The sequence below is a fragment of the Fringilla coelebs genome (genome assembly GCF_963513975.1).
Source record: "Fringilla coelebs genome assembly, chromosome: 9".
Classification (NCBI taxonomy): Eukaryota; Metazoa; Chordata; class Aves; order Passeriformes; family Fringillidae; genus Fringilla; species Fringilla coelebs.
Window position 1 is genome coordinate 19,560,008 of NC_140067.1, and position 288,358 is coordinate 19,848,365.

The following is a 288,358-nucleotide window of genomic DNA, read 5'->3' on the forward strand; positions in this document are numbered from 1 at the left end:
AAAATATTTACATAGAAATATATGGTGAAGACACTGAAAAGGCAAAGAAGTAGCAATTTTTATTTCAGCTTAGACTTTTTCATATGTATCCAACAGAAAGCTTCTTTAAAACATGGAGTGTCCTGAACCCTCTCACAATTTAAAATGAGATCATTTCATATTCCTTTTGCTTGACAATTGCTAAATGAGATCTGGAACAAGGACAGCTTTGATTTCACCTCCAGACACAAATTTTGTGTCTAAGCACAGCGGATACATTTTAGCTCTTAACCTCAGCACTTCCTATGACTAATCCCTGTAGCCTTATCTTTTCTTCCCAGTTTTTAGTTTCCTTACTTGCGCCCATAATTATTGGCCGCTGTTTTTATGCTGGGCTATCTCATGTTGTGCTTTTTAACACTGTGCATTGAACAGCAGTTTTCTATAATGTCTTGGTACTTTCTCTTGTCATTGTGGTTTCGGCTTTTAAAATTATACTTACTTTGGCCAAAAACCCCACAAACCTGAAACTAACCAAAAGCTTAAATAGACAAATCTAGACAAAATTATAAAGGTGCAGCAAATTCCCTATTGCTTTTTGGGGGGAAAGTTCTCCCACCAGAACACTTGGAAGCCACTTGCCAGTTAAAACCAGTTAGTTTTTAGTCACCCCGATGATAATCATATGGAGGGAGTGCATGCAGATTATGGAACAATAGAATGGTGTGGGTTGGAAGGGTCCTTAAAGAACTGTGGGGAGAAACACCTTCCACTAGACCAGGCTTCTCCAAGACCCATCCAGCCTGTCTTTGAACACTTCCAGGAATGGGACATCCACAGCATGTCTGGGCAACCTGTGTCTGTGCCTCAACACCCTCCTAGGGAAAAATTTCTTTCTAATGTCTAATCTAAACCTACTCCCTCTTAGTTTAAAGCCAATCCCCTTTGTCCTAGCACTGCATGTCCTTGTAGATGTTTGGAATTTCCTGCTTGGCCAAGTAGTATGACCTCAGATGATCCTGCTGTGAGACAGTAAGGGAACACATCCCTGTGAGCTCATTGCTCACCTGACAGTGAGCTTTATTGCAGGCAAATCTGGCTGAATAATCCTGTTTCTTTCCCCAGGCTAATATGTCAAGGTGTAGAACCGGCTTATTTTGTTACAAACACAACAGTCATTGTCATTGTGTTCTGTTTGTGAATTTTCATATTTTCATCTGGTTATAGATTTCTCCAAGTTTTTGCAGTCTTCAAGAAAAAAATAAGTTAAGCAAAAGGTTACTTCCGAGAGCTCATTCCTGTTACTAGAGGGGTCTGTTCACTTAAGAACCTTGTACAATCACAGCTTTGGGCCTTTTAGAGAAATGATGGTTAGTGAGGAAGATGAGTTGTTAAACACCCTAAAACAGCAGGTAATTTAGGGTGATAACCAACAGAGTTACAAGGGCAAATGTGTTGGCTTATGCTGCAATATTTCTGACAAATGTATTTCCCACTTGTGTTGTATCTAAACTTGTTTAGATGGTTGTGTTGTTTCTCATTTATTTTACAGTATTGCAACACTGGAGTTGATATATTTTAAAATAATTTTTCTAAATGAACTTCTATAGTTACAAATATTGAAATTATATGGAATTGAGGAGACTAGTCATAGTAAACAGTGCTGCATTTAGTTGCTTTTTATTGAAGTAAAATGCTTATTTAGATTTCTGACTTGACTAAAGTTTGAATCCTAGAAAATCAAAGCTGTTTTTGATATTCTAACTAGAAATTTGCCTAACAAAATCCTAGGCAATTGGTTCTTTTGGTGGGATTCCCTCACTCTGGAACAAGTAAGATCAGGTCATCCTCTCACCCCAAAGAATTTTCCATATAGGTCCAAGTGGAGATATTGTGGCAAGTAAAGAAAATGGTATTGTTCCTTATGGCAGAAAGTGAGTCTTAGAAGAAATTGGGAGAGGCAGATTAGAATGCTCTTAAACTTGGGAAGATAATAGAAAATGCTTTGGTGATACAGTGGAGAATATGTATAAATCTAAACTTACAGGAGAGTAAGAGTGCTTGAGGTTAGAAGGAGCCTTTCACGGAGAAGGTCTATACCAACATGTATTGCACCAATGTAACTGAGCTGACACAGCACTGCAGGTCAGATGTATTTTGGGGAGTACCATATTTTAGTTAAGCTCCAAATGTCTACTTCTGTGCATTTCTTTTTCATTGCAGATAGTTTAGATATTTACAGGTGAATGTAACCACTGTGTTATATTCTGTCTCATCTTTTTTCTATACTTCTGTACCATCAATCCAATTGTCTTTATTTCTATCAGGTGAGCAAATCTTGTCCTGCAATGATTTCCTTTCCTTCATCTCTTAATTTGCTTAGAGAGTTGAGAGTTCCTCAGAGAGAGATCTTGTCAGAACCTTGAAATCCTTGTCTGTTTACAGTAAATGAAAAATTCTGTAATACTTGAATTAAAAATATGCATAATATATATGCACATATTGTTAACCTCTGTTGTGTCCCTAGCAGGAGTATTCACAAGGAAGGTGAAAATAGAAGCATTTTAATAGCTTTTAGTTATGGCTATATCTTTCCAGTAGATGTTAGAAAGGCTATTTCAAATGTAATGTTTTCAAAATTCAAAAGTCTACAGCACATATTTACCATCAGGCAGGAGAAATAGATTGTTCCCTAGAGAACTGGCAGTGACAACCTCCAAATCATTTGATCTTGTTCAAATGGTGTTATGAAGAAGGGATTGTGGGAGATGATATGAATCATAGTCCATCTCCTCACCATAAAAAGAATTGCAATTACTCTGGGAAAATATTGAGTCAGCCACGTGTTGTGAGAGGTGCTCTGGTTTTGCACTCTGCAGCCAGAGCCATTGACTGCAGCAAATCACTGACCAGTTTAAAGAGCTACAAATCAATGTCAGAGCCTATAATTCATTACAGTGTCCTAAAAGGGAGCTGACAATTTGTTCTGAAAGGAGTTTTCTCCTCCAAGGTGGCATGGGTAATACTAATGCAGGGAATTACTGGGTCAGACTGACAGTCACGCCTGCAAGGGTCACCCAGGTTTCTAATGGCTAGATGCCTTATTCATAAGAAACTCTGACTTACTTTCATGCCTTTAGGAAATGTAGGTCAGAAGCCTAATCCCTGGTACAAGGTCATGGACTTCAGCTGGATTTATACTGAGAATGAGTTTGCTTCCCACTAACTTTCTGGCTATGTAACTATTTTAACTGAATGAATCATGCTTTATACATGTTTAATAATCATTGTAGGAGGGTGTCAATGTGTGTTCCAACTTATTTATTAATTTTCAGGAAAATTTGCCAATACTTCATCTCCCTCAGAAGGCAATTTCATGTTTTTCTAATATGTGGTGCTAAACAGGATGTTTAAACCAGAATGCTGCAGTGAAAATGTTCTTAACACAAATGTGATAAATTTAAAAGAAAAGGATGGATTTATGGCAGCAAGTCTAACAATGCTGCTTTTAGCTCAGGTAGCTGCTATGATTTTAACAAAGGTATCATAGATGAGGAGCTTAAACTGTAGGGTGAGAACTTGTCATACTATTCTGGGTTATCATTTAGGTAAGTTTTAATGTTGCTAAATTATCTTTAGACACAAAAGATCAAAATTACAGTGTTTTTAAAAAACCTTTAGTTCTTTTCTGTTAAGGTGTCAGTTTAAAAATAAAATTGTGCTTAATTTTTATATTTCAGTTCTCATTAGTAGATGAGAAAGAAGGTAAGTACTATGATTTTCTCATTTTCTGTGTGAGAAAAACTATGGTTTTCTTTATGTGACTCATCAGCAGAATGGAGACAAAAACATAATTCTGTTAAGTTGCGTCTAGTACACAATCCAACAAACCACTTTTAAATTAAGTTCTTTAGGTTATTAACATGACTCAATTCAATTATGACATACTTTTTAATATTCAGGAAGAAACCTGCAGGCTATCCTTCAGAAGCACTTATGCAACAGCTGCTAGAACACATAAACACCTTTTATATTGCTTGATGTAAAGGTTCAGCACTCTTCATGATCTCTTCTCATATTCCATGCTGTAAGAAATGAAGTCAGCTGCTTTGTGATTTGCAGATGATTCATTTAACTACTTTAACACTATCTTAAGTGTTTCTCTCTTGCTTCATAGAGTCTTCATTTGGATTGGTGGCTGTGGTATAAACTCCGATGGAAAATTCATCCATATAAATACAACCATAGTCTGAGTGTAATTGGGTCTGCTTTAAACCAGGCAAAAATTAGACAGAAAAACTATCTGTTCATAATTTTGATTAATTAACTTTTAGGTTAAATTTACTGGAGGCAGTTTCTGATCTCAGCTGTGCTTATTTTAGGCTACTCTGGCCTTTACTATGTAGCTCACATTTCTCATCAGTGTGAGGAAGGAAACTTGTTTGTAGAATGGTGTGTTTTGTATTTATCTTCATCCTTATCACTTGCATTTCTTTCTTCAATTAATGCAAAGTGTATTTTTCCATTTAATGTGTTGGATTGAACTCTGATTTTTGTAATTTTGGTTTTTGTAATTTTGTAAATTTGGTTTGGAAATGACAACCAATGAACCAGAAAGCCTATAAGCTTAGGAAGCTAATAAATGAAAGTAAGTCTCTTGTGGTGTTCTTCAATACCAGTTTATAAGGAAGTCAATGACTGATGCTTTGCCATCTAATCAATAAATCACATTTGCAGAAGTTATAGCAGTTTCACACATTTAAAAGAAAAACACTTGAGGCTTTGTAGGTATTTTCCATGTTTCATCATGCTAAAAGAAAAAACTTTTTTAGTCTAAGCCTAGTCCCATGTATGTGACATGCCCCAGAATTGTTGCCTGAGACCTTTTCCAAGATTAATCACTATAAGATGAAGTCTGGGGATGCTTCTGACAACCTGGACTATGACAGCGGCAATTTGAAGACAGCTTTTACAAATGTACCATAAATCTTAGTGGGTCACATGCTGCATGAAGAAAGAGAAGGGTTTAATATAAGAAGTAATTTTAACAGAATGCTTAACCTTTATTAGGTGCATGTAAGAGTAAATAATTTAATTTAGTGAGAGTTGATGGAAAATATTTTTCTTATCTCTGTGGATACTACCTTTAAGATTTGTCTGATAGAGTTAAACTGATAAAAAAATATAAAAATAAATGTAAGTGCATCCTCTTCATGGTTTTAAGAGTGTTTGGAATTGAGCAGCATTTTGTTCAAATTAAAGCAGTGAATTGTTCAATTCAGTGTTATTTTATTTTGTGCTTTGCACATCTGTGGCTTGAATTTCACTTGAAAGTACTGGAGAATATGGCTTAGTGAAGACATTGAAGATGACCTTGTTATCTACTTCTGGAAAGGTCTGGAGACATTTTAAGAAATCCTAACTTCCTGCATTAAGATTAATTCTGTTGTCTACAACTTTAAGGCCATCAGAAATTACAGTAGTTGAAAGTAGTGTGTAGAACTGAACTCTTTTCAGTGCTACAAATAAAGTTAAGGTCTTGATACTTGTTAATTTTTTTTTCCTAGTAGAAAACATGATAGTTTCTCTACATCAATCTAAAGCATCTGACGTTATCATTGGATGAATAAATGGTTGTGTATCAGCTTTTGACAAAAAATGTAATGGAAATTCACACAAGAGCTTAAAGATCCTGCTCTCTGTTGTTCCAGATGAACATAGTCCATAACAGATAAAACCCCACAATTGCTTAGTAGAAATAGATCTGTATATTTCTGGAATTTGACTCAAAATGCCATCAGCTGAACTTCTCTTTTTAAATCCTTTCCAATAGAAATAATTTACAGTTTTTATTTAGACGAAATGGGCCATGGCTCTGTTTGTGTCTGCATTACTTTTGTTCCCTTGTAAATGAATGCTGACAGAACTTAGCCAAAATGGTAAATGCTGGCCAATACTGTTTAGACTAACAGTATAAATTAGGGCTCGAGAGCTCTCAGCATCCACAAGGCTTGTAATTAACCACTCAGCAGCCTCCTACCACCACTTACTCAGTTTTTACATACCACTAGTGACAAAGTTAATTGCCATGGCTCTTATATTGGAACGTGTGCACAGGAGCCCTTCCCAGTGTGGACTTGCCCAGGGTGTTGCAGGCACTCTTACTGGGTTAGGTGCTGGTAGCCCTGATGACCAACAGAGAGGAGGCACTGCCACACCATGGGGCGAGCAAACACAGAAGTGTGCAGGGTTTGTCTCAGCTTTCAGCCCAAACTGCTGGGACAGACACAATGTGGGTGAGGCATTTTTCCAACAAGCAAAGTGACTGCTGGGAGGAAGGAAATGCTTTGATGACAAAGTAAAAGGAGAATGGAATGAAATGGTAGAGTGGCATTGAATTGAATATACTACAGATAAAAGGTGCTCAGAACAGCCACTTACAAAACATGGGGAGACAAACCCAAGGCATAATCCTAGAGACTCTCAGATTGTCTGCTGCTGTTGGCTGTTTCTGCATTTGGTATTTCCAAAATTTTCAAATTTTCAATTATTTTCAAAATTTTTACCTTTACTTCCCCAATAGGAAGAGCTTCTAGTGTCCCTGAAGTAAAGGAAGGATTTTCCTTCCTCTTTTGGCTTTTTGCTGCTCAGAATTTTTCATACTAAAACTGAATTAATGATAAATTACCAGATGAAATTTTACTCTGCATTTTACGAGTATCAATCAGATGTTACTGACTTCAGCTTGTCTTCCTGGTTTTTTGATTTTTTGTTTTTCCCTGTATGAATGTACCCAGACCAAATTTTCTCAACAAAGTTTAGCCCAGTTGGTTCCTAAGAGTAGAGCTTTGAATTGCTTTCTGGGGGTACAATAAATTGCTGTGTTTGTGCTACCAGTTACAGTATGGATAAAACTATGGCAGATGGGCCTCCAAATGAGATGTCAAAAAGTGATGGCATTATCTGAACTGTTCCCATTTTCTATAAATACATTATCAACTTCTGAGAAAAAGCTGCCGTTCACATGGTAGAACTGTGAAATGGTTCATCAGCAGGATGGGGAAAGTACACTGACCCATTGTGAAAGCTCAGTAAAAGATGTGTGTATAGTTTGACAGGAAAAGGACAGCACATGGACAGAACACTGAGCATTCAGCTGGTGTAGTCTGGCACAAACACAGACCTACTACTAGACAGGCACTAGACCAAACTAAGAGGACAGACATTTTATAATCTTTATGTCATTTGTTTTTTACTCACTTGTTTTCCTCCTTCTGAAAGGCAGAGGAGTACCAAAAGAGATGATACACTGTCCTGTGAAGGAGTTAGAGGTGGCAGATGCACAGCATATTGTGAACCATTGTCTCGACAGGCTAGAAAGTCAAGAGAAGTAATTTAATTTTTGTCCTGCATAAACCAAATCTTTGTTTCATATTAGTCACTGGGTATTTCAAAAGGTAACAGGAATGTCAGATGAGTTAACCTTCATTGCTCAGATGATGTACCAAGTTTCAGGAGCAAAGAATTGGCCTCTTTTGTGCTCCATTAGCTTCACTGGTATCACAAGGACAGTGTATTTATTTACTCAGCTCAGTGGGAAAGATCAGCTGTACTCCATTTACTGTACTCCAGATACTTCACATCTGTAAGCAACAGGAACCTATCATTAGGAATACTTTATCATTATAAATATACTGGACAGGGATGAGACTGCCCAGAGATTAACAATGTAGTATCTTGTAATTTTTCCTGGATTAATTTTTTTTCCCCAGGCTGAGACTGGCTTCTTGTTAAGCCCATACTATTGTATATTGCAGAGCATTTCATTGCAGTGAAATGGTTTCTAAACATTTTTTTAATTCCTAGTGTATTCATAAATTAGTGCTACAATATGAAGAGCTTTGTGTACTAACTGTTGGATCTAATCTTTAATCATGAAAGGATAGTACAGCTTTTTTGCAACAAGTAAACCATTTCACCCCTCAGTTACACAGCACCCCCTGTCTAGTCAATCATTAAAAAGACTTGAGATCTTCGTGGTAGTCTTCAGATGACGGAATGGAAGATGACGTAAAATATTTGTACTTGTATACAAAATAGATATTTTGTTCAATACATGGTGGGAGAGAGGAAGCAGTTGGGTTTTTTTCCTTTCTCTGTTTTAAGAACAAGGCTTTAAAACTCTTTCTTGTTTGCATTCCATGCGCTCAGCATCATGATGGAACTTTACAGTCTGAGCAGTCTTTTCTCTTAGGAACAATGCAAAATGGTGCTCTGCTGTCACTGCCAGGTCATCCATGGTTCCATGCCTCCTTTTACTGAGCGTGCAGTGCTTTTCCTTGGTGAAATATAAGAGAAGCAGGTATGGTGTTATGATTCCAAAATGTGGAATCCATTATGCTGATTTCACAGGAAGAAGCTATTTTTGAAACTCTTAATTAGTCTGCTTAAAAGACTTTGCAGTGTATTCCTGTAGAATTTTCAAGTATTTCCTTCACTTTTTTCTCATATTCCCACAAGCTACACCCTACTGAGGCCATTTACATCCCTGTAGTATTTTGAATATTGTTTTTTCTAGAGCTGGAATGCAGTAGCACTCTTAATTTTGCCTTTTGAATTTTGTATTCATGTTTGTTACTGTTTAGATAATGTGAAGATGTAGTCCATCCTTCTTAGCTTGTCTTCAAACCCTGTCTCAGTTTCTTCAAACTGTACTGTGTTTGAAAGGAGAACAAGCTCTGCTTGCTTTGAGAGAGAGAAGAGAGAGAGAAGGGTGCATCAGCCTTCTTATACTTAAGGAGGATGAGAATTTTTGGCAGTGGAAAGGCAGCGTGTAGGAATAGAGCTAGGAGGAAAATCAGGAATATGAGGTACCTTTAGATAATTGACAGCCCAGGATTGTATTTTCCAGGGAATGCCTGCATTTTAAAGTCCCTGAATGGTTAACTGGGAACTAGTGACTTCAGGTCTCCCTATTTAGTATGCAAACCAGGCTTCTTTTACCTCTCTCTTATACATTTGGTACCGTGCTAAATGTTCATGTGTTTCTTTCACATGGTTTTAAGCTTTAAGATTCTGATAGTTATTAGGCTTTTCTTGCTTTCCTTGGACAACAAGGAAAGGTTTTAAGGTTTGGGATTTCCTTCTGCTACAGGCTATCAGCCAGAAAAGAATAAACTATCCAGAAGACTGGATGGGGCCAGACCACTAGCTCTCACCTGCTGAACACTTCAAAACAATGTTATTTTTTACCACTTTGTAGCAGCATGAATATCTTATTTCTTTGATTGTGCTCTTTTCTGTTGATTTTCACGGTAGCAGTCTTGCTTGATTTAACTCCTGGCAGTCAGGTGAATTAATATCAAATTGATAACCTGTGTAGCATATGCCATCTACAGAAGCAATGCATAACTGCTTAAATGCATAACTCCACTGAAGATGCCTGTGATACTCTTGGATGAAAGAAATTTGAGATATGTAAACGTGTAGTTTTTTAATGAATGGTATTCAGTAATGTAATAGTCGTAACTTTGCACTGTACTGTTTTTGCATTAAATGAGTTTTTATGAAATTCTATTATTAAACTAAGCACATCCTTGACAGCATTTCGATACTGCAGTCTAATTAATACTTGCAGAAGGTGCTTTTATAAAGAAGAAGTATTTAAATGCAAATGCAGTTCTTCAGACAAATGTCCTTTCTTGTGTTTGGACAATGAAACAAAGCAGTGCTTGTTACTGATTCACTGCAAGGCTGTCATTTTGCACAGTTCAGTCTGCATGACATAAATCTAAAGAACAAAAGCAAATAAGTAATTTCATCATTATGGAAGGGACCAAGCTTAGCACTATAACCTGCAGTGTCTGTAATGTGAAATGGGGTATAGCTGTGTCATATGTAGTATTTAACTCAGTAGAAAACAAGCACTATGATAAGGCTTGTGATGTAAATACATTGACCTATTTTCACTTCTGTTGCTGTTCACTGCATATTGATTTTTGCTAACTGATCTTGTTTATATTACTGCATCTTAGTATATATTCATATATAACCTTAATTGCTGGGATATACAAGTGATTAAAACATAAATTCTTGTATATTTCAGTAAACTGTAATGCAAATTTTGTGGATATTATACAGGGCTTCACTTCTGCTTTTAGAGAGTCACTGATAATGTAGGTTTCATGCTTAGCTCTCCATTAAATATAAACTGTTATTGGAACCTTTTAGGGTTTATAAAATGTATCTGGAGCTTATTCATGCATTATTTTTTCAGGGTGGGCATTTGCTTGAGTGGATTTAAATTTTCACCATGAGAACAGTTAAGCAATGAAGTGGTTTGCTCAGACAAGCTCTGTAGTCTCCATGCTTGGAGATTTTCAAGACCAGACAGAATAAAGCCCTGATCAACCTGCTTTGGTCTAATATCTGGTCATATGTGTTTTCTAGCATTAATGCATGAAAATTAAAATTCCAAAGATCTTAGAAAAAGCCTGGTCTATTAAATATCCAGCTGTGCTGTATTGATATCCATTGACTGTAATTTCTTGAGACTGGGATAGCATTTTAAAGTGGTTGGATAGCTTATGATTAAAAAATGACTCAAGTAATTGGGGTGCACAGAGATGAGCAGCAAGTGGGAAATCAACATGAAGTGATTGCAAAATGCCATTGCTACTTTGTCATGTAATAGTTGTGTTCCCACAGTAAAGTAACTCATGCCCAATGGTGGTAATTTGACTACAGACTATGACAATGAGTCATGTCTAGATAGGAGAGCCGCTGTTCAGCTGAATTACAAGCATATAAATTAAATGCATGGATGACTGTGAGGTGTGATTATGGATAATTTGCTGGAGAAGCACAACATATGGCTATATCATGGTACTCATGATCAAGCTGTATCATTACTGCATGCTCTATCTGGTATCCCACAGCCAGTGGAATTCATCTCTGCCAGTGTGTATTCCAGCTGCTGTGACATCCCTCAGCCTAGATCTCTCTGTTATAATTTCCATTTGCCATAGGCCAGGAGGATCTTCCCCCTTGGCAATTTTTTGTATCTGTCAAGATATATCATTAGATGCTATTGCAGAAGTAAAACCAGAAAAACAAGCATAAGATGACTAGAGCCTGCAATTTTAAAAAAGAGCATAGTGTGCAGATTTATTCTTAAATCCCCAGAATTTTTGTTTTGTGAAAATTTGTGTCTGCTAATTTGTATGAAACACAGGTAACAAAGATTAAAAACTGTGAGGCATTATCATTTTAATACTTTTGACTTGGTTCTTTTTCTGTCCCAGGGCATTCATGTCTTTCTTTCAGGAAACCAGTGCCCATTTTCCTGGCAAACACTGCCATTGATAAGAAAAACACTTTCTTTGTGCTTTCCCTTCTTTCCGGTAACAATGCTTTTCTCCTGACACAGGGTTTTCAAGCATGTTTTTTGTGCATGTTGGAATTTTTTTTTCCCCTTGGTATGTTTACCTGGGCAGAAAACCTGTTCCTTCTGAGAATACCCTTAAGTCAAAGTTAACTAGAATATTGCAATGTAGATTGTAATTATATATTTCTATTTCATTTGTATGCAGTCTTATCAGCTGAATTTTTACTCAGTTAGGAAAGAAAAACTGTTACTAGAGAGTCTATTTTATTGTTTGTTCTTTATACCATTACCCATCTGAGGAAATGTAATATTGCATTCTTACCATTCTGTGTTTGCTGAGTCCTTTGTTAATCACATGCTCTCCAGTTTCAATAGTGCAAGTGCACAAGCATGGTCTGTAAAAGAGGGGAAAATTTCATCCAAATCTGAGTTTTGGAAATCTATTTCCCTAAGGTCAGATTTCAGAAAATTCAACAATTTATAGGAACAGATTGCTTATTTCTTCATTCTTTTGGTGGTTTGACTGAGGTCAGAATTTGCATGTACAGTTTGAGCAGATCAGACTAAGTGCCCCTGTACTGAAATAGTAACAACTTGTGATATACATAGTGTGAAAATCCTTTCTCTTGCATCCTTTTATGAACAAAGTTGATTTATCTCCAATATAGTATGCAGGCTTAAATTTTGGGAGTATGCAGTGTGTTTCCATATTTATTGGAGAAAAACCTGGGAAAGTGAATCCTTGAAAATCTTTCTGTAAGCGTACATGAGAACTGTAACCCTAGCCTGTCCTTAGACCAGCAGGTCCACTTGCATGAATAAAAGCTTGTATTGGTCTTTGAGTTGTGAAAATTTTCACCTTGAAAAACAATCTTTCATAATGAAAAAATATAAAAACTGAATTCTGTTACTAAGTTACAGGGTATGTGGGACCCCATGGAAATATTTATAAATGTTTAAACCCAATCTGTGTCCAAATGTGTTTACCTAATTCCCAATAAAAGGGAATCTTTAAGGTTTGATCAAATGCTTGCCAGAGAACCACAGAGTAATGAACAAATATTTCTTGTATTGTAATTGACAGATCCCTCTATCTGTAAGTCTGTCATTTGTAGTTTTCTATTCATGCACCTAAACTCATATTCATTTTATTCAGATACTTATGTTTGGGAGCAAAAAATGTTGAAAGATTTCTTGAAATAGAAAATTTTTAAGAGAATCAGCAAAATTGAAGAGCATTCCTAAGTTTGAGAGGAATGTCCGTAGAATTTATTGTTTGAGCTCACCATCCAAGTAGTTTTATTCAGTTCCAGTATTGTTTTACAAATGTTCTGAAAACCAGTGTTTGAGACTCTCAGGGGAAAGACAAGCTATTTATTTAATTTGTCAGGTCTGGCATAAATCATAACCCCGTTTCACTTGATGTTGTACAAACAGAGTTAATAAATGATCCTTGCCCCAGGTGCTTGCGAATTAAGTCTAAGACATAAGATGGTGTGTAGCTATGACAAATAGAAGAGTAAAGAAACCCAATAAATAATGCCAGTTAGGAAGACAGATTACTCCCTGGCATGTCAGCATCAAGGGTTTTGTAGACTTCCCACAAATATCAGGTTTTCATAAAGGATTTAAAGGGCAGGGAGAGGGGAGTATCTTTACAGTATTTATAGGGAAATTTTTGCAGTGATGAGAGGGAATAGTGAAGAAAAGCTGGAGTTAGCTTGTATGAAGGATAAATAGACAAATTAGCTTGTTATACAATTTTAGGGCATAACATTTCATTTTTGACTGAGGGTGAGATGCAGCTTGCTTTGTTAGCATTTTCCTTTAGATTTAGGACATAAGTAGGAAAAAAGCTAGTAGGTGGAGGTGTTATGTATGATTGGAATTACTTAGGGAGCTTTCAAAACTGTTACTGTTATTTCTGCCTTATTTGACTGACAACCCTGAAGGCTCAGTGTTAAAACACTCTGGATTTCCCTTCAAATATTTCACTTTAAATTGCATGAGCAAAGAATGGTCTCTTGTGAGTTTCCTAGTTCTGATCAACTCATATCAAGATGAGTTTGGGTAATTACTTTAATGAATAAACAGATATATATATATATAAATGTGTATGTATATCTATATCTTGAGAGGAGCATACATAAAGAGAAGACACTGAGTATCCCATAACAATGTAATAAATGACTTCCTCATACCAGTAATAAAAAGCAAACTGGCAGAGCATCTGAAAATGCAGAAGTAAAAATAGTTTTAGTACAACATTTAGAGGAAATTATCCATTGAGAAGTCTGGTGGACTGCCAGTGCATGAGCCTTCATACCCAAATGCATGGGAAGAATAGAGAGGCAATTAATGAAATGAATTTTTTTTTGGTAAGATAATTTTTTTAATGGTTCTAAAGCAACTGTAATAATTTAAGAACAGCACTTATTCCAAGCAGAAATTTGAATATATGGGTAGTTTATGCAAGCCCTCCCATTTGTACTGTAGAATGAACAAAAAAAAAAAACCAACAAAAACCCGCATTTTTTTGCCAAGTAACCAAAAGCAGCAAAAGCTTTTAACTCTGAGAAAATAATATTATGAAAGCTATATAAGGCAACAGGATTAAAAGAACTAACTGAAATCATCCTGATTCAACAAAGCTGGCTGAAGTACTTACATGGTCCATGTTAAGCAATCTTTCTATCACAATGAGATCAGACTGAGCTAAATGTGCATAGTCCTTCTGCAGCTTGCAGTCCCCATAACCTATAAGGAAGAACAAAAATGCTGAGGAGTGTCTGTAGAAAAGGGAAGAAGTTACGGTGTACTATTGCATCAGTACACAGAGAGCTGGGACAGTTCAACAGGTCACAAAAAGGAAGATTATCTCAAGGAAGAGTATGGCAAAAAATTCTTGATTAAAATTGCAAACATCTCGTGACACTGCTCTGAGGAGGTAGCATGGCTATATCTGAGTACTGTTGGTTTTTGTTACTTAACGTAGGTCTGGTGTAACTGTTATTTTTAGTGACAGTACCAATGTCATTCTTTATAAACATGCATAAATACATGATGGAACTTACAGTTTGTCTCATCCTATGGAAGAGGAAAATTTTCTTTTGATAGTTGAGTAGGGTTTCCTTGAAAGTCCAGTGTGGATGGGCTTTTTGCGTGTGTGCTGGTATTTCTGACTTTGTTTCTTTGGTTTTCTCTTTTTAAAATTTTATTTATTTTCTTTCTTTCTATTGAAGCAAACTGCACAAGCTGTAGTAATTATTCGTTCAATACTGTGGTTCTGTAATAAAACATACAGTGTAATAATCAGACCAATTTTTTTGTGTAATTGTAAGTGACAGATGTCTGAGGCTCACAGTCATTTTAGCCTGACATTTGCAACGATTGCAGCGGTATTGATGGAAGAAGATTAAGGAGCTCTCAGATGCCAAACCTCATTATTTCAACTTTATGTAGAGCTGTCAAGTCCTAATAATTCCACAGGGATTTAGCCTTTACAGTGTAAAAAGGCATGCAAAAGGTTTTCATAACAATCTTAGCACTATTATGGACCATCACAATGTAAATGATCATAGTTTAATGAATATCTAATTACTATCTTTTATAACTTTCACTTAGTAATTTTAAAATTATGCCCTCTTTTCTAAGTGGCATAATGGTCAGCAGTAATATCCCTTAAATAAGTCTTTAAACTGTTTTTTTCCTGGCATCTTAGAATTGTGATTCATGAGAGTGCATAGTCTGGTCTAGTGGAAATATATCTAATATGCAATAAAATGGATTGGATAGTTATTCTTTTCATCTGACATCTTCATGTCAACAATCTGCAGTCTGGTCTTTCAAGTTTTTTCAAAGGGAGATAATTCATAAAGAGCTTCTGCGCTTTATTTTTAAGACACTTTCATGAAAAATGAGTCACACCCAGTCATACGTTGCTGAATTCTTTTGTGGTATTGTAGGATACTGTAAAATGAAATGATTCCATGGAGAATTGATTTTAGTCTATAGCCTCTTTTGGAGATTCTGAATACCTGTAAAAAGCTATTTTTAAAATCTTAATGCGTTCAGGAAGCAGTTAACTCAGGCTTAAAATCTCAGATGAAAGAAACATATTCTTTGTATAAGCCCTAGCTATTTCTCTTTAATGACTTTTTTTTCTGATGCCTTCTGCAAAGGCACATACTGGATTGTGCCTTGAAGCTGACCCGTCCTATCTGCTGGCAGACCTCTTAACACAAAGACTTTTTCATACTGAAGATTCTATTCCTTTAGTAGTTTAAAGTTTGACAAGAAGTCTACATGAAACTTAGCACTTTGACCAGCACAGTTATTTCATCTTTATGGATGAAAGAAGCTGATGTTTTTGGAGATAATGAATGGGCACTGAAAATGTATCCAGACAAAGTAGGCTCTTATGGAATACCAGTGTGTTCTGCTCAGCTATATTTATTAGTTAAAACTTAGGTTGACTGTATTCCATTTTTCTAATTGGATTCAGAGGTGTTGCTTTGATTCCACATTTGTAAGAATGAATTATAGCATTCTAACAGAGGAAGTGAAAAATAAGGCAGGTGCAGAGCGAGAGGCTGCAATATTTCTGTTTGACTGAAATGGACCAAGGTCTAACTGCTGGGATAATGTGTTTGTTCAGGAATAGCAACATTCCGATAGGATTTCCAGTCTGTTTAGAGCTTTTTTGGAGAAAAAATGCCCATAAAATCTAAGCAGACTTTTGTTCACTTTCTCTAAGTTGTTTTTGGTTTTCAGCCACAACTGGTAACAATTTCAAAGTCTAATAAAGATGCTGAAATTTAATTTGCATTTATCCATTGATTTGCTGAAACATATTCCTACTCCTGACAGTCTCCCATTATGTCACAGGGTGGAAGGTATTGCCTTTTCATGACCAGGCTCTGGTTGTCCTTTCCTTGTTGCAACTAGGCATGGATTTGGGACTACTCTAAGAGCCCTTTTGAATTCCACCTTCTGCACTGATCCTTTCCGAGGATTGTCCAAACCTTTCAAGGCAGGTGCTGGAATATATCCAGTGAGTTTTAACACTAGTTCACTTTTGAATGAAACCACTGGTCTCAGTGATAAAGTAGATGTCCACTTTGTGAGCAACAGACCTCCACAGGAGACAATAAAGTCGTGGAATATCTTGAGATGGAAGAGATTCCTAAGGATAATTGAATCCAACTCCCTACTACCTCAAAATGAACCATATGGCTGAGAGTATCATTGAGATTCAATTTGGTTTCTGACAGGCTTGGGGCTGTGACCACTTCCTAAAGGAGCTTTTTTCACTGATCTATCACCCTCTTGGTGGTAATTTTTATTAGAATATATAAAAATTATTTCTTTAAAGAAAATGCTTGTTTTTTCAGTGTAGCCAAAAGCCTGAGATTGGTAGATAATAATACTTCTAACCTATCATTTTTGGATTTTGAGAAAAATGCAGAGACAGAAATCCAACCCTATTTGAAACAGCTCTGTTTCTTCTTCAGAATGCCTCAGGATTGTGAGTAAAGTATTATATCAGTAAATGCAAAAGAATCCTTTGTGAGATACAAGACTCAAAAAGAGAAATAAAAATAGGAGAAACAAACAGATATGGATTTATAAGTATGTCAAACCTGAAAAAAACTATAAAGCCCTTTGCCCAAATCCTGAGCCCTGTTCATCTTCTTATTCTGATTTACATTATGTTGTTCCAGTGAAAATTGAGCTACAAGACAATAAAAGAACACAAGTTATATTGAAGTGTATATTGAGGTACACATAGCAAAATGGTAAAAGGACAGTTTTTTGCAATTGAAAATGAAGAATAAATGTCTCTCTCTACCTAACAGCAATAGCACTCTGGGAAATTTTGTGGCTTTAGGGAAACTGTTCTTTTGCTAGAAGAGTTAGAACTCTGCTATAGTCACAGAAGTGCAGCTGGCATGCTTGAGGGAGGGAGGTACATAGCATCACTGACATGGAAGTGCATATGAAGTTTTGACCTGGCAAAAGTGTTAATCAGATCCTGGGCTGCAGTACTTGCTTGTTGTATGTTTTTTGTCTAATTTTTAGTAATGATCATTTTTTTAATCTGTTAGTCATCAGGATATGATAGCATTTGGTGTATTCCTCCTTGACAGCTCAAAGACCATCAGGAATTTGGCTGTTGGTTTGACTTTTGTGTTTGATGTGAATGATTACTGTGTATCTTATGCTCACTCTTTTTTCCCACTTCAATTTGTAGTTAGCTAGTTTGCCTGGAGCCCAGTAATTTGTTGCTATGACTGTTGGATGCTATCCCATGCTTGTGTCTTTAATGAGCTCAATGGTTTGTTTTGAGCTTCTGCATCTGGTAAAGATAATAAGGATGACATCTCTGTTAGTCACAGCCCTGCCTGCAGTGAAGGGCACACTGAGTTTTGGGCTTAAAATAGATTTTTCTTCTATAGTCTGTGTGCTCAAGCCTACAATAATTACTGAACAAAATGTGCTTAGACATTTGCCTGAATAGCATCAATCAATGCACTGTTTATGAAGGAGAAAGCTATTTTTGAGACATAAAGAGGCTATGCATATAAGCTGGCATTTGCTTTCCTGTAGTTCCAAAATCTAGACCTGACATTCTGTTTCCATTGTCATTTAATCAATAGCTGTGCTTTGATCAGACAGCTCAAAGTCTGTTTGTGCTCCTTACCTACAAAACAACAGACTGGGAGTGCCACTCTCATTTGTCCTGAAACAAAAGACCATTAGCTCTTCATCACAGCAATAGCCATTCTGGGGTGCTTTTAAGGAAAACTCACAGTGCTCATCTGTGCAACAGAAAACTGACAGAAAGAGGAATAAAATCCAGGAAAAGTCTTCACATAATGAGTGATGTGAAGAGGTGGGGTTTGTTTATCCAGAGAATAGGGATAGTCTTGGTTTATTAAAATGGGATTTGTCTCTCTTTTGTGGAAATTCTCCAAGACTAATTTAGCCTCTTGTTCTTCAAGTTCTCTCTAGGAATCCTTCTTGTAGCAGTTAGAGCCTTTAACTGGGTAGCTTCTATGGAGATTCATGTCTGAGCCTCTTCCTCAGAAGGATGCACATTAAGAATGAATCTTTTAGGGCCAGCTGTTGCAGCTACTAGTAGTCACAGTGGGAATTGGCAGCATATTTCTTTGGAAATACTCTAAATTGATCTTAAATGCTATAGAAGATGTAGTATCTGGTGTCTGGCACTTATCCATAGATTAGCAAGTCATAAAGCCCCATGGTCATGTGAACAGGGCAGATGAGTAATTAGAGCACAGTCACACAAATGTTGCTTTGGAGTGACAGGTTGGGGCTGGCAGCTGATCTGAAAGAACTGCCACGGGGCACACTCTCAGTCAGCTGCAAATGCAATTAGCATTAGCTGAGTGCTGCGACTTGTCCAGGCGTGTAAGCCATTACTTAACAAAATATTGTTTCTGATATGCAAGTTATTAAAGAAAGACAAGGGAGTAGCTGTATTTTAGCCACAGGGTACAATTAGCTTTTTGGGAAATGGCAGAGTTTGGAGGAAACAGCAGTGCTACCCCTGAAATATGTTATTCATTGTATTTGTTTCATAAGGAGTCCAGTTCTTTGATGAAACACAATCACGACAGCATAAAAAGTATTTATAAGTTGGGTACAAATGAAAAAAGAAGGGACATAACATATCCAGACCTTTCCTCCTCACATGATGACCACTGAGGCCCTTGAGAGTTTGAAGAAAGGAAGAAAGCTTCATGATTTCTTCTGTCAGGTGCAAGAAGTCACCAAAGCCTCATGGCTGTGTTGAACACATTACTGCCAGTGACTTACAAAGGCATCAAAGTTGGTAGATTGCCCTAGACCTTACACATTTGATTTTTTCTTTCCACTTAAAAATCAAAGTGAAAATAATTGTGTAATGATCAACAAGGGAGAGAATGTGTGATTAGTTTTAGAATCTCCAAGTGGATTTACAGTGGATTTTCTTTAAAAATGACAGAAGGAGCAGTGGTCTTTTATATACCAGCAATTTCTGAAGAATCTTACACCACAGACATGATTTGTGAAAAATTATGCAAGTAATTAATTCAAGAAATCCAGTATTAACATTTAAAATCAAATATGTAGCTTTAAAAGACTTAAAAGATGTTGGTCTCATTTTGAAAATGTGTATTCATAGTTGTTTTGGTTGGGTATTGCTGACGTAAGATAAGTAGCCTGTAAACAGTTATTGTTATAGAAAGCCAAATCAGTGTCCTATTGACAGGAATTAACAAGGAATAGTTTCATTGCCTCATTTTAAAGAATCCAATCTTGTCTAGTAACTTGAAAAGCTAATTGTTTGAAAGCGAGTTTCTAATGTGGGAAATGACCTTCGTCTTTCAGTATCTTTCTGAATTGGGGTCTAATGACGGAAAAATGATTTCTCAGCTTAAGGTACAATTTCAGTGTCAAATACTGTTGACTTCTAAATGTAAAACTGCCTCTATGTGCCATTTTCACTAACTTTACTGTTAACACTCCCAAGATGTGCACAAGGTCTAGGCCATGCGTGTTCACTAGGCTTTTATATCTGGATCACATTCAGAGGGAGAGACAGACGCATCTGTGAATCTGGCCATGTTTTGCTGCTGAATGCTTTGTAGAAATGTTGGCAATATTAGACTTCTGAGCTAGTGGAGAAGGCTATAAATGAAAAGCAGAGTTATGACACAAAGTGAATAAGTTCAAGTTCATCCTTTCTAAATTTAAGAATTAAGAATTAAAAACATTTTTCAAGGGAAATAGTGTGAATTCTTCTGTTATATTTTGGGTGCAAAATCTAAGCTGTTATGAGATGCAAGAACAAAAAAAGTATCTTCTTGCTCTATAGTGCTATTCTTTATTGCATTTGAATTGATTTAAAATATGAAAATTATCAGGATAAGCCCCACTTCTCATTTGACATTCAGTTTAGAATCCTAAAATCTTATGAGAAGCCTTTAGGATCCAAACCCATCTTTCACAAATCAGACTTCTTTAGTCTATGTTGAGTGTATCCATCAAAGAGGCAGCTTGAACCTGGCATGACTTGGAAGAAGTTGATCTTTTCAGGATGAAGGGTATGACTATGACAAGCATATGATTAACAGAACATTTTTTTTCCCAAAGGGCTGCTTTACCTGCAACTTTTTTACCTACATAGAACTCTGCAGGGTTCTATTTCCTGTAACAGAAAGAGTTTCACGATACAGAAAATATGATACAAGCACATTTTTGAAGAAGAGGGTTGTGGTAAGTAAAGCCCTCATGATATATTTTTTAAATAATATAAAATTAAAAAAAAGTTATGCTGTTCTTAATATATGTGGTAAGTGCCTGTGTTCAGTTGCATCTCTTTGATCAGTCTCATCCCCTTTCCTGTGTTTGCATGTTGCCTCGCTCTGTTTCCTTGGGAATACTCAGGAAAGGAACCTTCACTCTAAGAGTGGAAATCAATAATATAGGATCAGAAGATTAATACCATTAAAATGTTCCTACCCAGATTAAAGCCACACAGAAACAGTAAATACTTCAAGTCTCGCTTCTTGTTCCAAAAATTAAATGTATAGTTAAATAGGACCTTTAGATTGTAGATTCTCCTTGACCTGTTTCATAATTTCTAGCTTTGCTACTACAGGTGTTAAGATGGGAATATGCAGAGCTGTGAGATTTAATACCATCAGTGCACCTTCAAATCCAGAGAAACAGATTTTTCATGCCAGGCATTTTGCTGGGTGATGGGCTGCTGAATAAGATCCTGCTTTCCAAGAATTTTAAAGATTTATGGGCAGTCTTCATGAACACTCTCCTTTCTTCATTGTTCTCTCAACTTCTGCACCAAAATTGATACATATAATTTCAATCTGTGTGTTTAATTGCTGCAATACCAGTTATGGATGCATCTGAGAAGGAAAGCATCTGTACTGTTTTCAGATCTGAGCAACTTGTGCTTATTTTCCTTTCCTAACCCAAAATCTAGTAGGGCTTGAAGGGGAACTTAAGTTTGATTAGTAAATCTGCAATTGGAGAGGACCTGTTAAGTGTCTTCACAGACTATATTAATTTAATTCTAAAGAATGTTGAAAGTATAGTATGTTGAAATGTCTCAGTGTTTCCTTATTTATTTGGGCAAGTAGACATAGGGAATATATAAGAAACACCTTTTTCTTATCCCATACATTTTTCCTTAGAGTAGGTTCAAGGATACTTGCCTTAAAAAAGTAGAGGTAAATCTCTACAAATATAGGTAAATCTCTACCAATATTTGTGCTTTGAAAGACACATCTTTACAGATGAATACCTTACATTAAACAATATAATTAATATGTCAATAAATGAAGGTCTTATAATTCTATAAAAACATTAATATTTCAAGGGGAAACTTGGCAGCTTCTCTAGTGTTTCCATAGAAACCAATGGGATGAAATAGGAAGAAACAATTGTAGTTTTGCATTGCTATGTATTTCATATATATATATATATATATATATGAATAAATAAATAAATAAATTTTTTTTCAAGTGGTTTCATCCTTTAATCAAAGTTCTGGCTGAAGTCCTGCTATCAGCCATGGCTGAATTTACAGCAGGTCTAAGGCTGACATGTCAGGATACCTGGGGAGACAGTGCATAGATTTAATATCGTTTGCCAGTGGGAACTCCTCGGGCTCCAAGTAATAATGTCTTCTACATTAATGTGCAGTGAAGTGAGTGTAGCATTAATCTTCATAGAAAGTTCAGTTCTCTTGAGAAAGTGGAAGGATAATATAAACATGGAAATAGGAGATAGGAGCCAGGTAACATGGGGTTACTTCTATGTTATTTCAATCTGATTAATGAAAGTTAGAATTTTCTGTCTGCAATTTGTCAGAAGCATGGCAGGATGGCAGATATGAACCTTCTCAATACTGTGAGCATGTGTGTCTCACTCATACATCTTACTTCAGTTTGAAATTTTAAGATCCAATTAATAGAATTATTTCTGAAATTACTGTAACATCATCATTTATGCTATTGTACCTCAGAATCTGGATATTATAAATGCCCTATTTTCCAGATGCTGCATTTCTGCTATGAGAAATGTGCCTTAGTCTGAGTCTTAATTAATGATTTACTAGCTGAGAATAAATTATTTTCTATATTAGCAATATTTACTAATGTAGCCAGAATTTGTTTGATTGTGTATGGGAAAAGGGATGGAAAGCTGGGTGACTTCAAATGTGCTGACTTGGTAGTACAGATGTGTACAAATGAAAATATACCACTGTGCTTTGTTTTTTTCCTTTATAAACAGAAAAATCTTTGTATTTGCAAAAGTAGATAATTTTTGCTCCTTTAATGAAGAGAAACATGGCTTTGTAACTTTCTCCTTTCTTGATATTGGTGTGATTAGAATCTCATCAATTGATTTTAAGCATGACTTCAGGATCAGAGGGATGCGGGGTAAGAAGAAGCAGAGCCTGTGAGAGTCATTGAACTTGATGTTGCAATGGATGGGATGTGTGGGAGATAAAGTCTGCTGAAGTGCAGGAGGGGATTTGATAAAGAGGTCAGAGTTAGCAGGAAGATAGACTGGTGATCTGCTAGGAGAGCTGTGCCCTGCATTCTTAATGAAATGTTGTACAGGAGCAGTAAGAGCTTTTTTTCAGATGTGTCAGAGAAGGATTTCTGTCCCTATGGCTAATCCACGTGAAAGCCTCAGCACACACTTTCTGTTAAGGTCAGCTCCCCAAATACTTGGACAAAGCAATACTCCAGGGATGCAGGAGGAGCAAGATGACAGGGGATGCTAAAGTTCATGTGTATTCACTGAATTGTACCTAAACCAGCACGACCTTACCACGCCTCATGTCTGCCCTGCAGCTCAACTGCTGTCTCTGTGCATTTCAATTTATTTGCACTGCTGAAACCTAGTCACAATTTTCCACACACAAGTTTTCTTCTAAGTCTTTTGCCATTTTAGAAATAATTTCTGATCAAAGCCATTAATTTTTGTAGCTGAGGAGACAGGATTAGGGTTGTGATTTTCTTTGTGCAGCAGAAATCTCAAGGGAATCTACACAATACCTCAGTTTACAAAGGAGAAAACACGGAATTTCTGATACAGTGTAATACTAAGGTTTAATTTATGGATGTTTATGCAAGCCTTTGATACATATGTATCACTCTGCAAGAAATACAATGCAGCCCCCTTAATGGGATCTCTTATTTCTCCCAGGGGCAACCCAGACTCTTGCCAAAGTCCTTGAAATCACTAAAGCCAGTCAGCTGAATGCAGATTTGGTGGGAGAATATTTTAATTATCCCAGATGACAATGAACAAATACAAGTTTTAGGTACAAGTTTTAATACAGTGTCTAGATAGAGACATATCTATTTTAGTAATACTAAGTTCCTTTAATTACTACCTCTTGGTTTTTTCCCAAGCATGTAAGATTTTATGAGTAATTTCTTCACAAGTAATTTCTTTTACCTGATCAGTAGTATCTGCTCCAAAAAATTATTAGCCTTCCTTATTTTCCCCAGCATGGGACACAAATGGCTTTAATACATAACAAGATACATTGAATGGTGTGACAGTTAAAGCCCTCATACTTTTTTGTGCTTGAAGCTTGTAGTCCAAAGACACTCACAGATCATGGAGTGATCTGTGTCATGGTGGGGACAAAATTATGACCAACTCTACAACCAATAGATTGTAGGAACTTATGTCTTCCAGATGCCTTCAGAGAGTGAGGGCGGCTTTGCTTAGCCTTACAGAGAAATTTTTCACATACACAGTTAATGCACATAAACATCAGAAATCTTCGGCTACTGCAATTTTCAAATATCTGCACTGAAGTGAAATGGTCAGCACAAATTCACTGAGTTCTCTACACTGCCTGTGGCTCTTTCTGCCATCTGAACCTTAGACAAATAGAACAGTAGCCACTGCTCAGCTCTTCTCCGGGCTTTCCTACTGCTCTGTGCTGATGCAGCGAGGGAGCAGGGGGACAGCTTTGATGTGCTCGTGAGATTGATGGCCAGGTTTCTGCTTTATGGGGGGACACAGCTTCTGATGTTCAAAGACAGAACACCATCTTTGCAATGACTCAGGACACAGACAAGCAGGAATGTTGTGGGAGCAGGGTTCCACTGGCAGTGCCAGCAATGGAAAGCATATTCAGGGAAACCTGAGACAGAAACATCAGTACCTGGGTCAGTTATCTACCTTTCAGAATATGTAGTCATCACCTCTTCCTAAAAAAATAGTAGTGTCTTAAGAAATGCAAGTCACCTGAATGAGCCCTTAAGAAAAAAAAAAAAAATCCACAAATCATGCTGCTTTAGTGATATATATATATATATATAGAGAGAGAGTATTCCATATATGTGTAGACTTGTATAAGCAGGTCTTAACTAAGAATCACAATAATATCAGAAGTATATTCAAAACAGAAATTATACTTCATGTGCCTCTTCTCTGTTCTTTGGAAAATACTGTGTTACACAAAAGGACTGCAAGGATTGATTTTTAAATACCTGCAGTGCAGACGGTGAAAATTTAATAAATACAGCTAATTAGTTCACCAGATAATAAAGGGCCAGGGTTCATGCCATGGTATGCTGTGAGGTTGTGGATGTTTAAAGTGACGGAAAACAGTAGACTGACCTGAAAATGAGTTATGAAATGAATTCAAATAGACCTGTATTTAGGACATCAGAATTATGTAAGGATGAGTTTTCCATTTAAGTCTGAACCTTTTACAGCTTCTGTGTTCAGTTTCCTGGAATTTCATTTTAATGTACAATATTAATTAATAAAAATTATTTTAAAATTAGTATTTTAAAGAACTTCTCATTAAAATAAACTCTGACAATACAAGAGTTCCACAAGGAGTGCATAGTAAATTCAAAAGGGATTTTCCTGTATTACATATGATGGGCTTCTCATTGTTTAGTTATTTATAGCAGATACAGTAGTGAGAAATTGACTTTAATCTTGCAGTGATTAATATGTCATAAGGTATAGAAACCAAGTTAATAGGAAAGTATAATGAAATATGAATTCTGCCTGAGATAAGTGCAGAATTCAGACCTGCATCTTCTCTTGGGCCAGGCAAGTAACTGATACCTTGTAGAGGAAGAGAGTTCTCTTACAAGATCAGTGCTCTTTGTGGGTGTCTGCTCTTCACAGCACTGAATTTCTAGAGTGCAGTTTGTAAACTGCAGTGTTGGGGTTTTTTTACTGATACAATTTTTTCTTAGTAGTGAAGTGCTAAGCATCCCCCTTTTTTACTGCTTTTCTTCACAGTTACTTCTTTCTCTACTGAAACCTCTTATTTAATTTTTAAATTAATTTTCCTCAAAATTTCTCTTGGTCATTACATCTTTCTGTATAGTGTCAAAATTCAATCTTATATTTAATGAGTCAAATAAAAATCATTGCTACAAGCAAATGATCGTGCAGAGAGAGATATTAATTGTTTGAGCTAATAATAATTTTTCCTCAAAGCCATGACTTGGTAACAGAAGTAACAGAAAAACCATTCAAAGCTCTTGAAAACACTCAAAGAAATTTTATATGTCCACTTGAGAATACTCTTGCTTAGAGGTTGTAATGCACAGACATTAGAAATAGGGTTTGTGGGTTTTGTCCTTTTTTTATTTTCCAAAGACTGTGAAAGAGGAACCATTACCTGACTAAATGCAGACTGGGGATGGAAATTGTAGTTATGGGGAGAAAAAGATCCTACATTAAAATGCAGATAAAAAGGAAAGTAATAAAATTAAAAATTTAATTAAATATAAGCTATAGAATATGCTGTTGAACTACTAAAAGGTAATGTGCATATGAATAGAATCGAATAATTTTTGTCCAGTTCTAGAGTTTCACTGAATTTTCTTCCAAAGGTCTGAGATATTTCCTGAAATAGGAAAACACTTTGGGGAAACACCAATTAAGTGTATTCAAATGCTTCTGGAAATTTAGAAAGCATTCATAGTTTATGTACTCACATAGGACAACAGCTACAGGAGAAAACAAATATGTTTTATTATTTTATTGTCACTGAGCATGCAGTATTTTTGGCTGTCTTTGAAGCAGAATTTAATACTGGTAAGCAAAAGCTTCAGTTATCATTCAGAATCCCTTTGATGTGTGGAGAACCTGAGAAGATGGTGGAGGAATAAGGAAAAATTTAAGGCTCAGTCATGCTTTCAGAAAGATAATTGTAAGTAGAAGTGGTAAAAGTCTGGTGAGAGTCACTCTGAAGTCAGGGTGATTGAGTATGGTATAAAGCATTGATTGGAAAATGCATTTAATACATGCTTTAGTAGTTTGTGAAGTTGCGGCCTAACTGTGCAACTTTACTGGGAGAGTATAACTAGAGAAGATTAAAAGAATTTTGGGAGCAGAATCCAGCAAAAAAGTTTTCCTAAGTTTGAAAATGGGTTTCATTGCTTTATCATGAATCATTAGTTTCCATCAAGTCAGACTTGCATGCAAGATAGTAGAAAGGCTGAAAATCATTTTTGGATAAGGAGAGAATTTTTTTTTTAAAAGGTATTTAATAATATTTCTTTTTTATTTCAACCTCTTGTTGTTCTGTATCTATAATTAAGGGAAATCCATATTGCAGACTTGTGGTTATAACTGCTTTTTGTCTTCTATTGAATGTTGTTCTAGGCACAGCAAAGCTGCTGGATGAAAGTGTCATCGCCATAAAATAGAAGAGTGGGTTAGCAAATAGGGGATGTTATTTTCCAAAAGAAAAGTAGAAATGGAGAGAAATTAAGTTGATTACTCCTATCTTTCCTTGCAACTAGGTCTGGCAGTACATTCATACTCTGTTTAATTAACATCATTCATACATTAGCAATTCCCCTCTTTATTATTAGTTAGAAATTTTTTCTGCTTCACTGGGGTCATGTTAATACAAATAAAAGCATTGCAGCATCTGTAGATGAAGATTCTTGCCTTTTTTACTGTAAAAATAGGAAGAGTATATAAAATTAAATATTTTTTAAAAGGCTATGTTAACTCCTTGTTTCAAAGTTTTACAGAGCCTCCTAGAAAATGCATGTTCACGTACAGGATCTCAGTGTTTCTATCTATAAGGGAGTTAGGCACTGCTTGTATGAAAATATTTATTTAGAAAACTAGATTGATTTGCTATTTAAAAGGGAATGATCTACTGGTTTTTATTTTAGTCTCACTCTGCAGCACATATGAGATTATTCTGGAAAAAAATTGCTTTTGTTACCTGTGCAATGAAGGTGGCTCAGTATTCCTTTACAGCTCTTGTGGGGTGTAACGTGGTTAAGTTCAGGAGTGGTTTTATCAGTAAGGACAAGGGCTATGTGATGAGAAAGTGGCTGTGTGCCTGTGCAGCCCTAAAGCCTGACAGCTGGTTCCTCTTCTCAAGTACATGGTGGTTTCTTAACCACTTCCATTTGCTTCAGTGCAGTCCAGACCAGCTTGTGATTTATGGAGACATTCTGGTCCATTTCTGATTCCATCACTGGGGTTGCCTGCAGACCCATTGTGAGTTAAACATTCTGAGTGCTGCTGAATCCTGATGAGATGAATCTTCACATTGTAATTATTTCTTTGCTTCAATGTGTAACAATAACAAATCTTGATCTCTTTAATGGCAGAAAATATTTGTTTATGGAAAGTTATTTACTACATACTGTTTTTATATTCAGTATAATTGACATGAAGGACTTTGTATATGTAATTACATCCCCTGAGTTTATTCAGGCTAATGGTTTATAGGTAATTTAAGCATTAGTTTTGTAGCTTAAACAAGTAATTATGCCATGTGATCTGCGTAATGTAGCAGTTTTAGACAAATACCGTATTTCAAATTCTTTGCATGCATTATTTTGTTTTATATTTTCTTATGTCATTTTAATGCCCATCCTATTTATGGATGTTATTCTACAATAGATACTAGTGTATTTAAATATTTTATGGGTGCTATTATTATCCTGCCATGGAATGATTAATATTATATGTGTCTTTAAAAAAGAATTTTCTGCACTATCTTCCAGTCATTGGTGTTTCTTTTTGTGTTAATTATAGATTAGAAAATAGCTATATATTTATTGTTTATAAGAGAATGCTGATTATGACTGTAATTTGTTATCAGTTTATTTTTTATTAATAATGCTGAGCTTAAACTTCCTATTTATTGACCTAAGTAGGTGAAATATATAAGTGCATTTAAAAATTAGGTTATTCTTGCAATACAATTGCGATATATTTACGTAATTAACTTTTAGCAGCGGTACACCTCTCTGAGCTTCAGTCATCCTTCAATAGTCGAGGCAAGTTTCTCTTCAGATGTCCCTTTTTGGACAATAGTTGTTTTCTGAGGTAAAATAGATTGTGCTTGATATCACAAGTGTCATTTTATGTGTCTGTGATGTTGTCAAAAAGAATAATCTGTAATCTATAATGTTGACATGATAAAATTGCAACAAAGCCTGGTTTAATAGCATAGTTACCTAACATTTGTTGTAACAAGTGCAACAATGCACCATGATAGGGTCTGATTAAAAACATTGATCAGTTCCATTTCTCACTTCCTGCTGTAAACAATTGTGGGCATTTACTGAAACACCTCATGTATCTTATTTCTGATTTTTCTAGAGGGAAACTGTGCCATGATAAAATTGGTCTATGTAACTGTGTTAATAAAAAATTACTGTGAAAATTATTAGAATCAATGGATAAAGACAAGAAAAGACCCTTTTCTATATATTTCTTGCTTTTCTTATATCACTTCCAATACAAAAGTACTTAGAAAAACAATCTCTTTGATTAACACTATTTTCATAATCCAGGGCCATTTTCTTCTATATTAGGAAGAAGAACATGTACATGAAAAAAAAAAAAACAACTAATATACTGTGTTTGTAACAGAAAAGTTCCTCTTCTTTATTGATTCCACTTTTTCCTTGTTCTGTCCACTCCCTATTGCCTGTCAAAAGGGGTCTATTGCCCATGTCTGCACATGAATCAGACTGGGCTCTACTTTGCTCTGAAGTCTACTGTGCAGAGTGATGTTCAGATAACTCCAAGTAATTACATGAAATATTTTAACAATGCATAGTGTTGTAATTCATTTTTACAAAGCAATGCATTAAATATTGTTGGGTAGTTGCTGATGCTGCAATATTTTGAGAGAAAATTGATTTGTTTATTGATGTCCCTTTTATCTGTGCATTGCTCTTACTTTATATGCCTTCCTACTTTGCTAGTGTATGTGTAAACAGTCCTGGTTTAAGCTGATGCATTCATTCTGAAGCCAAAAGAGAAGCTGAGGGAAATTCAGTGTCAGGAGAGGGATGGAATTCAAAGCTTCTGAGCCCTATCCATGACCTATTATGCTTTTTTTTTCATTTCCTAAAATGTTTCAAATAGGATAGGGAACCATATAATTTTAAAAGCTTGGATTTCTTGATATATTTAATATATTTTCTGTGATAGCTTTTTTTCTTAAGATTGCTCTTTGTATTTCTTTAACTCCTATCCCAGGATAGGTACAGAGTGATTTTGCCGTGAGACAGAAGGTTGGTCACAAGTCTTTATGCTCCCAGGATGTAGGAGGGCAAGAGACACTATGGCTAGATGAGGAAGACTGCTTTTATATGAAGGAGAACAATGTAGTGCCAACAGAGATGTCTGGGAGCACTGGATGGGTCCTGTGATGTGACACAGTGACTCTGGTGTTGAGCTCAGTGACTAAAACAGCTCTGTTGCCCTGGATTTTCAGGGGGAATTCAGATATCCTGCCTCTGCCTGTATCTCTGTAGAGCAGTTTTTGGCATATGACAATAGTGTATTTCACCCTTAGATAGCTATCAAGATGCTTTCATATACTCTGAGGTTTAAACTGGTGCAGGGCATTGTAGCTTGAGAAATTATGCATTATTATTTCTAATAGGTTCAGTAAAAAACTTGATTAGAGGTTTTCTCCAGAGAGGATCTCCATGGCTGCTGCTTCTTTCTTTTAAGCTGAAGAAGCCATGCCACTGAGAAGAAGAGTACCTTTTAAAAAATGATAAAAAATCTGGTGATGTCTGTGTTACCAGCTGTGCTTGGTCAGGTTAAATTTATAATTATCAATGAACTGGTTCTTCATAAAGTCCAACTGACAAACAAGTGACTACCAAGTTCAAGGAGTGAAAGTGTGCTTATATGAATTGATTAGAAACAAAGACATTAATGCATTTGTTACTCTTTGTCATTACTCTTACTCTGACCTCTAAAAAAAATTCCTGTGGATGAAAACTAATCTTTTTTTGCCTTGCTGTTTATGTAACAACATAAGCATACCCACTTCCTGATTAAAGACCTGCTTTTTTCAGACACAATGATGACAAGAAAAAAAATGCTTTTCTTATTGTCATTAGGAAGAATAGGAGTAACTATACTACTATTTGAACATCCAGCTGAAATACTGTCATCTAAGAACTCCAGAGTTTAGTTATATGAACTTCCCATATCCATTTGGAATTAGTTTTGTGAAGAAATACACTATTTTGATGAAGTTCTTGCTTCTACAAAGCAGAATTTGATGCCCAGGTTTAGGGATTGCACTGAGTGCAGTGAATTAAATGAATTTCTATTTATTGTCTAAGTGCCGTTTCTGAAAACAAAGCTGTATTGCAGGGCAGTTGAACAGTCACTTTCTCCCCCACTGTGCTGCTCAGCATTACGCTTTGCACCTTCCTCTGCCACCTTCCAGGGCAAACTTTAGAGATGCTGCACTGTTTGGTGCCACTTTGTTTTTTTGGAGGGATACCAGGACTGATGCTGCTGAGAGCACTATAAAACATAGCAAGGGAGCTGGTATGCCATGAATCATGTTACTACTTAGAGCTGGGAGCTTCTGAACTGTTCTTTCCTCTGCTTTTTCTCAGAGAGAAAAGTGAATTAACCTCATGAAAGATATGCTTTATTTCCTCCTGGTACTTTCCACCAGGAATCTTAGAGCTCAAGCTTGTTTCATTCCTTTTGGAATTCTGGTTGAGCATATGGAAGCTCTCTTGTAAAACTTGTGGTATCTATGTTTTCTTCTTGTTTAGTATTAATTTATTTAGAATTATGAAATTTTTGCTGCCTTAATGCAGTTTAAAAAGGAAAATCAGAAAATCAGCTCACAAAAAGGAGGCCTTTCCACCCATATGAATATTAAAGGTAATAGTCCCTGTTAAAAGAGATCCAAGCTTTTCCTCTCCCTTGTGTTGAAATGACCCTTAGGAATGCTAACACTAAAAATGGTTAGGAGATTAAAAATACACCTCACCCTGAAACAAAAGCAAGCATAGATGTATCTGCGGAGTCTTTAGTAGTGGATGACCCCTGGCTATGGACTGCATCTTTAAAAGGAATGGTGTCTGTTCCTCTCATTGCTGAGGTAGCAGAGAGTTTATGTTTAGATTTGAGTAAGAGCCCACTATATTGTACTACAGAGATTTTACTTTTCTTGCACTCATTCCTATTGCTGTTTCTCCTGTGGTCCTCCAGCATCTCACTTACATTCATTCTGTGATTGAGCTGGGACATATAAATGGTTTGGGTTTGGAATTTTTTTTTTTTTTTTTTTTCTCTGCATAGCTTCATTTTAGTTTTTTTTGCATTCCCACAGTTACCAGTGTTACAAGCAGGGTGAGGGAAGGAAAGCATGTTTCTGACAAGGCCATTGGCCTTGTTTTTATTTGATGGCACTATAGCTAAAATCAGATCTGTCACTGATGTCAGCACTTTACTTAAAGCTGCCTGGGTTTCTTCACTACTGTTTTCATCCTCAGAATTGTAAATCAATACCCTTTGATCTAAACATAAAAGCCTGGGAAGCTTATGTTGAAGATGTCTTCCCTTGCGCCTCACTTCATTCAGTTCAGCTGCTAAATCTGGTCTAAGGAAATCAAAAGCGATACTGAATTGACATTTAATAGCTCTCCTCAAGACTTCCAGAAAGTAATTTCTCAGAAAGTTTGAAGTTTGAAACAAACTTTGCATTGTGCTGGTCTATTATTAGCATTCCACTTAGCATATGCAAGTAGTTTTTTGAAAGCAGCACATAATATCTGAACTAGGAATTCTAAATGCTTCTGCCTTAATTAAATTGAATTTTCTGAGGAATAATAAAAAATATTCAAAGGAATATGGAAGAGAAAGAATTACTGTTCAGGAATTCTGAGGAACAAATGTGTTTTGTCAACTGTACCAGTTTTGGTGATATGGAGTAAACTGCAACTAGACTAAAACACAGTTGCCTCCAATTTTTGCGAAAATCAATTTTTAAGCATTTCAGTGTCTTGTTAGTTCACCTCTACAGACTAATACTCAATGGTGTGTCTCTTTTAGTTGCTATTGCACAGTAAGAATTAGTGTTTTTTTCCAAGCTTCCAGGAATCCTAATGTCTATTAATCAGTTGTTACAAATGTGTTCTTTCTTTTAATTGATTCTGTAAGGCAGTAATGAGGTTTATGTTCAGAGTTTTGCAATGTATTGGAAAATTAAAATGTATAGGAAACATTAAATTACTCTTTTGCTGGAGTGTAAGCATCTTCTGACATCTGATGACCTTTTCATTTTCCCATGAGTGAAGTGGAACTCTTAAGATGATTTTTCCTATTGTCAGAGATATTTTATAATTATTTGTAGTGTTTATGCTTTTTGCTGGAACAGACTTGGTTCTGTTGGAAGAAATTACTGCATAAGTTCAACAAGGAGCCGTAGTCCTGCTTACAACACAGAAACCCAGCACTGCCAGTGATGTTTTGACAGTAAATATGAGAGTGGGAATTACTAGAGCTGAAATGTTCAATGAGGTAAATAGAGCAATGCAAATCTCAAGAGCTTCTGAAATACAGAATATGCAAGGATGATTTTGAGAGTGTGTATTACATTGCTGCTTCCACTCACACCATCTACCAAACATCTCTTTCCTCTCTTCAGCTTTTAAAAATCAATTTGATGTGACTGCCTCCAGTTTGAAATTAGCATGATTTAATCTGGTACAGGAAAAATCTTTCTACATGGAAAAGGCCCAAATGGGAAATCTAATGATAGCATATTCCCCAAGGAAAGCTGCCACCTTAGACAGTGTCCCTGTAGGAGGGAAAATGAACAGCTTCAATATTTTGTGTATAAAATGTGTGTGTGCATGTGTATGGTGACATGACACAATGCTTTGTGACAGCTCATTTTGTTCTGGGTTCTTCACATGACAGATGAAATGATTTCTGTAATTATTCTTAGGTATAAGACCCAAAGTCAGTTCTGTTAATACTTGGACTGTTTGGCATAGAGTACATTTAGGTATCTCATTTAAACATCCCTTTGGGAAAAAAAGTTCTGGAAATCAGAAGTGATTGAGTGGATGAGCTCCAACTGTATTGCTTCTAGGCTCAGTAAAAAGGAAAGTATAGGGGGCTGATTTTCATTTCAAGTGTTTCATTTGAGGCACAGTTTCATCCCAAGGCTTACATAACCTTACATAAAAAAGACTAGCTTTTCTTGTAGTTGAATTAGCTCTTGTTTTACTGCTAAGTTAAATTAAGATTATTGCAATTTTATGCTAAGGAGTGGGAAAAGTTTAAATATATCCTTGCTTTAGAACAAAAATGTACATTATCCATAACCAGTGATAAAATACTACTTGCCATTGCAAGCCTTTATCACTACTTAGGATAAGAAATAGATCAATTATATAATTTGACATACTGCTAAGGAAATTATTGTACATGTATCTATGCCTTATTTTAAAATAATTGATAGGTTTGTAATTTATTGTGAATGCAGAATATTTTTAAAATGCATACTACAATTAGCAAACTAAGTAAGAAAAATGGATGTAGTTTCCTAAAGCTTGAAGGGGATTTGTTGCATCTGTATTTGTTGTAGCAATAATGCAATTCTTATTATTCATTTAGAGAAAATACTCTTGAACTTTGGTGAAAATTATTTTCTCTTTCTGAACATTCAGTATGACTTTGTTATACATTTTTAGGTTTCCAGCTGGGCTGGTTTGCTTTCATTCAAGATTGAAGTCAGTTGCTGTATTTCCAGGATTACTGAAAGGTTGAACCTACTGCAATGATATATAAGGTCTACAAAATAACAGTTTTGCAGCTTATATGCTTAAGAGAGAGGGAATTTGTTCAGAAAAATTCACTTAAATCATCTATCAAAGGTGCCCACGTACCTAGTGGCTTTAGAGAGAGATGGAAGGGCATGAGGGGAGCTTTTATTGATTGCTTTCTGGGAAAATTATTCTACGACTTACTTTTGCAAGGATGTAATTTGCCTGGGGTATAGCAGGAATAGTATGAAAAGCTCTGGGAGAAATAGTTCCCTGGTTGATTTTTTTCAATATGAAATGATGGTGTTCTCTCAGAACCAGAGCTATATCAGCTCTGCAAATATCACTAGAGATGGGTATGACTTCATGTGCTTGATAATGCTACAAGTAACTTTTGAAAGGTCTACTGGAAGGAAAAAATGGAAATTGGGAGGAAAACAGATTTTTACTTCTCAATGAACTGTTCATGTAATAAAATAAGACAAATAATTAATTGTGGGATGTAACAGTCTAACTGACAAGGCTACTTGCTTTCCTATTTCTGTGATGAAAGCCTTGAAAATATACTAGTGCAGGTTATGATACTTTTGACCTGTACTGTAATGTTTACTGTTTTAAGACTGAAGCCAAAAGCATTATCATCCTTAAAATTGAAACTGGGACAACTCAATCAGTTTTTCCACATCAAATTCTATATGTATAGCTGCCAATCTGTGATTCACATAAAGGCTCGTCTCCCACAGGGAGATGAAACTTAAAATTAAAAAAAAAAAAAGAGAAATAAATTCTCAGTTGAGAAATTATATTATTTTATGAATTTGTGTAATATTTACTATTTTACAGTAAACAGTATTATAGAAATCTGATAAGTGAATTGAAGTTGAACTGGAAATTTATATAAATGTTTGTGGAAATCTGGTCTTTTATAATTAGGGAAGAAAAGCAGTGTTTAAGAAGATAAGAAAAGAAAAAAGAACTCAGTGTCCCTGTGTGTGACAGGTTGAAGATCTAAAGTCTGAGGAAATTTCTTATCACTCAGTTACTATCAGTCCTCATTGCTCATTGTCACACTGCAGAAAAACAGTTAATTTTTTCTGAGTTGCAGTCTTACTTTACAGCCACACATTTCACCTCATTTGATGAGAAATTTGATTTGATTCTGACATAATTTCACATTGGCATTAATGTACAATATTTGTAAAACAATCTTGTTGCTGGAAAACATTGCTTCAGTAGTCAAAGTGATGGAATCATGTTCTGAATTTAATTTTATATGCTGTATTTTTTCTTAGAGCAATTGCAGGCTGTGTACATATTTTTGTGTTTGAAAATCAGGAATATATTTGCCAGAGGTAAATTTTTTGTCTTCCTCCAGCCTAAGAAGAGACCCATATAATTTGAAGTTACAAAGACAGCTATCAACAAATCAGCAGAATTATAGATGAAGAACTGTTCTGTGGTGAGTAAACTGAAGCTTTCATACTTTGGGCTTCTTGAGTGTAGATTGTGTGGCACATACTCTCAAATAAGTAGAATTGACAAATTATCAGTAATTGATTGAAACCTCAGGGAATTGCTCTTACAAAAATAGTACTAATAAGGAAATATGTATTACTGTTTCACTATTTTAGCTAAAGTATTCTGTTCTACTGCAGGCCATTATTTTTCTTCTGGTTTGATCAATATTCTCACATTTTACTGTCATTTTTTGACATCTAATACTATATATTGTAGTTTACTTCAATAATTCCTGTAGCTGATACAATAAAGCAATTTTCATTGCTAAAAAAATCTCCTAATCCTTGACAACCTTGTATCTGAACATCCCACTGGTCCTGTAGTTGCAGTTAAGTACTGTGGAGTGGCACTTTAGGCATTGACTGTGTAGGGACCTCACTGTTTTCATCTGTTCTGGTCACAGTCAGCTAAAAGATAAAGCCCTTTTTTGCCAAATTGGATCAGTTCTCACTGGAGGCTGTAATGTTGCTGGCATGAGGATGCTCCTTGGTGCAGCCCCTGGCCAAACAGCTGAGAGAGAATTGCAGCAGGCAGAACAGGATTCTTCCCACAGGGCTGAGCCCTTGGTGACAGCTGGTAATGCAAAGCACTTCCTGAGCTGAGTGCAGGGGTTCTAACACTGCTCCTTTGCTCTCATGATATGCATAGTCACCACTTTTCTGGAAGACAAAGCTCAAGTATCTGTAAATGATTGTGAAAATAGTGAGCTTTGTTCCTGTGAATTTATTCTTTTTGGGGGGCTGACTGTGCAGAGGAATAAAAAAAAGGAAACTAAAATTTAGGAACTTTTTTTCAAAATTGTCTCCTGGACTGTTTTACTGAGGCCTTGAGGAATGACACAGTTGGAATAAATGGAAATAATCTGAAAATTATTTGGCATGCAGATACCACATTTTATAGCTGAGAAGTTATTTTAAGGATCTCTTGATAGTTGCAGAGGAAAAAACCCACAAACTCCAGTGAGATTGCCATGCTTAAATCCTTCTGAACCAATGTACTAATCAGTAGCAAGAAAATGATGGCTGGAAAAACTGTTGCTGAAGTGAAGACATTTTCCTAATTCTCCTTCAAAAGGAAGCAAGGTTGGAGCTGCAGTGGTTTTCTAGAACATACAGAACTTGTCTTAATGGATTAGCCACACTCTCTTGTGTGGCTTTTCTCCCTTGGAACTGTACAGGAAAATGTGTTTGCTATGCAGAAGCATTGAGTGACTACCTCCTCCCCCAGGGAAAAACAAAAAGACTTTACAGCAAAGTAGATTTTGCTCTTTAATAGTTGTAATGAACCACAGAGAGCTTGTCAGTAAAAATTATGCATGTGTATATACATAATTGTATATGTATATGTACATGTATATGTAAATGTATATGTGCATATAACATGCATGCTGTTGTTGTGTGTGTATAATATTTATATTTGTAATATGTATGTATATGTTTAGTAAATGCATGTGTATTTATATGTCTGTATAGCTATATATGCACATATGTGAAAGAGAAATCAGAAAGTGGTCTTTAAGCTTTGTGGAAGAAATAGAAGGTAGTGCTATGACTTCCAAGACGAGTCTCATGGAAAGGATCACTTAAATGACACTTGTTGGTTGGTAATGACTCTTTTTGATGTTTGCTCATTTCTTTAAGCAAAGGTAAGACTGCTGTTAGAGCTATTACATTCTTTAGATCTATTACTTTCCTTCCTCTCTTTATTTTCTGCCCAAAGTTTGTTGCCCCATCCAAAAAGCCTTTAGCTGGTACTTTCTGGATGCATTTGCACTCAGTTCAAAGGGTTTTCTATGTCTCTGGCAATGGTGCCTAAAATGAAGAGATCCAATGCACCTTGTGATTGAGCACACTGCCAGCACAACAGATGGATGTGATTGCTGGCAGCCAAGAAGCCTTATGAAATATTGGTGTCAAATGGCTAGAGACAGCATTTTTAAATCAAAAATATATGTTAGATTCTCTGCATTTATGCACATGGTGGAGCATAGTCTAGTCGGGTTGACTGGATTATTTTAAATTTTAAACTATAATTCTTTGGTGTACACTTTGATTCTTAGTTGCATAAATTCAGCTTTTATATTTCTGTGTCTTGAAGAGTTGTATTTATTTTGCCCTAAAAAAAAAATTGTGTTAGGAATAAGTTCAAAGAACTAATACCTGTGCTGGCTTCTTGGATCATGTTGCGTATGATGTGACATGATATCAGTATTATGTCATATATCCTGATTCTTCGCACACATCTAGATCATGTGGAATTCATTGCAGGGGTTAATTTACTTTTCTTTTTTAAATATCACATATTGCTGCCTTTTCATGTTGCATTCTTTTATTTTAGCTAGTTTAATTATGCTGAGGTAGGGTGACATTTTTGAGATATACCTGGCCTACTACTCTTTTCCCTCCTTTTCTGTTCCACATGGAGAGAAAATATTTACAGGTAGAAAACAAGGAGTGTTAGGTATTTAGGGGATCCCACAGGATGCTTGTCTGTATTCCTTAGTTCATAATTACCTTGGAAATGGACCAATTAAATAATGTTAAACCACACTGATTTTTATTAGGGTTTTCTGACCCTAAATCAAGTAAGTGCTTTAAGACATCTGCCCTAAATAATAAACAGTAGACTTCCTTTTCTGAAAATTATTTTATTATCTTGTTGAGTATAAAATGCATACTCAAATACTTGGGATCCTCTGATTTGTTGTACTGCTCAGCATAGTCCCATAAAACCAAGTTCCTGCTTTATTTGTTAATATGTTAACATGTATTTCTGTAAATTTAATTGTAAGAGAGCTTTCTGTGTCAGAGGGTGAGGGGTGTGATGGTATGTGGGAACTTGTGGTGTGTAATTTATTGTCACATAGTGCTCGCATCCAGATAAATGAAAGGCAGAATATTTTCACCAAGAAATAGAAACAAGGTGTTCTAAAAAGAAGATTCACAGCTTATAAAATCACCGTAATGTGATAAATTAGCAAATTAGTCTAATCACATAAATCAATGTTAAGCTAAACACAGATACTTCTACTTTGTATTTAAAATTAATGTCTGAGGATATTTTTTTAAAACTGCGATAGTTTCATTTCAGAAACTATCAGTATTACCCTCTGAAATCCACAGCACTATTAAAGAGATAGGCAAGCCAGTAGATAGCAGGTTGAAGAGTCATTGAAAACAGACAGTTCCATATTCTTATCATAAATGTGCTGAAATGACAATAGAGAATGTCATGAGGAATTTAATGGAATTTCCTTCATCTTAAGGTTAAGAAGGCTTTAGAGTTTGCATTTATTCTGGTTCTCAAGTGTAGTTAGGATGCCTAGATATGAGAAATCACAAGTGCTTAAGACTACATGAATATAAAGTACAAAGAGAGATAGAATAATTTATAATGCAGTGTTGATGTTTCTGATTTTAAACACCATCATGTCAACCCCATTTTTTCTCTCCATCATTTTAAAAAGAAAAGACATCTATTGCTCCACAAGAGAGTTTTACTTCAATTCAGGTTTCATATTATGCTTTGCTTATTCTGCAGCTACCTAGATATTTTCATACCAGATATGATAATTAAATTATATACTAGATGAAAGTGTAAAGTCAGCACTTTAAAAAATAATGAATTTTATAGTCATCCAAAGTGGCAAATTCTAAGATGACATAGCAGAAAAAACTTTACCAGTGTCCATGTCGTCATGTATATTTGTAAGATTCTTGCCTATTCAGTAAATTAAGTCCAAATCTAGGATGTTTTTATATTAGACTTGAACTGTAAAACCCCCACATAATTTTTAGTCATGTGTTTGTTACTAGAGGCTCAGCCTGTCCCTCTTCTTCAAATACACAGAGAATTAGAGTTTGGTGTGGAAACAGGAGAGATTACTCTCAAACTGAGAAAGTGGTGACAGTACATATCAGTGTACTCATCTGTACCCTAAGGCTCCTGGGCAGGGTCATTACTAGGAAGAAAATTCATCCTCTGTGTTTCCAGGGCTGACTCCCACTAATAAGCATAGGCACTTGCACTCAGAGCTATAATAAGGTATTGAATAGCTCCTTAAACAAGGCCAGTCTGACTGCAAACTCCAGGAGCAGTATGCCTGCTGATGCAATTGTAAGAATCTTCCAGGAAGTCAAGGAAAGGCTTTCAGACTTTTTCCTTGGCAAATGCCTTCAAAGGAGTTTTTTGTAGTGAAACATCTCTACTGCATTTCAGCTCTCACTCTTTTCTGGCCAATGTATACACTATTTTCAGATGTACTGTGACAGCATATGCTCCTCTCTTACTGAAATAATTTAATTTGAATTCTAGAAAAGCAGCAGAACAGAGCAGGTTGAAATGGTGCTCTTTTTGCAAGTGGCAGAGCAATATGTCAGTGTACTGTAGGATGCTGTCTTTCAAATGAAAGTAAAAGAGAATTTAATTTTTCACATCTTCCATAATAAACCAAAATTTGCTTAAGTTAGAAATTAGATTAGTTTATGAATTTTCTACACTGCTTTTAGGGGGTGGGTGGGTCAAAATGTTCTAATTCTAGTTGAAAGGTTGAAGCTGCATCAGCAGAGATTAAAATGCTTAGATGCATCTTTTAATTCATGGTAGTGACAGATGAAGTGAAGTAAGGAAGTGCTGGTGCAAAGCAGTGCAGGGCAGTGCATGGGATATGGATGTAATTCAGAGTGAGCCATAGATTCCAAAGGTGGTGCCAGGCTCAGCAAAGGACTGATGCTGACAGGTAGCTCCAGCACTTAGGGCAGTGGCTGAGTGAGACACAGTAAAGGGAAGAAGAGATTGAGGCTATTTCTGCAGTTCCAAAAGTGCTGGTAAAGGCTAATTTTTATTATTAGGAAGAGTGCCTGGAGTAGATTTAATGTATAAACATTATATATATGTGTATATATATATATAAACCATAACACATGAACTGCAAATACAGATGAGCTAGAATAAGGTGTGAATTCAGAAAGAGGCCATTAACACTGATCTAAGACCTGAAGCTCCCACATGCCAGTTGAAAACAGCCTTTTAGGTTGAGGTGGGGAAGTATCACTAAACTGTGGATAAGTGATTAGAGCTGTGTTTTTGTTAAGGTTCAGGTAGCAGGGTCATCTAGTTGGAGAAAAGTTTACCTGAAAATGTCTTGGTACTGATGGTGAGGGGTCATTGGGGGACTGGGGGCTTGGACAGAGGAAGGATGACATGTCCAGCTTGCCCAGCTTGATTGCTGGTGGTAGCACTGCCTACAGAGTGCTGATGAGGCAGGTTATGGGTGTTGGGCACTGAGAAGCCACAAGCTATTTCACTTCCTTTGGCAGTCATTCATCAAGGTGATGAATAGCTGTCTTGCACAGAGCTGTGCATTCTTTGTCAAGTGAAGATATGACTGCTCAGACATACATACCATGCATAGCAGCTGTTTTGGCAGTTAATTAAACACATTCAATTGTGATTCCCTACATGTAATATTAAGTTAACCCTTTTGTTTATCAGTAGGTTTATAAGAAGAAAATAAGGCAAAAGACTGTAGAGCTGGGTGCTGCTACACAAAGGAAATTGTGAAAGTAAAGAAAATTTAAAGAAACCAGAGGAGACAGAAATCAGAGATGACTGTGTTTACTCCTTGCTATTTGAAAACATTTGCTTTTTAGGACTCAAATTTTGTAAATCATAATAGCATCTGCTTAACCTTTATCACCTTAATAGTCCCTTTGATTTAAGTGTATTTACGTGAGTAAAGTTAGAGATGTGCGTGAATCTGCAAAAAGTCAAATAAAGCTAGGCAGGTGGTAATACATTTATACTCTTTCACCCAGTTATACTCTAATGCTGCGTGTCAAAATCCAAATGAAGTAACACATAGAACACCATAGTGGTGATAAGCATTCTAATTTTAAGTTTCCCACTGGGATTTAAATTAGAATCTGATTTGCAGACATCAAGGCTACATTCTGAAGGCAAGTCAAGTCTTGCTGTAATTGCATTGTCTCTTTGTTTCTTTGTTTCCTAAACCACCTGTTTCTCTGGTTGTGCTTATTTTAGGAGATAAAGCTTATGTTGGATGGGAAGTGATCTGAAATCTTACAAAATATCCTCTGTATCTGTAAGCATTTAGGACAAGGAAAAATGAACTGTTTTGAATAAACACAAGTACAGCAGGAGTAGAAATGTAATGTATAGATTGGACATGGTTTTTTCATTGGAAAACCTATCACATATTTAGATGAATTTGCCTGTAATTTACTAACTACTTTTGTACACCACTATTTCAATGATTACTATATACTTTTTTTCAACAAAGGCTGTGTCTTCCCTTGTGGTCATTGCTGCACTTCCAGCTTTCATCAGTGGAAACTCTGCCATGTTCCAAATCTACTCTGCTTTAGCATTTACCAAAAGCTTGGCAGTGGCAGTGGTTCAGCAGGAGAGATCACTGCTTGGCTCTCTAGTATAATCACATCCCTTTTGTGTCATTCTGCAGTCTCTTTGTCTCAGCCTTTCTCATTTCCATTGAGAAATTTTTATTCTAAAAATAGACAGTCACTGGGATGTGGGGTGTTATAAAAATTCACTTTTAGATGCAGTAAGAGGCACGTCAGCTTCTTGAGCAGACAAAGGTAAGCTCATGCCTTGCAGGGAGGTACCAGATTATCAGTAGCCTTCTGTCTGAGAGCTGGTTGGAGACACTGCCCAGACTGGGAAACTTCACAGTGCTTCATGGCTTCTGAGGCCCTGAACTCTCTATGGCACTGCATGAGCTAATGCAGTCCAGAACACTCGATCCCTGCCTGTTCATGGTCTCCATCTCTTCTCCTCTTAAACCTACATTCTGATTTTCAGAGAAGTCTGTACATCAAGGTCAGACTGAAGTCACGTCCTTCACACTGGGAGGCAGCCCCCAGTGTGCATCTGCAGGTCACTTTCTAAATGTTCCTGTCTTTGTTGGTAAGGGTTAAATCTCACTTTTCACCCTCTTGGGATTGATAGAAAACCTGAATTTTGTTCCCAAGGGAACCAAATTTTCCAGTCTTTTTGTGGTAACTGTGATACTTCAGTAACTAACTGTGATATGTAAAGTCCAGGTCAATTTTTCAGTTTTGACCAAAGATGTTAATCTTCTTGGCATGTGGTTCTTGAGGCTGCCTTAACCATAATGATAGGATAGAGAAAAAGGAGCAAGAGAGAGGGTGAGGAATTGTTTAAATATGTTGAAATTTTTCCCCAGATAATGGTACATACCTCGTGGTGGTACAGTGAAAAATTAGAGAAACCAAACCCAGGAAATTAACATTTTAGAAATGTTTCTAAGCATGTCTAATCTTTTCAGATCCCTTGGAGCAGCATTATGAAAATGAATTCAAACTAGGAACAGCTTATGAAAATGAATTCAAGCTAGGCCTGTATGTGAAAAGCTGCTGAGCAATGCTACTGAAACTGAGTTACATTCAGGTATTCAAGTCTTTGGGGACCTGTACAGTGAACAGCTGATGTTTCTTTCTGGTATGAGTAACTTCAGTGTTAAATGAAACTCCAGTGGAGGTTTAAGGATAATTTGGGAACTGGGCTTTGAGTTTTCATGCAAGTATTTCTGTGATTGTTTTTCTTGAACCTTGCCCTGTTTTTTTTCACGTATCCTCTCTAATGCACTGTGTCCTCTGACTCAAATTTGGAAGACTACTCCAAGTAAAATAATAATTAAATAAAATATTATAGCAATATCAGTAAGATCAGTGGGATTCACACTATTGAGGATAGTATTGTAGAGTAATTTTCACTATAGTTTTATTCATAATACTGTGAAATCTATGGAAGTTCTGTTTTTAGCTTCATTGGGTGGTAAACCTCAGCCAATGACCCTCTACCTCAGCTATGGTAAAGATATCTGAATCCAAATAATTCTTGCATCTGCAGTTATGTATTGAGAATTTTCCTGTTGTCACTTCTGACTTATTGCATCTTTATTTGAAAGAGAAATGGAGACTTCTAAAATCATACTGTTAAGCTAATTAAAAATAATGCAGAGTTGTCCTACCACATTGATTTTGAGCAAGAAAACAAAGTATGCTGATTAGTACTGAATAACTGGTAAGAAAGAGTCAATAACACACACCTCCTCACTCATTTTTAATGCTTAAGACTAAGCCTTAAATTGTAGTTTTTCTCTTGAAGATCTCCTGGAGAATGTTTGCTGAGGAAATTAAATTCTCTCCTTCTCCTAAGGGCCTCCCTCTTTTGTCAGTAGGGGTAAGAGTTTGGGGACTAACTTATGCCTACATCCTTCACTTATGAAATATTATATCAGAACTGGACCAGTCAGAACTGATGCCCAGGTTAAGTTAGATCAATTAAACAGCAAAATGAATCTGTCAAATATACTTTCCTTTAATTTGTGTCATTTCATTGTGTGGGATTAACACTGATGATTTTCTTTTATGGTGTTTCTTTATGGTAAAATGAGATCTTTCTAAGCACATCTAAAAGAAATGCCTGTACATTCTAGTCTAATTAAAAACAAAATTGCCCAAAGTAGGAAGTATTCCTATTGAAGACCAAACTATTTTACTACTTTTTGAGAGTGCTTCTCTGAAACATTGAGTGCAGCAGGGTGTATATACTTGAAACCTTTGAATTTTCAATGTGGTTCATGATATATTGTGTATGTCATAGGTTGGAAATATGGCAATATTTCCTCAGCCTGCTGTTTAGATGCTTCCATTGAGTGATGTGAATTGATGTCTGATTCCAACTCTTGATAACATTGTTCAGTCATTATTTAGTGCTGTGAGATGTGGAGAACAAGCTGATTTATGTGAAGGAGAGGCCTGTGGGATTAAGTATGTTTTGAGCAGAGTTTAAGTCTTATGCTGGACTGCAGCATATGAGTGGATGTCACATTGAATGAATGTAATAATTGCAAAAAAAGAAACCTTTTTCATACTAGAAAGTCTGTAATCAAATCTCACTAGCCTGGGATTTATTAAGACTCTGGAGCCTAGGGAACTTTTTCATAAGATTAAGAGCTAGTGAGTGGACAAATATTTTATAACATATGTATTGCAAAAAACTCAGTTTGGAGAGCTGCAATAATTACGGCAGGCATTTGGTTTTATACAATTCAGGAAAGTTGGTCTTTGGAATTGTTTTGGTATATACCATTTTATTTTGCCAATTCCATATCTAGTTTGTAAGTTTAATGCGGTTATTAGAAAATAAATTCTATTATTCCTATTGGAAGTGTGGCACCATGTGTGACACTTTAAAGTGAAGTCATATCTATGTGCTCATATGGGACAGAACAGGAGGGGATCAGGGAATGGCACAAGCTCTGAGAGAGGGAGGGGGAGTAGCAAGCTTTCTATGAGCCTGCTTGCAGCAGCCAGGTGAATGGAAGACAGCTGCAATGTGCTATATGCATCACCTTCCTTCTTATCACTTCCTTTGGGCTTTCTTATCTTCCAGAGCACCTGTGCTTTAAACACAGACTCCTGCCGGTCTGTGTGCCTCTTGGTGTATTGATTCAGGGCACCTCCCAACAGCTGCTTGCTAGTCATTAGGATGAATCCCCATGGCAGTGACTGGGGGCCAGATAAAGACGGAGAGCCTGGAAGGTGAAGCTGACATTGGCTTAAGTTCCCTCAATTTTTACATAGCAAACTACAGCAAGGAAGTCTTTAAAGCACCCCTATGGCCGTTTTCATCTCTGTGACCATATGAGATGCACAGTTTCTGTGCCCTGACCAGTGACTAGACTGCACATCTGGGAATGCATTCGGTGTTCATCACTGAGAGACTTCAGTATGGCCTTGAGGGAATGAACTGAGAAAGTCACAGCTTCGGTTCTCACTAGTTTAATGAGCTTAGTGATAGACTTCGAAAGAGATCACTTGACTGATTTCTTGGCAAGCAGCCATTGCAGAATTCCTCATTAGGATGTCTCTTTCAGTCTCTCCTAAATTATGGTGATCAAACAGCCCAAACCTGACCAGGATTGAGAAGAAAAGACATCAATTTACAAAAGTTTTTATTTACGGCAGAGTAAAGTGAGCAATTTAGAATAAACACTTAATTTTTATATAGGTAAAGTTAGTTCTTATTCCTACATTGTTTATGTCTGTGATTTTTGTTGCTGCGTGTCCAGTACAGCAAATGTAAAGATTTTTTTTTTCTTTTAAAAAATGATGAGGGGATGAAATTTGGTAAAGTTGCCAAAATGGGATAAAATATGACTCAAAAAACATCTTAAATTAGGTTTTTCTCTCTTTCTTCCCATTTTACATTAAAATAAATCTATATTAGAAGAAATGTAGGATACCTGGGTAATTTTAGTTATTTGCATTCCCCTGAATACTTCATATTCCATATAGCACTGCAACCTAAGAGTTGAAAATGCTATCTGTGGTGCAGGAAGTCATCCACTAGCCTATTAAAAACATAAATTGTGCAAAACTTGTTCCTGTGAAAATTGGAACATCTCAGCTATTTGGAAGTTTGCAACATGTGCTAATATTACTCTAGGTCCCCCTGCTTGCCTGCAGGCAATTTGTTGAAGTTGCTCATAGCTGATTGTCGAGTTTGTTCAGGTTTGTTGTCTCTCATCTAGTGGTGATGCAAAACTGCTAGCACCAGATTTATAACATGGATACTCACAGAAAATATTGTAAACACGTGTTTCCACTGCATTTACCCACCACTTAGGGGGAAGAAATGGACTCCTGAGATAAAGTAATTCTAAAAACTTAGGCAATAATTTCTAATGTTAATTTAAACTTTATTGGACTGCTGTTCCTGTCGATAGTCTGAATGGCTACCGAAGTGTATAAAAGTCATGCAAGCAGAATTCAGTCATCAGTGCATCTCTGTCTTATACTCTTACCTAAGAATACATTCCTTCCTCATTTATCTATTGTTAAAAACAAAATGCCAGGCTGGATGCATCTGTGGTTTTCACTGGTACTGCCTTCTAACAGTAAAGGGCAAATGTCTGTTGGCTACATTACAACTGCAGTCCCACATACTTCATGAATATTCATTAAAAGAGCATGATTATTCATGAAAGTAAACACAGAAAAGAGGCAAACAATATAAAAATGAAAACACAGGTGAAATTTTAGTGCTGTTGCCAATACAGCTACCATGGAAACTTTGTTACTGTATTTTAAAAATATTCATCATTGTTTCCTTTTCAGTTAAAATAGTCTTGTTCTAAAGGCACAATTTTTTAGGAGATACAAAGCGTTTTGCTGGGAGACCATTTGGGGGTGAGGGAGAAGAGTTGAATGTTATCTATAGTCAACTTTTAGAATACTTTTCCACTAGAAGCAATTCTCAGTGAAGTAAAGACATTTAAGTGGAGTATCGGTTTTTCATTTGTTTTTGTTTTTTTAAAAGTTCTCTTGGTGGTTCTCTTGTAGAAGGTACCATTTAAGTGATCTGTTTGATTTCATATAAAGAGTAGCAAAAATATCAGAACAAGAATGTCACCATGTGTATTTCCAGAAAGGACAGAGTAGAAAAACGTAGAGGTATTGTGTATTTAAAGAATTAGATTGCATGCTGTTTTTCTGGTGTATCTTTCTAAACTGGTTACATTTCTAGTTTTGGATTCCCCCAAGGGATGAATTTCTGTGGAATTTCTCTTTTGCTCTGTAACCTCTCACAAGACAGTAGATGTGTGGGTCAGAGATAATTGTTTTCCAATTCATGGCTCACATTAACTGGCTCTTCAAATGCCCTTGGTTAAATACTCAGTAGAACAAGAGTCCTTATTAGGTAAACATAATTTACAAAAAGGTGCAACAATTTTGTTGTATTTTTGAGCTTTTTGTTATTCCCCTCTTTGAGTCCCCTGCTGTTCTTTTATGCCTGCCTGATAAAATATGGCACTTACTATTAGTATTTCAGCAGGTACTGTGGCTGCTACCTCAACAGCTAAAAATGAACTAATCTCTGAAGGGTTTAAAAGCTGTGCTGAAATGCAATTAATGCTGCAGAGCTCTGTTGTATTTTTATCATCACAGATTAAAGTCAAGGGAAAAAAAAAACTATTAGGAAAAAGAACTTCAGATATTTCAGAGCAGGAGGGCCCAGCTCTCCTGTGGCATTGACCCCATTTTGATTACAGCTGGCCAGCAGACACCAGGAAAGCTGAGACAGTCCATCAGCTCTGTTCTGTAGAATTGAGGCTGACTGTACTTTATAGCATTTAATTCCCCTTACTGCTAAAAAAGAGAAAATTCTCTGAAGTTATGGTTTTAGCCTTAGCTGTGTTAAATATGTTCAGGACTAGAAAGGTGGTTGAATGGGACTCTATATTAATTGTTTAGGTTTTGGGAATGTGGGGCATTTCAGTAACAACTCAGTTTAGTGGAAACCCAGCTTTTTCTTCCTTCCCACTGGTAAGCTTTGAGAATATAAGCCAGGCTTTTATTCTGTTTTATGAGCAGAAAGGGTGTTAATACATGGCTTATGCTGCTCATCTCCACCCTAGTATACCTCAGCAGAGAAGTGGAATAAACCGATTATTGGACAAGGTTTGGAGTGGGGGTAGGGATGGGTTCAGTGGGGTGTTGGTGTTTGTTGTTATTTTCCCTTAATCAACTCTTAAGAAATATACAGGATCAAAGGCTAGCTTTTTCTAAATAATCCTTCCCATGATCCATTTGAAATTGAACTGCTTGAAGTGTACTTGTATTTTATAAAAAAATCAGTGTGGGCATGTTTTGAAGCCTACTCTTTTTTTTTTTTTTTCTTATCTGTATTAATCTTTGTACATTCACCAACTCCTAACATGTGATATGCTAATATGTAGCTAATTCTAAATGGATCTTCATATCTCTTCCTAGTAGTATAAACAAAACAATTCAATTTTGGTTTTGTCAGTCTCTTACATAACCCCAACCATTTGTTCTACTGTTTGGAAGTGCTTATTTTTCTCTGTGACATTCAAGAAGAAAAGATAGGTCTTTCCATGCTTCACTGCACAGCTCTTAGGTTTATCTTCATATTTTTGATGGACAGTTACTACATTTTATTGATCCATACTTCACGGTTGCCATTAAGCATATTTGGACCCGGAATACTTTGTCCTCTAAAATAGAAAGTTTAGTTTTAAAAGTTATTTATCCAGTCCATTTACAGAAGTGGAGTTTTTTAATATAAGTGTGTTCTTTTTTATCTTTACTGAAAATTAAACCAGTGGATGCTACTATTGTTTTTCTTCAGTAGAGAAACAGGCTGTCACAAGAGAGTAGTTAAATAGTATTTTTCTGGCTGACTATGATTGCAAGAAAAATTGAGATATTGAGCAAATCTTGCAGTGGTGTTAAATTTTGGTCGATCAAAACATCTAAACTGGCATTATTACAAATTTTCACACTCAGAAGAGCTAATCATGCTATCCTCTGAGCACATACTGGGCACTGTCTGTGAATGACTGTGCCAAAGTGTAATTAGAACACCAACTGAGCTGTAAAACTGCAGGAATTTCTCTTTCAAGTGGGAAAGGGATTCCATTTCTTCAGTAGTTTTCCTGCAAGCCACAGCACTTAAAGGGTTTTCTTAATTTGCTGCTACATCACAACTGCTTTGTTTTAGAAAAGCTTAGGAACAATCTTTTAAACAACTTGAGTGCAAAATCCATCTCTTTTACTTTTCTGTATATTCACCGCTGCAGATTGCTGAGGTTTTTTGTTTGTTCAGAGTATTTGCAAGACATTATATAAGCATTTCTTGCTTCCTTTTCAAAATCTGAGCCTTAATGACTGTAATTTATTTGCAATTGCAATCCTAAACCATTGCCGTGGTTTAAGCTGAAGGCTGTGACAATGTAGGCTGTTCCCTCTTCAGAAATCTCTTTCCTTTGCACTGATCTTCTGAGATAAAGTAAAGCAATATATCTTATTTCATGTCAATCACCACCACTCCATTCTTGAAGTAAATTGCTCTGGTTAACCTTAGGTTCATTTCCTTCTCTTCCTGGCTTGTCTTTTTTAATGTTCATTCTCAAGTGTAGCTAAAACCATAAATGAAACAAATGAAAGTAAAGATGGAGGGAGATACTATAAATGTGTGATGATTCCTAATGCAGTTTTCATCATGCTAATAGTAATTATTCATGTCAAACATGTGATGGATAGTGAGCTTCACCCTCACTATTAATAAAGGACTCTGTTTTGCAGGTCATTCTCAACAATTGACAATAGTTATTTTTTGAAATCGAAATAAAGAAAAATCAATATTCTAATGTTCTCTGCAGATAATTAATTTACGTGAAACAAAGTCAGTAGGTACAAGTTTTATGGCTGTTTGTAAGTGGAGTTAAAGGCAAAATTAGCATTCATCTGTATAAAACTCTCAAAGGAACAAATTGCTGTAGAACTGCTATTTTTCTAAAATGGAAGTAAGTATATGTCTATTTTTTGTAAGTGGTTAGTAGTCATTTTAATACTGAAAGGCACTCCAATTTAGTAGGGAAATTCACTCTAACATTGTTAAAACAGCACTGTGAGCTCATCATATGTAATGAACATTTCCTCACACAGTTCCCAATAGCATGGGTATTTCTGTTCTGTATCATGACAGTGGTTTAAAGGAGCACATTCACCTCCCTCTGAAATGACAAAGCCAAACAATTAATACAAATAATTAACCAAAAGTCTAGCAAGCTGTCTCTGTGGCTAGTACAGATGCTAAAGAGAATCCCACCAACAATTTTTTTCATAGATGCATAGTTACAAGGGTTTTGTCTGAGATTTATCTGGATGCCTTTACTATCAATTATAGAAATAAATGCATAATAAAAATTTTCTCATTATGAAACCATTGTCCCTATATATGTGCTTTTTACAAATCATATCTATCATGACGAATGGTGTAAACACATGTGCTTCAGTGAATGCTGTGGAAGAGTACAGACTATTGTTTTAGATATGGAGAGGTTTGTAAAGAGTTGGCCAAGAGGATTGCAAGAGGAGAGAAGAGTTTATTCCTCACCACTAATGTTTAGTAGCTATTCCTATGTCTTGATGGATGGCAGCTAAAAGTAGAAACATCAGGGGACAATAATAGAAGGGTCTGCCTTTCTAAGCTGCTGGATATTGATGGCACTGAAGTTACTGGGGAAATATCCTGCAGTTTCCTTTGGGAGTAGAACTTACCTGGTTTGAAAAGTTTGGAGTAAAGGCATCAAAATAGTGGGTGTTATTGAGGGCCATGACTGTGACAGAGCAGTTAAGAGAGCTCCAAGTCCCGTGGACTCTGTTTGATGGGGAGCACCCAACACAGGAGAAGTTGCAGGGGTTGCAGTGGTTGCAGCTGCATGGACACTAAAAGGCTACTTCATTCTAGATAAGTCTGGCCTAAGGCCTTGGACTATGCCTATCCATGTACTTGTGCAATGTAAAAAACCAAAGTATAAGTGCCCTTCATCGCAGCCTTTTGATTTGTCTGTCTTTTAATTTTCTCTGTATCTCCTGTCCCCGCCAAGCTTTTTTGCTTACACTGTTCAATCAGTACATCAAATATTGAAGGTACAGCCTGAGATAAATAAAGTCATCCATGCTGTTTGTGTTAGCTTGGCATCAATAGCCAGCTTAAGAATACTATTCTGAGAACTTTGTTAATCCAGCTGCTGTGGGCAGTGGAGCCTTGATGGGTTAGATTGCTTTATGTGAGGTGAAGGCTTTTTGTTTTAGGAGCTAGGAAAAATCACCCCAATTTCAGCTCCAGCTAAAACAAGGAAAATCTCTGTTTTGGAGAAATAGATAAGAGCAGAAAGAAAAGAGCAGAAAGGAAAACTGAATAGTTTATGCCTATATATTGCAAGTATTTTAAACAGCAAGTGAATATTACAGAAATTGTGCTAACTCTCACATCATCTGATGAGATGATTTAGGTTTATTCAGACCACAGTGAAGAAATTGATAAATTAAGATGACAAATTAAAATGGGTTGGTTGTTCTTTAATGAAAGAAGTATGCTTAGATCAAAGTGAAAACTGAAAAGGGAAGCTAAAAGGTTAGCCATACATTAATAATTCAACCTTCCTTGAGATTACTTTCATCATAGTAATTTTAAAGTGCTTTAGTCTGTGTCTTCATATGCATCACTGAATCTGTGTGGAATCTTTAAGTTGTGATACAGGTTGGCAAATAGGCAAAATACGCATTCTGGTCAGTTTGGCCCTTCTGCTACCTGCAGGAGGCAGCTTATGAAAAATTCCAGGGCTTCAGAAAAGGCTCCAGGACTTCCAGGCGACCCTGCTGGTCAGAGAAGGTGAAGCTGAGGGGGTCAGCTAGGTAAGATACTGGTATTCTGCCTAGCAGTTGTCCCTGGAAATGATAATGAGGTGAAGGGAGCAGCAGAAAAACTTAAGAACAGAGAGCAGCCTCAGGACTAACTAGAATGAATCTTTTTTCTCATTTATTTGTGATATCATACTGGTAGTACGATGCATGCAACAAAATAAACTAACAGTGCTTCTATGATAACAAAGGTGTCTATATTTTGGAAATCCAGCTGTACCTTGGATTCTTGGGGAAAGCTGCATGTTTACACATGATAGTGGCTCTGTATGTACGTGTGTACATAGTGCATGATATAAGGTATAGACCTTTAACATGTAAATATCAGGTAGCACTTCAAAATATCTTCATAATGTGTTAAAATGTATCCCTAACAAAAAAAAGGTACTTTTTTCTCACTATAATTCGTGGTTATTGGATATTAAGTGCTCATTCTTACTTTCACCAGTTTAGTGCATAAACCAAAAATTTTCCCACACGCAGATGGCTTTCTGAATTCCACACTCTTAGTTATCATTTACTGTTTCTGAACTGCAAATGTGGGAAGTGAACCAAATTTTAGTTTGAAGAAGTTTGACCAACTGAAAAAGAATATACAGAGGAAATCTATGAAAATAATCAGAATATGTATCTGTGCTTGCATGCCCTGATGTCAATTTTGCTTCAATAAAGTTGTCCATACATTAGGCAGCTAGCCATAGCAGTCCCTGCAGCTTAAAAGTTTTAGTGAATCTGTTTTCCCACCATTAAACTTACTGTGAACACATAGGTAAGACTGAAGTTGGGGGGTTTTGTGAATTTGTTGTTTTCATTTGGTTTGGTGTGTTGGGTTTTTTTGCCCAAGTTAGTAGGGTTTTTTTGACAGTTGTTACATTGGAAATCACATGGCCAATTCCAACTCTAAAATTGAAATGGGAATAGTAAGAGCCAGGCAGACAAGATTTACAAATATCTAGGCAGGGGAAAAACTTTCACATCCAGCTTTGGGAGAATTCAACACAAATTTTTGGTCTTTTGCAAACACTGTTTTAATTTTGGCCAGGATTATTTGTGTGCAATGGATTTTATGTTCCAGTAAGAATGGTTTTCATCAGTTTAGGGTGCTGTTAAGTGTTTCATCAGGGTTTGTTTGAATGATCATGTTTTAAATTTATTTTTTTTTAGGCGAGGTAATTGTAACTGATTAGACCACTACATTTTCAGCAGGTATGTTGTACTTCTAGAGATACATCCACTGCAAACAGGGAAGTCTGCAGGCTTGGAAGTAAAATTCTGAGAGAGAATAAAAATGCAAAAGGCAGAAATACTTAACCTTGAAGTATTATTAAATGACATGGCAGTCATATTTGTGGAGCGCTAGCAGAGAGATCTTGACAATGATTTATGAACTTTCACATAATTATCATTGCTGTGGATTCCTTTTTCCCTCTATTCAATGCAGCACTTTTATTTCTTTCACCCCATCTAGGATGACTCCTCTGAACATGGTTTAGTGAGTCATTGTATATTGTGTTACAATAAGAAAAATGGCATGTTACAGAAGAAAGAAAAACAATTCAGAGAAAGACACCCAAAAGATTTGAAAACCAAATTCTTTTAGTCAAAATTGTTTCCACTCGTGCAATAAGAAGGAACAAGAGAAACTTGGAAAGAAATGGTCTGCTTATGTTTGTGTTTAAAGACCATAATAATAAATATTAATTTTGGACCATATAGTTGATGATCAACAAGATCATAATGACTTCTTAATTGTCTGGCTTTAGAATAAGTTATTGCACATCCCAAGGCTTGTATTAGTTTCTTTTCTCCCTTTTTACTAGGTTAGATATTTTTGTGCTGGTTTTATGTAGATATTTTGCTTTGAATTATGAGATAATTTAATGTTAAGAGTAGGTCAAAGAAAAGTCCATAAGCTACTCTATTTGCCAGTAGAAATATAGCCTTTGTGTTTCCCCCTTCTTATCCGGTGGCACAACACGAGGTCTCAATTGCCCTTCCTGGTTATTTAACCTTCTTTCATACCACTATCCCAGCCCTCCCAACAGAGATAACTTATGTGGAACCACTTAATTCTTATCATCTTGGCAGTGTACAGCATTTCAGTGTGCAGGCTCCTCCTTCAGCACCTCTGCATTTGAAGCAGCAGGCGTGCAGCACATGCACTTCCTGCTGCTCCAGGGAGCTCCTGCTGTGCAGTGATCTGGGCAAGCACCCACAGCTCTGCCTCACCCATCACTGCTGTGACACAGAGCTGACAGATGTTTTCTAAGATCTCCCTTGCTTTTATGCTATGATCAATTTCTAGCAGCTTTTAACCTTTTTCTTAGCTCCTGTTAATTAATTTTGTCCTAAATATACTAAAATAGGTAATACATACTCTATTCGAGTCAATGTACTCAATCCTAGAGAGAAATCTTTCAAGGACTGTATAAACAATTCAGAAGATATTTTAAAATGTATAATCTACCTTTCCATTTAATACCAGCCCATTTCAAATAGTTAATACTTTCCAGTTACTCTTTGTTTGAGAGCTCTAACACTGTCGAGCTCTGTATTTCTTTTTCAGCTTTGGCTGAAATTTTGCCAAAGGGTTGCAATCTTTTGCAGCGAATACTGTGCAGAGTTATTACAGAAGTGTTTCAATCTGCTTGAATATGCAACATATACAAAGTCCTGGTGGGATTTGTAAATTATTGCTGTAGAACAACTGTGAGATGCAGGACAAATGGTAGAAAAAGAAAGGCTAAGATCAGGATAATTGAAAGAAATGGGTGCTGTGGATATCTTAATCTTAACTTTCTGCCACACCCCCTGTATTTATAAACTCTCCAAATGCCTTGCAGGTCTCATGAGGGAGTGTGTGTTCAGTGTGTGTGCAAGTATCTACCTTGCTACTACTGTTCATTACTGTTGGCATCCCTGTGAGGCAGATAAAATGTGTTTAATTAAGGTAGTGATCCTCAGCCATTGTAGCCCAGGTATGCCAGCTGGTATGGGCCAGATGGCATAGCCCTGATGAAGGGAGTCTTCCAAATACCCAGCTCTGAAAGATGAAGGAAACATCAGTGACAGTGTTAGAATGATACAGTGCCCCTGAGCACATACTCCCAATAAATACTGTTTAAGTATGCCTTGCTTCGGATCTTATTGGAGGTTTTGTAAAAGGCAATTTGTTTTCCTCATCTTTCTTACAGAAGTGAAATCTCCTATATGGTGTAAATAAAAAGCCATACAATTTCAAGCATACAACTAGCCTTACTGCCTTCAAACCATGAAAATTACGCACAGGTTCAATTACCTCAGTCATTTGGGACTTTTGATTGTTTAACCACCAGAGAAGCATTTTCAACATTTATGTAGCATTACTAGGCTATGTGCAGTGTTAGCACAGATGAAGACAAGATAGCAGGGTTCACAAAGAGGACCAATAGATCATTAGACTCTTTACAAAGTAATAATTGCTTTAAGTGGTAAGCCTAAAAGCTTAATTGTCCTTGGATGTTCTGATCAATATTGACAAAACCAACTGTTTCTTCAGGTTGATTAATGCCACAGCCGAGATTGTTAGTGCAAAATTAAAACAAATATTATTCCATCTAAAAGAAGAGAAAGATGGAAAAATAGAGAATTCCTTAAAATATTTTTCCTTAATTTTAGGGAAAAATACAGTTAATTCTCATTGCAATCAAATTCTTATCAGCTTTAAAAATTGGTAAGCAAGAGTAAAGATGATAGACTGAGTGGATAGATATTTTTAAAAGATTTTGGAGGGAAGAGGGAAAGTGAATTGAAGAGATGTGGATGTTTGTATCCAAACGTACTTTACTACTGTGTCTGAGGGATTTGATGCCATGTCTTTTTGTTTTATGTCATTGAGTAGCTTTGCTGCAGAAGTGAGCTCTTCATCTGAGCAGTCTCTTTTGTATTTGCTGAACTCTTGTTGAGGTTTCAACATCTGACATCCTCAGCATGGAGCCCCTGGTAGAACAAGACCATAGCTGTGTAAATTCCTCCAGTGTTTGTAAGTGTGACCTGTTTATCCATCATTTTCTTCCTGCCATTTCATTTGGAAGTCACAGTCCCTTCTTGTTCTTAAGTTCCAATCTAATTATTTTATAATGTCAGCACTAAATGCATGCCCAGTCAACCCTGAAAGCATAACATAATACTAACCATTAAAAATTAAACTGCTTTTCTGTTTTGTCTTCTCAAATTCCTGCAGACACTAGAAGTTTCAACATTAATTATGCTTACAGTAATTGCAGCAGAGTTGCACATTTTGATGATGTTTTTTGAGGTCTCTCAGTATTGAAACTCCCTTGCTTAAGCTTTCCCAGATAATTTAAATGATGTTGGATTAGCAAATCAGTGTTGTCTCTTTTTTTCTTTAGGATTGGTCAGAAATAATTTGGTTATGATAAAGAGTGATTTTGGTCATTATTACTTGGCCCCCAAAACATTTTCCCATTAAGACATTGATAACATTTTTGCAATGCGAATCAGGTGATATTATCTTCATGAGTTCGCTTTTCATTTTTATTCTTGTGGAGTTCACTGTACACCTTTAGAGATATCTCTAGTGCAAGTGTTAGTATAGTGGACTAGATTGCAGCAAGAGGAGGTCAGTTCAACATCTGTCTTTCCTATTTTGCCTACACAGTAATGCACACGTTCTGCTACTTTAGAAATCTCTGGAGCATAATATAAACTGAGATTTAATGACTTGGAACCTCCTGTTTCAACTGATACTCTGACAAGTTCCTAGCCTGCTGTAGCTTATGCAAGATTGTTGTTTTTTTTATTTCAGACTGCATGATATCACCAAAACATTTTTAATCACAAACTTCAAGGTAAAATTAATGGATACAGCAATTTCTTGACTGAGACACCCACCAGACTTTAACCTGTCCTGCTAAAGTCTGTGTCAGTGTTTTACTAATTTCTGCTTTCATCTTCTCTTAGGCTTTGCTAGTTTCCTGGGAGGCATATCTCTTCTATGATACTTAATAATGCTTTATGGTAACAAATGTATGACATGCATCAGAAAAAGTGATTGATTTTTTAACTGAAGTCATTAAGCATGTCCTATACTCTGACAAGTTACAAAGAGCAGGCAGCGAGAAGTTGCCATAAATGTCAGTACGTCAGAGTTGGATCTTGTTTGTCTAAGTCTGATCACAGATATGCCCATGTGAACTATAGAAAATTGCTTTTACTGAGCTCTGGATGTTGTGGCTTTTTCTTTCTTTTTTTTTCCAAGGGTGTCCTTGAGTAAGTGTGTTCTTCTTTGTTAGTGCAGTTCAGCTGAATTCTACAGTAGCAGAGGGTAAGCTACTTTTAGTTAATGTGATTTAAAAGAAAAATCAGTCTCACTTTTCAGTAAAAGCAGGGCATAGTCTATATGGAGGATTTTTAAACATTCTGAGCTAACTTTGTTCTATCCATTCTGGAACATATTTCAGTCAGTGAAAAGTTCTGCTTAAAAAGAGATTTTGCAGTCATTTTAGCAGAGAAGATTCTGAGTTTGGGGCTTTTTACAGTCATTGAAAGTTAAAGTAACAGTTAAAAATGAATAAGCATTAAATAAACATTGTTAAAGCATTGTGTCTGGCTTTATACATTGAACTAATTAGTATGTCAATTAAAATTGATTTTTTTTTTAATTGCAGGGCACTTAGCATATTTGTCTTTTTCTAGTAATTTGCTAGTCAGGTAACTTCTCTTTGAATATTGTTCATTCAAGAAATTTAAATACAAGTGGATTACTTTAGAAATACAAAGCTGGGTTCCCCATCGGAGGACTTTTCTGTGGAAACTAAATGTTGGTTTCTGTTCTGGAAAGCCTGTGACTACAAACACCATTCATGGGTTTGGATTTCTCACATGACCAAACTAAGACTGCCTGGAAAATGGGGCAGCATCTGTAGGTGCTTTGCACAGCCTGTCTTGAGTTAAAATTAGTCTCTGCATGCCTGATGTTCTTTGACAAAACCAGGAGGCCAGGAATTATGAGCATATGAGTTATGGTATGTTTTCTTTTTGAATTATAAAACTCAAGGCTAGATTAATTCTGCTCTCCTTGTCCTGGTTTGTTGAGGCAATTTTTTGGTCATTCAAACTCTAACAAAGAAGACCAAACATTCTGATTTACAGTAGTGTGGGTTGCAGTTCTGTAATTATTGTAAAAAAGGTAACCTTGTTTTGTAGGCTCAGGGCATATGGGATTATAATACAATCATTTATATTAGTGTGTCTGATCAAATCTTTCTTTTAATCTACTTCTTGAAGCTGGTAAGAAGCTGATGTGAGATTTTTAATGTTATTTATTATAACAAATAGTTGAAAATTGAAATATAATTTGAGTTTGTTCTGCTTGTAATCTGTTCAGGAACCTGTAACAAGAGCTTTAACACTTCCTGATGGCTCTAGTCTAGCTGAGCTCACACAGAATACTACTAATGTTAGAGTGAATAATGGCAGTAGGAGAAAATAGATTACTCTTCAATTGTAGTATTTTGGAACTTACCTCAAGTGCTCAAATGTACCACAGTTTTATTTTTTCCTTAAGTTTTATGAAAGATACAGTAATATTAATAACATATGATTCCAATATCCTTGGTATCTTAGGAAAATTAATTTATTTTCCTTATGTTTTTCAATGCTACACAAAAACCCCCAGCTTTCAAGAACTTTTCAAAGACTTGGAAAAAAAAATTCCTTTCACTGAGATGTAACTGTTACATTGATGGTGTGAACAAGTGATGGCAGAAAAATATCCTCCCATAAGTCACTGTTAAATATACTGTGTAGGTTCTATTCTCTCCCTTAACCTGTAAGCTCAAGGTGAGTAGTATCTGTTTCAGTAAATATGTCCCTTTTTATTGTATTTTACATTCCAGAGAGGCTTTAGCAAGGTTGATGTTGAGGAAATATTCCTACCAGGTAGTGAGGCAGGTTAAGCCTTTTTTCTGGATTCAAAAAAAAGGAGATTTGGTTGCCATTCTGGTCAAACTAAGTTTAAAATTACCCTAGATCCAGAGAATTTATTGATTTTTTCATTATTTGCTCTTGAGAGGTTCAGCACTTACTGCAATGAGTTTTGAAATACAATCCCAAAGGACTGAAAATTTGCAAGTTCTGCCTCTAATTTTGACTGTAACCGTGAAAAATGCAAGACAGTGCAAAACCTATGCATAGCAAAATTCTAAACAATTTCTGTTTCCTGTGTACTAAGGCTGTAAGCATGTCCTGGCAGCTCTTGTATGACCTTTCCCAAAATGCCAGCCATTTTTGTTTTGGAACAGGTTAACAGCCGTGGTGAACCTCCAGACATGGTGATTTTCCAGAGCAGCTGAACCCTTCTCTGTGAATACCTGTCACTGCTCCCCAGTGCAGGGCTCTACAATTCTGCGCTACTAAATCCTGTCCCAAGACTTTCTGACCATACTCATATGCCTTGAATTGCAGTCTCACTTTCTGGAGCTGTTCTCTGATAACCCAGCTTCCAAATAATAAGGTCTGTGGGAGACTTATTATTACATTTTGCTCCTTCTGGTAATCCAAACAATAAAATTATCTTCCAAATTGGATGGTTACAGAATCATCCTAGAAATCTCCTTGGGCTACATATTACCCCAAACATGCTGATGAATTTTAAAATGTACTTTGGTGTTTTTCCAGTTTTTTGGTTTTTCACTGACCTGGAAATTCTATGTGTATGTTCTATTTCTTGTAGTTTTTCTTTGACACAAAAAGCATTGACATTTCCAGACTGTTTATCATGAAAATGCAGTATGAATATTGTCCTTGATGTCCTTTCTGGCTGATCCAAGCTTGTTTCTTCTGCAGATTATCTAATTTTCTTGCAGCTGTGAAACATACACTAAACCTGCTCATTCAGTGAAAAAGCCAGGGAATTGCATTTCCTTGTCAGGTTGTTTCAATCTGTGCAGCACATAAAAAACAATTTTCCTTCATTCCTTTAACCCTTGCTGAGTCGAGTTTATAATGATTTTTTGGATGTGGCTCATCTTCAGGAATTAATAACTTCTTTTTCATTGGCAAGGGAAAAGACTTATGCAAACTCCACCAACTGTGTGGTGGAGTTTGCATTCAAGGTGATGGCCTTGAATTTCTGCAGTGGCAGTTTAGTGTTTTCTGCAATCTTTTGAGGATCTCTAAGATTGAATAGTAGGTTTCTGTTTTCCATGCCTTTATTACTTTCCATTCTATTACAGCAGACTCCCTGGTTTTCCTCACAGACACTATGATGGCAGTGTAGGATTGGGGAGCCTGGTATTTGAGGAAGGGTTTTCCAAGAGGAAGGATTAGAGATTTTTGCACTTTAAACTCTGAGCTACTTACGAATGGGCTGGAGTTGTAGCATCACTTTTTATGGCTTTCAAAGGATCATGGACTCATTTAGTTTGGAAAAGTCCCTTACAATCATGGATTCTAACCATTAACCTAATGCTACCAAGTAAGACTTTGTGACATTTCTGCAATATCTCTCCATTAGAAATGTGATTTGATCTTTACAGATGGCTCAGAGTAGCTGGCTTATGCACACAGTGAATGTGGGAGACCCTCTTGAATATCCAAGTTCTTATTAAGCAGAAGAAGATTTTCGGTGGTTTGAGATAAATATTTTAATTTTGTGTAGAAGCTACACTCTCTGGTGGAGACCTAAAATGTCAAATTTATGCCTCAGATGAATTATTAAATCTGTACTCCTAGCATCTGAAAAGTTGCAGTTTCAAGGGAAATAGGGAAAGTGTAAATAAGCAAGTAAACAAAATACTCAAAATACCTTTTTTTTTAAAAAGGAAATTACCCCAAATTGTTTTCCTCTCCTTTTCCTACTCCCTACAGGGCTCTTCTGACTGCCCCAAGTCAAGTTCCTTCTATTTTCTCTATACGTTAAAAGACAGAAAAGCTTTTGTTCTGCAAACAAACCATATAACCAAGAATTACATGTTTTGCTTTTGTTTGTTCACTTGCTTTTTTCACCTTCTAGTGGAAAAAGCCTGAGGTTTCCTCAAATCAGCAAGTGGAAGGCTGAGTGTTTCAAAGACTCTGGAGTTTTCAAATAACCAGGTGCATCTCTGCAAAAAATCCTTACGCGTACAGGGCTGCATTTAAGATGATCCTGTCATTTAAATCAAGATTACGCAAGGAAATTCAGAGAATTATTTAACCATCTGTTAAACTGTTTCTAAGTGCTTTGGTCTTTGTGGTATTTTATGTTCTGATGTTCTGATAAATGTCAAATTGGGAAGCATTCACTCTGCAGAGATTCTCATGATTGAGTGCATTAACAAAAGTGTGATAAAGTTGTTGATATATAGAGCTAACAATTAATCATCAATGACATTCTCTTCTTCAGGGACTAAACCTGATTAGCCATTATTTGCAATTGCTGGGCCTCCACCATATTGGTTATTTTATTCATGTGCTAAGAATAACCAGGAGTGCTCAGAGTGGGACTGAAATTCCAGTTTGCTCTGCAAAAATAATAGAGCTGAGGACTGAAAATTACAAATGGGGTGATTAGAAAATGTCAGAAGGAATAGGGAAAACATTTTAACTTAAGTATGTATTATTAAACTATTCCTCTGATTATGGTCAGATTTAATTGCAGGATTATGTGTGTTTAAAATCCGAGGCCTGGAAATCATATAATTGTTTACAACACAACTCTTAGGCAGAATTATATTATTTACTATACATTCTGGAATATTGATATGAACACAGACAAAGGAACAGGGAAAAGCAGCTATATTGCCTTCTTATCGGAAATATACACATTATTGTGTAATTAAAGTAATAGTTATCAAAGCTATAATGATAATGATTTCCCTCTCCTTTGTTACCCATTAAGTTTTTTGGGGCTTTTTTGAGATCAAGTAGCTAATGGTGATTCATGACAATCATACTGCTGATTTTTAGATGCCAAGCTGAATCTGAAGTGTTGGTTCTCCCAAAATGAGAGGGCAATGCTGAATACACAAAGTAAAAATTCAAGCTCAGTTGTCATAGTAGAGAGAGTAATGATTTCTTTAATGTCATGTAAATATATCCCCCATATTACTCTTTACTCGATTCCTTTTCATTTTTGGTTTCCCACCACAGATTTTCCAAGGGACTTCAGGCATCCATGAGGAAGCCCAAATAACTGTCTGGAAGGTCTTATAATGCTATAGGTTTTCATGAGGAAGATAATAAATAACTTTATTTTTTAATCCATATTTGTTGCAAGCATTACTTAATCTTCTTAAAAAAAGTTAATTTTCTTTTAGCTTATACATTCCTGGGAAAAATTGTACTGGAGGCTGCTTTTACTGCATAGAGCATATTTACTAACATTCTGATTGAGGACATTTAAATTAAATGCTCTTTTCTTTATTACGCTATTTTAACCGAATGTTATTACAATTTATACAAAGCCACATGTCTCCTTGAATTGTGGAAATCCCTTGATTTCACATTGAAGGTATCACATATTCACATCACATATTGATTTCACCTTGAAGGTATCCTATTTTTGCCACTGTTATAGTAAAAATATTCTGGAGTTTTAAATTTGCTCATTTAATATATATTTATCATCCCAGCTAATGAACATCATTTCTTTCACACAAAAGATTCATTAAAACTTAAAAATTAGTTGCTCATGACCTGAAAAATACTGTGTTTTGGCTGGCACGATGAAAACTATGGTTTTCAAACCATATTTTCTTTTTGTAATCTGTGTAACATCAACTGCTATTGGTTAAAACAGGCTGGTGCTGCCAGCTATCATACCCTGAGTGCAACAGCAGAGGATTATCAGGGAAATCATTAGGCTCAGCAATCAAACACACAAGCATACAAGTTTACACCACTGTCTCTTAAAACACAGTTAATCTGTTCATGTTTTCCTAAGAGCAATTAACAGCAGTCAGGAGTTTTAATGAAATAAGCTGGTGTTTCCCACAGGGGCTATTTATTATGAGCATTACTGAGTAGCAACAGCTTCGTAGTGTTTACCTTAAGACATGATTAATAACAAGGCTGTTCAGCTACACATTAGGTAGAATGAAGACCCAAATCAAGGGATATTTCTAATGAAGTTATGGGATCCATTGGCGTATTCCCTGCCTAAGTATATTTTTGCAGAGAAGAGAGGTGGAACTTAACCTCTCTTAAACCTTTTTGTGTGAAATCAACAGCATTCAAGTCACTTCTTACACAAGTGTAGTTTTCAACAATGTACTAGTTTAGTAAAGTAGGATTATATTGAAACATTTAGAAACTTCCATTTGTGTCTGTTTATGAGTTGCTTGGAGCTGTACAAATGACCTGTTAAAGGAATTAATTAACTTCCTGTTAGAGTTAAACATGGCAGTGGAAATCAATTTTGGGAGTTTAAAAACTGCCAAAAGTTTAATAATCAGATTCTTAATTTCTTCATGACAATCAAATCAAACATGCTTTTTTGAAAAAAGAAAAGAAGCTCTTTTGGTGAAATAATTATCCAAAAGATAAGCAACATTTTTGAGAAACTTCTGCTAGAAAGTGAGATTTTTAGAAGAACCTAAGTGATTTAGAACCAAACTCATCACTTGAAATCAAGGAGGATCATGCTTCTAAGGAATGTAAGTACTTACAGAAATCTATGGCATGATGAAATAAATCCCTGGATTTTTCAAAATGCTGTATCATTGTTCTACAAGACTCTTGGATGTTCTGTGAATTGTAGTGTGATACAATTTCATACTTATTGGTATAATTGAACTCATACTGGTGTTTGACTTGGCTTGCTTTAAAATACTGTCTCAATTAAAATTCTCTGTTGTGTTTCAGTAACCTTGGTGAATGTCAGCCTTTTGACTGAGGGGCCTTGATGCTTTAGCAAAGTCCTTGCCTTGCTGTTCACAGCATGGGGCCTTTACTCTGATTCACTGTGGCAAGTTTGGAAATCAGAAGCGGTTGTGCTTATAGCTCCTGACTGAGTAAACTAAATCTGCTGTTTTGATTGCACTTGTCTTACTGCAGTCCTTTAGAAGTGGGACACATTAAGTAAAAAATGTACTGCCTTCATTATGAATGCCCCTCCCAAATCAACATAATCAAATAGCAATCAACATTTACATATGGTATCTTTCCAAATCAGAATTAATTTTCTTAGTTTGAATTCACAGTTTTTTTCTTTATGGAGTGCTTAAGCATCACATTTTTGTGAGAAAAACAGTTTAATGTAATTTGGAGTTGTTTCTGCTGAATTCATTAGGCATTCAGTTGTGTTTAGGACAGGAGTTCTACCAGGGGCTGTTAGTCGATGAGGAGACCAAGAAAGGCAGTGCAAATGGCAAGTGCAAGTGAAGGAGCATCTCTGCTCTGCACTGTGTTACTCACACCAGAGAAAGAATTTGGCCAGGTTGCAAAACTGCATTGTACTGATGTAGACACACAAATGTGTGTGCTAATGCATGAATAGTCCAGTGGACAAATTGCCACTTATTTCTATCAAGATGAATTTAAAACTTACTATAGCGGTGCTTTATTTTTGCTGAAGTTGCCAATTACTGTGTTTGCTATGTTACTTCAGACAGTTAGGAAAAAGAAAAGCTAAATTTATAAAAAGTCATGAGATCATTTATATTTATAAAACTTTTATAAAAATTATAATATTGGGCCTAAGATTTTGTGACCTGATCCTTTCATAGAAAAAAGAACATAATATTTGTATTAGTGGACAAGACCTCAATTTTAGCTTTCCCTGTGGAAAGATGGATGGGTTCCCTCTACTAGGACAGGTTAAGTGAAGAAGGGGCCTGAAGTCATTAGAAGATTTAGTCTATTAATTAACCCTTCAGATTTAGAAAAGTTACAAATATAAATTGAAATAACTCATATGAAGCTCTGCTTCATTAAATATCCTGCATTTTCCTCTGTTGATGATAATTGCACATAGTAGTCAAATCCCTTCTCAAGCCTTTGGTAAGATAAATATACCAATTTCTTTGAAAGGCACTTTAAAAACAATATTCTTGTTGAGGCTACCTTCTTTCTAATCTTCTCTCTTTTCTAGTAATTGTTTTGCTAAAGCAATTGTAAGGGAGATTTTGCTCCTTCCAAATAAATCTAGCTGAATAAATTGCTGTTCTCTGGCCTTGAGTTAATCATTAATTCCAAAGCTATTACAATGCTGCTATAAAAGCACCATTACACATTTTTATCACAAAAGACAATTATTGATGTAAACTTTTGTACCTACAGGATAAGGTTATAAATTGGGAAAATATAGAATGATTTTGTGAGTAGAATATAATTTCCTAAATATGAAGAGAAAGTGAATTTTTTTTGATACAGTGAATCCAAAAATGCATTCCATTTTGGTTTATGCCCTGCCAAAGAATTCACACTGCTTCTTTCTGGGTTTAGTCCATAGGTTACTTTTGAAAGGGAGTAAGAAAAAATTGGTTTCCTATACAAACACAGTGGCTTTAGTAGAAGATTGAGTGTTGTGAGATAAACACGTACCTGATGTGATGGACTCAAAGGCTCCTTAAGTCAGCTCTTGGCCCCTGAATTCCAATTACTACTACAGGACTCCTTCTGCATTCCCAAGGTGTTGGCATGCCACATACAGCAAAGCTTTCCTTCCAAAATGGAAAGATAGCACGATGCCAGGGAGTTTCAGGAAACACAAGTCTCTCTGAGCTTAAGGACTGTTCCAGCTGCAGAAATGCAGTGGGTTTAGATAATTGCCATAAAATTAAAGCTAACAAAAAATCCACAAAACTTCCATGCAGTATGTTCTATATTAGGAATAAAGGGCAGTTCTGCAGAGCTTGGGTTAAACTGTGGACATTAATATTTCTTAATCCAGTAAATCTTTACAAACAGCCCTTATTATCAACCAATGCCAAATAAAGACTGAAAATCATACAATAATTATTTTTTTTTTATTTTTCAGCATCACTACATAAAAGGAAAAAAACAACAAAAAACCAACTACCTCTCAGCACCTCTCATCCGTTGATATATTATAAATTTGCTATTTATAAAATTTTGGAAAAGTACTTGCCTCTGATTAGCCCATTTTCATTATATACATATTCATATGTACAATTATGGCAATTCAAATGCAATGTGTATAGTGCAGTGTTGAACACAAGACAGGTTTCAATTAGAAATACAAGCACTCTGGGGTTTCTATTTTTTATTTCTATTGCCTATTTTTGGGTATTTATATTTAGGTATTTATTTCTAGACATCTTTTTACTGAATTTTTATTGTATATTCATGTATTCAGTATTATTTTCCCCCAATTCTGTATATCCACCAATCTTCTGTGTTTGCCTAGAGGAAATCCATTACTGCCACCTTAAATTGCTTTTTTCCTGTTGGTCTGTCTATTTGTAAAGATTGATGTTTTTTTTCCTTTTTTCTGAAACCATATAGTCTTTGTAACATTTGTTATCTTAAGGAGCAATCTTTATTCTCTGTTTGTTTTTGTTAAGGTATCGTTCGTTTAGGTATTGATACTGTGTCCAGTAATGTTCTGCAGTGTTTTGGCAGAAATGAGCACACTTCTTCCTAGCCGTTTGCAAATACCTTATTCCTTAAGTATCCCAGTGAATCATGGTTAAATACATGGATTAAACTGCAGAATATTTCAACAGCACATACCTTAATTCTGGTTAGTTTGGTTTGTTTTCATCCAAGTGGAAATGAAGAACTGCAGTTGTGCTGTATACACTATAAAGTTATAGCAGAGCAAAACTCCTCATGGAATAGATCTGCTTTTGAAATGTGGAGTTCCAGCCTTCTTATTCCCTCAATAAACATTGTGTGCAGAGAGCTTTTCCCGCTGAACTCGCGTGAGTTGACTCAAGCTTTGTTGCCAGTCTCTCTGCTGAGGACTGGCACTTGGGTTGCTGACAGAGGAGCCCTGCAGATCGCTCGGGGCCATTTCTGCATCACTTCAGCTGTGGCTGTGATCAGCTTTTTAAACTTCTCCTTGAGGATGGGCTGTAGCGGTTTGAAAGGCAAACAATTCTGCTAACAACACCCACCTCTAAAACTCTCAGCAGCTGATGACTTGTCTAGAGGACAAAAGGAGAGGTATTACAGTCAAGTTCTAGGTGTACACTGAAGTAATTACTTGCAGGTCAGTGAAAAATCTGATAGGGTGAGTTTGTTGTTAATTGTGCGTGTCTTCAGGTATAGTCCTGCCATGGCAGAATGAAGAGCACAGCCTCAGCTGTTCTGTCTGATGAGCAATTTAGATAGCAACACAGAAATTGATGGGATTTGGAAGAATATCTGTAAATATCTGTGGTCAGCACTATGGGCATATGTCAGGGCCTGAGTTGGTAAGTGGGAATTTTTTGTGTACAAAAGGTAGTTCACTGTTCATCTCTTAGGAAATTTGAAATTCTTTTGAAATGGCTGCTTAAAATGTCAATTTAATTTTTTCCCTTTACTCTTTTTAAAAAAAAGTTTTACATTTTGTATAATCCTGTCAAAGCCATTTAAAATTCTCATTTTATGATATTGCCTCAATTTAATCAAAATATGTGTTAATGAATAACACAGTAATGTCCTGGTATGGATAATTCAAAATTTCTGACAGGCTTTACTGTATAATAATGCCTCAGATTTTCTATAGTCCCAGATTACCAATCACAGTAGAGATGATTATACATGAGAAAAGTTATTGCTAGCTAAAGAAATGAGCTTTATCTTATAAATTACTAAATTACTAGAGTACGATTATGCATGACTAGCCCTGAGTTTTGATTACTAAATTCAGTGTTGGTTCACTAAATTTATGTCAAATGGTTCAATTCATGTCAAACTGAAGTTAACCCCAGTTGAAGTAGGAAATGTTTAAACCTTGGTCCAAGTGTAATACTAGTTTAGCTGCTGCTAATGCAGTTGCATATCTGAGATAATGCAGTTTAATAGTTCTCTTTCTTCCTGTTAGTTCTACTGTAGGAAATCCATGTTGTGATCTGAAAACCAGATACAGCTCTGTGCATTCCTGCTCTTTTCAGGCCAGAATGATTCACAAACATACACCTTCCATGAAAAGAAAATATTTCCTTTTTTTCCTCTCTTTGAAATCCAGTTCCCTTACAATGTAGTTGAAAATCAGGACTTCTCTTGCTGGGCAGTCTTCTGTCCAACCCACCCTAAGTGGGACTATCATTTGTTGTGGACTGCTGCCTGCAGTTTTGATGACACAGAGGTGGTAGCTCTCTTCTGCCTTCCCTTGGGCCATGCAAAAGATCTTCTCTCACTACACAGAATGAGGATGAGCAGAACCTGCTGGAGCCACAAAGAATTTGAATGGGGAAATTGGAGGAAAGAATTTGGAGAGGCAAGCCCAGGTTAAAGTAATAGGTAAGAGAAGGGCATTAACTGAATGGGGAAGGAAGATTCAAACATGGTAGAAGCACAAAGAGCAGCAAAAGAAAAGCAATGCTAAAAAAAAAGCAGGTTTTAATTGTGAAATACAACTGGAGCGATACCTACCATAGAAGTTTATTTTCCTGAAGCTAGAATAAAACTGAAGATTGTGAGATTTTTCCATGTCTATTAGAAAATTGCTGGGAGGCACAGTGATTGTCCTGTAGAGCTCTGTTTTTCATCTATGTTATTGAAAGTATGAGATATCATAGCTGTAGAAAAATGCAGGAGAAAACCATGAGGGACTCAAATATTTCAGCACTACTTATTGTCTGGGTATATATTGTGCTGTCATCCCAGGCATTTTATAATCCTATAAACACTTCAGTTCCCAAGAAAGTATTATTTTCCTTTAAAACAATGTGTCAGTTTTTCATAAAGTGCCTGAACTTGTTATTCTGTGTAGTATGTTTTTTGTCACAGTGTTAGCAAGTTTCCCTTTTGAGAGGAGGAAAACAAAATAAAACTTATTCAGGGAGATGGGAGCCATCTGCGCCTGTTCCAAAGAACACCAAGGGGATTTCACCACTTGCTAGTTTTTTAATCAATGACAGATTGTGCTAAGTCAGGCACCCAGTAATTTAGAAATGCCAGTTTCTGATTCATAGAGCTTTCTGAAAATTGACTGAGTGAATATCTGGTGGCCCATATTATTTTTGAAAACAAGTTCAGTGTATCTTTCCAAAGCAAACCATATGGATGTTTTAGCTGATCAGATACAAATAAAAATAAACATTTGAGCAGCACATTTTAAAGGCAGTATGCACCAATTAATATGCAAATAATTATTTCTAATTACTAGACCTGAACAGGAATAGAATTTTATTTTGGAGAAGAAAATAATGTTTTATGCAGCTCTCCAAAACTGAAAAGAATGCATTTTACAGAATGAAATAAACCCTAAAAATACTCAAGGTCTTTCAGCTGGATGCACTAAAAGAATTCCACTTTGTTTTTAACTTAAATTAAAAAAAGTTCAATATGCTATTCATATTTACAAATGCATTTATTTTCAGGATATTATTATTTTTTCCTAATTGATATATTTTTACTGAAAGCAACTTTTGTGCATTTTGAAGAAGTTGGCTTGGAGTTTTAGCACAAGGATTTTCCATTCTTCTTCTTCTTCTTTTTCCATTCTTCTTCCCCAATTCCTTTTTGAAATGAAGTATTGCTGAAATTAACACACCCTACCAAATGTTTTTGTTTTTTCAAAACTCCCACAAACCTTTTTAATTTGCTGACAAGTTTGAGTTCTTTCATATGTACAAGCAGTTCAAAGTTTTATTAATGCAGATAAAATACCATGGTAAATTGGCTTTGCTGTATGCTCTACTTTAGTGATATATCTGGTTATAAAACAAGTTTTCTTTAAAGTCCACAACAAAATTTAGGAACATTTAACCCAGTTGATTTCAATTATTCCAGATTTTAAATTTTTATTTTAATAAAGCAAAATAAAAATTGACTTGCCTGTATCAGAGCATTTCAGGAATTTGAATCAAGATACACATATTTTCTAAGTGTTTTGTGTTATGTATGTTGTGTGCAAATTAATTATGAGACGAAAGTTTTAAGTTAATGATTTTCAAAATATGAGGTCTGCTTTCAAGCAGAACAGTGATACTAAAAATAAATAAGAAAAAGAAGCACAAGCAAAAGTGTGTACAGAAAAGATTCTGTGTAAGAATGTAGAAGAAAGGCAGACATGAATGAAGAATGGAGGTCTTAACGAACTGGCTCTTTGAAAGAATTATCTTACATACTAGAAAAACATTGTCTAGCAACATGTGGAAAGCACAGCTTCCCTTCTGGGTCATGGATGCCATGGGAACATTTGAGTCATCACTTGGAAGTTTGCTCTAATAAAGGCATTGCAACTCTAGGTCTCTGAGCTAAAAGTGTTTACTGCTTGGGGAAGTGTCCTGCTGCTCATAGTCTTTATAGTGTCCTTCACTCAGTAGTAACTGGGCTGCCACACACTTCTCCTCAGTCAAGATGCATTTTCAGTATTTCAGAATGAGTTACTAAGCCATCATCTTCCCATGTATAATGTTACTCATGAATGTATTCTAACAGCAAAGGCTAAGTCTGATTGGCTCCAAAGTACTATGGAAGATCCAAATACAAGAGAAAAGCTCCATGAACATAAGCAGTAAAAATAATTTACTCTTAGGAAGTGCTTTTTATCTCTTGGCCCCACAGTTTTTAACTAAATGTTTGCATCTCTGTCTTGTGGTTGGGTATTTTGGAGAATAAAAGGACAAAGCAATTGCTCAGCATTGAGTAGCACAGCTCAGAGCATCCTCCTGATTTTCTGTCTTAAAGCTGAGATAAAGTATGCTATTTTCTGTCTGATTAAACTCATCATAATTAAGTTCATAAAAGGAATGAATAGTGAATAAAGAGAGAGATTCCAGATGATGAGAGAGGAAGCCAAAATTTCATACCAAATATGATGCAAATTGTGATGTTTTCATACCTTTTTTTCCCCATCTGTTCTTGTTGCTTATATCTGTCCTTCCCATATGTGGCTGTAATAAGAAAAGGAATGACTTTGCCCTTCCTCTTAGAAAGATTATTTTTTCAGTGATATTCATGAATGATTTGGTGTGAAAAGATGTACTAGAATTAGCACAAGAAGGTATTTTCCTGCTAAATATTTTTTGTTCTGTATCATAGAGATGTCAAGCCATTATACATTTAAATTAGATTATTTTCTGCAGTTAAATCACCTTTCAGTTTTCCAGGTTAAATTTCTCCTAGGTAATAAACATTAGCTGTTATTGCCACGTTGTTTTAGCTCCTGTAGTCTGTCTTTTTCCTACATGTTGAACCTTCCAGCAGAAACCCAGAGCTCCTTTGATTTTCCTCTGCTAGGCTCCCTTTGAGCAAGCTCTCTGTCCTCTCCACCTGTAATACACTCATTATTTCTGGTAATGCCAGCAGCCTTCCATTTCACTTGTTTCAGTCTGAGTTCAAATTAAACATGGATTACCATAATTGTGGTAGTACACTTAATCACTGCACTTATTCAAGATGCTACAGCTGTGTTTGCTTTTCCTGAAGATTCCAATTGTTCTGTACAATTCCAGCAAGAAAACATCTTTTCAGACTCCACCAGTTTTGATATTAGTCAGGGAACTTCTTATGGGAATTTTAGTCTACAGAAATATATAGTATTTGGAGTTTCTCAAGGCTGTTTTGAGAGTCTTGCTTACAGATATATTTGAAAACAATTAAAAGCCACTGCTGCATCTCAAACATATGCAGGGTTTGGTTTCCAGTATTGAAGCTCAGTTTTTCAATAGAAGATTCCTAAAAGTGCTACTACCAGAGTACAAATCAGAAAACAAGCATTCATATGCTAGGTGAATGTTCAGATGGAAGTGAAAGCCAAGTGAAATCCTTTCCTTTTCATGCATCATGACCTTTCAGAAATATTCTATAAGCTTAAACCTTAAGCTCCACCTGTAGAAATTAAATTTTGCAGTGAGGTGGCATAACTATAATTAAGGACAGAAATGATTCTTCAATTTGTAATCCAATTCAGGTCCTCAGTGGATATGAATTATCAGACATTATGAACTTCATTGGAGCTGTTCTTATTTATTCTTGGTACCTGACACACAGTTCATAAGCCTGCCAATACTTGTTGAGGGAAAAGAAAACTTGGCTCACTTTCTCCTGGCCTCTTAAGCCTAATGCAATTTAAAAATATATTGTTTTCTATTCAAGTAAAGAAATGAGACTAGAAATACAAAGCAGAGGGTGGAGCAGCTGAGTTGGAAGGTTACATTTAAACACAATCATTTGTCTAGTGGTTTTGTATTTGTAAATGATCACGTATTATAATCTAAAGTAGATGGCTAAAGTTCTGATTGTAGGATAAATTCTTCACTGCTATTGTCAGAGGAATTATGTGCCAACAAGATGCTGTAACATAGAATATCACCCACTGTTACTATCTGAAATAGCTGCCATTTGCATTCTTCCTTTTTTCTTTTTTTTTTTGTAGCTACTGGTTTCACTGTCTTTCAGTAGAAGTTTTGTCTTACTGTTTTAGCACAGCTGCATTTCACAAGGTGCAAGCAATCTCTCACCCTAGTTATGCTATATATTTGAAAGATTATTAGCTGCAAAGAGATTATCAAAGACAATTAAAAATACTATAAAATATTATAAGTATGGTATAAGAATTATATATCATATATTTTTGTATATACTATTATACAATATAAATATTATTATGATCAAAATAGACTTATGACTCTATAGAAAGATGACAGTTGTTGGATGATAGCAGTTTGTACAACTTGTGTTTTAAAACCAGAGCCTCTGTGTGATAGTTTGATACCCAATCATCCTTTCTTCCCTGTGAGCCGGTCTCACTCCTTAGGTTTCCATTCAGATGATATGGGGTCCTTAATGCCCATGCTACCTCCTTTCTTAAGACCCCATGAGCCTGAATCTTTTGTTCCTGGGTGGCAGCAGGAACCATCTGTAGAACCCAGAGGTTCAGGTGTTTTTTGTGACCTCTGTCCCCTACATAGACACAGTAGATGCTCTGTTTGCCCTGGCCTTTGCATGCTTCTGCTAAATCCTTTACATAAGTTTATTATGCTCAAAACATTTTAGGGTGCATTATTTTTTCTGAGATTCTAACAGCCCTTGTCAAACAATAAAAACAAAGCTTAATGTCATTTTGATTTTTATCTTAGGATACTTAGTAATGTTATGAGTAAAAATATCTATTATCTATTATTTCATCAATCTGTGTGAAAGAGCTAAATCAGAGTGCGACCTTAAGTGCAATTGTAGCTAAAGAACAGGCTGTAAAGGTAGAGCAAATTCATCTTGGAATGACTGCAGTCTCTGATACCTGATCGTGCATGAAAGGATGATTTATCTTCTGCTGTTAAAGGAGAGTACATTGGGAAGGCCTATATAAAAAGTCAATGGCAGCAAAAAGCAGGAACGTAAGGGAAGCTGGAATAGCTGCTCAATCCATAACAGTGTCATGTGTTTGATGTAACTGCCTGACTTGGAAGAGCAGGATTATAATGAAGGGGTTATACATAGAAGAGGTAGATAATATTCCATTAGCTTTAAAAGAAAATTGAACAACTAGATTGCAAGCCATGTTTCCAAATTATTAGCTAGAAGTAAAAAGTCACAGAAAAGTGCTCATGCAAATCCACCTCAACCCCTCAGCTGTGGCAGCTGTCCACAGACATGCTCATAGCTCTCAGGAAATGGGGATGCAAACGCACCTCTACTTAAAAAGAATAAAAAGATAATGAGGGGAAAAAAAGATAAGAGGAAGGTATAAAAATTGAAACTTTAGGGGAATAATTAGTCACAAAATATCTATGATAAAGGCAAATGTGATGCAAGAATGGATTTATGCATTTCTAGGCATGTGGGTGCTTTGTTATAAAGTGCCAACATTAAAAAACAAGAGCTTGAGAGAACCATTGGCATAAAAAAAAAAGTGCACTACCTGGTAACAACTTAACTTCAGCCTGCAGGTGAAAAATCCAATGTGTGTTAATTTATGGTAGAAAAACTTCCTTGGATCTTGCTGGAAAAGTAATCAAAATGTTGATGTTTCTGGGGATTTTGATTCTATTCTTTCTTTGCTGGGTGTTAAACATTTCCAGCTAGGTGAGTTGCTACAGTCAAATGTTTCCCTCTCCCTGTAGGCTTTGACTTTTATTTACCCTTAGGCCACTAAGGCTACAACAACTCTATAACAGGAATTTCAAGAGAAGCATATTATATAACCATACAACCATCTGATCAACCCCATGCTGAAGGAAAATTTAAAGAAAATTTTAAAATATTAATGATGCAAGTAATTTTGTTAAATTACTGCAAGTTTCCTGTTTGCATTAGGTTCAGATAGAAAAGGAAAACTGAAAAAAAAGTCAAAGAGAAGTTTGCAAACAGATTGTCAGAGGCTGATATCAGGTAAAAAATATTAATTCATATCGTATAACTTTGAACCAAAGTGATCCTAGGGACAGCAGTTTGTGACAGCATCATGACAGTACTGCAGAAATGGTGTGGGTATGCATGTGTGTGGGTATTTAATGTCTATAGCTGCTCAGACTGCTCTGAAAGTAATTCCAATAGTGAAATGCACATTCTGACACATAAACATGGCTTTCAACACTTGACAGGCTTTGCTGATGTTGTGCATGAATTGTGTTTGCTGAATGCATGACTGTCATGTGAGAACGATGTGTTGTTATTGATTGTGTTCTAGCTGCAGTAGTTTTGAAAAATAAAAAATGTCTTCTGATTATTTTGCCGTCTTGAAGAATGTTGGATAAGTTGCACAATCATTCTAATTAATTCTTCAGTCACTGTTGTAGATTCATTCTTAAATGAGGCTGTTCTAGAATAGGCTGACTATAAATCTTGTAGCCTTGCTGATGTTGCAATTAGCAGTTCGGCCATTGACAAGGAAATGCAAGTAGATTAGACCCCTGAAATAGTAAGTGAGGATGGTGGATACTTCAGGTGACATATTAATGAATTACTTGCTTAACATGAATAAAATAACCTATATATTTCTCAGTGTTGTAAAAAAATACATTATATTCAGTAATTAGACATTATTCTTCAAAATCTAATGAGCCCTAAGGAAAAAGAGACTGGAGTAAACATCATAAGCTGGCTACAAATGCTTAGACTGAATGTTCATTAATACCTTTTGAGCAAATTGAAATATAACTAGTCCTTAATGTCTTTCTGCAGTGGGAGAGAAATGAGCTGGCCTGTACTGAGAATTTACCACTGTAAAAACTGGGAAATGAAAAAATGAACTTATATTAAGGAAACCTAAATGAATGTAGGGAGGAACTGCAATTTTGAGACCAGGTTCTGTACTCCTCTGCATTCCAAGCCCAAAATATTGTAGTTAAAAAGCAATGTATTTTCAGTGTAATCACAAGAACAATGAAAGCAAACATTTAAATACAAATAGAGTTGTAAGTGTTCTACATAAGACTATCTGTAAGTGTACGTAGGAGCTATGTTAATTCTTCTCAGGGTTGAGCAAAGTAGCTAAAAGTATCCAAAGAGTAGTGATAAGCAGGAGTCTGGGGAAGAATGATTAAGAAAGGAAGTGAAAATCCATATAAAAAAGAATAGAAGGTTGGTTATGTTGTTCCCATTAATGGATTGAACCATGTGAAGTTGCAATGGTTAACTGATACCTATGCAATTCATATGTGATTGTATGTTTAGCTCATATAACTGCCTTTGGAAACATATCAACATATCTGCCTTGCTTTGTTTCGGTTTAAAAAAAATATTTGTGAGAATTATGACTTAATAGCAATGAAGGAATACAGATTTTAATTTGATTTCCCTGATTGTAAAGCAGTGCATTTCTTTAAAATGGTTCAGCTTTGAAGATGCTCCCAGAATTTCAGCCTGTTTGCTCTCTGAACTGAAATAATATCATACCAAGCAAATGAAATGGGGCAGTTTTCCTTAGTTTCCTATGGTGGTAGAATTTTACAGTGTCTGAATTCTACCCTCAGAGGGAAAGGCAGAGACAATTTGAGTGAAAATATTGTGTTAATATTGTATTTTTATTGTGTTAACATCTGTGAGGGTATTCCTGTATCTGTGCTTTAATGTCAATTTCAATGCCTTTCTTTCTTTTACGCAGAACCTTGTTTTTGCCCTTAAGCCATCACAGGCAGAGAATTGAGGAGTCAACTTACATTATTTTTCTCCAGTGCTTCAAAACCAGTGTTTGAAATATACAGAAGTATTCACCAATAATCATGATTGTTTTTTTCCTCTAAAATGTGAATGAGAAGGATGACCTAGTAGTGATGAACTTCCTTATCACTTTCAACACCTGCTTTGGGAATCTTCCATGTGACTTTTCTTCCTTTTTCCATGTCCCAGGAGACATTAGAATTTTTTTTTTAATGTTGTGATACAATTCATGTGTGGTGCCTCTTACCTCCACGTACTATTCCAGAAGTCTGATGCAGATGTTTTAAGTCAAAAATATAATATTTACCATTTTTAAAATGCAAGAGTAACCAGTTCTAAACTAATACCAGGCCACCCACTAAAATGGCATAAAAATACAGAAAGATAAAGTATAAGGTAACTTTCCCTGAAGGAGCAGTAACATGTGATTGATTGTGTAGATGCAGAGTAGAATAGACAGAATAGAACAGCCTATTTCAGTTGCAAGGGACATACAGTGATCATCTCCTCCAACTGCCTTAGATAATATTTTTGTTTTCCAAGTATTTCAATGACACTGGAAATAAGAGCGACTACTACAAAACAAAGAGAAAAAAAGCCACAAAATGCTATTGCTGGGCTTGCTCTTGAAGGCCAGAGAATTAAATGCTCTCTTTCAAAGCAAAAAAATGCACACTGTATTTTCCATATGAGCAGCCTGCTTTCAAGGGTGACCATGCTACTCCCTTTGGAATTAGAAAGCAGTGTTATTTTCATGATGATTAAATTATTTGGCTTTTGATTCTACCTGTTCCATAATATAATTAGAGCCATATCTAATGGCAGCAAGATGAGTCTGCAAACCCTGTTGTGCCAGATATGCAGAATTGAGCACTGCATGGGAAGTGTAATTGCTGAGCCCTTTATAGAGCATTCACTGCTTGACTCCAAACTGGGAAGGACTGCAAACAAATTACAAGACAAGATTAGAACTCAAAATAGTGTGGATAAGTAGGAAACAGAAAAAAACCCACCAAAACCCCCAAACCTAAAAAATGGAGGGCAGTTCTGTGAGGCCACATGCAAACTATTGTGCTTTTTACAATACTGGTAATCGACTGCAGGGTAGAAGGTGGGGTATGCCTGGCTTAGCAGCACTTTCATTGAATCTATCACTCTGCTGTTAAAAAGAGGAAGGAAAATAGCAAGGGGCAAAGGGTATAGAATATTTTGTACTATTTTTAACAGAGGCTTAACAGAAGTTTCAATATTATTAGAGGTGTGTGTACCAGACTGCAATTTAAGGATGAGAAGTTTTCTTAGGAGAAGGGAAGAAGGAACGGGAAGGTTACAAGACAAGATCTTTGAGAAACAGTTGTAAGCCTCAGGTTGTTTTGTTTAGACAAGCTAATATGTAGCTGCTGTACTGAAAACAGAATTATTTCCGATCAGCTGACTCATGAAAGCCATGAGATGGCTCTTATCCTTCTCGTAAGAGCCCTTGCTTTTAACTTAACTGGTTTTATGTACTTCCCTTCACAGCTGAGCCAGGAAAGAACAGTGGAGTTATCCAAGGTGACTTAGAGGGTGGCATTAACACATGACCTGAGATAAATTTAGTTTTTGGTTTTTTTTTAATGGAACCTCACTGAGAACAGACACAGTAACAGTCTTCAAATGTTAAAGAGGAAGGGACCACATCAATCTCCACATTCCTTCTGTGTCAGAGAAAAGGATGTCAACTACATGAAAATGTTAGATTTTTTTATTTTCCCAGCTATAAGGATTGTTAACACTACAGGGCATTTCCTAAAGGGCTGTGTAGTCCCCATTAGAGGGGATGGTGGGGAATTCAGTAGACAAGTATCTGTCAAGAACTGCTTAGGTGTAGTTGAGCTTGTCATGAGGACTTTTTCTGAAGACTTCATTGAAAAGAGCTCAGTTTTTCTTGTTTTCCTGTTCTCACACACATAAAACCCACCCAAAGCAATAACAACATCCTTTCCCCCCAAAAAAAATCCCCCAAACCTAAATCAGCTCACTTCTAATTGTTTTATATCAGTGAAAGTGAAAACTTGAACAGTGAAATTTCTACAATAAAAGTTAATATGTATGTCCCAAGCCAGAAAATGGCTACTGGCATATGATCACACATGGATTTTTTAAAATTAAATGCTCTGAACGTAAAGGCCAGATGCAGATTATCCCAACTTTTATAGCTTCAAGCTGGGTTTATTAAAAGCTCCAGAGACTTTCTGAAGTAACAGTATTGCTCTGCTTTGCTTGTAAAAAGTAAGTTTAACTCTCATACATACAGAGTAATGTCAAAGAGCCTCCTGCAAAATTAGCTATATAAGAAAATTTTTCTGTTGGTATTTTTTTGCAATGACTTTTTTTAAAAAAGCCCTCATACTTTGTTTCCTTCCTGTTTATTTTACCAGAATAACTAAAAAATTTGTTTAGTCAGTGGTGTATTCTGGCAAAAAACAGCTGGATAAAATGATAGCAGATAATAAGAAACTCACATTTATCATACTGACTGATTTTTCAAAACATTCAACTACATCAAAGTGTAAATACTATCAATCTTTGCCTTTTATATAAATCTTCCTGAGAACACCCTCTACCAGAGCAGTTTCAGCTGGAATCTGCTAATTTCTCTTTCCTACCACCTGAATGCTTCTATTGCCATGACAACTAACAAGTTCTAACTCAGGTCAAGGTTGAATGGGAAAAAACACTGTTTTTTAACCAGCTGAATGCTTCAAAAATTATGCAAAGGAGAGTTTTTCCAGCTTGTTAATGATGCATATTCATTACATAATTTTTAGCAATGCTACTAGTTAATGAAAGAATGGATACCCACTGATTAAAGATATATCAGAATGAGTAATTGTGTATGTCATTTTGTAGGTTTATTATGGGAGAGATTTACTTTACTTCTGAATAACCTGTGTCTGGTTAGGAAGACTAAGGTGGAAAAGAAATGGCTCCATCCCATTCAAGATGACACAAGCAGCTCAAAAAAATGGGAACTTTGGGCTGGTTGGAAGTCAAGGTAGGCAACAGGCGACTAATTTAGTGTATCGAAACTTTTAGCCCCAGAACCATCAAGGTCTGGAACAGACATTAAGTGCTTTGCATGCATGCAGCAAAAATGGTGTTTTGGTGTAACTGGGTGGAAAATCTACCACTTAACCTGTTTTTAAACCAGGGATGTTTTGATTTCCTTTCTAGGAAATGAAATTCCCGCTGGCTAGGCTGAAGAGCCTATTTTGAATTAAGTATTCTTACAATTGAACATGATGGTACACCTGATGATCAGGCTGTTAATCTATTGATCACACTTTGGTGGCATTCTTGTTTTTTTTTTTTTTTGACTTCAGAGACCTGGATATAGGCGCCTAACTGTAAGCTATGGTATTCCCTGCCCTTATCCCAGTATTTAATCTGTAACTGCAAGACAATGTATGTTTCTAGTTTAGGAATGCTGTTCCTTTTTCAGAAAATAACCTCGAAATCTTAGCACCTGTCTTGTGTCTCAGTGTGGATTCCACTAGACAGCTGAATTTATAATGACTGTTGAGTGCGAGGCCTCTAACCTTGATCTTCTGCCATTGGCACTGATAGGAATTTAGTGGTTCCTTTCAGGTATGTAGAAGATTAAGTCCTTGGTTTCTTCTGTAGAACATGTTGTGAAGAAGATTAGCAATTAAAACTATAACTGTAGAGTTATAGTTGGGGACACAAAGATTCAGTGAAAAAAAAATTAGGTTCTTTGACAATCATGACCTTTTGAGAGGTGAGAGAGAAAATCCTGCAAAATGTTAGATGGAAAGGCTTACTGTTTCCTGAAAAAGCCTTGGTATGTTCTCATATCTCTCAAAACCCCCACTCTCTGTCAAGCAGAATGCTGAGGAATAATTTTCATTTTTATTTGCAGTTAAGAAGCTAAAGGACTGAGGAGGATGGGATGGTAGATGAATTGTTTGTCTCATTAACAGAAATTCTTGGGGTTTGCAGAGCTTGCAGGGTCCATAGGAGGAATACAGTGAAACATAAATTGTAACAAGCCCGAAATCTCATGTGAACTACTATTGAACCAGAACGAGGGAGACTGCAGACAGGATGTATAGAATCTGAAATCTGCACCATCTGAATTTGTCACCCAAATTAACTGCCTGTGTGTCTCTGGACTCTCAGCAAGAAGAAATTATTACAGCTTTTAGATCTAAATCACAGCTGCTTAAAACACTATGACCTTGCAAAGAAAAGGAAGGTAATGTTTTTAACCCAAGCAATAGAAATGCAAGTTAGAAGTGACCTTGTGTCTTGCAAAGGCACACAGAACTTTTCTGGAGGGGGCTTGTGTACATTGTGGTGTCCCTGACCAGTGCCAGGCCACGTCCTGAAATTCTCTGCCAAGTCTCTCTACAGCTTAACCTCTCCCTTGAGGTGGGGAGAATGGATGAGAAATGTAGCATCATGTCTTGGAATGGAGTTCAAAACAAGGGGAAGAAACAAGAGGGTATCCTCTCTGTTTGAAATATACTTTCTTTAATTACTTGCTTAAGTCTCGGCAGATATAAGAAAAAATTAGGCTGCTTAACCTGGGTCAGAAAAGGTGGCTGAACAAGTCAGTAGGTTCAAACCAATGAAATAACAATGGAATAGTTGCCAAAGAGAGTGATTATATACAGAAGTATGACAAACTTCAAAATCAGTGACAAATGTCTTTGAAGGGTAAAGGAATAGAGAATGCTTTCTAATGAGAAAGGCAAAGATTAATTTATGTCTGAATGAAATATTACAATCTAGCTATTTAACAGCTTTCTAGAGTTAAGTAGAGATGGATGAAGGGTCCAGCTCATCTTGCCTGCTTTTCAGAGGCAAATTAGGTTTAGTTGGAGTCAATAAGGGTCACACAGCCACCCTATTCTAGAAACTAAGCAAACTAACATGAAAATGAAGAAATAAAAATCATTAAGCTTAGCAGGTAGTCTAAAATGTGCATTTGTTACAAAAAGTATATCTAAATCCAGAAGAAGGAAATTAGTTGTTTTATAAAATGAATAAAAGGAAATCTTTTTCTAATGAAGCTGTGTGAGTTGAATACCTGCTATGGCAGGAGATGGATCACGCAGAGCTCCGCTGCTCTGGAAGTGGCAGAATACAGTACTTGAAGCTAAGGAGCATTGTCTTGAAAAGAGATGCTGAGGGGCTGAATCAGAAGCATATTTTTGCCAAGAAGCCAATTTTCCCTCTTTTATGCTTTGAATACTGCCAACTCTATTATTGATTTGTGAGGAGAGAACACTGACTAACAAGTTGTGTCTGACAAAATTTCTTTGAGAGGTATTAAGGCACACTCAAAGTGGTTTTGTTCTAGTCCTATTTCAGATTCTAGTTGGAGAAAGGGGAGGAATAAAAGAGTCTTCCAGGAATATGTGTGCTTGAATCTATTTTGCATACTGAACTGTATTTTTACTATTTTGAATTTGGAAATCATGGGCTTTTGCTGCAAGTATTAGTTAACTTTCAGTTTCAATGAATTATTATTTTGGCGGGGAAACTTCTTATTGTGCTGGTGAGAACTAGTCACAATAATCAAACCATAAACTTATGTTTTGGGGAGGGATGCGGAAGGAACATTTATCAGACTATGGTCTTGATAGCAAAAATATAACAACTATATTCCCCAGAAGCCAGATAATATTACAGCAAGTCCACCAATTATTAATTTTGTAAAAATTGGTGTAGTCTTACTCTGGTATATTAATCTAGTAGCTGATTTTACAGTAAAGTAATTACAATACTTCAGTAAAAAGTTAAGTAGAAGTAATAACTTATAACAATAGCAGTAGTTGTCTACATAAACCTTAATAAAGTCAATCACAGTAGCTGACCATGTTCTGAATTAGCTTTATCAGTTTACCAAACTGCAAAAGAAGAAAAGGAGAAAAAAGCTGAGGTAGTGCCTAGTGAAGTACCATGTGAAATGAAGCAAAAAGGTGAGATATGATACTGAAAAACAGTGCAACTGGCCTGTTATACATCCCACAAACCAAATTTCCTGGAATATTAAGCATCAGGTGTTGTGTTTCAGGCTTTTCAATTTCTATGGACAGCATGGAACTCAAAGCATGGCTTTGCTTTTTCAAAGCCCTCTGTAACTTGAAAAACTGGGAGAGGAAACAAACATCTTTGAAATACAATGATGGGTTTGAGACTTCCTCTTTTTGCTGGATGTGACTGATTGGCAATGATGAAAGATGCAAAAGATCTTGTCTTTGCACAGTCCAAGTCTTGATTTTTGCCTTCCTGGATACACAAATTTCTAAGGCTGTTTAAAATCGGGAATGCAAATGTGGGGGTTTTTTTGGCAGGAGTGATGGAGGATTGGACAGTTGCAAGACCTAAATTTGTCAGGGAATTGAAGTAAGCTACAGGATGTGAAAACTTCTACACAATATCAGTGGTGCCTGTGCAAAAACATTCACTTCTACACCTTTCTTGGAAGGTCTTTGGGAGGTGATTGGGAATGTGATGCTCAGTGCACCTTGTCTTTATTGATTCCCCTGAAGGATTAGCCAAACTGCAAAGTGCCTCTGAACCTCATCATTTTCTTATGAATTCTCACTCTGCAGGCCAAGCTAGACAAGGATGCAGCTGCTTTATTTTTTTTTTTCATTTGGGGAAATCTCGGTGCCAACTCCGTAATTAGCAAGGGTCTATGGACCCTGTTGTCCAGATTGCCTCACAGCATCTCTCTTTGATGGAACATTTGCATCAAATTAGAACCTATTTTATCCTTAACAAAAGTTTATTACTAGAAGAAATAATTGGTTCATTTTTTTAATGACTTGAAGGTCACCTGAAGAAATCTTTACACACCTCCAATGTTTCCTGAAGGGACTTTTTGGATCAGAAGAAAACTGAGATATAATCTGATGGTAACTTTTTTTTTCCTTGGGTTCATTACTTGGTGTTTTCTGATATTAAGTGTGACATGTTCCAGTAAGAGAAATCAGCACTGCTTGTTCCAATGGCAATGGTTTGAAAATGTGGCTGCGTTATCATTCTGTATGAAAGACAAACTGTGAGTGTTTGATCAGTGTACAAAGAAGAAGAAAAATAAATATGAGGTAATAAAAAATAGGAGCTAGGGTGAAAAGCTAAGATATGCAGGACGAGGCTGGCACAACGTGTCAGGTAGACTTCTTCCTCATCATCTTTTTTCCTCCCTGCTGAGGCTTGTTTACTATCTAAGCCTGCATATTCATATGCTGGAATTGAGTGTCAATTTTGCAAACTAAGTAATGAATCCACCAGTAATATTTTTCTTTATTGTGTGGTTTAAACATAAAAATAGAAGAAAATGTAGGAAATAAATGTATAGAAATCTGAATAAAAGCTTGGTCTGAATTATATTGGATATGCCTACCAAATTCAGAAAATTAGGGACTAGCCCCAAATGCTTACCTCAATAAGTTCTGAATTCACTGATTTGAACAGCACAGGTCTGATGGGAAAGAAGTGACTTTGTCAACATGATATATATTAGGCTACAGAGCCTATACATTGAGGTGAAATTCAGTGCTGTTCTTCAAAGAGTTGCAGCTCATAACTCACACCCACGGAATGGCCCATGGCATAGTTGGAAAGCCCCAAGGAACTGTCTAAATTAGTGCAATCTGTCTCTGCCCACAGGCCGGCAGCACTGCAAGTTCACTGCAGCTCTACCTGCAACAGTCCTGCTTTTGAAAAACTTGCTCCATTTTCTGGCTTGTCTCAGGCATGCCCCTTTTTGGAGGTTTTGTGAGGTACTTTTTAGAGACTTCATGCCAAACCAGTCATTTCACTTAGCTGGAAGTGATGAACAAAATCCTCCTCCCAGGAAAACAGTATTGATGGCTTCAGATACACAGGATAGAACTGTCTGTGGAATTGAGTGATACCGATCTGTTATTGCCACAGAGAAGAACTGAATCTGAATAATCCTTCCCATAAGATAGAAATACTTAAAACTGGGAAGTGTGAAGAGGATGATAGCAGAATGGTTCTTGTTGCAACACTAGAAACCATGAGAGTGTTTGTTTAAACTGTTGAGGAATCTGTAAGTGAATGATCTGGTGAGATCATCCGTATTAGTGCAAACTGCAGCAGACTTAGCTCTCAGCTATCTGCAGTAGAGTTAAGAAATATATAAATCAGGGTGGAACTTTGTGTGTAGATTCTAAAATGCAGATTATATTTTTGCAGTTTTTAGTAATTTGGGATCCAATTTTGAAGAACTGTCATGAAATTAGAGCTTTTAGAATGCCTGGAAGCCATTGAATTCTGAGAGTCTCTGTATACGTGGAAAATAATGGTTCAGAACATTACCACGGCTGTAAAATTGTATTAAGAAGTCACTTGAATAATGAAGGGTTAGAACTCCAGCTTCTAGGCTTGCAAAGTGTACTGCTTTTGGTGAAGCCATGTCAATTTACGTTGCATGAAAAATGTGCTTTAAGAGTGTTGAATAGAAGATAATCATACTCTATTTAAATAGGTGATGCTTTTCTTTCTAAGAAAAAAAAATTAAAAATTGTTTTTCATACCAGCTATTTTAAAACTTTTACTTTTGGATAATCTTTCACTATTTGCCTAAATTCTTGCAAATAAATACATTTCTGACTTCTGATTGGGAACTTCAGAACTATAATTTAAAAACCTTGTTGGAAAAGTTGCATCAAAAATACGAAAGCAAAGCCTAAGGTATAGCCCTATGTTAAGGCCAACTGCCTTTATACTTGACATAATATTTCTGCAGAAAACGAAGGTGTGTTTTATTTGCAGTAGGTTAAATTTTAAATCAAACAATGAAATATGTATAATTTTTACCAATTAAATATTTCAAAAGTTTTCTTAGAAGCTTCCACTGTGAGCACTCCTGTATTAGTGCCATTCAAAACAATAATGAAAAGTAAGACAAAACCCAAGGACTAGTGAAGCAGTGCACAGCTAACTAAGGTTAGAGAGAACTTGGCAAGGAAAGGAAGCCAGGCTTCCCAAGTGCCAGGTTCAGGCTCAGTTTGCAATATTAACCTGCCTGTTCGTGCTTTTAGCACTCAGTGGAACTGAACTGATTGGCACACAGTGTTTTCTGGATGGCTTTAGATCAAGCAGCTCAGTCTCTTGAGACATACATTCCCTCTCCCATTGAAGATAAGCTCTTGTCTCTACTTTTCCTCAGGAATAAAGAAGAGTTTTATGCTTACTTAGCAATGTAAAAATAGCACTGCTGAATATGCTTTTAACTCTTAAATCTGCTTCAAACTAATTTTCTTTTTTAAGTCCGTGACATTAACACTGCTGTGGAGTGCTAGTCTGAAAATTCTGCCACTCCTGGAAGAGAAAGTGATCATTGTGAGAGACTTTGGTCCTAATGACCTCTGAGCTGTACAGTCCAGCAGGGACTTGTTGAACGTCTCTTTCCCAGGTGGTCAAGACTGACAATACCTTCTGAATAGAGGCTTTCTGTGGTGTGATTCAGGCAGCATGGCCTTAGCAAATCAGGCTGTAAACAATATGCTGGCTAAAATATCCATTATTTTGAGAAACACTTACTGGAAGAAAAATTAAATTTAAAATTTTTGAAAAAATTCTTAATTCTAATTTTTCTGAGAAAATATTTTCGGACAGCAGACAGGTTATTCTATGTCTGGAATGTTGGTTCTAAAATATTGTAGTTTCTGGTGAGAGCTGTGAGGATCTAGGGAAGAAGAATCAATATTTAAAATTAGATATCATTCATTACTAGGCAATATATTTTCTTGTACAAATATATTTTCCTCCCTGAGAAAAACTAGATTTTGCTGGTTTAAGAAGGTAATTCTTCAACACATAGCACTTGTGTAGCTCTATGGACTACAGGAGGTTGAGGAATGTATGGGAAAAGCAGCTTTTGCAGACTTCTTTTTGCTGCTCAATCAAATTGCTTTTCCTATGAGCAATTACTAAATATTGTGTGAGCATATCTTGAGGTAATGTGGTATTGTGTCCTCCCAGTGTTGGAAGAAAATACCCAGATCAAAGATTATCACAGTTAGTTTTATGATATAAGCCCTAAGTACGGTAATTAAGAAGTAGTGCACATCTGGTATCTTGTGATAATGGATCATCAGAAATGAAAATTATGTGACAGTTTTATACAATGTATAGTTCCAATCCCATAGAACTCTGAAAAGACAACATTCATGAGAATAAGTAATGGGTGGAAAGAGATTGATTAGAACCACCTGCTGTTTACTGTGAAATGTTAGAGATGATTATGATATAAGGAAAAAAACCCAAACACTTATTTCAATAAAATTAAGGATAAAAATTACATCTGATGTCACTAGATAGAAATATAAGAACTGTTAAAAATTACAACATCAAGCATTTAAAAGCTGCAAAGCATTTAGTACATAGCAAGGTAGGGCAGAATATTAAATAGCTGCAAATATGGAAAAATAAAATATGAGCAAACAGTAGTACTCTTTTATCATCAGTAAGTAGCTTTAGGCATAAATAGTCCTCTTGAAATCATCTAGATTTTTTTTTTCTGTGCAAAAGGAATAAAGTTTTTTAAATAAGAGGAAAAACCACTAAAAGTTTAATAAGCACCCTGTGAGAATTGTGGCAATTATTGAGGTCCTGCAAGGTCATTATTGGTAATTGAAATCTGGTCACTTTTAAAACCCAACATGCCCAAGCCATTGCAAAATGTTATATGTAAGTACATACAAAACATTCCTTGAGGGACCATGAAACAAAAACAGTAATTCAGTAATTTTAAAGCAGCAATATATTTTTTAAACTTGTTTAATAGAAGTTTAATTGGAAGTCATAGATTTAAAAGAAATTATATGAGAAGGTGGAGAATTCTTTGGAGCTGAGCAATGGAGAGGAGGCATTTTCAAAGCTGTGTAAATGAGTTACAGACATGGGCACCATAACTTCCATCATTAGGAAACAGCCATGGAGAAAACTTGAGGCAGAGTGTTGTCTCAGTCCCAGAAGTGATTTAAGCCTTTTGGACTGTACATTCAGAGGTATTTTCCATATAATAAATGTTGGACTTTCTTTGAGGAGTCTGTTGACTTTCAGCAGAACTTAGACACTTGAGTACATAAATAGAAATGGTACTGGGAGGGGAAGATGTTTAGCAGAAAAAAATGGAAGCAATTATTTTGTAAATACAATGTCTGCAAATGAGAAAAATATAATCCAAAAGTCGAAGTGCTGAGTCCATTTTAGGTGTTAACTGGAAAAAAAAAGAATAACGGTACAGTGAGCATTATATTCATGTGTGCAAACTGCGTGACAGAAAAAATATACAAATCCGGTAATATCTTGGGTAATTCAACTTTTCTAGTTCCTTTCCACCAGTCAGTTATTCTGCTGTGTTCCCAAGCATCCAAGTTGAAGATTGGCTGGGTTTGGAAAATAAATTTCTCTATACTTATCAAATTTTCAGAGCTCTTTGATGACAGCTTCTTAGATAGTCAGTCAGACTCCCATGACTATCTAAAATAAGATGGCAGCTGGATTATTTTCAGACATAACCAGTGCTGCCAAATATCTTCCATTGAGTCTCTCACTAGTTTGTCATACTTTTTATTTCTACTTAAAGAAATGCCACCTTACATACCACCTTAATTTCCTTTTTTAAGTGCTTGGGTACATCCTATATACTTACAAGGTATTCAGCTATGTGAAAATGTAGTACCATCAGCAAAGTAAAAAATATCATTAATGAATGCTAAAATTCTTGTTTAAATCATAAGGTATCCGAAGTACACATAAATAAAGATATTTTTATTTTGCAATAATTAGAATGAAAAAATCTCTGAGGATAATTAACAGTATCAGTTACAGGTTTGGCTAAAAAAAAAGAGAAAAAAATGAAACCAAAACACAAAAAACTTTTGAAAATTGCTTTAATGAAGGCAGTTCTTTATACATGTTAATACATATCAAATAAACATTGAATTACATTTTTAAATTGTCCTCTTTAGAGCAATGCTGATTTGAGAACAATTCTGATTTGAGGAGGAGAAAATAAAACCTCAGTGGGTTATTGTTGCCAAAGCCAGAGAAAATTCTTATTCAGAGAAGTGCTATTACCTGAACAGTCCTTGTGTGCTTTTGCACAGACTTGTGCACTGTCGTGTTCCCACCTGTCCTGAGACACTGGCATCTGGGAATCTCTTTCAATATTTATAAGCCTGTTTTCATTCTGACTGCTTACAAGCTGGGGAAATGCTGTTTCACACCTGTGTGCTGGTAGAGCTGACTCCACACAAGCAGCAGAGGAGGTCAGGCAGACCCATGGACTGACAGATTTCAAGAGGAATAGCATTCCAAACAGATCTTCAGGAATTATAGGAGCTTTAAAGTGCTGCTGGTGATCTGCACTTTGTGTTCTTGACACTTGGCAATTTCTGGCCTATTATGTTCCTGGAGTCAGGCATTTCCAGCTTACTGCATGAGCACTGGCAGCGCTTAATGAGCGCTTCCATCAGAATGGCAGCTGCTTGGGGCTCGGCACTTGGGGCTCCTCTATTGTCCAGCTGGGTATATTATGACTTTTTGATCCTCCTCTGTGTAACTGTGATTGCTTGAATGATTTCACCTTGCTGGATTTCCATGACAGAACCCTGTGACATGAGAAAGATTCTAGTCCCTGGCATTATGGTTTCTGAAAAAAAAAAAAAGTTTTAAAGCTGTTTCAATATCTGGTCATGGGAATACAAGACAGATGATCCACACCCTGAATAATGTTAGAAAGAAGGAATTGGTGGTGAAAATGAAGTGATTTCATTTTCATTTGCTCTATGTTATGTAGCTTTTCATAACCAACAACACAGGAAAAACATTGCAGTATCTTGCTGAGTGATAATGGCAATTCTAGATTTTTCAGCACTTTTGTAAAAAGGAAAATCTAATTTGCTTATTACTAGTATGGGAAGTGTCTGAAGGGCATCAATATCAACAGAGAGTGCTGTCTCTTTAGATGCACAATGAAAGCAGGATGTGGTCCTAGCCCAAGAGAAGGGAACCAAAGGAATCACTTTTATTTGACAGAATAAAAAACGTATAGCAAGACAAAGAAATAAACAAATTACTTTGGATATGATATATTGGATGTGTCTGCTTTCCCTTTTAAGTAGTGCCCCTTTGTCAAGCTCAGAACTCTCTATTTTGTTGAGATAAATGTCAGTCCTCAAAGTCCTGTATCCCAGATCCCTCTGGGATCACTCATGGATAGAATATCTGCACTGATGGAAACCCTGCATTTGTGTATTGAGTTGTGTTTCTCACTGAAGTCTATTTCCTGTCCTGCTGTTAAATAGAAATGCAGTTTGATGTGACCAGTCCCAATCTTTGTTGTATGCAGTCATTAAAGATCCCATTATCTATTTACTGAAGCCTAAGCCATACATTCTACTGTATGAAATCTTCAGTTGGATTCCCTTCTTTTAAAATACATTTCTTATAGGTATGGTTGAGATCGTATGAACTGAAGTGAAAAGAAAAGGTGATTTTTTTGACCTGTCTTCTTCTAGTGAGAGTCTGAAAGGTTATTCCCTAGGAAATGTTGAGGTAATTTGTTACCTTGTATTATGAGTGTGCTGTTAAATAGCTGATATGTTTCCAATGAGAGGTGGTGGCAGTGGTGAAGTTAAATCAATTGCTTTGATGAAATAATCCCCAGAGCTTGGTAATTGATTGCATTTTACTTTAGGTTTGCACTATCTTTTGATGTTCCTCAGGACCAAAAGCAATACAGAAGTTTGCTTTTATTTATTAATGAGGATTTTTTAGCACTGAATCTATCTGAATGCAAAGTAGAAGTTGAGATTCAGAGAAATGCAGACAAATGAAGATTCCATCTCCTCTCTCTCTACCCCTCCCTTTCTTTTTCTCCTTTTCCTTTGTCAATAATAGTTCATTCTCTTGGTTTAGGAAAGTACAAAAATAAAGCAAAGTGAGTGCAAGATGAAATCATTAACTAGATAAAGACAAATCAATCATCTCTATTACAGCTTCTGATTTCTATGTGACTCCCCTTCAACTTGAATTTTTGATTATTGCTTTCATATGAATCTTGAGCTTTCGGAGCAAAAGAAGGCCATTTGGAGCTTACATTTCAGTTCTTTTGTCCTGTTATGAAACCTGACAAAATCTTTCTGTGATTTGTTGGGCTTTTTTTTCATTGAATCTTGCAGTATCATCAGGGAAGAAAAAATGAGTTACTTCTAAGAATTCTGTTCTTTTGTACAGACCACAAACTTTTTTAAAGGAGTGAACAAGCAGAAAAAAGAAAAGTGAACAGATTTTCAGGCTCCTTAATAAATGAAAACAAACTTTTGTTTCCTTACACAAAAGGGACATTCCTAGAGAAAACTTACGTTTTGGGGTTTTGACTAGTAAGTGCAATAACTGGTTGTCAAAAATTATTTACAAATTTGTCTGAGTATCTATTTATAATTTTATAATAGGAGTTGAAAACAGTAATGCAGAAATCCCAGTGTAGTGGATAATCTGGTATACCAATGAGCTCTTTGAAATCCTTTTACATCTTCAAAGTGCAGTGCATTTCCTAATGCTACCAGAACCTTGTGGCTACAGGATTCTTTGGGGAGCTAATTACTGCTGGCCTAAGGACACCTCCCCTGCATGTGCTGTTCCCAAGGTTGCTTATGTACTTCAACAAAAACCGTACCTGCAATGAATGCAAGTCTGTCAGGGCCTAGCAGTGACTTCAGACACCCAGTCCTTACCTGTCTTCACAACACGGGAATCTCAGTGACATCTATGACTTTCAAAGGTACCCTGGCTTAAAAAACAAATCATTTGTTAGAATCCTGGGCATCTGAAGCTTTAATTTAAGAGTATGGTAGGTTTTTTTTTACAATTTCTCAATCATTCTATATCCATAAAGAAAAATTAGGAGAATATTACAGTCAAGACTTTTTTTTTAACACAGTATTAGAACTAAAATGGACTTCAAAAAGTGGTGGCAAGCCACTTGTGTGCTGGTTTTGCAGTTAAGTTATAGTCTGTGTCCAGAAGTTTCTGTCTCTGGTTTACATTTTTGTTGAAACTGAGACTCACTAGGACCTGAGACTCACTAGGACCTGAGATCTCCTATCACCTTCCCACACAGAGAACAACAAGCCATTTAGCTGTAACTTATGTCACCTCTGTGTCTTCCAGGAAGCATTGTAAATAATTGATCTCACTTCACAACAAATGCTCCTGTCCAAGACATGAGGATGCTCTTCATGCAAGCAGCCTGGAAACTTGGGGTTCTTTAAAAAGTAAAGAGAATTTTGAGAACAGGTACATTGCAAGGTGGCTGCCTGTATCTTATTTTCTGTTGTTGTTGGAGAGTTCCTATTTATAACAAACAAATTCTTTTTGACAGTTGAAACAGAATGAGAAATAGAGGTCTGGATAGTACATCGGTCTAGCTGTCAAGCTGAGGGTTGATTTGAAGGTCAGTCATACATGTTCTTTTCCACATATCCATAAAATGATGACTATAATATATGAGTAATCTAATTTGGGAAGAACAAAAAAGGGTTTTCAGATTTCTGACTATATTCTTGTATTACTATATGAAAGTAGGTGTTTCCTTTTAATTGATACAGTTCTATACATTAGTGTCCTTGTACCATTAGTCATCAGAGTCAGGCCCTTTTTGCCTTAAGCGTAAACACTGACAGAATCAGAGCAAGCTGTCCTGCATGAACTTGTTCCTGACTTGGGGAGATTTCAAGGGGTGTGAGATGTCATGTTTATGTTTTTCCTCTCTCCTCAGAGAGCAGAATAGGCCAAGATTCTTAGGAGGTGCAGCTGCAGTGGCAGTACTGGGGTTAGCTATTGGTAACACACATTGGCCAGGGAATTTGACAAGGCAGGTACATATAAATATACACATTAAAAAACACAGCAGTTCAACAATTAGTTTAGCAGATTAGGTTTGATTTTTTGACCCTGCTGATGGATGGACACATTCTGAGTTTGGATAGCATCACTCTTACTCCTTTCAGCTCTGTATCCACACTCATAATGTGACTGCTATGCCAGTGAGAGATGAGTGATTTCTTCTGACCTGCCTGCTGCTTCTGCATATTCTCTGAAGTTCACTTTGAGCATCTGATTAACTCCCCTATGGCTAATATGGAAGGAGATTAAGGTGTACACAAAGGAGTACATAAGTACATACCCATCCTTAATGAAGATGTTTCTTATCCTGCAGACATTTTTACTTTTAATTTCAGAGAAAATGAAAATTGCAAGGGTTTCTGAAACACATCTGCATCTGATCTGACCTCAGCAGGTCATATGCTGCTGCACAGTGACAAACCACTTTGCTTCTAAAAAACCATTAGACTACTAGCTGTGCACAGCCCCCATGAGTTCATTTCGTACAAGAGCTGGGAAGCAAACCTGAGGTGCTGATAAAAGTTGATTCTTTAGTGAAGTGAGGGGTACTCAATCAAATTGACATATTCCCATGAGTGTGCATTTTAAAACTTACTGAGATTAGTACTGTAAAAGGCAAAACCCTCCTCTCCCATCCGTACACTTTGGCCTCAGGAGTCACATTTCTTTTTCTACCAAACGTTGGAGGCCAAGGACTCATAGTAAAAGACTGTTTATGTTAAAAGTAGTGCTGGAAATGTTTAGCATAAGTGCTGGAGAGAAAATTAGCATAGGGACTTTGTGCAGCTGTGTGGGATTAGTCTGGTCTGGAATCCTGAATCCTCCATGATCAGCACAAGCTGATTCAGAGGATAAATCCAGCAGCAGGTACTTATATGAGATAGTGTCTTCAAGGAAAGTTAAGCATAGTAGTTAGAGATTGTAGCTGTGCTTCACATGGTATTTAAAGAGTCTTGCTTCTTTCTAAGAACTCAGCATCTTGAACATCTGCTAGATATTCAAAAGTGATTCAGATGAGGTCTCTAAGGAGGAAAAGTAGCAAGGGTTTGTAAATATGATCAGATCCTACAATAATAACTGAACATCAGTGCCAGCACTAATGAGCAAAACAGACGGTGTTAAAGTGAGCTAGAAAGCTTTTAGGCCTATTAGTCTCTGCCAAATGAACTTTTGAGCTCTAATACACAGGCTTTTAGGATGCTCATGCAGTTTACTCCCTATGTTTTATAATGTTTGTCTTGTCAGTAAAAGAGAATAATTTCACTGAAATACAGCTTTAGTTAAAATATCTGCTATTTCCTCATTGCTTAACAATTCTGATTTCTTCTGATTTTCAATCCCATTATAAGAATTACAAGTGAAGAAGGACTCCTATACAGCTGCTTCAGGAATTGTGTATCTGCAATGGCACATTTGTTTTCCATCTGAGTGTTTACTTAAATTGCATTTTATGCCTCATTTATATTTCTCATCTACATAGTAACCTTGAGCACACTGATGCAGTTGTTCTTGCTATCATCCACATGACTCTTTGTGACTTCATTTGACACTGTATTAAGGTAAACCACAATCTTGTTAATGGCAATAAGCACCAAGGTGGTTGAGTGCTCCTTTGAATGAAGACAAATGAAGGTAGGGAAATGTAATGATTATGCACACTGTGAAAGTAAAAGGGCTGTCTTAATGGACTAAACTCAACTTATGTGGATAAAATGACTTCGCTAACCTGCAACTGAGATTAACTTGACTGATTCAGCCAACAGCTTGCTTAAGGTATCTTATTATTGTCATATTTCTAAGATCTAAATCATAATGGGTTCCCTGAGTCTGATACCTCTGGTAGCACTCATGCCTGTAAAGTCTAAATTTTACTCCTGGGTATGTACTTAGTCTAATTTATTTCACTACCTAATACTTATTGCAGAGAATATATTTGGCCATAACATTTGTTTTCAGAGTTTTTGAAATAAAAACCCCCTCAGCTACTAGAATGTCCTATAAAAACAGATGGCACAAAGAGAGTGGCCAGTTAAGAGAATTTTCAATGAAACTGGCTCTGAAATCATCCTAAGCTTTTCTTTATTCTAATATTTATACATTGCTTGAACTGTCAGCTGCTAGATGGCACAATATATTTCCAGTTGTGATTGGCACTCATACAAACTATATTATACATGCAAGGAAAACACACAATAAAGATTTTATTATGGTTAATGGAGCTCTAGAACTCAACATGATAGTACAGCGTGTGTGCAAAAAAGGTTGGTTTTCCAGAACTTGCTAAAACATTTAAATTGGTAGGAATACTGGTAGAAAATAAACTTTAACATTTGGGAGATGGTTGAAATAAAAATATTTAAAATCCAATACAGGATTAAAAAAATTGGGAGTTCTTCTTCCATCTTTATTTTGTACTTCTATTTTTAACATACAAAAACATCACTGTCTTTCAAATTCCAACTTTTTTTTTATTATTATAGAATTGCTTCATTGTGCCTTATAGCAAGCAACATCACTGGTAATTGATCTATGTATGCAAATGGATGATTTTTTCCAGTATTATTACTTAAAAGTTTTGTTAGGGTGAAGGGTAAATGTAGCAAGGTAATCTGTTCTGTATGGCAAGGACTTCCTATCCCTGATGTGTTGGCAAACCATTTTGGTTGGTTGGCTAATTTTGATTCATATCATGCAGAAGATAATGAGATGGGAAGGCAATCCCCAAAGGCAACTTGGGCTTTGAGTGACTTGTAGCCAGTCTCTTACTCCAGTGGTGCAGCTGACTATGTGGAGAGTCAATGGCTGCTACACCTGGCCTGTGCTGAGCTTTTCATGCTGTCCACTGAGACCTTCTCTTGTGCAAACCATGGAAACTTGAACTCCAGGTAAGTGCCATGGCATTAAACTCAGAGTCTTAGTGGTAAAGCAAGTAACACTGCTTCAAACTTTGCTAAGTATTCCCCTGTTCCTGACTCCAAGCAAGCAGCTGCTTTACTCAGAGAATAAATATGAGGCCATAACTATGAATTCTGCTTTGTTGTTTACACTTGGAGTGATTTTTTTCCCTACTACCATAGTTTTTGAAATTGTATTCTCCTTAGTCTGCTTTCAGATTCCTAAATAAAACAGGCAAAGGGAGGGGCTGCCAGCTGATTCTCCTGTGGTGTGCAACACTCTTTGCTGTGCTGAACATGTCTGAAATGCTGACCTACTGGTTTGCTGCTTACCTTTTTTCAGCAGATTTCTCCAAAATCTTATGTCAATAATGAGAGAACAATGCAGTAAATAAGTAGGTACTTGACTAGAAAGTGCAGCTACCGACCTGCCTGCTAGGGATGATTTTACATTTCCCAGCATGCATCCATTTTGAAAGTTATTGAGGGGGATTTGGACTTCCAGGCCACTGCCATATAATCACTGCGCAGTTATTTGCTGGAGGCAATCACCATTATTATGGCCCTTACTCCACATCTTTTGAAGGCACTGAAGGATTGATATTGATTTTTGAGTAGCATTTATAAGGGGCCTGTGCACTTGAGAGTAACTGGACCATATCATTAGACTACCTAGGGGATTTTCCATCAACTATATTTCCAAGGGTAACACTAGTAGGAGAACTCTTAACCTCTGAATCAGAAGATGGATGTATAAGAGATCTTAGTATTTTAAAGGAAAGAACTTCAAGAAAACAGCTGCTAAAAGACTGTTTAAGTTATGGATCACAAGCTAAATCTTGATGTATGAAGGCAGCATAGTAACAGTTTTCTAATTAATTGATCTGATTGTTCTCAAGAGTGTTAGAGTCAGTGATTAGGAAAACCTATTTCTTGTCATCAAAAAAAGGGACCCCTAGGGAAATTATACTGTACCAGGTGCTTGGCCACACTCATTGCATCAGTAGCAGCTGGTAATGTCGTGTGTGATTCCCAGCCAATGGACTGACCCACCCAACCTTCTCCTGTGGCATGGTTCCTCTTCTGCTCTATCAGTATTCTAGGTACTCCCAGCTCTGCTCTGAAGCTCCCTGGCTCTGACAACACTGGGCACTCAGGAGCAGTGGCTACAGGTGCAATGTGACCCCAGTCCATGAGCAAAGCTGCAGCTGGGGCTGCCAGTGTGACCCTGTCCCCTGTGCAGTCTGAGATACACGGGTTTGCCTTAGGCTTTAGATTAACACATCTGAATGAGTTGCAGAAATCCTGGAATTTTGTAACAGGATTTTAGAGTCAGGTCAAGTTAAGATAACTGAGATTTAGGTGAGATTACAGTGAATTTCACTTCTAGTTAGCTGAGCACAGATAGCACCTCAGCTAGAGAGTCTGTCACTATTTTTTAAGAAAAAAAACAGATTTCACACCCAAGTTACAAATAAAATTTTAACATCTTTACTTGCCACACAATGACTAAAGTTTATTTGCTGCAAAGAGCAAGAATTAAATAAAAAATCAATTTGACCTTTTTTTCTAAATTTCTCTTTCTAAAAAATTAGGCACACAACTTGTCTTTTGCCTTTGATTAGTTTTAATCTCAGGTTCTCATGCAACCTAATTTACTGTTACCATAAATAGAAACCCAACAGGAAAGCTATTTTTTCAAAAAAGAAAGTACTTGTTCCCAGGGTTTTACACTCAGAATCAAGCAAAAACATGAGGAAATTAGTCTTCAGCTTTCAGATTTTTCATTCTTACTACAGTCTGGTAGTTGTCTTGGCCACCATCTTAGCTAGTAAATTTACCCATGTATCAGTTCTGCATTACTGTAGTTGCTACTGACAAAATGCCCATGAATGACTTGCCCAAATTTGTGACATTTTTTAAGAAGTGAGGAATATGAACTTGAGAAAGCCACCACATTTTTATTTTTATTAGACTAAATATGTCCTTTGAAAGTACACAGAGTTTTCCCAGAAGCTTGGCTTTGAGAAGTCAAAAGGCGGTTGAAGAGATTTGCTTAAACCACAAAACTTTGCATGTTTTTCCCTTGTAAATAAAGGATAATGTAATGCAGAAGAATCTTATTTAAACTTTGCATACAAATATGCATGAATGCCAATTGGATTCAATTTTCCTGACTTAATTTGAATTAACTGATGGGTCTTTTGACACAAGCTGTACTAATTGTTGCTTATTTGGGTGCACTATATCAGTGAGCATGGCAATCAAAAGCTCAGCCAGATGTTCATATTTTCTTTGATTGCCCACAGCCTTAGGTTTGAAGAAAAGTCAATCAGCAAAATTATTCTTCTTAGCATCTGTCAAGGTACTGATCACATTAGCATAATGGCTGTCAGAAAAGCAGTATGTTAGTGTGGGCTCTGATTCCCTTTCACTTAACCTGGTATCAGCCTTCAGCTCTCTGCAGTCCTGGTTTGATACCATCATAAAACATGGAAGTTCTGTGAAATTAGACCAAGGGTATTTATAAGGGATTGAGTTCACTGCAGTGAAGAGTGAATGTATTTTTATCTTTATATAAACTTATATTTATGTGAGTAACCTCTCTTAAAGTATATTTTTTGTGTATTATACTGGTATGTATTTACAATGTCTAATTGACTGAAGGGATATTTTTTTTTCCAAACATTTTATAAAAGCTTTTAAGAAGTTGAAAAACTGAATGTGTTACACCTATGTACAGGAAGTCTGAGCCTACTGAAAAAGTTTATTTTTATTTGCTTTAAAACTTTTGGACACCTGTAAGATACATCATCTATATTTACAGCTCAAGCAATTTTTTTTCAATTCATTAGTATTTTCATGAAAGCATTAGAGAAAAATAATTTTTGTGGGTTTGGTTTTTCCCAAGTGTTCTAAAAGCATCTCCCAGAGAGAGAATTTGCATTTATTTTCAAATGGGATACAGATCAAGGCTCTCTTAACCTTTCTCTCCTTTCATCCCTAGGTATTTAAAATGTGTCTTTGCATTTCCTGCATAACTGGATCCTAGCTCATTAAGGGTAAGACTTTTTTTTTGCAATCCCCTTAGGAGCAGTGCCTAGCAAGGGAAACTGCATGGTTTGCACCTTTGTTAATTTAAGAATTTACCATGGCCTGGAGTTCTGCCCTGCTCAGGAATGTTTTAACTTGCAATCCCCACCTGCCTTCCTGGCAGCTGAGTATTTTGAGCAAGACTTAGCATTCCATTTGTTTCTATAGGATACCTTCAGCCTAAGACAATTCACAACTGAGGAGAACCAAAGGAAGAGAGCCCAGCCTAAAACACAACTGATAATTTGATGATTGTCTGTACAAGACTGGTGCAGGTCTTTCACTTTGTTGTACATGTTGCATAGAAACATCCTAAAGCTGTGAATGTAGAAGAACCCTTGCCATGGTCCTTAAAGGTGATGGACTGTGGACAAGGGAATTCTTAATTTTCAACTGTTTATCTTTAATTCTGCTGAAATGTCCTTCATATTTCACCAAGTGCAAAAGCAGACCTGTGGACACTAACACCACATCAAAAAGATGAATTTAACCTCAGAGAGGAAGATAATAGGGGAAAGATTCTGAAAATATTTTTATGGATGATGAGCTCCAGCAACAATTAATTCAGGAAGGAGTTTACTGAAGGAAGCTTCCAGGCTCAGCCACTAAACCCTTAATGTGGCTTAGTTCTCAATCAAAGCTTTCAGAGAAAGAGATTGCATGAAAGAGGAGCTGACATATCTGCCACAAAGCTGCTTAATATGACTCATGTCTCAACAGAAGTGTTTTCATCACAAAAGCTTTAGATAGTGCTTCAAAACCAATGACACAGATCTCTAGCTCATTTTTAGAGTTGTTTAAATATTGCCTTTGCATGCCTGCTGTTCGAATGCTCACAGTTACTCAGGTTTTTAGCCCATTCTACCCCAGAAACACGTGGGCAAAGAAAACAAACCCTTTTTGTTCCTTCACTCTGAAAAGGTCTCTCAGCTCAGGTTGCAGACATCAAGCTCTGGAGAGGATGACCCCAGAGTGGTGCTAACTCAGGGGAAGAGTTTTGCTCGGCACGGCAGGGCGAAAGGTCAGAGTGCCATTGCCCTGCGAGCACCATGGGCAGGGAGCCAGAGCACATGCACAGGTTCAGAGGAGGAGAGGGCAACTTTTGTATCTGGTGGGTTTGAGCTTTTGTTGGTGTTTTTTTTTTAACCTTAATTATGCCTTTGAAGAGGTAACAACTGAATGTGAATTTACCTCTTTCACATGCATAAACTCTGGGCGCTGGGAGTGGTGCATTTTTAATATGATGCTTTTAGGAGAAATGAGAATTGAGGGGAGGAAAATTCCTGAGAAAAAGATAACGTTGGGTTTCAGCTAGGGGTAAGTGGAGGTGTGTGTCTTTTGACACCCACATGGGCTCAAAGTCACCTTGTGGGCTTTGGAACCAGAGCACAGCCCCTCTCAGGCTGGGCCCACAGGCCCTGAGTGGTCACCTGGGGGTCCTGCTGAGAGTGCCAAACCCAGCGCTCTTCAGGGAGTTTTGGTCAGAACAAACATCTAGAAGCATCCTTAAAGTCCCTTCTTAAAGAAGGGTTTGTGAGTATTTCCTGGAGTACTAAACTGTTAGTATCACCTTGAGTGTGGTTTTGGGTGCTACATTAGAAGAAAGATTTAAACCTATTGGAGAGCTCCCAAGACAGTGAGGGGCCTTGAGGGGAAGCCATATCAGGAGCAGCTGAGGTGACTTGGCTTGGTAAGTGTGGAGGAGACACAGGTGAGACCTCAGGGCAGTCCACAACTTCCTCACAGGCAGAAACAGAGAGGCAGGCACTGATCTCTCTCTCTCTGGTGACCACTGGTGGGACTCAGGTAACTCATGTGAGGCTGAGAAGAAGCTCAGGTTGGATATTAGCCAAAGGCAAAGGTTTTTCCCCAGAGCGTGTTGGGGTACTGGAACAGGCTCCCCAGGGTCACAGCACCAAGCCTGGCAGAGTTCAAGAAGTGCTTGGACAATGCTCTCAGGCAGATGGTGACTCTTGGTGATGGGTCTGCACAGAGCTGGCCTTTGATGATCCTTGTGAGTCCTTCTGAACTCAGGATACCCTATGGTTTTATGATCCCTCTGCTGCACTTGGTCATCTTCCTCTGTAACTCTCCTTTGTCACACACACATTGTTCACAGGCCCTGGGCTTCATCTTTTTCTGGTTTTTTGCTGTGTTGTTACAGCCCTGACCTCTGTGTGTAGGACTCACCCTACATTTATTTAGAGATCTGGAAGCACACATCAAACTCTGTCTTCCTTCATTGTGTTTAAACAGAAAAGGGCAGAATGCTACCTAGCTATCAAAAATATTCCAGTGTTGCAAGACAGCCCTTAAGTACTTTGTGGTTTTTCTTCCTCTGAGTTATGTGTCTGATTAGAGTTAAATGTATCATTTCATACACCCTCACAGCTGAGTTACACTTGGGTAACGTGCATCCAAATTTGCTGTATATCTATATGATGTATTTATTGTTCTGCATGTTAAGAGGGTATTAACTAACTGTACTTGCATATGTTTCAGCCCTTAGCTTTTAAATTTGTGATTTTGCTTTCATCTTAGTTTTACAGTAGATAATTCTAACCTTCTCATTAAGTTTAATGAGTAATCACATTGGCTCACTGCTGTTTCTACATGGTACACTTGTGCATACAGTCATCAGAAAGATTATGCAAAACATGAGAAATGAATGCACACTTGCAAAACTGCATAATGCATTGAAATAGTCAAGAATCATTTAACCAGGAACATTTTCAGGTATCCTCAGTTCATGTGGACTGTCCATTTTAAATTTTTTATTGCTTTTTTCAGGAATATTTTCATGGGAATATGTGATGCTAGTTCAAATGTGGTTCCTCAAAATATTGTGGCTTTGGTTTGAGGTCAATGTGTTCAAAAAATGAAATATGTCAATTTTAAAGTGCAGAGAGAGGTTTCAAAGGGTCAGCAGTGTGAGCTGATCTCCCCATTGTTTTTATCTGACTTTCCTTTCAGATACAGCCCTCAGTGCTGCCTGGTCTCTATCCTTCTCTGTGGCAGGAAAAGGACCCAGAAATTGCCTGTTCCTAATCTAGATGGTCCAGACAGGCTTTATATTTTGTGAGTCTGGCAGTATGTTAGTGTGGGTGTATATGGACTTCTGAACCTTCTCACCCTCCCCCATCATCCATTCTCTCTCCACCTTAAAAGTTAAACATCTCATCTCCCTTTTCAGATCTCCTGTGCTATCCAGTGCCCCAGCAAAATGTGGCTGTTCCACAAGAGCAGAGATCCTGCAGAGGAGGCAGTGTCAGGAGTGTCTGAGAGAGAAGTGAGTGTGGGAAGGGAGGGGAGGGAGAGCAAAGCACAGGGATGTGGCTGCAGGCAGTGCTGCAGGTGTTTCCCACACAGACTTTGCTGCACTTCAGGTGTGTTTTTTATAAACCAGTTTTGCTGCTGCATCCTAACTATGGGGCCAGTGCACCCTGTCTTTGCATTGACTGTGAGAAACAAACCTGAGCTCTGCAGTTCCAGCAATCCCATGGGATGCTCCCAGACTGCCCATAAGGAGTTCTCACCCTCCTGCCCTATGCTGAGAGAAGCAAGTTCTCCTATCATTCTTTTCCCATGTATTTCCTCCTGCTTATTTCCTCTTTTCTCCCCTACTACATTTTCCTCCTTTCTGTTTTACATTGAGAACTATTTTATTGTGCTTTTCTCTCCCAGAGGTGTATTTATTCCACTGTTAGTATTGTACTCAGCTCTTGTCTCCCAGCACATGGGAAAATAATCTTGGTGAGGGTACCAATGGACTTCCTCTTATCAATCAAATATTTTCAATGAGTTTGGATGAAAACATCTCATTATTTCAAATGGAAACCTCACAATTAAAAGAGAGGGAGAAGTTGTAAGGTGAAATGTACTTTGTACTTTTCAAAATTTGGAGTGCTGTGTAAAGTTTTCACAAATTAAAATTCCATTTTTGGCTCTTTCTGACAGTAAACAACTTTGATCTTAATATCTATGCACTGAAAAACTCTGCAGGCTTAGAGCAAAGTGGATATTTCTAAAATCCTTCTGAGGACTGACAAAGGGATAAGTGATCCCCATACATCCAAATCAGAAAGTTTCTGAATAGTGAATCTTAGGAAGATTATCTTTTTATGCATTTTCTAGAACCTGAGCCCTGACATTGTCCTATGTTATTTTGTGAGCTGATTTGGGCACGAGGATCACAAAGCACAGCTACTTTCTCACCTGAGCTGCCATTGAAATGATATTGTAACAAAATAGAGGCCCAGGCTCAAGAGACTGTAAGGATAGGATATAAAAACTTATCTTTTTTTCTTCAGTTAATATTTGACAGAAAAAAGCTTTTATGTCTATAAAAACAACTTCATTCTAAATCTTTCCACCTCTCATTCCAATTAATATACTTTCCTGCTGTAATGAGGAGGACCTGCTCTAGAAGTCAAGCAGCTCCATTATATACCCTGGCTAACTTGTATTGGCTTTCTGAGTAACATTCTGAGTAAACTTGAAAGAAGAAATCAGTATTTCCATTTCAGAAACAACAATTATAGTGTAATGTTTTTATTTTGTTAGTCACATCCTGAGTCTCCTCATTTAGTTAACATTTTTAATTTAAAAACTCAGCTTTATGGCTCTGCTGTAGCTATGTTTACTTTTTACTTGTGCTGGGGAACTTCAGAGCTTTCAGGCTGGGTTTCTGAGACCATGACTCAGTGGCCTTGCACTGCTGCAGCCCACAGAGGCTAAGGCCATATGCAAGATCTCTGGCTCTGAAATAATTCAGGTGAGAGGGGAGCTGAGTGTGAGGCTGCTGTGCTCATTCATGATTATTAAGATGACCTTGGGGGGCAGCCTTGTCCCAGTCCTGTGAACTCGGAAAGATTCTTTTAATTAACCATTGAAAACACAACAGAAGATCCAGTTTAGAGAACTTCTGGGGCTGGAAGAGAACTAATTTGGTTTCTGTCCAGCATCTTATTGGATGGACTGAATTTTTAATTTTCATCCACATTTTAATCACAGTGCAAGCTGCAGTTCTTTCATGCTTCAGCAAGATTTAGCTATGTTGCCTTTTTGATGTTAAAAAGCCCAATTTCTTAGAATATAATAGGGAGCAGAGGAAGCACTTAGATCCCAGTCCCACTGCTGAGTCTTTAACAATTCTTGTCTGTCTTAGTGAAATTAGGTGTGTTTTGATGGAGATCAGTTCTTCCCCCCTTGAGATATTGGAAACAGAGTCAAGGTCTGCCAAAGCTCCCTGGACAACCTAGACAAAACATGTCCATTGTGGGCTTTGGCTGCATCCTTTCTCATTAGAACAGAGCCTTCATTCAAAGAGCTGAGAAATAAACAAGGCCAATTTTGGCTAGAGCAGAGCATTAGAATATCTGTTAGCTTGCAGCCTTCCTCACTGTATTAATCTTTAATGATTTTATTGAAAACAAAATGTATAAATAGCTTTAGAGCAATCTACTCCTTGGCAATAATCTTGGCATTGCTTTTCACTGAACTAACAATGAGCCTCTGATAATTTATGTGCTTTCAAAAGGAACACAAATAAGACATGTTTCCAGGTAAATATAATAGACATGACTTTTAATATCCTGTCTTTGTAATTTTCTTTTTTTTTTTTTTTTTTTTGGTGCATCTACAATAGAAGTTGTTCTTTCACAGAAAAATGAGTGTTTGCAATAGAAAACCAGTAGCTATTAAGGCTTGCCCTTCCAGCCATTAGCATGTGAAGCTTAATTTTAAAATTAACAAAGCTGTTCCCAAGGGGAAGAATCTTAAGGAGCTCACTGTCCTGACTTTTTGAAGCTTTGTAGCTTTGTGTGACACAAGGTGACTGTTGATGTTAGCCATAATGGCTGTCACTTGGAATGGAAAAAAATATCTTCATTGCATTTTACGAAGTTTTCCAAGAGATTAAGTTGATGCAGTATCAACTCCATGGTGAGTTGATACTGCCCTGTCCTTGGTGAGAGAGAGAGGCAAAGAAACTCCACTCATGCACACAGAGCAGTTTCTGCCACTCTAGTCATAGCTTGTCATTTATCTCTCTGGTATGTCCATGTAATTCTGGACAGAACATTGCCTCAGTCTGGAGTATTTTTTGGGCTTGGTTTGCCATGTGCTGAGTTACTCCATTTCCATGCAACACAACCACAATCTGTGTTTGCAGTGAGGAAACCATCTCCAGGATGGCTTTTGGTTTAGAGGGCCTTGAGGCAAATTTCAAAACAAATTGCCCAGTCTGCTTTAGATAGGGTGAATCCCCAAGATCATAAAACATCCAAGTTCTGTTTCTAGACGTAAAATCCAGATGTCCTATAACAATTCAAGTCTTTTTGTGATTGCACAGGTCTTTAATTTAGGGTATGAAGAATCAGATCATTGTTTTGTTTTGGGTTCGGTTGAGTGAGGAATTTGGCTTCCATAGTTTTGGAGGTTTGATTTGTTTCCATGTATTTTATAATATTGTATCATGAATCAGAGGTTTTATGCTTTTATGGCTATTAGAATTTGACTATAGAATCTGAAACTTTTTTCATAGGAAGACCAATATGTGAGTTTTGATGTGAAACTTCTTTCTTTTCTGGAGTGCCCTTTTTGTTTGTTTGTTTATTTGTTTGTTTGTTTGGGTTTTAAGCACTGCTAATAGGAGACTTCTTTCAAGGGAAAAACAAGAGCATAATTTTGCTTGAAGGCAAGAATATATAATGGCATTTCCCCCCCTTTAATCTGAAACTTGGAGAGAAGAAGAACAGCAGATTGAAAAAGAGAATGGAAAAAGAGAAGTTAGATAACAAGCAATGGTGACATGCTTTCATGACAAGGATAAATAGTAAGTGGTTAAGGCCTAAAGAAATGTTAAAGAATAAACCAGATGGGTCCTTGCTGAAAAGAGTAGAAGAGTCAAGTTCATTTCCTATGTGATGTTGCTGACACAAACATTGGCAAGATGCTTTGACTAATTCTGGAGAAAGTCTGGTTTCATTTGGCTGCTTGAATACATCATTGCATTCTTAGAAAGAACATTCTGCTGCAGACTAATCCTGACTCTGCCAAACCACAACCATCTTTATTTTGTACCCTAAAGCACTCAAACAAGGAGGTTTATTTTAGATAGGCTTGAACAGGTCAGCTCCTGACTTAGCTCAGCCCCCGTGAGCAGGAAAAAGTGGCTGCTTCTCTAACAAACTTACTGCAGCTGCCCTCACATCTTACTTAGACATTTCCAGAGTTCATGAAGAACAGGTAGCAGATTAAAAAGAGAGAAGGTTCTTTGGAGAAGGGGGCATGTGTCATGTCATTGGACCCATTGCTGGTTCTGGTTCCACAGTGTAAAACAAGGTACTGGACATCTTGTGTTTCACTACTTTCCAAGTCTTGGTCTCATTCTTGTCTTCCATTTCCTATTAATAAATAGGGTCATTTGCCTACCCAATGGAGTCCTACAAGGATAAGCACAAGACTGAGGAATGGACAGTCACTGTAGGTTGTGAGTGGCTGGGGAAGGAGAGTCAGGCTCCTGTCTTGTGTTTGATGGTATTATCCGGACTGATGGAGCTATAAATCCATACCAACCATGTGTGAACTTATTCCTGCTGCCTACTGCCAATGGCCAGAACAGCACCTTCTCTGTTAACACTTCTCTTCCCAGTGCTGTTGCCCAGTGCTTGCCAGGATATGTAGTAACATTCCTTTTTTTCAAGCCTGGATGGTCTGGAAGCAGAATAAAGTTACAGTAATGACAGTGGGTGCATTTTGGACATTGAAACAAGAGAATGACCAATCCAGATAAACAAGACTTGATTTTATTAATAAAATTTGTATTTCCCTCTTTGAGGTGACAGTTACAAACTTTGGTTCAAAAATAAAAGAAAATATGAACAGCAAGAAGTTGACTTTTGGAATCTCACTTTTACATGTATAAACGTGCATAAGAAAATACCAGTTGGAAATGAGCCAGCAGAAACTAGTACTATTTAATTTAACAATTTATAAGAAATAGAAACAAACATTTCTTTTCAAGTCTTACATATATTATGAAAAATAATTACAAAAGGATTTGTGTTGTAAAGCTAAAATGTAATTTCTACTTCCAACTACCTGAATAAAATGTTCAGAGGGAAGGCCAAACCATCACTTTTTTTGGTGAGCTTTGAACAGTGAATTGTAAGAGTTTGGGTCAAAGACAGCTCTTTAGGAAGCAGTCCCTCCTGTGTTGCTTAGCAACTGTGTAGAATCACATGACCTAGACATATTGCATCCCTGGCCTTCAGGTGGAGTAACAGGGAGAAAAATAATTCATATTAATGGGATGGGCAAATATCGTATAGACTATTCTGTGAAACTTTTAGTATCCAGTTCAGGAAGCAAACATCCATCATTGCTTACATAAACATCTAAGTAAACACTGCAAAAATCCATAAATAACTGTTTCAAATCCAGTTTTTATATTTATGTAGCTCAAATAAGCACAATGGAGGCAAATCCAGATGAGATTTAAAAAAAAAAAAAAGGAAATCTATATGACTAATTTATTTCACAGATTTTAAACAGTTCTCTAACACAGAAGTTTGTTTTTTTCTTACATGTTTTCCCCACCCAAAAATATAAACTTGTTTATTTTAGGTATATACAGTTATCTTATGAATCTATGGAATTAGAATAGAAAATAAAAAGTCTGAGGTATAGCACCATGGAACACAGCACCTTTGAAAGTGCTTTCATCTAAATTCATTGTCACAGAGTGATATCAGCAGAAAGGAGTTGTTTGAGTGTGCTGCTCAAGCTCTTCCAGTTTTGCCACCTTAATTTTACTGGCGACTTCAAATAACAAAGCTCTTCAACAACAATATATACAAAGGGATTTTATTATTCATCAGAAATGGAATTGGCTTCACTGACAATTACAGTTTTATTTTTTTCAGAATACATACACAGTATTGACAATGTAGTTTGTAATTGTAAAATAAGAGCCAGATGCAATTCAGAGACACATGCAAGTTTCGGAAGTGGACAGAGAAATCACAGTATAGTACTGTACATAGAATAATTACAGTTTATATTAAACACTTTCTAAACACCTCTTTGTTGTAATGGAAGGAGCACCATTGTCGTTGGTTTTTTTACAGCACCAGAGGAATCCAAAGGGGGTGTTCCTGAAGTGAGCCCTATGTTGTCTGTCTGTGCCACAGCATCTTTGCAAAATAAGTTTAAGTCATGTGATTCTGGCCCTACAAGGGCAACGATTACTTTCTAGATAAGACATACATACACAGCAAGACATTTTCTATGCCATCCTTATTCAAAACTTGCATGTGGCATGAAGTGGGTTGGTAGCACCAAAGTGCAACATTTGTGTTGATCTGATTTTGTCTTAAGCTTAGCCAAGGAAGCAGACAGGACCGACCTCAAATCCAAACTTCTGGTTCTGATCACCAAAGTCATTGATCATCACATCAACTATGGGCACTTGGTCTATTTTGGGTGTGTTGATTTCTAGCACCGTCTTTGCGTAGCCCTTTCTTGACTGTTAAAAAAGAGAAGAAGAAAACCCAAACTGTTATACCTCTGAGCATTTAACATGCTGTAGATCTTCATATTTTATCTCTGCAGCATAGAATTTTGAAATGATTGCCCTGACATGCACCAGATATTGCAAACCCTAAATTTTATATTTTATATTTTCTGATGATTTAATTCTAAAAATGTGACATGGAATGCTTTGATTTTAGTTGGAGGATGAACCATAGATTTTTACTTACTAAAGTAGGCCTACAAAAGAAAAATAATCTAAGATATTCCATGGTTTTTAGAGAATTCTATAGTTCATGTCTATACTATTTAATAAGCAATAATATTGTCACAGCAGTGCACATAGTTCCTGCGGAAAAAATATCACAAATTAGTTCTGAAACAGAGAAGATCCACTTCTAAGAAGAAATTCTGTAACTGGCTCTCAAACTATTAGAGCAGCTAAGAAGAAAGTAGTATTCTGACAGGACTGCCAACTTCTGCACTTAGAAACCAGCTTTGAAGGCACACCCTTGCTGCCTGAAGAAGGCTCTCTAGCTCCTCTGTATATCACTCTGCCCATTCATCACATCACTTATCAGCACTGCACTTCCTTTAGATGGTCTCTTACATCTGCTGAGACCCCTTTCAGCTATACCAGGGCCTTGGAGTTTAGATAAGCATTCAAGCTGACAGACCTGAATGTTCTCAGTTTAGTGACAGTTCCAACTTTCTGTTCTCTCTGGAGCTCTACTTTTACCCTCTGTGGATAACAACAGTGAAATGGAAATACAAGGCACACAGAAAGGCTGACATGAAGCAGTTGTTTATTAGAGTCTCACTGCTGAGGGGAGGTTCTTTGCCCCTCCTGAGCTGCATCTCTGCCTCAGGTGTATATCCTGGCACTTTCAGGTCTCTAACTCTGTATCTCTCAGAAACTGCCTTCAGAATGCTCCCATATCAAACCCCCAAAAATTAATGAGGCTTCAACTGTCACTTGTTCTTTTGAAGTCTTTGTTTCAAAGGGTTCAATAGAGACTGTTCTATTTCTGAGGAGTGGTAACAGTTGCTATGCCCACAGAGACCCCGAAAGAGGAGTGCTCAGAGAGCAGATGTATGCTTGGACACCTCTGGGGATTTCTAGCTAAAGGGGGTTTCTGAAAAGTTAAATCCACAAACTTACCTGGCTTTGAATACACAAAACAAGAAAAGGAAATAGAAAGTCACATTAACTATTAAATTAATTCACTACATACATAAGACTTATGTGATACATGTTTTTGCTGTATTCAATAACTATTCTATTTGTGTATACCTTGATTTTTAGTATCAATATATTCTTCTTATAGGCTGCCTCCTCTCATTATCTTTTTTGCTTCTGCTCTTTCCTTATACCTTGCTCATACACAGTAGCAGATAGTCTCTTTTCAGCACAGTGGTGCTGACAGCCTACATCCATTCCAAATTTGTTCAATTTCTGCTGCATGGCTTGTGGTTATATCTTTTTGGTACATAGGTGAAAATTGAATATGGCACTAGTGCACTATGATTAAAAATCTACTAAAAATCAGTATATGATAAGTGAAGTGTTTACAAAGCTTGTCTCAGAAGAAAGCTGGGAAAAAATAGATTTGTTTGATTTCCACTTTAAATGACAGGTTGGTTTTGTAAAGACTCTTTGAAGCTCTACTTACTGCACAGCCATCATGGAGAGCTTTGATGTAAGGATTGTTGTCATAAGACATTTCTTCATCATTGGATCCTAAGAACCTTAGTGCTTTGTCATAGCTGTCAGAGGGTGCATCGTGCCAGGCTACAGACTGGTGACAGTTGTAAGTGAAATTTTGTCTGGCAGAGGCACTCAGTAGTTTAAGGAATGTCATTTGGACCATATTAATGGAATTGCCTTCAACATCCAAATAGGAAAGCTGGAAAATATAAAAAGTTAGATGAATATTTATCTGTTTTCTTTGGTACAATGCAAACCAAAATTATCGTTGACAAAAGAGAATCATATAACTGCCCATAATAAAAATATCAACCAACACATAACATTTTATGAAGTTTTAAAGGTCAATACAGCTATGACTCAGTAAATAGATTTTCATGATGTAGCAGTATATTTAGCATGAAGAATTACATATCTCAGCTTTGTTCTACTGGGAAAGAGAGAATTACTCCTACCTTATAGTGTAAAGCAGCAGAATCTGTTTGGTAATCTGTTTTTAGTTAATCATAAAGTTAGTCAGCCTTCAGCCTCACCTCTGTATACCCAGTATATTTCCAGTAACCTAGACTGGGGTGGGGGACCTGTGCCCAGCTGCTTTCCTCAGGTTTGGTGGTGAGGTGTGTCTACCAGAGGCCAGATCCTCACCACCAGCTGTGCAGGTGACCATTGGAATCACTGTGGGACAGTACAGACCAGGCTTCTGCTGTCCAGGGGCAGGAGACCACAGAGCTGCTGTGATATTTAGGGCAAAAGGGCTGGGGGTCCTTTCATTATGTAAATATTTATAAAATTCCCTGTGATCTGCTGATCTCTGAAAACATGGACCTGATTTGTGAATACAGTTACATTGCAGTGACAACTTACAAGTTTGCCTCGCTTAAATTCACTAAACCAAGATCCTGGGTTCTCCTTTGGCCATGATGAAATTCTAACCTGTGTGGTCAAAGAGCAGAAACAGAAATATTTGAAACATATGTTGACAGATATGAGGGTTTTACATTACTTGGGACAAATACCACACCAGATAATACAGAATGGTTCCTCTGAAATCTCAGCCACTTTAAAGGTCTGAAATAGAATGTTTTTCTTGTAGAGAATGCCTTCAAATTAGTGACTTCAAATGGAATCCAAGAGAGGGTTAGTTCTGTTTGAGGGAGATGGTTGTAACTGTTAAGAGCCAGGTAAGCTGCTGGTATAAATTGTTTCTGTGAAGTATCTAAATGAGTTTTCACCGGTGTTGATGCTAATAGATCCCTGTCATTTAGGCAAGATGTCAGAAATCTTTCCTCTATACCATATGCCTCAGCAGATGTAATCTATAACAGTGAGTAAGGACACTGTTAGTACATCTTTTACATCGACTTTGCACAGGAATACATGAATAGATATAAATGAACCCACAAGAGAAACACAGAAGGTTTAGCTTTTAGGTGACAAATACTAGATCATGTGCTGTAAGTGGCTGCTCAGCTGTGTTGCATTCTGAAAGGTACTGAAATGTTAGCAAGCAGGTGCACAGATTCCCTATCTGAAGTTGAAAATGGTATCTGTTAACTCTATGTACCATTTTACTGCTCCGTTCAGATAGACGTAAATGGAAACATAATTAGAAAGACAGATACGTGAAAATGTGGCAATGTAATTATCCTGTTTAGTTCAACATTGTAACAGCATGATAGTAACTGTCAACAGCCAACTGAAAACACAGATTGGTACTTACTCCTTCAGATTTCTTATCTGGGTAGATGCAAGTTTCCCCACCTGCTGTGAAATTGCAATATACTTTGAAGGAGTCTCCAGAACAGCCTTGGTTAGGATCAATCCAATATTCCCCTAAGACAAATGAGAAAATATTTGCCTTATACAGTAGAAATGGTATTCAGAAGAACCAAGCTTTACTCCTACCTAATGGTCCTCCAAAGTTTGTAGGAAATTTATTTTAGCTGAATTATTTAGGTCAGGGAGCAAAACCTGGAATGATTTTCATCCTTATCTGCATGCACAGGGGTCTGCATGGGGCTTGCTGGGGCTGTAGCTGGCACAAGCACTTAAAGCTTCCACTGAGAGGGATCCATCTCAAGCAAAGACCTTTTTTCCGTGTTATGAAGCTGCCACACCAGTGAAGGCCAGGCATGAAAAGAGCTGCAGCCCATCAAAGGTCCATTCAAAGTCAGGGCTTTTTAAAATCTGCTATTCTGATAAGAATGATGACTTCTGTGATGAGGGTTCTTATCTTCAGGTGTTTCACAAACAGGGCAGCAAGTGACTTTCTGACAACTACAGTTCTAATCCAGTTTCAAACAAATAGTGGAGGTTTCAAAGAGAAATGACAAATCCTTTCACCAGTTCTGTCTTCTGAATATACGGCATAGACAAAGTATTTGTGGGGTTTAACAATTCTGTTGATTTAGGCTGTGTATTGAAAACAGTCTTTCCTTTCTGTAAGTCTTATCCCTGAAGAATTTTGAATTTTAATGAACACATTTGCTTTTATTTTAACCAAAATGAGATTACTTTTAGATGAAGACAGCTCTAAAGAAGAAGCAAATACTGGAAAATGCAGAAGGTGAATGTGTTCTGTAAAAACCATTCCTTATTATGGAGGGTACTGAATTGTAAAATATGTACTTTTCATATAGCACATGCACTGCTTAACTACTCCTCAAGGCTACCATCTGTTCTTATCTATCTAGAGTGAAAGCAATAAAATATTATTAAACTGTCAAAATCTATTTTTCCTCCCACTTAAAATCACAAAAATATTGCTTTGAACTAGGAAAAATATGCATTGCAATTGAAAAAATTATGAAAGGATGAAAATTTAGTGAAGGCTGGCTTTCATTTAAACATTTTCAGAGGGGTAAAATTATTTAGAAGAAAAAAAAGAAAACAACAAAGAATAATAAATACAAGATAGTTCTTAGGAACACTGGGTGTCTTCATATTACTGTGCATTTTATTACACCACTACTTGGTAGCATTAACCAGTATCAAAGAAACTTCCATGCCTCTTTGCTGGCTAGAAAAAACAGTGCTGATGCAGTAGAGAAAATTATTGCTTCCAGGGCTAAAAGACTGGTAAAGTTTTTGCGAATCATTACTGAACATAAATTTCATATAATACCAATGCAGTTTCATATGTTATACTACACTCTTTCATCACACTCCTGTTTTGATTGTCCTGGAAATGCAAGGCACACCTTTCAAAACAACAACTACTTTTTATTCATCACTTTAACAGGTTTTAACTCAAAAACCAGATCAGGTTATGTATTTAAAGAGCTTTGACTCTTACCAAGAGAACATGTCTTACACTTTTAAACTTTTATGCCTGTAGAAATGGATTCAATGAGACTGTATTTGTTGAGCAACTGTATAAGCCATGTCCCAGTACTGGATGAATGGTGCCAAAGTGCCCTGGCAGAGGCAGGCTCAGCCCTGTGTGCCCGTGCTGTGCAGCGGGAACTCACCGTCTGGGAAGTCGGGGTGGCAGAGCTGCAGATCTTTGCAGGTCCGGGCTGGGTTGTTCTGAGTGCCCATGGGAAACTTCATGTGCTCAATGTCTTGCTTCAGGGAATTCAGGGAGCCAAAGATCTCCTCCATGCCATCGGAATAATCCAGAATATTCTCACCGCCATCAGATAACATGTAGTCAGGAGATCTTCTTGTCTTCTTGGCTGACTGGATTGGCAGTGGCTGGATTACCTCACCTGGAGGGCCCTAAGTGGAAAGCAACATATCTAATTATATCTTCTGTTAGTTTTTCAGCAGAGAAGGTCCACAGAATGTGGCTTGGAGATGCTTTGAATAGGCTTTCTTCAAGGTATTTATTTCTTTATTTCACCTTTTTTTCTTTTAGATTCATACCTATGTGCTTTGATTTACTTGAAGAAAAAAACAAAAAAAGATTGTAAAAGGCCAAACCATTGTTGTGCTCTAAACTTCTCTCACTACATTGCTTTTTGGGGATGAGTGTGTTGCCCTCACACAAGTGACACACAGAACTGACTCGCAGTTTCCTCTGTGTCCCTCTTAATTCCCTCAAGTACAGACATATTCTATGAAAATTGAAAACTCTGGATGTTTGCTATGATAAAAGTTGAAAATTCCACTTGGAGTCTAGGAAACAATATTTAATTTCAAAAAATTGAAGCACTTCACTCAGGTTTGGACTCTTCATTTTAGTTTGTTGTGATATAAAAAAATAAATAAGGAAACAGAAGAGTATCATCAGAGGAAACCAGTAGAATTTTGTTTTCTGTGCTCAAAATAACACATTAAATAATTATTGCATGAGGGGCTTCTTTGTTTAGGGGGGGTTAAAGGGGTTTTTTTGGGGTGTTGTTTTTGTTTATTTTATTTATTTGTTTTAAGTTTCTTCTGGCTTTTTCAGTGCAGATACATATTTCTGTGCCTGGTGGATCTGTGTTTCCTGAAAAATGAGTTTTCAAACCATCATTCATATTTTAGTTCCCAAACATTGTTTTCTACCCTTTTCAAAACAGCTTCATCATGTCAGGGTAATGCAAGATAAAAATTCTTACTCACTGGAGGACCAGGTGGACCAGGTAAGCCACTGTCACCCTTCTGACCAGCAGGACCCTACAGAGCAATGAAAGAAGTGCAGTGTTGACCATGCTACACAGTGTTTAAAAATAACACCCAGAAAAGCTAAGGAAAAAAAGAGGAAGTGTAGAGGAGAGTTACTCACACTGGATCCTTTGGAACCTTTGGGACCCTGGGGACCCTATGGGCAAGAACATATAACTCTGGTTAGAGTGTACTGCACACAGCTTGGGGGTGGTTAGAACAGGAGGGCTGGATGAAATTACTTACAGGTAATCCAGGAGGACCAGGGGGTCCAAGGGGACCAGCAGGACCAGAAATTCCCTAAAAAGGAATAAGAGAATAAGCACAGAACTAAAGTATTCTACATACTGGACTGTGTTAAAAATTGTATCTATAAAAAGTAGTGCCATGAAGTGTCCAGCTGTGGTGAGTTTTGAGTTAGGCCATTTGCTAGAGGCCAAAATAGTTTGCAAGTTTAAAATATTAGATCTGACAATGTGAGTTGCTTGTAGTTGTTCTTACACTGACTGCAGAGCTGTGTTCCTCTTCAGATTGTCTTGGAAGCCTCACATTTTACATAGTGCCCTAAAAACATGGCTTAGTAACTAGAAGAGAGGGAGCGAGCTGCTTTGGGTAATGCAATCAGTAAATGTGATGAGATTGCTGCTGCTACTTTTATCTTGCTGCTAACTTGTTCTGTGTGTGTGTTAGGGTATATGTGTTTCCTTCATTTTCCAAAAACACTCTATAACCTCATTTTAAGATGTTTAATATTGCTGGGTTTGCACAATGCCTAAGAAAGTTTTAACCTCTTGCAGGAGATTCTGGGTGTTAAATGTTTAGAACAACTTTCAGAAGGAAGCCTGGAACAGACACTCCTTGCTTACATGCAACTTGAGTGGAACATAAATATGTTGTACTCACTGCATCACCCTTGGCTCCAGGAGATCCCTGTGGGCCAGGAAGACCCCGATCACCCTTTTCACCCTGTTCTCCTGGAGGTCCAATCAGGCCAATCAAACCAGGATGTCCCTGAACAAGATTTAAGAAAACATAGTTAACATACATTAATGTGCTTTGCAAACACATAAATTAGACCTTTAATATGTTACCACTGTTGCTTGTCAACAATCAACCTGAAAACAAATTATTGTAAAAGCATATTTATTGTTGTTAGATGGTCTTTCAAACTTTCAGATTATTTGCAAGTTGTGACTGCTTATTCAGTGAAAGATCTAAGTGCAGTCCTCACTGAAACCAGCACAGAAATCACAGTACTCTGGGTACAAATTTCATACCAGTTTTCACAGGTAGCTGCTATCAGCATCTCACAGAGTTCCACATGTGATATGACTGCATAAACAGCAGATCCAAAGAACCTGCAGTTCACAAGGCACAGTCATGTTCATGCCTCTTTCTCTACAGGTTTTTCTCTGATACACAAGCAATCCATGTATTGTTGGGATTCCATAGGAAAGTGTCAATCCATTATTTCAAAAGAAATTATTATAGCTGCTAAATATTTATATTTTTTTCTTTTAAAATAAAAATTGCCAATACTCATTATTTCTACTTGCTTTGTTCTTATAAATCTGACATTTCTCTTTACATCAATATCTTTGGGATTTTCATTGCAAGGACCACATGGTCAATAGATTACCACACAGGCAGTAATCTTTTTCTTTCTAGGTGTTTCCAGGATATGGCTTAAAACTTCAGGATGACTCTTAGGGCTGTGGGAAGCTGTTAAAGGCATGGTACCATGCCTTGCTGCTACAAACCCTGCTGCTTCTCCCTGCTAATTTTATACAGGTTTTTAGACAGGGCTGAAGTTACAAAGACACAACAATTAGCAAAGCATACCTTCTCTCCTTTGGAACCTGGGTCTCCTTTCAGTCCAGGCAAGCCAGGTGGGCCCTTTATAAATCAAGGGAAGTAATGTTAAAGTAAGTTTTAACATCCTGCTCAAATCATGTTTTCTTGAAATGTTATTGAAGGCAGTACACATTCAGTGGTTGATGGTTGTGATTGATGACATGATTTAGAGCCCAAGATGAAATGTATGTTTAAAAAATCATAATGAGGCTACAGTGGTATTTAAATTACTTTATAATTAGAAATGTATAATAGGTTGTATGAATAGAATCCTGTGAAGCAGAGGGTCAACTAAATTCTTGATTTGAGAAATTTTTAGATTTTATGGCAATTGTGTAATTTTGGCAATTTTGTGTAATTTGTACATAATGAGGTAAAAAAATGCAGGCCATGCAGTGTCTGTGCATAAGACATGAATTTTTTAGAGGCTGTTAATCTCACACTGCACATGTGTCCATGAGGTGTAGAGCTGCTACACTAAGTCTGTGTCTCCTCACCACTGCAGTCCTGGTGGCAGTGGACAACTTCTGCTATGGACAGGAGTGATAAGAGACCTTTTCCACCTGGCACATATTCAAAAATGCCATAACATTTCATGTACAAAATATTATTCAGTGCTTATGCTTTCCATCTCCAGGTTATCACTAGATGCAAAAGCCTAGGCAAATACATAATTCATGAATGAAATGTGAAATTTTTAAGCTTTTGGAATGCAGAATCAGACTTTTCACCTGCAGTGTGTTGTGCTCTACTGCAAATCAGGCTTCATACTCTCCTGACAGCAATCTTTTGTGGAGGATGGGAGGGGAAGGAGGGAAACCTAACCTCAGAAACTTTTACATATCAACTTTACTTTCTTAAACTCCAAAATTAAGTTGCAGCAATGCATTGAAGAGTTCTTGTTGAGGTGACAGGAAGCCTGTGCATTTATAAGCATATAGTTAATTAATATACTCAGCTCTAAATTTTAACAGAATATGCAGGCTCTCAAATGTTAAAGAGGGATCTTTTAGTGATAGTTTTGGAGGCTTCTATGAGTGACATGTGGGAAAAGGATGCTCACCAGAGGTCCAGGAGGGCCATCCTGACCTGGTGCTCCAGGCATGCCTTGTTCTCCCTAGAAAAAACAAAAGCTGGCTTTACCAGAGTATATACAGGAAATGCAACATTTCAAATATTATGTGCTCCATGACTTACCACAGGGCCAGGAATGCCCCGCAGACCCTCTGGGCCAGGTTTCCCTGCAGGTCCCTGTGGCCCAACTGGCCCTGTTTTTCCAGGAGCCCCTTCTGCACCAGGTTCACCCTAGAAAGAACAGACCAGGTCAGAGAGGGGGGCTGAGTTTGGCACTGGAGGGACGTACAAGAGGCAAAGTGCTTTTAAAAGCCAGAGTTCTGCACAGGATGATTTCCTGAGTGAAATGTCTCTGGCTTCACAGAGAGGTGTGGTGCAAGCAGAGCAGGCTCTCCTTGCTTATTACAGGTGAGCTGTGCTGGGCCTGCACTGCTGGGTCCGCTCCGTTACATATTACTACTAATTCTGGGTCTGAATTTGAATTTTACAGATAGCCTGTTATTGCTTTGAAAAGTTCCACACTCAGTGCATCATAAATGATTGACTTTTAAATTATAAATAGTCTGTATTTCTATGCTTCAAAAAAAAAACCCCTCCAGTTTATTACCTTTGCACCTTTTTCACCTTGTCTGCCTTCAGCACCTGTTGCTCCAGGAGGTCCCTGTAAAATATGAACACTGAGTTCATAATCTCAGGTTTTTTCAAATATAACCAGTGAAAAAATGCTGAAACTGCAATTCCCACCATACTAATAAGTAGCAAATCCTTACATAATAACATAGAATTTCTTTTTTTGATATTTTATTCACAGGCTAAAAAAAATTTGTTTGGAAATACAAAAAAAAAACCCAACAAACCAACCCAAACCCAAAAAAGCCAAACAAACCGCAAAAAAACCCAAAAAAACCACCAAACCCCAACAAAACAATATATAAAAGAAAAAAGGCAATACTAATTTATATGTACAATGACAATTAATTTTAAACTTGCTTTGTATTGACTTCTATCTACTCACTGTAGTTTATCCCCTGATTCCAAACAGGCCTCTCTTTCTACAGTGCACATTGTGGCAAATACTTCTTTGTTCTCAAAGTCAGGGATGGGCTCAGTAAGGGGCCTGATTACATTTGGACAGCCAAAAATTGACATATTATCCAACAAATATGAAAGTGAAAAATAAAAAGCCATTTTTTTTCCTCCAAAACATCAAGGGCTGATTTTTAGGTCAGGTAATTAATATTCATAGCTTCAGTTATGAACAGGAGCAGTGTCTAGAATTTAATGCACTCTTCTGAAAATGGTCCTCTTATATGCTTAGTTTAGAAAAGATGCACTCAAGATAATGGACCAACTGTTCTCCTGCAAGGTTAACTTTTAGCCTGGGAAATGTCTTTATTACAAGTAGCCGTTTCTTGCCAACCAGTGAGGAGCTTACAGGAAGAACATGAAAGAAAAGTGACTATGCTCAAATGCTGTTATTTTGTGGATATATATAAGACTCATCTGTTCATTAATGCAACAAGCAGATTTTTATGTTAAAAAAATGTTCTGAAGATCAGCAACTGGAAAAATTCAATAATTTCAATTTATTTACTTCTTTTTACTTCTTAACAACATATAGAAAAACAATTCAGGCTCCTTAAAGGTAAAGCACCAGATTACAAATTTAATTTTACAGATAAGAACTGGACTTCCAGTTAAGGATCTGCCTGTTTGCTTTGTGGGCTCAAGGCTTTAGATCAGTGTTTGACCTAAAGCCATTTTTTATACTAGAGCTGAATTTAGTCCAAACTTTTTATTGCCTGACATATTTCACTATCCACTGCTACCTTGAGCAGCTTGACTGGTTTTAATTCCTGGAAATTTATATTCATTTTATAGCTATTTACATAGAAGTATATTAAGATCATTCATTTGCTTCTGAAATTAAGCTTTCTCCAGGGTGACACTGAACATCTGCAGCACTGCATGAACCTTTTGGCCAGCAGAGATAGTTCAGACTTTACATCAAAGATAATGCCAAATGAATTGAATTAACCACAAGAGGACTTTGACCATTTGTTGTGGGTATCAACAGCTTTTTTCTTTGGTATTTTTAAGAGCTGTAAGGGGTAAAGGAATTAGTTTTATTTCTTCAAAATACAGAGAAGCTTAAACGACCTGGGCCAAATGCTGACTCTTTTAAACAGGAAGAATATTTTAAATCCCTGCTGTTCCAATAATAATTAATAATGTCCGATGTATGTAACCCTTTGTGTAGGTCGAAATTTGTTGGGTAGATCACAGTTTGCAGTGATAGTAAGAAAGATCCGCAGGTACATAAATAAATTCAGAAGCATTTTCGAAACATGACTTTTTTTCTAACATCAATTAATTTGCATGCCCCTTTTCTTTACTTGCTTGAAGTTCCCATATGGATTCTAATCCACCCTATCTAAGACACTGAAAAGGGTTGAATGTGGCAGTTTGTACTTGAGAAATGGGTCTCTGCATAATCTAGAAAAGAAGCTGCAGCTTGAATTAATTAGCACTGTGATGGCTAAAATACCAGTGCAGTGCCTGACGCTGCTGAGCAGGGGCCGATCGTTAGCGGAGCTGCTGCGGGAGCCGCCCCTGCGCTCCGGCCGGGCTGCTGCAGGCACTGAGCGCTCCTGTCAATTCCCCCACCTCCCTCCCTGCCGCTGGGGGAGCGCCTGGGAAACGGTAACTGACTGAAAGCACCGCGGAACAGAACTTTACACTAATGCACGGGTCTCCCCCTCACCACCGCAGCTGCCGTGCCGGCTTTTAAGAACATTGCAGTGGAATTTTGGACATACTGCCTGATACGTTTTATGAACCAAGATGACGAAAGAAATCATGCAGAAACAAACTCATTCTCAACTTTTGTTTTGTGAACCTATTGAATATTTTTCTCTGTTCTTCCATATTTCACTAAAATAATTTCAATTGTTGTTTATAGCTGTCATCTGACTTAAAACATGATTTCCAACACAGAAAAACTATTACCACATTTTATTAGCCTGTTGTGATAGGAACCTAGCATATTGTTAGGTATTCTGTGCATTTGAAATCAAGAGAGAAATTAATTTTTAAGTGGTGAGTACACCCTGCTGAGGCAGCATCATGCTGCAGCCAAAATGGAAAAAAAAATCTCCTTCACAGAAACACTTTATTTTTTCCTAAGTTATTCAACATTGCATTTAAAAGCAGCAAACCAAATAAACTTCTGGTTTACAAAACTGCTGGCTTTGCTTCAGTATTGACATCTCTTCTTTTAATGGAAAAAGATGGTATAACCTCCAGTTGAGAACAAAAATATATCTTAGTCTTGAGCTTTAAATTCTAATACTTGGTTGGTATATGGAAGTCCATGTGTATGTGATGTAGACATCTGATGGTCACTGCAGCCCAGCAGCAGATCCCAAAGCTCGAGTGCCTGGCACACTGAAGGGCTGGGAGGAACACAGGCAAGGAGTGTGCTGTCTGTGCTGATCTGTATTGACTGCATATTGATTTGAGGGACAAATACTCTCTGATGGTGTCTTTTCCTCCTGCTACATTTAACATTTGTCAGATGGAAATCAATGAATTCAAACTAGTAGTGTTACCCAGTACTGTATGGCAAACCAAAAAGAAGACCCAAAAGTAAGAGCAAGGGATTAAGTTTCAGAAAAATAATTATAACAACATAACTGTAGAGGGGTTCAGTCTGTATGTCTAGTTCTAGATAAGCAGCCACAATTACTACCATTACTTGCAGCTAAATTACATTGATGTATAAAGCCTTCTGAGCATGTATTTTCCTGATCTGGTGCATGCACAGATAATTTAAGAAGTCAAAATATGTAAAATAATAATTACTATTTAATTAAACTTTTTTTAAAAAGTCACTTTGAAGACTTTGTCAATTACTATGTTACAAAAGTTACCCTTTGTAGATTATGGTTTTGGCTTATCAATTTCTTAGATACAATGGAAAAACTATGTATGCCCATGTCTTTCACTAGAATTTGCTTCCCAGGGAGAGCTGGGGAAACTTTTTAACTCTGTAACTAGACAGAGGTTGCTCAAAACTCTGACGGCTGGTAATAAACATGATTTTAGAAGACCAGGCAGTAAAATTGAGGTCAGGTCAGTTACAAAATGGAATGGAAGAGGGGAATGAAAATGTATAACAAAATAAATAAGGAGCCTACTGTTGAGGATTTCAAGAGCCTTTGATTAAAAGTATGGATTCTGAGCTCTGCCAGCTCATTATTTCAGAGACCAAAACCAAAAATTGGTGTGGAATTTTGCTTTCTAGTAGTGTAGCCAGAGCTGCAACTCACAGACAGCAATATTACTACTGAAACTGTGTGACCTTCACAATCCAAATTAATACTCTTGTTAGGGCTTTCTCTTGAAATTGATTCTACCATACAAGTGATGAAAACTAATGAAAAGCAGTTTTTCCAGCTAAGTATGAACCTTTCAGTCTTTCACTGTGACTTTCTAGTATAGCATAAACATAATACAGATTCCCTACAAGTTTAAAATATTCTGGTGCTCAAGTAATGTAGAATCTGATTCTAAAAATGTCTTCAAAATTCAGAAAGGGACTGCAATATTTAGCCATACATTTTCCCTAAATTGGAAATGCGTCAAACCACAGGTAACATGGAATCTGTGCTATGAAATTGTTGGGGTTTTTGTCTAGGTACAACCAGATAGAATATAGCCCATCTCTGAGGAGTGAGCTATTGGTTTTCTGTATAATAAAGCAGGAAGTTTTAATTTGATGTCAAGCAAACATACTAATTGCTAATATTCAGTTAAGCCATATTTCAGTTCTAGAATAAGGTGGCTAACGTGACCATTATAATTTAGAATATTATAAATAATTTGCATGTTGGTGGAGCAAATATATTACTGTGTAAAATAAATAAAACTAATTAGGCATGTCATTCCACTCAAGCCCACTAAACCAAGCAATTTAAAATATTTTGTTAAATAATTCTCAGCTTACATTTAATAATGCCACTTCTGTTTTTTAAAGTGTAAAAACTGCATCTAATTGCTCTCTGAAGCAGACCTAAGGGTTGATGCATCTACTACAGTTCTGTGACTGCAACGTTATTTACTGGGTTTGATTAGGTATATTTGTAAAGCCTATTTGTGAACCTTCAAAAGCTTTAGAAATAATGGAATAGCTTCATTAAGTTAAAGAAATGCCTGCCTGTTAATTTTTTATGCAGAGGGGATGGTATAATTTTGCACAGTAGCTGCATTGAAACTATTTTATTTCCAAGACTAAAGACACTGAAACAGACACATTCTTCCTGCTCTCTGATAGCAGACATGTGCCTAAAGATGATGTCTGCTATCACTGTCACACCAACTCACTCTTGTTAGCAGACTGATTTGGTAGACACTGAATTCTTGAGTGAAAAGAAAAAGCACCTTTATGGGTAAGCAATGCATTCTTCCCTATGTATTTTTTTGTTCTTATGTTCTTATAACCCATGTTAAAGAGATTTCTTTGCTGTTTATATTTTTTCATTTCTCTCATTACATTACATAAAAGAAATTGCAAATATCAGATGTGAGTGTCCCAGCAGGAAACAAGTAGCTGAAATTCTCTAGGACACAGTGTCACAGAAAGAGAAGTGTACAAGAGATGATGAGATATTCCTTACTCTTTTCCCAGGAGGACCAGGTGGGCCAGCTTCACCTGAAGGACCTGGTGGACCCTGCAACAGAAAATTAAAATCACAGCAGCAATAAAGGATGAAGTTCTCATCTTTATTAAATACCATGGACATCTGCCATGGTTTAGCCCCTTTTAATGGACAGAATCCACAGAAATAGAACTTTGATGCTTAATATGGGTATTGCTCAGGTACTGCTTAAGATCTTGGCTTAATGTTGTTAGTTCAGCTAATGAAGATTATTTGGCTGCAGCATTTCTTTCTTATGCTCAGAGCTGCTCTATTTTTAGCGCTCCTCAATAGCTCCAGCAGAAATCCTTTAATACATCAGTACTGGTAAAAGAAATTGAGCTCTTGCTTCCTTGTGTTACTGTAATGTGGGCAGTTCTACCTCTTCAAGGAAATAAATAGTTATTTTTCAGTATAATAGAAAAAGTGTCCACTCTGGAAGTATTTTTAAGAGCGTGCCTGCATAGAAACCATTGATTTGGCAAAAGCTACGTTCTTATCATCAGAGAGATCATGCAGGCGAAATAAAATGAGAGGAAAATCTTACAGGTTGACCAGGATCACCATCTTCACCCTTCTCTCCACCAACACCATCCTGACCCTACAGAATTCAAAGAAAATAAAAAAAATAAAATTAAAATTCAGCTAATTTAAGCCACTAACTTTCATGTATGAATATGAGAGCACTATTTTTCTATAGAGCATTTCCCCAAGGTCATTATTTTTCAAAACTTTTAAGAGATTTCTTAGCATTTTTAAGCCTCAAGAAATGCATGAACAGAAAAGCAATGGATCTTACAGGCAAGAGTTCATGCCCAGACAAGAAAAAGAGAGGGTCAACTAGAATTAAGTACAAACTAAGACCAGGACCTAAAACTGTTTTCAAGGTATACTTACAGCTGGACCAGGTTCCCCAGGGGGACCAGGATCTCCAGGAAAACCAACTGGGCCCTAGATAGATCAAGAAAAAAGCAAGAAATATGTCATCCATTGCCAAGCAGGTAGCACTCATCAGAAATCTTTTATGAAGCATATAATGAACATAGTGCACTTGCAGGAAATGCTATGTATTCACAGATTGTATTCAGCAATGCTACACAGTGGTTTGGGTTAGAATTATGAAGCTCACTTACTGGGTTACCCTTAGGCCCATCATCACCTGGAGGTCCTTTAGCACCTGGTGGTCCGGCTGCTCCAGGTGGACCAGCTTCACCTTTTTCTCCCCTTTCACCTTTTGGACCCTGTGGAAAGCACATGAACACAAAAATGCCATCTGGAAATGGCATTTCTGGCCAAAAAGATCACAATGGCAAATTCATTTTTCAGACAATGGAAATTTATCAATTTTCTCGATAAACAGTGGCATGTGCATGGGAAATAAGGATCTCTTTGGTCAAGTGGCAAATTCTGTACCCAGATTGCATCAGTGAACTGTTTCCAGAAAGAAAAACATGCAAGCCAAAGTTAATACTTATGGAAGGAAAAACAGGTATTGTTTTGGGAAGTCACCATCCTCTGTTAGTACAAGATGTGGCTATGATTAGATGGAAACAAATGTCATTTTAAAGGTATAAGTTCTCTGCTAAAAATTCAAAGAAAACACACAAGTGCACAAGCGATCGGAGGAAATGCTTACCAAAGCCCTGCCAGATACCACAGTTCACCATAATAAATGTTAATGATAAGACAAAAATACTCACAGCTGTTCCAGATTCTCCAGGAGGTCCAGGGTTACCAGCTTCTCCAGGCTCACCCTATAGAAGCATAAGAATAAATTTATGAGTCACTGGGGAGAATAGTTTGATGAATTTACTTCTGTAATTGCATATTCGTCCCATGCTTATTTATGTAAACAGCTTATAAGGACGGGTTTTTATTTGGTCTACCTAGAGGGGTCAAGTTATGTATATGGTTTTGCAGAACTGGAGTCTGAAATTTGAGACATAATACATCAAACTAATGTTTTCTTGAGCCAGGGAGACTAAACTTCCCTTTGGGCTTTGGGAGATGCTCCTCTTTATTATCCCATATACTGCAAATTTCCTGCTAGTGATTATTGCTATAGCTACTGTTGGAAGAAGAAAAAACTATATAAAGAAAAACCTAAGAATGAAATAATAGCATCAGTTAGAAAATATTTCTCCACAGGCTACAGAGGTGTGTGCTGTGTATTTACCAGTGATGGAATTGATTCCGTGAAGGAGGTGGCTTTCAGGATGATACCATATGAAAAGAAAATCTGTGCAAGTCAAAGATTGTGCACTATTAAGTGAACATTTAAGATAATTCAGTCTACTACTATGCCAATACACAGTATTATCTCAAGGACTGTCTTTTCAAGTCTTCATTTTAAAGTTTAGTTATGACCAATTATTTTCTAGCTCAGTGGTTTGATGAATAAACTTTAATAGAAAACTCTTCTGTTAGTAGAATATTTAGTTATTAGCATCACAGAAACATAAATCATGGAAGGATAACAGAATATGCTTTTTGATTGTTATGAAGTGCTTGGTGAAGAAATACACATTCTATCCCAAAGGATTTTTCAATGCAACTGCTAATTGGGGGAATTTTTCCCCCCAAATATATTGTTTTTCCAAGAATTACATCTATGAGCAAGAGTAGTTCAGTGCTGAAAATGCATTTTACCCAATCATTTACTGAATTCACAGAATTGGAATAAATTTGTGTTTCCTTCCTAACCTGTGTGACCTGCATGCCCCTCTTCATTTTACAACAATTCAGTTAATTCATACATGTCTGTCATTTCCACGTGGTCAGTAGAAAACTATAAATCATAAAATGCAATTTTAAAACAAAACTTATGATGTAGATACCGAACCTTTTTTTCAGAGAAGCTCATAGCACCAAGATAACCTCACTGGGACCAGAATTTGGCCCAGTACAAATATTTCATTAGATTAAAGGAAAATATTTCAGTACCTCTCAACTGAATTCCAGACTAGGATAATTAACAGATAACCAATATTTCAGGAGCAATATTAAAATGCCCTTTAAAAAGGGCACTATTTAAAGATGAATGTGCCTTTAGAAACTCTGCTATGTTCTATTAGATATAGTAAAATTTGTAGGAACTGAAAAAATGAATGATCGCTTTTAGTGTTTAGTATCAATTTACTTCTGTGATGTTGCATTCATTTTAAAACAAAACAAACCCCATAGTGGATGCTTCAGGTCAGTAAGTGTTAAGAATATTTACTAGTAAAATTCATAATCTTCATTTCCTTATTCTCTGCACAACATTTACTGAGTCTGGGAGATCTTTGTAGCAACAGAGAATGAAGTCTGGGATCAGCAAAAATATGTTTTTCACATTAGTAGCCATACTATATCCACAGAGTCCACTATATAGAGCCTTTCCAAAGGTGAGCCCATGGCGGGACAAAATGAAGCTGTGACATGAGAGCACTGATTGTGCCCAGTCTTTGCTGACAAGCACTTGTGCAGTGTAATCCCCTTGGCAGCTCCTCAGAGAGAGTTCCTCTTCTGCCTTTCTGCTTAATGATATTGTAATTTATGACTGTCCAAATTTGATTGATAATACAATTCTTGCCCTTCCTGTTGACAAACATCTTCATTCTATCACACAACACTGGGCTCCCTCTGACCTACACTTGGGAGCACTGGGGGAGCACTGGGGTGCCTGCTCCAGCACTCACAGTGATGTTGGCTCTGTGCACTGCAGCTCCCCAGCAAGCAGCAGTGTGGAAAACTGAGAAATTGGAAGGGCTAGAAAATGTCAAAATGTTCCCTTAAAGGGCATTTGTGAAAGATGAGACCAGTTGAAGTTTCATCTCACATTAATATTTCTATATCATTGCTCTACTAAAAAATCTGCCCCTTCCATGTATGCAGTCCTTGTTTTATCTGACAGTGATTTCCATATTCCAAGTACTAGGTACTATGAAATGCTGCATTTGGTTTAGATAACTGCTAAGGGAGTTAAATAGTGTTTTGATAGAGAAGTCTGGAGCTGAGATATATTTACAGAGTGCATGTTTATAGCTACTAAAACCTGTGTAATCTATAGCTATTTTTGGCCCTTGTCTTTCTTTTCATTTTTAGTAACAATGGCATGAATTCAGAACCTTCTCCATAGGAAATATTTCACGTTCTGTTGGGAAACAGATTTTATGCTCTAATAATATATTTATTCAATCTCTGGAGATTTTTCTCTCTCTTTTTAGCAGCTCAGATCTTTTAAAAGTTACTGTGGTCTTTCTTAGGCAAAGCCTTCCTCTGACAGAATTTCAAAAAGAAAGACAGACATCTTAAACTACAAAGGGTCATGTAATTTTTCAGACATGCTTAATTCTGAAAACCTTCTTGGGTTAAGCAAGCAGAATGGTTTCTACCAAGCTACGCAAAGTAGTTTAAAAGTTAAAATATAAAAAACCATTATTAACAAGTTTTAAGGTTTAAAAAATGTTGTTTTCCTTATGATCAGTTCTAGAGAACTTATATCCAAAGCACAGAGATAGTGGATGGAAGGCTGCCACCTTTTGGTTAAATTCTGGGACATGGTCTTTCATTTTATAACAATGAGAGGCAACTTTGCAACTGACTGGGTTGTGAAAAGTTATTTTTTATCCTTTTTCATTCTCACAAAACAAAAAAGGAGAGAAATTGTAACCCTAGAAGAGAATCCCTTTTGCATAGGTCTCCATATGTGTTATATATAATGGCTCTGTGGCAAAATAAATTCTACAGGCTGTGTTTTCTTGGAGGGCTCTTGTTTACAATGTTGGAGAGATGGAGAAGGATGAGAAAAAAATCACAGTCAGGAGGTCATGTGAAGTTATTAAAAGTAATTTCTTAGGATGGATGTTCGGTAGCCTAAACTGTCACAGACGCCTTGATTAGGTACCTTAGCAGTGTCTACACATATGTGTGTGGAAAAATGATATATACACATCAAATTGTCTGTGAACACTTATCAAACATGTTCCTAAACTCAGAGCCAGGATACTCAATTGATTTTGTCCTTTCACTTCCATCTGCAGTATAAATCAATGATTAAGCATGAGAACTATTGATCTCACTTGTTTACTGTGTTGGACTCCTTAATAGTGTACTACTTTAGAAAGTTTTTTTTAGAACAATATAATAGGAAGAAATTTAAACCCAGATGAGTATTGTGGTTTTCTAACATCAGACTTTTTCATGCAGTAAACCAGGTCTGAACTCTGAGAGGCTACAGAATGAATGCTTAGGTTCTGCAGACACTGGGTTTGCATTGCTGTCTAACTCTGATGGTTTATAACTGCTGTGGAAGGGAGAGGGGGTAGAAGAACAGCACAGTGCTCAGTACAACTATCAAAAATAAATCTAAATTAGAAAGGCAAATTTATTTCATTAGGTTTTGTGGAAGTGTGGGGTTAACATTACTTGATCTGTTTCCCTTCTGTTGTAAATTCTTATGTACATTCTAAGGCACAGGTTGGAGAAGTCATGAGCAACTTCCTGCCTGTTTAGAATATCTGCATGTTAGACCTTTGATATCAAATTAGAGATCAGCATGTGTAGGCACATTTGGTTTTCCATTTTTCTTAATTAAAAGTAGAAGAAAGTGAGTGCTCCCGGTGTGGCAGCTGGATTTAAATGGTTCAGCTGAGTGTCAGACTGCCAGGCCCTCAGTGGGGGTTATGGCAATAATAATGCAGGGCTGCAGGAGCATTTGCAGCACTGATGCCTTTGAACATTCAGGCCCTTGTGTGCAGAGCAGGGGAAACAACAAGCTAGTTAAAAATGCATGGCACTAAGTGTGACAAAAAATTGTTTATCTCTGCCAGAAGATAAGGGGGCTTTGAAACCAGTGTAATAATGAAAAAATATCTCCTGGTCAAACCATTAAAATATGCAAGTGAGCAAACTTAGTTCTCTTCTCAATAGTGACAGGGATGATGCCAAAATGTTTTTCCACATTCTTTACTCACTCTATGGAATTATCTGTAGTATGGTGTGTCTTTCATGAAAGGGGTGCAGAGGCCAAAGCATGCTGACATAATAAGAAAAACATTGGGGGAAAAATGTGTGGGAAGAAAAGGAAAAGAAAAAATGCATGTTTTCTTTAAAAGCATGACCTGTCCTTCCATTGCAGCAACTCCCCCTGAAAAAATAACTCTTGATGATATCTCAGCTTGAAATCTCATTAAATGGAACTGAAATTAAGAAGGAAGATAGCCTAAGAAAGAAAATAACCTGGCATGTACTAAAACTTGAGGAGGAGGAGGGAGGAAAGTAATTACAATTACATAAACTTCCAAAATAATACACTTGGAAGCTTCTCTTTGTGAATGCAGAGAATATGGGATATAAGCTAGAGGAAATAAAAAATGACAACCAAGTGATAAACAGTTTGAACTTCATGTTCTTGAATTAAATTTCATGGCCTAATCATCACAAACAGTGATTCTAAATCACACAGATGAGTTGCAGGGAGAAACAAAGGAGGAAGGAGTTCAATATAAGGCAATATGTTTAGAAAATGGCTGGAATATAATTTGATCATGAAATGCTGAAAATTGAAGAGGTGACTGAAACCAATGGCAAAAATTCCTATCAAGTTCAATGGGCCACAATATTATACAAGGTGGGTTTTTTTAAAGCACTGAATATAATTGGGTGCTACTCTGGATGTTCTCACAATTAACATTTTTCTCAGCAGTAGTCGCAGGAAAAATTTTTCTTCCCACAATGCCCATTATTTTCTGTATTCCACTGAAATACAGACTCTCTTTTCCCAGTAACTTTTTATTTCTCTCAACTCCTAGATTATGTCACATCTTTGGTACTCTTCCCAGAGAGAAAAAAAATCCTGCAGTCCAGCATAAGGCCAAGATATTTTTTAAAGTAGACTGGATGAACAATGTCATGAACTTAGGACATTAGAAGGAATATCCTTGTTAATAATGCAGTCAAGCAGGAGGGGATCATGTTTTAGGGAAAAAAGATTGAAAACACTAGAATTCTACTGCTCCCAAGAGGTGAGCTGATGCTCAGAGCCACATCCTGAGAAAGAAGCACTGCAATGAAGCACTGCCAGCTTGTCACAATGACATCTGTTTGGGCTCAGCACCCTCTGGTATCAAAGGACAGCGAGGGAGACAAGGTAGGATATTTCTCCATCAAACCAAATTTTATGTTATATTATTCTAGTACCCTCTTCACCACACCCAGAGCACTAGTAAGTGATTTAGCTGACGGGCATGCAGGAAAAAAAAACCAAACCATGAAACACCTGCAGGTTTTTTTAAAAGGCTGGTTTAGTTAGAAAAAGGGAAGTCTCACTTCATGTTCTGAAAAGTTGAAAATATGGAAAGCTTTCTGAAAAACGACCAATACTGACAGTCTTAGTCTTGTCAGTGATTCTTAGGACTCACTGACTGGTGTTTCTTTGAACATATGTGATACTCTGTGACAAATCATTAAATACTCAAGAGCAATCTACATAGTTTCTCAATAAGCAATTTATATATTGGAATATATTTCTGTTTTGTTTCCTCCATCTTATGCTCCATTCAGAATCTTCTTTCTCATTCCAAAGTTCAGGAAAAAAATTGTTGTTAAATCTGTAACATTACAGCAAAAGGCTTTTAGGCTTATGTAGGTGATGTGGTTGAGGTAGCTTGATAAAATAAACATAAACAAGCATTTTAAGACTCTCTTTTGAAATTTTTGCTTGCTCAGCACTATATAATAGTTTGCTCTGTTGTTTCAAATAAATCACAGGAAAAAAGGTCCTTATATCCCTGCATACTTCATCTTTCCTTTAAGAACAAGGAAGATACAATCTGGCATGTTCCTTAGGTAAAATATGAAAGTAACCAATCCCAAACAAATTTACTCCATATCCTGGCAGAAAATTTTCTGAACAGAGAACTGAAAATAGCAATGAGAAGAGTTTTAATGAATGAATGTCATATAGCATTCTTATTCCAGGGTTTTTCTTCCTTGGGGGTTTCCATCCATACTCACCTTTTCACCAACACCTCCAACAGAGCCAATTGAGCCTGGAGGACCTTGAGGACCCTACAGTGATAAAAGATTTTTGTTATCAAAATATCACTATCCAAAATAGCGTGCTTGTTACTCAATTAGCAAGACAAAACAATAGGTTGATTCTTACATCAGCTCCATTAGGACCCTGGGGACCTCTGGGACCTGGTGGGCCAGGTGGACCCTGTATCAAAGAGACAATGTGATATGACAGATATCCAGGAATAGATACAATAGAGTTACAATCATGAAGAATTTCTGACCAATGAAAAATAATATATTCCATCTGTAGAGGGCTTTTAATTTTCACCATGCAGCAGGAACAGCAGGGCCAGATTGCTGCCTGCTGGATGAGTTCAAAAGGTGACAGGAGGCCCAGGCTGTGTCACACTGTACCTGAGCTGGACGTGACCTAATGCTTAGGAGCCCCTGAGGATTGGTTCTTTCCCTGCAGGTTCCCTGCATGCCCATCCCACTGCCAGAGACCTGGACCAGCTCAAGTGTCTGTGACAGCCCTGGGGCAGAACTGCACCATGGTGCCTACGGATGGGCACAAGTGCTGGAGGCAAATGTATAGAGTAGAGAGCTTGCATAGCAGTCAGGAGCAGCCCAGAAGGCATTCTGTCAGCAGGAGAAACAGCTGGAAAATGCATCACCCAGGGAAAGAAAACAGAGCCAAGCAGTGTTTGCCATCTTCTGGCCTGCATACCTGACACTGTATGTTAATAACAATGGCCTGAACTTAAGGAAGGCAGCTCCAGACTCTCTGGTGCAGTGATATCTACTTTTCCTCTTTCTTTCCTGAACCTGATTGTCGCTGTCCTGTCTCAGGCACACAGAGCATCTGCTTTGCTATCTATTTTTCAGTATTTTCTCTTGCTACATAAATCTCAATATTAATGATGAGGGGATAGATGTGGGGAAGCAAAGAAAATTCCAGAGAGAGTTTATGTTACACCAAAATGTTTCATACTCAATCACCAAATTCAGGAGTATCTTATCAAATGGAGAGCTACAGAGAAAATACAATAATATATAGAAAATATTTATGTCCTTTAGAGTGACCAGTGGGGAAGCTGTCTTACCATTGGGCCCACATCTCCATTTTCACCTTTTTCACCTGGCGGGCCAGGCAGACCCTAAAAAACATAGGGAAGAATACTATGAGTAGGGTCCCTAGAATGATTAGTTATAAATCAATATGAAACAATGTAAATCAGATCTACACATCAAACTTGGGAACTTGGGAGGGGGCGGTATGGTGGAACAAGAAGAAAAAGACCTATTTGCATTAAAATGGATAAAAAAGGGAAGGGAGCTTCTCATATTACAGTAAATGTATAGGTAGTCCTACGACACTTAAACTAGGTGACACAATAAATTTGGGGGGGAAAAAAACCCAAAAAAAACCCCAAAAATGCACACAGAAATGCTACACTGAGTGATTCTAAAAACACTGCCAGGATTATCCAGAGCTCAGTTTTATATATATATATATATATATATATATATATATAAAGTCCTGCTGCATTAAATCTGTTGTTTATGCATGAACCCCATTCAATATGGGATCTTTCAGTCCTAATTAACTGATGCTATCATTTATTTAATAAAAGACAGTAGTAATTCTGTTTCTGACACAGAAATCAGTGTTCTTACACTTTTTCTGTTACATCTTGTTTTACAGATCTAAGGTAAAATAATGAAGGAATTTACCTGTAAGCCAATAGGGCCTGGGGGCCCAGGGAAGCCTCGAGGACCTTCATCACCTTTTTGCCCAAACATCCCTTGCTGACCTCTTGGGCCTGGCTCTCCATCACCTCCCTGTTTGGAAACAATGAAGAGCAAAACTATCACAGCTCTGATAATAACAACAGGAAAAGCTCCATGGAAATGACTGGGAAACAGCTACAGAAGGGCTCAGACTCCCACCAAGTATCTTTACAAATGCATGTTCATCATCTTGGCTGGATGAAATCTGTTGCACAAACAGAATACCACCACGTGCTCTGGTTTAATATAGGACAATTAGCGCTGCATTTCTCACAGAAATTTTCCCTGAATTCCCCCTCTCTATCACATTGGCATAAACATTCTAGCTGTTGAATACCTATGTAAGTATGAGTAGCACAGGGTTCTACCAATACTCAGGGTAAAAGAATTCAGAGCCTTTCTAATAAAAATAAGAATTAATTCACTTGGTATTAGGTGGATTTTAAAAAGAGGCACTCTCTTTTAACTGCATCTATCCTGAGCTGCCAAACACACCACCAAACAAGTTCACTGAAAGGATGGCCCCCATTCACTATTTACAGGATTTAATTTTTAATAATTTTGTCAAATTATTGCCCTGCTTTAAATCTGCCATACGGTAACACCCACACACGCTTGTTTACAATAATGAACTGCATGTAAGTGGGCAGGGACAGAACTGCTGGGGGTGTTTTGAAATATATTCCTGAGTAAGGAGCAAACAGTTCAAAGAAGTCAGGATCAGCTGAGTTATGCAAGGTTGGAGTTGGCTCTGAACGAGCTACTCACAGCTATCCCTGGGGCTCCAACGGGACCCTGCAGACCTGGGGGACCCGGAGGACCCTGCAACAAACACACATCCAAAAGGACAAGTTAGTGATTGTGACATCTGCCAGGAGATTAAAAACAAATACAGACATGACAGAAAACCCAGCTTGCACGACCACAATCTATTCAGCATTTCCATGTTTCTCCATAGAGGATGTAGCATCATTCACAAGTCCTTTCCATTCAGTACAAACTATCTCTCAAAAACTCCAATTTTCACATCTATAATAGACAACGTTGGCACTAGTTAGAAGTTCATTTTTAATGTTTCTGAATAAATTTCCATGCCAACATGAATCAAAATGAATTTTTTTTCCACAATTAAAAATATCAAAACTTTCAATGTTTTGATGCAAATGAGATTTATGCAAAATATCTCTCAAACTTTAAAGCATCATCTAAAAATCTATCTTCAATTCAAATGCTTCTTATTTGGAATAGTTTTAATGAAACTGCTAATTATTTTTGCAATGGCAAAAGCTTCTTTTGACCTCTAGGAGACATGAAAAAGTGCAAGTTCTTGCTGAGCACCGGGAATCACATCCTCTTTGATATTAAGTCTCTCTTCAACAGAATGGTCAAAACCCCAGTCTCTGAGAGGAATGTCTTTTTTCATTCTCCCTGCAGAATAATAACTAAGTTATATTGCACATAATTAGAATTCAGTCATGCAGATGTGATATAATGAACTTATCAGAGTACAGGAATGCAAGATCTTACTTTATGATGAGGTGGAAATGATGTAATAGCTTGAATCTTGTTTTTGAAACACTGGAGGAAGTAGACTGATGAAGAGTTACGCTAAGAAGGCACAAAACTCAACATCTGGCCTTGGCTAATTCTAGTCTTTTTCAGATGCCAAGTTGCCTGCAACTTCTAGGCTTCAAATTCTGGTTTAAAGAAGAATAATTCTGGGATTTACAGACTTTTCTAGGGATAAAATTAGATTATTGTGCCCTTTACAAAGAGAATTCAACAAAGGGACTTCTTAAGTCTTACATTCTGTTTCTTTCTCTGGGTTTGTATATATTTTGGACCATTTTATTTTCTAGGGAGTATGAAGCATCAAGCTCTGTATTTCTTCTCTTTTACAGTTTTATTTTTGTCCCATACCTGATGGCAATACATGAAACAAAGCTTTCTAGCCTTTGTGGTGACATGTCTAAATGAAAGGACTCTGAGGAATGCTCCAACTGACTGGGAAGTGTTACCATGAGAAAGGGATTTGGCAGGCATGGATTTTTCTACACTCTTCAAGATGCTTCAATATGCTCCTTCATTTTGTAGGCTCTGGAATGAGGCCTACCCGTTTTTAAACTCATTTAAAAATCCATTTTGATATAAAGCACTGTTGGAATGTACTCTGCAATTGATTAATGAGGAGTTATTTAGACACATGGCCATTTTTGCCATTGCTCTGGAGGGCAAATGGAGAAAGACTGATCAGTATAATGAGAGAATCCTCAGTTAATAAAGGCAGTTGTGATAACTCTGGAGGTTTTGAAGTTCAAAAGAGGACAGCACATCAACAACAAAATTCTGCTGTCTTAACTAGAATATGCCAACATAGGCACAGTATTTTCAAACCCACAAAAAGAAATCTTTGTTAGTTTCAATGGGGAATTGAAGATTTTTCCAGCTCTTCTTAAACAGGAAAAATGAATCAGTTCTTTGATCAGGATCCTTGCTGTGATCAGGCCCTAAATGCCCACCAAGGCCTTTTGTGGGTGGTTTGAGAGTGTAAATATCTGTTCTTTATGTCCTGTGTTTTCAGAACTGGGTACTTCCTTGTCAGAACCTTTCAGAGGTGACCAACAAGCCCTTTCTCCCTGCCCCAACAGGCATCTGTCAGCACGTTGAGAGGAAAGAAGATTTAGAACGAACACATTCTGGAATTGTCAGGGTTGAATGACTGCAGTTAAGGGCAAATAGATTCAAGACATTTGACTTCAACTAGAGTTACATTCACTTCAACAAAGCCCTCAACACTGAATCCTGTATTTCAAGAAAAAATGTGTACTATTCTCAAATGCATTAAACCTTGAGATGGGGAGTCCAGGATATATTCTCAAATGATAATGCTGCAGATATTTTATTTATAAAGCAGGTCTGTTGGAACAGGCCCAAATGCATCAGTACTCACTATGGGAACTGTGGTCACAGTCTAATGCTCAGCATAACTAGCTACGCTAAAATTATCTGAAACAGAAGAGAGCAGCTTGTGTTTTTTCCCTGAATTTCTCTGATGCAAAGCATTTCTAATGAAGAGGCATGGCAAAGGGGAAAACAGGACATGCCTGTGACCACATGCAAAGCCTGAAGTGGAACTGGATCAGAGGTTGGAACTAGCTGATCCTAAAGTTCATTTCCAGCCCAAGCCATTCTGTGATTCTCTAATTCTATTACCTGTGATTTGCTTGAGTATGTTCATATCTTCCCATAAACATCATCTGATAATACTTAAGCCATAAATTTGGTGTAATTTTTTAAAATAATATACTGTTCTGTAACTTGTCAATCTCAAAAATCACACTGTTTTCAAGATAATTATACTTAGCCATGAATACCCCTGTGCTGAGTTTGGAGCTTTGCTAACTGAATTGTGTTGAAATGTAACAATAAAAGGGATCTTTCTGCCATTACTTCTCAATTTTTTCTTAAGGAAAAGTATTCAAGTAAAGTACCAGTTTATATTGAATTTGAACAGAAACATTTTGAATTTTTAGAAAAGAAACCAAAACCAAATGGAAATAAATAAATGCTAGTTTTATTCTTTCTAGCTTCAAATTTCACAGTGAAAAAAGCTTAATTTTATATGTCTGGCCTAAATAAAAAAAAAAGGAAGCGCTTGAACTTTAGAATTAATTTTTGAAGATAGAAAAATGTCAAATTAAAACAGTAGAAACCTGATTACTCCTAGGTTCACTAATAGGCCTAATGATAATATATGAAAACTTGTACAAGCCATTTCATCTGCCATCAGTTAATTGTGCTCCCCAGGAATTAGATTTCCTTAACAAATTTTAAAATTACATTACACTAGTAGATTCCTCTGCTGAGTCTCCATAGTTTTCATCCTCATGGCTAAGAAGCCAAAGTTGGGTATGTTCACACATTGCAATCAGTGAAGTTCAACTCAGTAAGAGAACCGTATGGGAACTCTTGGTCCCTCCAGTTCAAATGCAGAATAGAGGAATTTCAATGATACAGGAAGGATGCTTAAGAATGTAGTTTACATTTTGTAATGATTCTCTAAGCTTTAGGAATATGAGCAATAATAAATACATTACTGGATCTGTAAGTACAAACCTCTAGTATTGCCTTAAAAGAATATTATATTGAAGGAACATTTTAGGAGTGTTGCTTTTTTTCTGCTCATTTATGTAGCAAAGATACCTGCATACTTCATGCATGAATACCTTTTATTTATAAAGAGTAGATGTAATGCACAAAGGATTTTGCTACTCACGTTGTCTCCTTTGTCACCTTTACTACCTTTCTGACCTGGTTCACCAATTTCACCCTGTAATTGAAAGTTAAAAGTTAAACTTGTTTAAAATGGTCTCCTTCACACTTAGCTGAAGTCAATATCACAGTATCTCTGAATGTTCCCTTTGATATGATTATTCTATGTTTTATGTTGCTGTTTCAAGTGAAAGCCTAAAGGGAGCAATTCTGCAGTGATCAATAATGTGTCATATTAATGCAGATATTGATTGCTGAATTGAAAAGGGCAGCAAGACCTGGCTTTGAAGTATAATGCGACTGAGCTTTAAATTAAGGAAATTGTGTTGCTTATGTCACCTTCAATATGAACTTATAATGAAAGTACCCTGATTTACAGACTCATGTAACTGTTTATGACTGAACTACTGCTTCTCACTGGAGTGTACGGTATTTCAAAACTTCAAAATTATTCAGATCACCAAGAAATGACATTAGAAAATCATGTTTTCTTTATACAATACTAAAAGACAATTAAATTAAATCACAGAAAATACTGTCTGTGGGATAAATAACACTCATGAATCACAAAAAAATGAATGTTGAAATCTTTACCTTTACCCTGTGCTAATTAACAGAAAAGTGCTGGATCAAGCAACCACACCAGATGATCCTGAAAGGTGTCATATTTTAAATTCTGCCAGAGGTCAACAGAATATCTCTGCTGTGAACATAATTATTTTGACACCCTCAACCTACCAGCACAACCTCTGGTGGTTTTGAATCCCTGTATATTACTAAAGACATTTCATCTTACTCATTCAGTAAACCAAGTTTCTAAAATAGGCAAAATCAATTTTGGCATCATTTGCCTTATTTTGCCACACCTTTATCCTCATTTCTTTGCCAGGATAAATGTTATTCTACTAGCTCTTTAACACAAATCCCAGTGTTCCATGGCATCTGTCCCTCAGACATTTGATTATAGAAGAGGTTTTTAGGTATTTTTTGCAGTAGGCAGAGGGAATCTGGGGGAGGCAGGGATAAGATTTGTTGCTTTGTCACCCTATTTATTGTGAGGAAATCTACAGAGAACTGTACTGACAGATCTTCTCCCAGATGCACTAATAACCAGTTATAATGATTCACCTTGTCACCATCTTCTCCAGGAGAACCACTAGGACCGGCAGGACCAGGAAGTCCTACAGGACCCTGTATTCCATCACGTCCAGCTGGACCTTGGGGACCTTTTTCACCCTGGTTTTGGAGAAAATGAAGCAATCCACATCATCACAGGAGAGTAATGAATACTTCAGTAAAGGGAGTCCCAATACCAATACAAAATCAAAACACCCACCCCCCTCCAAAAAAAAAAAAAAAACCCAACAAAACAGAAAACACCACAACAGAAAGAAAACTATCAAAGGAACAGAATATATAAGAGAATTATATGAAGTTATAATGGAGGCTGATGTCAAATACACTTGTACTCTAATGCAGAGTGGCTGGGTACAAAGTTTTAATGAAAGACTGATTTATATCCACTCCCTGCTGTAACAGGTTTAACCCTTCGTGGTCTTAGAGAGCATGATGAGAAATGTTTTACTATGTACAAAATTGTAAATCCAAAATGAGTAGGTTGGGTGTTCTGAGAATACATATGGAACAGAGTGGGAGCCAGCAGCATCTGGAATGCAGAGTGTGTGCAGGGATGTTTCCATGGGGCTGTGTTACTCACGGGAGCTCCCTTCTCTCCGGCGGGGCCTGGGGGTCCCTGGGGGCCGGGCCGGCCCGGCAGCCCGATGGGGCCAGCGGTGCCCGCGGCTCCGCGCTCTCCCGGCGAGCCCTGGGAAAGACAGAGGAGAAAGGAAGAAAGGGAGAAAGGAATTCTGAGAGCCCTGGGAATGCCTGTGGCTTTCATGAGGCAAGTCACCAGGGAAGCTGTTCAGCAGTGCGAGTTCAGCTGGTTGAAGGCTACGCGTCCATCATGTGTGCAAGTAAAGAAAACAGGCTGGAAGGACCAACTTGAAGTTCATACCCAATACAGTTCATACAACACTAATTTTATTTTTTATCAATACCACTTCCTGTATTTGTTCATCATAATGAGAGAGTCCTTACAACCAGCCTCTTTTCAAGAACTTACTTCCCTCTATGTTTTCAAAATATATTAACATATTGCTTTGATGAAAGCATATTCACCATATCAAAACACAGAACTAAGCCATAACAAACCTAAAATTTTTAGTAAAGCTTTGTTCTCTTCCGTGCTGTGATGATCACATTTCTGCATTTCAATGCACCTCTGTAAAAATCCATTCAAGTATAGTGACTAATTTAGTGTGTTCTGCAGAGGAGGTTTTTTATGTACAGGCATCTTAAAATAAGCACAGAAAAAGTTAAAAACGTAATATTAAGAAATCAAAGGTGAAACAACAGACACTATATATTGAAAACCACTAAAACTGCATCTTTGTTTTCTGTCTTTTAAATAATTTACAATTTTTGCATTAAGAGAGTACTGTTAAATGTTTGTTTGCTGTACAAAAATATTTCCCAAATTTCCAGCTTCACACCTTCAAGATAGTTTGTAACCCTTCAAAGTTACTATTAGTAATTTCATTTCTTCAATTTATATACTAGAAGCAGGATGATACATCACAGAACAGAAAAGTAGCAGAAAATAATAATAAAAATAATAAAAATAATAAAAGTAAGACTCTTCAACTCTAAATAGCATTTTTTTTTCATGTTTAAACAAGATTGAATTTGCTGTCCTGCAGATACTGGAATTTTAAGATGCTTTCACCTATGAGGACCCTATTTTTTTTTCTTTGACTCATGACATACTTGTCCTGGACTGACCTCATTAACATAAATGATACTAATTTAGTAATAAGGTGCTTTTCCCTCCCCATAAATGTGACAGAAAATAGTGCTGAATGGTTTCACAAAGTATTTTAGCAAGTTATTTCAGTAATATCTAAATTTGCATGAGTGGTCAAAGTATTTGTATGGAAATCATAGATGACTTTATCCTTCCAGGTGTTGGGGATTTTTTTAAGTCTGGGTGGCTGCCTAAGTTTCTGTCCTATTTCTGTTATTTTAGTTCCTAAGGCATCAGTGAATTCAACAAGAAAAAGTCATTGCCCTACAGCCAGACTACCATGGTCTCTGATCTTGTCAGCTCTCATAAGCTAAACGATTTTAGGTCATCTCATCAGGAGGATGTAAGAATAGAGAGGAAAAAACCCAAATAACTCGCAGATCTTTCTGTGTCAGACAGCAGACACTTACAGAGGCCATAATTTCCAGTAGCTCTTTAATTGGCCAACTTTTTACATTTGTCTTTGCATTTCACATGAGTTATGAAGATGGACTACACCTTCTGTTTTTAAGGAACCGCTCCTTTCTCTGTGAGAATGGCCTCTGAGCACAGCAGAACATATTAAATTAGAGTCCCAACTCAGAGAAGCATTTTAAGCAGCTTCTTAAGTCTGTTCTCTCTTTCTGTGTTTCATTTTTTTCTGGTTACTCTGTCCCACTACAAAACAAGCTCCTTATGCTATTAAACCACTTGTTAACCTTTGGTCTTGCAGTACTCACATAATGGAATCTTTTTATTAATTTGTTTTGCTGGGGTTTTTTTACTTTTCTACAGAATGGAAGTTCATGTTTTGTCTTGTATTGCTGCTGTGCAGACTGTAAACTCATTAGCAACCTTGGTTTTCTCTCACTTCCTGTGAGGAGATATGTAATGACAGCTATTGTATACATTGCACAGTAGTAGCAATACTTTTTACTGATGGTTAACAAAATGCTCAACAAGTGAAGGTCCCCATGACTGTAAAAGGTTGTCAGATAGATGAAGATAGCTCTAGATAGTTCAGTACTGATAATTGGGTAGCCTACAGCTGGCTTATTCTGAGTCTAATTTGAGCATCCTATTCCTAAATGAGCAAATGAAAAATGACTGCTTGACATTCCAAAGAGCTTTCTCTCATCAGCATTCAGCATTCCACACGGTAGTAGGAGAAGGGAAGAAAACAAACAGCCGCAACAAAGAGAGCAGATAAAAGAGAACTGCTAAAAAACTCACCACTCCCCCCCCATAACAAAAAACCAACCACAACCCCCTCCCAAAAAAGCCCCCAACCCCCCTCAATCCTGCAGAACCCCCTCTTGCTCTGACATGCATTCATGCATCTCTTTCTTTTGTCCAAATCCCTCTAAACAGAGTAATTGGCATATGCACAGTATTTGGAGCAGTCGTTTGTTTGGTATGCTTGCAGATGTATGCAGCAGCCAAACAGAGCTTATAATTGACTATATATGCTGGTTAGAAACAATTGGTATTGGCAGGAAATCACAGGAAAGTCAGCCAGTGGCATGGATTCTCTTCCTATTATAGCTGGCAAATGAAGACTCCACTACAATTACACTTCTGTGTGTAACCGCTGTTGGCTAAAAATAGATGGGAAAATATTTTCAGAGTATTTGATGCTCATGGTCTGCTGTGAGCTTCTGTGAAGAAAAGCAAGCAGTTGTGGTTTAATTCTGGTGCTTGACAGTACACTGAAACTCAGTATTAAGGGCACCTACGCACCTTTTTTTCACTGGATACTGTTTTGAGATAACAAGTTAGTAATTAAAGATGAAACAGATAAAAATCCTACTGAGGACTCTTGGAATACTTTAAGGGCAACTTGATCCTCTTCATACCTAGTGGCCTGCTTGCACTACAATGAGCTCAAAATATATTTAAAAAAATTCTAAATTTTGCCTTTCAAACTCCTTTTCAACTCCTGCTACCACTACATCTATTTATTAAAGACTGGAAAAATCATATGCAAAAATTCCTCAGTGTTCTAAGGGTTTCTTTCTATGACTGTTCACCTCAGCAGGAAGGGCGGCCCCAACAGGAACGAGTTTATGAACTGAAGTCCTTGGTAGTGTGCTCCTGACACCCACACTCTGTGTGTTTCTGGACTATAATTAATGATGATTTCAGCCTGGCACTGAACTCCCATTAGCTGGGGAGCATTAATAGTGATCCTGGATTTTCTCTACCAATTTAGTTTCACATGAAAGGAATACTATTCATGAGCTGTGAGAGAGCTCCATAATTTGAACCAAAGGATGGTAAATGGGGATAATTGAGATATCCTCCTCCAAAAAGCTCTGATGTTTTCAACTAAAACACTAACTTATACACACCCTATAAGAATTAGAAAAACATGGATCATCTGAATTTCAATTCAAACATATGTATTTCAGAATACAGACAGCTATCACTAAATAAGGTGTGTACTTTTGCCTCACATCTTGTGTGATGTGATGTGTCTTTCTGAGGACCATGACAGGAGTGGCACAGCTCCTGTGTGGACAATGCTGGCTGGCAAAGGGGGCTGTGTCACACAGCTTTGCCTGTGCTGGCTGGTCTGTGCGTGCTCAGAAGGGCTCAGGGTCACTGCACCTGAACCATCTGCTTGAGAGGTCAGTCCAGCCTTAGGCGCTCCTTCAACAAAAAATCAAGACAGGACCTTTAGGTTGAAGATACTGTTCTGGTCTATGCTTTCTTGACTTTGATTCATCTTTTCTTTTAACATTTCAGGTTCTTCAGATGGGTAAGATGATATCCCTTTTGACTCTCCCTGCTAGATTCCTTTCCATTCCATTCCATTCCATTCCATTCCATTCCATTCCATTCCATTCCATTCCATTCTTTATTTTGATGCCTTTTGGGAATATATATATATACTGCACAGTGTTAAGAACTGTAAATTCAGGGTTTTGGCATTAAGAATTCAATAATTCATATTAAGAATTCAATAACTCATGCTAAGAATTCAAGTCCCATATATTATTGTACTGTACTATGTGTGGATTTTTATCCTTGTTTAATGCATTCTAATCTGAATATGAATTGCAAGGACATAAGAGAGCTTTGTGAAGCACATAGAAATTCAGCTCCTCCACTACTTTTTTTTTCTTCCTAATATGAATAGCTGTGATGATTGATTCTTTTCTTTTTTAACCTCAATTGCACTGTATGAAAGAAATAAGTTGACAAGATGACTGTCAAAATCTACACAATTCACATTTGGGAATAACTCTAGCATGTTTTGAATGCCAGTGCATCCTTGTAGAACTTTGCATAAATCATGACAACAGAGAGTAGGTAACTTGAAGCATACTCTACTATTGAGCTTAAAATGCCGAGAAGGAAAATTCCTGCATGGCATGATTTTACACAGTTGTACAAAGGGAACACAGGAGTACTGGGTTTGCATGGCAAGGGCTTGCTAGCAGAGGACTACAGGGCTGACTTCTGGGAGAAGATGCCCCTTTCCCCCACATCCAGTGGAGCTCACACCAGCCAGCTCCAAGATGGACTGATGGGCTGGCCATGGCTGAGCCCATCAGTGACAGAGGTAGAACATCCTGGATAATGTAATTAAGAAGTGGGGAAAAATGCCCAACAGAAGGAGAGCAGAGATCCTCTCACAGCCCACGGAGGACCCCACACTGGAGCAGGTGGATCCCAAAGGAGACTGTGCCCTGTGGAAAGCCTGCACTGGTGCAGGATCCAGGCAGGACCTGTGGCCCTGTAGAGGGAGGAGCCCACACTGGAGCAGGTTTGCTGGCAGGACTTGTGACCCTTAGGGGACCAACACTGGAGCAGGCAGCTCCTGAAGGGCTGCACCCTGGGGGGCACCCAGGCTGGAGCAGTTCATGAAGAACTGCAGCCCTGGGAAGGACTCAGGTTGGACGAGTTCATGGAGGACTGCCTCACCACCAAGGGACCCCACGCTGGAGCAGGGCAGGAGCGTGAGGAGTCCTGCCCATGTGGAGGAAGGAGTGGCAATGTGTGACAAACTGAGGACCATTTTCCATCCTCCTGCTCTGCTTAGAGGCAGGATAAAACAAAAATCAGGAGTGAAGTTCAGCCTGGGAGGAAGGGAAGGGAAGCCTGGGGAGAAGGTGTTTTCAGACTTGGTTTTTGTTTCTCCTTATCTATCGTACTCTGACTTGACAGAAAATAAATTAAACTCATTTCCCCAGTCTGTTTTGCCCATGATGTAACTGGTGGCTGATCTTCCTGCCCTTATCTTGACTCACAAGCCTTTCAGTGTATCTTGTGCTCTCCTGTCTAGCTGAGATGGGCAGGGATAGCACAGTTTGGTGGGCAGCTGGCATCCAGCCAAGGCAAGCCCACCACAACACCATGAGTCACTATCCATAGATTTTTCCACTGTGGAAAACCTGTGTCATCTCAAAACCAGTTTGACAAGTATTGAGCAGCAAGTAAATGTCATAACTAAATCTAGTGGCAGAAGATATCCTCTACCTCCCTATCCATGCATGTTCATTAGTATGGATACCTACAAGAAGTCTGATCTGTCTGCTGTTTTACAGACTATGTTAATGAAAGCATCCCAGCATCTAAAGAAGAAAAAAGGTTATTAGGTAATATTGTTTATAGTTCCATAAAATTATGATGTTTTACTTACCATTGGGCCAGGTGGACCCTGTGGGCCTTCCCCTCCTTTCAGACCAGCTGGACCCTAAAAAATGGAAAGGAAAAAAGAAGCTTGTCTACTAAACTGGAACGTTCAAGAGTAATTTTGCAACACATATAATAGGAAACATGTAAAGATCCAAGGAAACAAACCTGAATTAATTCCTTACTTCTTATCTAGCCAATTATATTTTGATCTGTTCCCTTATTGCATTTATTTTAAGTACAGTAGAAGACTTAATAAATAAAGAAGTTCATAAATTGTTTCTTTTATTCAGAAATATCGTGGCAATTGCTTATATCTAGTGCTTATATCATACCTGAGCACCTGGAAGGCCTCTCTCTCCAGGGAAACCACGAAGACCTGCTGGTCCATCTTTCCCAGGAATGCCTTGAGGGCCTGGATCACCCTGGGAAACATATTACATTTTGATTAAAAAACATGTTTAAAAATTAGGTGTACAGTGAGCGATGAAAATTAACTACCAGATCCTAGTTATAGGAATGAAAACAAAGATTGTGCCCCCAGCAATTCACCCACTAATTCTTTCATCAGTGCAATAGTCTGTGGTTAAATTTATAATGAACTTTGACAAAATACAGTATCAGTTATGGAATACAAATAGTGAAAAACACAACAAGCCATAAAAATATGTTTAAAGATACATTCAATAAAAAAATTTTGATACCCAATTATAATCAAAAATTGAATAGAATTACATAGTCACTAGATAAGTAATATTTGTTTTGTTCCCCAATGGCAGCAAAAAATTAAGCAAGGAGTTAAATTTATTTAGTGAAATTTTACCTTTTATTCACTACTATACATCTGACTTTAAATGGCAATGTACAAATTTCTACCTTGGTGTGAATATGTCATTACTAAGTACGACATATTGAATGTGATTAGTATATTGAATGCATATTATATGTAAAATCTTTTTCCTTCGCTTTTATTATAAAAATATTAATTTTTGGCTCAAGAGAATTCTCATTATTTCAGTGGAAGCAGACTCAGCTCTAAAACTGGAATCTTCCAGTCTTCCAAGTCCTTCTGGGTGAAACCTGCCAATCATGATTTACACTGTATGTTCTGATTTTATTCTGCATGTCTTCAAGATGATTTGAAATGTCACACTGTCAGCAGTCAATCTGTCCCTTCCTGTTTGTTCCCCAAAGCCACATCATACCTTAGCGCCTTCTTTTCCTGCAGCACCTGGCAGGCCTTGTTCACCTGGGGGACCAGGAGGACCTGGATGGCCTCTTTCACCAATTGGTCCAGTCTCACCAGTAGGACCCTAGGCACAAAAGCACAGCTTCAGTCACCTGAAGTTATTTAATGTCTTGAGGGTGTGGGAGGAAGTGGAGAGGAGAAGATTCTCAATATCCAGCTGTTATGTTACCAAACAGTGCTGCCATTGGTTAGTGCACATTCCTCACCTTCCCTCCAGGCAAGGCTGACTTACAAAATATCTTTGTCCTATAAAATAAATCTTGCATTGCATTTTGCCTGCAGACACGTCTGTGCAGCTTCCAAAGAGTGAAATCCTGACCTTGTTCCTTAAGCACTGAAGCTTTCAAACACAGCGTGCAAGGGAGAAGGTTATAAAAAGGACACAGGAGAGAAATCCATGTACTATTCTTGTCTTGAAACAGTTCTGTACTGCTGGTTTTCTGAATAACGGGAATTGTAAGAAGAGTTGAAAGATCTCTCTTCAGATTCCCTAGCAGAAAAGTTCCACTGAGGGAATTAGCTAAATAAGCTCTAAATGTTTGATTAAGCTGTAAATTAAGAAGGTTAAATCAAATGAAATTTTGATAAATTATCTCTCCACAATCTAAAAGTTATGGAAAATTTTCCTCTGGAAAGAAATTCACACGTAGCATTGTTCTTTCTAAAATGGTAGAGAAATGTGTCTCTTTGACACCTCCAATTTCATAATCACATTAAAAACTCCTGAAAAAACAACAAACCAACAAAAATCCCAAATCAAAACATAAAACAAAATGGAATTCTCATTTTTTTGGTGGAATCACTGATGATTACTAAGTCTAGCTTTCCAATATTGTTGTGCAACTTTTGTTACAAAAGTTAATATAACCATGGATATGGTCCTCTTAATACAGCAAAAGCAACTGCCTTATCCATAATGTAGCCAGTAAACGTTGGTGCCATGAAGTCAGCTATGAAATGAAATTATGTACCTGAGGGCCAACAACACCACCAGGACCAGGAGGACCAGTTTTTCCTTGAAAACCCTGTGAAAAAAAATGTCAGACTGTTACATTACCCTTTACAAGTTATAAAAGGGCGAAATTCATCTCTGTGCTGAAGAGGTGAATGAGAAATTCCTAGTCACACATTCCTTCTCTTCAGAAAATGAAAAAGAGAAATCTTTTTTGTCTGCATATGCCTGGATATGAAATGCTGATTAATCTCTCTTCCATCTCTCTGAGGTGGTACAGCAGTAAAAATTGCCATCAGTTTTACAGATCTCTCTAGGAGAGCTTGATTAGTTGAGTTTGAATGCATAAGTGATGCAGCTAAAAGACAGCTGAAAATACATTTTTACATATGTATATTATGAATCATAAAGCCTGACATAAAAATGCTTTTTAAAGAAAGACACAGATGGACTATTAAGTTGGGGGGCATTAAAGTGGTGAGACAAAAAGAAATTGAAAAGAAATAAAGATCCAGGGAAAATTGTAACTTTTTAACAGCAAACAAAAGAACAAGTTTGAGCATCCTGCATTGTAAACAATGTAAACAATTGATCCTTATGTTACACAACAGTCTTTGAATCATTGCAAAGGAAAAGAACAAAAAAGGAGTCAATAATGTTTCATACACAAAAAAGCCACTATCATTGCAAAGCATTACAGTGTGACAATGCTACAATACTAGCAGAAGAGAATAGAGATTTTCAGAGGGATGTGTTACTCCAAGCTCTGTGCTTCTCCTTCCAGCAGTGGAAGTGACTCAGCAGTCACTGACAAATTTCCAGTGAAGCTGGAGCCTAAAACGCATTCTGCATGCTGAGAAAATTTCTCAATAAATTCATTTATGGCTTTCTCTAGCTCTGAAAAATCTGAGTGAGAATTTTTATTTTATAATGGAATATGAGTAGCATTCTGACACACAGAAATAGTGGGTTTTTTAAAGTTAATTCAATTAAAATTATTACATGATATTTTAATATTTTCATGCCAGAATTTATTGATTGTGATTCTTAGATAAGTTACACAGTTTCAAAATTTTATTTAATTTTAATAGGTTCAATCATTCCTGACCCGACTTTCCAAAGGTCTTGACTTTTCATTTTTCTAGCTGTTTATCATCAATAATACTTTTTTTAACACTACTATTTGTGGTATGTGGAATTCAGGGAGAAAACTACTGTAGACTAATTGTCTGAAAAATCTCAATTTAAACAGAGATCTGGGTATTAATCTCATTTACTTCTATTGAATATTTAATCTCATTCTGATGTTGCTAACTGGACATAGCAAAGAATAACCTCACACTTGTATCATGGGAGCACCTGATCCTGCCCCACCTACAAGAAAAGTACAGTTATGTAACCTCTTAGTGCCAGGCTCTTTCCCTGTTGTCTCTATTTCTTTGGTTTTGATCACATAACCATGACCTTTAGAACAACACTAACACAGCAGAGTACATTTACTTACAGTCTCACCCCGCTGTCCTGGGTGCCCAGGCAAGCCATCTTTTCCAGGTGGACCCTGAAATTATAAAATATATAAATCAAGCAATTTCTTAGCCATCCTCAAAAAAAGTGTGCAGTTAGCTATCAGAATCTCTGCTCTCTCTTTATTTCTAGACTAGTCTTTGGTAACTTTAAACTGCTCCTATATTAGCTAACTAGGATTTTAATAATATTTTTTCCTTGTGTCTTTTCTATAGTGTCTTAACAATTGCTTGGAGAATGACTGGTGCCAAATGCAAACATGTTCAAAATAGATTTCTGTAAATTCAGAAATCATGGAAAGTCCCTATACTTCAATTTTTCTTTGGTTAATGACTCAACACAAATCTAAGCATTTCAGAAGTACTTGATGAAATTTCAGGTTTTGGAATTGGAAATAAAAGTAACAAATGCATGGCAGGAAAAAAAAATCACAGGTGCTTTGTTGCTTTCATACTGCACATGAGCAGAGGCACACCAGAAAAGCACCAAGACTGGTTCAGGGGGCATGTGCTATTACTTCTATATGTTCCTGCTACTAATGTGCTATTACTTCTATATGTGTGCTATTACTTCTATATGTTCCTGCTACTAATGAATGCCTCCTTCCTCTTCATTTTTCCTCAGTGCATCAATCATTCAAAGAAAATCTACAGCAGCACAGTAGCATTTTGCCTGAACTCCGTGTGTCACATGGTCTCTGGCAAGGCTCAACAAGAACATCTTTAATCTATACATAAAGCACCCCTTATATAAATTTTCAACTATTTACTTTAGAGGCACTCTACAAAGGCTACAGTTCCTGTTGTTGCACAAACTTAATAAAAGAGATACTTACTGGAGGTCCCTTCGGTCCGGGGAATCCAACAGGTCCCTGAGGCCCTTGCGGTCCCTGGATTAAAGACAACCAAACAAGTGAAGTTTTACTCAAGCTGGATTGAAAAGTTTGTTTCAAGTACAGAATATAGGAACCCTGCAGGTAATGTCTGGATTTAAGCATAAAGCCTCAGTCCCACTGTCATAAATATTGGTAGTCGCAATTCACATGCACAGACACTGGAGGGATTTCCTGGAAGCAATAGTGCTTGTGTAGGAATCCAGTAAAAAAATGAGGAAAATTACTTATCTCAACTATGCTTGCATCTTACCCCTAAAAATGTGCATAATGAAGTAGGAACCAACTGTGAGTTAGAAGCACTGTTCTTCCAATTTGCATAAAACAGGGGATTTAGTTAATAGCTTGGTCATCTTTTTAACTTTCAGTCAAACATTCATCTTTGGCAATTCCTAAACCCTGATAATATTCCAAACCAGTGCAACAGTACAAAACTCCAAAAAGAATAAACATTTCAGAGTTAGCTGGGATTAAATACAGCACGCTTGCTATTATGAAAAATAGTTGAAAAATCCCATGATATATGAACATTTTATTTTTATAGTTTTATATATATACAGATATATGGAGAGAGAAAATTTTCATGCAGCATGGTTTTACAAATTTAGCTAATCGACTGACTTAGTGCATTGTAAGCAGATGTACATGCCTGTATGTTCACATGGAAATATCTATATCATAGGTATTTACACTAAGGACTAGCTTACATGACTCTTTCTGAAGTTGGTATCAAAAAAACCCCAGAGGCCAGCTTTTAAAATTTACTGTTGACATTATGAAAGGTACAATGTCAGCTTATGAAAATCCTTATTGCTCTTAAGTTTTTAGTGTACTAAGTGAAATCTTAAGAGTCATTCCTTTTACATGGTTCCACAGCTGAGTTATGTACCCATGCCATATGTGCAAGACTTTATCCTGTTCTGTGTGATGTGTGATGTGTGGGTTTGCTATGATATCAGCTGTCCAAATATTTTAAAAATGTTGGTTTGATGCAAAAGAAGCAGGAGGCCACATCTCCCAAATGATTCTACCCTTTTGCTCCTGGGAGTTCCATAAACTTCATTGCTTAAAGCCCAGGCTTGCAGGGCACAGCTGCCTCCTGTAGTGGGCAAAGCAATGCCCACTACAGGAGGATCCCTTGTGCCCAGCCTGGGAGAATTTGATCTTAAATAAATCTTATTCCAGGGCAGACTTCTATTATACTGAAATGCTAAATCTGAATCAATTAAGAAGTGCTAGGCAAAGGGAGAAATCTTTGTGGTCTTCCTGCCCATCTATAATTTTTTATTTCTGAAAAGATGTATAAGTCTGTTACTGAACCCTTCATAACACACAAATATGCTCCATATGGGGGTTTGGGTTGTTTTTCAATACGCCATGTCTGCGAGCAAATTAACTTTCCTCATTTGTTTCTGGGTGTAACATAAAGCTTAAAAAAAAAAAAAAAAGTGGAGCTTTATAGAGGAAATCTAATAAAATTGACTCATCTAAAAATACCTGAATGAAATTGGTCAGTCTCAGAAATTGGGTTTTAGGAACACAACTTGAAGTTTTATATTTAAAGGCACCTTCTTTCTCAACAATTTCCCCTGTTCTCAAGCCCTGAGGCTTCCTAAGGAAAAAACTTCACATTTTTCTTTTAATTCACAATATGGCTTGCAGGTTTCAAGTCAGAGGACTGATGGATTATGTGAGAAAAAGCGCTAGAATACTAACAGCATGCCATCAAAATTACATTTTCATTCTTATTATTAAATTTCATTTTAACAGTAGCTACATGGGATAGATTATTTATTATTTTCATGTTTGGTAGCTGAAATAGTCTCAGAGGAGTAGAGATGACAGTTTTATTTTTTGGCTGACACCCCTCTTGGGAAGCAAATAGATACCTCACACTTATATTACACAAGCGATGAGAAACATGTTGCTTTATGATTCTTCATCTCTTTGCTTTTATCAACTTCTCTCCAGGGATGCCTTCATCTTGGATTGATCTGCTCATTGTTTTAGTACCCCCACAACTTCTCTCCCTTGCAAACTCCTGGAGCTGTCAGAAAACTTCCACAAGGATCTGCTATTCCCCTTCTGGTAGGCTGCCTCTGATCCTCCTCAGTGTCAAACAACCTGCATTTTCTTTCTTGGTCTATGCCTCGTTCTCTCCATCCCACATCCTAGCTAATGCCAAAAAATCGACATTATGGAGCTGGGGAAAATGCACAAGGAGCTCCCTCCTGAAGAATACACTCCTACAGAACACTGGAACCTTGCTGTGGATACTGGGAGAAGAGCTTTAGGCTTCCTGTATGAAAAAGGTTAGCAGTTTAATGAAACATGACTACAAAAGGAAAGTTTAGGCTTTGCAAAAATGCTTTGGCAGAAAGCTCATCCACTTAAACTGACTTGGTTTTCAAGTGCTGCCATTACAAAAACGATTTATTAATACGCTTTTTTCTTTATAGTGCTGTACAATGAGCTGTGTAGTGGATTTGTGTATTGATTGGTAAGAAAATAGCAAGCAGAAAATTTTGTTTTCAAGAGAACACTAGGATTTCTGAAGCATGCAGAAAATAGGTTGAAGGGAATTCTTAGCTGATAAGAACAAAAAAACTCAGCTGCTTCAGAAAAGGATCTTCTGGATGTAGCTTGAGTGTTTGCTAGTTGAATGAACAGGCAGTAAGCTGCAGTAGGTGAGGAATTCTGAAGAGACTAAGCTGTGAGCACACCTGTAATTCACAGGAATGTGTACAAAGTGCATGGATGTAACACAAAGTGTGTATGTACTCTCTGTGTCCTGTGTGTAACTGAGATACATTTGGAAGAAGCTTTCATCAAACTTCAGCCACCCCATTCATAACTTTGTGAAAAGCATCATTGGAACTGAGTTTTTTTTTAGTTCTGGTTACCCTGGTAAAAGCAGCACAGAGATATGAGAGGGAGAACTGAAAACAAATCAAATCACACTCCTATACAGGGGGGAAAACATGTACAAAGATGGCTTTCACAAACCCTTTCGCCTGGTGGGCCAGGAGGACCATCATTGCCTGAAGTGCCCTGGAAAGGAAAGAGAGTACATTCAAGGATTTAAATTTATTGAACAGAAACAGCCTGCAGCCAATCTATACAGTGTGCTTGACAATTACCTTTGGACCTGGTTTACCAGTGGGACCTCTGGGACCTCTTGAGCCTCTTGGACCCTGTCAATTTAACACAGATGCACTTGATGATAAATTCTGGATATTATAACCTAATAAAAGTAATTTGTCACAGTATAGTGGAAGTAATTTACGCAGGGAAGCTTCTAAATTGCAAATCAAAAGAACTTACTGTTGGTCCTCGCTGTCCTCTGGGGCCTGGTTTGCCATGCAACCCCTGGAAAGAAAAGTTCACAGCAATCATCTTAGCAGGCACTCTATTGGTGAGATAAAGTGGTTTTTTACTGAAGTGGAGGCAGGGAGCAACTCCCTTAAGTTTAAATGTTATTTTATCTTTAACTATCTACTTTGCATTTCAATTTACAGAATCATGGTCCTTGATAAAATTGGTTATCTTTCTGAGTTCACTGGTGGCTAAATGCACTATATTTGCCTGAGAGTCAGATTCTGGAAGAGGCGTTAGAACATTTTAAATCACATTAAAATGGTATTGAAGGTGGCACACAACAAGCTGAGTCCCTCTGCATTAGTCTAAAGGACTTGGCACTGTGAACAGCCTTAAAAACAAAGTTCCTGGGTTCGTGGACAGCTCCACAGGTTAATAGAGAAAAGAAAGGGCAGGCCTCTCTTCATTTATAACAGAAATGGGCACTGTAATACCTGCCAAAATTATGCACACTTGACAGAGATTCAGAACTTGCCAGAATACCAGTCCCTACTTTTTGCTTTAATATATCTCCTAATCATGCTGAACGTGATTTCTTTCTTTAGGCTCTGCACTGTAATTGCTGTGCATTGTAATGCAAAGAATCTTAAAAGTCAAGAAAGTATTTTTCAGGTAGAGAAAGGAACCTGATGGCTGGTACTTTTGAATCTTTGAGGTAAACAAACCAGCAGCCAAAAAATCATCAGAGATGACCTGGCACAAAGCTTCCCTTTATCAGAAATGAATTAAATGCATTCACCTGTTTTCTTGGCAGGGTGGGTTTTTATTGTTTTGTTTTGTTGTTTTGTTTTTTTTTCTGTTGGTTTGATTTCACTTATCAGAATAAAATTTATGTGCTGTTTTTGAAATGCTACTCAGCCTGTGATCTTCTCAAGGACAGGGACTGCCTTTCCTAGGATGTGTATGCGTGGTAGCATAAAACACCATGATAACCCTTTAGGCAAGATTAACAATAATATCTGATTCTCATCTCAAAACCTGCAGTTGTGGGCTCATTGATGATCAGCATGATATTTCAGTGTACCAGCAGTTTGATGGTGTTAATTATGTGGTTAATACCCTAGCTGAACTTAAAGCTTTATGAAAGCCTGAAAACAGATCAATATAGGAAGCTTTTCATAATTTTAAGCCTCGTGTTTGATTCTATCATTTTCCTTTTTTTTCAATCTGTTGCCTTTATTAGCAGTTGCCCCATTTTTTCACAACATGAACTGAGTATTGCTTTGTTGTTTGTGCCTGTCACATCTTTATCTTAGCTAAAATAATGCAAGCACAATTTAAACATTTGCACTACATAAGTAATGCAAATGCTATTCAATTTCATATATTTAATCTTAAAATAATGAATTTCTGCTTTAAGAATAATAATAATATATAATACCTGTTTGTCTTGATGTTGCTATTAGCTATGAATTCTGACTCATCTCTTAGTTTCACCATCTTTCTAACATACCCTGCTATATTCAATTGAATTTTAGAGACAACAGCACAGTGACCTTCTTTCTAATCTATTTTTAATGGTTAAAGTTTGAGAAACATGCATAACACATTTCCCCTCACCTGCTTCAAACAAACAAAGCAGCAGAAGATGTAATTTTACATTTCTTTTAATACTTGTAATAGTACACATTCTTCATCTTGCCTGGTATATTTTGCCTTTTTGAAGCTAAGCCTAAAAAAAACCCTCTTGTGGCAAGTCAGAATATTTATGAAATACAAGTTGAATTTCCTTGAGGGTAAATTGCATGGTAGCAGGATAATTCATGGGATACAGGAAAATAGTTCTTGCCAACTCACTCAGCTATACTGTCCAAAAAAAAACCCCAAGCCCTTCAGCAAAGGTGATTTTTATTCTCTTTTTCAAATTATATAATTATGGCACTATGTGCAGCAAGAAAGTGTGCAAGTTGTATATTTAGATTAATACCTTAAAGAAGTGCAAATAGTGCCTAAGTATGTCCTGTTAAAGATGGAGGTCCATCTTGAATGTGAAAAGCCTGGTTTTATCATTCTTTAGATAGTAACTTGTATCCTTAGGTTTCAGTCTTTTCCCTCAGCACTGAATTTTACAAGCTAATAAAGTCTTATGCAAGAATGAATTACCATACCCTTGCACCCTTCTCTCCATTGGCACCTGGAAATCCTGGGAAACCAGTTGAGCCCTATGTAAGAAATCAATGCAAATGTCAGAGGATATCAAGAGCAAAACAGTGGTAGAGCCAACATTTAATAGGCACATAAAGCACAACTTCAAAGTCGTGTACATTGTACATGTCAAACTTGCAACTGCAACAGCTGTACATAAACTTATGAAAGCTGTAAATAAACTTACCATAATGCCTCATGTCCAGAAAGCATTAAAAAAAATCAATGTATAGAATGGACATTATTTGTCATCTTATTAGACAATAAAATATTCTTTAAATCTGCACCTTTTTTTAAAGCAGGAAAGCAAAAATTAGTAACAGCCCACTAGTAATAACTGTATCATAATGAAGACAAACAAACAAGGCCTTGTTGCCTCACAGTAAGATAATTATTTTAAAAAATAATTCAAAAAAATGGTAAGGATTTGCCACATACTCTATTCACTTTACTGAGCTGTAAATTAATTACTTCAAGTTCTTTACTCACAACAAACCAAACAATGGACACTCTCATTTAACTGATCCATGCAGCTCATACATAGGCAGAATTTATGTGATGATCTGACTTGAAACTGCTCCCAGCTCTATTGTTCTTCCTTTTTTCCTCCCCTTTCCTTCTGCTAACTGCCCAGTCCAATGGGAACAGTACTACTTTCTTATTTGATTCTGGCAGAGGGACCAGCAGACGTTTTACCTGCCAAGGTGTTAATTTTTCATAAGGGACTTGGGATCAAAGAGACAATAATCATGACAAAATATACTTTTAACTGACTGGGGATGAAAATGTTTGGTTTGGTCAGCCACTAAAATTTACTAGCCAGAGTCCCTGCTGTCACAATGCATCTATGTCTGTGCAGCTTGCTGTTAGCATCTTAGTGGCAAATAAAATGCATATAACAAAAACCTGAAATATAGGTGCTCTTGGTGCTCTTTGAAATGAACTTTTTTTTCTTTTTTTTTTCTCTTGTTCTTACTTCTGTTTTTCCTCTAATGAATCTTGTTTTACATGACCATTCAAATTATCCATAAAAGACTTAGGGGCAGTACAACTTCACTAACACAGATTCTAATGAAACCCTTACTGATATTGACTGGTGGCAGAAAAGTAATATTTTTCTTCCTTCCCTTTCCTTTTATATTCCTTTTCCTTTCATTTCCTTTCTTACTTGTTATTTCTTCACTAGTTATAACTTTATACAACAATAAAACTAAAAATTCTAGTCTGTGAAGCCCAAGCACGCTCTTTAAAATTAAAAGGCTGGAAAAAATCCAGACCAAATGATGGGGCACTAGTAGTCATAACTTGGTTGTAAATATCTTACATGTATAGTAGTTTTTGCAACTGTGCTAATCAAGAAGGACTGGATTAGAGAAAAATAAAAGTGTGCTGAAAATTATCAGATAAAGGTGGTACTCTAAAAAAATTCTTAGAAAAAAACTTAAAGAAAAGCAAGTAAGTATCAACAAAAAGAATAATGTCAACTTTATCGATAATACTAGGACAAGATTTCCTATTTGCTTTAGATTGCTAACAAATTTTTCTGCTGCTTTTTTCTCACTCCCTCAGGTTAGATTGAGCTGGCCTGCGACTCAGTTTCAAAAGAAGTCTCTAGTGAATTATCTATTGTAGCTGTCATTAGTCTCTTTGTAAATTTCAGCAAAAAATTGGAAGAGCAACAGTGAATGCAGCTTGAGAAATATTTTCAATTTTAATATGATAAAAATTTTATGCAAGGAAGTTCTTGAGTTCTTGTTGAAAAAAGAATCAATCAACTTTTATTTGAAATGTTACATAATTTTTGTTCTTAGAACTGAATTATGTAAAACTCTTATTTTAGATTTTTCAAAAGAATAATCTAAAGGAGAACAATGAGACTAAAATCCCAGACATTTTGAGTTAAGAAACTGAAGCCAAAACCCCTGTGTCTTTCAAGGTGAATAGTTTTCATGAGTACTTTCCATAAATAGTTTTAATATTTTTCACTAATGCTGTGTTCAGTGAATAAGCATTCTTCAGACAGTCCATTCACTTGACTAAAAAGGGTTGAAGTATAGGGCAGAGTGAGAAAAACACTTTGCCAGTCAGGAAGTTGCATTTCATCCAAAACCCCCCATAATTTCAAATATGGAAATAAAAATAAATCAAAGGTAGAATAGAACTGAGGATTTTACTGCAGGTTTATTGTTCAGATGTATAGAAGTGGTAAGGGATTCTTTTACTTGTGATATTTACTTAGATGGGAATCCTTTGAGAAGGGCTGGAGGTACAATACCTCCCTAATGGACTCCTCTACACAGTGAAATGTCTGCGGAACTATGATTTTATTCCATATATCTTCCATATATCTTGAAGTTAAGCCTATTCTATTCTATAAATCTTCTTTTTTTTTTTCTAATTCTCAGAAAAGAGATCCTGCAATTAATTTAACATGCCCATTTCCTAAAGATGGGTTAGGATGAACTTGATAGAAATTTGTTTCATAAAAATGCTTTAAACCAGAAGCCCCCGTGTGGTCTTCTATTGTAATCCAAATATCTAAAGCAACTGAAAGATAAACATAAGCCCTTAAATTAACTAAGGATTGTATTTTGTCATATTTGTCTTAAAAGAAACTAAAGGAAAACATGAGGAAAATTGTAAATTATATGTTTCAAAGTAATATGGTTTATTCCATGGAAGAAGCAATAATCACCCAAATGGAATCCCTGCACCACACTGAAAATTCCCATTACTATCAGCATCCATTTAGTCCATATGGTCCATATAGTGCCTATTGTCTTTCAAGAATGTCAGCAATTCCTCCCTTTTGCAATTGTTTAGTGCATGCCAGTCTGATGCTGGCACAATGCAGCTCAGGAGAAGATGCTAAAGGGTACTATATTAAGAAGAGTTACCAGGTAGTGCTCCATAAAGAGCCTGACTTCGGGGTCACACTTTAGATGATTTTACTTCAGAATGTTATTGTCAAAAAAGAAAATGAGAAAAATGGCCCTTTCTTTTATATCCACACCCTGCTTCCCCAAACACAGAAATTAAATAAGTGCCATTGTGACCAGTGTCAAAACACTCAATGTACAGCTCATTTACAGCTCACCTTTGGACCTTGTCTTCCTGGATATCCTGGCAATCCAGGTACGCCAAGCTTGCCCTGCAATGAGAAGGCAGTGGTAAATTTTACTGTATCCTCCTTTGTGGTTCAGCAAGCTTCTATACAAAATAATTTTTCCACAACATAGAGTGATGATACTCCATGGAATATAATATTAAATGAAATCAATTTCTCATTTTTATAATTAATCACCAGTGGGCTTAGTGCCCTAAACTTAAACGAAAATCCTACTCCAATGAATGAATCCAGAGAAACCAATACCTCAAAGGTGTTTTCTTCCATGAAGTGCTGTGCAGTTCTATGTGGTTGAGATCGTTAAACAATAATTATTCTCTAAAATCAGGATGTTAATAGGTTTAAGGGAGAAGAAATTATTTTTAATTTATTCTATGCGATGGCTGACTTTCATGAACAGGCATTTGAAGAATCAATTCTTTTCTTGAATAGTTCTGAACTGAGACTATGCTAAATTATACTCCACTGATTATTTGCTGACAATGAATTTGCAAACAACCATTACCAGCTTGTGTTCAGAAAAGACTGATCAGCACTGACATCAACCATTCCCAGAAATGAAATACAGTACCCTGCTCCATTGAGTTGGTCTCTTTACAGCTGTAGAGGATGAGTGATGGTTTGCCACTTTCAAAGGCAAGGGAAAGCAGTTTCAGACTTTGAAAGATGGGAACTCTGGGAAAGAATTTCTGTGTTCTAGAATATCAAATTCTGGAGAAGATCTCAATGGAAAAGACGACTGTAGAGCAGTAACCACAGATAAATAGGAAGCAGAGACTTGCATGGGGAAGGAAATTTTCCCAAAAATGTCTATTGGTAAAATATACAGCACATAAATAAATATGTTGAGTATTGTCACATTCATGTAAGCACATGTGTCTGGTGAGACATTATTGAGAACAATTTTACATTTAAGAAACTACTTATTATGCTGCCTGTTATTTGCCACCCTGAAACAAGCCACATCCATTGCAATGATTTAAAGGTTTTGCAACATGACAGCACATCAAACTCTTGCCAGATTCAGTGAAAGTTTTGTCCCTGATCTTTTGAGTCAGCAAGCCCAGTTGCCTAGGTTGTGACTGTGAATACAGATTTTTTTTTATTATGAGCTCATTTCTGATATGTTCCAAATTTTTTGGCACCCTACTTGAGATTTCATTAACCAAGAAAATCCAGCTTTATACCTACTTGGGAAATAGAGTTTTCTTATCATGGAATCAGAACACAGAGAATAAGAACTAGTGCAGTAATTTCATTATTTTCCTTACAATAACAGTACCTTTGCATTAAATACATCATATGAATGACAAGGGAACAAGACATTTATATCTACTCTTACAGACTTTTCAAATGTTGTGAGAAAACCTAAAAGTTCACAATGACTATTCCAGTTTTTGCACTAAAATAAATATCACAGGACCACCAAAGAATTCCTCTCTGACTCATTCCAGTCTGACCAAATATCCATAGAATATCCACAGAAGATCTGTGCCTTCCAGTGGTCAAGAAAAGCTGTAAATATTTCTAGAAAAGGGAAAACCTTGGGTCTAAAATTCTAAGGCCAGCTAATAGTGTTATCAACACCAACATTTTTTTGAAATATCTTCTGATATTTAGGGCTTCAGATTTCTGACTTGCATACTGTGAGAGTCCCAAATATGTCACAGTGAAGAAGAAATTGTTGAAAACCTATATTCATAGCAAGTAATTTGAATAAGAAGAACTAAAAATAACTCAAGTGTGAATTTAAAATATACCAACTATTTTAAAAAAAGGTTTGTTTTGTTTTTATTTGGTTTATGTACCCTCCGTCCTATATTTTTCAAGAGAGATTTAGAATCGAAGCTATAGTTCACCAAAAAAATTTAAAAGGAAATATTTTCATCAGCATCTTCTCACTTAAGTGATATATTGTTTACACTTATATAAATGTAGCATATATATATCTGAATCATAATTTTATGTTATTTTATATTATCATACTTCTCCAGTTATTTATATTACCACTGCTGACATCACCTTTCCTTTCTGACAGTAACCACGTACACATTTCTCAGCCTCCTTTCCATCCTTTATACCAGACTCAAATGGTTATTGTTGAAGCCAGGATTCTACAGAGATTTGTACCTTGTGCTTGATTCCTCTTTTTTCACCATCCTTTTATCAGTCCTCCCTCTTATCACCCCCTTTCCCTTTTGCTAAACCTATTTTAGATTTGTATTCAGGAAATGTTTTCCATTTTAAAAAATTTCCAAGTCACCATTTGTTGTAATATGACTCAATATGAATTCACTCTTCAGCAGCACCTTTATCCTCCTTTGTGCCCAGCTATTTTATTTGCATTGTGCTTTCCACAGCTGGCATGCACTGTATGTAATTTGGGATAAGAATGGAGTTGCCTTATGTACTGGTGGAGTACTACAAAGCCTCTTTGCAGACTTACAAGATAAGGATTCTCAATCTTTGATCAAATGGGAACACCAGGGGTCTGCTGCAGTAGTGTCCCAAAAAGATTTTACAGATCTGAAGGCTTGTTTTTCAGTGATGGAAGTTATGGATTCCAGCTATGTTATCAGGCAATGGCATGTCTATTTTGATTTCTGGCCACTGACCTTTTCCCCAGCGGGACCAGCAGCACCTGGGTCTCCAGATGGACCCGCTCGACCTTTTGGACCTTCTGGGCCATCTTCTCCTCGTGGGCCTGGCTGACCAATTTCTCCCTAAAATACATCACCTTGTAAATATGCAACAATATTCATGCATATGTTGGAAAGACACAATTACTTGAAAATAAATTTGCAGTAAATCTAAACAGGGAATAGAATCATACAATAGTTTGGGTTGGAAGGAACCTTTAAATGTCATCCAGGCTTCCTGCAGTGTACAGAGACATCTCCAAATAGATCAGGTTGCTGTAAGCCCTGCCCAGTTTCCTACTAGGAAAATATCACTACTTATGTCCATTATATAATGAAAATTTATAAAAATTAGGCAGTGAATATCACTTTCAGAGTGTTAGAGCCTAGCCATCTTGCTTGAAGACAGCTGCATTTGGAAATTGTATTCTTATTTTTCCTTCCCTAAATTTTTGAGAAGGCACCCTGGCAGTCCATAGGAAGAAAATTGTCTATCTAATACTTATGTGGGTACCATCTTCACAGTTATTTATGTATACAGATTACAGATACAGCCCAGGAGCCTCTTATGAAAAGATTTTTACAACTTCCACAACACTTCCTAAGAATGGAAGTAATTGCTCATTGGGCTAAATAAACAGTATTTTGGCAGAGATGTGCAAAATGCTGGTCTGGAATGGAAATATCTTTATCCTAGATAGCTAACTTTTCCTCAGGAAAATACTGGAGATTTTGGAGTCTGGGAAAGACAATTCTGTAGGAAGAAGCTCAGTGAAAAGGATATACAAGACTGACATTCTCTTCCTCTTCATGATTGTGCCATTTTTGATTCACAAGAACCATATCTCTGGATTGAATTTGTGCATGCACAGAGAATAGAAATATTTTAAAATACTAGCCTTTATTTCATGTTTTGTTTAAGTATATTTGTTCACTTCAGTGGTCCTTTCAAAACAATAAAATTTAAACTTTTAAGAATATATGGGCTATGAATAAATGCTTACCCGGTCACCTTTAAGACCCATGTCACCTTTAAATCCTGGAAAACCATCTTCACCCTAAAAAAGGCAGAAACAGATGCAAATTAGTCTCCATGCTGAAGTACAAGCACAATACTCAGACAAATTGCATTTACACATGTATGTGTCCAGATACAAGCAGAAACTTCCAGATGTGTTCAGCAGAGTTGTTCATGTCTTGCTCCACCATAAACTGATCAGCTTTTGGTTCTCTCTTTCTGAAGTTTAAGAAGTCCAAGTGCCAAGTCATGCATTTTGGCCCAATAACCCCCTGCAATGCTCTAGGCTGGGGTCAGTGTGGCTGGACAGTGCCCAGGCAGAAAGGGACCTGGGGGTACTGGTCGGCAGCCGGCTGAACACGAGCCAGCAGTGTGCCCTGCTGAGGGAGCTGGGGGTGTTTAGCCTGGAGAAAAGGACACTCACAGGTGACCTGATCACTCTCTACAGCTTCCTGAAAGATGGTTGTAGTCAGGTGGGGGCTGGTCTCTTTCTCCAGGCAGCCGCTGACAGAACCAGAGGACACAGTCTACAGCTGCGCCAAGGGAAATATAGGTTGGAAAAAGTTTTTCACAAAAGGGTGATAAAGTTCTGGAATGGCCTGCCTGGGGAGGTGGTGGAGTCACCATCCCTGGATGTGTTTAACAAAGATTGGATGTGGCACTCGATGCCATGGTTTAGTTGAGGTGTTGGGGCATGGGTTGAACTTGATGATCTTGAAGGTCTCTTCCAACCTAGAGATTCTGTGTGACTCATCATAGAACCACAGTTCCAAAGTCCAAGCAACAAAGACTCCATTTTCACCTGATGCTTAGTTGTAACATGGCAGCAAAGGTCTTTGTGATGAATAATAACAGTAAAATATTTTGCTATGATGCTATTATGTTTTTAATATGCTAAAGTAATACTGCTGACTTCGAATCTGAGAAATATTTGGACTGTCAATAAAACCAGGAGAGAGTGACAATGTGCTCATGTGACATTACTAAAGAAAAAAACAAAACAAAAAGAAGCAAGAAAGCTTTGTACTTAATCCTCATGTTCAAAAAGAACATGAGGATTATGCTTTTTGTATTCCTAGGCCCACAAAAATTTTATCTTCTCCCTGATCACCAAGTGAGATGGACTGCAGGGCTAAAGCCATTTTGAATTTGGAAGTAGTCATAGAGTATGCAATAGAAAGGGTGATAGAAGTAGATCTGGTTGTGGTAACCAACTCAAGATAGGCAAGGAGGCATCAAAAGTAAAAAAAAAATAAGAACCAAGCCAAAACAAAGCCTCCCTCCCAAAAAAACCAACAAAAAACCCCAACCAACAGCAACAACAAAAAAAGAAAAATAAACCCCAAACAAATCTAAAAAGCAAATACAGTTTTTCAATAAAATGTTAATGAAAAAAAAAAAAAAAAACAAAAGAGGCTACACTATAATTCATTGAAAAAAATATACTAAAAGCCAGTCTAAAAGCAGTTTTCCCATGCTTTCTATATGATGAAACAAAGTTTTATGTGGTCATCTTATATAGCATAAATTTAAATTTAAAGGTGGCTTTTCTTAATATTTAGAAAGAAATGAAAGAGGCAGTGTGAAGAATACATCAAAAAAGCTTTAGTTGTAAAAGTTGCTTGGTTCTGGCCAGTAATATGGCCAGTAATAATTACATGAGAACCCTTAGCAAGGACTGACCCTGTGCCAGCTACTGACCAAATGGCTGCCAAATGATCTGAAACTCTTCTTCATCTTTCACAGTAAGGTTCCTGCTATTGAGATCTACAAGCGGCTGATTTTATTCCATGTAGGAGGAGAGAGCTGAATAACAAAATTCTTTGCTGGTAACAAAAAATAAAATACCTAAAGAGTCCTAGTCACATTTACTGGTCAGTACAGAGATAGGCCTCCTCTAATATCCTGGACCATTCCAGATCTATGGGTGCTTCCCTGAATGATAAGGTTATTTATTTTGTTCTCTTGCACTGCTCTCCCCCATGCAATGGCAGCTGAATAATTTCATTAAAAAAAGGCCTGTGAACATACCTCCAAAACACTAATAGAACAAAGGATGAAATAGATTTGTGTGACCTTTGGAGGTATTCGGTAGAATTCACTGTCTTACTGCAACTGTGAGATCAATTTTAGGAACACAGAAGTATTGTAGACATTGTGTTAATCAGTATTTGTTGATATACACAGATATATATACACACATCCATGAAACATATTTATATACGAGTCCTGTATTTTGTCCAAGCAGGATATTAATCATCCAATAAGGCACAAGAAAAATCTGGGGTTTTGAACAGTCCAGTCTCCATGGATGTTAAACATACTCTTTTTCAGCTTAGATTTAATGGGAACTCTAAAATGAGCATGCAGCCTAGACAAACTGTGGCTTAGGAAGGCTTGAAACTGTACAGCAGCTCTTGGAATCTGAGCCAAATTCTGAATCCAGGCTTTTTGGCAAGACAGAGTCTTCTGCTTTAGAAATATCTATAAATATCTGTAGACCATCTATATATAAATAGATGGTATCTGTATCTATCTATATATAAATAGATATTAGCCAGCAGAGCCACAAGAGTGGATTTGCCTGTGTGTTCAGGAGGAGGTATGACTGATGGAGTCTGTTGTGTGTCTCTTATTTTGAGTGCTGAAGGAAGTGTGACTTTAAACCAACACTGGCTGCGGTTTCAGCCGCCGCAGACCATCAGGAGTCAGCCCAGACCACAGTGGTCCGTGTTTGCTCTAGGAAGACTCCACACACAGAAGGGGAAAGAAGAGCTTTCTTCACATTCATGTACATAGATCTGACTGGGGCTGTCCATCACTTCAGCAAAGCCAAAGGTCTGGGACAAAATACCTTGAGCCTAGGAAGTCACTGCCCAATGCACATAAAAAATACAGATCTATTTATGGCTCTATCAAAACAGATAAAAACAGTATTGTCACCACAAATCCCTCTGATGTACAAGCCTCTCAATATCCACTACAGTATCTACTAATAAGGGAGGGGATGTCTAATTCTCTACTTAAGGCCACTTTAGAGAGAAATTACCTACACTGGAAAGAGGATTGAAAATCATTCCAATAACTGAAGGTTATATGTTCACTTTGTACCAGTGTAAATAACCATGAAGGTCACTGATTAAGGCACTGGGCTTGGTATGCCTTTAGGGAAAGGCAAAAATAAACTCACTGCTGTGAGATAAAGCAGTGAAGGAGATAGAAGAGGCTGCAGCGTAAAAAGGGAAAAGAATTAACTGTAGTCAGATTTACCTTTTCACCTTTGGATCCCTTGAGTCCACGTACACCATCAGCACCCTAAAGGAAGAATATAAATAATTACCCATATGCATATATTAAAAAGGTGTGAGAGGATGAATATAATAATTAAATCTTACCTTTACACCACGAGGACCTGGATATCCAATTGGACCCTGAGGACCGGGAGGCCCCTAAAATACGTTGGAGCAAAGAACATTTGTTTGTACAATTTTTGGTTAGCAAGCAGTTGTCTTCAGAATCGAATCCTTATTCTTTCAGTATAATGTATGAGACAGCAAAATAACACTGGGCTGCCTGCCACTAAGAAAAGTTAAGGCATTAAAAAGCACCATTCAATGTCACTATAAACTATTAATAGAATTGTGAACTAATTGTGAACTTGGATTTAACTTGCATATTTGGGAAGCATCTATCCTTACTACAATTTATCTGAAACAATGGTAATTCTAAAAAGGAACAAACAGTCAGAAACAAAAATATAGGCCATTTAGAAACCAGTGGTGCTTTATTGGAGAAAATTTATGGGCTAATTATGATGATGTCATAAGTCAAAAATAGAGACCAAAATAATGAGAAGAACAAAAAATCATGGTCTTAAAAAAAAAAAGAACAAAAATAACATTCCAAGCCTGGAAGTTAGAGGCTCATGGCGCTACCAATACTGTCTGGTGCCTAGATTCTTTTAGTTACATTTTGCTGAGTATTTTAATGATGTTCAGCTTGGATCTATGCAATCTGATGGCAGGGCCTAGAGAAACTGAGTTCTGTGAAGGGTGGAAGCCAGGAAGCCTGGAAAGATGATACCTCTGAGCTGCTCTGCTGATTCTCCCATGTCCGAGAAGGACAGATAACAAAATCTGTTACTAATGGGGACACTGATAGGGTCTTTTTCCTCTCTCCAATGGGTCTTTTCACAAACCCTTTGGACTGTTAACATCTCTGAGAAACTGAACTTTCTATCAAATTTGGCTGAAATGGATCAGTAAATTCAAAAGACATAAGAACTGGCAGATGGCAACATGCCTGGACTTTCAAAAGATAAATGTTGTGTGTAAGCTTTATCTTCTTAAGAAATCAGGATAAAATTTACACATCTTTTACAGATAACAACACTTTGGACAAATATATTATGCTGATGTCAGTGGTGCTGAATTTTCTGAAACGTCCTATAAATTCACTCATCCTGTCATCCAGGATACAACCTTTTAGTATTGCCCCTGAAAACTGAAACTGAATTCAGGTACTATAAATGGTGCTATTCTGGAGAAATAAGGGTCAATAATGAGTAACCAGAACACTTTATGGAGCTCCAAGACCCTTTTAGGGCTTCATAAGATTGAAAAAAATACTTTACACTGACACTGAGTTGAAGATGACCTAAAAAATGCGTGGTCTCTGCATGTAGTTTTATACCTTCAAAAAAAGTAAGTTCTGAAGAATCTTTGTAAGTACTCCATACAGCAGAATTGAAAACTCAAAATATCTGCAAGTTGTTTCTATGAAATGTGTGCAATGTTTTGTGCCTACCTCACAAACTCCAAGATGAGGTTTAATTTAAAGAATAATCTTTATATTATTAACAATCTTTAGTATTTTTAATATATTTGTCTGTGAAAAGATCCTTTGAATGTGTCATGGGTTGCCTATTGTCTTCTTAAATAGTTCTTGATAGCAACAAATGTGACAAATGTGTCATAAAGATGAAAAACTACGAAAAGTTTTCTTGAAATCTACGTAAATAATAGAAAAGTTTTAAAACTCACCAATGCACCTTTATCTCCAGACTGACCCTCTTTGCCAGGGTGACCCTGTTTTAAGAAAAATGTATCTGATTTGAAAAGCAATAATTTTTAAGGAGTGACGTTTTATTATAAAACCACAGTTATTTAAACATTTAATTTCAGATCATTAATCACATTTCTTTTGTATAGGCACACAAAATTTTGAGAAAAGGTTTTATTTTCAATACCAATATAATTTACATAACAAAGGAAAAACTGGACAATAGTTACATTCATGTAACATGCTGACCAGTCCTTCTGTTTAATTGATATTTCAGCAGTAAGAGGCTTTTAATGTAAGAGACTCTCACCTTTGATTTTGAAACATAGGGAATTTATTTTGTAGCATGAAGACATTCCTAAAAATATTTTTTAAATCACAGAATTTATCAAAATATTCAATAGAAGTCTCATTTAGTTTCAATGTTCTGTGTCTTTGTTCTAAACGGTGACCTGCTTTTTAAACAAAATAAATTTACATTTTAGACTTTGTTTTATATCACTGACATTAATACTACAGCACTGAAAACATTAGCCAATCCACTGTTTTCCTTTCTTACAAAATTTGCACCTAAATTGCAAAATTTAAAGGCAATTTAATGTAACTGAAGATTAACAGATAATTGTGACTCGGCTGCAGAAGGCACGGAGCTGTGAGGAGACACAGCTGGGACACTGTTCCAAATTGACCAGGGAAATATTCCATACCATATGATGTCATACTCAGTAATAAAAGCCCAGGGAAAGGAGGAAGAGGGAGGACATTCATGACCAACTTCCCAGCAAGTGGCTGGCCATCTGCCTGCAGATTGGCAGTAGTGAATCAATTTACTTAATTTACTTTGCTTGTGTGCATAGCTTTGTTCCACTTATTAAGCTGCTGTTACCTCAGCCCAGGAATTTTCTTGCTTTTTCCCTTGTGATTCTGTGCCTTCCCCTGCTGTGGGAGGAGTGGGCCAGTGAGTAGGTGGGTATTTGGCTGCTGACTGGGATCAGCACACCACAGCAGGGGGCTGTGTCAGGTACAGACCCGTGCTGACACCTCTTATCTCTTACAGCATTCATCCCCTGCTTTGAAGGTTTAACAAGATGCAGATGACAAATAATGTTTGTGTTTGGAAATTAACATTGTTTCCAGCATACAGGAAAGAATAAGGGGAAACATTCAAATGTTTAGACAATGATTCAAAATATAGACTCTCAGGTGGACAATCATTGCACACTTAACATTCTCCACTAAATTGGTACTTTGGCAGGTCTAGTCTGTGAGAGCCCTGGGAACAGTTCTGTATTTGCAATATATTTGCAGTGACCTTCTTAAACCTTGCAAAAAGTTAGGTTTAAGAAATGCAGATTTCACCTAAAAGAAAAATTGTAAGGGACATTTGCATGGGAGGATAGTCAAGGTCTCAGAAATAACATTGTGTAAAGGCTCTTTATAGCATAAAAAAGTATGTTTTTGATGCAAGAAAACAAGTGTATGGGCATGCCATTATGGCCAGTGATTCCATTTCAGCGGAATGCCTTAAGATATGCTGCTCAAGTGGTTACACTCTGTTCACATGAGTGATTGCAGCCTCACAGGGAGGCTGAATTTCTTGGCAATCACAAAATTTGGCTTAGGTATGTCCCAGTCTAGACAATGCAAGAAGCACCTTAAGCACATAATATGCCCCTTAAGCCAGGAAGCTGAGAAAGAGGTAGTCTGTTCCATGTTTCCTCAGAGAACAAGCGGTGAACATTTTTACAGGTGATTTGCTCTGCTGGACTCACATGGTAGGATACAGGGAAACAGTATTTGACCCTTTGTGTGTTAGTAGTTATTTACACTTCCCTGAAGATAGAGGTTGCAGAGACACTTCAACATCTGGGCCCACATTTTAAAAGCCCACAGATGTTTTTAGCAGCTGCTTCAAAAATGCAATTATCTTCATTTTAACAGCTCAAATAATATAGGGATTTTAGATGGATTTTATAATGCTGTTGCCAGTTAGGACTACCATTGCTTTTCCCCTCCATTTTGTTTCTGTAACACAGGTATCCAGAAGTATTTGTCACTTAGTAAAAGTAGTTAAACATTCAAAGGATTAAATATTTCTTTACTTACAGGAGGCCCATCAGAACCAGGAAGGCCAGGAAGGCCAGGCTTGCCTTGCGGTCCCTAAATGCAGTAACAGACACACATTTTAAAAACAATAGCAAACAGGTCCAGCCCATGCGACCCTAAGAGCTAAGGACATAAAATGCAGTCATACCTAAGTCCCTTGATATGGATATCAGCGTTACAACAAAAATAAAACTAAAGCCAGAATGACACTTTCATACCATATGTAAGCAAGGCCAGTTCTTACAATCTTTAGCCTACAAAAATGATCCCTAATTTTCAATGAGTTGCTTGCCTGAGAACAGGCTTCAGGAATTACCCTATGAACATGCACACACAGAACACAAGGCGGGGAAGAGTTCTCCAGTGTACAAAATTAAGTACTATTTTGAATTTCAGAAATAAAATGATTCACCAATGAAAGATATCAGAAGTTCAAGAGGCAAAGAGTGCAGAGTACAGAACTCCAGTGCTCACAGCTGAAAAGCCTGGTATGCCTTTGTGAAATCCTAGGAAATACCGATATCGTGGGACATGCCCATTTTGCTAGAAAAATACTTGAGCACACTGACAGGTAAAAAGTATTAATTTCTCCAAAAGAATAGAGTAAACAGTGAAGAGGAGAAAAATCAAGGAATGAATTGAGCAGGAATTCAGCAAAAAGGGGAGAATAATAAAATTAGCATAAAATTCAGTAGTGACATGTTCTAAAGGAATAGAAGACAGTCTTCAAGCCACAAGGACGTGCAAATAGATGAGGAAAAACCACCAAAGGACACTACAGTATGCCAATTACCCTGCAGAGTTATGTCATAATATAATCCTTGAAAAAAGAACAGAATTAGACTTGAATAGGTAAAACTTTGTTATAAAAAAGAGATTAAGAAAAATATTTTTTGCAGCTTGCTGTGAAATTAAGTAACATAAAAGTACTAATTGTTTAATATTGTAGATGGGATTCTGGAGGTAATAACACAAAATTAATCCAAAATAAAGGGAGGAAGTTTTGCTTGTGAAAAAGGGTTTATGAGAGGAAAGCCATTGGGTATTAATTGGTTATTCATGTATAGATGATTTCAGGAAGACCTAATATTTAAATTTAGCTTACTATTCCATAAAAGATAGCAAAGCTGATAAACAAGACTGTGGCACAGAACTGACTGTGAAGTAACAAAATAATGCTGTAACTTACTTTTTCACCAGGAGGCCCGATAGGACCTTGAGGACCAGGAAGCCCCTGTTAGAAAGAAACCAGTGTGAGAAACCAGGGAGAACAATGTACATACATTCACCCTACTAAAGGTCCCTCATTAATCTGTTTCAACACACAGCCAAATATAAGTGGGTTTTTTTCCCCCTTACAAGTTAGGTCAGGATTTTTGTGCAAGTCTTTTGCACAAGCCACTATTCTGGCAGTAGGTCTGTAACAAGATCCTATTCAGAACCCTCCTCCAGGTGTGGCCATTCCTGCTGCATTCCAGGAACACTGAATGAGTCATTTTTCTCCTGAATGAAAAATCCCTCTGAAAACTTACTTGAAAACTCTGCTTCCACTGCCCTCGGCACATTTGCAGCATTATTTATAAAATCCTTGAAGCTTTATCGATTTTGCACATGAAAAGCTAACTTCCATTTATTAAACATTTGCTGCACATTACATCGTATTTCTTGAGAGTTCTTTTACACTTACTTGTGGGCCTGGAATTCCTTGCTGACCAGGAGGTCCTGGTTCCCCTTGAGGACCCTACCATGCAAAAAAATAGTAGGGCATTAGGTTTGCATTTCTGCACTACAGATCTTCATTGTCAGGACTAAAAGGAGTACAAACTCATCTTTGTTCCTCCCTCTTTAAAGTCTACCAGCAACTTTCTCTCCAGTAGCAAAAAATTCTCTCCAGAAATTTTTTCATGCTAATGAATATCATGACCTTTTCTTTAACAGAGAATAACAGCCCACACATAGGACCTGAGCACTGGAGTCCATGGTGCTAAAGGAGTCTGAGAAAAAGCATGGTCAGGGCTTTTGGCTGAAAACTAACTAACAGAAGCCTTGCCTTTTCCATATAAAATCATAATGAATCCAAATAGTTGACATAAAAGTTTAATTAAATGGAAGGGATGGCATAGTTGCAGGGATGAGAGAATGTGGAAAGCATTCTTAGACTCTTTCTAATTCCCAGTTTACTTACTCACCATGTTCCCCTTTGGGCCTGAAGGTCCATCAATACCTGCAATGCCCTACAACAAACAATACAACAAAAGCAATTTTCAGTGGACTTCCTTTTTTCCTCCTGGAAACTGGAAATACTTGACAGCTCATACGTACAGGTTGTCCAGGGGGCCCAGGTGTTCCTCTGGGGCCCAGTAATCCCCGTGGACCCTGCAAGAGAAGAAACCCTTATTGACACTTGCATGATTTTTTCTGAACAGAAATGCCTGTGAGCAGGACTGGCTGAGGACTGGAATAAAGAGTAGGAAGGATGAAGGGAAGGCAGCATGGGTGTTTAGGAAGAAAGAAAAGAAGAACAGGAAAAATTCACTGATAAAAGATTTTCCTCAAGGGCACTGTATTTCTGAACAGGACATCAGTGGAAGAACAACCTTTGATTTAACCTCTGTATGGTGAATTCAGAGAAAGGTGGGAGATTGATATTTATACTTCCTGGTGCAGAACATTGGCACAGCATCTTCCACTAAAATTTTAGCTGTCTCTTGGCCTGAAGATCTGACTTGAACAGCAACATGCATATTTGTATTCCTTTCTTTTGAAAACATGATTGTGTATCATACTCTCTACTACTATTCTAAGTACAAAATTATGTTTTTATATGAAGTAAGGATCCAATAAGTACTTAAAAATTGCTAGGAATTTTATTATAATAAGTACATGACATTCTGGAAACAAAAGTTAGATTTTTTTGCTCTTATCCCTAAAAACTTTCACAAAAGACCAAAGGCTATTCTCATCAATAAGGTGAACAAGGTTTTGGTCTATAACATAATCTTTTCATTCTATACTATGTCAATGAGTATTAGTTTTCATTATTGTGCCATCCTTCATGTTCTGCTGCTAAAGTAGGCAGAACTGAATCTCCAGTCTCCTCATGTATGACATAGTCACAAATCACTGACACTGACTATAGCAAGATGTTTGTACTTTGTGAGTAGGCAGCAGTAGATCATTTAGGGTAAAATTCCCCTTTTGAGGCTTGATTTCTTGCCTGCAATGCAGAACTCTCTTCTGCAGTGGCAGCACCTGCAGAATTCCAACTGACAGGAGTGGAAATTCGGTATGTGAAACAAGTGTAAAATACACAATGAAGCACAGTAGTGTGAAATAAGAGAAGAACCCAGGCCTTCCTTTCTTATAAGTAGAAAATGAGGTAATACTTTAGAAGCAAAAGGGGCTAGGCTGTATTCTGATGTATCAAGGACGGCAGTTACTGATTTTACACAATTGGATAAGAAATAGCATTTGTGATTCTGGAAGTTGTATATACTTAGCTAGATATATCCTTGACTTTATTCTAATCCTGTAAGTGGTGTTTCAAACCTAAACAAAACATTTAATTTGTTTGCTTTTCAGCCAGAAACCGTATTCTCCATATGCAAACACATGAAATAATTTTTATACCTGCAATTCAGAATAGTTCAATAGATTGGAAAAATATCTGAATGTGACTTTTGTTTGTAACAGAAGCAGAAGAATAAGAAAGAATTGCTTACAGCTTCACCTGGGAGACCTCTTGGTCCAACTTCCCCATCTTCTCCCTGTTTTTGTGCAAAAGGAAACAAGTTTTAGATAAAAAAAACCCAAACAGTTATCGTGACCTTATTCCCATTATATGAGCATTCACTCTAGATTTTCTTGTGTGAACAGCAACTTACTCTTGATCCATCTTCACCAGGTAAGCCAGGAGGTCCCTGTGGGCCACGGTCTCCCTGTAGGATAAGGAAAGTCATTAAAATAACTGCTGCAAACTTTCAGCTGCTGGAAACAATAATGGATGAGAAGGGAAATGAAAACAAATATGTTAGCTGAAGTTTGATGTGTCAAAACATGTCTTGACACATCAGTGATACAAATCTGTAAGTTTTAGTACTCAGTAAAATCTTTCATTACCTTAGTATAAGAACAGACAAGCATTTTTGAAACAATGAATAATTTGCGTTTGTACAATTTCACTCTGTAACAAGAGTTGGACTTGGTGATGCTTGTGGGTCCCTTCCAATGCAGAATATTCTGTGTTTCTTTGATTCTGTGATTTTTGGCCCCAGAACATACACAAGCTACACCTACAAAAGGTAGTGTTTCTCACATTTTCCTTTGTCTCATCACCACCTTCCCTCTCCCCTACACAATGTGTTAGCGCAGTAAAATCAGACGTGTACGTGGGGCAGAAGTTAAGAAACCAGCTGCAGGGCCCAGGAAAATACAGAGATTTACTAACCCCCTTTCAGAACCACACACCCTGGCACCAGCTACTGAGAGCCTTGGGACTGGTTTGTCTGAGGCTTTGGAAGGCAGCCAGACTTCCACACTTCCCCTCAGAGGCTGGGGCTTTTCAAGTCTATATATGCAGAACCTCAGTAGATTCTGGACCATGCTTTTAGGATTTATTTTTCTTTCCCAGTTCCTAAAGAGAACTAGTGTGCTAGAGAGCTCAAACACCACTGACTGACCTCCTTCTGGGCAGCAGGCTTTGAGACTGTGACTTCCTTCTGGCATTGGACAACACCCAAGTATTCATGCTGTTTGCCTTAATTTTATCAGTGTCTCCAAGGAACCAGACCACTGCTGGGGATTCTGGTAGGGATATATGGAGTCACTGTTCAGTGGCTCTGTTCTTTACACTTCCAAACTTTCCTAGGGAATTTTAGGTAACCCTCATATACCCAGAGCACATCCCCCAATACTAGGGATATTAGGACTTTATTTTACTGCCTTTCTGTCCTCCCCCAGAAAGAAGAGAAAGTGAAATTTTATGAACAGCTCTCTAACACCTTCAAGATGAATTCATACAGCAATTCATGTATTTTGCCAGGTTCTGCAACTACTCTATGCTATCTGCAGGTAGAGAATGTGTTTTTCTACATGTTAGATGACACTTTGGAAAGATGACACATGAGAGGCATGGTCTTTTCTGGCTTCCAATTGAAGACTGACTTAGATTTTCAAATACTGAAACAGTTCATCCCCTTAAGGGCTACCTTTCTCACAGTCATGTGGTACTTAGATATAGACTAGGAGTGTGTGTTCAGTGTCCTGGTATTGTCATTCAGTAAAACCAAAACTTCCTATCATTATCAGCATTCAGTTTTGCAGCTCTTTTTCCTTCCTTCAAGTGTTCTCTTAAAGCCTGAATTTCTTTTTCGCTTGGTCTATTTTAAAAGCATAAAGTGTCTTGCTTTTATACTGAAGAAGAGTTGCACATCTAGTAAATCTAAATATGAAAAATTGAAAGTCAGACATAATGAAGGTAAAAGAAATATGACTTCAAGTGATGTAATCTGCTCTACACTAGAAGTCCAAGAATCTCATTCAGTAACTCCTGTCTGAAAACTTGTGCTTGACAGAGACATTCAGTTTGCAATTCATGAAAGTTTCAGGACTAATTCTAAAATCAGTCCTGAAACTTTACTCTAAAGTTAGGTTTTTCAATGTTGATTCTTTTACAGCTGAAATATAATTTCAACATAAGTATTTCACTTGTCTTGCTGTGTTTATTATTGCAAGCCAAAGATACAGAGTCACAGGCCAAATTTCTGTTCAGCCCTTCAAGTGCAGGTGGCAAATGCTAAATGCAGGTGGCTGTTGGCCTGCTGAGCATGCTAGGCTTCCACTATGGGATGCACTGACTGCTTTACACTCTTTACCAAAAAAGGGATGATGAAAGAGGAGTAAAAAAATTCTTCATGACAGCAGAAGTTCCTTATCCATTGCAAACAACTCAAAAGGGTACCCTTAGATGCTATTAAAAAGAACTACATTAAAGTCTGGTAACCAACACTGCTGAGCTTTTCTAGGAAGTACAACTGTGCTTACCCACTGAAGGGTGAGGGTGAGGTAATAATTCCTTGGTCACTGAGCTTTAGCACATTTGGAAATGGCTTTGCTGACATTCCCATTCACTCTTTCTTTCATGGTGCGCTGCACTTACCAGGACAACAGTAAAGGAGGGACACTCAGCAGGGTGCTAGCACCTACATTAGGAGTATAATCTGAAGCAGAAATCCCTGGCTGTGATTATGTCTGCACTTTGTAGGGAAAGATGAAGTCTCATTCCATAGATTTGTTCCATAGGCTTGTTCCAAAAGCAACAAGTACTTTAGTTGTTTTAAATATTACTAAAAATCTTCCTAATTTATCTGACTTGACTGTGACCTTTCTTAAGATGCAGTTGTTGGAATAAGCCCCACTAAAAAATTCAGTTTGTAATTGAAATATTCATATCCATTTTTTTGAGCAAGCTTCTAACAACTTAAATTTTGGCATGCCCCTGATACAGAAACTTCATGCTAATTTCCTTTCCCTATTACTCTTTAGAGTAATGACTTGAAGTTCAACAGGCAAATTCCTGAACTAAGAAAAAATAGAGCAAAACCTAGCTGAAGATGTGATCTAAATTCTGTAAATATATTAAAACTATAAATTTATATAATTTTTGTCTATTGATTGATATTACTCAAAAGTTTCATGAAGAATACATTGCATGATAGTACAGCTACTATTTGTAGAGTGAAAACTGACATTCTGTTTTAATTTTTTCCTCAGTCCTTAGTGCTTTTCTTAATGAATTATTTCTGGAACTCTATCAGTTTGGTGGTGTAGAAATGTACATATTTTTCTTCTTACCCGGTTACCTTTGTCACCAGGGAGGCCAGGAAGACCATCAAATCCTCTGTCACCCTTGGAAAGAAATCACAGCTTTAGTAAATGATTGTTAAATTGTCTGAATAAATAGTATCTTCCTCCTAAAAGTTAGTTTCTACCCTAGGGTTGTATGTACATTTTTGTTACTGAATGAAACACATGGGGCTGAGCATATTGATCAAACTCACAAAATTTGCTCCTACAAATTGTAGCAAGAGAAGATGCCACAGCTTTTTCACTGTGCTGTAGTTATGCTATTTATAAAAAGAATTTTCACACTGAAAGGAAAATCTTTATTCTAGCTGCACTTTGCAATTGCAAAACTGACTTTATTATTACTGATACTCTGTAACTAGAAACTAACTCAGAGAGAGAGAAATCATGCCCCAAGAATCCAAAGTCAGACTACTAGGAATTACCATTAATTACCATATTTTAAATGGATGATTCATTCTCAGCTCTTGCATCTGACCCAGCTAACTGAAACTTCAGTATTTTCACTTGAGAGGAGAATTTTGGGTTGGCCTGGATAAAACTGTGGTATCTACATAAAATCTGTCTAGCCCATTCCAAGACTGAACTAAAGCCTCAGGTCTCATTATTATTTACCTTTGCACCAGGTTCTCCTGGCATTCCTCTGGCACCATCAGCTCCAGGACGTCCCTGAAAAACCCAAAGGGGCAAACATTTGAAAATGCAATGGAATAAATTAATATTTAAATACATTTAAACAAAAACTATTTACCCAGAGCAGAACTGACCTATATGCTACCTACCCTTTTGCCAGCTTTTCCACTTGGACCAGGGGCACCTTGGACACCACGAGGACCCTGGATTTAAAGAGGGTAATATTCCATTAATGTCGGCAAAAAAGCTAGTAAAAAACCTCACCTCAAGAATAAGGTAAGATTTTTCCTACACAAAGCTGCATTTTTTTTCCCTAGGAGATGGATTCTGGTTCCCAGATTCCCATGAGTTTTAAAAGTACATGGGCATCCAAACTGGCTTTAGCATTATGAATTTTAACACCAATTTTCATGAGATGGCACTATACATGACATAAGTTACCATGTAATTTTCTTACGGTTTTTCATGGCTTTAAAGATCTCAGTCCCGTAGTTTGAAAAACCTTCTTCCTCTCATGCCAAAATTATTTTATTTTAATTATAATTACATTATAATTATTTAGTGAAAACTATAGAGTGCTTATTTCAGATGTTTACACAAACATGAGTTGTGCTAGTAAAGAGCTCACATACTGCCTTACCTTTACACAATGTGGGTTTAACTAGAGAGGGACCAAATTACCTCAGACTGAAAAAACATTTCACTTTCCAAACACATGCAACTTTCACTGACGACTGTATGGGTGTAACTGTGGAAATTTTCTCCCCCGCTATCCAAATGTATTTTCAGGTGAAAAAAAGCAATGGTAAGGACAAGCCGTTCACAAATATTGTGTAGGAAAAGAAAAAAACCATTAAAAATATAATTAAGCAAACTGAAAGACTGTACAACTGTTCAGAATGCTTTTATTATCTTTTTTTGTTATTTTATGTTTCTACTCCAAGTGTCCATGTGCAGTTTTAAGACAGGCACTTAGTAATGCACTAAATTCATGATACTACTTGAGATCTGGCAAAATCGTTGTTCAGGATATTTATTTTATGATTTCTTTCACAATCTCCTTATTGATTTTAGTTTTAAACTGAAAGAATTCCATGTGCTTTAGTGTTCCTTGATATCATGGAGAAGTTTATATAATAGTAGGTTGAGAAGCAAAACATGCAGTGATTCATAAAGATTTATTCTTGCTATGTCACATCTATAGAGAAAATATCCTTTTTAATTACCAACCAAATTCAGCCTCCCTCACCTTATGAGATCCAATAAGTTCAGAGACCAAGGTCATCCAGTTACAGACTAACATATCATTATTGAACAAAGAAAAGAGCCTGAAGTGACAATATTAAAACAGCTTTTCAACTGATGACACTCTACATGGGATAATTGCTCTTTGTGATGCAAATATTGTTACTTTCATATTTCAGAATGAACAATCAAGCTATTGATTTTAACTACAATTTTAATATTGATCAAGCTATTGAAATTATAGAGATAGTATCATGAAGGATATTTTTCTTCAATTACATGCAGGAAGCATAATCATTGATTTATTTCTTCTAATTGATATGAATAAATTTTCTTAAAGATAAAACACTCTCAAACATAATGGAATATTATTGTACCTGGGGTCCTGGTTCACCACTTTCACCCTTAGCACCTGCGGCTCCAGGTCCACCCTTGATGAAAAACAACATATATTGTTTAGGTATACAAAAGCCTCTTTAAATTAATAAGTTACTTTCTATTTCCATAGATGAATTACGGGGAGAAATAACAAATAACCCTCTATTCATCAGGAAGTGTGTGAATTCACCATTTGTATCTACAGATTTATCTACCTTGATTTATCATTGCCTAAACACTGGGCAGAACTATTTCTCTTACCAGAGAAAATTCCCATGGATTTGAATGGAAAATGTAACCCTTTGTTCTATATTAGTACTCGAGAGCTACGTATGAGGACAGTAAGAACATAAGTAGGGCAATCAGCAGTGCATCCATTGTAAGGAGTAAGACAGAGCTCAAAGCCATCTCTTTCTACTTTTATTTCTATGTTGTACAGAAAAAAAGTCTCAGAGTTCTGTCCAATCACTCTAGTCAATGTAAAATACTCTGTCCAATCTTGTAATGAACTTCAGTGATGTTTTAATCAATTCCTTTGTGCACCTGGCCCTGAAGAAGTGGAGAATCTATATAACTGCATCTCTTTATTATTAGGAAATAAAGATAGAGATTTTAAGAGTAAATTTTAATCATAAACAGGCCTAGACCAGGTATTAATTCAAACGGTACATGAAATCAGGGGCAAAACTAGTGAAAGTAAGTTAGGCATCTCAGAAAAACAGACAAAATAAACCAAAAAATCCTGGCATGCACACATAGAATACAGTCTCAGGGAAAGAAGATATGGGAGTTTGTTACTATGTGCAAAAAGAATAGTTGCATTTTTGATCATGGAAACAGGTTGTGACCCAAAGTATGTATTTAATATGAAACAAATGTTGGAGACCTTTGAAAACTTCTATGTTAACATTGGAAGAAAGAAGTAATCTAATGGCTTGGCCTAGTGCTGAGTCTCACATCCTAGAGTGGAAAGATCCCCACTGACCTTGCAGTTATTAATTCAAGTCCTAAGCAAACTGGAAATCAGATCCCAAAGTGGTACTGGCAGTGGAGAGAAGATTGGTTTTGGTACGTGGTGATTCTCTCTTGGGGTTTCTCTTATTTAAGCTCTGCTTTTAATAGAATTGATTACATTTACTATCTGTAGGCAGACATTCATTTTTATGCTATGCTAACTCAGCGTGTGAATACCAGACTCAACTACTGCTACACTGGAGCTTTGACACTGCTATGTTTAAGATTTTTAGTAACTAATAGGTTACTAATGTATCTTATCGGCTACTAATTGATTTAACAAAATAAAATGCATATAAAGACTAAAAATTCCAACTTTTTCATTCTTAAAAGAAACTGGGTAGAAAACCAAATTACAGACACAGAAACTTGCTTTCGAAGCTGTAGGATAAAATGTTTCTAGATCAAAGAGTTGGATTTCTAGAGCCTCCTGGTGGTTTAGATGCAAAACAACTATTAATATGATTAATTTGATGAACTTTGCATACAGGAATTCATGAAGGCTTTTAAAACACAAAAGCATGAGTATGAAGGCAGGTTATACCTCTGCTAAAGGTATCCAACCCACTGTCAGTATCATACCAGCCTTTGCAAAGCCCTCCTTGCTTACAGCAGCTCCAGAGTTTTGTCTGTACCGACTGAATGTTATCCTGCAGGTCTCTTGAGCTAAACACATTGCTGAAAATAGTGTATGAGTTTGTTATATAGACCAAATATACTTGACTCTTTTTAAGTATTGCATACCTAATTGTGATGAACCAGGAGTCTGTGAGCCAGATTCTCTGCTTGGTAGCTACTACTTATTTTGGAAGAATTACTGTAGAAAAGAATTATTCTTGTACAGATTTGCTTAAAAATATAAGCGTACACATCCATACAAATACTAAGATGTTTTAAAATCCACAGGGCCATTTCCAGATCACTTGGTGTTAGCAGCTGAGTCAAATTCAGGACTGAAATAAAAAAGTGTAATTCTTTTAGAAACCTGTGGCTCTTAATTGCTTATAGGAATGCCTCTTACAAACTTTTCAGATTTAGCTTAAATATTGAGTAAAGGAGATTCTGCAAACTCTTGCTTTAGTATCTCTTTCTGTAGAGTTTCATATTTACTGCAACAAATCGTCCTAATAGCATTACAGAGATGATTGAATGAAGAGGCATATTTATGTAAAACTATTCACTAGTTTTGGAAGTCCAGCAGTGTGCTCTGTCTGAACAACACAAAACCTACAATAAAAACTCATTTAGTATTTAGGTTGCATTGCAGACCTTGAATAAGAATACAAGCTACAGCTTTGATTATATAGAATTAATTTCAAATAAGTACAAAACATGTACAAATAGAGAGGAGAAGGCAGGGCCAGAATGAGATCCATGGGCTACATCACCATGTTGTTAAACCTGTGCCCCTTTTTTGTCTACTTACCACAGGACCTGGTCTTCCAGTGAGTCCCATAGGACCAGGTGGACCTCTCATAGCAATCTGAGAAGACAAACAGAACACCAGGTGTCAAGAAAAAGCTGCCAGCCAGCATACATATTCTTTACTAACAGAGTTTTAGAGTGTGTTAGGAAATACCACCCATCTTTGACTTCACATTCTGCAGGATATAAACCAAATTAGGTTTTGGCTCCTTGTGCTCACCCTAGCTTGCTGAAGAATAGCTTGTGCTTGAGCTTCCTGAGCTGAGATTGTTGGGCCCTTCTCACCATCTCCACCAAAGCGGAACTGCAAGTACCAAAACAAGAAAAGGATTTAGAATTCATCAAATCTAAATCATACTTGTTACTTGCTGCAACGGTGCAAACTACTTCAAAATCACAAGGTCACAGTCTTTAGTTCACTCTACCAAATTCAGAAGATGGCTGCATGGAGGCCACTGCATCCAACATGAGTATGAAGTCATTGGTGATAGTAACTGAAGTCTAAATTTAATACCTTATGAGCAAATATTTTCCTGATTTAATAGCATTTTGGTTTCCATTTGTTTGTTTGCTTGTTTATTTATAAAAGAGGCCAAAATAGACTTTTACTTGCCTGCAAAATATCAATAAAAATATGTACCAAAATTAATTAATTCTCTATACATTGGTAGCTACTCACATTAAAAATGTAATTTAATTTAAGGCAGATGCAAATGTGAAAAATGTTTGGTATCTAAAATAAAACAGTTTTGTGTAATTTCTGAAAAATTTAAAATAAATTACAGAATAAAAATTTAAGTGCTCATTCCTTTGCTCCTACACTGTTATTGCTAATGAAACTGCTGGCAGAAGTTTTGCAATGTTGCAGAAATGCTAGGGCTGCAGCAAGACGCTCAGCTTTCGAAAGGTACGGCATACACTGGGTATCAGGGCCATGAATCCTGCATTGCCCACCACAGTTTGTCCAGTTTGCCTCCACCCAGAGTTGACACAGATCTTTTTCACCCATAGACGGATTTAGGAATAATTAATTCCAAGCACACAGTGATTTTTGTACCCCAGCACTGCAAGATACTTTAACAGCTTTGGGCTTGTTCCTCCACCTGCTAAAACAGATGGTGTTTTGCTTTGACTCCAGTGGGAGTAGAGTTGGCTATGTGCATATATTTCTATTCAAAGGATGCACTGACTCTTCAAAGAGGACACTGAAGTCCGATTTGAAGCATGGAATACCTAAAAATCTACATGTCAATGAGACTTGAAAGCACACATGCCTGTTGGGAGTACAGGCCCTCTGTACAACAGCAGACTCGTTGTTTCGGAACTATAGTAGCAAAATATAGTTACTGCTAAAAATATAAGGTGGTTTTCAGTGTCTGTAATTCACTCATGTAGGTTCCAATCTGTCAGCCATGCAGGAGCTAAAGCATATGTTTTTTGTGAGGGAAAAAAAGGCACCATATATATGAATTTCAAACGCTTAAACCATAAAATAAATTCTCTATCATTCTCTCATTCCACAGAAAAAAACTAGATGAAAAAATAAAATACCTATACATTTCTTGAAAGACACTTCCAGTTTTGTAGGCTGCCTACCCTGTAACCACAACTTACCGGCAACATTAACATGGTACCTGGGGGACCTGCTAAACCATCAGCACCAGGAAGACCAGGGCGACCTGGTGGACCCTAAAAGAAAAAAGACATGAGAGAAAAAAGGTGAGAAAAAAGATAGTAATGTAAGAGAAACCTTTTGAGTCACTTACATAAATTTATACTCATAGAATATCTTGGAAAAGACCTTAAAGATCTAGTTTCAACCTCCCTGCCATGGGGAGGGACACCTTTCACTAGACCAGATAGTTCAAAGCCCCATCCAACCCTGCCTTGGACACTTCCAGGGATGGTGCAGCCATCCAGGCAATCTTTTACAGGTCCTCACCACTGTCAACATAAGGAATCTCTTCCCAATATCTAATTGAAACCTGCTCTTTCCATTTAAAAGTCTTCCCCTTTGTCCTATCACTATGGGCCCTTGTACAAGTCTCTCTGCACCTCTCTCGCAGCCTTCCCCCACAGCTCAGCCTGTCTTCATAGAAGAGGCACGCAAGAGTAGCAGAGGGCAGAACCACCTCTCTAGACTTGCTGCTCACGCTTCTTTCATGCAGCCAGGATACGGTTGGCTGCAAGTGTGTGTTACTGGGTCATGTCAAGCTTCTTGTCCACCAACACCCTCAAGTCCTTCTCTGCAGGGCTGCTCTCAATCCATTCTCCTCCCAGCCTAATTGCTGCAATTATATATTTGTGTCGTGTCTGGTCCGTGACAGGAACATGACGTGCTTAGTCAAGAATTTCCTCATGATGAATTCAGTGAGCAGCCAGTTAAAAAACTAAATACTGTTGGTAGTTATTTCTTTACTAGGTGCTAAAATACCCATTTTACGAGTTCAAATTCTGGAATATTTAATTAATCTACAGGACAGAAATATGAAAGGGTGGATACTGACTTACTAGCAAGGTAAAGCATTGTTGGGATTTTAATATTATCTCATTATACAGTGAAGTGATAGCATCTTCTTAACATGTTTCATTTATAAATACAGCATGAACATGCTGGATTCACCAGTAAACTATCTCTCATAAAACACAGCAAAGCCTTTTAGTGCCATATTTTCCTCAAATTAATATGTTTAGACTGTTATAAAATCGTGTTGGTGGTGGCAGTAAGAAAAGGCTTACAAGAAAATGAAGATTAGAATAACAGCTTAAATTTTAACTAGACTGGATAGGTTTCTCAAGCCTCATATTATTTAATGTGGGCAATAAATTCTTCCAATATCATGTAAATATTATCCATCACTTTCAATATTCCCATGTATTTTGAGTCTGAAAAGCTTGTTTTTCTCTATATTTTTACATATTATATCTGAAGCCATACTGATTTTTTAAAAAGTCATTCAAATTCATACGAAATGTTTGTATCTATTACTTTAGTATATTTTCTAAACACATCAAACCAGAAGAATACTAACAAACCAGGACTTAAACATCTTGTATTTACAGCACGTATTTCTATTAAGAAAATGTTTGTCCAGATTCTCACTTGATTTGCTTAGCTGAATGAATCAGCCTCAGTTCCACTGAAGTTTCTAACCTATGTGGATCTTTTTCAGATCAGAATGCAACAGAACCTTGGGTAGCAATTAGTTCAAGATATCCCATGAATGCATGGGATAATCTGTTTGTTGACTTACCCTTTCACCAGGGTCACCTGGAGGACCAACAGGACCTTGTAAACCTGGGGGACCTGTAAGACCCTATACAAAATGAAAGACATAATTATGCTGAATGCTTGAAGGCTTTTGAACTATTTTTTTATCTAAGTTAGGATGAACACATATTTGGATAAAATAATTTATAAGGCAGCATATTGTTTTTTCTTACAAAGATTTATAGTCAACATTCAAAACTTAGATTTTTCACATGCCATCAGCTTGTAGCTTGCTGTCACTGAAAATGCTAGAGATGACCCTTTTCTATTCCCTTCTGAAAGTCCTGAATCTAATACACATTTGGGAACTATAATAAGACCAATATTGTGTTAACTTGTGAATAGAAAAGCACAGTGGATAAATCCAGTGTAATAAAGGAACTTGTGATTAATCTACTTACAGCAGGTCCTCTTGGTCCCGGTGGTCCTTCAATGAGCATACCCTAGGGGTGGATGGAACACAATATTACATTCATTATTTTGTAGAAAAACAAAAAAAATATTTTTAGCTGAACTACTAAAGTTAACATTTCTTAGTGTTTTGATAAACTTTTCCAGTAATCTTCTCTCTACAGTTTCTAGCATGAGAATCTGAACCGTTACATAGCATTGAAAGTGAGGAAGGCTTCCTTGCCCTTGCTGAAACCTGGATTGATGGTGTTACCTGTGCCTAAGCTGAAAGTTTTCTGGGTAGATCTGTCCAAGATGTAGTTACTAGATGGCCTGAAGATCAGATCAATGATCTGTTTTCCTCTGTACAAGATTCTCTTTTTTTTTAAGGAAGATGTGGTTAGTCCTTCATGTAACCAAAGGAGTACCTGAAACAGGCCACTGTCAGTAATCATTTTTTATCATCCACATTACAGGGACTGCTTCAGAGATCATGGATAATGTGGATGCTGTCATCCTATCATGAACAATATTTCATAATGATGCATTAACAATGAATATTTTTGATACAATGCTACTGAAAAAATCCCTGACATCTGTACTTACAGGTTCAATCACAGCTGGTTCTCCCTTTTGGCCTTTTTCTCCATAAGCCCCATGTCCTGTCACCTGGCCAGTAAAAATAACCCCAAAACCAAAAGTAAGTAGAAGGTCTAAGGACCTGGTACAATTAAGAATTGCAGTAAACTGTAACTGAAAGCTAAAGCTGGAATTGGTCTGTACTATATCGATTACAGGTACAAACTACATAAATTAAAAACACTTAATGCATGAGAAATGGAAAATGCAAAAGCCGTGTGTATGCTTTCTCCATTATTGGATATTGTCAATTTGTACTTTTTGAATGAGATGTGCATCCCATGAGTGTTTATCCCATGCTTTACATTAGAACTTTGAAAACAGAATCTAAAGCTTCTGTGTGCAAGTCACAACATGGTTTCTTTTATTATTTGATTGGAAATATTCTTGGTAATTGACAATGATTCTTCATGGCTTTATGAGTTAAGCAACCTAAAGCAAGATGGAAAGAAAGATCCCTTGGTCCAACATGGACTGTACCTTTCAAGCTCCTAACTTCATTCATGAGACATCCACAACATGTAAAGCAACCTGAGAAGGATCTGTGATTTCATGGCATAAATGAGAAAGGAGATAAGGGGTACTGTGGACACTAAAGAATATTTCACGGATAACTGATGATGCCTCAGCACTACCTGAATTAGCAGCAACTGCCAAATTCTTTGAGGACCAGCTCTGTGGGAAGTTTTGGCTTCAGGATTAAGGTAACAGAAGTAACTAAACCAATTTGTCAATAATACATACTAATGGAAGAAACAGATTCAAGTTTCGAACAAAGAAAAAGGAACTGATTTTTTTTTAACCATGAGATAATGTATTTTTCTTCAGAAGTATCTCTCTTGATTGCTAACATATCCACTAGAAATTAAGTTCTGACCAGCTTAAAATTTAAAATGTGCTTTTTCTAAATTTCAATAGAACGATTCAACACTTACTGTAAAAAATAGCAGGGGATTAGTAAAAATAAAAAGGATAAGGTTAAAGTATTTCAATATGAAATCTTTTGGAATGGAAAAGCAGAGATTCACAGACTGTGCATTTTGCCCTGACTTATAAAGGTACAGATCTTACTAGTAATGATGTTCATAAACCCATTGGTAGTTCATAAAACTCAAGTAGCAAGATGTATAGGCAATCATGCTTTATTAAATTAACATAAATTACTTGTAAAAAAAATGACGTCAGGGTCTCCATCCTTGGAAATATTTCCCCTTTTTGAAAGTTCCCATGTACTGAGTACTTTCCATCTTGCCTTTTTTTATCAGAGGTAGAACTTCAGTTATTCTAAATACATCCATATGCCAAAGAAAAATGACATATGTCTGGTTCAGCAGATGACAACGGGAATAAAGCTTGCACAGACCGGAGCCTCCGTTCTAATTCAAGATTCCTGACTCCTTCAGCTTTGTATCAAGGCATTTTAAGTTGAAATTTACACCAGGGATAGAGTCTACACAGTCATTTGCTTAATGCAGGCACAAATGGTGCCTTATGGGCTCTTGGCTTCACAGATAATCTGACCTTTTCTGTGTCATTCTGTCACAGTGTCCCCATCTGGGCTAGAAGGAAAAGAGTACACTTGTATCACATTGCACAGATAAGGATCATTAAAAAATACAATGACCCCAACAGGGTATAGAAAGGAGTGGTAAATGAAATACAGAAGGATGGGTTTCAAGGCTGGCAGAGAAAAGCAACCTCACAGCATTTGCTGTTATTTTTTGGATCCTTTGTAAACTGAAGTTTTGACTTTGTGAGGAGAAAATTAAGATAAGACTGAGCAAATAGTGAAAACAAAATTCTCTTGTTCTACTATATTCAGGGTCTTCCTAATTAGAAAATACAAATGGGTATTTTTTTTCCTTTTTTTTTTTTTTTTTTCAGCATCCACAGCTGATAAACTGATAAACAAGGATTTTGGCACAACTAAAGGAAAGTTAAAGCCTTGCTGTTTAGCCTATGATTAAGTCAGAGGGAAAGAGAGCTATAAAACTCAGAATGAAGAGCATGATTCACAGCATCCACCATGTCATACTATCAATCATTATATATACTGAGCTGTTTAATCAGTTCCTGTAACCATTGACTAAGATTATTTTCATGAAAGGGTTCAGGCCTTAACCTTCCCACTCATGAATTTTCTTCTTGGAAAGCTGCAAAAGCCAAAGGATTCTAGACACTTATGCATTTCAATTTCTTAAGGTAATCATATAAAAATATTAATTACAGAACTTGTACCTGCTTTAGAATTTACATTCTTTCCAGCTTTAGCTCTAGTTTAGAAAGGTTTTTAAAACTGTTCCTTTAATAATTTATTTTTAAAATTCCATCTCCTCTTTCATTTTCCTCCCGTCTTCCACCCTCCCTTGCTCCCTTCAGCAAATGAGACAAAAATCTTACATGATAAAAAATAAAACATTCAAGATTACTGAGGATGGCCTTGATCCAAAAGCTATTGGAAATTAGGATATATCTAATTTGTACAAGGAGATCTGGATCAGGGTCTGTGCAGTTCTGGGACTGTGTAATTATAAAAGAATTGCTAAATTTAATTAATCTGCATTATGCCTCCAGTCAACTTACGCTTGTTTCTGTGATATCGGTCTCTGCAGGAACACCTGGACCAAACTCCTCATTAGTGGAATCAGTTGGTTTCTCTTCATATTCTTTATATTCATAAAAATCATATTCTCCTAAATCTCCATCTACCAGCAGATCAGATTCACTGAGGTCTACTCCTCTGCTTCCATATTCAGTTGCCTCAGTTTTTTTATCATAATCCTCTCCAGTTATGTATTCTTCAGCAAATACTTCTTCAACAGGATTTTGCTATTCATATCAGTAGCAAAGAATTGGGAATAGGAGGAATATGTGGGTTATTGTTAGTAAAGCAATGTAAGCATACGCTGATCCACCATGATGACTTGTCAAAAGAAGAAAGAACAGTAGAACTACAGCATATTGTCTTTTAATTAGAGTCTGAAGGAATGGAAGCTCAGCCTTTCAGAGTAATTAAAAGATCTTTGTATGAGTAGTACAAAGAAGTAATGTTTTCATACGCTTTGGTTTTTTATTTCCAAAACCACTGAATTCAATATATCCAGTATTATGTGTACTGCTTGCATACTGTTACTTTAGTGCCAAATATAGCTGAATTTCGCTGCTTGGTTTCACTCTTACACGCATTCATGAATGACCATATGCAATGAGCAGTGAATCTTTTTGTAATAGCAATGTGGAGGAGGTGCAAGCATCCCTTTAGTTAAGCCCAGCCTTTTACATTATTTTCTGTCTATAAATACCAATGCTGAGCTAAACTTCATTTCTCTTGTTAATGATTTTAAAGTTTATTTATCAGTAGAAGACATGACTTTTTGTGTGTCATGGTAATTTACATATTTTTTTGTCTAAGTTCTACCTGTACAATTCAGATTAATTTTAAGATTTCTGGAATCTAAGCTTTCATCTTAAAGTATGTAAGCTGTCAAACCAAGCAAACAACTTAAAAGCACTAAAGCAGTTGAAAAGAATGCTATATTTGAGATGTACAAAACCATTTGTGAAGTAAAGGAGGATTGCATTATTCTGTTACAGAGGTCTTTCAATAATTTTGCATTCAGGATAATTTTGAAAGAAATTGAAGTTCAGATATTGCTAATATAAAGTGATCAGACAATATGAAGTAGTATGATCTTGAAAATATTCAGAAGCTAATCCACATCCAATGTAATGAAAAGATCTAATAATAACATTGAAATTTATTGCAATTAAAATAGAAGGCCAGATTCTATTTAACACTTGCCTAATTCGATTAGTTACAGGAGTATGACTTCTACCTCATAGCTGGAATAAACACAGATCAGAACCAATTCTAAGTGAAATTTTACCTTTTTGATGAAATGCTCTCACCAAGGAGAGCATTTAGCACTTTGAATCTACCTCATTACAGCTCTACAATTGTACAGTTGGCTCAGAATTGCCCAGGAAATGGAATGATTTAGATACATTTGTAGATTAATTTGTGAGGAGCAAACATGAGACTGAACACAAGAACGCTTAACAGCAAAATGATTAAAACATACCATAATTCACCTTCACCTTCCAAGATACTTAAGAGGAAAAGCATAGAACAAATGGAGACTCTTTTCAAATATTCAGGGGAAAGAGGTGAGGGGGAGTTTTGTACATCTTTTAAGCAACAATCTTAATTTTGAAAGGAAAAGGAAAAGAAAAATGAGAACAATATTTCTTAAAATCTGCCATCATTTTTCTAACACTAGCGTTAATTAATATGCAAACATATTAATCAACACTGGTTTATGTGCAGTAATTTTAACAAAAAAATGTTCAGACCTGTTATTGTGGCTTTCTAGGAGTGTGCTTTCTAACATAAATCAAAATAATAATTTTATCTTTTTTGACAGTTCAAATTACAATAAATCTTTTGAATAGAGCAAGTGAAAATCAAATAATTTGGTCTTGTTAGCTGAAGAACTATAAAAAGGAAACAATGGCTTCTGACTCAACTTCCTATGGTGGCAGCTATTCTTTGTCTTGTGTTAGGCTCTTTTATGCTGCACTTTAAAAATTACAGGAAAAATTAGAGACTTTCCTTCCTATTAGATGAGGAAGACTATATCTAGTAGCTAACCTAGTTTGTGCCAGACATAGCTCCATTTACATCCACACTGAAAGCAGAAACACCACATTCCCACACCATATATCACTGAATTATTTCCAGAATCATGAACTCTGCAGGCTGAAGATTTGGCAGATCTCTGCAGAATTAATGGGAGTTCTGCCCAAGAAAATAGTAGTTTCTGATTTTGGCTGAGAAAATATAAAATCACATTAAGTGCTGGTAGAGTTTGTATCATTTACATATAAATCCATCCTTTTAAAAGGCATTTTTACTAGTTTAATGAATGACACCTGGTGGGACAAGTATTTTCTTGAGAGTCCTTATTACCTCATTTGCTTCAGTAGCTCTGGAAGGAGCTTCTGTCTGCGGCCCATAGTCATTTTCAGCTACACTATAATCTTGAAATCCATCAATTAGGTTGGCCTAGTATGGAAAAACAAATACATTATTAGAAAAAAGCTTGTATGAAAATTCAAGAGGTATTTCTGTTATTCAGGTTATGGTATTAGCCAGATGTATTCATCTAGTGGGGTTAGGTAAATTTTTTTCTTATCATCAAAGATCTTCCAGTCTTAGTCTGGGAAAGATCTTGATTATTTCTTGGCTACCTTTACCCCTAGTTTGCCTTTTGCTGCTGCTTGATAACTTTTCTTCTTCTTGGATGCATATTTTTCAGATTTTTTTGTTGTGGCCTTTTGAGGTTTGTCCTTTGAGCTAGCGGCCACTGTCCTCTTCTTCTTTTTGACCATGGCTTTCTTTTTCTGCAAACGTTATGAAAGATGGAATGGGAAAACATAAATAAAATGAAAAGGAAACTGAGAAAGTGTGAATGAAAGAAGGGTAACCAAATGCAAGATGAATGCTGTCAGCCGTGAGACCTTCCATCTCTAACTGAAAGCAAAGGTTACAGCTACGAAGTAAAGAAATGAGTGAGAGGACAGCATTAAGCTCATATACAAAGACACAAATTGACAAACCATGTGGTAGGGGACAGCTGGACACCACACAACAAACAGATCAGATTCTGTTACCTCTGTTTGTGCTACTGTCTCTTCGAACAGTGGGAGTCCCTCTGTTACAGAATCAGTTTCTTTATAATCTGCATCCCCATACTCATAGTCATATTCGATAAAATCTTCTGGTGTGTACTACATTGCAAATGGAAAAATATCAGGCATTCCCATGTTAGAGGTAGCAAACTAGATTAGCAATACTGGAAAGTATCTTCACCTTTACTTAGGAAGAAAGTTTAACAAAATTAAGGCACTATTAACAATTCAATATAACTTCTCATTTCTTTCAAAGCACAGTACAGAAGTAGTAAAAAAGTAAATAGTAATGCCAGGAAAAAAATTCACATTAATTGGACTGTGAAGAAGAATCAAGTATAATTTTGACTACTGGGAGCACCCAGTCAAACAGATCTTTGTGAACCATACATTTATTTAATCTTTAAATATCAAATAATAGCTCTTTCATTTGTATTCTTTTCAGGTGACCAGAAGAGCAGAGATGCCAATATCTGACATGAATAAATAATTTCAGATACAGAGGAGGCCACAGCTCCCAAAAACACATGGTCATCTTCCTCTTGTTTGATATTGAGTTTGAAAACCAGGACAGCTCCATAGTACAAATTTCCTGAGCAAAGCCTCACTGCTGTAATTTCTTTTCAGATTCAGCTTCTGTAAATTGCTCCATAGCTCTGTTTCTATAATTTTTATCAAATGAAGATTTGGCACACAAACTTTTCAAGAGAAAGTAGCTTTAGAATTGGCTTGTGTAGTGTTGTGAGCATGATCTAGGAAGCCAGGAACTCCTGAGCTATACTCTTGGCTGTGCCAAGATCCTGGTCTCCATACTATCTGCACCAAGGACAACTCATCAGAACTGAGAAGAAAGGGCAGCTTTAAATTATCTCCCCACTCCTACCATGTTTGAAGCTATGAGAACTGGTAGGTCTGACAAATTAAAGCAGACTCATGGTTACTCTTTATGTGCCCAGGAAACCAAAAGAAGCAGAACTGTGGCCAGAGGGACAATTGTTGGCTTTTCCTTTAAGAAGACATATTCAAATGTGCCGCATGTGAACTTGTCCCTTCTGAAATCACTGTCTCCAGTTACAAGTCAGCATCATTGTCTGTAAAATGAAGACAATACCTGCTTGTTTAGTTATGTTGATGAGAAAGAGAATTAGTCATTACACTTCCAAATCAGTCTGAGGATTCATAGAAGTCATCATTGTCAAAAAGAAATGGACATTTAGATCTCCATATTCCAAACTATATTCTACCATGTGACCAAAACACTAGTTTAACCGTTCCCTCTGGCAATATTTTTGATACAATTTTTTACCTATGATTTTAATGCACAGAAGTTGATTTCCTCAGCAAGTATAAAGCTGAAAGGCCCTTAATCATTTTAAAATTCTTTTACATGGGTTTCTATTACTCCACTCCTCAGAGTCTTACTGTGATCAACAGCTTTGCTTAAAAAGAAGACAGATTTCTTTTTTCAGAAGGCAGATACTTTTTTCTCAATTGTCCTTTGAGTATTTCTACCCTTGCATGTATAAACTGATCAGTCATGAGATTTGAAAAACATTAAAAAGGATGTAATGTATGTACTCATTGCAAACTATATTGCACGTTAATAAGAGCACTTCAAACTACATTTAAATAACAACGTATCATTTTAGGTGGAGAATATCCTCTTTGTGAAGTATATGGGCACTTTATATCTGCCTCATATAAAGTAAGTGATGGTTTGATTTCATCAGTGGTATCTTTTACACAACCAAAAAATGTTAACGCTATCTATACTTTTCAAAATCAGCAGCATTTTAGTCTTAACCATGGTAAGTAATATGGGATTCTTCTCTCTCTCTTCAGCAAATTAAGATTCAGTCCTAACCCAGTAAAGGCAATGAAACATGTTTGACCTATAACTGGTAGAGTTGAAGGGCCTCATGTGCAGCAATGATCTATTTACAGGTCTGCCAAGGTATAAAAGCACATTTTCTGGCTTGTGCAGTTCTTGAAATGCAACTCAATCCACCTTGTGTCCAAGTGTGCCACTGCCACCCAAAGAAGAAATGCAATGACAAGCCTCTGGGAGACCATAAGCAAACACAAAAAGGAAGTAAAGGAAGAACCACATGGATAACATACTTTTCATAGTTACAGAATAGCATTGAAATTGTAGTATATATTTGGAAATTATAAAAATGTCCACAAGGGATTTGCTTATCTTCTCTGAAGAAGTCCACAAAAACTAGGTTTATCTACAGAAAAAGAAAAAAGTATTCAGGAATATACCTCTCTAAATTCAGTCATTCCAACGCAACAGTGGTAACCAATTCCACACTTTCAAATGCTTCCTCAGCCATACAACCTGAATCAAACCCTCTGCCATGCAATTTTTATTGGAACCCAAGTAAAAGACACTATCTATGTTAAATAATAAACAATATCTTAAGAGGTAAGGGGAGCAACATTTTTGAGAAAACTACCACGTCGTTAGCCAGATTAAGGTTCAATAAGCTGTTAGGAGTTTGTTTCAGTAACTTATAGACACACAGATTCCAGTTTAGTAAGATGGTAAACCTATTCTGAAACTGGAAGCATTCATTCCAGCAGTCACTTTGACCAACTGACAATTAAAATATAACTCTGTGTTTCTCAGTATTATAACTGCTTTGCAAATCTCAGTAGTATGGCTTTTCTCAAGGTACGCTGAATGGCGGCACTGAATGGTGCCAACCACACAACTAATAAAATTGCAACAAGTAGTTTTTCAGAGGCCATAAACTAAACAGAAATGTAGATTGGGGGGAAAAAAAGGAAAAAATATCTGTGCCAAGTATATTAGTATTAAAAAGAAAGTAGTGAATAAGCGGATATTATGCTGAGGCCTAGTTTAAAGAGTCAGAAATTTATGAATGAGAACTAGAAAACATACAAAAAAGCACAAGTATGTGGACAGATCTATTGCATCATGCATAATCACACAGAAAATACTTTTGGGTATTGTGCTTCACTCATTTCTGTTAAGGAAGGTGAAACTTTTCTTATATGCAAAATGTGATCCCAAATACAAGACTATAATTTGGTTGCACTGGTATGTAGGCACACAGAAAGAAATAATAGGGGTGGATGAGAAGTGGGGAATGACAGTTTCCATGCTGGAGTCAAATTACTGCCAAGCAGGTGAAGACTTTAAGATCACAGTATCAGAGGGGTATTACAAAAATTCTTGAACTTACAAGCCAGGACATGTGGCCACTATCCCAAAACCATATTCAAGCAGTTTTGAAATCGCGGTACTTTGTAGTCCCAATATAAGGAGCACAACTGAAAATACGTAGTAGCCTAAACATTCTACAAGGTAAATTTTATTCTTAGCAACCCTTCCTTTCCCAAGAGTTTTTTCTGAAAAGACAGCAACCGTCATATTTCACACCAGCTGATAAACACAGAATATGTCTTGTATTGTACTCCAGGGGTCCTGCTGCAAAGAGTTAAATATAGATGCAAAATCTTCCAGGTGTATATCCTGAGGCACAATCTGTCCAGATGGAGGAATGCATCTCTACACTCCAGCTGATGTAAAGATGCACCTTAGAAATATGATTTCCTCACAGAATGATTTTACCAATTCGACCTGGTGAAGGCTGTTCCCTGTTTTTAATAGGACACAACAGGACTAGTGAAGGACTAGTCAGGTAAATGAAGACTAAATACACAAACCTGAGTGACAGATTTAATAGCTTTAGTCACCTGCTGTGAAGCTGGTAACTCAAACTTACCCTGCCATTAGCATTATCCAGTTAAGACTGGATATGTGGCACGTACCCCTTCTTTTTTGGGTGCTACGCAACTGAAAGGTCACTTTTATCAGATCACTAGAGACAGGGGTATGCACCCCTCAGTGTGACCTCAACAAACCTTGAGGAAAGTTCCTTTGCATTTTGGATACACAAAACCCAGGCCCTGCTGTTACTTCAAAGAAGTTGGACAGTTCACAGAAATCTATCATAGTTGCACTGCTGATCAAGAAAAGATAATAAGAAGACTCTTGAATTTATAGGAGAAAGGATTTAGAATTTCAAAATAAATAATAGGTTAAACTTCAGCTAAGAGACATCAGGTAACACATACCTGAGATGTGATGCAATTTTCTTCCTCTTGCTTTTCTTTCTTCTCTATTAAGACCACTAATAGTTACTAAACAGCCATTCTTGTAATGAATATTGCATATGACTATTTTCTTACAAATGAAAGGAAGAATGAAACCTGCTGCTTTTTGATGGGACAAAATGTTTCCATTATGACCTCATGCTTTCTTTACCAGAGTGATTATATTACACTACCAGACCATCATGCAATTCCAATTAAAGAGATGAACTGTTTTCTTCATCAGATGAATTTTAGAGGCAGAGGATCAGCAGCATGCAAAGCCTATTTGAACTGGGAAATAACTTAAACATTCTGAAAGAAACCTTACTTTTGAAACCAATTCTTCTGCTATCCATACTCTAAAAACCTAACCTCACATTCCAAATGTAGATTTTAGCAATTTTTGCTTTGCATTTCCAAATAAAAATATTAATAATCTAAATCCTCAACCAAAGAATGGGCATAATCTCAATTTTTCCATTTCCTAAAAATTATGGTAAATCATGTATAAGCTAAAGAGGCAAAGATGACTTTGAAATATTCCAGGCTCACTAACAGTTTACAAAATGCAATAAAGTAAAGGATGCCAAGCAAAATGAGTGTTTTAAAAATCAGTTGCAATAATATAAATAAATAAGTGGTAGAAGATGTCAATCTTAGGGCAGAAGGAAAGTTAAGATTTAAAGGATGGCCTCTTCTGCCATAGAGTCCTTATATTGTTCATAAAAGTGATACAAGCAAGGAGATAAAAGGAGATCAGAACATTATCTTCCGTTTCCAAAGAGATCCTCTTTCAAAAGGAGAATAATGCTCATAAGGTTCTTTATTATGTTACTCCCTTATATAAAAAGTTTTATATATCTATGTAAAGAAAAAGAGAGCTAAGAAGATCACAGTTTTTAATATTGGCTAAATTAGTTAGCTGCAGTTCTAAAGATAACAATAAACATAAGATTAAACATAAAAATAAGAACTTTTCTGCATTTTTCAGAAAATTAGTTTTTCTGACCAGTTAAACACCCCAAAGGGCACTAAATTAACACGTTCTGAAAGGATGCTTGAAGCCTCCAAGTCAAGATATTTGGGGGCCATTTGCACTTTTAATTTACCAAATTCATTTCATTAAAAGAAAACATTTCATGTCTCCAAATAATCCATTAGTTTGGGATAGATCCAAAATAAATGAAGCTGAGTTCCTTTGGGGAGGCATTTCTTCAGCAGAAGTCAAACCATGTGATTCACTAGGTTACAGAATAATCTTCCAAGAGGAGATCTGATAGCTGATTCTTTTGAAAAGACCTGAAGATACTCCAGAAAATATACTGCCCAACACCAAGGATGATGAAGACTGGCTAGGTCAGTCACTGCTCTAATTCCTGTGAGCTGCCAAAGCATATGTGATTGAACTGGAAAGGAATTTAATACATTCCCATTTATAGTAAAAAGGGATTTGAAAACAGGATAGAGACCAGATTGTTCAGAAGGTATTTATAAGGAATGCATAGGTGTGTATTTTTTAAGAAACGCAGTGTTGATAGTTTTAAAATATAATTTCAAACCCATATGGGATCCTTAAAACCTAGTCACACATTTAATGTGAAAACAGCTAAAGATTCCTGAACTTCTAGACAACACCTTTTTGTGTTGTGCCAACTGCTGAGGTCATCACTCTGACCTTGACAAGATGCAGAGATTTATACCTGGCTATTCAAAAGCAAGAACAAGGAAGACTGATGTGCGCTTCAATTAAAACATGTCTTGAAGATGGAAATAAATGATGATAAATAACAGAGTAAAGCTTTTGGATATTCCTATCAATCTACTGCTCTCTTGTTTTCAGTCTGAATGACACTTAGGTCTGATGAACAAATCCCAGGGGAATAGAAGCATTCTGTACAGGGAGGGTTCTGACATGCATCTATCCCAACAGCTCAGCCTGAACTGCTCACACAGAGCCCACAGTCCTGGCCAGCAGCCAAGCGCAACACATTCTGCAGAGCCTGAACACAAAAGGTGGTTAGAGGTTGCCCAGTTAAATAAATCTTGTTTAGACATAAACACAGTCATTTGGGTCCAGAAAGGGGCTGACTGAATTAAAATGGAAATATAAAGATCCAATCAGGTCCAAAGCATATATCTTGAAATTCTCAGGTCACCCATTATAGGAAGGGAAAAGTGAGGATGCAGGAGTTGACCTTGCTGAGGAAGAAGAATGTCCTGGGGAACAGGACAGCACAGCTGGGTAAGCCTGCAGACAAGGGTTGAATTTAAGATATGTCCTCTTTTTCCAAGCTGACTAGTTCAATGTCTTTATTCACAGCCTGCTATTTTTGTGGATCCGACTGTGAGATGTTTGATTCTTCTTGAGCTTTATTTAGGGTAAATTTGGTATTTGATTCAGGCATTAAGAGATTCTGTAAGTAAAAAGTAGGCATTGAAATCCTCTCTGATGGACCCACCAAATTGCAGTTTGAATGTGATGCAAAAGAAAGAGAAAAAGCAACAAGAAAAAGGAAATCTCAATGCAGCAGTTAAGGTATAATTGATAAAGACAATTTGATTACAAATCAGTGTCCAGTAAATTTACATATGAGAGCAGAGTGAAGGTCATAAGGCCTTGAGAAAAAATCAAGCATTTTAAGTAGCAAATTTTTCATTTCTGATGTTGCAGTGATATGACATGCACTCTCAGGCTCATTTAATGGAAATTCACCATAATATATTCCATATTTTTTCCGATTTTATGGTTGGTAATTATTTTTAATCTAGATGAAGTCTTAGACCGTTCCCACAACAAACTCATAGAGAATCCCACCAGCTGAACTGGAAAGAGGGCATATGGTGGAAACAAATTCAGAAAATGACTCATTTAAATTAGCATTGCTATTGAAAGAAATGTCCCCAAACCTAAAACGCTGGATATTTTATTATTTGCTCCTTTGGAGAAAGAAGCATTACCTAGAGCAATAAGGATTACATTCAGCTAAACAAAGTACTTATGCCCTTAAACTAATATATTTTTACCTAAATCCTTCTTTCTAGATCCTTCTTTAGTCTAAAAATACCCAGCTTTTCAGCCCGATTGCCTTCCTAGGCTGTGAGCTTGCTAGGGGACTACAAAAGTGTGCAATTTCAAGAGAAATCATATTCATCTTCCTAAATGCAACTTCACAAACATAATTTTCTATTTTACTGATGAAAAGTCAACCACTTCCTTTGGGTTTTGTAATCAGTGCTGGAAACACACATTAGTAGGCTCTGAAATCACATCATTTATCTTTAAGCCAAGTATCAGTTTCTTATTCTGGACTGCAATAATTCAAAGGCTCAGAGACATAACGCCAAAAGGGACTATTAGACCATCTTGGCTAATTCTTGTGTTCTTGCAGACTTCAAAACTTTCTACGGTCACTCTGTATCTGAGTCAACTAAAGTATGAGTAACATTTCCCCAAACTTTCAGAAAGGCCTTTATCCTTGGCCTAAAGATATCTAGAGATTCATCATTTTAGTAATTTGTTCTTTCTTTCCTACAAGTTTTAGTAGATCTTTTCCCAATTGAAATTATCTATCTTTCTTCTTCCCCACCCCATTTGTCTACATTTTCTTTTTGTCCTGGATCTTTGCATAAGGTAAGTGAGCCACATATGGGATGATGCAGTCTATGTTCCAAGTGACAGCATGCAGAGGTAATATTTCATCTGAATTCTTACTTCTTTATTCACAAACTAAGACATGCATTGGACTATTTTGGGAAAGACTTCTTACCCTTCTTTAACCATCAGCATATTTTGAAGCTAGTGCCCAACAAATATTTTCAGTTTCTGCTGGTTTAATCCGGATTCTGAAGACACAATCCTGCCTAGCCTTTTGCACAGTTTTCCCTCTTCCTTCTTCCTACCACAAGAGTTTGTGTGAAAACATTGAAGATCAAACCATGAAACCAATCAAGCTGAACAATAATTTTTCCATGTTGTCTTTCAGCATGATTAGTATCCCAGATGGGGACAATCTGCTGCAGATGAAAGGTTCTTCTGTTACCACATGCATGCAGACTGTTATTGCAGTGTACTACTGAGTTCATCATGTTTGCCCTGTAGTTATTTATTTGGCTTGTATGTGTGTAACATTGCCTTCAGTTATGTTCCCATCACTGTTTACTGCTCTGCAGTATCATGACTATGACAAATTTTAATGCCACCCATTTTATACACATTTCTGTATTTCTAGGACAATTACTAGGAAACTTGACTAAAAATTTAGCTTGGTGACAGCTTGTTGTTTATAGTAATTTCTGAAATAAGACACCCAGATTCAAATCTCTTTGCCACGTATTTTACCATACAATACCTTTCTTTAAAAAATGAAAATATCATGCTGACAAGTCAGAAGCTTTGCAGAGTCTAAGTCTATAAATTCTATCAATATCACTAATCAAAATTATAATCTCCTCAATAAATATAATCAAGGATTTTAAAACAATTATATTCCTCATAGACTAGTTGCAAATGTATTTTTATCTTTTAACATCTTATTTAGTTTTACAATTACAGTTTACAAAAATCAGCACTGCTATCCTCTACAATTCTTTCAGTACCTAAATAAAGCTTGTTTCATTTATTTCCCTAAAATAAATTACCTGTGCGGTTTTACAGACTGCTTCTCAAAAGATAATAAAGTAGCCTGCTCAACAAGACAGTTTTTTACTATTTAGCAGACTATTGTATCATTCTATAAATTCAGTCTGCCATTTATTCTATTTCATATTTATCACATTGGTAGCATTGCTGATGCAGTTATTTTAGATCTCTATGACACATTGAAGAGATCTATTGACTTCACTGGGAACGTTTATTCAAGGTGACACGAACTTATGCAGCGCAACATAGAAATTGTGTCTTAGGTCAGAAAGCTAAGCAAAATAATCCAATCACCACTCTCAGTAAAAAATGAAATAAATAGAAACAGCAGTTCTCCATTTTATTAATCATTAAGCGCTCTTCAATTTGTTTTCAAATTAATTTTAAAATGTTCCACTACAAATTAAGATATTTGATTTTATATTTTTCTCTGTAGGTACTCCCACAAACTCTGTTGTGTTACCAAGAGGGAAAAATAGGCCTTTGAAAAACGCATTAAAAACTACTAAACCCAAGAGCAACCAAATAGAAGCAAAGCCCAAGAAAATTCCCAAGCAAAATTTAAATTTTTTTTGAAACTTAATTGCCAAAAAAAATCTAGATCTTGCTATCTTTTTTGTCTTTGAATCAATTACCAGCAATATGCTTTCAATCTGCTCTGGTTTGGAATATGGAGATCCAGGTATGCAGGCACATGGACAGCAGGTCCTCTGGGATCCTCCTGAAAAGCCCAGACCCCACACACTCTAACGCAGTGTCAAGTCCTCTGCCTGTGTGTAGGCGACTTGACACATCTTGAACCACACCTCAGATGGAATGGATGTGGGAGGGAGTCCCCTGCTGATGTAATTTTAAGTTGGAATAAATAGTAACAACAAATAAAATTACCATGTGTTTAGGAAAAGTTGAGTCTAAAACAGGCTCAAAGCAGACATCTAAAAACAATTCAGCAAGTTTTTAATGCTGATCTCTTGAGCAATCAGTAGTAATAACCAGTCAGATCACACATGGTGTGCATACAAGCTGTCCAGAGCCAAGTTCAGTAATGACTTGTTACATTTTGGAAAAGTTTTTCCCTTTACACTGTTCAATGCAAGTACTTAGAATGTGTGCAGCAATACCTACAAGCACTCAGAGGTCTAATCTGAGGACCTATCTTGACCTGGGTGAATTACTCAGTTTGTGGCTGTGAGAACTGTCTACAGTGACTAATGGTTTCTTCAAATATCTTTCATGTTTCTGGGAAAAATTCCTGCTCTATTTTGTCCTGGTTGGTTTACCTCCTATGAGTGGAACTGGCTGAAATACTTTTGTGTGCACATGCATTTGCGCATGCAGCTCATTAAAACACAGGGCACTTTTAACAGGAGAAGTTTACAATTGTGGGATACTCAAAGCTCCCACATCTTTCAAATGCGGCATTTGTTGAAACCCAGCATCAGTAAAATCATAAACCTACACAGGAAGAATAAATATGCATGAGCAGACAAATTCATATTTTTAAAAGGATATAATTTTTGCTATAAAAATTATATCCCTTATTGCTATAAAAATTATTGCTATAAAAAATTTGCTATAATTTTTAAAAGGATTACAGTTTAACTTCATTGAGAATACTGATAGTTCAAATACAACCAGGGTGATAGGTTCCTTCAAATGCTTGACATAAATGAGTGGACAGCAAAAATGAATGCACTCCTGCAACCTGATTTCTCCACCTCTAGAACAATGCATGCCATTTAGCTAGAAGTGTTCCTTGGGTAACTTTTCTCCAGCACAACCACTAATGCGCAATAAATCCAGTAATACACGACTGATTACTCACCTCATCAACTCGAGGATCTTGAGCCTGAGCAGCATTGGGCACTGGGGAGTCACAGTCTGGGCTGTAATGCTCACAATAGTCAAATGCAGCTCTGGGATCAGCTATAATCAACAGCTGCTGGATCTCACCCTGCAGGAAAGCATATGCAGATTAAATAACAAAACCAAAGGTAGTCTACAGTTCATCAGGAGTACAGAGTTTGCATTCAGAAACAAAACCAGGCACATAATACTTAGATATTTCCATCTGTGGTTATAAATAACATATCCACTTAATTTCTGCTGCTATTATGGAAACAACTATTGTTCACATGGCAAAACAATGCAAATTAATACCAAATGGACTAGGTGCAAAATTCTGGCTTAAAATCATGTCTGCTTTTGAAAGGAGAGAGTGAGAAGGTATAAGTTCTGATTTCTGATTTTCATGCTGTTTGTTTACTTCTACACTGGGAATCAGTCTAAATTCCTAAGATTTAATTCAGGGCACTTCCTATTACCTATTACAGCTCAGCATGCAAGTGATCAACAGTATATTTATGAGTTTGCATCACATATACAGTCTCAAAGGAGAAAAAAAATTAAAATAAAATATATTAAAATAAAAATATAGTCTATACCAGAGACAGTTATTTGAATAAAATATAATTAAGTGAGCACTGTGTAAATACACACTATAGATAGTGTTGGAAAAAATGTAACTGCTAAAAAATGTTGGGTTAGCCTCTATTTCCATATATCATGCATAAAAACAACATCATAGAAAGAGACCCACTATTCTGGATAATAAAAATGGCTCTGCTGAGATCCCCTACAGAGATCTTGTATGTTTATCATTTTCCACAGAAAGCTGTCTGGTATCCAGTGTATTTCTTAACACAGTGGTACTATTGAAGCAGCGATAGGTTAATTTCTGCCAACATTTCCACTATAAATTTTCTCATCCAGGAGCTTCTTATGCTCACATAAAAATAAGTTTGTTGGAAATTGGCACATGTTCTTGGTCAAAACCCATTAAATTCAATCTCTCACTATTTCCCCACAAGGGGGTGATTTTTAAGATTTATATACTTCTAGCAGGACTTTTTCTGTTTTTGGTTTTACCCAAAACAGGGGCAAATGAATACCTTTGTTAGTATACCTGTGCCTGTTTTGTCTTTAAAGACAAGTTATAATAACTGATGGAAATCTACAGGTGGGAAAATTCATAATTCTCTCAGTATTTCCAGAATCACTTTACATCTATCATAACAGTAACCTTTAACAAGCTAAGAAAACTGGAGAATATTTTTAAATAGTAAATAATAATTGCAACATTCCTTCCTTTCAAAATGAAAAAAAAAACCCCAAAGGCAAAAGTAAAATTTCCTCAAACTGAAAATCAAAATCAAAAAAAATCAAGCAATAATCTGCAATTTTACTAGTTCTACATTTTTTTTTACTAATTTTTCAGTCATAAAGTAGGAAATTGTTTCATGGCACATAATGGTTATATGTTACAATATGTACTGGCACATAATGGTTATATGTTACAATATGTACTGCTTATTACAGTACTCTAAGCCCACTTCACTTTTATAGACTCATGTGTGTCTCAGATTAATTTAGATTTAGAATATTTTTTTCTAAGCTTCCAGAAATACTTCAAATGCAGCAGTTTTTTTCTCTTCCAGCAGTTCTGGACTGTCTCCTTTAATTCACTAAGGCTTCCTAATTTGGACTTCTTACAAAACCTACTACACATACAGAAAAATTACCCCTTTGATTTCTTCCCTGACTCCCTCAAGAGCTGGAGAACTTTGAGAGGTTTTGTACCTCTCTGTACCTCTGCCTTGAGAGGTTTTGTACAGTCACTGTCAGCCTGAGCATGCATCCCCCATCTCCAGCAAAGTGTTTCCAAAGTGCTCTGCCCTTTCTCTTTCACTAACCACATTAAAACCAAGTGAGGCAGAGGAAAAAATGAGAGAGAATAAGCAACTGTAAGACAAGAGAGGTAAGTGACCCTTTTGAGCAACCCAGAGGTGGATGTGTAGAACCTCTGTCCTCACCCTGCTGAGTTCAAGTCATGGTCTTGCTCTTTGGCCCTGAGCATTCCCGGCTGTCTGAGGTGCCTGGACAGATCTCCGTGTCCGCAGAGTGCCAGCCAGCAGGAGCCGTGCCCAAGCGGCTCCTGAAACTACTGTTTAGTCAGAGAGCCTAAGAGAACACAGGTCCAGGACTACAGCCAGTACTCTGGAGCTTTGTGCTGGTCTTGAATGCCATGGAATTTTGGCACTGAGTTCTGTTGGATTGTGTGTTTGCAAGAAGCACTTGGTATGCTGTTACCACTTGGCTTAAATGTGCCTAAATTGGTTAAAGCTGTTCCTGATCCATTGACTGTATTTCCCAGCCCCGCCTGTCTGCCTGTCATGGCTCCACATAGATGGAGTCCCTCAGAAATCCTACACAGAATACATAAATTTTTACAGAATACATACATTGCTACTGGCTATAAATGTGTGAGAAGTTTACTGAAGAACCAATTGATTTTACATTTGGAATCCCAAATCTTAATTTCCTTCTTTTTCCTTCAAGATGTGCTATAAAAATGATTCCAGTAAATTATTCATTTTCCTTTTCTATTTTTTGTTTTATTTTCTGTCTTTGCTAATTAAATTGTTTCTCTGAGTATTTTGTTCCGTGAAGCATTGGCTGTACTGCAAGAATAGTTCAAGTGTTTTCCTTTCAGATCAGGTCATACCAGCTCACGAAGTTCCACAAGCATTACTGCAGATTTCATTATTGTGATTTAGTTACCATTCTAAGGTATTTGTTGGACAAATCTATACTCTTTCTTTTTGAAAATTTTCACAGAATTGCTTCAGACTTTACAAACACATTCTTTGATTTTAACTGCTTGACTTTGTGAGATCAAAATAAAATTTTATAAAGTTCCTTGCAAATAAACTACAAATAATCTGGTCATATTTCTTGACCTGGAGTCATAAATGAGGCACATAAAGATCTACCTGCACGAGTCCTAGAACTTTGAATTATGGGTTATTAAGAATTCCAATAGCTGACGTGTAAAAAAAATACTGAGGTAGCTAAACACATATGCATATGTCATATCATTTTTCTTGTATGAAAATTTCAGGAACAAAGGAAGTCTCATGGGATAGGGTGATAAAAGCAAGTGAGATACAAAAATGGAGAAAGAAAAATAGATTAAAATATACAAATACACTTGAGCATCCTTAAAGTACTCTGAAAAGTGCATAGAGAAAAAAAAGGAAGTACAAAAGCCTATAGTCTATTCACAAGTTCTTTCTTCTTTATGAAAATTTCACGACCACATCTGTTGGCAAAGACTGCTCGGGCAATTTCAAAGTTGGAAGTTGCTATAGAAGTAAAGCCTTCCAGGCCTATGCTGAGCCAGTTGTCCACCATGCTTTGGTATCAGAGGTAAGTGGGATGGCAGCAGATGGCAGACACAGAGAACTTGGTGTGAGGTATCAGGCAGACATACACAGCCACTTTTTCATATTAATACCTGTAACAAACTGCATGCTTAATTTGCCCCAAAACGTTCTAAAAGCCTAGTTCACCTTGGAGAATCATAACCTTCTGCCTCGTAGCAATTTTTTTTCCCTGGATAACACTTAAAACAATGTATTTTAAACAGCGGTTTGCCAGATATTTAATGTAACTTGCTAATTAGGGATAGGAAAGATGAAAGCTACATCTCAGCTGCCCAGAAGTAGTGGAGAACATCCAGCAAGATATTCTATATAACATTCAAGTATTTCGAAGTAAATTTTGAATCTTAATATTTAGTTTGGATCCTAAATTCTTTACAGAAAAAGGAACCAAGCTGTTGTCAAAGCCAACATATAACCCACAAAGGCAATGCACAGTTCAATAATTCATTGTGATATAGAATAAAAATAGTTAAAGTCTATGAACATCTTAATTCCTCTTTATTTCAGGGATATGCTCACAACTAAAATCAGAGACTTTTGAATCAGCCTCATGGTTATATGATAAAAGCTGCCTGAGCCAAGATAAAATATCTTGTCCGCCAATTATGCCTAATGTGAAAACATGGTACAGAAGGATTCCTTCTAAGAGGTACTCCACAAGATGAGTTATTCTTTGCAGAATCCTCCAAGAGAATTGAAATGAGTTTTGACTGAGGAACTATTCACCTTGTTGCATGCCAGAGCAAATGCGGAGTACCAGGCTAGAGCGCTAGAAGGAGAATATGCTCAAATCAGTAGAACTCACGTCTGCTGGAACAACTGCACACACATTCACTCACATCAACTGTTCTACTACAAGGAACAGCCCAGCAAAGAATGAGAAGTGTGTGCTGAATTAATTCATTGAAAATTCCTCTGTGAATCTCACAGACATTCCACAGTGACATCCTGGAATAAGAAAATTTATGTGTATGTACACTTCCAGGACTTGCTGAAAAACTCAAGCAGTAATGCTCAAGGTGAGGTACCTGCACTGGAAAAAAAGCTTTGATATGAAAACAGTGCAACACTAGAAAAATGCAGTGTTGAATACCAAAAAAAGAAATGGAGACCAAATTTGCAGGAAAGCAGCAAATGAACAAGTTCTCTTTCCAATTTTGGCTATATCTTCATGGAATTATTGCTTTATTTAGCCTTGTGGTAATAGTTGCTACCTGTGATTCCAAATTTTTGGAGTCTTCCTTAGATTCCACAGCAGAAATAGGAAAAAAGAAAATTTCCAGTAAGATATGGTGTCAGATTTTCTCAATGATATACATCATCAAGGGCCTGACTAATTATTGTTATATCAATAAATGCCAATAGCTTCTTATTACCTTAATGGGCTTCATAAAATGTTTTAGAAATCTGTCTTGAAATATTCTCTTTTCCTTCTAACTAGGTAATCTTACTAATGTTTTCTAGATATGGTGCATTAGAGAATTACAACCATAAAGTAGTCCATTTATAGTCTATTACCTAAAAGTTCCTGTCATTGAAAAGAGACACCTCCACTATCAACAGCCACATTGTTAAAATGGCAAAAGTATGAATTCATAGAAGGCTGTAAGGGCACTGTATGAAGAAATCAGTGCAGAAATTACTGTTTTCTTTCAATCTGTAAAATTTTAATGGTCTAGTTGTTCTGTAGTTCCACAAAAAACTCAACACAGTTCAGGGGCAGATTTAGGGATATCTCTTTTACAAGAATTTTAATAAAACAATAACCCTGCCTGGTGAAAGTTATTTTGTCTGGGAATAGCAGGTAAGCATTACTTCAGAAGCTCTGCAGGGAAAAAACCACAAAACAAACAAACAAAAAAATCCCCAGCAATTACTCAAATGACAAATTTATATATTAGAGGTTCAAAAATACTTTCTTCAAGTAGAGTGCGATGGTTAGAATTAGCAAAATACATCTTTGTGATTCACACTGGATAACATTAGTATGTCTTATGTGCTTATAAGGATAATTAGATTTTAAAGATGTTTACATAAATTGTGATAAAAGCAAAACAAAAGTAGTGCTAGGCATTAAATCAACTCAAAAGGACAAAATAAAAATCTTTCATTTTAATGTTATGGCTAAAGCCTGAAATTACAAAGTGAGTTTTTTCAGTAGAGCAGCAGCAATCAGCACAAATACCTCAACCTGGGTATTTGTGCCAACTTTCTCTAATTAGTTATGTGACAGTACAGCTATAGACTCCAAAGAACAAAAGTCTAGACAGCATGGATATTATTACTATAGAATTTAGAAAAACCTGCTGCAGAATTCATTTAATCTTCCTGCAAAGATTTGAGGGATTGAGGAATTCCAGGAGCTTTTAATATAATATTCCATAACCCAGGCCCATTGTACAATATAGCTGGAGAAAGATATTTAGAGCCTGCCAGACTGAAGCACTGCAAAAGCAATAAATTGTGAAAGCAGAATACTGCACAGGTCAAAGTTTCCACAGAAATCAATGTCTTCTTGATTCTTTGAACACCATGCTTATAGAAGGATAAATTCAGCTTGGTTAAGAAATAGGTTGGTATGCCAATTATAATTTTTGATCTTCCAAATATAGCTGTTCACAAAGTCAACCGCAATTCTTGGCTGAGAGATTAGATTTTACTACAATGCCTATGCAACAGCAAGTGTACATAGACACAGGCATGCACGTGTGCCCAAGGACATCCTATTTCCTAGAAAAAAGACCTACAAATCTCTCACATTTTCATGTATTTTTGAAACCTTATTTACATCTGTTGTTTAAAACTGATAAGTATTACACACAATAATAAATTAGGTGATAATAAATCCTATCTGTTAAATATTTTGAAACTGATGAAGCATGCAGCATTCTTTGATCCCAGGTTGTTAATTTTAAATGTTATTAATGACAGTTTTGTTTAATGACGATTCCTTTGTTTTTTGGGAAGATGCCTTGAAAATGAACTTGAATTCCAATGAATGACAAGAACTTTGCCTTCTTCTCCTCTCCCCATCCTGCTTCCAAAAATAAAGAAGGGAAACTGGATTTACCTTTGTTCATTGAACATAAGTTTGGAAATACTATAAAAAATTAATAAACACCAGATCACCATTCTTTGAGATAAAAAATAATAAAGTAATCCCAAACAAGCCAAACAGAAAACTTTTGCAAGAAACCCTGATTTTTTATTAGGTGCCTCTGAAATAAAAAAATTGCTGTTGGTTTTCATTTTACTTCTCAGTGCTCAAGCTGTCTGTCCACTTACTCTGGTGTTGATATCTAAACCATTGATTCTAAGTATTTTTCCCTGGAACTTTAAACATTTCTTTTCAGTCTTACAGACAGTCAGTGGGTCAGCAGCAATTACTGCATTACTATAGCGGGAATAATTTTGGCAGTGTGTCCACTCTGTGGTGCAGCTCCACGGGGCAGTGTGAAGCAGAGGATACTGAGGACCCCTCTTTCACACTCCATGCTGGGGGGGCACTTTGGGCTAGCTGCTCTGTTCCACTTCAGCTGTACAGCAAATCTGAGCAGTCAGTAAAGTTCTGCTCATTCTGCTCCTGTCTGCACTTGCACTCTGGGGCTTCCCATGCTCACAGATACGTGAGAGACGGGTCCTCAACTGCGGGCTAACTCATACCAGAGCACTCAGACTATCTCCAGCTGCTCCAGTTCCTCACTCAGCTCTTCCTACTCCTTTAAATAGGAATCCCATCCTGTACACAAGTGTTTTACTGCTTTTTTCATGAGAACAGATTAATGCCTAGTATCAAAATCTAAACCCTTTATTAACAAGTATTACTGCAGGGATTTAATCCATAAACTCTCTGCTGTAAAAACTTTCATGGGCTTTAAATGAGAGTCTTATACATCAGGTTTTGTCTGGTTATACTCATTTACAGCAAAATGCCTAAAAATTATGTTATTGGTCTGATGTGTGGAGTTTTGAAGGAAAAAGGTGTCTATAGGGAAATATCTGCATAAAGTCTCGGTTAGTTATTAAGTTATTATAAAATACTTATAAAAAACTTGGGTTGTTCACACCAACAGTACTAAATGAGGAGTGACAAATCCTTAAAGCTGGCAAAGAATAAAAAGATCCCTATTATTTATAAAACATGTAAGCTACCAACATATTTCAATGGATACAATTCAAAATTCCTTTACTAGGTGCCATGTACCAGAATCTCACTTTTTTTTTTTCCTTTTTTATTTTTCTTTTTTTTTTTTTTCCATTTGCACTTTGGGAATTCTCTTCTTTGCAGCAAGCACTTACAAACCAGCTGTTCTTGCAATATGTATTTGAAAACACAGAAGACATTAATTTCAAAAGACACATATAAAAGTTTGAGGAATGTTGTGACAGTCTTTCAAAAACAAGCATTTACAAATTAGTTCCACTGATATCAAAAGATTCACTTCAGTGAGCAAGGGCTTAGCAGTGTAAATGAAGGTCTCATAATTTGGCAGTTAGTAATAATACAGTTTCTAGACAGCATAATTTTATTATTTTAAGATGCATTCATGGTTTATAATTCGCTTCTCATCATTTGTATGTACCTGATGCTTAGTGCTTTCCGAATTCACTATCTTGTTTTTAACATTATATTGATTTACATATTAACAAAGCAAAATGTCATAAATCTCAGATTAGCACTTATATTCTGGAATGAGCAGCAGGCAACTCCAAATTAGAATTTTCTCACATAAAACACACACCTGCCCACTAGATTTAGAAAACACTTCAGATCTTTTTTTTTCTTGCTTTTACAGCTAAACCAGAATCTTTCTGACAGCACCACTAAAAAAAATGCCTCTTAGCTTTAGTACCAGTAGGTAAACTTACCAAAGAATATTTTGTGTTTTGGATATACAAAACCAGTGAATTTGGCAGCTATTTATCATGTTATCAGGACACTGATTGCCCCTTTCCTTCTTTCAGTGATCTACCTGATCTCTGGACACCCAGTATGCTTACTTATTCAGAAATTATTGAACATCATAGGAAGGAAAGTTATGTCATGAGCTCATGTCACACCCATTAAAATGTAAGCACTTAAAATTTGCCAGTGTGCTATAACATATTCTTGTGCTACTGCCAGAATCAGAACAGAGGAAAACCGCCTAGAAAACAGAGGTTAATGTTAAGAACAAAAATAAAAGGAAATGGAAATGGTCAAGAATTTAATTTAGTTAAATCTTGTACTACAAACTTAAAATAACCCAATTAGAAAAAAGTAATATTTGAGCCACTGGGATGTAACATTGTTTTAAAGGAAGTGTGAAACATTACTCACAGGAACAATATTTGTTCTGAAGCTTCTAAATGAATGATCCATGCAAATATGTTAGAGCAATATGACTGAAAGAGTATTCCTTTTTCAAAAGATACAATCAAGTCGTGAGGAGGTCAGAATAATGTAATAATACCAAATGTTTTGGACTCATTTGTATACAGCTGCTTTCAATGGGAGTGAGTTACCTTAGAGATGCAATGGGGCTTGGTGCAGTTGTGTTCTGCTGCACACATTGGTACAAGACCAAAAAGAAATAGTATCATCTTTAATTAGTAGGTCACTGAAGAGTAAGAGTTCATTATATACAGGTTATTATTTCCACATTTGAAGTTTCCATTCAGTTTGAGGAGACTGAAGAGTGCTCCACTGTTCCAATGACCAAAGCATTGGCTTATAATGAGAAAAATATCACTATTACCCAAGAGAAGATGACCTCTGTGATGCATGGATACAATATTAACCCTTCTGACACTCTGAGCAAAAGGTAATTTTTTTTAGGGGCTTCCTACATTTAAGCTAACAAAGGCTGCATGTGTCATATGAGAAGTCTGTAGTAAACAGTTTTATGTCTTAAACAGTTAAATCTAATGTCATGACTAGATAACTTCTGGAATTTCCTGCCTACAAAATAAGACACATTGTGTTATGTGTATCTTTAGTGACTATTGTGGTCTCAAGATACAGCAGGGTTCATAACACAGAAATGCTAACAAGGAGACCCGTGAAATCACCAAAAGTCACTCTGAGCTGCCATGAATGAGAAAAACAGAACATTTAACACACAATCATGACACTTTCAAGCAGGGATAGATTTCAGGAAACAGCACTAAACTTTAGAAATTGTAGCACCAGTAGCTAAGGGATGGATAAATTCTTGTTAATAAAACAAAAAGAATGCTGTCTAGAGAGTAGAAAAACAGTAGACAAACTCATCATGAACTAGATTATGTTTTGTTTGGCCAGACTTAGGACAGAGGTCACTTGGCTCATTCACCCCAGAGAAGAGGTGACAGAGGTGAGGCCACATTGCAGTCTGCAACTTCCTCAAGAGGGGAAGAGGAGGGGCAGGCACTGATCGCTGCTCTGTCGTGACAGTGACAGTGACAGCAGACGAGGGAATGGCCTGGAGCTGTGTCAGGGGAGGTTTAGGTTGGATATCAGGAAAAGGTTCTTCACCTAGAGAGTGGCTGGGCACTGGAACAGGCTCCTCAGGGAAGTGGTCACAGCAGCAGCCTGACAGAGCTCAAGAAGCATTTGGACAATGTTCTCAGGGACACGGTGTGATTCTTGGGGTGTCCTGTGCAGGGCCAGGAGCTGGACTTGATGATTTTTGTGGGTGCCTTCCAACTCAGGGTAATCTATGATACTATGATCCTTTAAAAATGTAAATGGCCCAGTATTTTTTTAAACTTTGGGGTACATTCTAATTTCAACATGCACATTTTTACCTACAGATTCAGATAATTGACCATAGGTATAAATTATTCCATGGTGGCTGTACAGTAACAAAGAAAGCAGAAACCTATCCGAAAAGCAAGGATTGCAAGCTTCTATTTTAAGTAAGAGTTGAGACTTAATCTAAACCCTCACCAATTTCAGGAACAGCCTTGTAAGACTGTGATTTCTCTGAATAAAAAAAAAAAGAGAGGTGCACTCAGTTGAGTAAGAAAACCTCATCACTGAAGAAATTCAGAAATGTACAGTGAGGCTAAGAAAGGTAGAAATGTTGCTGTTCTCAGTACTGAATCTTAAGATTCAGCCTCTGAACTGACCTTACAGACAGCTGCACAATTTCTTTTGTGAGTCCAAAGCCTCCTTCTTAGTGAGTCTCAGCTGGAATTGAAACACTGACTTGCCATGTCAGTGTAGCAGATGTCACAAAAAAATCTGGCAGAGAACCAGCTACCACTACTTTCCTTTTCCCTCCTTCCACAACTGACAACACCCTCAGAGAAAAGTAATTTAAACTCATCCCAGCAAATTCTGTAAAGTTATATCCTCGTGTCCATTTTGACTTCACACAGGTTTGACTTCAGGAAAAATGCAGGTTTATTTTTGATTTTCGTCAATTAATCTGGTAATTCTGATTAAGTGCTAATTTCAATTTGCTAAGTTATGTCTTCATCCAACTTTGACTCTTTCAGATTTGCACCAAAAAATAATTGCATTCTACCCCATCCCTTCCCATCTTTTAAAGTAAATGATAAAATATCTACCTTTACACACATATCATAAAAATTATTTCCCAACAGGTATGTATGATTATTTCAGCACTTCTGACACTTCAGACAGGTATTTTTATTTAGTGATTGCACTGAGTTAAACAAACCAATCATCAGTGTTTATCTATTGTGTATTTCCCTGCTTGAAAACTTTTAAATGGTTACAAACTTTGCAAGAACTAGCCAGACCTTGCCGATTTAGCTTCTATTATAATCTTAAATCACATGGAAAACACTAAAAAAAATAGTCTAATTTTATTTTTCTCTGAATTCCTTTTTTACTTATGCATATTCACATTGCACACGTTTTTGACTGTTTATTGTGAAACACAAATATTGGGAAAGATGGTTTCTCACCTAAGAAAGAAATACAAATGAAAATGTAAAGTAATTATCCCATGAGGAGACCAAAAAACCCTTGTCACATCCCAGATAGAGGCAACTGTGGAACTCATCTTCAAACAGAAAATAATGTTCCTCAGATGTGCAAACTGTATTGGGGACTGCAGGTGAATTAGGCTGCAAATACCAAACACATCATACTACTGGATCCCCTAAATCACCCAGAAATGTCCATATTTAAAAGGTCCACAATTCGTCATGTCCACAGAAAACAAATATAACAATGTCACAATGCTATACAATTCCTATTTCCCCTCTTGATACCTATGCAGCTTCTCAAGCATATGTTCTGCTTAAAACTAGGATTAAAACAGTGGACATTTATAGAGCACAGATGTTCTGTAGATGAAATAACTACCAATCTGTAATTTCTTGTTTTTCATTTTTAATTTAATTTTTTTCAATTTTAACCATTGTATAACAATGTTATAAAAGAAACTCAATAGTATAGATTTAAGAAGTTTCATAATTAGTCTGTAAAAATAATTATTGACATAAGGATTCTACCCAGAAAGGCCTCATGATTGGCATTTACTTACTTCCTTAAAGGCATTTTACCCTTCCTATATGTACTTCTTGGCCAGTAAATGATGGAAACATATATGTCCTTATTGCCAAAGTATGTTCCATTTACTGGAAAGAGTAATAGGTGGGATAAACACTATAACAGATTCATATTACACAGAAAACTTTCCAGGTCCTTCTCCCCTGCTCTCAAATACTCTTAGCACACACATATATCTGCAAATGCTTAAGAGATACAGAAAGAAAATGATTCAGTATCATACTATACAGGTTTCCCTGATTAATTCTCCCAAATATCTCAGGTATCTCAATATTAGGCAGAAAGACAAAAACAGCAACTCCCTTCCAGATACAACAAAAAGGACAGAAAAATGCACCAAATCTTCCAACAATACTCCTCCCTGTTTTTCTCTTTTGTTTCAGCCTATTCTAACAGCTTCTATAAATCAAAGTTTCTACATTATACCAGCATTTGACCTAAAAGATTATTCTAGTTTGCAAAAAAACTCAATTCCATTTGTTCATTATTAATTTGTACCTCAAAAACTTCTTCATCCAGAATCCTGGTTCCAAAGACAGTGATGCCATTGGTGTCCACAACTGTTTTGTCACTTCTGTCAAGTGGTTTTGTAGTTTTTTTGTTACAGTCAACAATCATTGTAACACTCTTTTTCTCCACGCTGATAGCTACTCGATGCCACCTATTAAAAAAACCCAATATAAGTTGACTGTAATTTATGTTTTCAAAACTAGGTCATTGTGTTCTTATCAATCAGTTTATAGGAGATGAGGCACCAATTAATTAAAAATGTCTCCTTTTTTTTTTTCTACACATACACAAGTGTACGAAGGGTTTTGACTAGTTGCTGTATACATTCTGTCCCTCAGCACAAAGGGGTCTGATCACAGCTTGCTGTGAACACCCTCTGTGACGTGAAGCTCACACTGAGGTTCTCTGCAGCTTTAACCAGGGAACATTACCAAACTCAAATTAGATGTCAGTGCACAGTTTATATTTTAATAGATTGAACAATCTGACAGCAGATTCTTTTTATGAATGCGTTTGATTTTCCAAATTACTTCTGCAAATATAATTAACCCAGCAGGTTATTTTAATTATTTATTATTTACAATTCACTATTTTTTCTGTGTGATCAACCATGTTCTTTTACATATTTGAAGGTATTCCATCGCTATAGAGAAATAAATACAAACAGTTCCAACACAGATACTTTTCCAGATAAATATATTTACAAATACTTGGCACAATTCCTGCAACAATAGCCTTGCCAACATAATATTCACCAAAAAGTGAATAAAGTGATTCAGAGTACTGATAAGTGACTTTAGAGACATTTAAGAATAAAGTTTGGTATGTTTTGCCCAACTCTACTATGTTCTTTATGAGACTTTATGAATAATCACGACAGACTACATTAATTTTGTGAGCCTCTCTGCTATGATAAATGTTTAAGAACAAAAGCAGACCACTCTGTAATCCACCATGGAGCAAAAGGTTAAAAAATGTTTGATAGACCAGGGCATCATACTAATGATGGGTAAGAGGAAGGCTGGAATCAAATTATTTTAGTTGGCATTTGTGGCATTAGGGTTGCCTAAACCAGAGAGAAAGCTTAGATCATTGTTACAAAGAGTGTCTGTGTATCAAAAGGAACACCTTGAAGCTAATGGAATCTGACTGCTAAACAGTATCACTGAGCCAGAACTATAATTCCATGTTTTCTCTGGAATGCTGTTAAACACTATTATTATAAAAGCAAACTGGCCATGCATCCTCAGGCACATTACACTGTTCACACTTTTTAAATATATCTCAGTTTGAGATGAAGATTGTTGCCCTAGATCCTTCATAAAATAGCCGAGTCAGAAGAAAATTGTTGGCTTATCTTTTCAAAGAGTGTAGAAGCTGAAAGCATAAAATCATAGCTCAATGTGCCTAGGATTGACTCCAGTTGATTTAGAAGTCGTATAGTCTCAGTGTAGGAAATTGTACCAAACCAAATTTGTTTTTATTTCTTCATTTTAGCTATTTTATCAACACTTTGGATTAAATTCTATGTCAAAGCTTTGCTATTTAGCAAAAGTCCATTAGAAAAAATGCTGATTTTTTTATCACTACTTCTGCTACAGATATGAATCAAGTGTAGGTTTCATCATATAATTTCATTGTCTGGAAATACTACGCCAGGAAGACAATTAATTTTTTTCCTTTTTTTTTCTTCTTTATTGCTTTATAAACATGTTTCATTATAGTTCAATTTTTGCCCTTTCTTACTGAGTTGTTTTCTTTTGCTTTAGTAAATTTATTTCTGGGTATCTCAGAAGACTGTGGTTGCTCCTCTTGGACTGCAGCACAGCAAATAAAAAGCCTCTGAAAGAACGAATGTCCTTTTACAAGCACTGGAACGACATTCCCAGAGAATGATTACTTGTCTACAAAGCTACAAAAAACCTAACAACTGCATTACTAATGCAACAGGTATTTGAGATTAATTCCTTTACTGAGGGTGCAGTATAAATCCTTATTCTTTCCTGATTTCCTTATACATAGGAATCTCAAACTACTTTATTTATCTGGTTTGGCTCTGGGTAGAAGAAATTCTGTGCTTTCTTGTCAACTTGTCTTCATACTGCCAACCACCTTTAAGTGGACCAGACATTTCTTTTAGTGAGACTGTTTCTTGAGACTTTTTGAAAACAGCTTATTTAGATATTGCACAGGAAGAATATTCATAGGTTTAGTTTGGGTTGGATTAACTTCTATGACTATTTCCTCACCCTTGATTTATAAAAATGGCAGATAAGATGATTTGTTTCATTTATAGCTGTAAGCACCATTTGGAGCTGGAACTGTACTCTGCTGCAAAGCTTCTCTAATTTTGTACTACACCAGCCCAACTAGCTAGAAACGATGTTACTGCCATATTTAAATATTTAAGGAAACTGTTTGTAAATAGATAATCATATATACAGTGGTCTGCAATACACTCTTAATTTTAAACTTTTACACTTACTTGCCATCAGCGATGTTGACTGTTCTGAAAAGAGGATAGTCTTCTGGGGCAGGTTTTCCGTTTTGGTCTTCAAACAGAAAGACAGGGGATCTACCAACTTCAACACCTACTTGCTGAATTCCTTGTTCATTGTAGATAGACAAAAGGAAAGACTGAATACCCTTTTTAGGTTTTACTGTCATTAATATTGAAAAATCTTCTGGAAAACTTCCACCTGCAAACAAAATGATATATACAGCTATAAATTCAGAAAATATGAAACCATTTTTCCATTTTTTCAATAAGCACATAGGATCCAGCATACAAACTGCAGGGTTTTCTAACTCTCAAAAATGAGCACATAAAAAATTACATTAGGAACATTTTCTGTGTCCTTTTTTTTCTTTCTGATCTCACTTTATTCCTGAAAAGTAAACCTTAATGGTTCTAAAAACATAACTTGAAAATCATACAATCATAAAATGATTTGGATTGAAAGCGACCTTAAACTCAGCTCATGACACCTACTGCCACGGGGGGAATGCCACACACTAGACCAGGTTGCTCAGGGCCTCATCCAAGCTGGCCTTGAACACTTTCAGGGTTGGGGCATCCACAACTTCTGCTGGCAAACTGTTCCAGTGCTGGACCACTCTCTGAGTAAAGAATTTCTTTATAATATCCAACACTACTCTCTCCTCCTCTACTTTAAAGCTGTTTCCCCTTGTCCTATTTATCTGCCCATGTAAATAGTCCCCACCCCTGTTTTCTATAAGCCCCTTTAAGTACTGAAAGACTTAAGAGTATTTAAAGGTTACTGAAAGACCCCCAGCTCCACATAATGGGGTATACTCAGAGCCTTATCTCCTCCAGGCTGAACAAGCCCAGCTCTCTCCGCCTGTCTTTTTAGGAGAGGTGTTCTAAATCTATAGGGAAATCCTGTAATAACACAGAATATGAAAGAACCATGGTAGTTTCACATTCACTGCATTTTTAATCCATCTTCTGTTTAGCGACCTTCTAATTTGAAAGTGTGCACTACAATTTCACTCAACATAACAAGCATCTGTACCACAGCAAAGAAGACTCTCTGGTACTTCAGTAGCCCTTGATAACAATTTTAGCTTCTTTCTCACAATATATATTTGAGTCTTTCTGGAATTATATTGTGCATAAAATTAAAAAATACATAACTAGTTTTCTTCAATGGGAGACTTAAGCAAAATCAAAGAATGTTACTTTCACTTATTCCCTGAGAGCTTTCTTTTTGAAGTAGAGATGATGTATCAAACACTGTTTCCACCTTTACAACTAAATAAAACACAATTAAAAGTAGATATAGTTTTTAAAGGAAATATTGAAGGGCTGCTCCTGTTGTATCTTGTGGTAAATCTGCATTTTACTTGATGCAAAACTTTATTAGGCTTAATAACAAACAAAGTGTAAGACTGAGATTCTAAAACTCAGAGTATGCTCTGGATCCATGTGGCTTCTGCTGTAATTTGGCATACAAGGAATAGATAAGGACGTAATTATAACATTGGCAATGAGTATAACTGCAGCTCTTTGTGCAGGAGAGTGGATAAAACATCCTTAAACATTTTAATATAATAGAAGAACAAGCTTTAATCATAATATCTTGTGGTTTTGGAATTAATTAAAGCATGCAAGAATTCATCAGACTGATTTTGGAATTTCTTCTTCCAACAGAGAAAACAGAAGATTGTTTCCAAGAAAGGTATTATGGGAAAGCTTCAAAGACTTTAGATTCTTTCTTGAAGACAAATTTTTACTTCTTGAATTACAATGTGTGAACAAAATGCGTAGAGTTTTCCTTGCTCTGTAATGATATACTACCCTTGTAAACCAGAACCCCTGGGCTTACGTTTTTATTTTGTCTGCCGCAGTGATACTTTACCGCTTTCTACCCTTTTCTAACTTTTTAATGGAAGCTTGTTGAAACATTGTAGTAACATAGACCATGTCTATACATTGTTTTGACATCTTATTTTGAAGGGATCAAAGCTCAACAGATAGGAAACATTTCATTTACTCTGATGAGTCACGGGTAAAAGTTTTTCATGACAGGGTAAACCACATTAAATTAAACTGTATGTTATACCTTCTAATGCCATAGCAAATAGATGACAAAAAAAATGGAAAAGAAAGAAGATGACTGTCAACACAGGCCCAAGAAACTGTTAGAAAAGCACTGAGTACCTGCCCTATCTGCACTGTTAATGTGAAAGATGTGCTGAAAGTGCTTAAGGCAGGTGATAATAATTCTGCTTGTCTGGGTATGTGCTCTTCAAACATGTAACATCCTAGGGGGAAAAAGTGAACTGTTTAGCAAAGGTGACTGAAAGCGAGTCGTGTCTCAGCTCAGTCATTTCTGTAATCGCTGCTATAGCATAATATTACCAATGTTTTATCTTGAATCTACTTTGAGTACTCAGAAGAAAATTTCCTCCAAACAGCTTTGATTGAAAAAGTCAGAAAAGAAATGACATTTTAACATGACATTTTAACATATTGCATCTAATATATAAAACTATATGCATATACAGTTCTTGGACATGTATCTGGAATAGTCTTCAAAGCCTTCTTAAATACTTTTAAATTTCTTGCTAATAGGAATGGTTCTATTTGAACAATAACTATGGATAACAGAAAAAATTGGAGAGAAAATATCTAGAAAAATCTTTTTACATATCTGGGTTATCATTCCTTTATGCTTTTGTAAAGGATAACTAAGAGCATGTACAACAACAGTACCACAAAAATCTATCAGTTTACATATTACAATCATATAATGCCTTCTAGTCAGTGAAATCAAGTTGGGAAGTTGGTAAATAAAATAAAAATAATTTTTTTAAAGATGGAGAAATTAATGGATATAGTAGCTCCTGATGAGTTACAGGAGTTAGATGAAAGCAAGGATAGGACAGATTAAAATATGTACTGTTTAGCTGAAATGATATCTCGCAGCTTGATCTTATCTTGGATATCTGTAGTCTTTCCACTGCTACACAGCACTACAATAAAGAGACACAATCACTCAAATTTCTCTAAGAATAATCTGAACAATGAAGATTTCTTGTGGAGAGGAGAGAGGATGCCTGTACCACAAGACTGAAAAGAAATAAATTACCACCATCACCTCCAAATAATTGTTTTGTCTGTTTTTTTTTACTACGGTGAAGGATAGCAGGAAATTTTCCATTCAACTTAGTTGAGAGAATATATTAAAACCCGAGGAAGTGTATGAAAAATAATATAAATATTATATCTTTAGTGAATTTTGCTTTGATTCTCTTTCATCAACTATAAGTGACGAGTTAAGGGAACGTGCAAGTTACTCTTGAACTGTGTATAGCTGTTTTTCATGTTGTTCTGGGAACACATTATTACTACAAAATAAAGCATGCTTGATCCTTTTCTGGATCTGAGTGATATCTATACAATTGCCGCTCTAAAGGACAAAAAAAAGAAAGTATTTTTCTTTGTTTCTCTAATCTGTATGTATTCTTTATGACTTGTTCTAACTCTACATGATCTGTCAAAACAGAAAATCTACATCTTCAAAGATTTTGTGTTTTAATATTCTTACTAACATTTTCCTCAACAGTTTGAGTCGTGTCAAGTGATAGCAAAATAATAGAATAAAAGTCTCTCTGTAACATCCAAAAAATCTTTCCCAAAATTTGACTATTTCATTTTAGAGAAATTTGAGAGAAGATGGAATCACAGCTATCCACAACTTGTTTAGTCCCCCAAATACCCAGATATTCTGAGTTAATTCTTACCAGATGTTACTACTGGGAATGATTTTGCAATGGACAACCACAACTCATTTCTCCTGCTGCAGCATTACTCCAGGAAGCACAACTCTCTTAAATGCACTACTGAAAAAGGCAGAGACTTGCCAGAGCCACCAAATAAGGTTTCCATCAGATAGCATCATGAAAGGACAGGTGATATGACTTACAAGTCAATTCCAGCAGTGACAGAATTTGATGAAGAGCTTTATAACTGAAGCCAATAAAACCTGAATTATTTGGTGGATATAGTCCATCCTGCCATTCATATGCAGGCCAAGCTCTGGGGATAAGAGAAGTGTTTGTTGCTACTGATGTTGAACTACATGCTATGCTTTAGAGAACATAAAAACATATGCAGCAACGTAACGTACAAAAGTAACAGCTTTCTGCCAATCTTACCTGGGTACAGTTGCTTTGTTGGGGCACTCAGCTGTGCAGTTTTTGAAACCCTGTAAGCAACATCTGATCCTTTTGAATTCCTTCTGTTTGTGCAAAATCCTGCTGTTCTTGTTACTCCTTCTGGAGAATTGTGAAATTCTAATGCTTTTAGCACATCAACGGGTTCAGCTGACAAAGTTAAAAAAAAAAAACAAACAACAAGAAGAATTATTTATCTTGCATATCTATGGCACCCAGCCTCCAAAAAAGCTTTTTCTTTGCAAAAGTACATGTCTAATCAGAGCAGTAGCTGCATCCTATTTTGACTTCTTGCACATAACTGCTACACCACAATACTATTTTTATAGAATTATTCATTTTTAAATATGTAAGAGTTCATCCCGTCTAATGTGCTTTTTATTATCAGATTTTCAAACTACTTGACTACACACTGAAAATCACCAATTCCAAATGCCGAGGATCTTGCTGGTTGAAACTTCCAAAACCTGCCTTTAATGAGTGACTTCTGAGAAGTGGAACTGATCTTCAAAGTTTGCACAAAACTTTCAGAAGCATTCAGCTGCTAATAATCTGCTACCACAAAATCATAATATTAAAACAGCATAACATTAAAATATATTCTGATTACACATAACTGCTTTCTCAGACACAAAGGAATAAAGAAGCAGCTAAACTAATTTCACATGCAAGTTAGAGAAAGAAAAATGTACCTGCTGTGCCTGCAAGGACTAAATGGGCAGAATTGCAGTCTTTCATTATTTCCAAGTTAAAATGCAAATTTATACTTTAAAGACCAAGTACAATAAGATTGCATCTGTTCTCAGTGTCTAACAATCTAAAATTGAAATCCAGAGCTGTTATTGTACTGATAATGATGCAAATTAAAACAAACAAAAAAACCTGCATACATATGTAAAGCCAACAAAAAGCCTCAATATATAAGAGTTCTCCATGGAAAAAGGACAAAGTACTGAATGGACAAGCACTTCAAGAAAGGAAGTGAGAGAAAACAGTTAGCATACTGCATGTCTTTTGTCCTAGGAAAAATTAAGGTGCTCATTCTCATACTCCCCATTAAAAAATCATGGCTTTTTTAATGCTTTTTTTTTAACAGAATTTCAGTAGACTTTTTTGTCACTTGGATTATTCCACAGGTTTTATCTTGGCAAACTCATAACCACTTAATTTGGGAAGACATAGTTTTAAATTACTTTCAATGTTAAAGCTGAGAAAGGAGTTTGGTAAATCTGACTTCACATCTTTGAACTACACAGTGGCAGTAACTACAGCTGATTTATTGTCCGTTATTCATTTTACGTGTCAACAAATATCATCTTAAGGCTCAAAAATCACTGCCTGTGAATATTCAACTATTTAAACAAGTATTTTCACTGATGTGAACAAAGTTAACTAGCTCATCCCATTCATCTCCTGACAGTGCCAAATATAAAAAACTCAACTCTGTGCTTAAACCAATATTTGTTTTCTCAGTCAGCCTAGAATGTACATAACTTCTTCTTTCTTAAAATATATTTGCAAGAAAATGCTTGTGAACTTTAAAAATTTTTCTTCACATCCTGCAATTTTTCATTTCTTTTCCTCATTGGATCGGATCATCTTTGTGTTATTAAACATAAACCAAATATCCAATGTTTGTTGTAAGCTAACACATTGGGAATGAACGTTATTGTACACAACTGAATTTACCTAAAATCCACATACACAGAAAATTCAAGAAATTATGTTTAAAGAGTCTCAAAAGAAAAGTTTCAATAGTGTGAAAACACTGTGGTATTAATCTAACCTCTCTGTTGAGTACTGAAAAAATAATTTAATGGATATAATGTATTTTAATAGGTGTTCCAAACAGTTCTGAAGGAATTGCTACACATACTGAAGAAACATTCTGAAGGAATGGCAACACATTTTTTTCTAGTAACCAACAGCTATCTTTGATGTACCTATGTTAATTTGAACCAGTAATGTAGAACCAGTCACCAGAAATATTAGTACAAATTTCAATTCACTGTGTAAGTCAACCACTGCAACATTCCTTTATCCTTTGCTCTTTTCTATAATTTGTACCAGATTCTTCATTATTTTTTAGAATAATAGTTTTTCTTTGCCTGGCTGCCTAGGAGACTATTCATCCATAAAAAAGATTATTCATTACTCCCTGCTAGTTCTGCTGCTAAAAAACTTCCAGACAAGAAACAGAATAATAATAGGACAATCTTCAAACCACAAGTTCCAAATAATAAGAACAAACATTCTGCTAATAGTCCACAGTTGACTATCTATTTATTTCCACAAACTGTGATTCAAAAAACGTAAAATAGCAGGACTAGTCAGTTTAAAATAATCACTAGAAATGTTGTGTGGTCCACAAACTCAGCTTGTATTTATATGGGGCAACCAACATATTGACAGGTCAAGAATCTTTCATGAGACCTTACTTATGGTGCATAAAACAGCTTGCCTATATGATTTTATCTTTCCCCAATAGTTTTCTCAAAAAGTAAAGAAAAATGCAGGTTAATGATATATAATCTTATGCTTCTGTATCCTTCCAATTTGGTGTCAGTGTTTCAGATGACAAGTAAACAAATAAGAATCATGCAAACAGCTCTGTTCACCAGTTCTTGGGACTTAATTCTCCTTATGAAATTTGGATATCAGCTCTGAAAACTCAACTCTGTTTGCCAGGGCAAATTTGACAAAATACAGGATCCAGACCCAGAAAGCAGGTCCTTTACATAGATGTTTATGGCCATGTTGCCATAAACATCTATGTTTGAAGACTACCTCTTGCAAGAGGTGTAAACAAGCCAGATGATGCCACAAGACCACCCTGTGAAAAGAAGCCTGTGTTCATCAGGGCAAGCCTGCAATCAAAGTGCAAATTTCTACTCTGCTACTTTTGCAGAGGATTACTCTTCTCACCAATGGCTATAGTGCAATGCAGAGGATTACTCTTCTCACTAATGACTATAGTGCAAAGTTAAACAGCATTATGTCCTTGATTCAGGAGAGTCCAGAGAGACACCTCTCACTGCCACTGAAAGACTGTACAGCAGTGGCCAAAACAGAAATGCTTAAAAATACCAGAATTTCTGGAATGGCAAAGGGGAATTCTTAAAAAATCCCTTTTTAAAAATCAGAATTGTGCGAGATGGGAACCAGGGCGTTCCAGTATCTTTCAAGATACCAAACGATTAATCATTTAACTCCATCATAAGTTCCTGTATTTTCAAATATAAAGAAGGTAAAACACACAAAGAAAAATTAGCGTTGTCACATCTCAAGACCCAAAATGTCTTGTAACTTTAAAACTGCAGAGTCAAATCCTGGTCTTCATTACTGTGGTATTACTGAACTAGATCCAATCACTCTTCACTCAGTGAGCTTTCCATATTTACAGTGGTATGGATCAGAACATTTGATCCAGAGCATTTAATATTAAATGTAACTCCAAAGTCATATTTAGTCTTCCTTTCTTTCCCTTTAGCTTTCTTACATTAGGAAACTTATGAAAAAAAAATTCAGAATAGCTCTGCTGGAAATTAAAAGGATTGTCTGAAGCTAAATACTTGTAAACTGGATGTTAGGAAATACTTCTACATTGCCAGGTCAGGAGAGAGTATCAAACATCAAATACATGAGGAGAGCTTCATGTATTTTCTGTTTACTTGGAGCAGAGGAAAATGCATGTAAAAATTTACTTCCATTTTTGGTTAGCCTACATTTCCAAGCCTACATTTCATCTACAGGCATGATATATTTGTTTTAAAGGCCATGACAATGCTTTCTATTCTATTAATTCCTAACCCTATAATGTAAAAATAGAATGCCATTAGAGATTTGGAAAGTCTGTAGAAATCTAGACTACATTATTATCATATAACCACACTTGAAAATGTCATAGCTTTCATTCACTCCACAATATCTAAACTGAAACGGAATCTGTGATATATCATTTTTAATAATATTGATACAACACATATGGATCAAATTCTGCTGCCTTTATGTTGCATTACACCCAATAATTACTACCATTGCTCAGCGTGGTATCATCTGGAGTTAAGCAGCATCTGGTGAAAACAGCAGTTTCATTTCTAACATGCCCTAACATCACAAATATAAACAACATCATTATTCAAGTTCAGAGGACTTCCTTCACTTAGACTTCCTGACATTTGAGCTGCAATTACACAACATGGCTCTGCCTTTCTCTGGTAGAAACTGTCCATGGAGGAGATTCCTAAGCACCATAACAATACAAGTAAGGACAGCAGAGAAAGGAGGGGCTGAGAAACTGTAAAGGAGAGCAGAAACTGAAGTCCTTTGGACACACAGCATGTGCTCATGACTTATTCACTGTGGGACATAAAGCCTCCTCCTCTTAAGGATGACCCCAGTTTTCAGTAAAAATGCTTGGCAATTCCACATCTCCCTACGGGAACACTTTGTGTAGATGATCACACAACCTGAGGTAAAAGAATAGACACTACAAGAAAGGGACATGTTGTAACATATGCAAGAAAATTTGCATTGGAATGGTCATGTCTGGTTCGTTACTTTTGGATTTATTGAAATGTGGACAGTAATTAATGAATGGTACACAATCATATCTCTTTAGTTTATAAAATAGGTATTCTGTCTTTTACTGAGGTCTTAGATGGTACCTTAGTAAAAGGCAATAAAATTCCTTGTTTCTGAGTCAGCCACCACCATTAAATTTCTGTATTGGGACAAAGTCTGTCTGACCCTGCAAAGGCAAGCTGCACAGAACGCAAAAAAAGATGAATCAACAGTGCATCTAATGGCAACAATATAATCTTTGGAATTATACCAGGTGCAATCATTTTGAATAAAAGAGTAAAATATATACATATCATTGTTTTAGCTACAATAACTTTTAAAGGTTAATTATCTTTATTTTAGTGACTTTTCAATATTGAAAATGTTTTGATCTACAACATGCCTTTTGCAAAGTTTTACTCAGATCAATTTAGTGAGTGACATTATTATATATGTGAGGTTTGTAAATGTTAGGCATTAGCAGACACTGAAAATAGAGCTGTACTCTTTCACCTAAGTAGAATGTTCTGTCCTGTATCACCCACCCTAAGTAGCTAATGTGTATGTGTCAATAAATTGATAATTAAGCATATGTAATCCTGATTTTACATATGCTTAATTGCAATATTAGCATACGTATCATCTTCCAATCACAGTATCTTACTAGTACTTTAGGCCTGCTGTAGTCACAAATAAATTGACAAATTCTGTATCATATTATTTTCATTCAAATAAAATGCCATGAACATTTTATTACTGGAATTTTTTTTCAGAAGAAAAAAATTACTTCATACTTGTGCTTTTTCAGATTTTTTTTAAACCCATCTAGACTAGCTGACTATCAGCCAGGTTTCTAACCTAGGTACAGCTGTATTAAGAAGCAGATTATGTGCCAATTCCATGAGTGGTTGCAATTCCACACTAGTGTGGGTCTCACACAGTATTTCATGTCTTACTCAGATCTGATTTAGATATGCTGTATGCAGTGGTCCTCAGTAGACTTCGAACACATACAGATTGAAAATCCTTTACTCACTGAATAGAGAACTTTTGAATGAGTTTTAATATTCCTTAAAAGATGACCATGGAAGTCAGAATGGGCCTATCTTAAGGTCCAACACCTTAGGTTTTCTTCTATTTAACATGGAACATGCTGCAATCCACTTACAAGCTGCAGTGAGCCCTGAACCTTTGCAGATAGGGTGTACAAAGCTTGACATCTGTGCTCCTGCTATAAACTACACAGCAAAGCACTTTTGAACTGCAGATGAAGGGGCTGGTGGTTAAGGACCAGGCAGTTCAGTTATTGAAGATAGGATGAAATCATATTGAAGATAGGAAACCATCATCTGCATTCTCAGAGGGAAGGACTTCACCATCACACCTCGAAGTGGAACCCTCCAGGACTGACAGGAGAGTGACTCTGGTGGCAATGTCTGGCTACAAAATTAATTCCCATAAGAAATTGTCCAGGGGATGACTCATTTAGACTAAAATATGTTTACTTCTGTCCAATTACCTAATAAAGCAAAGAAGTTGAAATCCTATTATATTTAGATTTTGGTCGGTTAACTCCTGGTTGTTAGTCTCTAAATTTTATGAGAAAGTACAATGATCCTTCCCCACTTAAAAGTTGTGTTTACTTACATAATTTACTAGATGCTCCCAGATTGCCTGCTAAGGGACATACTTTGAATGCAAACAATAGCAAAACCCAAAGGGAAAAAAAAAAGGCAGTATTTTTTACTATACAGATATACCTTAGTAAACTGAGGGCGCAACTCTGTGTTTCTGATACTGTTAATACCTATAGTAACTTTGCCTTTCCTTCTTTTTGATACAGTAAAAAGTACTTTTAAACATTATTATAGGTTTTTCTGATATAATAAACAGATAGCTTCTTGAGTTCCCATAATTCTTCAGTAATGAATCTTTTTAATTGATGTGAATGTGAAATTTACCAGTATTTACTCTACAAAGAGCCTTTAAGAGTTACAATCAATAACTCCTAATAAGGGAGACACAATCCTGGAGTAGAAAAGAGCTTAAATTTCCCCACTACAAAGAATTAAATGAGAAATTTAGGAAGACTAATGTTTCTAAGTTACTATTATTTTACTTCATATTTTTCCATGGAAATAGGCTTCATTCTGCCAGTAATCTTTTCCAATGGAACCACTGCAAAAACTAAAACTTAAAGAGCCTTGAAACGTTAATCTTCAGTTCTAAATGGAGTGTTTTCTCAAAGTTTAGTCCAGTTTTATGTCACTGTAACAGATCATTTAAAATCTACAAGCTGTGATGGCCTGGTAGACTAAAATGTGTGTATTTGGTGAGTACTAATGAAGGGACTCGTTATATTTGTGGGCAAGATTTTCAAAAGAGGCCAACTCTACTTGGATTTCTAGACATATATTTAAGGACCTAAGTAGAAGGTACTGACTGCACCGCATGTTTTTGAAACCATGCTACCTATTAGAGACATAATAACCTATTGTTGTTTAGTTTATTTACTTTTCTTAAAACTTTGAATCTTTATAACTCTAAGAGCTCATTCTAAGGACATTCCATGTATTCTATAGGTAAGTAAGATAAACACTTCTATGAGGGAAGTTTCTAACTGACACTCATTAAATGGTCCAAGACCTAATGAATGTCAGAGGTCTTCACCTCTTTTTTAACAGCAGCAGTAGAATCTGGATTTGATAAACCGATAGTTTGTTGACTTTTAGGATACAAAAAAAGACCCATCAATTATCAGAAAACTATGCCATTTCTAATGTGGTAAGAATATTTCTGTTCTTATTTTTACTCTTGGACACTTTCATTTATCGTGGGCAGTTATGCTGGATATGCTTTAAAAACAGAAATACATATAATATGATTATCTACACTTATTTTAATGTGTTTTTCATCTGTTAGGTATTTATACAGAACATCCCAAAGCAGGAATTGAAAAGCACGTTTAGCCAAACAGCTTCACTGAGATTTGCAGTTCCTACAAAGGACCCTATTGCCCTCCCACTGCAGGGTCTAGTCTCTGTATCCCAAGAAAGCATTCCCTGCAGTTCAGCCATAGGTGTCAAAGCACCAGAAAAGGATCAGGCACTCTTCTGTCCTGACCATTTCCTGCCCTTCTCACAGGCGTTTGGGCTTGGCAGTCTGAGAACTGCCAGCCTCCCAACTCTGCTGAGAGCCCAGCCCTGTAACAGAACCGCTCTGGGAACCAGCATCAAAGCATTGGTTCTGCAGTGTCCTTTGGGAAGGTTCCAACACTTTTCATAGATGGACTTTATAGAGCTGGATAAAACCAACTCTGTTTTAGGGGCTGCAAAAGTGACTTACAGAGCATCTTCAAGGTACAAAAAGGAAACCAATTGAGTTGCCTAATTACATAGTGCTCCTGAAAATTAAACTGGCTTTTTTTTTCCCTAGGAATCTGAATGTAAATCTATGAGATTAACTGAATATATGTTGAATATATATACTTCTAGGTACATACTTCAAGGTTGTTTTACCTGTTAAGAATTTTCCTACATGAATTTCCTAGATGAATTATGTAATTGGAATCTTGACTGGTGACATTTTTAGAAATAGGTGTTATTGCAGTACTTTCATATTTAATGCTTACAAGAACTAGAGATTATCCAGATGCATACAGGAATGCTTTAAATAGCCTAGGACTGACTATTTCACCAACAAAGGTTTCTGTGAAACTGCTCAGAAATGGCTACTTCTGTTTCCACACCAGTTATTTGGAATTTTTTCATTGACTTCCTATGCTGAAAAGACTATTGAATGCATTTTAGTATTTCAAAGGCTATGCAGACAGTCTAGGCATGTACAGGAGGCAATTTTGATACTCACCAACTATGAACTACATCTCACTTTAAAGACCAAGCTACAAAATGCACACAGTGCAAACCAAAACCCAAAAAAACCCACAATTCCCCACCACTTACATCCTATACTGAAACCAGCGGAAAACTTTTACAATTTCACATTCAGATCTTTAGTAAAATTAGCTTGTAGGCTAATTTATTTTGTGGACATATTCAGAAAAAAAAAAAAAGAAGAAGATTTTAAATTTTCATTACATTGCATAATTCTGAAGTGGAACCTAGATTTTGAGGCATTTTACCATAATGTAAGTCACTACAAAATATGACTTTTGTGTTGTTCCAAACCCTCTTGAGACTGGATAGATTGTGCTTTTATGACTTGTTTAGCAGCACTGACTGCCATCAAGCACTTATAACCTGATGGTGATTTCATAAAAGGTTTCACTTGCTACCCCCAGAAGATTTGGCTTGTGCATCATCTGTGCAGACCTGTATAGACCCATTATTTTAGAATACTTTAACATCTGTCCCATATTTCTATGGACTTTTTCTTATTTTGCACCAGAAATCTTTTAGGACTGCATTCCAAGTGGCCAACTATATTGAGGCCTCTGCTGAATATTCAAAAAGGTTTTTTTGTACAGACTGCAGACACAGTAGTTTCAGCTGTGAAAATCAGCAAAACAAGTATTACATTCTTGAGTATCTTGTTTCTATTACCATATAAAAAAGACACACAGTCTAAAAATGGTCCATGCTACAGGAAGAGACAAGGCGTTCCCTCAGCAATTAAACATGAAAGAAACTGAGTCCACTTAAAAGATTTGTCATCAATTTATTTATTGAGAAATAATTCAAATAAATGGTCAAAAATATCTTCCAATAAATGGGAGTTTTCAAATATGGAACATTTGAACATTTGTCACCTTTAAGCATGCAATACAGCCAAGGACAAGATTTAGAAATTATGCCATTTAACATAATCCTGTTTAATTTGATAAAGAAACAACTTGTACAACTAAAGTCTTTCACCATATTTTCCCAGACGTCAAAGGTATCATCTCCCTTATGAGACCAATGCAAGGAAATCAGATTCAATTCTGTATCCTACCAATATTATCAGAAATTCCTCTTAAGCAGACAGCAAGGCTGTAAAGCCTTGAACTATCTATGAACTGTGAATGTTTGATAATCTATCAGATTACTGTGATAATTTGAGTAAGGTAAGGTACACAGGTAAGGGACAGAGTAGGTAGCACTTAGTCTACTTTAAAAATGTGACCATAATTTGATTTACTACTAAGTTAATTTCTATCATAGAGAAAGCTTAGCTGCCAGTGACATTATTTATAGCAGGATCAAGCTGGTTTTTTTATTCATTTTTTATAATACATCTTTCAATTTGGTTTGCAGCAAACACTCTGGTCCTATAACATGAGCTCTGCCAAATACCTTCTATTTCACACACTGTGTACATTAACACTTGGACTTGCAGTGAAGTCCCAGACCTGAAATTCACAAAGGTTTTTACAGTCCCTTATGTGTGCTAATGTGCTAAAAAGAATTTAAGTTCTGCCAGATTCTACTACTATTGTAATAACCAGGTCAACAATTAATCCTTACATTTACAGTCTGTAAACTTGGTATTTAATACTGAGTAGAACAGTTATAAGCCCTTGCAACAGGCATGTGTGTTAACCTAATTCCTTTTAAGCCACTGTTCTCTATTGTGTCCATCCAGAGGGCAAATCTCTATCACTGCATGAGACTTCACATTCTTAGAACATTAAAGATTTCTCTCAAGCTCTGCTTAATTTATTCCCCCCTATTATCAACAAATACTCAGAACAATGATAAATTAACCAATGCTAGGAGGATTTCTTCTGAAAAGAAGCAGAACACACTACAGAGAAAAGAAAAGCAACTTCTTAATCTTGCTGGCAGATGGAAACCCTACTGTTCACCACTGTACAAAACAAATCCGGGAAAGACATAATTGCTCCAGTGTGTTTTAGGTATAACCTCAGCTGTTATGTCATGGCTCTTTTAGTAAGCTGCAACTCTGTCAGAATTAAGGGTGCTCTTTGGGGGAGATCAAGTAACTTTGGGCATGACAGTTGTAAAAATAAGTATGACAACTTTTTTCCTACATATTATATCTGCTCCTGACACCGATTTTACTAAAAATTGGGAGCTTTGGCGGTGGGTTGTTTTTAATGGTTTTTTTTAGTAATCAGAACAAAAGACAGCACCAGGGAAATTTTATATCAAAAGATTTTTTTTTTATTATTGTCATTTCAATTATAGGTACTAGGGAAGAGATTATCTCAAGCCAAACCCACAGCGTATTTGTGCACCTATATACAGTTAAAGTTGTTAAGATACACACCAAACTGAAGTTGAAAACTTCTTTCCTGCAGAGGTAGGAAAGAGACATAATTTCCTGCAGCCTGAATAATCCTTTCTTGGATCCATGTGAGGTCTCCTTCTAAATTCAATGGAAAGATACACATTCTAGAGAATTAACAACACATACCAGTAATTTTTTCTGTGCCTGATGTCTGCAGCTGAAGTTGAAATAATTATTTTACCTTAGAAACAATTAAGAAATCAAAATAACATAGCAAAACAGACATATACATGCTGGTGTTCCTTGCACTGTTCTAGGAAGATTGGACCATTTCACCTGCTGATCCTTGGGACTCAGAAAAACTTCAGCTAGGACCACTAGCTGCACCTAGTGAAATCACCCTTTGATTTATTCATTTTTGCTAACTTTGGGAATAGCAGTCCGAGAAACGCACATGAATTATCACATAAGACAATCTTTTTTAATCTTAAAAGTTAATTGATCAGTTAAAATCAAAAATACTTTACAGCATAAAGTTCTGAGAAGAAATTCATACTTTTCTAGTTTAAAGCACCATTTTGTACAGGTTTAGACTAGCTGGGTACATTCAAGAGTTTTCATTCAACAAACAGATCCGTATCTTCCTTACTAAACGAATACAAATAAGTAGCAGTGTTAAGTGTGCATCCACTAAGAAAACTCTTCTTTTGCCATCACTAATTGGCCCAGTTCTGCATTCCTTCTCCACCTAGAACTCCCACTACTTTCCAAGCCTGTGTGTGGGAAGCACAAGGAACCTATATATTTCCTAAGATGACAGCAAGAAGCATCTATTTATTTTAGAAATAAACCTGCTCATCGCTTACACAGAAGTCCAAAGTTTTCTATATATAGGTTCATGCCTCATTTTCAGTAAGGCTTCTTAAAACTTTTTTTTTTCCACACAGATTAAGAGCTAGATTTCCATTTGCTTGGAAAAGCTTATAAATAATAAAAAGGCTGATTTTTCATTTCTTGCCCATGAAATTTAAATCAGCATCACAATAGTGCATTGATGCCACGGCCTTACAAAAATTTATAGCGTTGAAGCCATGCCACTTTGACTAAGTGAGTTTATTCATTCCAAACACATTACCAACAGTTTTAGTATTAAAGGTGAGGAAGGGGAAAGGAAATCAAAGGATGTCTTTAAAAATACTGAATTTTGTTTACTTTAGCCAAGTCATAAAGCAAAAACATTTTCTGAAAAGAGCTACTTAAGAGCTGGTGGGCATTGAGCTGACCAAGAATGAGTCACTGCTTTTGCCATGCAGTTGATTCTCACTTCTGTAACTTTTTCTGTGTAAAGAAGAAATAATTCAAGAGCCCAAACACTTTGCACACCATTTCTTACAAGTATAAAAGACACCTCATACCTCTCTATGCTTTTGGTTTTGTTTTTTTTTTTTTTTTAATTAAAGAAACTTCTAAAAAAGTCAAGAGTTTTAGGAATCTGTTGAGGTTTGTCTACAAGGAATGGCTTCTGTTGTCTTTAAAAAGTGCTACATGATTAACACTTTATATGAATACACCATGTAATTTTCTTTTCATAGAGATGGTTTATGAAAAGAACATTGAAGAACAGAAGATTTAAAACAGTTCAACAGAGTAACTCATATTTTGCCTAGCATTCATGTTTTGTCCAGCATTTTCTTTTAGTCATACCTGCCATTTGTGCTACTTTATTTCATTCCTTGGTATTTTCCCTCTCCAATTTTCAAATAGGAGTAATTATGTCTTATGTTGACTTTCAACTACTTTAAATAAGATTAGAATGCATAACAGATGATTCAGAAATAAGTCCCTTGTACACTGTTACAGAAATTAGGTCAAATTCTAGTCCCTCTGTAGTCAATGGAAAAACTCTAACTTCAATAACAGATCAAGCCCTAAACACACAGCTCCCTGTAATTCCTAAGCAAGTAGCACACTGTATCTCAGAAAAGGTCAAGAACTAAGTTATTTTCTGAATGCTTCTACAAAGAATAAGAAGCCTGTAGTTCTATATTTCTGAATTGTCCTTTATCCAGAAGACTAGAAGACTATCAATATAGCTTTTTAGTTTTGAATAAAGTTACCACAACCAAATTAGTCTGCCTAATGTTGCTGAATACAGTCCAGTAAGTATCAGTTCTGTTGATTTCAGTGTAAATTCTGTTGACTTTTCCTGTGCTGTCTGGGTTTAGATTTTAACTTGTCATTTCCATCCAACCCATTATGTAAACATAGTCTACATAAACCCTATTTAATTTAGTCAGTTCTACTGTGAAAAGTGACATAAGAAATAGATCATGCCTTTGAGGACAGTATTCTTCTTGAAGAAATTTAGTTTCCACATGGCAACGAATAGCCGAATTCTTGAAGCTCTGCGAGGTTAATTCACCCTGGTGTAACTCCAGCGACTCCGTGAATTGCAAGAGGGATGAAATCTGACCCCTCCAGTCCCTGTCAGAAACGGGGCCAGCAGGGGGCAGGAGCCCTGATTGATCCTACACCGTCAAAGTTGTGCCCAGGTATAAAGGTTTGAATGGAAACTGATCACCTTTCCCTGCTCCCTCTAGGACGCCAGTTGATTCTGGATTCAGATCGAGAAATACCTCGTTAAAATAATAAATACATAAAAAATTTAAGCCTTTCATTTCGGAGAGTTAAGCCCCTTCACTGATGTCAGACCCACAGAAAAATAAAACCTTCAATCCGAGCCTGACTGGCCTCCAGATGCGCCTGCGGGCTCCGGTGGGAGGGAGGAAGGAAAGGAGGAAGAGGCAGCGTTTTCACCCCCGGTAGGAGACGAGAACTCTCCCGCTACCGGAGACTCCGCACTGCAGCTCGGCGAGCTGCGAGCACAGCCCAGAAAACGCAGCTGGGCTGGCGGCGGTGCGAGGAGCCCAGGGAGAGCGGCGCGGACGGGAGAAGTGCGCAGAACGCGAGGGGCGGTGCGGGGGAGGGGGCGGCGATTCCTTTCTGCTGAGGCTGCTGCGCTGCGCCTGGCTCGTGTTCCCCCTGCAAGTCCCCCGCGGGCCGCACCCTGCCCACCAGGTCCACGGACACCTAAGGGACCATCGATACCCCGCGCAGGCTGCAGAGTTGGGAGGGGGCTGGGGACGGTGCCCCAGCGCTGACACCGCCCGCGGGGAGCCCAGCGATCCTCGGGCTGAGCCCCCCCGAGTCCCCCCCGGCATCTCCGGGCTCGGCACCGCTCGCACCACCTGCGGGGCGCCGCTGCCCCGGGAGCTGCCCTCCGCAGCGGCTGGCAAAGAGCCCCCGCTAGTGTATTTTCTCCTCCGCTTGCGCCCTAGAAAACTTTTTGACCACTAAAACCCGTTGCAAAAGGAAAAATAAAAGCGAGGGAAACGAAGAAAGAGAGCCTCCACCCCCAACTTTTCCTTTCCTTGCCCTTCCGAGGAGAAGGCAGATACTTGTCGGTCAATTTCAGTCACAATGTGGTGAACTTCAGCAGCTCAACAAAACAAAGTTGGACGCACACTCCACAAAACAAGAGTCCAGTGCTGAAAGAGGATAAGTCTCTCTGTGCAACAAGTATTTCTTTCATTTTCCCACCCTGCCAGTACATCTCCTTTACCTCATTAGAAACACATCCATAGTTTAAGGCTGACCGAGAGCCGTCCCTCCGTGGCACCCGGGAGAGACGTCCCAGCCGCGCTGCCGGGGGCTCCCCGCGGGTCTCCGCGCTCGGAGCTGGCTGCAAGAGCGCTCTCGCCTCCCCAGCAGCGGGAGTCGCTCTGACAGGTTTCCTCTGAAACGCGGCCTCAGCCGTGCCCTGGGTCCTGCCCCGAGGAGGGGAGAGAGGCGGCTGGACTCCCGGCTCCCCTTTGCTTTCTTACCTCCTCTGACCTCTGCAGCCCGAAGAAGGAAAGCGAAGGTGATGAGCACGGTTACAGCCGAGTCCCAGGGCCACCTTCTCGTTTTCCACCTTGTGAACCATCTCTGCATCTCCATGCTGGGCACCCACAAGTGTGAATTAAACGCGGGCGCCTTCAGTTTATACCTGCTCCGTCCTTTCCACTATATTCCCAGAGATGACTTCTCCTATAGAGCCATACGTGATAAACGGAGAGAACGTTTTCTCTCTCGCCCCTCTCCCGCTCTGCCCGGCCTTGCACAGGCCCCTCCGACCCGTCCTCCCTGGTGCCCTGCCTTCAGACTGAGGGGAGGTGAGGGGCTTTAATCAAAATGCAAAGAGCTCCGCATCCCCCTAAAGGCTTCATCCCGTCAGAGGGCTGGGCGAGCGGCTCCCAGGGCCACCCCTGGAGCCCGACTGACACGCCAGCCGCCGGGCGGAGGCCAATCGCGGGGCTCCCCCGGCCGCCCACAGCACCGCCCTCCGCCTCGGCGGCGGCACACCGGCCGCTCCGCGGGCACCGCCGGCCCCCGCGGCGGCGGAGAGCGGCCCTCCCGAAGGCGCTCGGGGAACGCAGAAGGCGCGGCGGGAGCGAGCCGGGACAGGGCTGGGGTGTCCCGTCACCGAGTCACCGCCGCCCCCCGCCCGCTCCGCTCCGCGCGGGCCCCCTCGGCCCGAGCATGCGCATAGGCGGCCGCGGCGCCCCGCGGAGCGAGGGCGGGGGCGCGGAGCGGGGACGCGTGGGGGACGGGCAGGGGGGCGACACTGGGGACAAGCGGGGGAGGGGGACGCCCGCAGGGGAGGGAGCGAGGCAGGGCAAGATTGAGGAGTGGAATGTGCGGGAGAGGAGCCGGGGCGCTGAGGTTAAGCGTCTGCGGGGTGGCCCTTCGGACTCCCCGAAACCGCCGGCTGGCGTTGGTGCGGCGGCAGGTCAGGACCCGGCGGCCCGTTCCCCCTCGCACCCCTCCCGGGCGCAGCTTGCTCGCACACACCCGTGGGGGGGACCTCCGGGGGCTTTGCTTTAAGGCGGCTGTAAGGGAGGGAGTGGAGTGTTGAAGGAAAAGCCCGCCACCGAACATTGCCAGTCCCCGCGTCACTACATCCTGCAGCCCGGGGAGCCAGGTGTCCGCTCCTGGCCGGGAAACCTCCCGCTCGCACTCCCGTCCTGTCCCACCTGTGCAGCAGTCGGTAACAGGGACGGGCCCGAAGGCTGAAACCTCTGGCAGAGCTTACTTGTGCAACAGGTCCCGCCGAAACCCTCGGTTGGCGTCAGGTTCTGACCCGGCTTCTCTGGAAAACGAGAGAAAACCATGGTCACGTTTTGGTGGAAATGTATATAATTTTTTTTACATTGTGCCTTCATTGAGATCTTTAATGCCTTACAGCAATTACTAAATACATGGTTTTCATTAAAATACATGTTTCTGTGTCAAATTATGCTTCAGAAATTTATTGTCCTTTCATAAAATATCTTACACTTTCCTGCACTCCATTAATATACCTAGCTCTTTCTGTGCTTGGTTTCCAGTTGAAATCATTGTCATTAGATTTGCATCTGAGGGCACTGAGATGCATAGCACAGTTACATCTGAGCTTTCTTAAGTGCTGTGCTTTGGGTGCCATTCAGTGAGGAGACACTCAAGGTTATTCTGGCACAATAGGTAATCACCCACAGTACAGCTGTGGAGCACCAAAATTCGGTATGACCTTTCTGTACCACAGCTTACATATGGAATCATTAAAGTTAGAAAAGACCTCTAAAATCATCAGCCATTTAACCCAACAGCACCATGTGCACCACTGAACCATCTCCTCAGTGATCATGAGACAACCCACAGCTGCTTATGGAATATTTTCCTGTCTTACAATTATCTTACATCTTAACTGCATACAGGTTCCCAAAAGTCAGTACTATTATTGTTTTTCTGCTGGTCTGTGTAGTTCTCAGTCACTTACTAGATGCTTTGTAGAACAGACCAAATTAACTTGCTGTTTCAGCCTCCCTCCTTGCAATATCAGTAGGTAGTCCCAATGGCAATTTATTATTTTTACTCAATACTTTGTTGTGGGAAAATCTCATATGCTGTAAAGTTTCAAGTTTCCTCTTCATACTTATAAATTATATGTCTTTGTCACCAGCATTCTTGCTGCTTGCAGTCTCTTATCAAACATGGTTTCTCTGTTTTAAGCCTTTCTGTTTACCTGAATAAATACAGCTAAACTCTTCCCTAGTAAAAAGGAAAAAGTCTGTCCCTACCCAGGAGAAGAAATGGAAGCATTTCAGATAGTGGTGAAAAAGAACAAGTATTCTCACAGTAGTAGAGAATAGTAATTTCACACAGTGCCTTTACAGTTATTTAAGTTTAGTGGAGGTGGTTCATCTCCCAAACCGTCAGTGGAAATATAGGCACTGATTTTTGTGGTCCTACATCAGTCCAAAGCAGAACAAAGAGGACAAAATGCTGAGTATTAAGTCTGCTGAGGCAACATACTGATATTAATATAAAAATCTGTCAAATTCTATATGAATTCTGGTACCAGAACCACTTTAATCTAGAGCTAGCTCAGGTTTTTTTGCATGCCAGAATGTCAAGCAACACAGGCATGTAATAAATTGCCATCAGATTCAGCAGTTACAAGAGAAAAGTTACATGTCATTTCGGTGAAGATCCACATTTTGCAGCCTGTCAAATTATTTAATTAGGGATGATTGATTTACGTTTAGCTTATTTTTCCCATTTATTGTTCATAATCTTCTAAATTGTTATGACGGTGTTCTAGTGAAGTGCAGAGTGAAGTATTTGCAGCCTTGAAAATATGTTGAAGAATACATAACGATTCAGAGCATAGATAAGGTTTATGAATGCCATAAAATTAAAGATTTTTGTTAGAAATTTTCAGCTCTTAGATGTAATTTCAGGAGAGACATTTTCTTTCTTGAATCTGAAAGAAGGCTAAAATGTGAAAATATTTTCAGATAAAAAACAGAAGAGAAGTGAATGATGTTATTTATTAAATCATCTGTGATCCACAGTGGTTTATTCTTCCTGTCGGCGTTTTTGTTCCTCATTACTGTTCAAGACAGTTTTAGTGAAAAGAAAGACTAAGCACTGTGACATTCATTATGTTCTGTCCCTGATACATCTACATTGGCAGATTAATCCATGTTTAAATATTAGGGATTGCTCTCTTTTATGTGCACAGATGGGTCATTGTTGTATTTTGGGGCAGAGAGGGGGAGGGGTTAGGAACCATGGAGAAGAGAGTATGTTTCCTTGGACCACTGTAGGTCACAAGAAACTCACAGCAGCAGCTCTTTCACATTCCTCAAGCTATAGGCACCATGATGAAATGTAACTGTAAATATGGTGTTCTTTGGCTCTTTTGCAATCACACTATGTTTTTCTAACATATTCCTTGACATAACCAAAAATGATGGACTTTTCTCTATATATAAATAGGTCATTTCATTGAGAATAAACAATGCACTGTAAAGAAGAACATGCTTTTATTGTTGGTTTCCCTGTATCTCAGGGATATTGACTTGACTTTTTTTTTTCTAGTTCCATACAGATGTTGATGCCCTCTCCAATTCTATTCACAGCACATAAGTGAATATTGCAAAATAAGTGTCTGCCTTAAAAGTCATCATCCACTGCCTTCTCTGTTGCTTTAATTCTTTTGGCTTAGGTAGATGGGTATTTTATCATTGCCTCATTTCTGATGTAAATCTATGTTTGCTGAGAGTTTTCTGTTATATGATTATTATTAGGAAGAAGAGTGAGTTATACTGCTTCAGAGAAGTGAACCCTGAGAAGCAGAGACTGATACCATCTTACACTGTAACAGTAGGTTGCTCTGTATAAATTACAAATTAGCACTGGACTCTGCACATGCTGCAGATGTGAGAATTGGGCAGATACTGTTAAGGCTTATATTGTGTTTTCCTCTTTTGGTGTGTGTAGGAGTAAGTGCTCTAGGAGGGTGTTAGGATTTGAAACAGATTAAGAGTAGGGCTTTGGAAGAGGATGACTGAGTGTAAAGAACAGTTTATGCATCATGTACAGTGTTCCCAGAAGTAAGAATTGATAAAACTCAGCTCACATGAAGAGAAGATGTTGGAAGTAATTGATCCTGTAGTTATTAATAATGCAAGAACTTGAATTGGGAGGATTAAGAATTTAGGATTAATGTTTGAGAATCTTTAGATTGAATCCAGTAAGTAAATTGGTCCAGGGAATGTTTTGTAGCCCTGAGGTGTCGGGCCTTCTGAACAGGGTTGACATAAGATTTACTATCTAGAGTCCAATTTACTGTTAGTCTCTGGCAGGTTTTTAGAGGCAGGAAAAAACCCCAGTCATGCTAGAAACTGATGCCGTTTGTTCTTCTTCAGTAATGATTTAGTGTCTTTCAGACTAAGATTAGGAATGTGTCAAGACTCCAGTTTACAATCAACTTTTTCAGATCTAAAGTGTTAGGAAGGCTGCTGTCAGCAGTAGGAGAGGTTGAGGTGAGGACTATAATTCATAGACAACCTAGTTTGTTGGATCTAGAGACAGAAAATGGTCTGGTATCCTTGAGGTCTAGCATCTTATTTTCAGTTTGCTATCTTTCTGCCAGTCTTCATTAAGGTTATCCTGTGAGAGATGACTTCAGGAGGCTGAGTTATTGCTAGGGAATACAAAGAAGCTTACTGCTATCAGTGGCAAATGCCTTGTTTTCATCAATGGGCATTGTTTAGGTAAGGGATAAGATTGGCTTGGAGGTTAGGATGGCAAAAGAATATCTTCAAAACCTATGCTTAAAGCAAGGTTCTTCAAAGCTTGAAGGAGTGGGATGTTCCATGGAATTGTCATGAGTTTAAATTCTTTTTGATACCCATGTGTATGCATATAAAATTAGGAGTTGGGGCAGAGTTAGGAACTATCATTTGGAAAATGAAAACTTAAATATATGGGATAATTGTTGGAAATAATTGTTTGAGTCTGCACTGCTCCCTGATCAGCTCTCATGTGTTCATGGGCTGCTCTCCTATTTCAGGGATGCTGTAAGTGTTGCCAAACAGGCTACGCCTGAAGTTACAATTTACCAAAGTTTCTAGTGATCCCTCCACTTGCTGTAATGAAAATGATGTTTAGGATTGGAGTAATGTTCAGTGCTTCAGGCATTAAAATTCAAGAGCCTGGCTTTCCCAGACACTGTAGGGCTTGCCAGTAGTACGTGACTTTTGTTACAAGTGCTGGTTAAGTAGGTAGGTGTTAAAGGTTGGGCTTGATAATTCTCTGGGAGAAACTGAATTGTCAGTTGATTTTCATGTTTGCTGTGGTTATTGGTTTGGTTATAGCTGTGATTTAGGAAGAAATGGATGAAGAACCCTCTACATGTGGATTCTCTGTGCATCAAAGGGTGAGAAGAAACCGGTATTAGCTAAACTTATTGCACTATTTTCAAGGTTTGGTTTTGTGGTTGTTGTTGGTCGTTTCATTAACATAGTCATAATTGAGATGCTTGGAAAAAAATTAGTTTATTTGCTTGCCTCTGACCTGTTTGTGCAGACAGGATGAGGGCATGTGTTTTGAACTTGAGCCACCTACCCCTACTTTGATGCACACCTCCGTGTCACACAGTCACCTTCCTTCATGTGTTCTACTCCTTAACCCTCCTTTTGATCAGTGTGCTTCTATATTTTTTTATGAGAGGAAAAGTAACTGCATTTACATAAAATCTTGCCACAATTAAGGATCACAGTTTTTTTCAGTCACTTTGTTCTTTTTATTAATCACTGTAGTCTGATAAATTTGTGATTCTCTATGAAGTTCCTCCTTTCTTACTTTATATAGCCTTAACATACACAAAAGTAAGCAATGTTTTAATGTCGGTACAGGTGGTCTCTTTGAGGAGCTACTGCATATTCACATTTGTAAATGGATTATATTCTAACCAGAATTTTTCTGGGAATGAGCTATGTGTTTGGCCTCAGGTTTAAACAGAAAGTAAATAATATCTGCCTATGAAGTTCATTGGAGAAAAGCAGCAATGACTGTGCTTCCTGGTGTCATTGACTTTGCTTAATCTTAATCATGACTGTTATGTAGAATAATCTGGTCTTTCTACACCTCCCTCACCAGAAAAATATTGCTGAAATAGTGTTTTACAGCATAAAAACAGCACATCCCCATCCTTTTCAGCAAGCTGCAGGAAATATCAAGTATCCTGCAGCATTACCAGCTCAGCTTTGTCATTTGGTTCAAGTTTCTGGAGGCTTATTTCAGCCAAACTCCCCAAGGTTTCAAGGCTCACCTACTGGTATTTTATAGGACTGCACTGTGTATCTGATACAGCAGCCTACCATTGTTTTAATTTGTATGAATTGCTTTTTGATTACAACAGGCTATGATTTCATAATTATACTTCATTCTAGAGAAAAACCAAAGCAATTACTGTAATACACATTGCATCTTCTAAAATATTATGCATAAGGGATACCGTAATTTTCCTAATTTAAGACAACTGTAAATGAGATGCATGTTCTTGATGCCATTTCTCAGTTTGTTTAATTTTTACATATTGCTGTTACACACCAGAACTGCCATATAGGTGCATTTTGATTGCCCTTACTGAATTTTTCTAATGGCCCACTAAAACTCCAGTCTGTTGCAATGCAACACTTTCAAATATTTGTTTTCAATTGCTGGTATCTTTTTGGTTCCAAAGTATTGTCTTTTTTTTTTTTTTTTTTTCCCATTTTATCTGAAACCTCCTTTTGCAGGAGACCAATTGAAACAAATACATGGGCTGGGAGTGCTAAAAGGGGACACTGTAGGCAGGCTCAGTTACTCACATTGGCAACTGTTTATCATATTATCAAAGAGTGTCCCTGTTTAGTTCTGCTTTAATCTGTGTTGCTCTTGAAGCAGTGGGCCAATAGCTACATATCACAGTCCATTTTTAATTATAACTTGGGACAAATAATGAACATGGATATTTAAGTATAAAAGGCCTCTTAGAGTCCTTCCTCTGTATTGTTTTGTGGCATTGTTTTGAGTTGGGGGAGCATTGGTGGCCTATCTAATACACAAGGAGGCAGTGCAGGCACAGACTAATGGTCTGCATGTGTCACACACTTGTAATATGTTTATTAGTTTTTGGCAGTGTTAATGCTACCACCCTCACAGTTCCTTTTAAATAGAAGAAGTTAAGATGTGGAAAGAGTTAAGAAGGTGAATTTCTAACAGCAAATGAATTTTTGTCCAGCCATGATAATCCTGTACTTCCTCTTCATATGCATAGAAACCTCATAACTGATCACTTGCTAAAGCACTTTGAAGTAGAAGAAAATGTATCCTGTTCTGTAAGAAAGAACATAGAGAGAGCAAAGGTAACATCTCAGGGAGGCCTTGTGCCTCAGGAGGCTCCATTTCATACCTGTCCAGTTTTGAGAGGATGAGGGCCAAAACATAAAGTGCATCTAACTAATAGTAAAAGAAAAAATACGTTAGTAGTTTATAATTTAATAAATATAAAAGTCCCGTTTTATTTAACTCATTCCTCCAAAATGGCACACCCTCTCAGAGAAGTTAGAGGTTGCCAATTGATGAGTGCCTTGGAATATGAGTGGTCTCATATTTCTCATTATATTCTCAAATATTTCTCATTATCCACCTCAGCTCATAAAATAATAGCAATTTTAGTAGTCCAAGCTGATGAAAACTGAATCACATGCATTAATTAGCATGCCATGTAATATATCTTCTCTAGACCAAATTCCAGTTTTATCCAAGAAAATAAAGAAACCCCTTTGAGGAAAGTGGTTGAGTTACATGTAGCAGCTTTAAAATTTAGGCACAGAAAAGCTTTTCATTTGAGTCAGTGCCTTTTAATTGCCTAAGATTTGAAAACCCTGTTTAGGGCTGACCGTTCCCTTTTGAAATGTGAGGCAGTACACAGCCCCTACAAGGTCTTAGGGACCAGTCCCAGGAGCCCAGTGGGCTGGGTGTGTTAACAGCAGTTCCCAGAAGGCATTGAGTAGTTCATGTGGCAGGAGATAGTGAAAAAAGGGATTGCACTAAAACTCCCAAATTGCCTTAAGCTTCCTATCCATGGGCATAGATTTCTGCAGAGCACAAAATGCCTCTCTGAGGTGGTGTGTTTACATGTTACTTGGGAATTTTCATGGATTTGAAAAGGCAAGTCAAGAAAATACTATTTTTATCATTGTTTAATGTAAAAAAGTGAGTATTTTCATCTGATAATAGGACAAACAGCAGAGAATATAGAAGTGCTGTGAGAATCAAAAAAGAATCAGCAAATGCAGGATGAGCAGAAACCTTTGCATACACCTTTTACTACCTGATATTATTTTGAAACTGTGATACACCTTTTTCTCTACAATGTGTATTAGACTAAATGATCAATATGTTGATTTCTACATCATTCACTTTTAGTAGTGTTCATTTCCCCTTAACACTTAAAAGCATATTTAACAGATGCTCACAATGTTTCAGTAATTCTATTGCAGTCAGTAATAATCTCAGCTGCCCATATTCTGATCTTTTTCCAGGAAGTGATTATTTTCTAGTCAATACAATGAAAATTAATAACTTTATCAGAAAAATGTCAAGTTTTGCTTTCAACATGTATCTTCAAAGCAGCAGTGGGTGTCCAAGCCCTGCTGTCTGCCAGGCACATTGCCCAAACTATGAAATAATTAGATTCATTTGTAGCCAGTCTGGACTGAAGCAAAAAGTAACGAGGTCTACTGCTATAGTGATGTTTGAGGAAGATGAAAAGGTACAAAATACAAAACTCTGGATTAAAATGTTGCTTATTTACTTGTATCCTAATGAAATTCTATAAAATAGGCAGTAAAAAAGATAGGAATATGGAAGTTCACATCTGGATTCTTAAAGAAATCCAAGTTCCATTACATTGTTTTTTCCATCACTCCATTATTTTAAAACTCGTGTGATTGGACCCTCAAGATTAAAGGGTATTGATTTATTATCAGACTATCATAGCAATACGTGAATGTTGTACTACAGAACAATCTTCAGTCATGCTGATGAGTTCCAAATTAATTTATTTCAGTAATAAATTTGTTCTGGAAATTTTGACATGGATTATGAGAATGTAAGTATTTCACTTATTTGCATAATGAAAGTTATAGAAGTATAATGAAAAAACATTTTTATGAATTTATACATAATTCCTTGAAATAAGATTGCTAAACCAAAACATCATTCAGAAAAAATATCTGAACATTCCAGAAAGTAGTACTGTGAAAAGACTATAAAATAGTTGCAGAACTTCTGAAATAGAGCGGGCAAAATGCTGAAGATTGAAATATGCCTATTTGTTTGTTGTGCTGTGAAACATTAAAACCAGAGATCACCTCTCTGTGACAGGTGCAGTGCTGGTGCAGATTCTCATACTTTTGGAGAAAGTAAGGCTTTGATATATTTACAACCACTACAGTGGTACGTTTTCAGATTGTGATGTATAGGAGGCAATGTTTATTTTATACTAAGGATTAACTTATTGTAACCAGTATGATTTCAGGTGATGGCTGCAGTAATTTTCCAAAATTTACTCTATGGTTTAGTCTTCTAATTCTCTACCAAATTATAACCAGATATGAGAATAAGAATGAGTAGTTGAGAGGAAAAAAAATGACTGCCAGTATTGGCTATTATGTATGTGATACCCTGCTATCATCCCTAGATTGCTCAGAATCCCTTAGTCCTTCTAAAGACAGACTTAAGGATCATCACATTTGCAGACAATAGCTTTTTCAAAGCTGAGTTTTGTAATGCCAATAGGATTTTTTACATCTGGTTTTATTTTTAGGTATGGAAAAGGCTCAAAATTCATTCCAGATGATATATAGCAATCTTGTCTTTTAGTTTCCCCTAGATAAAAACATCCAACCTATCTTAACCACAAATACTATTTCTGTTCTTTATTTATTCTCACATCTGCAAGCCAGCTATGATTATGATCCTTTTAGTATTTTGGCAGGTGCCTAATTTTTAAGCATCTAAATATGTGTGCACCTCATTGAGGTTTATATTTATCTGTGTCTTTTTTCTCCCTAGGACTAGTTCCAACTACTACAAGGTAGCTAGATGTTTCTAAATTCAGTGTTTGTAACTGGGGAGTTTGTATAGGAAAGGTAGAATCAATATATATTTCCTGGGCATTTGTATGGTGCTAAGACAAATATAATTACAATCATTTTGAGTTGGAGAAATGTGGGTGTGGTTGAAAAAAATCAAAAAGGATTATTAGTTCTCTCCATATGCTCTTCTGTTGTACCCAAGATGATTATGGTACTGAAAATACCTGGAAAGACCCCTAGGAAGCAGTGAATGAGAGCAGAGCACTGAAAATGAGCCTTTGGGAAAGGAGAATGACTAAATGAAAATGGGCATTCAGTGTCCACCATTTAGTGATGCCTGTACTGCTAACAGCAAGGGGAAGAGATTGATGAAGTGTTGATGCTAAAACTCAGATGAGCAGTTTCAGATAGTATCTGAGATAAGCTACAGTCTTGCAGTTTTGCTGTTTGAAGTAATCCCTTAAATTCCTACAAACCTGTGCTAAATTGCACCTAATTGAATAGGTCAGAATTTCCCATATTCTAAGATACTGAGACAAAATTCTTCATGTATATATAAGTGTAGCTATTGACTTCAGTGGGCTCGTGTCAGATTGCTAGAGCTCTGAATTTGTCCTGTTTGCCTTTGGAGCCCAAAGTGAGTGTTTTGTGGATGCCAAAACATCCACAGTGTAGCAAGAGAGATGCATTTTGACAGGAGTGAGAGTAATGAACAGGCAGGTGAAAATACCTGGGCATGTTATGCTTCGTGGCAAACTTCACAGACAGGAAAGCTGCTGTTGCCTGTGGGTCTGTCACTTTGTTTGTCTCTGTCAGGGTTCATTTATCAGAACTGCTTTGTCTCCAAGGCCTGTATTCCCAATGGCTTACCTTAGCCTGTAAGGAATTTATGTGTTATCTGCTTTGAATATGTCTCAAATTCCCAAGAAATCTCTGGATCTATTTCTTCATAATAAAAAGGAATGGCAAAGAGATGGTAGTTTGTCCTGTTGTTTAGAAATGTAACTTTATGATATGTTTCTGAAACTCACTGGATTTACTGTTTTTGAGGGGGAAGAAAAAAGTACTCATTAAATGATGCTACGAAATGAAGCTGCTAATTTATTTTATATTACTTACCCTTACACTCTTAGTTGTATTGTGAGATTTCATCTCAAACTGCATTGAGAAAGAGGAACACAAACAATGTTTTAAGAGTTGTGGCGGTGGACAGAGCAGTAGCACACTGTCGCAGCAAATATTCATAAAATTTCAGACACCTACATTGATCAAACAATAAAAAAATAGAATGAAAGAATGCACAGTTTGATTTCAAACATGTCAAGCTCGTACAATCTACTAACTTTGAAACCTGACCACAAGTTTGCATTACCCACTTTTTCTGTTTAATTTCCAGCTGTGAGAGCCACAGGAATGGGCTGCAGGCATGGGAATGTTGCTGCTGTCCCTTCAACAGGGAGTTTCCCTGTTCCTGACTTCCCCTCCCCAAAGGCAAAATGGTCTGGCTTGTAAAACAGTGACTTCTTTTTATTCAGAAGACAGCAGCACAAAATGCAGGAATTATTTTGTTTTTGAAAAATTTCCCTCAAAAAGAGATGTTGAGTGCTTTGCTTCCTCTCTTTCTTTTTAGGCCTTTCACTTTAAAAAATGTGTTCATCTTAATTTCTTTTAAAATTGCTGCTTTTCTTTAATCAAATTAAAACTGTGTATTCTAAGGGTCATGATTTGGTAGATAACTCAGATCCAAAGTTTTTAATAATTTGTTTAAAGTTGTTAAACACCAAGAGTTAGTAAAAATTGAAGCCCATGCCAGCCTTTCATAGGTCTATGTCAAACGTATGTTTGGGGAGCTTACAAAACCACCACAACAAATCAGCAAATTGTTTTGTGAATTGTTGTCTTAATACCAGTAAAAGTCATTTCATGGGAAAAGATGAAATGCCTCAGAAAACAAACCCTCCCCTGCTGTTCCCTTACCAGGAAATTGGCCTGCAATAGAAATATACTCCTTTATCCATCCAACAAATATCTGAGCATGAAATAAAAAAGTCTCATTTTAAGTGAAAAGAGATCAGTGAGCTCTTGATCAGGCACACATTAAATAAAACCCTCATGGAGCTCCTTGTATAAGAGCTCCTGAGGATTCTCCATTGTTGTGGTACTGCCAGGAGGCACAAGCAGGAGGGCTGCATGGTACAGAACATCCTGCTGTACTGTGAGAGTAAGCAAGTTAAATTTAGCAGTAAGATATTTTTAAAATTAAAAATTGAGTACTCTATTACATCCATGGTGTGATGAAAAGTGTATTGTGTCACTTATTTGATCACAGCTTATTGTGCGCTACACTTTATAAAAAAGGTGAAACTAGACCTGGTGAGGGCTTTATTCAGTTCAGGAGTACTTTTTCAAAGGGAAGGGATGTTGGGGCTTCCCTGGAATTAGCTTCTGAGTGTTACTGGGCATGCTCACCTGGCAGAGCTTTCACAGCTCAGTACAAGCAGCTGGGGACTTTGCAGAGGACCTGGGAAATGCTTCTAGGGCAGGGACCACACATGTAGCTACATATAAAGGGACAAGAAAAGCCACCTTAGGCTTTAAAAGGGGTTGCTGAATGTGTGGTAATCCAGGGCTTGAAAACTGCTGGACATGGGGGCAGGATTTGAATACACAGACACCAAGAATAGGAAATAAATTTTGTGAATTGTTGTCTAAACCTGCCTTTTTAAACAGATCTGCATTATGTCAACTTGAAAAGCAACCTTGCTATAGTTTGGGTTCTACTGAAACCTAGCTTGGGAATGGAAACCCTTTAACCACTTTTGAACTGCTGATTCTGAGGAAGGTGCAAGTAGTTCTGCCTTAATGTGCTGGCTTGCTCCCTGCCTGTCACCCAGGGTTATAGAGGTCTCCTCTAAAGCAGACCTATTGATTCTTGTGAAGCTGATCTGTGTCTATCTTATTGTCTGGCTTTTAGCATATGGCTGTTGATGTTCCTATGATGAGCCTGAGTCACTATAAACTCCAGTTATCACCCATCTTTCATGATTTCATTTGCATTTGATTTTTCAGCCAGCTTCTTACAGCATGGCTGTAATATTCCATACATTTGAGCAGTCTAAGACAGCTGGATTTTTCTTTCTTTAAATGAACTGCCATAACAATGTACCTTTATGTATTCTCTGTGCCAGGTATGGAGCTTCATCTCACAGTTATGGTAACCTGAAGACCAAAAGGACAAGTTTTTACCCCTGTTGAGTTTTTTCCAGATAGTTTATTAGACCAAAAGAAACAAGGAGTTAGAGCTAGGACTAGGAGAATAAAGTAATTGAAAAGGGGAAATTCTCTGAGTTAGTAAGTCCGGAGATGCCAGAATTTAAAGCCCAACATTCCTATGTAAAATAAAACAGATCAGGTTGATTTTAAAAGCAACCTGTAAATAGCATTTCTTGGTTATATTTTTTCTCTTCTTCCAAGTCTGTAAAATGAAACTCATCAGAGTAAGACGGTCTATTTTTCAATCACAAGAATTTTTATAGTATAATTCAATTTAAGTGTTTTAATTTGAGGAAAATGCCTTAAGATGCTAAATATTTGTTTTAAAAGTAAGTCCAGCTGTATGGTTTATAATGAAGTTTTCATCACTCCTTATTATCTTGTAACCTGATGCTAATTCCTGCTGTGGTAAATCCTGAAGATTTCCCGTCCTCTCTTGTATTTCGATATCTACTGTGAAATAAGTATTCAGAAATTAGGAGCAAGGAAGATGGTTAATGACAAGCTTGAGTTCTCAAACACAAATATCTCTGTAAGAGAACTTTAATTCAGGCCATGCACAGTATAATCTCATCTTGATGCCACTTTTATTTATGTGCTTGCTTAAATAAACTTATGTCCATGTAAGTCATCAATAAGTGATATCAGAAGCACATGATTTGGTCTTCATTAGCTGAGATTATGCTGTTCCTTTTCTTACTATAAATCTAAGAAAATCAATGCATCAGCAGTATAGAGGGTTTTTTGCTTATATTCTTACCATGATACATTACTATAAGAATATTATGAAATTTTCTATCCCTTGCTAATCAATATGGTACTAGAAGTCCTTTGCCTATTGTTTTTTGACAGGTGCAAAAATGAATCCTTATTTACTGTTTCAGAATTGTGTTACTCAACAGCAGACTTAAGAGGTAAGTTAATTCTGCATGTTTATACTCCATATTTTCTGTTGTGTTTTCTGAAAATTTGCTCTACTTTTAATTCCCTCAGATCACTGCTATTTTACATTGGCCAGGTTAATGGCAAAAGTTATGCAATTTCTTTGTAATTTTTAAGAATCTTAAATCTACTTTTTCACAAGGTGAAAACAAAACAAACATATCAATGATATATTAAGGTTATCATAGTTTTCCCCAAAATTATGAACAAAGAAAAGATTTGGTGAGGTAGAGAAAGTTGTTCCTGGGGTCTTTTTATTTTTGGTTGTGTTGTTTTTTCTGTTTCCTATTTGAAAAATAGTTTGTGACAGAGGAATGAAAAAGCAAAGAACATCTGCCTAAGCAATATTTAGGTAAAAATGCTGTTTCCAATCCAAAGGGTTTTTGGTGTAGAGTATAATTTGGATTTTCTAATATCAGTTTCTTTTTTGTCCAGTGCTCTTCAGTTAGTATCAATGAATACACATCAGAATACACAAAACAACCATTCAGATGAAGAAACTGTAACAAATCATGTAGCTATAGGCCGATATTGTGGATATTTGCTAAGCTGGAAGAGTATGAGTTTATCCCTATGGGTGCTTGTGATAATAGGATAAAAAATGAGTAGGTTCTTGCCTTGTTCACTAGTGGTGAAAGCAAATTAGATTGGGTAGTTGAGCTCACCAGGTTTTCATTAAAAGCAATAGCAAGGGTTCTAAACTTGTATTTTAGAAAAATGCCAAATAACTGAGTTTAGAAATGGATAAAATCAAGACTGGATTGTTGGAAAACCTCCCTAACAAACTTGGCAAATTACTTACTCCCTTTTTAAAATATTAACTGGATTTGCTTTTCAGGTCTGAAAAATATTTCAACTACTTGTACTGTATATATATAAATTGAGTCAGACTCTGCATTCCTTTAACTTCTTGCCTAGTCTTTCTAGTCACCTGTGGAAGGTTTGGAGACTGACTCACAGTGTGATTCTTTAAGCAGTGAAGCACAAATCTCCCTTGGGAGTGCAGAAACTGCAAGGCACAGATGTATCTTTCAGCAGAAGTAAACTTTCTTTCTCTTGCTGCCAGGTAGGCATCCCTCTAACCCCAGTTAAGCTGTCAGGATCTCTGGGTAAAACTTCCCAGCCCTTCCTGATGGTGTCAAGAACATGAAGTCATGGTACTGTAAAAGCATTTTGAATAGGGTAGATGCAAATTCCTGCTTTCCATTGTATTTCTGTTCCTGAGTAATGTTCCTAAGTAATTATTATAAACCACAAATTTCAGGCTGTAAGACAGTATGTTTCAAGCCCAGTGCTATTTCATCTCCAAGGTAATGATTTCACAGAAGTTATTTTTGTGGAACGCACTGGCTGAAATTTGAATGTACAAAAGACTTTGTATAAACTTTCCTCACACTGACTTGTACTTCCACATTCAACTAGTTATATTTATGCCTGGGATGGATGTATATTTAAGTTGGAAATTACCTTAAAATAATAATGACCTGAAAGGTGAAACTTGGATTGTATAATGTAGTTTAGTCCAATCAAGAAGATTAAAATGGCAATGGGAGTAGGAAAATGCTGGTAACTGACAAAAGGAATTAAGAATGGGTCATGGAGTGTGACCCATTAACCATCAAGAAAGAAGGAAAATGCATGATGAGTTGTTTGAGAATGGAGGAGACCGATCATTTTGTGGGAGTTAGTGTGATAGTAGACATCTTCTGGATGATTAAAAATGTATTTTTCTGGCACAATTTCTTTTAAAAATATTTTAAGGGAAAGACTTTGGTTTATTTTTAGTTTTCTTTTAGGGTAGGATAGTACAAAGGCAGCCACATCATGCTAAGGTACAAGGACAAAATAATGCACACATGCAAGCCTTGGTAAACACACTATCAAACCTACACATGGTTGATTCATTTCAGAGTTTGTTGCTGGGCTAAACACAGGGTCTCCAACTTCTGAAACAAAAGCTCTGTTATGAAGCAAAAGAAACAGCTCCCTGAGCTCAAGCCAGCTGAGTTTGTTATATTCAGTCCAGACTGCTTTACAACCAATAATTTTTCTAGTTTATGTACAGCACCCTGCTATTTCCAGAGGCATGGTTTTATTTGACTGTCCATTCACCTAGGATACAAGTTTAACTTAAACTTGATGGTGCCAAATATGGCAAGTTGATCTTATACCTCTTTGATATCCCATTTTGCAAAGCCAAAGTAAGCATTACCAAGCTCTACAATTGTGGCTAACCACATTTACCATTAAATGCAGCATTTTAAAACTTACTGTGGCATATCAAAGCCATGTGATCATTGAGATGCACAAGACGAAAATTACAGTGACAGTCATATCATTATATACGGTTTCCTGCATTTTTTATGCTATCACGAAACACAAAATGGATGCTAAAAAACATAGATCAAGCAAGGAAAACATTAAAGCATTAGGAAAGCATTCATACACTTAAGAGGTTAAGAAATATGTAAAAGGGGATGAAAATTAAGTCTATTTTAAATTTATCAGGACTCATCTCAAATGAGTTCAGTTGTTTCTGTAACTGAAATATTGTTCCAGAAGGCCATCCTTTGATATTAAATGTAATTTGCTGGCTACATTTATCTATGGTTGGTTTATCATATATTAGCATAAAAAGTACTTATATTCCATTATATTTACCATAAAAAGTACAATATACCATTTCTTGGCGTATTGATGGTAAATTATTGCATTCTCCATTAGCATCAGCTTTGGTAGACTGAATAGGGCAGTACTTGTAGTAATTTCTTGTAAAAAAACCCTCCTCTTTTCTCTGTTAATTTCTGCATCCATTTCATTTTGAATACATCTTTTGAAAGAAGTGCTTAGGGTCTTTGGGTAAAAGACTTTACGTGAAATATTTCTGCCTTATTGTTTGAAAATAAATACTGTTTGGCTTTTTTTCTTCTATTTTTTTTTTCTTTGTGCAAACGTCATGCTGTAATGCAGATCTGGGATACTTTTCCTGCCCTCAGCAGAGATTTTTGTTGATTGAGAAAGTGTACCAAAGCTTGCAGCTTGAGCCCACAAGTTTTATCCTTCTGGACCTTTCAGGCATGAAGGAAGCTATACAACAAGTCCCAGAAATATTCTGTATTTATTAAGATTTACTCTCAATTTGCACTATTATTCACAAATGTATGGACAATAAAACTAATGCCATTGGGCTTGCATAAGCCCAGCTATATTAAAATGCAAAAATTAAAATGTGAAGAAAAAACCCCAAACTTCCAGAAGACCCACATGTCTGGATGCAATAATGAACTAGCGCTAAAGACATTGCTTTAGGTTTAAATCCCATTAATTACTTTCGCTAGGAAGTATCTTTTAAAAAAAGCTTTAGGATTTTTAGCAAAGTTCTTGATATTATAAGGATACTTGTTTTATTTTGTTAAGAAAAAATATAAAGATCAGTCACATTTGCAGTGATTATTTACAGGTGGAGTATGAAGACATTTATTAAATATATTTTAAGTCTAAATATGAGAACATGGAATGGTTGGTACTTTAGGGAAGGGAAACCCCATCATGCATGTCATTCCCAAGCTACCCCATCTGACAGTTTGAGACAGGACAGAAACTTTGTGCAGAGACAGTAAAAAAAATGGCCGAGTGTAAAAATCTAGTTAATGATTCTGTCCCTCCTGTTGTATGCTGCAAACTTCATTTTTTTGAATCATGGGCTGCCTCTGTCAGGCTAAATTGGATAAATTTATTACTAAAAGGTTGTTTTCAACATCAAAGACTAATTATTTTTAGTTTTTCGCTTTCCCCACACTATTCTTCAATATTTATCTTCTAAAATAAATAATAAGACAGCATGAACTATATGAACTGTATGTGAATGTGCCACAGTGATATTTGAAGATGAAGTATTTTTGATTTATCACAAAGTATGGGTGTCTTAAGAATAGTATGTTATTTCCTCTTTTGCTATGTTGACTCATCTTAGTCAAATACAAGAAGACAGGCTTTCTTTAAAGTGTAACATGAATTAAAAACAGTGGTCTATGGATTTGAAGAATCTATAAGAATAATTTATGAGAAGAATTGATTTTTAAATATAGCTTGCTTATAAGAAGTACCATAGAAAAATAGAGGAGGGAAAACCTATGCAAGTAAAAGGAATTTCTAGATATGGACATGGGGAAAAAGGGAAAAATCTAGAGGATTGATACAGAACAAGAAATGTTTTGCACAATATTTTTTTTCCTTATTGAGGTACTAGACTTTGCTTTAATGTCTTTTTTGTATCTGTAGTGTCGGTACTGATGCAAAATGATCATGGCTCTTGTGGGTCTAAATATCTTCTTTGCCAGGCTTGCCTTCCTTAATTGTTCATATTGTACTGTCTCTTGCAGCTGTGCATTCAAAGGAAGAGAGCCCTTGCTGTAATAAAAAACTTTCATTTAAGACACTATGGGATTACCTGTGGTTCTTGTTTTCATATTTCATAGAACTTCAGTAAGAGGGAGATGTAAACTACATTGCCTTTTTGTTCAGTAAATATGTTGTTTTATTCATTAGTAGTGTTTGTTAAACTGGTGAATTTGGAAAGCATTTTAAGTGATACCTGCCTTTCCTACTTGGTTGCCTTGCCTATATGTCTGTGGATGTATGTATACATCTGGGCTCTCTGTGGTTTCTGTTACTACTGTATTTGCGTCACCTAATTCAAAACAGACTTTCTGCTGTTTTCAACTAGAATGGGTTTGTGGCTTAGTACGTGAAATAGAATTGACTGCACAAATGTGAAATTCTGATGCTAGACATTCCGGCTAGGTCTCTACAGACAGGAATGTGCATTTGTCTGGGCAAGCATTATAGTCCTAGGGGTGCTTAGCTATTTTAGTGACAGCCTGAATATGTTGAAGTTGTTTGATTTAAAAAAAAAGAAAAATAAGGCATTTATTTTAAAGAAAAGACTGCCTCAGCACAGCTTCAGCATTTTTGCAGTGTAAATCTCATGCAATACAACTGTGGAAAATTTAGTGAAAGACTGAAAGAAGAATAAAATTTCTTATGCATATCAAATTTGAATGTTAAGTGAGCTGTAAAAACCAAGAGGAACGTTTACTAGTGGGGTCAGTCCTAATGAAAGGATCTGATGCATAGATTGCTCCTAATTATAACCTCTTTATGATACTGAACTGTATCTGCTAAGGAAGGCAAATGTATTAGGTCCACAAATCCCCTAAAGGTGTTTAAATTTTGAAGCATGAGATGGCTTATCCCATCTTCAGTCTTCCCTCTGTCTTTTGGAGAAAGCAGATACTTCACGTTGCTCTGGTAGTGATGAGCACAAGTCACCAGTACAGCCACAAGCACTTCATAATCAAAGAGCAAGTTGTTAAACTGAAATTGTCCTTGTGGGGAAGGGATAATTTCTCCAGCAAGGTTAGGAGAGAATGAAGAATGAGGGAGGAAAGATTCCTGCTCTTGGATAGGAGAGAGAAGGATTTTTAACTCCTCTGTGACGGAAACTTCTCAGGGTAGATTGATGTGACTCAAAAGTTCAAGTACTTAGGGTTTTTTTCAGGATTTTATTTTCAAGTTTCAAAATATAGAAAATACCTTCCCCTTAGCCAGCTGCTAGCCACCTCTTCCCTCTGCCTGAAGCAATTTCAGTCTTTTCTATTATGGTTTTGCATTCTGGACCTGCCTATAAAACCTTCAGTCATTGTTCCCAGGGACAGGAGCAATCAAGGAAACCTCTCTGATAGACACACAGATGTAGCATGACCACATCATCCTCCAATAGAAAATCAGCTGAAATATACTTTGTTCCTCATTCCTGGCCCAGGCAGTGCCAGGGATCTTCTATTGCCAACTCTTTTGATTTTCTCCATCAGCCTGAATTGGTAGGACTCCTCTTAGCAAGTCCCAAGTCCTGGGATTTTTTTAGAGGTTCCCTGCAGCTCTTCTGATGGCTTTAGTTAACTCCTGAAGGAGGGTGCATAGTGTGGAAGATAACAGGCCATAGACTGACATGGCAGAAAAACCAAATTTCTGACAGTTTCTGTAATGTCAGTTTTATATGTTGGACTCTTGTAGCATGAATGGCTCATCACTTGTTCTTACAAGTGATGGAATTGAATGAAAATAGAATAGCATATGTTCAGACTTGTTTTTATCATGGGCATAAAGCGAATATCTGAAGTAATGTGTCAGCTGCATTTTAATTTGATTTCTTTTATATGAGTAAGGCGATTTATTTTATTATGAACTGAAATGAATATGCTGAGAAGAAACAGAGCTTGGGTTTATATTGTGTTATACAGTGAGGTACGAGGCTCCTGAAAGACAGGAAACTGATTGTTTGATTTGGTAATTCACATTTTTTTCCATTCTGAAACTCTATCTACTCTGAGGACCTTTCTTGTGCTCCTTTCAGGAACTAGAGATGATTTCCTGTCTATTGAGGAAGTGTACAGTAGCCAGAGGCAGAACAACTTAAGTTAAAGACTTAAATTTAAATCCTGTATGATCATTGGAAAAACTGTATCATGCAAATTCTTTTTCTGGTATCTTTGGAAAGCAGTAGGATGCTTTTTTTGTATTCATATGCTGTTGCATGAAATGGAAACACAGGTGAAGTGTCAGATCCGTGATCCATCTAACCCTTTATTCTGTCCCAGAAAGTGGCCGAGAGTGGAAGCTCACAGGTGTGTAAGAGCATCTCTCAGTGCACTGTCCCAGGTTAAAGAAATTTGCTATTGAAGATGTTTTCTCATTAGAACATCTCTACGGCCATGTTTGAAAGCTGCTGACAAACCTATTTTATACTAATTTGCTTGATTCATTTAAATTTGCTTGATTCATTGATTGCATTTAAAATATTGCAGTTATAAATGCTACCATTTCAAGATTCAATATGTGAAAAAATATTTCATATTCTTGACTTTAAATCTATTGAATGGTTACTTCTTTGTGTGACTGCCAGTTTTCTTGAATAAGAAACACTGAGAAATAATTTCTGACCGTTTTCTCTATTATAATGTTTAATTTTCACATCTAGTGCAACTCATATCAAAGCTGAAGTTTCTAGATCCTTTAAATTTATTCTTGTTCAGAAAGCATACCATACTTGAACTGGTTACATAGTGTGATAACAAAGCATCCTTCAGTGAAAGGTGATCACTAGTAGCAGTTTTGATGTGCTTGGTAGAGTTCTAGTCAGTGTTGAATGATTGTTTATCTCTTTTCTTTTAATTTTTGCCAGCATCTGCTGGCATTTAATGCCAGCATTAAACCATAGTTTTCAGAAAATTATCCAGGGTAATTCTAAGATGTTACATGCATATTTTAAGTAATACACACACCTCATACTGACTGCAGATTTGCTGTGATTGCTTTCTAGTTTTGCTTAGCCACAGAAAAGTTGTACTGGTGTAATATGCACTTAAGAAATTTAATACTCCTTCCAGGTTATCTAAAGCATGTCAGTATGCATAATAGTTTTTCTATGATAGCAAGCTGATGAGAAAGCAGTTTGGAAACTTTCTGTCAAAACATTTATAATAAACTGATACATGCTTTAAAGCCTGTTTTCAAGAGCTTGTTAGGTGTTGCTATGTTAAAATTATATTCCAGGCTTTTTTTCCCCCCCAAATTTATCATTCATTGATGTAAATGTATGTAGAAAATTTTCAGAAAAAGTTAAGATGCAAATGAATGCTTGTAACACACACCTCAAAGTGCATCCTAGCCTAATCATTGTAAGCATGCCTAATGTAAGCAAGCCTAATCATTGTAATCATTGTTAGTGAACTGGTTTCTTGCTGTCAATAACAAAACATATATTATTCTAATCCTTAATACTTAGTGTTTACCAATAGCCTATTTTATGATCTAACTGCTAATTCCTAAATTAAAAACTCCAGAATAATTTCCTCTTATTCAAGCCAAAGTTACTCAACTAGTAAGCTTCTAACCACATTTTCCTCTGCTAGCTGCATGAAAATAAGGCCTTTTTGGTAAAGCTACATATTTAGAGAAAATGCTACAAAATTGCCCTTGTATTAATAGAATCCAGAGCATTCCTTGGTGGTGGCTCAGCACATTACCATGTGAGTTGCCTGCCCTTGAAAAGGCATAATTTGATCTTAACAGTTTTCCTGAATTCTCTGGTAGTTACAGAGAACAAGTGACCACAGTTCAGCTCCTCAAGCTGAAAGCTGAGATTAGAACCACAGTGGTGCTGACTTATATGTTTCTGAATTTCAACAAGAGCAGGAAAGTTCTTTCTTGCAATTGAGTTTTTCTGATTCTAGTGAAAAGCTGGAGAACTGAAAATAGCAAAGTGGTCCCAGATGGGTGGACTTTTTTTTTTTTTTCTTTTTTTATGAGAAGCTTCTTCAGTCTATCAGCTTCTATAGATATCTCTGTATAAGGTAAAAGGCTGGGTTGTGTGTTAGAGCCAATAGGGATGTCTGGTGAATACGAGGAAGGGCAACATTAGTACTATTGAACCTATAAAAATTATACATTTTAAAAATATCATCAGTATTGTTCAGATTTGTTTTAGCACACTTTATTTCTTTTGCTAGAGATAAATCTTAATTACCAAGGAAAGGAGTGGTAATAACTTAACTAATATCCAAGGAATAAATTTGCCCCAAACCCAAAAGATTTAATAGAAGGTTGGAAAGCCTAAAATAAAATAAATACTTCATATCAGGTGCTTTTAAGTGAGAGAATGGAGTTCAGAGGCCAGATGCTGATCTTGGCTCCAGTGGGGCAAATGCAGAATGGCTATCTGGGAAAACACTGGGATTGCCAAAGACTCACATCATCATGAATAAAATTAAAATTAGGCCAGTAGAAACTTCATTAGGAAGGAGTGTATCTTAGCCTCCTAAGTTTGTTTCATGTTTCTTATATTCAAACATTGGTAAATTCTATTTGTAATTATTGCTGCAGGTCTTTCCTTAGGTTGATTTTTTTTTCCTTGACTTGGCTTTATCTTGTCCAGCAGCATAAGGATGGCCTGCTATTAGGTCTTGATTGTGCTTTATTTAAGTAATGATGGCTTTTGGATTAGTGAGATGATGTGAAGTGGTATTATTAATGGACATTGACCACTAACAAAACAGAGCTGCTTAGGCAGATCTCCAGTTGGCATAGTGAGGCACAAGTTGGAAGCCAGCCTGAAGCAGAGGAGGGAGCCTCAGCAGGGCACAGCACACAAGACGTCTCTGGCAAGCACATACAAGGAGCAGCTGAGAGGATTTGACAGACAAGCAGAGATGGCAGATACTGGATCTCCCACCAGGATAAACAGAATGCCAAACAGATAAAGATGACATATAGCTTACCTGTGCTATAGCTAAGAAATATGCCATAATTGGACTGGATACTTATTTACCTCATAATTTTGTATCACAGAACTTGCTTATCAAGACAATCTTAGCAATTTATCTCATAAAAAGGATAACATTAAGTTAAAAGAAAAGATTTTTGTTTAAATGCAATGAGAAGTTGCACAGCATGCATAGTACAGGTTATGGAAATATCATTAGGTAATCTGCTCTTCAACAATTACTCAAATTAGAGACTTATTTTTTAACTCAGTAGTTGAATTCAACCCAATCTCTATCTTTGAGATAGTAATGCCTGCTGAGAAAGGAATAAATTTATGTGGTTTTGTTGGGGGTTTTGATTAATTAGCCTTTTTTTTTTTTTGAGAACTTTATACTGAGGAAATGTTTGTGTGATTCTTTTCTGGAAGTTTGCTCTGGGCTCTTTTCTGTTCATCACCCCCAAGTGCAGGCCTTGCACTCATGTGAGCGCACACACAGATGCACGAGCACAGCAACATCTGCAAGGCAAGCTGTCTTTGAAATGGCAAAATTGAACTTGTAATTTATTTCTCCAGGCATCTCAAAATGCTGACACCACCACCCACAGAGGAGATGAGTAAGCGTGGCGGGTACTTGAGCAAGAGACAGGCTCAGGTTATAAGAGGAATGTGTGCAGGGGACAGGGCCTGGTGTGCAGCAATCTTTTGTGCTTGGAGAGAAGTGGAAGCAGAGCTCTGGAGCAGTCTGACAAAAGGCAGTGCCTTAGTAGGTTTCTCATGGTGCCTCGGGTGGCCATGACCCTCTTATGCAGTGACCCTCTTATGATTTCTTTGTAATATATTGGGAATGCCCCTGGTAAAAGCAGTGCCAAGGATCAATATTCAGCCACACTGGTGTGTCTGGATTGCCTCCTCTTCCCCTCCCTCTCTGACCTTGGGGGTCTCAGGGCTGTTTTACCCCACTTTTATCCTCACTGCTCACTGCCTTTGGGGCATTTTCCCCTTAGGTACTCTTTCAGACACGCACTGGCAGCTTCCCCGAGGGCTCAGCTTGTCTGGCTGTGGGGTGTTGTGGCGCCGGCCGGGCCTCCCCTCATGGCGGCCACGCCTCAGACACCTGGTGCAAATGTGACCTTGCAGCTTTCCTGGGAACATTTTTAATTCCTCCCCATAAAAACCTCCTGAGAACTAAATGGAACTTGAAGATATATAAATGGAGAAGGGAATGGGCGAGGTGGACAATAAAAACTTGTTTCTTTGTGCTGTGATTTGGATGAACAGCACCAGCTCTGGGCGAACAGCAGGTGCGAATATCCTTCACCAAGGTTCCTGCCCCTAACTGAATGTAAACCAAAATCAGCAGCCTGGGATTTTCCCTGCCTTTTACATAATTATGATTTAGTTCATTAACAAAACTGGAGACCAACCTCAAGCTGTCTGGCAGACCCAGGAGGGTGCTGGTGCCGCTGGCTGGCCAGGCGGGCAGCAGTGGAGCTGAGCAGAGGAATCCCCTGGTCCGGACTGCCTGAGCGCCTCAGGAGCGGTGGGAGCAGCCGTGCCAGCTCCCCTCAGCCCTGCTGGGCATGAGAGGGACATTGGGACTGCCTGAGCCCCTCAGGAGCAGTGGGAGCAGCCGTGCCAGCTCCCCTCAGCCCTGCTGGGCATGAGGGGGGCAGTGGGACTGCCTGAGCCCCTCAGGAGCAGTGGGAACAGCCGTGCCAGCTCCCCTCAGCCCTGCTGGGCATGAGAGGGACATTGGGACTGCCTGAGCCCCTCAGGAGCAGTGGGAACAGCTGTGCCAGCTCCCCTCAGCCCTGCTGGGCATGAGAGGGGCAGTTCTGGATGGCCATGTCTGTGCTTAGACCTAGACTCTGCACTAGGGTCGCCTCTCCTCTTTGTATTTTTGGACAGTTCTTAACTGGAGCTCATTAAATGATTGAAGAAGTATTGGTGAAGATGTGGTGGTATGAATTAAGTTCAGGTGTGCATGATAAGCTATTTAGTGGAGCAAACTGTTTTCTTTGGAGTGTACTCCACAGCAAAAGAGATTAAATGTAAGAATATACCCCAAGTTTGTAGAATCCCTCTTTCAGGGCCTACTATAACTAAAATATTTGTGTCAGATGTGAGGGATGCTGGCTATATGTTTTTTCTTCTACTTCTTGTCACTGCTTGCATAAATTAATGTGACAGAGAATAAAGTGGAGCAGAGGCAGAGGAATGTCACTAGTAAGCTGCTCTGTCATCCATCCACTGGTTTTATTACTTGCTGCCTTTGGTTTAATTTCTTTTTTCATAGTAATAGAGACAGAGGTCCCTGAGAAGAGGAGGATGCCTATGCTGTGAAGTAGATGTAGATTTCTTATGAATTCTGGAATGCAAATTTGGCATTTTACTTGGTTAAGGATTATCTTAGTCTGGTTTTAATTTTGTGAACATATACATTGACATACAGAAGGCAAGTAGTGGTCAGTGCCAGATGCTTCAGAATTAACTGGGAAAAGCTGTCTCATGCTTCTAATTACATCTTAAATAAAGCAAATACGTTGGAAACGAGACTTCTACCCAAGAAATGAACTGAACCTTTTGGGACACAGGGAAGAAGATGTTGAGGGTATTGTTGATTTCAATGTTGCTTATGCGTGCAATTCTGGAAAGCCAAATGGGGGACTAACAGACTTGCTCAAAGGAGGGAAAAAAGGAAATGGGAAGGTAAATCAGCAAATTATATTCTTGTGTACACGTCTGCTTGACTCATTCTGAGTAACAGAATTCATGCATATTAAGTGAAGCCAAAATGAGAGCTCTGTAGATACATTCCTGGAAGTTACAGTATGTGCAGGACTAAAACCTGACCTGGAAAGTTGGGATAAGGTCACCTAGAAGGGGCTAATATGAAACCAGTTTCTAGTACCTGTGATAACTTTGTATTTCATAGCATCTGTGTTCTGCTGGTGGTACCTTTGAGTGAACTGTCTTGGACATACTTCATCTTTTGGATGTGAGTTCACATGGTTTTTCCATGTAATCATAAAGAACTGGGATGTCTTCTAGACAAAGACTACAAAATATGAGGGAGTTTTACTACTTATCCAAAGTGGTTTTACTTGAAGTATAAGATGTTAATGCAGTTATCAATGAGATATACCTGAAATGTAGAAGACAGAAAAAAATTTCAAAAGTATCCAGCTAACAAACTAACAAGTCATATTTTCAAACCTGATTAAGGCACCTACATTCCTTAGGCCCTTTGAATACTTTGCCTCCAGGGCATTTTGGGAAATATTTAGTGGCAATGATGATGAATTCGGAATGCAAAAAAAATTGATTCATAACCATAAAATACCTATTTGAGACTATTATTGTATATTTTTATTTGTTTCATATTATTCTATTTGTTACAGTCAGCTGAAGAATTCTTTTTTCTCTTGCAGCCTCTGGCATACAGTAGATATTCAGCTAATTATTGGCATGTGTTCTTGAGTGGTAGCTCAGAGGATGGACTGTAGACTAAAGAAAAATCTGTGGTATCTGTTGCACTACTTAAACCAAACAACTGGTACTTAAAAAGGCAACAGGTAACACTACAGTAAGAAGTTATCTCAGCCTTTCTTATTACTTGTCTGAGAGAAAAAATTGTTGAATGCATTGTGCATGGGCCACATAATTCTTAATCCCTCATTTTGGAGGTAATCCAGAAGAAATCAGGCCTATCAAAAATTAATTACTCCTGAGGTTCAAGATAGGTCCTAGAACTTGCTCAGAGGGAAGCTTTGTGTAATTTTGGGGAAAAACTATGCAGCCATGTGTGATTGCATTCAGTTAGCTTTTCTTGCATGTCCAGTCCTATAGTTTCTTAAATGATGAAATAAATTCTTACATTTTCTCCCCTTCAGTATCTAGGGGATTTCTTTCCTTCTTTCACAGCTATCTATTTTTTTGTTCCCCCATTTATACTTGCAGCTTGCTTTTTGCAAGTCTGAAAAGTTTTGATCCAAGTCTGGATTTTGCCAAATTTTTGCCTTGCGATAATCTTGTAACTGTCTTGAAAATACTCTGAAAATTCTTTTACTCCTTTTGTTTACCCATTTTTTGCCAGGTGACTGGCAACTGGCTGTTGAGTCCCCTTGTAATGTCCAGCTAATTTAAGTGCCAGAGATAACACAGAGGTGAGGTCTAAGCAGACCCCTACCTCCAGCAAAACATTCCAGATTCCTGGAAAGCCATGCTCACTGCAGGTAAAGGATGTGAAGGTGTGTAATTCAGTAGCTGTTGCACTGAGGTTCTTACAGCTTACTCTACCTCACCCATTGGCAAGGTCACCTTTGTCTCATTCACAAGGAAGTAAAATTTTATTTTTATGCTACATCTGGAAACTATATTTACTTCTAAAAAAGGAATATTATGCCAGCTGTAGATTGGAGGTCTACAGAGTGAACTCTGGTGACAGGAAAACTTAAAAAGACCAAGGAGGAAGTGGTAGCTCTTCTTCCTTCTGGGGTGTTTGGAGAGTTCACAAAATAAGATGCCACTTTCTTAGTTCAGTTTTTAAATTAATGATCAAATATGAAGTATATTTGATCATTAGTTTGTAAGGACTTTTGTTATCTGTGCACTACTCTTCCAGTGGGGCTTTACTGTAGAAGAGCAAAAGTTTGGGAACATATATGGAAAATCTCAGCGTTAGTGGGGTTTTTTACCTTTTAATACTGTTTTGAATTAAACATTTGGGTCCCATAAATATGTTTAAAATTGACTTTTTTCAGGGAACACCATGTGGACTGCTCAATGTCTTTTTCAGATGTGAGGAGGTATTGGAGTAGGAATAGGTTAAAAATAGTTTTTCCACTTTGGGGGAAAGGAGAGGATTCTGGTTGGTTTAAAAAAATAATCTTTCCAAACCTGGTCAGAGTACTAATAGACTTGTTAATATTAATTATGAAAAGCTCCATTTTCACTAATATCAGACCCTAGTTTCATACAAGAAACCTCAAGGTAGCCTGTGTTTATGGAAAATCTTAAGGTACTGCAAAAGTAAACTCTGTGTGTGTGTGAAAATTGATAGAAAAATGTCCTCATTTTTTCAAAGCTACCATGTACATCCAGCTGCAGTTTGATCTCTTATTTAAATTGTAGGTCTCAGTGTCCCACTGCAGGGTAGGAGAGCTAAAAGTTGATAGTGGTGAGAATGGAGTCTGGAGACATAACTGAAAAGGTGGGTGAGAGTTGCAAGATATATATAAGGAAGGATTCTGATAAGGACAAATTATTTCCTCTGGCATTTGTTTGAAAGATTGGATTTTAGAGCCTCAAAAAAACCAAACCAAACCAAAAGAAACTCCCTACCAACCAACACACCAGCAACGAACTTTCCCAAAATGTTAAAATTTCTCCTTCAATAAAGATTCACCCTTTCATGGAGTGGAAGTTTCCTGTGCAAAGCGCAAATCCGCTGTGGTGTTAACTGTGGTGCTGGAGCTGTGGCTCTGAGCACCTCTGTGAGCCTGGCCTGCCTGCCCTGGGGCTGTGCCAGCTGTGGGGCAGCTGTGCCAGGGCCTGGGCTGCACTCAGGCTGTTCTGGGCCCTCACTGTCCCCCGAGCCTGGCCCTGCTCTGGGCTCTGCAAATGCTGCCCATGGTGACAGTAACACCAAGGGTTTGACTTAACACAGGCGAAAGACAAAGCACAGAAGAATTATAACATTTGTGTACAAGGTCACTTGAATTATAATTTTTTCCAGATTGACCCCTTTCATTTATCCCTTGCATTGCAATGCTGGCATTTTATATCCTAAGTGTCTTTCTGTTGTATTTTTTGCTGAGGATTTGTATGCCTATCCAAGTGGTGATATTTTGACAAACTGGATAGAGTTTCTTTACCAAATACAAATGAAAGGAGGGAGATTATCACTTGATAAAATCCTTTAGTCAAAGAGATAGCAATTGGTCCAATCTCTCTATATTTAGAACAGCTGGAGGTTTAAACTACTCAAGAATAGGGATGAATGCACATTGATCAATACATATTTGTCTTCTAAATTAATTTTGAAAGTATATTTTAACTCAGCTGCTAGACAAGGCCTAAATGAAAATAGTCTGATTTATCTGCTTTTCCTGAGAAAAAATGTAAAGGAGTGGACTGGCTGTATGTTCTTTATTCACTTCTCAGCATTCCAGCATCTCATTCCCTTAGTAAACTATAGGATGTGGTGCTAAACTCGTACCTCACACAGAAAGAATCTGATGACATAAGTTTGATTTGGTCTTCCTCTTGGTTTGGAAAATCTGTGATTTCACTAGGTGATGTTCTATAGTGAATATAGGCTACTATATTTTGCCTACATACTTCGTACAGTTAATCAGATCATCACATTGGGACTTCTTTCTCCTGAACTGTACATGCATTCCGTATACAAAATTTGGTTAAGTTAAACAAAGAAATAGTAGATCACTTGTTTATAATCTTGAATTTCACATGGATCCAGTATTTAAGTTTGAATACTGCACACCACTTTTCCTTACAAATGTTAATTCTTCCTCACTCCACCATCAAATATTAGATTATTCTGGCAGATTGTTCTTCTATTTCTGATGTACGCCTTCCGCAGAAACCACCTTTTAAAGCTCAAATTGTCAAATTAAGAAAAATGTAAAAAAAAATAAATACAAACTGGAGTTCAAATTTAGTTGCTCATTATAAAGTCTCACTTTTGTCCTAGGAAAAGATGGATAGATTTTTGTGGAAAATAAAATGGAAGTATGCTATAGAGTCTTCTCTAAATATCTTTATAAGAACAAAAACATGTAATCCAGAAAGTATTTCTGTCAAGAACCAATAGCATATAATTAGCAGCCAACATGTAGAAGAGGTTTTTCCCTGATATATATCTAGCAGCAAAGTACTGACTTCTGTCTGGAAATTTCATTTTATTATGTAATATATTTTGGAGCAAATCAGCAGCTATGGAGCCAAGACACAAGTGCTACAAGAAATGGAATTTTCATTACTGCAAAACCACTGCCGTATCTTTCAACTGCTTTAAATAAATCACTGAAAGAAAAATGTATGAACAAAATCTAGTACTTAAAAACCAATTTCAAGAGCTTGCTGCATGGCTGTATTGAGTATTTCTAAGAAATGCTGCTGCAACACTAAGCTAGTCGTTTCAGAGACTAAGCATATGGCCTAATTGTTCTTAATTTTTCTCTTCAGAACATGATTGGAGATTTAAGAATTTCAGGAAGGAATGAAGATTTAGTTCCTTCACATATGTCCCATGTCCTTATGATTCGTACCTGTGAGAAGCCAGGCAAATCCCTACGTTCCCTTTTAGAATGGCTTTATAGTGGGCTTGGTACCAAATAAAGTCAGTGACAAAATGTTATCACGGCTTAACTCTGAATTTTGATTATTTTTCTTTTTTCCCCCTTTATAATGAGTATATTTGTCCTTAAAAATTGCAGACAATGAATTTGTTGTGTGTTCCATGAAGTGCCTAATTTCACCTTTACAGAATTCTACTTTTTGTGATTGTGGAAAGATGAGAATTGAGAGACAAAGCAGAAAATATCTCTAAAGTCAGAAGTATAGGTGCATATTGGTTATTGAATATTCAGGCTGTGCAGGTACATGGGCAGCAGGTGTGAAATATGTTAATCAGGCAAAGAAATTGGGCGTGTGTCAGGCCAGCTCAGCCCTGTAACTTCTGGTGATAAGCCACAGATGCATGCACAGGACACTTACCATCAGCATCTTCAACAATCGAGCAGAAGTTTCAGATGTGAGATTTGGAAACAAAGCTGAATTTTGTTTCACAGATTCTCTGCTTGTGCAGTATAAAAGCTTAGATTTAAAAATTCCTGGACTGCCAGTTTCATGCCTGACTCTGACTGGAAGTTCAAGTGCATCTTTCTGGTTGCACTTAAGGGTTCCATAATCCAGTTTGGGGGTAGTTCTATGCTATAACAATCAGTACCCAAGTAAGCTCGACAAATAATGAGAAAAATAAATTTAATTTGATTTAATTTTGTGTTGTGTCAGGCATCCCTCGCTGTACCCCAAACAGGATATGTTGCCTTCAAATAAAGCTTTCTAAAACTGTTTGGTCTAGGTTTAATACATGATTTTTAATGTAATTATTGTTCTGAATGTCTCTCAGCTAAGTTCAAGTTGCTGCTTATCTATGTGTAGCACTTCACTCCTTTATGTATAAATACAGTTGGTAGCTGTTTTATAAGATTACTCTTTGTTAATTTTCAAGGCATAGAAAACTGTTTTTTTTTCAGCTGTGCAAGATAAAAATGCATTGTATGAGCATTCAGAGCTATAACAATAATGTCAGCTCTAATTCCCAAGGCAGCTTGGATATTAGAGCTGATTTTGAATGCCACCAGTGAAGGACTTGCTCTCCTGGCAGCTGATTAAAATTTCAGTCAAATCAGAACGAATTATGTCTGCGACAGAGAATTGGCATAATGTAATGATGTGTGTTACCTTAAAATACCTCTTGATGAGAAAGGAGCTGTCTGCAAATAGATGGACAATTTCACTGAACTTGGGTTAAAAAATCATACTTAAAAAAAAGTCAGCTGTAGGATTTGAGTTTGACTGTTTTTGCTCTGAGGTAAACAGACTTTCGTCTGCTAACTTGCACTCATTTAGAGCTGTATTTAGTATACAATAGAATAAATGATTTTTTTTTCCCCTTTGCTTTAGATGAGCTTTTGGTGTTCTAGCTGCTTAATCTGGTTTTGCCCTCTAAAAACCTGATCTGGTGGAAGGTGTCTCTACCCAGGGCAGGAGGATAGGAACAAGATGATCTTTAAGATTTCTTCCAATCCTAACTGTTTTATGATTCTATAAAATTACTAGAGAGGGTTTTTAGCAGTAAAATCACAGTTCAAAAGTAAGACTTGCTTAGGCTTAAAGAAGCCTAGACTAAAAAGCATACTTGAACCCTTGAGCATTTCTCTAGAAATTGTTAATCTGAAAGTTGTCACGTTTCTTCAGATTAGCTTTTGGGCAGAGGATGCTGAGTTTGTTTCTTTTAATGATGCAAGAGAAAAAAAACTAAAATAGCTTTGCTTGCAAAGACTTCACTTTGATGGAATGCCAAGAGTCATTGTAATTTATAGTTTGAATTAAAGATTACTGGTTTCCCATAACAATGCACTGTGTCCAAGAAGGACATTATTATCAGGTCCTTGTTAGTAAATGGCCTCACAGTATGTAAGTGCTCACATTCTCTTTTTAGGGGTGTTTGTAGGTAGTTTTACAATGCTGTGAAATAGCATTTCATAATAGTAACATCACGAAATTTTTACTTCATTATATATTGAAGCAACTTTGAATTTAAAATACAGTTATTGAAAAACAGTATATGTGAAATAATCAGCTACTTTCTGATAGTGACTAATGTCAATAGCTCTGTTTGTTTTCCTATTTATAGTACCAAGTTGAAAGGAAGTCTTTCAATCTACTGTGTAATTAGTACATATTTTCAACTTTTTTCCCCTGACCTGTTATGCAGTTTTTAGAGCGAGAAAGAAAATGAGTGGAAGACCTAAGAGTACAAAGTTCCAAATCTGCAACAAGAAAGTAAAATAAATTTGAAAAATTAATCCCTTTGGGCCCTGTAGTCCAATTTTCCAGACACAAGCTCCACTGGAATCCACTGTTACCACTGCCAAGGAGTTGAGTTCCTTTGATATATTTTGTTTACTTATCCAACTCACTTTGACTTTTTGGTCCAGTATGTTTGATTCCCCACCTACTGAAAACATATCAGCCTATTTCATTTCTAAAGACAAACCAAAATAAACACCCTAGCTGTATGGGCAGGAGACTATCAATTTAAAGCACTGGCCTCTGCTTCTCTTTCATGCTTTTATTTTCAGCAATAGTGATTCAGACAGCCATGTAAATGCTGTGGTTCCTGGCTGGTGTGTGACCTCAGTTATCACCAGTCTCTGTTTCGTCAGAATGGCAGTGCTATGGTGAATCTTCCAACTCTGTCCAACATCTGCTGAAGTTCTCTTGGGGCAGGGATATGGTGGATATGAAAGGCTGTCTTAAAACGTTTCAAGAAAATGAGATAAATCTAGTTCCTAGTATGTACAATTCCATGGGGTGACACAACTGTTTGTTTGACTTTTGAAAATATTGTTACCCATTCCAACAAGAATTTCTACTCTCCACCCATTGCTGCAAAACCAAAACAACCAATAAGCCAAATAACAATCGAAAAAAAGAATGATTAAGGAGCATTTCTGAAAGAGAAGACTTGACTCCACAACAGTAAACTGCTGACCTCCTGCTTGATGGGACAGAGATTCCCACTGGTAGGAGGAACTTGTGTTTTTTCAGCTTTACCTTCTCCAGAAGGAAAAAAATAATTTTGAAGCAGAAATCAGATATTAAATGGGAAGGCTGTTCTCATATGCTACCTGAGCAATGCAACACCGCCTGTATTTGTAATACAAAGTTGAATAATGATGCTCACTTCCAGCAGCTATATTATCTAAACTGATTTTTTTCAACTGCTTAGAAAAACAGTTTCTGTGCATTTTCTTAGTGAATTAAAGACTAGATTTATAGTGTTCAAATGTTAATGTTTGCCCTTAGGTAAAAGAAAACATCAGTTGTTAGAAGGAGATGTGAATTATATTTGAACTCATAGTGGCCTTTCACTGAAAGGAATAACATTTTTGTTTAAATAAATGAAAATCAGTGACATGTAGGATAATTGTTTTAAGCAAATTTGATATATTTACAGTAAAAGAAATTTTTCAAGTTAAGTTTAAAAAAGCTAGTGTGTTGTAATTTCAAATGTCTTGTGGTTTCAATATCCCACTTGTGAATGATGAGGAAGGTTCTTTTTAGATTTTTATGTAGCACTGAATTCATATTTAGTCATATATAAGGGAAGCTGGAAATTGCAGAAAGCAATCTAAAGAGTTATGATTTTTTGTGAGCTGCACGTGTATGGTTCTTCCATGAAGAGCAGACTCACAGTTTCCAGCATCGAAAGTAGGAAGTAATTTTGTCTTATGAAAATAATTCTTACAGAGAAGAGAGAAAAACTGCCTCTGAGCTCGCTGCAGCATTGCTGGTTTCAGTTCTAACAGGGACTGGTTTCTTCCCAGTGAGCACTCTGAAAAACAGCCCAGTATCCAGCAGCAGGATGAAGCCTTTTCTCAGCATTTTATTCCTCTAAAGAGCCAAGTGTCTCAAACAAAATTCATCCATAGATAGTGAAGCTTGAATGAGCAGTACCCAAATAGTCAATATGGTAAAGGGCATAAAGGTTATTGTAAAATAGTAACTGAATATGAATGGTAGAAAAAAACTCAGTGATAAAAATACACTGTTAGGGCCTGGGATGCTGCTAACTGGAGCAGTGTTGTGTTGTCCAGATCTCTCTTCTCTGTTGGGCTGGGCTGACTGACATCAAACTAGTTAGCAGCTGGAATTTTGAAGTTCTCTTTACTGCCATGGTTTCTGGTATAGTGATGAAATATACTTTTTATTAGATGGAAGATATGTTCCTGGTATGTGGTGGGAAGTCCCCAGAGAGTTCCTCGTACTGTAACTGGCCAGTCACTTGTCTATTTGCTCCAAAAAGAGGTTCTCCCACCAAACTAACAGTAGAATTCTCAACTTAGAGGGTCACTGGAAGATGAAGTCCTGCTACTTGAAATTTGAATAGTCAAAAGCAGCATTGCTTAAACTACAGCTTGTGGAGTCTTTGTGGATCAGCAGGATAATTCCTGGGATCTGTGATACTCTAAGTGATGCTTATTCCTGGGAAGCCAGCAGTCCCCTGCTGTCAAGTATTGGCTGCAGGTCTGGCTTTAAGGAAGCAGCAGGCTGGCCAGAAGGCAGCCATGGGACTCTGGGGATGACAGCTCTTGGGAACTGGCCATGTTTACTCATTTTGGCTCTGGCAGTCTGTTTCCGTCCTCTGCCACTGTTGGGCCAAAGAGTTTTTAGTGTGTGCTGAAAGCAGACTCTGGGCAGATCTGTTGCATATTGATTCTACTACACACAGCCCAGCAGTGTCACACACATGGCATCTTTCTAGGGTTATGCTCCATATACTAATACTTGAGGATGTCCTGCCTGCCCTACCAGAGGGACTAGTCACCACCGCTGAAATGCAAATTCTGTAGTTTTAACTTAATTATTTAGCTCAATTACATTTTTTCCAGTTAGCCTATTTGTTCCAAAAAACAAGTATGATAATAACACAATTGCTAATCTGTAATTTAATGGGCACTTGGTGCTGTAAGACTGAATCTGAAGTCATCTAATTAACTCGAATATGTTGGAATATGTTCATACAAATGATGCCTTAGGTTTTAGCTTTTAGAATTTTCAGATTTTGTACTGCTTTAGTGTGTACTTCTGAGCTTCATATTAAGCTCTCCTCACAGAGTAGCTAGACAAAACAATTCCTCTTCTAGCTTGGGACCTAGGACAACTGATCAGAATTTCAGGCCCAAGAGCATAAACAATGTAGACTGAAGAGACAAAAACAAGAAGGATGGGACTTCATAACCTAAAGCTATAATCAGCTCTGCTGATGGACCAGAACTTATGAGCGAGAGACCTTGTGACCAGTCATCCATTTTGTGACCATTTTGGGTTCATCTGGGGTGTAGCACTGACTGGGCTCTTGTACTGCCCAAGGTGGACCCATTGAGACCTTTTAATAAATACCTCCTTTATTATTTAACTCTATCTAGTCTCTGTTCTAGGTCAGCCTTAAGGCATCAAAAACTCAAAAACGGGTGGAGTAATCAAAACTTCCTTTGTCCTCTCTTCTGGGGTAAAGAGCAACTTAGATGTTAAGTCACCACGTATCTTTGACTTGCAGCTTTTTGTTCTTTATTTGGAGAGAATAACATTTTTTCCCAGAGTATAATTGCATTCCCAAGGTTCAGATCATTCATATCAGCCCAAATAGAAGACAAAAGCTGCCAAAAGTACATCTGGAAACAATGTTAAAAGCAGACAATTTCTGTATCCTGAGCTATTTGGAAGATCTGAAAGATGAACACAGAGGATTCACACCTCTGATCTTCCAATATGGCAGCAAAACATCTGAATTACTCTTGTAACAATACCTGCCTCTTAGATGGCTCTCAACAGCTGATATTTATGATTTTCAATTGTCTGTTTGTTTTTTATATCAAAGTTTTAATCATAAGTTACCATTCTAATTAGGGTAATCAATTTCTTACATGTGTCTATGGCCCCACCCTGTTTATTTTGAGATGTTAATGCAGATGCCAACATATGAAAATAATGCACTCTAAAAAAATGGTTTATTGATATGGCTTTACAGCAGCCAATTGAACCAATTCCATCTTCAGCTTTACTGTAACAAGAGAGTATTTTTCTAGCCCACTACTAGGCTCAAAAATCCAAAGTACTTTAGTTATATCTTTACAAGATCCTAGCTTTCAAATTATATTTGGCTTTTTTTTTTGTTGCCTTGTTTTCTTTTCCCCAGTTTTTCTAAAAGTTAATCTGGCGTGCTGCCCTCTTGTTGCTTTTGCAGCAAATGCTGGGTTTTTTCTCCTGGAATTCTCAGCAGAGCATAATGATCGAGGGTAGCTGAGCTGTCTAAAGCCCAAGCCTTGAAATTTTATGACATGTTTAGCAAGTGCCACTCTGGTGTCCTAAACCTGACATTAGTCTCTGCCTTTGGGTGATTGCACTCATGAAATGAGGCAAGAGAATTCTGCAGCAGCACATTTGTTTATTATGCAGTCTTGCTCACTTCCATCCTCTCTGTTCCTAAATTTTTGTGTAATGTGTTTTAGTGCTCTTACCTGCTGCCACTCATAGGCAAAAGAAACTTTTTAATGGTGAGTTTCAACAACTTCAGAGTCTTCAAATGGATCCAACTTTTTGTGCTTATCAGGAACCCAGTTAAAATCTTGGGGCTGAGGGTAATAGAGATAGAAAAAAGGGCTGCATTTCCTTTAGTTGACTGGAGAGTAATACTGTAGATATAAATCTTATGTTTTCCCCTCCATATTACACTCATTTACCTATGGGATCTTACTTTCCTTCCTGCTTGCTTTTCTTTCGGTTCTTCATCAGAGCTTCATTCAGTTCAGTATTATATTTCTAACAGGAAGAAAGGAAATAATTCCACAGATTAAATGATCCAAAGAAAAATATTTTCATACCCCTTGCCTTGCTATCTTTAGAGATGTTATTGTAAACATTTTTTCATTCTCTTAACTGTCTCATACTGGATCTGCATTATTATTATCTTGAGAGGTGCTTGAATAATTTTAGGTCATCACTTTTTTAAGCTGTAATTCTTGCAGTTTTATATAACATACATTGATGCATTTTATTGCTGGTGGGGCTTTCTTTTTTGCTTTTTAAAATTATTATTTAACTGCCATCATTAAAAGTTTTCTGTGGGATATCCACAGCCCCACATTGTCCTTTTCTTTTCCAGATAACTTTAGTGTTTTTCATATTCACTCTTAAATCCAGTGAACAGAATTTGTTCGCTTCGCTTTTCTGAAGTTTAAACTGAAATCAGGTTTCAAAATACTAATAAATGACTGGCCACTGTCCTGACTGAAGGCCTGGGTAGCCTCTTCTGACATGATTACTGTAGGTACCTTTCTCTTTTGCCTATTCCTTTTTCTGGCAGCTGGACTGCTCTGCATCAGCCCTTCACACTTTTTGCCTGTTTAAATCCTTAACCTACATTCCCTATTGGGCTGTAACACTTCATTATTTCTGCTTTGTCCCAGCACTGCACACTTGGCAGCTGTGCTTTGTCCACATCAGACTGCAGAGAGACGTGCAAGAGTAATAGTTCAACAGTCTACACTGAAAATTACACACTTGGCCACTGTTCTTAGCCCTGCTGATTTCCATCTATTGTCTTCTGACATAAGGGACGTGATAGAAGAGTTTTATAACATTTCTGCAGGAGAGCTTATCTGTTTTCATCTAATGCCTGATTTTGAGCTGGCCGTGTTTTTTTGTCATGAAAACTTACTCCAAGGAGTCAGATTCTCTCTTGGCAGAAAACATCCAATGCTAGTTCCTGGCTTTCTCATTTAGAAAAATAATTAATCAACATGAAACATTTTATGTAAATTTTCACACGTGTCAGGAATCACCACAACATTTGTTGGACTGCGCTTTGGCACAATGGTTGAAGGAGCTTTTATAACAAAGAAACCAGTAAAAGTAGATAAGAGGTGAATTATGGGGTAAAAACTCTGGAGGGATCATTCTGAAACAAAGTGAATTGAATACATTGACTATTTGACTTCATAAAATGGACCTGTTTAGAAGTAAAAAGGACTAGGACAGAGAGCGGACTGTGCTAGTAATCATATCTAAAAATTTACTCCACGTGTTCATCACAGCCTCTGGTTTTCCTCTCTTGTCCATCATGGTGGTTCATGAGATTGTTTTGCCTGTGTAATGTAAATATTAACATTGGTTGTACTGTCTTTTTTGTTTCTGGAAGGAGAGAGAGCAATCTGTCAGATACAGACATGTTAAAAGAGCCACTTGACAAGTGACGACAAGCTGTTTGATTCCTTTTTAAGTGTTTCTTCTGTTCTGAAATCCATCTCACTTGAGATTTCCCATTAAAAGTCTGTGGTGTCTTTTAAGTGCCTTTGTTGTCTACTTCCTGAAATTTGTTTTGTTGGTTTGTTTTTTTTTTTTTTTAGCAAACTCTGCTTGGATATCCTAGCTTTTTCCATTCCAATTACAGTGTAGACAAAGCTCTAGCAAGTTGAATTTGGCAGATGACAAGTATTTGTTATAAAGTCAGGGAGCATGCATCCAGAGTCTGGACTAGTCGTGCTGGAGACATCATCCAGTCTATGAGAATAAAATGATTGTAGAGAATCCAAGAAGCATTTTAGAATGTAACTAAATAAGAGCACTGGACTTGGTTCCTGCTGTAATTAAGAAGGACTCTGGTAGAAGGAATCATTAAATTCTTTTTCAGGGTTTGATGTCTGTCAATAAATGATGAAATAATGTTGGATTTCAGTTTGAGTAATCTAAAAAATAAATGAGTAGAACAAGTATAAATAGTATTGTTTTTTCCCTACTTAGAAAGGGAAAATAAGGATAAATTATTATACAGTTTGGTTAGCTCGTGTGAATAGTTCAGATTAGAGTCCATGATAAAAGATAAAAGCCCATGAAAACTGAACACTGCAGCATTAGAAAACTTTACCTTTTAACCATGCTGCTTGAACTTCCTTCATGCTGGCAAATTCATTTTCATAATTAAATGTGCTTTTTTATGTGTCTAGTACAAAATGGTTTTCTGTGTTAAAGTGGCAAAATACAGCTGTTTAAGTTTCTCTCTACTTCTAATTGGACCCCCTGAGGTTTGCAAAATTAAGGACGTTGACGGAACAGTCTCACTTTTTAAAAATCTCACTTTTTTAAAAAGGTATCAGCCAACAGGATACAAAATTAAAGGATCTCAGTAAAGAAGTCTTCTTTTATGTACAGATTAAATCCTTGCTGCTAAAGACAAGAGTGGAACTCACCTTGACTTCTGGAGGGGGAAGTATTTCATTTCAAGAAAGTGTAGGGTGTGAAATTTAGATTTCCCATTGGCTTTTGTCCAATCTGTCTCGCTGGAAGAGGCACCTTGCAGCTCTTTAGCAGAACATTACAATATTGCCAGACCATAATTATATTGTATCCAGAGTAAAATTCATTTAAATTGTGTTAAAATTCTAACTCTTTTGAGAGATATTTCTTGTCAATCATGCTTTGATTAGTGTATAGCCTGAAGGTTATATAGGGTAGTAAGGTGGTTCTCAGGTTCTATAGAAGATCATTCTGCCTCTATAAAAAATACCAGTTTTGAGGTACAACAGTGTTTATCACTACTTGATGAAACTGGTATTGTTAATTATAATGGGTCAATTGTATTTTTCTTTGTTAAATTCACTTATACCAACTATGTAAATGAGGTCACAAAGATTGCAATTGTATCTTTATGAGCTTTAGAGACTAATTTTAGTAAATTTGAGGGATTTTTAATAGGGCAACTGAAATAAAGAGCAGTCAGCTGTTTTGATAGTTAATGCACAGAGAGTATCAGAGGTGGAACTCTTGGTATGAATTTTGTAATGTTATTTTGTAATGTTATTGTCTCTTCACAGGACTTATTATGTGACATTGCATGTTGACCTGGGGGGAAATAAGCTAAATCCATGTAGATATGTGGTGACAACTGTTTCCAGTCTGTAAAAATAATTTTTAATTTACCTGCCTCAGGATGTTTCCCATGTCTGAAAGCAGTGCTTTACGTGTTACAGTGATTGCTTTAGCAGAAACTGTGAATCCATAGATTCACTGCTGTGTTTATCTGGGAATATTTTTTCCAGTCACTAGAAGTGTCATGAGAGAGACACAGACGCATTCATTTTGGGGTTGGACCTAACAGTTTGCAAGTGTGTTTACCTCCCTAAGCAAAGCTGTACTCATGGTATAAACTATTTAGCAATAAGAAAGTAATTTTCCCCTTATAACAGAACTTCCATTATCACAAATCCTTCAATAGTTCTTTTCTGTGAAATTTATATACATTTATTTAGAGCATATGCCAATTAAGAAATATTAAGAGATTGTTGTGGTCAGGCAGCACTGATAGATCCACTTATCTACAGATTAGGATCTTGCAAGGAGCTAAAGCAAGACAGGCTCCATCTAAGCCCCCTCCAAAGGCTAACTAATATCTACCAGCTTCTTTCAGGTCTGGAGTCAAAGGTGATTTAAAAAAAACCAACAAAACAAAACAAAACAAAAAACCCAACAAAACCCCACAAAAAAACCCAAGCAAAAACCTGATTTGCCTGTTCTAATTTTAGACCTCTCAAATGAACATGATCTGAATTTGAAAGTCCCTACCTGAAACACACTTCTTTCTTCTAAATTCCCCCAGTCCATTTTGAAGAGGAAATGTTGCCATCATAAAATGTGCATAAAAGGTAGAGCAAAACTGAATGACAAGTGTTGGGGGATTTTGTGGTATCTGTGCCTGTGTGCTGTCTCTAACTGCAGATACATGGTGGCAGGATTTCTTACACTCCCATGAGCCACTGAAGGCTTAAGATCCTTACACTACTTGTGAAGGACATGACATGGTCATTACCATCAGAGAAAAATACTTGATAATAATCTTATGTAGAGTGGCTGAACAAGAAGTAGCTTTTTAAAGCAAAGAAAAAAGATTCAGAGGCAAAGAAATAGTCATCTTTCTCACCCTTTTATTTTTAGAAAAGGACAGTAGGAGACTTAAGGGACAAAAATTCATAATACAGTTTTGAGGAAAACATGGTGTTGATGGATATGCTGAGTCTACTGAGTACATGCCAGCACTAGTATTTCATACAAATTTCAAGCTGAATTTACTTGTCACCTTAGACACTAAGGCAAAGATGTGTGAGCCAAAATCTGGAGACATTTACTACTGGCAACATCCAGAAAGATTATTCAATCATTATTCACTTCTGCAGATGGAAACTGCTTGCTCCTTGACTGTTAAAATAATTCATTGTGGCAAGTTAGCTAAATCTAGCAAGCGTAAATATATATCTGTAGTAATAAGAGGATACCATCAGTATACCCAGAACACCATCTCCAAATTGATTTTTTTTTCTGAAACAATTTATTACTATTAAAAATAATTTTATCTTAAAGTAGGGGATTTTCAGGTGGTGCAATTGGTAGCTCTCAATGGATTTCATATAGTGAAGACACCATTTTATGCACCCAATAACCAGCTGAACAGCAGAGTAACATTGAAGGCGTTTTTGGTGGGTAGAAAAGGAAAACTCCAACTGACGATTACACAGCATATTGAGACTACCTGGCCCAAAACACCACCTGCAATTAGAGCATTTTTCTATTTTTCCTCCCCCAAAACTGTTTAATTTTATTATATTAAAAGGACAATTGAAGATAAGAACTCTTTTCCTTCTAGCAAATGTTGTATTTTCATGCCTGAGAATATTAATTTTGTTTATAGTGGCAACTGCCATGTCAGGTTTTTGGCATGGCATTTTCTTATATAAATACATTTTCTTATATAAATGCATTTTCTTATATAAATACAAACATATATAATGATTAGTACATGAACTGAGTCCAATCCATTTCTAAAGTTATTTATTTCTTTTCTTATGGAAAAGTGAGTGAATAAATACAGACATGGGAAAAACTTGTGGTAATGCAATCCTTATGAATGCACACTGGCTTTAAAATAATGACACAAAGCTATCCAGGCAAACAAGCAAAAAAGAACACTAAATTTTGCTATTGTATTCCCATATAGACAAAATAGTCTGAGAAGCTGAGGCCTTAACCAATATTCTTGGAAGCAGGAATGCAAGAGGAGTAGTTGGAAGGAAGGAGTAGAGCCCTCACCCTTTATTTTTAGCCCCCACAAACAAACAAACAAACAAACAAACAAACAAACAAACAAACAAACAAACAAACAAACAAACAAACAAATTCATCCCATATTTGGGGTAGATTATTGCCTAAGTGATGGGGGTGCCTGCTTTGTCCTTTCTATAGCCAGTCTTTGGTATAAGCATGTGAGCCTTTGGCATCAGACCTGCTCCAGCACACCTGAGCACTCAGAAAAGAGTGGCAAGGGCAGGGAGGAACGGGCTTTCCCCCAGGTGATGCCCATTGCCTGGGGAAATCCTCCTGCTGAGGCACTGACTGGGGACTGAGGCTGGTGTGTGGACTGGAGTGTGCCTATGGAGAGAGCGAGCAAAAGTTCTTCTAGCTTACAGTCATGCTAAACCCAGAACTCGTCCCTGGCCCCCTCCTCCTCTACTTTTCCCTCTCCATATGGTTTACTGAATTTTAGCCTCTGTTTAATGGAAATTGCACAACTGGTCATGGCAGTGAGCTCCAACATCCACATCTCTCACTAGGCAATATATATCTGGATCCTGCCAGGCTGAAGAGAAACCTGGTTGGAATTTCATGGGCAAAAAACTTAATAATTCGGTGATAAAAAAGAACAAATTTTCTTCCTTTTTTTTTTTTTTTTTTGCTTTGGAGGTGAAATTTAAAAGGAACATAGGTTAGGAATGGCTTTTATTTGCAGCTTGGCAGTTTTCAAAACCCTTGTGATGAATTGGTTGAAATAAGTTACAGAGCAGCTACCTGCATATTCTGAGTGTTTTTAGCTCTTTTAGGTCATCTTATAACCCAAAAGCCTCAAGTTGAGCAGCTAGGGAACTGAGATCCATAGATAAGTCATGTCTGTGCTTTGATTTTGTTGTTTGGTTTTGTTTGGTTTGTTGTTGCTGTTTTCCTCCCTTAGGCAGTCCTTTATGGGCTTGGGGAGAGGTGTTGGCCTTAACTTCAAGTAGGTGAACATCTGCTGTAACTCTCAAAATGAATGTATGTATTTCTGTGGTGTGTTTTGTGCAGTAAATATATGATTATGTTGTACTTTGTATTGTAATCTTCTGTATCCCTCTCTCCTTGCAAGAGAACGCCTTTCTCCCTTTTTTTTTAACATTTGTTCTTTCATAAAGCCACAAATGACAACCTAAAGAATAACTAAATATTTGTTCTGCAAACCCGATGCTTTTTTCATGTGTCGTGCTTTTTGCATTAGAACATCACATGGTAAAATTGCTTTGTGCTGAGGGACTGATGCATGTCTAATTGGCAGAGGCAGAATTTTATGCAATGTTTAAACTAGAAATGGTTGGAAATTTCATGTAACAACAATATGTTCTCAATAGGTAACATAGATTTTACAAGCTAAACTTTTTTATTGGATGTTGGTTTTTTTTGAGTTGTTTTTTTCAGATGGTGAAAGTCAAAATTAATTCAACTCTTTAAAATATGCTTGACCCAAATCTGAATTTATTATTTCTTATCTGAATTAAACTGTTATTTCAAAACATTCCAATAAACTACATAACTGTACTGCTCTCTAAGGACATTGCTTTGATTCTTTATCATCCTAAATAGGTCTCCCAGCTGGCCTATAATTCCCATAGCTTATATAATATTTGTGAGATCTGGAGCTGCAGTACTACTGCAGATGTAATGGTTCAGTATTAATTTATTAATTTTAAAATTAGTTTAATAAAACTAAATAATTTCAGGTCACTTTTGCAAGAAGAAAAAAACCCTCATTCAGTTTTAAGAATATAACAAAAATAACACTGAATAACCAAAGTATGGTGCATCCGGAGTGCAAAACCTTTACTGTGTGTTTAATCACTTTGATAATATCAGGATTTTATATTTATTTAAAAAATATGTTGGCCTAAAGTCTTTCTAGCATTGTAACCAAACTCATACTTTATGTAAAAAGTCCACAAAAAGGTGCTGAAGCATTTTACTTGTGGGTAAAGATACGTTTGTGATAAAAATGTTCCTTACAGAGAGAAAAGTGTCTCCTTTCAGCTTTCATACTGCAAGCTGACTGTGCAGTTGGTACAAAGATAGCTTTCATGGAGGACCCAACAGAAAACAGCCCCCTGCATTTGAAGGGATGATGGGATGTCTCACTGCCTTTTTGTGCCATTGGCAATGCTTACCCTGAGGTGAGCTCAGCTGCTGGGGCCATGGCACTAATAATGCCAAGGTGGTGGGTTTGGTCCCCCACGGGCCAGTCACTTAAGATTGGGGCTGCTGATCCTTTTGGGTCCCTTCCAACTCAAACTATTCTGTGATTCCTTGTACTTGCTCAGTTTAGTGTTCAATACTCTCTCACAGAAGTGGTTTCTGTGCTGCTCTTCCTTTTCTGAACTTTCCAAGCTAAGAAAGTAGCTGCTAACAGATGCCAGTGCTTGGTCTAATTTTATGTGGTTGGCATGCTACTGATGAACCTGCTTGAACAGCTTTCCATAGACATTTAATCAGATAATGAAAAATGAACTGTTACACCCAGATAAATATTCAAAATCTGTGAAGAACTAAGATATTTTTTTTCTGAACACCTACTCCAAATCCAACAAATTGATGAAAAGATTTCTTGTTACATTTGTTGTTTTATGCTGAAGTTTTGACAGTAAGAACTCAAGTAGGAGCACTTCCTGAATGCTTCTCAATTACTCATTATACCACTGAGAGGTATTCTGAAGTATGTTGGACCCCAAGAATGCTGATCTACTTCCCAGACATACCTACTGCTCCAGCTCCTCTGACTCCTGCTGAAGATGGTGTGCAGATATGTGCAGCAGCAGATGGTGTGCAGTTCAAGTAATTGCAAGCTTCTATTTGATTTTCTAGAAGCAGGAGACTAGAAAACCATTTGTTTGTGGTTTAGTGGATTCAACTTCAAATAAATATAGAACTACACCTCTCAAATGTACAATTTTCACCGACTACCCATAGTTAATTGGAAAGGACAACTTCTTTTTTTTTAAGTTTAATATTTAGCAACCAATAATTTAATGCCTAAAATGTTTTACTAACTCAAAATAAAACTCTGCTTGAAAACTTAAAACTCTACTCTTGAAGGAATTCAAGGTCCTTTGGGGCTCTCAAATGAGCTTTCCAAATTATAAAAGTAGATTTTAAGATTTGTTGAGAGACCCCCTTGCCCCACCAAATAAAACCATAAAAACACCATAATTCTTCAAACAAACAAAACTTCACTTATAAAAGTGGAATTTATCATAGTTATGATTAAACCTTGGTTGTAGTTGTCATTAAGACCAAGGCATATGCCTTTATCTATGCCGGAATAATAACTTTGTATGGCATTGGCACATATTATGAAATTAAGTTAGCTGAACATTTATCTCACAGCAGTCTAAAGTCATATCTTTATTATAACAATATTTGGAAAGTGAAAAATGTAGTGTTTGGAAAGAATGAAGTAATCAAAGTATTCTAAGGGGAAGCCTGGCCAAGAATGAGAATGGGTGGTTGAGCTTTGTCTATCACTTGGGAGAGACACACAAAATTATGATGTGAGAAAGTTATAACAATCTACAAAAAACAGTCCACAGAGGAAAACATTAATCATGATGGTGTAGCACTGGAGAGCATAATAAATATTTGAATTTGAAGAGTTAGAGAATGGTCTCATGAAGGAATTAAAGTGGAGTTTAATACTGACAGTCCTGATATGTTTTTCTTTGTACTTGTCCTTCTAAAAGGGAATTCCAATTCCATTTGTGTTCTGTCCTTGTTACTGTAACACAGGAATGTGAATTTTAAATTATATCTTAAAATAGTGCTTTGCAATAGACGACTTAAAAGAACATCTACTTAAGATATATGAACTTATCATAAAAACAAGTGATAAATGCCCAGCAGAGAACAGATTTATTTGTAGTAAAAACAACACATTAAAATGGTTGTGTGAAGCACAGCATGCATATGGCAAAGCAACCATCTATAAAAATGGTTGTAAGCACACTGAACTGTGAAGCAGAACTACACTTAAAAACATAGTAGGCAGCACTAATGAGTGTTGCTGCTAATAAAATGACACAGTTCTTCACTGGTTTCTACAAACTCAAATAATATTCAAATAAGCAAGAATGATATGAAATGCGTTATATAATCAAAGTGTGTTGCAATTGTACTGTTTTAAGAATTAAATAGCATGAGGAAATAGATTTGAAGGGGATGGGTACATTTTGCAGAGCAGAAGGCTGTGCATAGGCTGCAGTGTAACATGGAAATGGGTGTGATGACACAGGTGTGTAAGTGCAGCTTGTCAAACGCTTTGCCAATTACTTTGTAGAAATATTGAAAAGGTGGGATATCAAGTAGATGTTATAAATCATACTGTGGAGATGCCAGTGCATCATTAATGTATGCGCCACTATTAGCAATAATAAATTGCATTTATCTGTGCAAAAAACCAATAGATCAGACTTTCCACAGGAGAACATTAGAGGCTGCTGAGAAAAAGCTTATTGTAGTTTGCAGAGTTGGAAATTTGATCATGTTTTGGCAAAGTAAAAATTATTAAAGATTTGCAGAAAAGGTCGTCAAATGTCATGTTACAGTGCAAGACTCTGCAATGTGTGTAAGCTCATTAGAGAGTGATTCTTTGACTTTAAAATCATAACACCACTCTTTAATTTACAACAGGAATATTTTGCTTAGGTGTCAGAAAAAAACGAGTAGAAAACCCAGTTAAGAGTACCTTAATGGGAAAAATCACTACACCAGGGTGCCTTTAAGGCTTTGCAATCCTTCACAGTTGGAGATAAGGTCAGACAAAACCTCGTTCTGCATGTAACTGATAATGCCTCGTTTCATGCACTAAGGGGTGAATTCTGCAAGGAAGATCTCTTGCAGTTTTACATTTCTGTGATAGCAAAAGTGCTGAGCAGAGCATGTCCTGAATACTGCAAACCTTCAACTGTCTTTGTGGTAGATTTATATTCCAGTGGTTTCTGTGCAATATTACTTCAGCAGTCAAGGATGCTATACCTTTTATTTTAGAGATGCTAGATAGGTTGAAAGTAGAATGGTCTTCAGCTTGCTGTAATTATCACCAACAGAAAGACATTCTATTATATGGCAATAAAAATAACCCAAAGGTACAACATGTTTCACATGTTTTATATTTTAAACCCCATGTTTTATATTTTAAATGTAACCTGAGCAATTTGCTTATGAATCAAGAGCAGACAAGAGTATAAAATTCCATATAGATTTCAGAATATGCCAGCTTTCTTCCTGGTCTAGGACATAATTTTCTTGCAGTGCTTTTAACTATTCCTAACTAGGTTGTGGTAAGAATTATGTTCAGAGTGTGGAAAAAATCGTGGAAGTGTGACTGAGGAAGTCATGATGGAGAAAAGCCATATTTGTATGTTTTGTCTGTGACTTTCAGATAATATTTTCAATGAAAAGCTGTGGTGTAGAGTTGAAGTCTGTGCCCTTGCTGTAATGAGGTTTTTTTCTCAGCAATTGTATCATTGTGTCTCAGACCAGGAGCATCCTTAAGAAAGAGATGTGATAACATTTGCAACTCCGTGTGTAAACCCACAGAACTGTGCAAGGTGGTATTACTTGAGAAGGAGGGAAAGAGTCGAGTTCACTGAGGAGCAGGACACAGGGAAAAATAACTCAGGAAATGCTTGATTAATCTCTCAACCCACATGCTGCTCTCTCTTGGGTCATGTTTCTCTTTTTTCTTTGTGTCTTCTTTATATGTAACTAATCTGCAGTCAGCTCCTCTGCTTGGACCATTTATCCTGGTCAGCAGCCAAAAGAGCTCCGAGCACCCACTCTAATATCCCAAGTAATGTTTTCACAGTTGGATAAACTGTGCTGCATGAAAGCCTTCCCCATACCTTTCACAAACACTTGCTATTTTATGCCTCAATCAGGTACTGCTTGTTCCTTCACTCTGTCCTGGATGCCTGTGGCTTATAAGTTATGCAGACATTTACCAGCACATAGCAAAGAGCACTATTGATAAAACCTCTCTTGGAAAGTGAGAGAAATGTAGACCAAGTGTCAAAGGCTAAGAGGAATTTATCTAAAAGTTTTTCTTCTGAATTTAGTTTTGATTAATTTTTTTTATGGCACAAATATAAGTCTCATTTTTTTCCATAGGGATCTTGTTCTGCTTCCATAAAAACTGACAGTTTTCAGTTGAAAACAGAAAATCCCTACTGTTCTCTGTCTTGAGTAGAGTGAAAAAATGAAATCCATATATCCTCATGACAGGAAAGACAGAGCAGCTACTCCATTGAGAAAGTATGTGTTAACCATGTTACCAGCTGAAATAGCTCCTCCTGGCCCCTCTTAGTGCAGGAGATGGAAGCATTGCTTAAATGCAGAATGCATTTGGGGCTCTGTTGTGCTTGACTTTGTCATACAGTGACCTCACACCACTCTTGGCACATAGGCAGGGTCACAGCTGTGCTGCACCACCACAGGACTACCTCAGGACTACCAATCCATTTATATCTGTGTCTCAAATGTGGCCAGTAACTGAGTGTTTGAGCACTGCCATCCAATCTGCCATCCTTGCATTTTTCAAACGATTCTTAATGGGAACTTATTGCTTATAGAACAAGGCTTGGAAAAGTCTCAGTCCAAACTAGCTGCATCAGAACCACCAAAATTTCTGACCAACTGCCTCCTATTTGCATTTTAATTTATTATTTTCAGTTACCAGCACAGTTCATATCATTAAAACCATGATTGCCTAGATAAGTCATATATAATTAGTCGCAACTTGGAAACTTATGCAATGTGCTACCAAAATAAAGGTAATTTTAAATGAAGATTTTTGCAAAAGATTTTACCACTAGAACATAGTATGGTGTTCATATAAGGAGATGCACTAATAAATATCCCTTTGATGACTGCAGCAGGAATTCAGCACTATGTAAGGAATAAGAGTAAGTTGCAGGGATAAATAGAACAAGGACTACTAGCAGAGGTCCTCTAATCTTAGCTGGCACAAACATAAACCCTCAGTGCATCCAAGCTGAATCCAGAGACAGTGGAGCTTGATACAGTTCACAGCACTGAGAATTCACCTCTAGAGCAGCTTCGAGAAAAATTGGCAATATGGGCAAGGACATGAATGGCTTTGGCCAAAGGCTGGCCAGACCTGGCTCACAAACTTACATTAATTTAAGACTGTTGCCTACTCAAACATTCTTAAAAACAAAGTCAGTCAGGTACTATCAAGTTTTTTAAACTATCTAGTTTTTAATTCCCTCTGTAATACCAGCCTGTTTATTTGAAATAATAGAATTCATAGAAAGTGATCTTAAAATGTTTAATAACAACATAGGAATATGTTTTGTCCAAAATAACTGTTTGGAGACTTTATACAGTTAAGATTACAGAAACAAACTGTAATTGCTGGGATCCACATGATAGCATAGGCATGCTTTTGTGGCTGGGACATAACTGCAGATTTCAATTTTAAAAAACTATGCATGGTGTTTTGAGGTTTTAGAAAAGACAGATTACAAAACTGAAGGTATTATGTTTCCATCCAAATCTTTTTATATTGGTAAGCTCTTTCATTCAGGATTGGCAATACAATAACAACAAGGAAAAAATACAACAGAATTTGTACATGCTGCACAAAAGAGGGGAACAGAGCCAATGCTTTTTGTTGTTTCTGCATATCTATGGATGATATTCAATGGCAATTTCTGATTGCATTCATCACAGCATGAATGAGGTGTGATTGTTTCCATGTTCATAGAAGGAGAATCCTTCTCTTCACAAACTGTATTAGGTTAAAGTTTTGTAGTGCAATTTGTGTTACCGCTATATTATTTTCATTCTCTGAATCTTTTAGTTAGTTTGAGAGACTCAAAAAGGTTTTGAAACTCAGAGGCTGGGGCATCCTTCTAAATCTAGTCCTGAACTGAGGCCTGAAATCAGGTGTGTCAGTGCAGAGAGACGCTGGGGATATTGAGTGTAGCTGCTGTAACCGCTGGGTCCTTTTCTGCTTCTCACCTTTGCCTGAAGAATTTATTCCAGCTGCAGATAAGGCAAAACACATGCCTCTGCACACTGCCATTCCTCCTAGCACACAGGACAGAAGGAGTAGAGCAAATGCTCTACAGGATCCATATGAGAAAAATATTCTCTGGTTTGAAACACTTCATGATGAGCAGGGAGCAGATGTTATTCAACTGACATAAGAGCTTGATACATAAGGGCCACTTAGAACAATTAGTACTAATGGAAGAAATGGCAATTAGGTCATGTTTAAAAGATAAATGCCAGTGAATTTTTTCCTAATTTCCTGGATACTGTGGTTGGACAGAGGCTGATATGGTTACAGCGAGACAGGCCTGCAGGATAAACCTGCTGTGGTTCCTCTGCCCCTTGGAGCAAATGTGCTACAAAAATGATATTGCTCAGGCAATCAACCTCCCCAAGCAAATCAACGCCTGCCTGCTCTTGAAGTGCCTGGTTTTGGCCTGTTAAAGGAACAGAAGTCAAGAACTTGCAGTTGGCATTCTCTAGAATCTTTCTTTTTGTCCATGACCAAAAGTTTGGTTTTTACTGAACTTTCAAGTCAGGGTAACATTTCTTTCAGCTTCACGACATTCTCATAGCACTAGATGTATAAATAGGGTTCCTTTTAAATAATGTAGGATTAAGGCCAGCAGTTTCTCAGCTTGAAATACTTGTGTTGGTGGAACATCTGTACTGAGTACAACATCTCTAACGTGTACGTTACCAGTGTGCAGTAGTACACTGCGGCCTCGTGAAGAATTATTTGGAAAGCTCGTTCACCAAATATATCACTCTGAGTGAGGTCCTTTGTTGAAAAATGCTTCCAGCTACCATAAGAGTATTCAAATAACATAAAATTCTTTTATGTGTCAGGGACTTATCTGGAACACATCCATGAATGGCTGGAAACAGTGAACAGTCTATTACCAGTGTCAAATATCAAGGATCTAACTTCAAGTAAATGTTCCTGAAGAGAACATTTATAGAGGAGAGTCCAAGTTTTATATTAGATTTAAATATTAAAAAAGTTGATCCCAATTCCTTTATTGGGGTGTTAAATATACTTGATAGCATCAGAAAAATGTGTATCACCTACAGTGGAATAAAGAGAAGAATGAGCTAGTATTTTTCTGACTCAAAATACGAAACCAGATTCCAGGGCAGATTACAACTTCTAAAAGGAGGTTCACTGTGAATGGAAGAAAAGGAGCCATGCCAGAGCAGGGTTCCCAGGAGAACTGCAGTTGAGTCAAGTTTCTTTTTTCTGGAGACGGTAGAGTTAAGAGGGTGAACAGAGTAGCACAAGATCTGATCACACTTCCACATTAACACATTGCACTATGCATGAATTTTCCTCTGACCCAGGGTTAATTTGAGCTAATTACCCAAAATATCCTCCTGCATGGCCCACTTTAGGACAGGACCATAGGAATTTGTAAATGCTAGATGTGATATTCATTGTTTTAATAAAAGTTTCAAATAGAGATAAAAGGGCTATTTGCTTTGGAAAGCAGCCACAGACAAAGTTTATTTGCTGCTTCAGTGCCAAGTTGAACTGCAAATAAAGACAGCAATTCTCTTTACCCTGACCACAAAGCACGTGAACCTTTAAGCTAGCTAAAGGAAGCCCCTGTTTGGGAAAATTAATGTGAACATTTCAATTTATACAGTCTATGCACACTTTCTTGTGTTTAAAAGGGTTGTCCTCCAGGATTTTAGAAATATTTTAATATCATGTAACTGCAGCTCTGACTATCTATGAGTAAAGGCTGGAACGTGGCTAACAGCTGGTGCCTAAGGTGTCACCAGCAGCTCTGACATATGGTTCTTTACAGTCTGGAATATAACTGTCACTGCCAGCATTCCATCCCCCCATGGACTTACTGGCACAGGCCCACTGTGCTCCTGTACCTCAGTGAGTGCAGATTTGAGGAATGACTAAGTCAGAGTAGGAAATGGGGGGTTTATTTAGTGTGCTGGTAACTTATGAACATTCTCTCCCATCTCTGCAATGAAAAGCACAGTGATACAGCCCAGCTTGTGTCCTCTCAGGCAGCTTTATTCTATGCATGATTTTAATGTGAAAAATACTTGGTGCACTCTTTCTCTATTTAAAAATCTTTTATTTCCCTTAATGGATGCTTTTATGAATCTTACTTCAGATTAATTTACCAAGAAAAAGTCATCCTCACGTGCTTTCAGTGTTGATAACAGCATGGTCTTTGTAAATGTAATTTCCAGCCTTTGGCTTGCGAGCAAATCTACTTTTGTCAAAAGTGTAAACCTATGTACAAATACATCATTCACTGTGTCAAATAGCAATGATAAAGGTAGAATTTTTTTAACATGAACACATAATGTTTGTCTTCTATAACGCTTATCTGATGGTTGGGACTTTTCTTCCAATGACTGTCACTTCTATGTCACTTCTAGAAATAGCAATATCTTCCAGAATAATTTAGCTTTGGGGAAAATGGATGTATTTTATTTATAAATAAATTCTGGTTTCACATGCAAACTTTAAGAGAGAAGCATGAAGAAAAGGTTTGTCTGGTAGTACACCTCTCATTGTTTTCCATGTCAGCTTTGCTAAAAGATTATGCAGAGATTGTAGATATCTTTCTGGTTTCTACCCAAATATTGGAAACAAGATATTTTTTGCTTAAGGGTCCCTAAAGCAA

The 288,358-nt window shown here is 37.0% G+C and overlaps 1 protein-coding gene across 3 annotated transcripts; it reads right to left on the minus strand.

Moving 5' to 3' along the window:
- Positions 1 to 107,840: 107,840 nt before the first annotated feature.
- On the minus strand, positions 107,841 to 234,635 carry COL11A1 (collagen type XI alpha 1 chain; the record flags this gene model as incomplete). Of its 3 annotated transcripts, XM_084210963.1 has the most annotated exons (68): positions 107,841 to 107,987; positions 109,666 to 109,899; positions 110,565 to 110,633; positions 111,421 to 111,533; positions 113,171 to 113,420; positions 114,249 to 114,302; positions 114,412 to 114,447; positions 114,537 to 114,590; positions 115,194 to 115,301; positions 116,133 to 116,186; positions 117,208 to 117,261; positions 117,342 to 117,449; positions 117,826 to 117,879; positions 122,897 to 122,950; positions 123,465 to 123,518; positions 123,815 to 123,868; positions 124,051 to 124,158; positions 124,618 to 124,671; positions 130,916 to 130,969; positions 131,067 to 131,120; positions 132,022 to 132,075; positions 132,653 to 132,760; positions 133,478 to 133,531; positions 136,986 to 137,039; positions 138,110 to 138,217; positions 138,699 to 138,806; positions 144,475 to 144,528; positions 144,803 to 144,892; positions 145,673 to 145,780; positions 146,688 to 146,741; positions 148,173 to 148,226; positions 149,028 to 149,081; positions 152,091 to 152,135; positions 152,225 to 152,278; positions 152,409 to 152,453; positions 154,571 to 154,624; positions 157,705 to 157,758; positions 160,350 to 160,457; positions 161,378 to 161,431; positions 164,662 to 164,706; positions 164,787 to 164,840; positions 166,434 to 166,478; positions 168,559 to 168,612; positions 169,748 to 169,792; positions 170,246 to 170,299; positions 170,748 to 170,792; positions 170,881 to 170,934; positions 172,281 to 172,325; positions 172,443 to 172,496; positions 175,411 to 175,464; positions 176,038 to 176,091; positions 176,205 to 176,258; positions 177,678 to 177,731; positions 180,119 to 180,175; positions 180,338 to 180,421; positions 181,732 to 181,806; positions 183,372 to 183,434; positions 183,790 to 183,831; positions 184,385 to 184,447; positions 187,001 to 187,246; positions 189,387 to 189,482; positions 189,674 to 189,820; positions 190,091 to 190,207; positions 200,701 to 200,829; positions 213,168 to 213,330; positions 215,665 to 215,878; positions 219,864 to 220,031; positions 234,521 to 234,635. In XM_084210963.1, the coding sequence occupies 68 exons, from the start codon at positions 234,633 to 234,635 to the stop codon at positions 107,841 to 107,843; spliced, it is 5,571 nt and encodes a 1,856-aa protein (XP_084067089.1). The 3 variants fall into 3 exon arrangements, with proteins under 3 accessions (XP_084067089.1, XP_084067090.1, XP_084067091.1); XM_084210964.1 differs by lacking the exon at positions 190,091 to 190,207 and having other exon boundaries at positions 189,668 to 189,820; XM_084210965.1 differs by lacking the exon at positions 189,674 to 189,820.
- Between the last annotated feature and the right edge of the window lie 53,723 nt (positions 234,636 to 288,358).